The 283,564-nt window shown below is 33.9% G+C and overlaps 2 protein-coding genes across 2 annotated transcripts; one reads left to right on the top strand and one right to left on the bottom strand.

Moving 5' to 3' along the window:
* The first annotated feature begins 74,247 nt into the window (after window positions 1-74,247).
* On the top strand, window positions 74,248-219,435 carry LOC129229344 (transcription factor SOX-13-like). The gene is given in 16 exon segments (XM_054863634.1): window positions 74,248-74,432; window positions 141,727-141,921; window positions 141,953-141,990; window positions 141,993-142,167; window positions 142,169-142,337; window positions 142,339-142,481; window positions 149,500-149,668; window positions 194,994-195,104; window positions 196,716-196,874; window positions 202,670-202,824; window positions 211,361-211,502; window positions 211,821-211,902; window positions 212,720-212,914; window positions 214,823-214,990; window positions 216,474-216,681; window positions 217,608-219,435. Coding segments are annotated over 16 exon segments (2,415 nt in total). The 5' UTR covers window positions 74,248-74,409; the 3' UTR covers window positions 217,891-219,435.
* Window positions 219,436-261,074: 41,639 nt separating this feature from the next.
* LOC129229787 (serine/threonine-protein kinase RIO1-like) lies at window positions 261,075-271,554 on the bottom strand. Its single transcript, XM_054864162.1, has 2 exons — window positions 271,485-271,554; window positions 261,075-262,978 (listed from the first exon to the last, which is right to left on the bottom strand). The coding sequence occupies exon 2, from the start codon at window positions 262,964-262,966 to the stop codon at window positions 261,431-261,433; it is 1,536 nt and encodes a 511-aa protein (XP_054720137.1). The 5' UTR covers window positions 262,967-262,978; window positions 271,485-271,554; the 3' UTR covers window positions 261,075-261,430.
* Between the last annotated feature and the right edge of the window lie 12,010 nt (window positions 271,555-283,564).

Genomic DNA, 283,564 nt, shown 5'->3' with positions numbered 1-283,564 from the left:
TTCTCAGTTTGAAAATTGTACTTTTATCGTCCTTTTTAGCTTCCATCACATTCTATTATGAAAAAAAATTTCCAATTTACTTTTGGTAAAACATAGTTTGACTTAATTATTTAATAAAGTGCAAAATAGAATTATTTCATAAGTTGCGGTTTGAAAACAATAACTCTAATAATGAGTTCAGTTTCTAAAAAGTCATAAAGGTCAAAACCAAAAGCAATTCGAAAAATAACTCATAATTCTGACGCCGTTTTTAAATGATATCCGAGAGAGCAAAAACTCAAATATTCTATTATTTAACACAAGAAAATCCCTAAAAAGAACAAAGAAACTTTTCCTCGAGAATGCAATATTTTATTGCATTTGAAACTTGAAACGATTTTATATACATTACGAAAACTACCTTTAAATAATGGGAAATACAATTCGTCTTAACAATTACTTTCTGTGTGCACAGGAGTCCCAGAACAATCCACATTTTGTTCCCAAACTTTATAGGCTTCGAACACCTGCTTTATTTGTTAAACGAATTCATTTTTTAATTGGAATAACAAAGACTTCATCCTCCAGATGCGAACCTCTACGTTTATTATTCCCGTTTGTCCTTTTTTCTTTTCACTTCATTTCATATGGAAACTCTTTATTTCATTTTACTCTGATAAACGATTTCAGAATTTGTTTGCTGACTGATAAATTTCGAGGTTTTTAAAAACTGTATTGCCTTCAGAATAAATTTAGCTTGAGACACTTTTAACGTGAAGGAATTTAACATACTTAGGCGTGATTTTACATTTATGATTTTTAAAAAAAATGTAATATTTTTCTAAGCTGAAAAAAGTTATCGTTTCGTAGAAGGCTCTTCTTTTGAAAATATTTTGTTCGTTTTTACATGCAACATTTTTAAGAGAAGTTAATAATTTTACAAAATATTTCAGATGGACAAATGTATAGAGTAGCAGCTTAATTTACTCATCAAATGACCTGCAAGAGTTTCATCAATAACAATTGAATCTATTGCAATTAAACATATTTATTCTCATATCATTACTATTTAAGTAGCAAATGTTAACCCTTTGTATTGTAAGTAAATGTGAGAGACTCAAAGCACAAAATACATTGTGTACACACGTTTCGGGGTCACAAGAAACTCAATTTTTCAGTACTAAAATGTTTTGAGCTTTAAGTTCTTGTATTTCCCTGTGGGGTCAACTGAAGGTCATAAAAATAATCAGCCTATGTATTATGTACATTAGTTTATAATATGGCTATTTTCGTTGAATTTCGTTGTACAAACGTATTGCTGAGTATAATAATGAATAAAACTTTCTTTTGAAGTGGCTACATTGACCGTAATTGACACTATTCTATTGTATCAACTGATAATATTTTTTCATTCATGGGCAGCCAGAAATTCTCTCTGTGGCAAGGGGGTAATAGGAAAACTCTCTCTTTCTCGCAGAAAAATTATTCTTCTTCCTTACTTTGCAAAACAAAATTTTTAACGGTGAAAAGGGGTTTGCGGGTTGAACCCGCTTGAACCCTAAGTTTAAAGCCTTAGTGCCGATCCTAGAAATATTTTAATAGGTAATCATGTTAATATTATAGACCTTAATATGTAAACTGCTGTTACCAAACCCAATCCTCACACCTTCAGGAGGCAATATTGGCTACGCTCATGTATGTTAGCTTTTCTTAAAGCATGAATCCCGGAAGTTTGACCTGAAAAATCCCCCTTCCCTCTCCCTTCCAAAACACACCACCAGTTACACCCATAAGATTACTGCTGTTGGAACTCACGCCTTTTGCAACTAAAACCTCTTCGATTTAACTATCTGAAACGATAACTGCCCATAAGCACCTGTTTGAAATCGATACCTTCAAGAATCGATAATTTACAGAACAAAATCTTACCTTCCGTTACTTTTAATGATCCACATCCGAGGGAAAAGTAATCCAAAAGTTCGAAAGAAAGTATTCCAAAATCATTCGAAATTCGCATAAACACGTGTTGTTTGTTCGAATCAAAATGTCCCAACTAAATGAAATCACGACCACATCACGCTGGGAATTACGGAAGAGGTCATTGGCATTGCGTAATATTTACTTAAAAAAGCGAGGGAAAAAATGTGTTCCGCCATCGTACATATTTGAGGGGTGAGAAGCAATCCTTTCCCTCAACTTCCTGGACATTTCTTCACTTGTGCTCAAAGTTCACTGCCCCCTCGTCTGTAACTTTTTTTAAAACTCGTTACACCCGTCGTGGATTAGAGGGGGACAGTGGTGCAAGTCGGGTGTCTTCTTCCGAGTTTTAGACATTCGGGAAGTGTGGAATGTCTGCGCAGGGAGCTCTTTGGTTTCTCTGGGGAGTGATGGAGCTGGCTGAACTAACTCGGAGAGTTTCCATGCCTCAATTTGTTCGATTTTCCTTGAAGGAAAAGTCTTTTGATATCTTAACCCTTTGATGGCCATAAAGTCTGGAGTATACAGTTGAAGCTTGCGATGTTTTCAACAAAAAAATAATCTTTACTAATAATAAAACTGACAGTCTTTGTCTCTGGATGTCTGTTACGTGCATAGCGCCTAGACCGTTCAACCGATTTTCATGAAATTTGACACAGAATTAGTTCGTAGCAAGGGGTGAGCACCTCGAAGCGTTTTTTGAAAAGTCTAATTTTGTTCTTTTTCTATTCCAATTTTAAGAACATTTTTCTGAACAAATTACCACAACGTGGACGAGTAAATCACCAAATTATAATAACGTGGAACCACAACATGGGCGAGCAAATGAACATAGCAAATTGGCGAAAAATTCATCATCCATTATTTGTAAATATACAAGCGAACCAAATGATCTTTTGATTTTCTTCTACAGGCAGAGCCGTGCGGGTACCGATAGTGATAAATAAAGCAGTAAATAAATAAATAAAGCAAGATAATTTATAAAATAAACTTGAACTTAGAAAATATAACTGTCCCATAATGGTCCGAAAGTGTAAGTACTTATCTCAACGCTAGGACTTTATTAACACGCATGATGTAGTAGCTTTGACCACGGAATATAAAGTTAACTTTAACAAATCGAGGTCGAAGGAGGGACCTCGGATATTAAGATCTTGATTGCTAATACTAAGATTGGGATGCCTCAATAATACGAAGAAAATATAATTTACTAATTATATTCTATAGTAGGTTTTATCATAATGGTTTTAAAAGGTTAATAATTGACCTCAATGCTAAGACGTTATCACCATGCATGATTTAGCTTTACTATGGAATGTAAAGTTAACTTTAACAAAACAGTGGAGGGAGGAAGGAATATCGGTCGATCGTTTTTAAGGGACCATTCATTTCGAACGATAGATGCGGGAAAACAGCAAATGTGTGTCGGTATAAAATATCATTACCTAAAAAACAGTAATAATATTACTACTAAATATGTATAAAGTTTAAAGGGAGAAAAACACATACTTCAAATTATTACAAAACAGAAGAAAGAGGACTAAGTCAATTAATTTACAAAAAAAAAGTCAAGTGTCGGCATTTCCCTTAAATCATTTCCCTTTGCTGCGATTATTTCTCTCATAGAAATCAAGCTCTTGTCGCAAACTCTTGATCATCATCATCTCCTTCTAAGACTAGGGTAAAGCATGTTCCGGTCTAATTACCGTATTTTATGCCTGCCACTCTTTATCACTCTTTATCAATTTGCTACTCTTTATCAATTGATGCATAATCATCGAACTGTTGAAGCCAAATCGCAAAATTGCCATTTCTTTTTAAAGTCAGTAACAATTTTAACGATAGGTGCAAGAATCTTCAAATATTAGAAAAAATGTAAGCCAGTAAAATTAAGATTATTTAGGTAGGCTTTGTGACTGGAGAAGACAATAGCTACGACAGAACGAAAGATGCGGGAACGATGGATCGAAATTCTACTGTCGTAACACCATTATCCAAAAAATCTTCTTTGGATGTCTTCTCTTTCCTCAGTTCACACATTTTGAATTGAAAAAGAAGTTACTTGTCACCCAAGACATGCGTCTCAATGTTATTGCACGCGCGTGCTTTTCTATTTTAGCATTTTTCATTAATATACTATGAGGCAGTGGGAAGCAAAGGGATGCAAGTTGAAATTTTCACGTTTTGAGTAAAACTCGTTTAAAGATTAGCTCTTAGGTAGGCTTTCATTGAAATTTTTTTCTAAATCATGCTGTATAGCAGCAACTACCAGGGTTACTAGTACCATCTCTTCCTCTAAGACAGAGGAGAGGTTCCTCTACCATTTGTACTGTTTATCTCCAAATTTTTAGTTTTGCCACTTACTTCCCTTTGTTTCTCACTGCCTCATATATTGTAGTATTTATTTGCTACACAAGCGTTATGCATTCCTGAGACGTAAATCTGATAATCTTATCATAAATAGTACATAATTCCAGAACTGTTTTAATGAAATAGAAAAGACTTAATGAGTTTTAATTAAATTTTTTGACATCAAAAAAATGATTGGTCGAAAACATTTTAGTCGATGCATAAATCAAAATAAAAGTCGATACATGATTTATGCATCGACTACAATAGTCAATACATAATTTATGCATCGAATATTTTTGTCGATGATTTATGATACATGCATCAACTAAAATCGTCGATACATGATTTATTCACGACTATACTTCCTTTAGTATCCGCTGATGTGTTATAAACAATTTTTCCCTCTTTTGACTAATTGTTGACGAGTAGTGCAATGTGTGAGCTAGATTTCATTATTCATCTACAATAAGTTATTTTAAGAATATTCATAGATATTCTTACTTCTGAATTATCAATGAATTTTTGAATTTAAAGTAGGTTTGATTTTAAGTCCCCGTAATTAATTCTGTTTCAACTTGGCTTCAGTGTTTCTGTAAAGTTTTAGTTTGTCCTCCTGACACGTGCATCTTCTTATTCCTCAACCCGCAATCTGTATTCTCGACAGAGCACTCTTGGACTGCCGTGAAAACAGCGTTCGGGGCTACGCTTAATCGAAACGCGACAACGCTGATGTTTTTACTATTCGGGTTTTTCTTTTTTTTTTGGGGGGGGGGGTAAAAAAATCAACTGCAACGAAAAATGAAAGCATTTTACGTTTTTCGTTGCGTATCAATTTTCGGGAAAAGATGAGTTAGGGTTTTTTTTTCCAATTACCAAATCAAAAGTGTTTTGAGGGGAATGTGAAGCAGAGAGAAATATAGTTATTATAGCTTAACTCTTTCAAAAAGAACAAATTGGAAACTTGTTATGAAAGTTACAGAACATAAAGAAAATGAATTTTGAAATGAAGCATTTGAATTAAACATTTTATTTTTATTTTCTTATTTTGCTAATAAATTTGTACCTTCAAAAAGAAGTAAAAATTTTTCACTTTTTTTTCTCCATGGAACAAAGTGAAGTAAAATAGTTTTCTGATGAAATATTTTCTATTTTGTTATTAAAATAATTTTTGAACCGAATGAATGAGTAAATAAAAGAATGAATGGCAGATAACGAAGCAATAAACGAATAAATAAATTAATTTATTTATTAATATAAGAGAAAAAATAAATGAGATAGTTAAGTAGCGAATCAATAAGTAAATAAGGGAATGAATGAATAAATGAGTAAATTATGAAGTGAAGGAATACAAATAAACTAACTAAACTAAATAAATGAATTCGCAAGTGATTTAAGAAATGATTGAAAAAGTGAACGAAATGAACGACGTATTTCACTTTGCGCCACATGTACTTGCCTTATTTACAAAATATTTAAAATAAAGAAAGCTTAATATTAAATAAATAAATAATGCCCTAAATATTAGAAAGTCTCAATTAATATTTAGAATGTTAATTAAAAAATCTTTATCATTTTATGATAACAAAAATAATTTTCAACTTTTAAAAAAAATATTACAGTATCAGTTTTTTAAAACAGCTTGTTTATCATACGCTTTGAGCATTAGAGGCCACTTTTTCATGACTGGAATAGCCTATATGTGCTACTACATAATTAAAATATTACCAGATAGGTGGTGCTAAAGACAGCGTAAATAATCCACCATTTCACTCTGTCGCGCTACGGTTTCATTGGCTTTATATAGCTGTTATTATAAAATGTAGCGAATGATATATGTAGCGAAGGTATAGACCACGAAGCTGTACGAGAAAAAAGAATGAGAAAGAGGAAGATAAAAATACATTTAAACCATTTAGTTATGCAAATTATATTCGTGTAATTAAAGTCTTTTTACTTAAAAATCATATCAGATGAAAATGTTATTACAAATCCTATTACTGTTATTTGCAAATCTGATGCGAGTAATATGTGCTTAAATATCTCTATATTTTGTTTTTACATAATACTTAATATTGAAGAAAATATTTTTTAAGCTACAATCTCTATTAAGTATAGCTTATGTTAAAAAGCAGTCGATACATCCAGCACATAACATCCAGCACACAGTATCCATTTCACGGCATCAAGCACAATGCATCTAGTACACAGAATCTAGCACTCAACATCCAGCATACAACATTCAGCATCCAGAATCCCAGAACCTGATATTCCTTTAAATTTTGACGTTTTGAACTCAAATTATGTTTTTACAATTATGATTGCGGTAGGAGCCATTTGTAGAAACAAGAAACCAAACTAATAGGGTCCTATCGCAATTGCGAAAAACGTACCATCTGAATTCAGAATGCCAAAATTCAAATTAACGCCTGGGGTTGTTTACTTACGGCAGGATTTTATGCATTTATTTATTATTTTATTTATTTTTTTATTTTATTTTTTTTATGTTTTGATTCTTTTTTTATTTTATTTTATTTTATTTTATTGTCATATTTACTCTTAGAATCATTTTTACTACTTTATATGTAAGTATTGTTTCGTCTCTAAGTACCTAAAACAGGTCTTGTACACTCTTAAAAAATGGTTTACTTACTTTATAAAATTATTCTAGCCTAAACCCTATACCTTTTTACGTTTCCAGCACATGTTAAATTTTATCAAGAAATCTTGACTAATTGTTAAACACAACGTCTTGGTTTTCAAAAAAAAAAATCCTTTATTGGCCAAAAAGACATAGATCAATCTATTTCTTCTTCTTTTCTGACATATATAAGATAAGTACGTAAAGAATCGTTGTTTGTGTTTTTAGTCAATTTTTACTGAGGTATAGAGGGAGAGAAGAATCATTTGTCTTGCATTTTCTCTCGTTACCTTAAATAACAGGCTCCTGTTTTCTTTGCCAATGAATCACTTTTGTTCTGAGACTAGCTGCAGCGTGTTAGCTAAATACTATTTTCTTTACGTGCAATCCTAAACTCCTGGATCTAACTCTACGTCTGGAAGTCTGTTGCACTAGACAAGTAAGCATAACTTATTACAACTCCTTTTGTCTCGTTTGTTTTCCTGTTTTCTTGGATGGCTTTTCATTTTTTGTGACCGTTATTGATGTGAGTTCTCAATTATTTGATATGAATTTTATGAAATGTGAAGTGCAGGATAAAGAATGAAAAGGGAGAATAATTTTGTTTAAGTTGCTTTAAATGCAAACAAAGTTTGTTTACAGTGATCACTGTATTTTTAATGCACTTAATCAATACTTTTAACTTTTAAAAAAAAATAGTATGACTATGATTGAAAAATCTTTTTTTTTTTTACTTCTTTTATTTATTTATTTATTTTATTAGTCCAATTATTAATATTAAACCTATATTCCTATATTTAGCAACTATTGTAATGGAGTGGTACTTTTTGAGGAATTTTGTATATGGGTCGAATTTGAACCATTAGCATAGCCAGATATTTTTCCTAGAGGGGACGGGGGGGGGGGGGTCGTAAAGAGATTTAAGTTTCCTTCTGGTGAGGGTTTTGGTCATAACAAGTCAGTTTTTTCCTTCGGGTGGGTTACTGCGGGGATGTGGTTTTCAAAAATAGGATTTTACGGGGACAGAATAGAATTATATTCTCAACTCCCCTAGCTGCCCCCCCCTTGTTTCAGACACTTCATTGCAAACAATCAGAATGATTCTCCTACCGGACTTCTTTCCCTTTCGTTTTCGACCGGTCACGTGGACGAAATCTCATCTGATTAGCCAATAAGATCTTGATCCGAGTCGAAAACGATAGCAAAACTAACCCGAAGATTAGGAGAATCGGGCTCATTGTGTTTCAATAACAAGCAGACGATGTCTTCAGAGCATTTCGATCAAATTTACCCACTCTTCTTCCTGGATGTAAAATTAAAAACCATGGACATTTCCCGCGCGAGAGACGCAACAGCTCATCCCGTCTCCACCCTTTCGCTGACCCCCCTCCCCCTCCTCATCCAGAGGTGAATACCCGCGCCGCACTTACGCCACTGTGCCCCGCCCCGGCATCTATATGTTATATATATATATTTATACCCTTTCTCCCACGACATCAAATTTCGTTCAACATTTCCGTTGTTGTTTTTTTTTCCCTCCGAAAAGGTGCACCCCGGCTTCCGGTCTCAGAATTTATCCCTTTCGTCCCCTCTCGACTCCCACGCTTCGGGGGAAGACGGAGAGGATTCCTCTCAACCCCTTCCAGGGACCCCCTTATCCCCACCCTCGCCAGAGAAGTGATGTCTTCGTGGGAGAAATCTGTGCAAGGGGTAAAGTTGAGGAGTAGAAGAAGAAAGTGCAGTGCATTGTGTTTGGGGTGTGCTTGTGTCATGTGTGATCACTTTTGGTGAGATAATATGACCCCGCAACAAAAGGTAGAGTATGTCTTTTTGGCTGGATACTTGCTCTCTTCTTTATTTGCAGCCTCCGCTTCTTTGGAATATCACGTGCGGGTTTAACCCTCTCAGTACCACAGGTATGCTTTTGTCTTATTTCGTCGTGTGCAACACAAATTACGTAATGTTTCATATGTTATGCTTACATATATATACAGCAAAACCTCGCTGAAGCAGTATCCGATACAACGGTAAACCCCTGTATAACGATAATATATTGAGCAGTTTTTGGCTCATCTGTCCTTCTTCCTCTATCTTTCCTTTTATGTATCTGCAGCAATACTCGGCACTATGATAAGCTCCTCATAAACTATAATATTTTCTGGTGTCCCTATGGTACGGTGTAAATTTGAGTGCAGTATAATGTAAATTGCCAACTTAAGTCGCACGATATTTTTGCATTTTTAAACCTCTGAAAACGCCGTTTTTCTCGAAAAAAATTGTTATTTTCAATTCCAATACGGTGATGGATTCAATTATAAATATCTTTCTGTAAAAGAAAGAAAATTCTCTTATTTTCTCCGGCTTGTCACTTGAAGTTCTCTTTGATCTGACAAGTCTGGATTGTTTAACTCCTTTTACCCAATCAATGACGTTCGGTGCTCCCTTCCTGGAACCCAGTTTCTGCCTATTTTCTATGTATCTATATCCTGCCTGGTTTGATTCTTTGTAAAAGTTTTTATTTTTCACGTTAACGCAGCAATACATACATAAATTTTCATTTAAATCAAAAGAATAATTCCTCTAGATACAACGATACTTCAATATAAATATCTTGGCTCCCTCTTGTACTGTTACATCGAGTTTGACTTTATATACATATACAAATGCAGTAAAACCTCGATACAACAATAAAAAGAGGGGTCAAATACTAGTATCGCTCTAGATGAACAGGTCGGATGCTTTTAACTTGTAAATCAATTTGTGGTTGGTTCAATTTATTAACGATAGAATAGTAAATATTGGGAGAAAGATCAAACAGTACCAGGTGTAAATTTTATTTTAAATTGAAAAGTTTGTTTTAAATGATGTAAAAATACACATTATTGACTTTTAAAAGACTTTTTTTTTAATTTTTACGTAAATTATGCTTTCTTTATTTTATTTCAACTTCATTTCTGTCAGTAGCATGTTTGACTGTGAAATTAATTCTTTGCCACGAATCACGAATCTGGTGCTCTTTCTGCATTTCGCTGCTGTTCATTCACCTCTTTGATCGGAACCCGTGTGTAAATTTATCAGTCTATGTATAATACATTCATACATACAGAAAGCGTATTTTCGTTTTAAGATTGGCACTTGTTTCTTTGTTTCATAGATATAATTTATTATTTTTTTACTTATTTATTTTACATCTGCATTCACCGATGAATATTTTAAAACGTAGCTAAATGATCGGTCTTTCGATGACGTATTTGCTATGTGAATGTTGACATCCACCGAAGATATTTACCAGATTTCGGTTTTTCATATCAAGTTGAAAAAACCAGAAACTCCATATAAGAAACAAAACTAGCTTCCTGGAAAAATCCAAAATCAGACTCCGCTCTCCCACAAACCTTATGCAAAATAAATCGATTAGTAGTGACAATATGCATCCAGTCATAGATTAAGAAGTGTGTCAGTCCCTCCGTTCATGACCCCTCATCGCCAGGTATGAAAACCGTCTTTGTCAGTCGATATTTTTGGAGCGAAGTGAGCTGAAGGGAAGTATAAAGTGCTATTATTAGCACTTCCTCCCAAATCATGTTAGAGTTCATAACCCTTTGGTCGTAAGAACTCTGAGTCTTCTCGCTTCGTGGCGATATAGAAGATTTCAAACTTTAATGCTATAATGACACTTTTTCAAAATATTAAAAGCATGTTAGTTAGAGGATATCATGATGGGAGTCTCCCCCCCCCCCCCCCCCCCGAAATTTGTAAAAGTGTTAAAAGGATACACTAACACACACTTATGTAAAAGAGAAAAAGATAGATCGTACGGCCGGACAACTATAATCTACGCATCTGATTTCAATACTTTAAAAAATGTATTTTTTGCATTTAACTTTGATTATAGCGCTCATTTGGAAGACGAGTGCCACAATACGAAAAAATGAAATTTTACAGGAGAAGCGTTTGAAGTTGAACTCTTCAGGCCATTTGCATTAAGAGAAAATTAAATTTGCTGTGCTCTCCAGTGGTTAATATTAAAACAAAAAATCTGTTATTATTTTCCAAAGAAGATAACGTTATTTGAAAGCTTTAAGCGAAAAAAAAAAGAAAATTAAAAATTTCGTATTGTGGCACTCTTCTTCCAAACGAGCGATATAAGGTTAGGTGAGTGAAGAAGGCCTCTGGGGTAAGGGAAATGCATTGAAAAACACCTATTTCATCATTTGAAATTAAAATATTGTATCAATTATTTTTTAGAGACATGCATTAAGGCAGGGGTGGATACAGATTAGCCTTTTAGGGAGAGGGGGGGGCATGCTGAAAAATATGGAGTTTCGGATACGAAAAATTTCTGACACTGCATGGATGTCAATAAAAAGTACCAAATCGGCGATTAATAAGGCGTCTGGTATGGTCCAAACTTTTTTTAATTAATATCAGGAACAATGAAAGGAAATTGTATTTCAAATATTTACTTTAATAAATAATTGATAAATCAAAAAGATTAAGGAAAACACTTACACTTTATTCATAAATTATTTGAACACAATGTGTCATAATATATTTGCATGATATTTACATCCATTCATCTCGTATGCAATTATTAAATTTAACTATCGTCATATACAACAATGATTTATGGATCATATTGTCGACAGTTTAGAGGGGTCATGACCCCATGATCCTCCTCCTGCATTGGAGTAGCACAGATGTATCTATTTGGGTTTCAGAAACTTACTTAGACCAATTTCAAACCAGGTAGCACTCGTAAAGTTTAAACGTTTTTAAATGGTTTTAACGACGTTGACAGCATTTTAAAACGTTTATAAAACGAAATATGCTACCGGGAATATTACCTTGTTTATGCTTATTGGTCATTGCATAGGGTATGTTAATTCTAGCTGCTGAAGAACTTTCTTCTAAAATCATTATTAAGTTGCGAATGCTATTTATTTTAGCACGTACTTGCAGAGAAACATGTTTCCATATACATAATAAAGAGCACAATATGAAAAATGTGATAAAAATTTAATAACGATGTATGGGAAGCGCTAATGCCTAAGGAACATCAGAAAAAAAAACATGAATAAGTTCTACTGGGTACATAAAAGTTTAAATACTCTGCACCAATTCACTCAACACATATGAATGCAATGGTAATGTTCTCCACAAAGTGTCTTCAAAAGGAACAGGAATATATAATTTCCTTCGTTAATGTGATATTCGTCAGCATTTTAACGCATCACTTTCATGATGTATAAATATGTACAATGGAAGAATTATCCATGATTTGAATATAATCGTTTAAAATATAACTAATGATTCTAAAATGCTGTACTAATCATCCCACTTAGAGAGCACTCACTCATCAAGAGCGTATTTTGTAGCACTTCGGGAAGATATACATATTGTTAATGGATCTAAAGATTAATAGATCTACGTTTTATGGAAACGGCGCCTTGGGCAGGGCTGTTCCCCATGCTGCTTTAATTGCAAGTTATTTTTGGTCATTTGGTTAGGTGAAGTTTCTTTTTTCTTTTTTTTTCTTAATCACTGGAATTTTGTCCAGAAGACCTCCGAAAAGTTTCCTCAGCGTTTAAAATTTTTCTCTTCCTGATAATAATCCCCCCACTCCCTATTCATTCAAATTATTACTCATTTTCAATAAATAAAAAAAATTCCCTTGATTCATTCAATTGTTTTCTTACTTCATTTATATTTTAATTGACATTATCCTTTATGCAATTATGCTTCCATATCATTTAAACCATTTTGTAATATTTCTTCTATTTTTTTCTCAGTTCAATGGTTTTTCTTCACAGTTTCTTTCTTCAATTTTTACCCTGAGTTTCAAGATTTCTATCCTATAAAAAGTGATTAGAAATATGCTCTTAGGTACATGAAATACACCGCTAGCTCAGTCATTTCCAGCCGAGAACTGCAGTTTCGTGCTTATTAGCACTCATCAGCCCGGCATATGGAAGTGACTGAGCAGGAGATGGAAAACATCTTAAGGAAGCCAAGAGTACCAAACAAACTAGTAGCTAATATAGGACTAGCACAGACCAGACGAGTAACCGAAACAATGGTTCGGTTCAACTCGAAGATTGAAGGTATATTCAGCAAATGATGTTGCTGAATATACTTTCATGAAATTTGCATGGTATATTCAGCAAATTACCGGCCCATTAGCCAGGGCTAAAGCAGAAATACATGAAATACACTTGCCTTCAATCTTCGAGTTGAACCGAACCATTGTTTCGGTCACTCGTCTGGTCTGTGCTAGTTCTATATTAGTTACCAGTTTGGTTGGTACTCTTGGCTTTCTTAAGAGGTTTTCCATTTCCAGCTCTGTCACATTTCTATGCCGGGCTGATGAGTGCTAATAAGCACGAAACTGCAGTCCTCGGCTGGAAATGTCTGAGGTGGCGGTGTATTTCATGTATTTCTGCTTTAGCCCTGGCTATTGGGCGGTAATTTACTGAATATGCTCTTAGGTATTTGAGTTTTTTCTTGGTCATTGAAAATGTATCCTACAATTTTTGGAGGTGAAGTCCTTTTAGCTTCAAGTAATTTTTTTTCTGTCATTAATATGTTTTCTCTGTCATTAATATATATGTTTTCATTCAATTAGGATTTTTCCTACATCATTATAATGTTTATAGATTCGCTCTTGGGCATTGTTATAGTCACTGAAGTTTACCTTTTTAATTTTTGTGTCCTACGTCAACTAGGCTGTGGCGTGTGGCGTTATCTGCCATAAACCTTCTGGCAGCCAATAAAATTAAACCTTGATAAAGTTGTCAGGAGTTAAACTCATAGAACTAGTTAGTGCAGAGCAAAACTCATAGTTTCGTGCGAGGAACACAATGAACAGTTAAGTACTGTTTTCTACACCGATGCGGCGAAGGAGCCCAGATAAAAAGTCGTGTCATGTGGTTGTTCTAAAATTTGCAACAAAAATTGCTCTTGGTAGGGCCATTGGAACGAAAGAAAGGATGAGGTTTTTCCATATGTTTGAGTTTTACTTTCAATTTTTCATCTTCCCTCTGAGCTGTAGGATTTTTGCTTGAAAATTTATTAGAAATGTACTCTTATTCATTAAGAATTTCTGTCATTCATTAAAATTTATTCATTAATCTTGGGAGGTGCTAATGTCAACTGCAAACATTTTTTTCTGAACGATTTTTTCTCACAATCAGGATTTTTCTTCGATCATGAAATTGTTTATAGATTCGTTCTAGGATGTTGTCCTTTTAGCGTTGAATTCTTTTATTCATTTAAACTTTTCTTTAGCTGCAGGATTGTCCCCTTCATCGCTACAATTTAACCTTTTTAGGGTCACAAGCTGTAAAGTAGAATGTGTTTTGAAAAAAATCCAGAAATGTTTTTTAACAACTCCTTTTTTTATTTTTCTAATGTTAAGGTTCTAATTTCTCAATTACATGAAAACAGTAAAATTTATGAATGATTTGTACTCGATAATAATTTATTAAATAAATTGAGTTTAGGGGACATATATGTCCCATATTGGTCTTTAAAGGGTTAATAGAAATGTGCTTTTAGTCATTCGAAGTTTTCTCGCGGTCATTAGAAGTTGTCTTTAGCTCTTATGTGCTCCTTACAGATTCTTTCCAAGGCCCTTGGAAAAATTTTCTTCAATGAATTAGAACTTTTCATCCGAAACTACGAATATTTCTTACTTTTAAAAGAACCATTCCGACAATCATCAAAATTTTTCATTCCCATAATACGAATTTTTTTATCTATCATTAAAATAAGTTTCAGGATTTGTTCAAATTTATACTTTTACATTTATATAAATCCTGTCTCTTCCATCTATTTTTACCATTAATGGAACAAAATGGTGTTTGTTTTAAACTTCAAAAATTACAACATTTATAATCGATACGAAATAATCGGTGCTAATGGCGTTTTGTTATAAAGTACACAAAACGTCTAACTGTTTCAAATTCTTCAACCTCTAGTTTAAATATGCACTTGATCTCAACACACTAAATTTATTATCACAACGATAGATACTACTAGAGGTTTTTTTTTTTTTTTTCAAGGCGTTAAAATAGTCCTTAACATTTTTCAGAGGAGTAGAATTCATTTTGAAGGAGCGAAATGTGGGAAAATAAACCATAATTGAGATCAATTTCATTAAAAAAAAGGAAAAAATGGGGATAAGATAGGAGATTGGAGTTAATGAAAATATGTGTAACATTTTAATTTTGTAGCCTTCAGAATGCTTAATAGTTTGATTTAAAAAATATTAAAATAATATTTTTTAACTTTCAAATTTATCCCCCCCCCTCCCTTTTCTATCGTGTCGTTATTGAACTCTTATTGAAGATATAAATCGTGAAAATATGTTTGACTAGATTTTAGAATCGTATTTTTAATTTACATTTCCAGAAATACGGGGGGCGGGGTAGGGGGAGTAAAAATATTGTAGTGGAATAGAAAATATGGTTGATCTCAAACCGTCAATAAAACCTTCTTTAACAGGTTTTCTAAATTGAAGATTTGCTAAAATAGATCTACTTGTATTCTATTTGATCTGTCAAATTTGCCACCGGGGCATGGGGTTGGAGGGGGGGGGGAGACATTATTCAAAGAGTAATTATAAAATGACAGTTGAATTGAAACGGTTAATGTGGGATAAATAAGATAACTAAAGAATGAGGTGTTTTTCACTAATTAAACAAACATTTCCGTTTTAACTATAAAAACTACATAAGGTTAAATCAATAAAAACAAGAAGTCATAAAACACTAAGTTACTGCCGTGCCCAAGTTAGCATTCATACGAGTATTTCGCGCACAGTTCTTCTAATCTCCTCGCCAAATAAAATCTCGTCTGCTTTACCGAAGCGGCATCACTTAATGGAACCTTTGTTCAGTGGCACAAAACAACACACCTGATCTTCCACATCAAACACAGCTTTTGGAAAAAAAGACATTGTCGCTTGCTATTGTGGTAAATGCTGCGTCTTTGTTACCTTCCGCAAAGACGCAGCTGGTGCTTGTTTCAGAAAAGAAAAGTTAATTTGAATTTCATTTGCATGCCTGTTGTGCAATCCTCAATTGTGGGTTGTGGAAAAAGCTTTGTACTTTTCTGTTTGGCGGCCATGTTATTACTTGTCTTCGTCTTGTTGTTAAACTATTTAAAAGTTGATTAATACAAAGTGGTTGCAGTGGAATGTTTTCGTAATGCATGTAAATTTAAGAGCTAAATGTGTTACCAAAATATATTTTTACCAAAAATGATGTTTATTCTTTACAAATATTAATTTCGATTCCTACATCCGGCAACAGTGTTATTTCTTGCTTTCGTGTCGTTATCGAACTACTTAAAAGTTGAGAAGTATGTTTCTAAGAGAGAAATGTAAAGACGAATTATTTAACGAAAAAATATTTTGGCCAAAAATCTGGACGACCATGATTTTTAAAGAAATGAGACCTTTTTAGCAGTTTAGTGTTCAAGATGTAATTTATTTGTTTCGAACAAACTATTAACTTCAGAAAAAACATATTAACTAAAAGACATCTGTTACAAAAAAGCACTAGAAGGAAAAATTCATTTTGAACTAAACTTTCCGTTTATCTTTAAAAAAAAAAGAGGAGTGTAAGTCAAAAGTGTACGCAAGTGTATTCCCTCCCCCCCCCCCAAAAAAAAAACTTGTTCAGTTATAAGTGCTTTATTACAAAAAAAAAAAATTGGTTGGGATGACTAAGAATATTTCATAGTCATTTACTTAAAAAATAAAGGAGAAGCTAATCAATTCCATTTCTTAATAAATAAATTTACAAATATTCTTTTGAGTGAGTATTATTATTTTTAGTGTAGGTAAACAGTTGTATTAAAATATTTCTGAATTCGGATCTTGCATTGATTTTTTAAAGCAAATAAAAAAGTTCACAATAAAAAAAATAGTCAAAAATAAAGCACTCATGAAAACAAATAAATTGAACGTTCAAACAGGTATTTAGATATGTAACACTAAAACTTGTGAGTTAAAACAGTAAAACACTCATTGAATAGTTAATAAATACGGTATGAGTGCATTTACAAATATCAATCGTTAATTTAAATAAAACCAAGCGCATGTAAAAAATTTTGATCCTCAATCCGAATTATTGTGCTGCCGTGGACAGGTAAAAAGACAGTAACTGCATTTTTTTCTTTTCTATTTTTTTTTTTTTTTTTTTTTTTTTGTCATCTATTGTGCGTTAGCTTTACTGTACATTGTACAAGCTTGCTTATTTGGTTTCCGCTGGTAAAAAAAACCGTCCAATTCCAATATTTTCCTATTGTTAATATTGATCAAAAATGCGTTTCTTTAAAAATCTCGAAAACTCATTTCTCCAGATACTGCCGTTTCTTTGCCCACGGAAGTATGTTTTTTTACATGTATGTTTTATGTCAGTTTACATCTTAAATATGAAACATTAATTCTACCGCAGAAAAGATTTCTTAGAGTTTTAAAAGTACTTAGATTCTTACTTTTTTTTTTTTTTTTTTTTTGTTTCTGAAATTCACTCACAATCTGTTGTGCGTATCTTTAATTTTTGTTTTTGAAATTCACTCACAATCTGTTGCGTGTATCTTTTTTTTTTTTTTAAATACAATTTCAGAATTTGTTTTATACTATTTTCTGATTTCTAAAATCAATCTCGATTACTGATTTGTTGATAGAAATATGAATACAACCGTGATGCATGAAGAGGAATTTCTTTTCAAAAGCATAATAGAAATTAATAGTCAAATGCAGAAAAAATGCATTGTCACTTTTAAGAATGCTTGAAAGAGAGGAAAATATTTTCAAGTGTATACTTATTGCCTATTAATCTAAACTAGAAAATCGCCCGTCAAGGTATAACGGGTGAAAATTTCTGCTACGTTCGAACGAAACAATTGCCTGTTTGGTGATGATTTGATAATTGAAATTTTAACCCTAACTCCAGTGGATTAACCCTAAACTCCAGTAGGTAGCGTTCATTGTTGACCACGTTTCTTCATTGCCCTGAAAGACACAGTCCTATCAATTGAATACTTAAGGGGTTACAGTACCTCAAAAATGATGGTCCAAAAAAAAATTTTATTGCTTATTACAAAACAAAAAACTATTCTGAACACGGGAAAAGTTTCAATGCTTTAGTTCAAATATTTAAAAAGTTATGCGTGGTTTTAGGCTATGTGTTCTTATGCAAAAGAAAAACTTCAAATTGCTTTTTCTCGATGATGGTTTTTTTGTGTTTTCATGTCATTAGAATCCCTAAGGATTTTTTTCTATTAAAGATACAGCTTTAAAGTAATACTTTTTGCAATTGGGATAACATATTTGACAAAACTGTGCATTGGATAAGCATTTTACAAATTACTCTAATGTTTAGAGCATGTTAAACCTTTAATAACCAAATTTTAAAAAAAACTTTGATTTTTTACATAATTAATCACAGAAAATTTTCGAATGAACTCATAAGCAAATGAATGCACAGATTTTTAGAGATGATTATAGTGATCGTTTTGCAAAAAACGTTTTCTAAATTAATGCAAAAATAAAAAAGCCTTAGGGATTTTGAAAAGTTGAAACTTTCCTCAATTTTTTGAACTTTCAAAAAAAGTAGGCAATATTTTTAAATTTTGAAAATAAATTATTGATTACGAAATAAGTATGTTATGGTTTCAAAGAAATATAAAATTTATATAAATTAAAAGAAATTGCGTGAAAGGTACTGTGACCCCTTAAGTGACCAGATTCAGTTCAGCCCTGTCAAAATAAAGCATTTCCCGGCATGTCAAACATTACCAAAAAATATTATCGAAATGCCATACCGTGGCGGGAGTTTAATTGCTGATGACGTCAGTGTAATTCGATCAGTGAATTCGTTATTATATATATATGAGGATGTGTCGGTGACATTAGTTTTTCTCCCATGTTCAAAGAGTTACTTTTCAATGATTTAACATTTATTCTTTCCAGAAGGGGGAACTTTTAATTTGAATTGATATCCAAGTACGTAATTTTTTATTCATTTAGTTGGGGTAAAAGAAAATATAATTTAAATATATCAACTTTAGATTCTTCTCTTTCTTTTGAATGAGATGTGACATTTGTACTTTATGTACAAGATTGCATTCCATGCGGGTATGAAAAACTTTACTTTATGGCAGTTTATTAACGAATGAGATCGTGTTTACTTTTATCCCAGAGACTATGGGGTAAACAGAAACACCCCGTTCATATCTCCATAAGATTGATGTAGGTAGACAATCGCACAATACATTATTTAGAAGCTGTGGCCCTTAATTCACTTGGTACCCGCTGAATTCTCTAAATGTAATCTGAAATCATTTAAAAAGAAAAATCATGCAAAAAGTAAATAATGGACTAAATTTCTGTAAAATGTGCTACAAAAGTGTCGATTACATCAAAATTTAATGTTCCGAAAAAAAGTAAGAATAGAAAACTTAGTTATTTCCATCACTGTTAAAACGATTCAGAAACGTTCCTGGAAATTAATAGGCAGCTGATTTGCCAAATTTCTGCTAGTAACATATCTCGCAAAAACCAGTAACATTCCTGAAAAATCCAGAAATCTTTCCGTTTAAAGCCAGTCGCGTCTCTGGAATTTCAGTGTAATCTTTGGTAGGAATAATATGACAGCTGGGAACCTTCCTGAGTTATCAAGACAGTTCCAAAAGCAGTATAGCAAACATGGCCAAAGCTAAGACAGAAATGCCAGTAAATATCTCACTTGATTGCAATTCTGGAAAAGCTACGTAGTCCATACTGATTCGCTCCCTTTGGGGACCGTAACCGGACTGAAGCCGATACGCCTTATAAATACTCTCACGTAATCTTTAAACTAGTAGCTAAACATATTTTTTATAACAGAGAGAAATCTGCATTCGGAGAACTTGTAGCAATTCAGGAAACTTTTTGACAATGATACTTGATATTTCCAAGAAGTGGATAAAAACCATTGAAATCGCGAAACGTGACACGGATCTACTTAGTAACGTTTCGGATTATTTTTACAGTGATTTACACCAGCGTACAGTATTGGTGGGGTAAATGGAAACACATTAATTGCACATGCATCAAAAGCAGCTGGGAAGGTAAAATTCCTAACTAAATGCTTTTAGTTACCTTCCACTTGATATGTAAAACTAGTTGAAACCAGATACTTCACATTCATAGACCTGCTGAAGAGGAAAAGGTAAGATTACTAAACTTGAAAAAACTGTTTTTCAAGGTTTTTTTTTTTTCAGCATTTTTAAATAATCTGAAAAAAAATGAATATTTTTTAACAATTATTTTAATTGGTGTGCAGATTAAAATTCATTTGTTATGCTTCTGCACATGACACCACAAGTGATGAAATGCCATTCACTGACGCCATTAGCGCACAGTGCAAATTATCATAACCTGGCAACGCGGTTACAGCAAAGAGTAAACATTTAGCGCGGCAATGGAGTGGTGGGCATCACTTGTGACGTCATAAATACCACGTCTTATTACAAAATCAGACATTAAAAAAAATATGTATATATATAACTGTTGGGAAAATAATAGTTTGTTTTTTGTTTTGTTTTTTTAATTAAATGTTTTTTGCTTATTTTATCAATTTCAGTGACTAAGAGTAGTAATTTTAGTGGGAATCAGCCACTGCATTCTGTCATAGTCTACATGGGCCTCAAAACTATTGTGGGCCTTGGGCCTCACTTTCAATTAGTCGGGCCCTATACACTCGCCAACAGTTCAGTTTCAAAATTACTACAAGTGTGGTAATAGAGTTTGTGTTCATTTACCCCAACCTTTCCGATTACCCCCAAATTTCCCTACTACAATTTAATCCGAATTTCACTGGTTTGATTCTTTGATACTAATTTAATAATCTTCAAAAAGCATACCTTTTTTTTTCACGGCAATAAAACACTAAAAATTTCATTTCCATATGAATGCATCTGTGAATAAATTGGTTAATGATAAATGCTCTTTTTAAAATAAAATGTTACAAAGTGTAAGGCTGTTGAGTGATAGGTGAAACATTTGTCAGGTGGACGACTTGATAGGTGAAAGATTCTTGAATAATTTCAACTGATTACTTAAAGCATAAATTCTTCCTTTCATTAACCTGATATTAAAATATTTGTCATTAGCCATTCAGAATTCCAAGCGCAGTTTCATATTCAGCGCATGCGTATGTACAAAACATAGTTTGTGTACAACAGCAATTAAACTGGTTTAATTACCGATTTATGCAAATTCGACAGCTAAGCTCATTGCAATCTAAAGTTATTTTTCCTTCCAAGAATGTTTAATGGTTTGAGTATTGTTTCCTGAATGCAAACTTAACCATAATGGTAGAAGCAAAAGACGATAACAGGTATATGTTGTTCTCTTAATTAGCACAGAATGTTTTTGAGTTCCATGAACTAATTCGGAATTTAATCTTACATAATATCTTTTCTGTTTGCTTTTCTTCAAAGAATTTTAGGAAGGACTTAACCTTATGGGACGATTTAGAATCAATTTTCCTTTTAATTTCATATATAATTTATGGGCTATTCCACGGGTAAATTGGCTGACATATTTAAAGCAAAACAATACGTATTTTGTAACATTCAATGCAAAATATATATTGTAAAAACAATCTTCTACAGTTTGGAAAATTGTATTTTTAGGCTGAATTCGATGGTATAGTTAAATTCTCAAAATACGTTTTGGGCGATTAAAAAAAAAAAAATGTTAAAAGCATCGTAACTGACTGACATACTTCTTTTTTAAATATATAATTCAGTTACCATGTTTTTAATAAATATTTAAGAATCATCCGAGACATATTTCGGGAATTCAATTATACCATTAAATTCAGCTTAAAAGAATACAATATTTGAGGGCAAAAGATCGTTTTCCCAGCATATATTTTGCGTTGAATATACGTATTGTTTTTCTTCAAAAATGTCAGTCACTTACCCGTGGAATTGTCCAAATGCAAATTAATAAAGGCTGAAAGTATACAAGTTTGTTGATGTAGTGAACAATGATGTAGTGAACACACGAGTAGTGTACTTGACTCGTGTGGCTTGTAAAAGCAAAATAATGATAATAATTTTTTTTGATTGGTATTTTTTTATATGAGCTTACGTGTCACGTGTGGGACACACATTTAAACATCAGCTTTTAAGTTCTTGATTCGAGCAATAATATATCCTTCGAATCTGTCATTACAATTTTTTTTTAACATAGAGTTTGCTTTTTCTGCCAATTTATTTTTGGTGTTAGTTTGAAAAAGAAAACTAACAGTGGGCCATTCCACAGAAAATCAGACATATTGTCCCACACCCGTGACAACATTATATTTCGCGTCAAAAGTAATATTTAAAAAAATGTAATAAACAAAGACTTTTTTTCCTAAGAAACCCCACAAACATGTGTGGTTTTTAGGCAAAATTAAATTTGCTTATTACACGCTTTGAAACTAGATGCAGTTCTGTTTCGTGAGGAACAAAATGTTTGCTTTTTCATGGCATGTCCCAACAGAGTTGATAATTATGTAGCTGTACTGAAAAATAAACTGGTAGATAAATATGATAATGGAATAGATTACACATAAATACGTAGAGATATAACAAATGAATTAATAGTTGGTAAGGATAATGCTGAGGTTCTATATTAGCGGTCACCAGTCGCCAACGGGCGATTATTTCATACAAAATGGCTACCAAAAAATCAAGTCGTAGTGGCGATGATGTGTTTCTTTTTTGTCAAAAATAATATCGTGTGACGGCAACAGGCTTCTAATCCTATTTGAGCCCTTCTTTTAAGTCTCTAGTAAGCGTTACTTTGATTATTTTTTGCATGCACACATCTTTTTCAAAACAAATACATCCAATAAAATTTTGTTTGTTGTTTTTATACAGTATCATAATCTTTTAATTTGTCGTTAGTATTATCAATAGCGAATAGATTATTTAATGTTTGCGCTACGTGCATACTTAAAAAAAAAAAAAATAGGTACTAAAAATACAAAAAAGGCTACCATTTTTTGCAACTTTGGTAGCAAGTGGTTACCATTCAGAATTCCTAGTCTAGAGCTTTAGATAATGCATATAGTTTTGAAAAAACATCAGCAGAGAAAAGGAACAAACAACATTATTAGACGTGCACAAACACGGTTAGGTAGAAAAGACACTGGCAAAAGCAAGTATAATAGAGAGAGAGAGAGAGAAAAGAGAATGCAAAATTTGTATCGCAAATTCTTTCAGGTAACTAATGCAAAACAGTAATAAAACAGGTAAAGCAAAGTTTTCACCAAATCTTGTCTTGTTTTCAAACTTTTTTTTATCATAAGCAATGGTTTCTAAAGATAAAACTGAAATATGCAACTTTCCGCCTATTCTACTTCAGTAAATCCCGTAGTCCAGCCAAATTCTTTAATAGTCGCGATTTTTTCAGTGAGAATGGTTTAAGTTTCCCAGACATTTTAAGATTTCGAGAAACAGATAAAACAGCGGTGTAGAGAAACGTCGGTGCTCAAAAAAAAAAAAAAAAAAAGGAACTTGCAAACTGATTGTTCATTGGTCAAACCAGTCTGAAACGAAATTTCTAGGATTATCTGTTCCTGTACCTCTTATTGTTTTCCTGTATTTGGTCTGCTTCCATAATAGAATAGCAGGTAAAACTGAAAAAAAATGAGCGAAAAATTTAAGTATTTTCAACCCAGGGAAAACATATCGAAATTTTGACTCGTACTAATAGATATAGTGTGATCTAATTCTTTGACTCAGTTCGGTTATTTTTAGATCACACTGTATATTAGAGGAGAGTGTTGTACGTTGGGACACTGCAAATTTCTAAGAATCTATTTTTCGCAGGTATGATTTTGTAATCTCTAAAACAGTAACCGTCACTACTAAATGATGCCATAGTAAAAATCAGCATCAAATGAGTAAAATTAGCGATTTTGTAAAAGAAAGACTCAAAAGTAAATATTTTCTTCATTTTTATTTCATTTTCTGTCTTTGTATTTGTAAATTTAATCAACTGAATTTTATTTTCTTATAAAAGAGAAGTACTTTAAATAGTTTTTGCTCATGAGAAAATAATGATAGTGCATCTAGATTGACCATCATTTTGGTTTTTCTTAAACCACGGCGGGATTGTACCTTGGGACAGCCAAACATTTTGTACTTTAGGACACGTTCCAAGGTACAGCATTTGCGGTGCAATATTGGTTCAAGTACTATATGGCCGGTTCCTGAACCATCAAGTCTTTCACTTAGTACAACAGGATATGTCCCAAGGTACAATAGGATGTTGCACTTTGGGACAGCTTGGAACTTTTACTTCAAATAGCCGGCAACATTTTATTTTCAGATTGTCTGAATTTTAAGAAAAAATATTGCACAGAAGTATGTTGGGGTATTTTAATGTTACTTTTAGATTTTAAATTTGATTCAAGTAATTGACGTTAAAAATTAAAATATGAAAAGTGTCCCAAGGTACAACACTCACCCCTATACAAACACGCAAGGCAAGGAGTGACCTTTATCACACCTGTTACACCCAATACGATATATTCACCAAACAGAAAGATATTATTAAAATCTATTTATAATTTTTCTTTATTATATTTATTTAATTAAGTTGTGCATTCGTTATAATTCTTTATTTTTCGTGTCATATGATTCTTTGAAGAACGGTGATTTTTCCGCCTTACCTGATTTTTTAGAAAAACAATTGCAGTTGTTTAAGTACCTAAAAATAAATGAGTGACATAATACCGTGAAATAAAATTCTCCTTGCATTTCAAAGAATTAATATGAATCAGAAATAACGATGATGTTTTCGTGATTTTTATTATTTTTTATTTTTAATTTTCTTTTTACATAGAGAGGAAGTTGGTCTGCTTTTCCAGATTTCATTTTTTATCTCATCAAAAAATTAACAGTTTAGTCGAATGTTTTTCCATAATATTTATTGAATGTTCATTATCATCAGAGTTTTTTTTCTTTTTCTTTTGAATGTTCTGATCATAATCATTTTTTTTTCATTGATTTTTACATAGAGATATTGAAAGAATACCATGGTGTCCCATGTCTGGGATTCGTTACTTCAGCTTATAGTTACCTCGGACCACATTGTGCCAATAACTTCTGTAATAAAATTGCTCATTAATTTTATTCAATATTGTAACTATTTTTTTTTTTCAATTTTAAGTGAAAATGCAAATTATGTAACATTTATTAAGCGTGTCAAATTAAATTATTGTTTTCGAAAAACAGTTTTGTGTGCAAAAAGAAATAACGTAACGATTCTTCGAGAGGGAAAAAAAATAGTAATGGGAAAATTATTAAGTATTTAAAGAAAAATAAAATCCTTGACTTCACCCCACTTATGAGTTGAAGTGAAAGTTAATGCACAATGCATATTTCAGTTAGGGAGGATGTATGAATGACTATTTGCAAGGACTGTGATATTTTCATTTACTGTTTTTTCACCAAAATGTTAGTAGGAAAGCATTTATCTGTTTCATATTTATTAATAATAAGAACTTCATAAAAGAAATGAAAGTTCTGACCAGAATTATTTCGTTCTTCACATAAATTTAAAAAAGTAGCTAGTAATTTATTTTTTGATGAAGTGAACTTTTCATTTCAACTTTTTCTAACCAGTTAGTTAATCTGTACGCTGTTAATATTTTCCTTCATTTTTTAAAAAAAAGAAAGAATAATTCTAAGAAGTTAATGCTAGTAAATTTATTTTTAATCAAACTTCCTTTATGGTATTTACATATTTGATTGCTTTGATAAACTCCAAGATAGATTTTTGAAACAATAGATGAGTGCTGCCAATGTGCAGATTGTACTAAAACTTTTTTGTAAAAAATTATTTAGAGTAACCTTGATTGAAGAATTTGAATCAAATTTTGCTCCATATCCATATTTACTATTATTATTTTTTCACTAGTGTAACTTGAAATGAGTAACTATATATAAGCAAATAAGGATAAATGTACACACAAATATTAGAATAATGTTGCTATTATTGTGAGAGAAAACAAAATGGTTCTTTTTTTTTTAAGTTACTTATGTGAGGATGATTCAAGGTTCAATTTGCCTCAAAAAAGGTCAGCAAAAAAGGCCCCATGACCTTCAATTTACAAAATTGTATTTTTTTTCTTTATCAGAGAAACTAAACAAACTACATATAATTATTTAGTGAAGAACTCACTTTATTACAAGAGTTCAATTTAAAGCTCGATCTTAATTAAACCAGTTTCTAAAAACTTGAATTACAGACTTCTAAAAATTGAAGCAGTACTGAAATTCAACTTTCTGGCATAAAACTGCTCAGTACATTAGGATGTTAATTTACAGTAGAACTTGATGAAAAACAAGGACCAATTATAATTCATGTAATTTAAAAATTATAATATTAAATAATTAAGACTGGTTGGTAATTAAGACCAAAATGATGGTCAATCTAGATGCACTATCATTATTTTTCCATAAGCAAAATATTTAAAGTACTTCTCTTTTATAATAAAATAAAACTCAGTTGATTAAATTTACAAACACAAAGACAGAAAATGAACAAAAAATGAAGAAAATAGTTACATTGGAGTCATGAAATTTTCTTTCTCTCACAAAATCGTCAATTTTATTCATTTGATGCTGATGTTTACTATGGCACCATTTAGTGGTGAGGGTTACTATTAGAGATTACAAAAACATGGCTGCTAAAAATATATTCCTAGACATAAGCAATGTTCCAAGGTACAACACTCTTCCCTAAACATATTTTAATTGATATATATATTATTTTCAAAAAAAACTGGGAGAACTTTTACTGTTCTGTATCAAGTTTTCCTCCTCCTCTTTTCTTTTCTTTTTTTTTTTTTTTTTTTGAGGGGGGGTGGAAAAAAGTACAGTATAAATGAAGACGTATAGCCAGTGAGGAAACACAAAATGTTGTAGTCTTTTCCTTTTTCAAATTGTTTAGAAACAAATTGCTTCAGCGAATTTTACTGAGAAAATTCTTTTACCTTTTTTTTCAAACGAAATGTTTATTTACTGAGGTGTCTCAGTCAAAGGTTGGATTAGGATTTGGACTGGTTGGAGCTGTTTGGGAGGAAATTATTGTTGCCCCTTCACCTAAGAAACACGTTTTGAACTACCCTATACGAACTTTTTTTTTTTTTTTCTTGCTTGATATTAAGTTTTGGAAATAAATATGAAAAAATCGCTATCATAAAATAAAAGCTAGTGAGAAAAGCCTTTATCTAAGATTTGGTAACGTAATTTTCGAAACTTGGTTTTCGGAAAAAGAGGACAACAGGGAGGAGTTCGAGGAGCACTGGTGCAGAAGTAGTGAGTTATGGCTTCGCGGAGGCAAGCCCTCTGGCAAGCGCGCAACTCCAAACATATTGCCGTTAGTTGCCACCGCTGCCCTGGCAAAACGATAGTAACAAAAGTTCATGCGTCCCTGTCAGCGGCATGAGATCCCTCATTGTGACATCACGACCGAATTTCTCGTTCCGTGCTCGCCAGTGGAAGACGAAACGAAAATAAACAAAGATAAAACACTCCTCTAAACCTTGTTGAGGATCTAAAAATATTTATCTCCTTTGGAATACTCGCAAATTAAATGCGAAAAAATAAAACGGCTGGCTGGCACGGGGGAAGCGGCGAGGAAAAACGTTCCAATCCGTTCCACCCACCCCAAAAGAACATAAAAGAGGACACCGGAATTCTCTTAACCCCTTCTTCCCTATGTTCTGGGATTGGAGAGCCGCGGCATCCTCCCCCGAGCGCTCCTATTGGACAGCATCCACTGAGCATGCGCTGTCGCCTTGTTGGCCGCTGTTCAAGAATCGTTTGGCTGGAGGCTTCGTCGACCCCACTTCTCCATCGTATCCTATGTTAATATCCTCCTGTTGGCATGATCAGCTTTTTGTAGAGCATCCATTGTCTTCCTCGCCGAGGTACAAGAATAGAAACTGCTGTTGTCTTTTGCTTGGCTCGCTGCAAAGCCGCATCTTGTCGGGCTATAGTTAGCAGTTGGGCGTAGGCGATCCTGAGATATTGCATTTCTACTATTTATTGTCTCCTGCCCAGACCAAGTGGGGTGGCATGTACTTTGTCAGCGTTTTTCTGGGACAGCTGTTGTGCCTTCAGACCCCGAATGATGTTCCATTGTAGTCTTTTCTTAACACTTCACAATCACATGGCAGTCAAATCATTGTATCATATAACGGAAAGATTGCAGAGTCACATTGAGTAGAGACAGTAAAAACACAAAGACTTTACATGAAATACACCTCCAGTTCAGTCAATTCCAGCCAAGGACTGCAGTTTCGTGCTTATTAGCACTCATCAGCCCAGCATAGGAGTGACTGAGCTGGAGGTGGAAAACCTCTTAAGGAAGCCTAGAGTGCCAAACAAACTGGTAGCTAATACAGAATTGTATTAGCTATGTAGCTAATACAATTCTAGTTACTACTATGTAGTTAGCTTGTATTTTTCCACCTCCAGCTCAGTCGCTCCTATGCCGGGCTGATGAGTGCTAATAAGCACGAAATTGCAGTCCTCGGCTGGAATTGACTGAACTGGCGGTGTATTTCATGTATTTCTGCCTTAGCCTTGACTATAGGGCGGTAACTTACTGAATACAAAGACTTTAATTTTCTAGGGCGAAACCACAATTAAAAAAAAAAAAAAAAAAAGACAACTGGCAAGACAGAAATGAAATCTGATTGCAGTAATATTGACTAACTTCAAGCTCTTCAAACCTGTAAAAATTATAACACTTACTACGTGTACATTCAGACAAAAAAAAAATTATCAAACTGTGGAGATGTTCAATACCTCAAATTCTGCTCTAACTCAAACTCTTCACCCTGTGAGTGTATAACACTTTCTAAGTATACTAGAAAATCGGCCGTCTAGGTATGACGGGTAAAAATTGCTTCTACATTTGAACGAAGCCATTGCCTGTTTGGTGATATTTTCATGGTTGAAATTGTAACCCTAACTCCAGTGGATTAACCCTCAACTCCGGTAGGTAGCGTTCATTGTTGACTATTTTTTCGTTTCTTCATTCCCCTGAAATAACACAGTCTTACCAGAAAAACAGTTAAGTTACCGGATCGAGTACAGCCTTGTCACGATAAAGCCTTTCCCTGCATGTCAAACATTGCCAAAACATATTATCAAATTATACTTGATAATATGTTTTCATTCTGTGACGCAAGTTTCATTGCTGAAACTCGCGGGTTACTCGATCATTGGCTATTATTTATATGAGGATATGTAGAGGGGAAAAAGTAATAATCTTATTACAGAAATGTTCACTCGCTCAAATTCAGCTCTAACTTATTCTCTTCACGCTGTGAATATGTAACTTACTAAGTATAAATACGGAGAGGAAAAAATAGTAATCTTATTACAGAAATGTTCACTCGCTTAAATTCAGCTCTAACTCAAACTCTTCGCGATGTGAATATGTAACTTGCTAAGAATAAATATCTAGAGGAAAAAAATAATAATCTTTTTAGAGAAATGTTCATGAGCTCAGATTCAGCATTAACTCAAATTCACACTCTGTGAGAGCTGAAATTCCAAGCTCAGAATTATTTTTTTGATCCAAGAGATTCAAGTTTTAATCAGTGCTCTTCAATATTCAAAAATACTTATCATAACCTTTTCTTTTTTTTTTTAATACATATACAACTAAATGTGTGAGCTTGACAATCTCTAAATTTAGCACAGAAAAGTTAATGCCACGGAACACCATGGAGACGATAATTCCATTGTTCGCTGTGAGTGAAATCTTAACTAGTCATTACGAAGAACTGCAGAATATAACAAAAGGGTAGTCACGTCGCATTCTATTATGGTAGAGTTTAGGCTGAGCAAGATCAGGACTTCTCTATCAAGGTCACTGTAGCACGAGAAAGAAACTGCTCCTTTTTTAATTATTATTGTTGTTGTTGTGGTATAGTTTTCCTAAGTTAAAAGTAAAGCTTGTGTCATTTAATGTCACAAAGTTGGAACACAGAAAAAAATTAATAAGCTTGGTAAATATGCTATAATATCATACTCACCTGATCAATCAGCAGCATAAACTTCTCCAGCATAAACATTAACTTTACTTAAGAAAACTGGCTCTACAAATAAAAATTAATTTCTTTTCCCTTTATTCCTCGCAAGCGCGAATAAGTTCGATAACCCCTTCCATGAGGGATTCTACACTGATAATTTTTCGTTACTGAAGTTGAAAAAACAATTTTAGAAATCTTCAATGATGTTAGGGGATTAGTGAGAAACTCCGCCCGGAAATCTCTCAGAATTGAAATTCAAAAAATACAATTTCAGTCTGTCTTTGAAGTTTCGGAGAGGATGGGATTGCTCCAAATTCTTTTCCGAAAAATTTTTCGAAATTGAAATTTTGAAAAAAATGGAATTTTAGACAACCTTTAATCTAGGAGAGTAAAGATCACCTAAGATTCTAGGTGTAGGGGTTCGAGACTCTCCCCTCCACGTGAGTGCTCCTCTCAAAATTTTTCGGTATTGAAATTCAAAAAAAGGAAGTTTAGTCGACCTTCGATGATATTAGTAAAAATATTAATAATATTTCGAACGTAAGGAGATAAGGGCGTTTTTCAAGGCTTGAAAATACTCTTGGAGTTTGTGGAGTGAAATTCATTTTGGATGAGTGAAATAGACGAAAAGAAAAGACCATAAAAGTGATCAATTCCATAAGAAATTAACTTTCTAATAGCTAAATGACAAATGGCCGGGAAAGAGAAGATGTGTAATATTTTAAGGACTTTTGATTATATTTTGAATTATCATTTCGAATGTTAACATTTCGTGCTTAAAAAGCAACATAACTATTGTTTTGTTGTTTTTAGAAGTTTTTTTTTTTTTTTTTTCAAATGTAACATCTAAAGAATTCCAATCAACCATAAAAATGTTTAAAACACCTTGACAGACACAAAGATGCATCTCTCTTTCTCCCCCCTTCTTCCCCCCCCCCTCTTTTTTGTCATAATGGAGTGCCGGGTTTTTTTCCTTATACAAAGTTATTTTTTAACAAATGAAAAAAAAAATCACAAAACGCACATTTATTAATTGATCTCCAATGTGCAGCACATATGCATAATATACAGGGTGCGGCAAAAAAAAAAAAAAAAACTCGGACAAAGTTTGCATCATCGAATGGAAGCAAACTAATTTATTTGTATTGAGTGTCACTACTTACTTTTGTCTCCCACTTTATTAGAAAATAATTTACAATATATCTCCTAGTTTATGTATTGTTTTTTCGATTTTGTTACAATTTGAAACAAAAGACTTGTTATTTTAAAGTTCTTTAACCAAGGAGAAAGACGGTTCGTTTGCTTGTTGTGCCTCGGCAAACAGTATTTGATGCAGTATGCTATTTCGAGTGGCTTGGAAATGATAGTCGACGTCCAGAAAGTATACAAAGACGAACACTGAACATGCCCGTTAATCGCCAAGCCACCCAAAAGGGTGAGAAGTCGTTCGTGAGACGGGAATTTGTGATCAATAAGTGAGACAAAGGGCAAAAACAGAGCTCTTACAGAAGCTTTACGAGTTCCAAAAAGTTTATCCTTTTACTGAAGAAAACAAATTCGTATGACTCCAAAGATACCAGAAATGATTGATGCGGGCCGCAAGGGCTGGAGGAGATGCCTTTCACTGATTTACCGTTCAACCAACTCATAACCCTCCGAACGATAGGATTTGGTCTGTAAACACTCCAAGCACCTTAGAAAATATTAAACATCGCCAAACTCCGAAGTCAGACTTTGTCTGTGATGGAATCAGACCAAGCGACAAAAATCTCTGATTTTTTGTGAATGAGGGTCGTAAAATGAATTAAAAAGTGCACCAGAAGAACATTTTAGAAGCTGTCGTATTTGTGTATGCCTAAAAGTACTTCAGAAATGTAGACTGGACATTTCAATTTGACTCCACACCAGTTCATATGGCTAAAGAGACAAGAGTGGTGAAAGGCACATTGTTTTTGACATGATATCTGTAGAGTGGACGCTCTACTCGCAAGACCTCAATCCCATTTATTACACTGTATGGCCTATTTTAGAGTTAAAGGTCTACTCTAAACTACACAAAAGTTTGGACTCTCTAAATCAATTGCTTAAAAGGGAATATGATTTATTGAAGGTAAAAAGGCTTGCGACCTTTGACTTAAAATTTCACTAAGCAGTTGCACCTCTGTATCACTGCAAAAGGCGGCCAGTTTGAAATTAATTGAATTCGTTGATTGCTAAAGGTCTACTCATATTAATCTTTTTGTGTTTTATTAATTTATTTATATTTAAAAAAGTTACATGGAAAATTGTTTGTCCGGGTTTTTTCGTCGCACCCTGTATAGGGTTGCCGGGTCGCTTCCCAAACTCTACACACTTAGTCACGAGCATGCAAAAACTTTATTTTCTCTTTTATTTATATATTTATTTATTTTTTAACTTACTTTCTGAGAAATATTATACAAGAACCACAGGTGATTAATGATGCTTTATGCATAGATGATCAGCCTACTGTTTCCATTCCAACATTGAATTTAAAAAACACAACTATCTCTTTATCTCTCGCTTACCTTGAGTTCTAAATTATTTCAAATATATTTTTTTAAACCTTAATGCCAAAAAAAAAAAAAAAAAAAACAGAAAATAGTTTAGTTCTTTTAAAAAAATTATTATTTGTTATGGAAACGATATCAATTGTTCGTTGTCTCAAATTGCTCTAGGTATTGTGGTTGAAAAAATTCTAAACATCTGTGTTTTTAATGGGAATGAAAATATATTAAAAGCAAGCAGTTCTTACAGAGTAGGAAATTGCGGAAAAGAATCTCAGCAAAAATTCTTCCCAGTGTGGGTAAAATCGCAGTATATTAAGCTTATACTTGGTTTAATTCTATTTTTTTAAATAAATTTTATAGTCGCTGCTTTAAAAAAAGATGGAAGGAAAAGAAATTTCATGCGAATAATCATTTGTATACAGCTCTTTTTTTATGTGAAAAAAAAGTTTTGATTTTAGTTTAATGCTGTCTACAGAGAAAGTTTTTTTTTTCTTGCGTATGTTATAGCTTGAAGCTAAAAATAAAAATGCATTTTCAGAATCTTTGCCATTTTCTCTACTTTTCAATTATTTATTGTTATTGTCTTTACTGATAAAAGAGAAAGTTATGCCAAAAAAAAAAAAGTGTTCGCTAGTAGTAAAATGTTTCTACTGTTAAAAAAAAGCCTTTAAACCGATCAAATCAAAACACTTTTTTAACTATTTTGATTTATTTATTTATTTTGTACAGGTTGTACGTAGTGCTATATCAGGAGTTATGTAGGACTCAAACTTCCCGTAACTTCAAATTTTAAATTGATTTAAACTGTTCAAAATTGAACGAAAATGTGTCCAATCAAAATAATTAAACTCATTCATTTGTATTATTATTATTATCTATTGCATGATTAGAAAATTCATTAGATGAGCTTTAGAATTATTTGAAATAAAATGTGACTTATAACGATAGGTGAAATAAAGGTTTTGAGTTGTGAAAGGGTAGGGTCTGGTGGGGGAAATTGGTCAATGGGGTAAAGTGGTCAGTCGTCAAATAAATGGCTATATCTTGGAAATAAATGTTCGAATGAATGTGAAAATTTTATTATAGAGTAGGGCTGTTAGAAACTACATTTTGAGTACAAAATTTTACAACTGGCAAAATGTTATTCGGTAAAAAAAAATATTTTGTGTCAATATGAAAAGTTTTTAAATCTAAAGACCTCTTTTAACTTCCTTGGGAAATTTTGTTTGTTAGAATTATGAACAGATTGACTGCATAGGAAGCTTCCTACTTGTCTCAAGAACTCTTACTCATTAGCAGTTAGCTGAATCTATTTTAGATAATTTTTTAGAACAATTTTAGTAAGATGGGGTAAAGTGGTCATAATATTAGGCTTAACAAGTATTGTTCTTCTAATGTCACTTAATCATTAAGTATAAGGCAGATATAAATTAAATATTAATTTCACTTAATATGTATTGTTTTTTCAGTAAATGGTGTTAAATATACAAGTATATGCGTAAGTATACGCATATACTCATGTAGGCACGTATATAGACGTATTCACATAAATGCACCAATAAATACATATATCTGTATCTGCAAGTATTTTTAATCTATACAGATATACATTCGACTATAACGTATATACTCGTTTATATATATAAACACTTATATACTCAGGTAGACATTCATATACGCGTACGTACTCGAGTAGACACTTACATACATGCATATGATATACAAGTATACAGGGTGAGTTTAAACTTTTAAGCAAATTATTAAAAGGTGTTAGAGGGGAGGATAAGAAGTAAGAATCACATAAGGAAACAAACACAATACTGACGCGCTACATGCACGCAAAGCCAGAAACTGATGGATGCAAAACTGGTCAAAAATTTATTACACAAAGACAATTTTACACAACATTTTAGGTTTCAAGAAAATTTTAAAGCGATTGATTTAATTTACGGCCTGCAGCTGTGATATATGTGCGTCATAATCACAAAACACGCTCTGTTACAATAACGAGACTTTTGAAAAACTTTCATCAGCCGATGCGACTTTGTTGCGATGCTTGTATTAGAGCTACAGGCCGTAACTTTTAACAACTGCTCTAAATATTTCTTAAAAACTAAAATCTTGTGCAAAATCATCTTTGTGTAACAAATTGGTGATTTGTTTTGCATCCATCAGTTTCTGGCATTGTGTGCATGTAGCGCGTCAGCGAACTTAAGTTCCTTATATTTCTTTGCTTCTTATCCTCCCCTCTCACACCCCTTAGATTTTTGCCCAAGAGCTTGTTTTCACTCTGTAGGCACACATGTATATTAGCTTGTATACTCGTGTATACATAAATGTACTTGTGTATACACGTAAATGTACGTATATACGTCTATACAGGTATATAATCATGTTTGCACGTATACATACGTATACGCGTGCTTCACAATGTTAGTAGACACGTACCCCCAAACATACACTGGATGTATCCACGAATTAACTCGTGTATACCCGTATATTTGTGTATGTACACTTATATATGCGTGTATACGTCTACTGTACACGTATATACTCAAGATACAAGTGCATACACTCATATAATGTTCGTTTACACACATATATACACGTGACACGTATATACTCGTGTATACACACATACACTCCTGTAGCTAATCACGTATACATGCTTATATACACGTATATGCTTGAGTAGGCACGTGCATGCATGTATCTGATGCATACATGTATCTACTCATATATGAATGTGTTTACTAATGTTTACACGACACGTATATACTCGTGCATACTCACATATGCTTGTGCATATACTTGTAACTATAAAAATAAGCGAAATATACAAATATTAGGGTTGTTTATAATGGTTTTGCATCTATTTTTAACTATGACCACTTTACCCCATGCTATGACCACTTTCCCCCACCCCATGGGGTAAAGTGGTCATAAATACAAAGGGAAAAGAAAGTGTTATAATGCTACTTAAATCAATATTTATTTTCCTAAAACTCAATGTACCGTGTTCTTTAATAATGCAATGTAAAATAAAAACAATAAAAGTTTAAGTGTTTAAAGAATTTATTGTATTTATTATTCACCTAAGTTGAAAACCTACGATTTTATGACCACTTTACCCCACCAGACCCTAATCAATATAGAGCTGTGAGATATTATCTAATATTTTCAGGAGCATAGCCAAGAGGGGGGGATTTAGGGACAAAACTCCTTCCAAAACTTAGATTTTTTTTTTTCCTTTTTGACCGTAGAAAAGGACTGGGTTTAAGCATTTCCTCCTCCGATATTTTTTTTCTGGCTAAGAATCTGAATACTTTTGAGGAAAATTAAGTTTAAAAAAATAATAATAAGCTAAAGACTTCCAACATTTACTTCACTTGTTCAACCTTTTTTTTTTTTTTCAATTTAAATAGTTTTCTACAAATTATCCTTAACTTATTCTCTGCAATATCTACCTTCTTGCTAATAACTAAATGCAAGCAAAAGTTTCATATAAAATGATTTTTTTTTCCACTCAGAAAAAAACAAGTTCGTAATTATATAAATATATCAAATAAAAGCTTTGGCAAAAAAAAAAAAATGTCAACTGCTTACAGAGTTTTTTTAAAAGCTGATGTTTTTCTTCAGGTAATTATAGGCACTTAAATAATAGTTATACGGTAAATTATCCATGCATTTTATGAATTTAAATTTTAAAAAGTAATCTTAGGTTCTTGATAATTTAAATAAATTTTAAAATCTCCAGAAAAGTTTCAAAAATATTTTTTTTTTAAATTTCCAAAAACTTGATGCTCAAATAAATATCTAAACTCTAAAGGACTGAAAAAATCGTCTGCTAAAAAGCAACAAATTTGTCATTCTCTCCGTGACTGCAACTATTATCGAAAGTTCATTTAGAATTCCCAAAGATGAGAAAAAGAACAACAACGCAGTGAGAGAGAGACAAATGAAGATGCCATAATGATGCAAAAGTATTAATTGACCATCATGTCCTTGTGGATAATAAAGTGAAATTATCTGCCATGAAAATATATGATAATGCTCGGAGAAAAGAATAATCGTATTCGGAAATACCAAAAGCTCCAGTAAAAGTATTAATCCTGAAGGTAATTACTTTTAATGGCTTTGTGATTTAGATCGTTAAAGAAATATAACGACATCTATAAGTAGTCTGTCGCAAAGCAGCTTTTTAAAATGTTAAAGTAAATGGTACCAGTAGCACATAATGAGGTGTTACTTCGATAAAAATAGAAATATATGTTAAAATGTATGGAATTTAAGCTATATTTAGCCTGCGTGCAAAATTATTGTATCATTTTCGTATAATAAATAATGAGTTGGAATGATTTTTTGAAAATATTATTAGTATTAATATCAAATAAATCTTTAAACACCACTTTGAAAATGATTTTGTTTCGAAATAAGAGTTTAACTGCTTTCTTGTTAACTCACTATAAATTGTTCTTGAAATTCTTATAGACGTTAACTATTTATCATTTGGAAAGTAAATGTATATGTTTTGATTTATGAGTGATTAGTTGAGATTTAATGCATCAATATTATACTGCTTTCCGAAAAAAAATTTTCTAAATGTCGCGCTGTGAAAAAAAGTGAATGTCTCAATTTTATTTGTATCAATAGTAGGGAAATGTTGGGCAAAGTGAAATAGTGGGGCAAAGTGAAATGGTGAAATATATACTACTCTGCTTTTTGCGCCACCTATCTAGTAATTTTTTATCAATGTAGTGACACATGTAGTCTATTCCAGTCAAAAATTACCTATGAAAATCAAAAAATATGATAATACAAGCAATTTTCAAAAATTGATTCTCATATTGTAATATTTGGCTGTAAGTCAGAAAACATTTTTGTCTTAATTAATTAATAAAGTTCTTGTTAGTAACATTTTTAATATTAATTGACACGTACCAACATTCAGCGCAGCATTTATTTGTTTAACCCCTTCAGACCTGGTGTCCGGTATACCGGACATACACTTTAAACAGATGCTAATCATTTAATAACTGATGTTGATTTTTTTTTGTAGTTGACTCTTTACATTCTACTTATTATAATCTGTGATATAATTTTTCGTTTTGGGATTGACAACACTGGCATATAAGGATTGAGAGATAGAGAGTGGCTCATTTTTCCAACCAAGGATTCTCATATGAAAAGCGAGGTTTTTTTCCTGATCTTTTTAAAAATATATAATCTTTAATTAATCGTTTCAAATGCCTATATTATGTTTTATAATTGTTTGTAGAACATTTTATAATAAAATTTGTTCGGTATTTTATCGTTTTTGTATGTGAAATATTGATTTCAAAAATATAAGTCCGGAATATTGGACGTGCCATAACTCTTTTAATTTTTCTCCTACAAATTCAAAATTTTGTCTATAAGATACCCTTTACCATAGTACACTGTGTACCAAATATCAACATTTTTGGTAAAATATTTCATAATTCCGACTGAAGGGGTTAATATTTCACTAACTGAACAAAGCATTTGTATTTTAAATGCTTTGTACAGTTAGTGAAGTGCATACTAGGCAAAGTGGACGGAGCAAAGTGAGATAGTTCCTTTCATTTACTCATTCAATCTTTTTATCAAATCACTTAATTATTCATTTATTATAATTTCATTTACATTCCTTCATTTAATAATTATCCTGTTTATTCATTCATTCACATACTTTCTTATTCATTCACTATTTTATTAACTGATTTATTTTCCTCGTTTATTAACTAATTTATATATTTTTTTACTCATATATATTTTCACAAAAATATCCTTAATAACCGGATAGAAAATATTTATGTAATTAGAAAAACAGATTCTTTTTCACTTTGCCCCATGAAAAAAAGAAGTGAAAATTTTCAACTTTTTTTTTTTTTTTGAAGTACAAATTTGCTGCCAAAAATAAAAAAATAATGTTTCAATGCAAGTTTTATTATAGAATATATTGTTCTTTCTTAATGCACTGTAATTTTCAGAACAAATTTCCAACTTGTTCATTTCGAAAAAAAAGTAAGTTGTCTTAACTAATTTACTTTGCCCCACATTTGTTCACCACATTGTCGTTTGCAAAATAAATGTATATAATAAAATATACAATATACATGGTTTCAGTAGATTTTTGAGGTTAGTGCAATAATTTTTCTTACTTTTCTGAAAATTTCAGTTTTTTTATTATTATTATTATTATTATTAATTCAGGAAATGAGTGATTTATTATTTTTTTAAATATGGTTATTATTAACTTTGCATCATTCGGCAAATAAATGTGTTGTGAAATATAATTTTAATCTATATTAACTTATTTTATTATGACTTCGGAAATTGATATTTCCAAGCCGTCACATTTTTCCAAATGTTGTATCGCAAAAAATAAATCGTTGCAGAAACATTTTTTTCACTTGATTTGTTTTCATGTACAACTCTTCAGCTAGTATAGTATAAACTTTCTTGTGCTGAGCAAATTTAAGAAAATCATAAGTTCTCATAAAAATTAAAAAAAAAATCTTGAATTATGAAAAAAATAAAAAACTGTAAAAAAAGTTTAGTATCTCACAATGGGGTGGTTTCCTTCAGTCAAAAGTACTACTTTTAGTCATTGAAATGGATAGAATGAGCGAAAAAAATAACATAGACCCAGAAAATACTTTCATTTTCCCAACAGTTTTTTTTTTAAATTAATTTTTTTTAATGTCCGATTTTTCAAACAAGGCGTGGTCTTGATGACGTCACAAATGATGCACTTTGCCGCATCTTTCTACTACGTTTCTACGTTATGATAATCAAGCAGCGAATTAAAATTGCGCTCTAACCAACCATATCGTTGCCAATGCTCGTGAGTAAAGATGCGAATTAAATATTTTGGTCTGTGAATGGCTACACAGAATGGCATTTCATCATTTGTGATGTCACACGACAGAAGTGTAAACAATGAAAGCGCACCGATTTAAGTATTTTTTTTTAAATATTAAACTTAAATACATTATTTAAAAAATGGTCAGATCCTATGTTTTAAGCATGCTCTTTCAGAAAAAATTACTTTTAAAATTTTGGAAACGACCCCATTTTGGAACTGCAAGTTGCAACTGCAAATTTGATTTAAAACCAAAGCAACACAGATATCTGCCTTTAGTGAAATCTTAAGTTTAACAGTTTGAAGAATTTGCTGGATTTAGTTACTAATATAGCTTTTAGTATTTTTTAATTTCAAACGTGGACTTTTTCATTCATTTTATTTATTTGCTTTTGCTTTTTTTTTTTTTTTTTTTTTTCATTATTATCGTTTAATGTCAATTCTTGCAATTTCCCCTCGGATTTTGTGTAGGTTTTACCTTCTGATTTTACATTTCTCGATTATTTCGGCATTTCCAATGCCCCATTATCCCATAACTCTATATCTAGACGCTTAAGAAAAATTTTCTTTTAACACAAAAGCACATAGTGCATGTAATTTTTGATATTTACGTTTGTTTTCGCCCAGCCTTAAATTATCTTTGGTAACTTGCGCTTCGTCATTTAATTTATGTGTTTTTGACTTTATGTTTATTTATATATAACAGTGTGCGCTTTAACCAATGTGCACTTGAAGCACACATGAATGTGTGGTTTTTCAGAATACTTTTTCATTTTTTCTTCATTCAAAAAACATTAATGAGCATTAATTAGTCTACTGAACGAGAAGAAACACTTCAACGGCCTATGCATGATTGTCTTGATTATTGAAAACTACATTAACTGAAAACACGCTGCAATACGCTTAAAAACTAGTGTTCCTCATTTATACCCGTTGTGCATTTATTAACTTACTAGACTAAAACTAAGCAATTTTTAAACAATTGAAGAGTAATAGTAGAAACTTTTGCATCAGAGTGTACTGCTTAATATCATTCTTGGGGGGGGGGAGGTTTTGGGGGGGGGGGGTAACTTTTTATAACTTTTATAAATCAAGTTCAGGGAATACTTTCAAATAGTCAGTTTTTTTTTTTTTTTTTAGTTAGCAGGACCTAAAACTCGAAAATTAAGATTTCAAAATTTATTTCAACAAAGAAAGCATCTTCAAAATTCTGCTACTTGAGGTTTATGTAGTGCGTACAGTTTGTATCTTATTAAATTTTTGCCTCAAGCGCATAACATTACCAGCCAAAAAAAAAGAATGGCCTCTGTATTTTATTTTTATTTTTAAAACCAAGCAATGGCCCTGGATTTATTTTCTATAATCTCTTTTCAGTAAAAGCATTTAAAAATAAATAATTATGTATGAAAATGTATTAATATATTTTATTCGATTCAGTCATAAAAGTTAGCCTAATTAATAAAAAGTAGCATAGTTTACATTTAACTTCCTGTAAAATTAGGAAAAGAAATTTGCTGGCTCTATTCTAATGACATATTTTCGAAAAAGAAATGATACGACATGAACTTTTATTTGTACACAAAACTTTTATTTTTCTGCCCAAAATTAATCAATTAATCTCAACTATTTTAAGAAGTAATGTTGTAAAGCATAATAATAAATAGATTATAATCTATTCTCACTTCTAGAACTTGAATACGCTACCTTGCGATGATCTAAGAAACTTCCAAAAGAGAAAGCGTAGAACGAAATGCTCCACATTTTTCGTTTGTGGCAAAATATAGATTTCAGAAAGTTTGTGGTGTAATGTAATTTCAAACGAATAGAAATTAATACCCTCCCTAATGAACCCGATGAAAAAATACTGTCAATCACAAAGCTTAAAAGCAGGTTATGAGTGCTTGCTTGTGCATTTGCTCGTTTTTCCGCTCTTTCGGCCACCATTAGCCTGAGATTGCAGCGCCCCTAAAGTGCATTGAAATTGAGAATAATATTTTACGCCATTTCCACTAATTTATCAGTTTTTGCAGTTGATTTATAACATGTTTTCTTTTTTCGTAAAAATATTTTTTTTATTCGAGAAATTTAAAATTGATTTAAAATTAAATTACAAAAATGCACTGGCATTTTTTTAAGAACGAAATTTATTTTTAAATAATGCTCCTAGTTAAAGAATAAATACCTTTGTGCTGAAAAATTAAAATGTCAGTAATCCAACGTTATTAAGCACAAAACTTGCAAATGATTGCAGACACGTGTTTCGGTGTTACAAGGAACACCTTTTTCAATGCAAAGAAGTGTGAGCTTTTGGATGAAAAGTCATCCGAGAAAAGCAACACGGTGGAACAGGAGGTAGTATAAATATCAAAAAATAGAAATTAAACAAAACAAAAAAGATAAAATGACACATGGAGACAAAATTTATTATATAATTCCATCAGGAAAAAACCGTTAAGTAATAAATTTTAAAAGAAAACCCATAAACAATGCAAAAAGTCCAAAAATGAAACCACTCTGAATAAATTAGCAATAAATTTACCAGCGGGAAAAACTATGTATGGAAGCAATGTATCAAATGGAGAAATGCAGAAAAAGTTCCGTTCTTTGAAATTTCGGTTAAAAGAACATCAAAGCTATGTGAGAAAACAACAGCTGAATAAATCCAGTATTGCTCAACACTGTTGGGAATCGAATCACTCTTTTGATTTTAACTCTTATCAAATTATCCAAAAATGCCCCAATTCGTTGGATCTTGATTTTTGGGAATCTTTTCACATCCTGAGGAACCGTTCTAATTTAGTTAACGATCTTACTGCAATTCCCTATTTTTCCTCTGTGTGGACTCCTTTGTTAAAATTGGTTTAGATTTTCTATTATTTTTATGTAAACGTCGTACATTTCTTACTTTTATTTTTTCATTTTTTGCTTTCTTATTTCGTTTTGTGATTAACTAATTCCAATATGTTTATCCTTCACTCTGTTTTTTCTGCATTTCTCCATTTGATACATTGCTTCCATACATAGTTTTTCCCGCTGGTAAATTTATTGCTAATTTATTCAGAGTGGTTTCATTTTTGGACTTTTTGCATTGTTTATGGGTTTTCTTTTAAAATTTATTACTTAACGGTTTTTTCCTGATGGAATTATATAATAAATTTTGTCTCCATGTGTCATTTTATCTTTTTTGTTTTGTTTAATTTCTATTTTTTGATATTTATACTACCATCCTGTTCCACCGTGTTGCTTTTCTCGGATGACTTTTCATCCAAAAGCTCACACTTCTTTGCATTGAAAAAGGTGTTCCTTGTAACACCGAAACACGTGTCTGCAATCATTTGCAAGTTTTGTGCTTAATAACGTTGGATTGCTGACATTTTAATGCTCCTAGTGTTGAGTTTTCAGTTTTAAAGTTTTATTTTTCATAGAAAGTTTTTCTGAACTAATTGGTTTCTAAAGATTTACAAAGAAATGAGTTCAGGGAGATTTTGCAAAAAAAAAACGTGACTTTCGTAGCAAGTTACATATTCTTAATGCTTAAAATTCAATTATTCAATTAATAGATTATTACATTCCTATACTAGCGTAGAAAATAGCGCAGTTTTAACACAGACCTAGTAGCTGAATATTTTATAGAAATTTCAAAGAATATTTTAATGATATTTTAAGAAATATTTTTCCCCTCAGAATACTTTTAATACAGTTTCTTCTAAAAAAAACTGTTTTTTAATTTCCTACTGCATAAAAAAATTAAGAGCTATTAAAAAAAAATTTGTAATGTTATAAAGTTTTGATTTTGATAAAGCAATAGAGCAATCTGGCTATACTCATTGGTTCCTAAGAAGCAGCGATAGATAGTGCAGTGATGGTGTTTTTACTTCCTTTTTATTTTTACTTTCTTCTATATCTAATACATAGAAGAAAGTATTGGATTCGTGCAAATTTTCGAATTTCGAATTTTGACGGATTCGAACGTTTTGAGGTGTGCTGAGTCCATTTCGACTATTTTTGGAAAATGTCTGTCTGTCTCTGTGTGCGTGTGTATGTGTGTGTATGTGTGTGTGTGTGTGTCACGTCTGTGTGTGACCACTTTTTTGTGGGCGCTCTACAGCAAAAACTACCGCATGAAATTAAACGAAATTTGGTACACATATGTGCCCCTATGTGAACTTGTGCCCATTGGTTTTTGGCGCGAATTCCTCCAAGGGGGGTGGAGCAATGGGACGTTTTTTGAGTTACGCGTGCTTGCTTTTCCTCAGGAAGTAACTGGCGGAATCAAACAAAATTCGGTTCATATGTTGCCCCTAACAGGAGCAGGTGCTGATTCAATTTTGGTGTCAATATCTCAAACGGGGGTTGAGTTATAGAACGTTTTTTGTCGTCAATTGTGACTGCTGTATCTCAAGAAATAACGAACGGAATCAAACAAAAATTTTTTGACAAGTAGCCCTTAGTGGGTATAAGAGCTGATTTTATTTTGGTGTCAACAGCTAAAAAGGGGGTAGCGCAATCGCCCGTTCTTTTTTTCCATTGTGAGTGCCCTATCTCAAGAAGTAATGCTACCTTCTGGTTGAAATTTGGAATATATGTGAATCCATACGTAAACAGGCTTTGGTTCAATTTTGACTCCAATCGCTCCAAGAGGTGTTGATTTTTTTTTTTTTTTTGCGAATAAAAATAGTTTTATTAAAGCAACAATAAGAAAGATAAATCGTAATCGATTGTCGTCTGCGTATTTCTCGTGATTTTAATTGTATGGAAATGATCAGAAATATTATCTCAATGATTTAAAATTTTTAACTGTTGCCATCTTATGTTTGTTAATAAATAAAATATTTGTAATTAATTCAAGTAAGGCTTTTAAAGTAACTTTCAATTTTCGCTCTTTGTTTTGTTTTTACAATAATTCAGACATTGGGATGGTCGTCAAGCTTTTGCATGTGTAATTTTGTTTTTGTTATGAATATTGCTTCCTCGTCAAGCATGGGGAGGGATCAGAAAAAGGAAAAATATAGAAGAAAGTTTCGTAATGGCCACAACATACTAGTTTTATTTTTACTTAGTTATATTACATACTTATTTCTTATTTTTTATTTGAGTGTACACTACAACTAAATCGATTTACTGTTATACAAATACAAATACAAGTGACTAAATAAGCGTTCACAATGTCTTAAGATAAGATTCATTTCACCGTTTTTTTTTTTTTTTTTTTTTATTTTTTTTATTTTTTTTTTTTTTTAAGCTTTCAAAACATACGGCATTAAAAAGTTTCTACGTAGTTTTCTTGCCGAAAAAATTTTTTGTTTAATTGTTGCTACATTTTCGATGTCATAAAAGTGAAATCTTAGTTTAAGCTTGGACCTTTTTCTTTTTTTTTATTTTCTTTAAGATAAATATTGAATCTTACAGTCAATTACACAGCATTACCTAAAAAATCCATAATCATTATATCTGATTACAGCCTCTCTTGCAGGGCCGTATCCAGAGGGGGGACCTGACGGGCCCGCCCCCCCCCCCCCAACCCAAAATGTTTTGTACCGTAAAACAGAAGAAGGTTTTTTTTTTTTTTTTTTTAATTCCTAATGTCAGAAAAGGAAAATGACAAAGTTTTTTTTTATTCTTAATTTTGCTACTATTCAAAATTTATAATAATTTGAAGAAATACAGAAAAAGCAGTTCTAGTTCTCATTAGCTGCAAGACACACTTGAAGTTTAGACCTTTAATTAGGACTTTCTGCTCTCTTTCCCAATTCAATTCAGGGCAGTCCAGGGTTAAGGCAGGCCCTTTGTCAGTTCGGTAGAGTTTTCAAGTCTACCGAACTGACTTCTGTGCACTTCCTCCTCCAGGGGCGTGCACAGAAATTTTGGGGCTGTCACAAATGCTTTTTTTTGGGTCCCCTCCATATTGTTTACCCATATTTTCAACCCTAGGTTTAAGATATTGGGCCCCATTTAAGCTCGGACCCGGGCCAACAGGTCTCCCTTCTCTCCTCTATGCACTACCCTGCCCTCCTCCCCCTAAAACTCTTATAAAACTTACACTGTACTGATTTCGAGCAGGGGACTCCCCAAAGGCTGAGCCTCTAGTTTCCGATTAGGCGAGTATCTTGTTACCATGATGTGCCAAATTCAGCTCCTTGATACATCCTGAGTAAAAAATGCAAAAATCACAATTCTCGCGTTTCTGTAGCATAATTTTCAAGATCATTTTTGTGACTGATATGTTTCTTGTCTTGCATTTATTTAATGCCGAATTCAGTATCATGGAAGTTCTTTTGTTATTGCTTGTTTTTTTTCTTACTTCTACTGCATACTGTTAATACCTTTAGTATGAGAAAAAAAATAACACTTACTCTACTCTCTTTCATTTTCTGCACTACTTGTGATTGAAAAAAAAAAGTTTGTTTCGAGAAATATTTCGTTGCATTTATTTTTAACTTAAAACGGGTGTGTCTTACAAAGTTATAATCATTTTGTAAGACTGTGCAATCAACTTCTGAAAAGTGTAAATAAAGAGCTTCAAATAATTTCGACTATTCGAGAGTCTTTGAAAATTATTTAAGTTTTTGAAATTCCTTGAAAAATTCTTCAATTTTGTATCTTATCAAGAAAATAAAGTATGAATTGTCCAAATGGCCAGAATATTACTCTTCCGTTCATATTTTCTGAATGTCTACACCATTTCTTATTTTAAACTATTTTGTACAATTTTCATACTATAGGGCATTTAAAGAAAAAGAATGGGGGTTGGGGGAGTGATCAAAAACAAACTTCACTAAAAGCCGATATGAGCAGATGACGAAGTGCTTCTCTTTTCTCCTCTCTCGTCTTTCCTCTCTGTCCATTAAGTTCCATGATTTGTCGAGCAAGCAATTTTTATTTTGTTTGATCTTGATTTGCAAAAGAATGTATAACTTTTAAAAAACTTTGTTTGCCTATTTTTTTTTTTTTAATATTTTTGTAGCGTCAATTACCTAATATAAGGCCTCAAAATACAGATTTTTTTTTCGAAAATTTCTCGGGGGAAAAGCCCCCGGACCCCCTGAAATTATGGATGTTCTACATCGACTTAAAGAGACACTCTCCTGTTATCCTTACCACTACAAGGTGAATAAGAAAAATAATAAGAAATTAAAATAACAACAGTCCAAACATTGGAATCATTAATAATCGAGACAAAAAGTCTTCTATGTTAACATTTTTATGCGTTTGGTGTGCCTATATATACTATATGTGTGTGTGTGTGTTAGGGCAATGTGCTAATCCAGGCCCCTCCCGAAAAAAATTTCTGGATACGGCCTTGCTCTCTTGTGAAACTGACCACCTCAAAACGCAAGATCACTGTGGCTGCTGCTTACGTCCCTAGACTAAAAGCAGTTTGGCGCTTAAGAAAAGATTCCTTATAGCCTCGAAATACGTGTATGCAATAACTTTGAGGCTTTGTGCGAAGTAACCGGTGATCAACAACGAAAGTATTCGTGACAAGGTATTAAACCACGAAATAAAAAACAAGCGTAGAAATGTTTCTTAAGATTCATAACTCCTATCAAACAAAATTTATGAAATGTATTTCCTTACAATTTTAGCTTTTAAAATATACAGTACACTAAAATATTTTGGGATAGTTTGTTGAACAAAAGATGTCCTGTTGCTGTTACATTTTGCCAAATTTATGCAACCGTAAGTATGGGAAAACGTTGTTGTCTCGCCTGTGCAATGCAAACTAGTCCTTTTTCTCAATTTCTTAGTTTCAAGTCCCTAAAAGTCCCTCCCCCCCCCCCCAAGATCTAATTCCTCTTCGCCCTTCTTCCTTTAAAATTTCATTTTTATCTCGAATTTTCCCTGCAACTTTATTCATTTGCATTATTTTCTTAAACATATGTGATTTTGTTGTTCAAACTAAAACGATAATTTAAATTTTTAATCAAATGGGAGCACGATAGCAATAATTTCAAGCTATTAGTAGATGTAAAAAAATATATTCAGCATAATTTCTTGTTCTAGGCTGAAGAACAAAGTAATTTTAATTAAAAACTAGTTTTTTCTCCGATTAGTCAGTATAAATCGACCGATTACAAGTAATCGACAATGTGGCCGTTTACCGATTGCTGCTGATGAATCAGTGCATGCGTAATTTTAATCTTTAAATAAGTTAAAATAAAAATCTTTTTTTGGTCCACTTTTTTTTCAATTCAGATATTTTTTTTCTCCCTAGGGATAATCTAAAAATGTAGTATATAATCCCCAGTTATCTTCTATAAATAATGGAACCGTACAGCTACCACTCCCAAAGAACACAACTCTCAGAAATAACGAATAAAGTTTCACTTTTAAAAAAATGCGGACCAAGCCAGCAACCCTACTAGCCTCATTTTGAATCTGGCAACACCATTCCTTACCCAGAAGCCGTAAAAGAATTTATTTGCCAATTACAAAAATAAATTTTGCTAATGTCCTCCTTTGTAAGCACTTCCAGAAAATGGATCGCTTCTAAAAGTTTATCACCCGTATGGTATAACGGATAATAAGCCTCCGAGCCAATATAAATTCCTGCCTGGGCTTTTTGACTTTCTAAATTCCCAGACTCACCCGAGACGGGTGTCTGTTGTTTTACGAGTACACACAGAAACTTTGTACAGCGAAGAAGATTTACTTTCGCTGTGCAGGGGGCGACAGGCGTAATCTTCGACAACAGCTATAAAACAGCGCGAAAAAAGATGTCATCGAAAAGAGCGACGTTTAAATACCTCTGGCAGTAAAAACCCTTTCAGAGAGCCATGCTGGGCCGCATAAATATCTGTAAAGGGTGAAAGTTCGGAGAAGATATTTCTTCTTTTTCTTGTCATTCCATTTGGTGACGGTTGGAATTTTAATCTGTGCTCATCTGACGTTCGGGCTTCAATCTCTAAATACAGATGGAATGCGAAAACAATGGGAGATAAGCCTCTGAGGAGGATTTCATTCTGACACATATGATTGGCTTCAGCTTGAATTATTTTGAGTTGCTGAGCGTTGTTCGGTACTTGTCCGGTGAAAATTTGATACAAAGTTTTCAAACGATGAACTACTCAGATGTCCCTTTAATTAGTTAGTTACATCGCTTATTCGTTAGAACAACGGAAAAGACTCTAACGTTATGAAATTGTACCTGATTTAATTTTATAAGGACGAAAATAATATTAAAACATTTGTACTATAAAGCAAACAAATTGTGCAATTAAGCATTCGCTCGTTCACTAAAAAAATTCCGAGACGTTACTGAGTATTTCCATGTAACGTTTCGGGATTTCAATGGTTTTTATCCACTTCTTGGAAATTTGATTTAAAACCAAAGCGACACAGATAGGCTGCTTTTAGTGGAATCTTAAGTTTTACAGTTTGAAGAAGGGTTTAATACACTTTCTAGAAAAATCAAGCATCATGGTCAAAAGGTTTCCTGAATTTCTACAATTCGCACGATTGCAGACTTCTCACTGTTATAAAAAATACTTTTAGCTCCTAGTTTAAAGATTAACTAAGCGTGTTTATAAAGTGTATCAGCTTCAGTTCGATTGCGGCCCGTCCAGACTGATAAGGCGTCCAAAGGGCACAAATCAGTCAATGGACTACATAGCTTTGCAAGAGTTGCAAGCGAATAAGATGTCGTTACTTACCTGCAAGTCTGTCTTAGCTTTGGCCTTGTTTTCAATACTGCTCTTGGAGCTTTCCTGGAAATGGAGGAAGGTGCCAAACGTTCATAATATACCCACCTAACTTTATTCTAAAATTCCAGAAAGGCGACTGGCTTTAAACGGGAAGAGTTCTGAATATTTTAGGGAGCTTCCAGGATAATTTCAGGAAGGTAACTGAATTTTAACGAAAAATTTTCTGGTTTTTATGAGATATATTACTGGAAGAAATTGGACCCATCAGCTGCCCATTCTTTCCCAGGAACGTTTCTGAATCGTTTTTAGTGTTTGGATGGAACCGACGATAAAGCTTGACCACGGAGAGATAGTGGTTGACCTTCAGGTGGAAAAATCATTCGCATCGTTTGTAATAGTTGTTTGTTATTATTTTGAAATACATACACCGACAACTACTCTTACTACTTGGTGCTTTCTGGCTGATTCTATCTAATAAAAATGATACAAATGATGTTTTCGTTTCAAAGTTATCTGCCATCTCTCCGTGGTCAAGTTTTAGCTTTAGCTTAGATCTAAAGCTCTTAAGTTTTAATGATAGTATTCCATCTTCCATGTTTTGAGGGAAAAAATAAGTCTGACGAGAAATCAATTTTTATCCTCTGTTTTTAAACTATACACTGCAAAATCTTCAGACACCTTTTGAACACTTTTTTTTTTTTTTTTGGACTTTTTGAAGCGCACTTTTAGGAACAATTTTCAAAAACCATCTGAGAACACTTTTCAAGACACTTAATTGGTTAAAGTTCTAGATTAGATTTCGCCAGTCTCCATATAGAAAAAAATTAATTTTTCAAAAATGAGTGCATTCATGCTTTCTTAAAGCATTTTGTTTCCAATATGAGTACCCATGTTTTAAAATAGTGTGCTGAATTATTTCATACTCAAAAGTGAGTACATAATACTCAGTTTTGAAATCATTACATTGTTCAAAAATGAGCGCAAATACCTCAAAAATGAGCACACATGTTGATTTGAGTATTTGATTAGTATTTGAATGTTTTAAATTTGAATACCACGTAGTTAGAGCCATTTTGTCTCGCGATATGTTCAAATTTGAGTACTTTTTCGTCATTTTTGAAATTGTTGTTTTTAGAGTGCAACAGATGACTATTCTCTTGAAAATGGCAACCAAAAAATTAAGTCTTATTCGATAAAATTGGCGACCATATGTTTCTTTCTTGTTAAAAATCATGTATATCGTGCTACAATAACACGCGTCCGTTCACCGCATCAGTCGACTCCACATTGGCAACGTAATTCAGAGGAAACTTACTTAAGTTCAATTACTTTTTGCGCTGAATATATACTTTTTTTAAATGGTTATCAAAAGTTAGTGTTTTGTGTGACATTTTATGCGTCTGTGAAATTGGAATTGCCCAAAAGAAGGTACAGTGAAACTTGTGTAAGTTGACCACTCGCGGTGCCGTACTTTGGCGGTCAACTTAGACAGGTGATCAACTTATAAAGGGCGGTAATGATTTTTTTTTTTTTTTTTATTGTCATTTCTTGCACCATGTATTCATTTTTTGATGAATTCACCCTTACTCCTTCTGTTCAATTCACTTTCATTGTTTAACATTGTAAAGCATTAATTAAAAATACTATTCAAATATTTTTGTCATTTTTTCCTTGTTTTCAACCATATTAGAAACTAATTCTAGAAATTCTATATGTGCCCAGCTAATTTTCTCTGGCTTTCTCCCTTCTCAATAAATTTTCATATTTCATACTTTTTATTAATCTCAAGTTCAGTTCCCCGCATGCACTTCACTGACCACCTGTACAAAGCATTTAAAATACAAATACAGTGAAACCTGTGTAAGTTGACCACTCGTGGTGCAGTACTTTGGCGGTCAACTTAGACAGGTGGTCAACTTATAAAAGGCGATAATGTTTTTTTTTTTTTTTTTTTTTTTTTTTTTGTCGTTTCTTGCACCATGTATTCATTTTTTTGAGGAATTCACCTTTACTCTTTCTGTTCAACTCCACTGTCATTCTTTAACAATAGAAAGTGAAACAATAATTAAAAATGCTATTCAGATACTTTTGTTATTTCTCCCTTGCTTTTAACTATATTAAACACTGCAGTTTTAGAAATTCCATATGTGTCAGCTAATTTTCTCTGGCTTTCTTCCTTTTCAATTACTTTTAATATTTCATACTTTTTATTAATCTCAAGTTCCACTAACTTTCTTTTTAAAGCCTTTTTACTTAAAACTTATAGCAAAAAGTGCAACAAGTTCGACTCTCCCAGTTAATAAAGGCAAAATTAAGATGTCCTATCTCTTAATCCCTTGCACCAGAAATATGTAACTTTATTCTTTAGCAGGCCCAGATCTGTGCACCCGCAGTGCGAGGGTCCACGTCCTTAAGGGATCTAACGGCCCTAGAAATTGAAAAAAAAAACTAGCATTAAGACTTGTTAGCTTTACAAATAGACACTACTGGCTACTAGGGAGAGGCCATACATATTTTATTTTGTAGGGGGCCCGAAATTTATAGATCCGGGCCTGCTCTTTAGCACAATTCCAGTGCTGCCACAACATATTGCAACTGAAAGAAAAGACTTTGTACTTTTGTATTGACACCTATTTTCTTTGAACAGAGAGTAGACTATCTTAAATGGAACAACGAATGAAAAAGTTTGGAGAATAAAGAGTAGCATAAGCTTTGTGCTGCGGTTTTATTTAGTTAGTAAAATGCTAGTCTGTTAGTAAAAGCATTAAAAATTTTCTTGGAAAGCTATCAAAAAAAAAGATAAATAAATAAATAATAAAATATAAAATAATTGCTGAAGAAAGTTTTAAAAAATAAACCAAGTGGTCAACTTACAAAAGGTTTTTTACAACACTCCAAACCAAATTTGGTGTACATTAGTGGTCAAGATAGAGAGGTGGTCAATTTATACAGGTTTTCTTTCAATATATAAGATAGGACTAATTCCGTTCCTGACAAAAGCGGTCAACATAGACAGGTGGTCAATTTACAAGGGTGGTCAACTTTACAGGTTCTACTGTATTAAGACCGTGAAAGTTCTCGATTTTTGAAATTTTGGTCGTTTTAGGGGCAGTAACTTACTGCTAAATACCTAAGCTTTGCCTTCAATTCACTGGTGAGGAAAATTTATTTTATCTTCCAGTTCGTTGGCGCTCTGGGATGTTGCTTCGGGATGACATCTGCCTCCAGCTCGGTTATTCACTATTCCAGACTGAAGAATTCTATTAAGAACGAAACTGCTGTCTCTGGATGTGATTACCAGGCTGTCTAGTATATTGCATGTAAAATTTAGCTTAGCCTTAGCCCTGGCTTACGGGAGGTAACTTACTACTGAATTGCACAAAAATGCTCTAATCTAACGGTTTCAATTTCATGAAACTTTGAAATAAAATTATTCTAAAATATTCACTGTAAGTTTACGTGCTGTATCACATAATTTACGAAATTTGAAGCCTGAAGAAAAAAATTTGCTATTTGACACAAATCCATTGCAAGAATGTTTTTAGGGAACATATGTTTTTCCTTTTATTTTTTACTTTATCTCAAAAGCGAAGCAAAGAATGAAAATTGAAAATTATTCTATAAGCCTTGCTTAAAATAATTACAAACATTTATCTGTTAACAAACACAAGATGGCAACAGTTAAAAATTTTAAATCATTGAGATAATATTTCCGATCATTTCCATGCAATTAAAATCACGAGATAAACGCAGACGACAGTCTATTACGATTTATCTTTCTTATTGTTGCAATTATAAAGCTATTTTTATTCACACAAATTAAAAAAAAAATCAGCCCCCCATGAAGCGATTGGCGCCAAAATTGAACCAACGCCTGTTTACATATGGATTCATATTTATTTCAAATTTCATCCAGAACGTAGCATTACTTCTTGAGATATGGCACTCACAATGGAAAAAATGGAAAAAAAAAGAGCGTTCGATTGCACCACCCCCTTTTCAGCTGTTGACGCCAAAAAAAAGTCATTTCTTATACCATCCAAGATAAATTTTATTTTAATTACGTTCATTATTTCTTGAGATACAGCAGTCACAATTGACGACAAAAAACGTTCTATAGCTAAACACCCGTTTGAGATATTGACACCAAAATTAAATTAGGACCTGCATCTGTTAGGAGCAACATATGGACCAAATTTTGTTCGATTCCGCCAGTTACTTCTTGAGGAATAGCAGTCACGCAAAACTCAAAAAACGTCCCATTGCTCAACCCCCCCCCCCCCTGGAGGAATTTGCGCCAAAAACCAATGGGCACAAGTTTACATAGGGGCACATACTTGTACCAAATTTCGTTCGATTTCATGCGGAAGTTTTTGCTGTAGAGCGGCCACAAAAAACTGGTCACACACATACGTGACACACACACACACAGACAGATATTTTCCAAAAATGGTCGAAATGAATTCAGCACACCTCAAAACGTTCGAATCCGGTCAAAATTCGAAATTTGAAAATTTGCACGAATCCAATACTTTCTTCTATATATTAGATATAGAAGAAAGTAAAAATGAAGCATTATATTCGCGAAAAAATTTCACTCAAAAATCGACCTTAATTTTCATTTTACTCACCCCCGAATGAATGTTGAGTTTTTTTTCCGACTCGACCACACGTGCATAAGTGCCTAAGAACGTATAGACACGCGAAATATCCATTTTGACGATTCCCGAGTTAATTACGAGTTTTCTCGTGACGTCTGTATGTACGTATGTATGTATGTGCGGATGTATGTCGCATAACTCAAGAACGGAATGTCCTAGAAAGTTGAAATTTGGTACGTAGACTCCAAGTGGGGTCTAGTTGTGCACCTTCCTTTTTGGTTGCATTCGGGTGTTTCTAAAGGGGTCTTTTGCCCTTTTTTGGGGGGAAAGCATTGTTAATTTCGATGTAAACTCAAGTGGTGTTATAATTTGGCAATATATCGTCAGTCTTTTTGTCGCCAACTTGGTGACAAATTTGGCGATTTTTTTTTTTTTAATTTGATTTCAATTTGACCATTGTTGGTGATTTTTCGAGAGTAAACTATTGAATCACATTAAAATTGCCAGTAATGGGGAAATGATATTAAATTGAAGTGAAAGGAAGTCATGTGATGTTATGTGTCGTTTTTTTTTTTCCACAATGTCTATTTATACAAGTTACTTTATGTCTTGTGATTACCTATCACAATTTTCAACTTCAAGATATTCAGAGAACATCTCTCACTATATGTATGTTGTTCGCTTGTCGTAATAATGTAATTTTTTATTCGTAGTCACTAATATTTATGCTCAATATTTTTATTAAACTAATCTGTTTTTTTCTTTTCAGGTAAGTCTTCACATTTGATTGACCTTTTGCTTTTTCAAGAAAGGTAATCCTTTTCATAATTATTCATGTTTATCATCATTTTAAAGCTTTCTTTTCATTGTTTACAAAGTGCAAGTCTCATTCATTGCTCATGAATTAGCATTAAGAATATCTTAGCTCTCATCAGTTGTAAGTCTATCATTTCTCCTAAATTTTGTCAATCTCTGCTCATAAATATCTTCTTTTAATAGAGTCTATCGTTTTTCATAACTTATTAGAATGTTTTCTTACTCATTAAATGTAATAGCCAATAATTATTCACACAATGCAAGAGTAATTATTAATGAGTTGCAAGAAATAGTAGTTAACTTGTATAGGATTCGTTGCCCATACAACAAGAGAATCGCTGCTCCCGAATTGTGTCTAACTGTTCATAAATGTATACTCACAAAAGAATTTATTGTTGTCCATAACTTGTTAGAATTGGTTCTTACTCATTAAATGTAACAGGTAGTAATTATTCACACAATGCAAGAGTAATTATTTATGAATTGAAGGAAATAGTAGTTAATTTCTAATTATGGGATTCGTTGCCCATACAACAAGGGAATCACTGCTCCCGAATTGTGTCTAACTGCTCATAAATGTCTACTCACAAAAGAATTTATTGTTGTTCATATCTTGTTAGAATGAATTCTTACTCATTAAATGTAATAGCCAATAATTATTCAAGCAATTTCAAAGTCATTATTGATAAATTGCAAGAAATCGCAGTTAACTTGTGATTATAGGATTCGTTGCCCATACGAAAAGAGAATCACTGCTCCCGAATTGTGTCTAACTGCTCATAAAAGTCTACTCGCAAACAATTTATTTTTGTTCATAAGTCAATCTTTTTTCATAAATTGTTACAATCTATTGGTGCTCATTAAGTTTCCGAGTTTATAATTGTTCATAACTTAAAGCTGTCATTATTCATCCATTTTATAACAATTATACATTCAACTTTAAATTATAAGACATATTGCTCATATATTATAAGAGTATCATTACGCCTAATGTCTATCAGAATAGTGTTCATTGCTTGAAAATGCCTATTCTGTCATTGATCAAAAATGTCAACTCGTAAAAGAGTCTGTTGCTTACAGATTGTATGTCAATTGTTTATCATTAATTGTTATCATCTCTTCCATCTTGCTCATTAAGTACACGAGTTTATAATATATTTATAACTTACAGATGTCATTATTCAACCAATCTCAATTATTATCTATTCAACCTTAAATAACTTGACTGATTGCTCATAAATTACAAGAGTATCACTGCTTCTAATGTCTATCAGAATAATGTTCATTGCTCGAAAAATTCTACTCTGTCATTGCTCGTAAATGTCTACTCTTAAAAGAGTCTATTGTTTGTCATTAATTGTCATCATCTATTATTGCTCATTAAGAAAACGTGTCCATAATTATTCATCTTACAGATGTCATTACTCATAGATTACAATTATTATCTACTTAATTTTAAATTACAAAACTTATTGTTCATAAATTACAAGAGTATCACTACACCTAATGCCAATCGTAATAACGTTCGTTGCTCGAAAATGTCTACTCTGTCATTGCTCATCTACTCGTAAAAGAGTCTATTGTTGCTCATAAATTGTATGTCTATTGTTTATCATTATTTGTTATTATATATTGTTGATCATTAACTGCACGAGGCTATAATTATTCATAAAATATAAAAGTCATAGTTTGCAACAGTCATCTGTTATTGTTAATTAGTGACATTAATTGCTCATAAATTACAAGAATTCACTAGTTGTGATAGACTCTCATCAATTACGAGAGTCTACTACTTGTGAAATATAAGAATCAAGTAGATTTAAGTACTAGTCGTAATTTTTTTATGTTAAAAAAAAATTATTTAAACCTATTAGATTCAATGATTGAAGTGAAAAAACAACGTAAATAAAACACAAATAATTATTTCATTTGTTAGATTCAACGTTAAAATAACAAAAAATCATGTGATATTTAAATGGAACTGTTAGCATTTGTAAGCAACGAAAAATAAGGAAAATAATGAAGATCAATTTTCTGTTAACCATAATCGCTTCAAAACACCGTTATTGCATTTCAAGGTGTAACTTAATAAAACGACCACTGTTCTTGACTCTCAGATTTAAAGGAATCATAAAATATTTTTCCGACAAAATGAACGCGATTCTCTTGAATTTGTGCCGTTTTCTTCGATTTCGTTTGCACATTATTGCAGTTGGTTCTTTAATTTCTTTCAGAAATATCTTACGAAATATTTTTCTAAAATTTTATGAGCATTTGTTTTATTTGCGTAGTATTCATGTCATAAGTATAAATTAAACTTTTCACCAAAATTTAATCCCCATGCTACAATATTGAAGTATGTTCTGTTCCAAAAGAGAGAGAGAGAGAGAGAGAGAGAAGAAAATAAAAAAAGAATCAGTGCAATTAAATATGACTTTAAAATTAGATTACGGACGAAAAATATTCATTATTTGCTGAATAATTGTAAAATTTAGTGCGATAAACTAAATTTTATCTTCTCTAAAAACTCGATAACGCTTTATGAGCAATTATTTATTGCCACATAATTCAATTATGAAATGCCTATATGTGCTAAGTTTCATAAAAATGTTTTTAACTATTTCTATGAGGAAAAAAGAACCAATCAAAAAATAAAAACAATTTAACCACCAGTAACAAACATTTAAGTAGGGTGGATGCTACATAAACCAAAGTTAATATATTGTTAGTATGCTTACAAATGGAACTTTTTTTTTTTCACTCCAAATTATAATAAGTGTGTTTGTGCGTATTATTAAAGAAAAAAAATCAAAGTAAATAAATGAAACTAATGGTAAAAAAGGAACGTGGTTAAATATTTACTTGTAAAAACGGATCGCGATAAAAAAAAAGTGCCTGAAACGTGAGGCTCTTGTTCTACAGTACTATTATATTAAATGTATTGTCTTATTGTTGTTATACTAAGAAAATTACGAACCATCACTAATTATTTCTGGGCAACGCTCTGTGATCTCACGAATTTTCAACAGTTTCCTGTCAAAAACAGGTAGCTTCGCAAAAAGCTTCCTGAATTTCTATGAGTTGCATGAATACAAGCTTCTTGCTGTTGTGCAAAATATCAATGTAAATATATGCTCATCTTCTTTATTAGGTGAAGGTTTCCTACAGGTCTGCTATGGCCCTTCTGGATTGACTAAGGTTCAAAACAATGACAAAGTGCAGTCTCTGGATACTGTAACTTTGTTCGAATTGCAGGCAAAAAATCTTTTTGGCAATTGCTTGCAATTCTGCCTTAGCTTCGACCATATTTGCTTTGGGAGACTTCGTGGTGAAAGCCAAGTTATTATTACACCCATATCTAAATGTTCTCCGAAGGTTCCCGATTTGTCCCAGAAACACGGCTGTCTTTAATTGAGAAGGTTTCTGAATTCTTCCAAAAAATTTCATCGTACATTCAGGAAGGTTACTGACTTTTAGCGGGAAAATTTCCAGTTTATTGCCAGATATGTTACTGGTAGAAATTAGACATATTAGTTGTTTATTATTATTCAGGAACGTTGATGAATTTTTTTTACAGTGTAGAGTAAATTTTATTTAATCTCATCTAATTCATGTATTAACAACATAGCCGTAAAAATGAACAAGTGTACATATTAAAATAATCAATTAACCAACGCTGGAAGTAGAAAAATTGCAAATTGCTGCAGACACGTGTTTCGGTGTTACAAGACACACCTTTTTCAATGCAAAGAAGTGTGAGCTTCTGGATGAAAAGTCTTTGCTTGTTCAAGTCTCAATTCAATAGATAATACCCATCAATGCAATAGATAATACCCATCGCTGTTGACCAAACTAAATTTGTGATTTTTATCCAGTATAGTGGCTCGATCCTGCAATTTTGGAAATGATATTCTTGGAAATTAACGTGCTTTTTTATTTTGTGAAATTCGAGTTTAATAAATTTGCTCAATTCACTGAATCACATTCACTGCATAAATCACTTATTTCATTAAATGAGCATGTTTTAGTGAATTCAATTTCCGGAAAGAAAAGCTGCCGGTCGCCTCAATTTTTCCTCCCGTAAAATCAGCGCTGCAGTTCGGCGCGGGGAAGCTTACGTTCCTCTTTCCAAAGAACAAAACTTACCGTCCATCCGTTTCTAGCAAATAATGAATGAAATGAAAACTGACGTAAATGAATTGCAAATTGTCAACAATATGTTTTTAATCATATTTTAGAAGAAGGAATTTTTGACCATTTTCCAATCAGCCATATTAGTTTCAATCTTTGAAAAACCTCAAGATCATTGTAAATTTTGAATTCCACATTTGCAACCATTGTAACTTAATAATTTCCGTTTTCATTTTTTTTATTTATTTATTTTTTATTTATTTATGTTTTTTTTAAATACTGCACTTCCAGCTTCCAGCAGAACTTTGTAAACTAAAAGGGAGTTTGGAAGTCTTTGGAGATAAATTTACGTTTTGGAAGTTCAAGATTTAAAATCAGTTCTGTACATTGTTTAAAAATATGTACTTTTAGCAGTTAATTGTAGTAGTATGTTCGATGTATTTTTAACCGGATTTCTCCCCCCCCCCCTCCCACAATTATTGAAATGGTGACAGTAGAAATAGTGCACCAAAATAAAATCAAAACATCTCATGTAGTTCAGACATTGCAAACGCATATTTAATGCATATAATCTTAATCAGTGATATTAATTTATAATAGTCCCTAGATATAAATAACTGAAACATGTGAATATGCGTTTTTATTTATTTTGAGAGCATTTATTTACTTTTAAATCTTGCTTTTTGTCTGATTACAAAAATACAGCAAAAAATGAGATGTATTTGCATTTTACTAAAATCATTTCATTAAATTTATTTTATAAAAGCTTAATTATATTTTGTTACTTGGAAAGCACATTACATTTTTATCCTTTGCATAACATTTCTCACTAGTTAGTGTAGTTATGAGTTAATTTTTGAATTCAAGTTTCAAAAATCTCTATTAGTTGAAGTGTACTTTAATAATTTGGAACTGTCTTAACTGTTTTTTAAATTGATATCGCTAGCACATTTTAGTATTTTGCCTAATGCTTCACCCCCCCCCCCCCTTTTTTCCCAATAAAAGTGTTAAATTCAACTTGTTAGTCTGATGTTATTAATTTCAATGGCCTTAGCTCATGTAGAAAAATTCATAACTTCTATTATACTCGAGATCTTCTTTCGGTGAGATACACCAAAAAATATATTGTTCATCTAGAAAAAGGATCTCAGGTTCTATTCTGTACATAAAAATGCCCGAAGTCTGTGGCCTTATCTGGCCGATTTCCTTTTTAGGTTTCTGCATAAACCTCTATTTGACCTTCGGAAAAATCCTACCTCAGACATCAACGTGAGATCTCTATTGTCATCTCTAACATTGGCCAGACGACGATAGAACACAATACTCTCAGATGGAGACAGCCAAATATCCCTCAAGACTTATGTGCCGACAAACTAAGGCAATAAATTTGGCAAAATCAACCTATAATGGAATACGTAATCTCTTTTATCCAATTGATTGTTGCCGCTTCTTGATTGTCACCTTACCCAATTGTAAAACTTCGTTGCAAGAAACTATTGTCACATAGATTTGTGTTGTTCAAAACCTTTTGCTGATTCTAGGTATTCGTCGATTGTAAAACGTTGTTGTTGGCTTGTTCATGGCTATAGTATGTTCCAATCTAAGTTGGCACTGAAGGGAAAGGTACGAGATGTGCTACTCCGCGACGAGTAGTAGTTCTAGTAAATTTGGAGGTTTAAACGGGTGTAAATTCATAAATGATGTGAAAAAAATAGAGACTGTATGTGGTTGAGACATATAGTTGAAGTTGTTGTGTGTTAAATATGCTTAATTTGTAAGAATTTGATTACGAAAGGAAAATCAAAGCGCCGTAACTCGATTTCTGTCTTGGCGAAGACTTGAGTTTTCAAGGTTAACCTTGGCGGACTTCCTGTGGACTGGCAAACCCCCCAGAACTCGTTTCTCCCCACTTCGCATCGCCCAAGGAAAAACATCTGATTGTCATTATGACTCTTGAATGAACTCTCCACATTGTGGTCAAAGCGTTTTCGCTATTTCCGCCTGGTCTGTTTTCTCATTTATGCTTTTCATCGTTATTTCCAAGCAATTGAATACATTTTTAAAAACTGTTTTCGTGAGTAAGAAATAAAAAATGAAATGAAAATATTAGTTTTCAATTATTTACATGCTGAAATTACAAACACACCAGGATTTTTTTTTCTTTGAATTTGAGATTTATTTACTTGGTAGTTTTAAATAGCTTTCGCTTCTTACATAATGAGCCCAAACTTCAAGAAAATTATTGTGAAAAAATGGAAGAAAGCCGAATTTTGTTTGAATGTAATGAATACTTGTTGTGTACAAATCCTTGCTACGGCAAAAGTCTTTTTTTTTTTTGGATCGTTTGAAAAGTTTATGGAGGAAAAAAATAAAATGCTCTCACGTATGTACAGATACACTATTACAAATTTACACCGATGAACTGCTGCATGAAGAAGTTTTACTTTTCATTTTAAATTTGAAACATACACATCTCTCTCGAAATACGAAATTAATTCGCCCCACCCCCTCGAGGTTTAGAACCCCTCCTTAAATTAATTTTTTATAGGAAGTAAATTTACTCACTCCCAAAGTATACTTATAAAGTAGGATGCATTAACTACGCTAAGGTAAGTAAAATAATTTTTAATATATTGAGTTTCGGGGTTAGTCATATACTTTCACAGTCACGCAAAATTGAGTGCCATAACTTTTCTATTTGCACAAACCTCGATGCATTTTCGTTTATTATTTTTAACTTTTTTCATAAATAAGTTGAGCTTAAAATCGACCTTAGTTTTTTTTTTTTTTTTTTTTGAAAAATTCAAAAATAATATCTTTTCTAAGCTCCGGAATGCAGTAATAGCTAATTGTTTCCATGAAGTTTCTAAGTTTTTTATTTGAATAGAATTTTTTTAAAAGGGCGATCTTTTTTTAATTTTTTTTATCAAAACTGGAGATTTAATCTTTGATCTTTACCGTTATTACTAGAGTGTATAAAAGGAAAACGCTTAGACAGAGTTGAAGTATATTATTTTAGACAATAAAACAACGTTGAATAAAACAACAAATTTGCCGAGAATTGCAGACACGTGTTTCGGGGTTTCAAGGAACACCCAGTTTTAATGCAGAAAAGTGAGCACAATCTTTTTTTTTTTTTTCGATGAAAAAGGGGCTCCTTGAAACCTCAAAACAGGTGTTTGTAGTTCTCTTTTTAACGATTTAACGCTGTTACATTTTCTTTTACTTTTCTGCACAAAGGTACTTCTTTGATTCATATACATATGTATAAAAAGACAGAATGGCACCTTTTCCCAATTCCGAAGTAATGGTTGGCATGAATTATTTGTTAATTACTTTGTGACCGATAACTCTCCGCCGCTGTAAAATGAAATCCCATTCACAACCTTGCATTTGTGATAAAAATATGAAATTTTTTGTTGTTTCGTTCTTGGTAGTTTAAATTATTTTTTTTCCCTCGCCAAATTCGGCAAGTCGCGCCGCTGACTGGCACGCGCCCTACGCTGAGTAACCTCGTTTCCTTGACAACGGCTGCAATTCGGCTCGCCTAGCTTTCCCTTCAGTGCCAACTTAATGTGAAACGAAGTATAGCAGGCCCATCACAGATAGGCATGGCTTGTCAATGGAAGGTCTGAACCGAGGGTGGTTCAGACGGTTCAGACAGCCTCGGCAATTTCAATGCAATTATCCTCATAGAAATTTGCTTGTGCATTTTCAGTAATTTGTTGTAGCTTCCTTTGAATGGCAGGGCAGAAAATGATCTGGGACGGGTTTAGTTTAGTGCATTCTGCGTACTCGAGCAATTCCTACAGTTCTGATATGACGCAGTGAGAAGCAAAGGGATGGAAGTGGATATTTTCAATTTTTGAGTAAAACGCGTTTAAAGATAACATTTAGGTAAGCTTTCATTGAATTTTTTTTCTAAATCATACTGTATAGCAGCAACTACCAGGACTACTAGTACCGGGAACCGGGCATAACGTCCAGATCCATAACGTCCACGGACATAACATCCATGACCAAAACGTCCAACGGACAAAACATCCGAGGGACAAAACGTCCGACGGACATAACGTCCAACGGACATAACGTCCAACGGACATAACGTCCAACGGACACAACTAGTACCATCTTTTGCCCCAAGACGGAGGAGATGTTCACCTACCAAGTGTACTGGTTATCTCCAAATTTTTAATTTTGCCACTTACATCCCTTTGATTCTCATTGACTCATATGTTTTTGAGGCATCCTTTTGAGTTTTCATTCCTCGGTAGTGTTTCGTCCTGAATCTTGCGGTATTTGCGGTGATTCTATTGGTACTTAGTTCGCTGATTTGATGTGTAATCTTAATTGTTTGGTCATTGAGATTAAATTTTGCTACTGAGATAATGTCATTTTGGGTAAAACTTTCTTGACTATATTGCTTGAGCGACTCACTAAATTCTTTCTTCGTCGATTTCCGAAAAGTAGAAGTGGTAATTCAACTTGAACTCCAGATTTTATGAACTAATGTGACATTATTTCCAAACTGTTTTCTTCGTGCCGCTCAAAAACATTTGACTAATAAGCACCAGAGGCTTCAAGGAATATTGAAAGTGGCAGCGATCTAGCAGCGACCTCTGTTAGAGCTGTCAAGACATAACTTCGGATATACTATTTTCGGATGTAATACGTAGAAAACTTATTAGACAGTTTTATTTCTGATTGCGCCAAAAACTGGTATTCCCGTCAAATACAGTTTCTATCACCTTATAATAAGGTTGTTTCCTTCAGTCAAAAGTACTATGTACTTTTAGTCACTGAAATTGATAGAATAAACAAATAATAATAATAATAATAATAATAATAATAATAATAATAATAATAACTTGCAGCGAGAAAAAACTTTCATTTTCCCATCGTTTGATTTTTAATTAACTTTTTTAAATGTTCGATTTTTAAAATAAGGCTTGGTCTTTATGACATCACAAATAATGTACTTTGGCGCATCTGTCTACCGCGTTTCCACGTTATGATAATCAAGAAGCGAATTAAATATTGCACTCTATGCTTGCTATCAACCATATCGTTGTCAGTACACGTGAGTAAAGAAGCGAATTAAATATTGTGCTCTGTGAATGGAATTTCAACATTTGTGCTGTCATCTGCAGAAGCGTAAACAATCAAAGCGCATCGATTTTTTTTTTTTTTTTAATATTAAACTTTGTGAAATTATTTATAAAATGGTCAGATCCTATGATTTTAAGCATGCTCATTCAAAAAAAAAAAAAAAAAAAAATACTTTTGAAATTTCGGAAACGACCCCATTCAAGCAACCCGAATCACTAAGTTTTTTTTTTTGGCTTTGCCAATGCATGTCTAAATGTCTTAGTGCTTTTTCTTAATTTTTCCAGAAATATTTAGAGATTTCTTAAGGGGAATATGTACCCTGTACTCGCGTAATAATAAATTGCTAAACTTTATGTACTTTTTTCTCAAAAAGTTTTAATGATGGAAACTTATAATTTTCAGTATTTTTAGGAGATATCTAAGAGTCTACTGAAGTGACGTTTTTAGGCATTTCTGTCTGTGGCTTATACAAGGGTCATGACCAGCCCCCCTCCCCCCCCCCTGCCTTTCATAAACCGTCGACAATAGTATCCGTCCACTTTGCGGTCAAACACTTGAATAAAATGTTAACAATTTCAGTGGTCTTTTCAATTTATTAATCATTCCTTAAAGTAAATATTTAAAATACTAATTCCTTTCATTGTTTATGACATTAAGTTGTAACATTTATTCCTTACTATTGATACCCGCATGGCTTTGCCTGTAGTAGAAAATTAAAAGGTCATTTGGTTCGCCTTTATATTTACAAGTAATGGATGATAAATTTCTCGCCAATTTGCTATGTTAATGTGCTCGCTAATATGCAATGATAATTTTCTCGTCCACGTTATGGTAATTTGCTCGTCCATGTTACGGTGATTTACTCGTCCATGTTATAATATTCTTAAAATTGGAATAGAAAAAGAACAAAATCAAATTTTTGAAAAATCGCTTCGTAGTACTCACCCCCATGCTACGAGCTAACTTTGGTCCGAATTTCATGAAAATCGACCGAACGGTTTAGGCTCTATGCACATAACAGACAGATCCAGAGACACAAACTTTCAGCTTTATTATTAGTAAAAATAAAGCAAAGAAGACTAGGCGCATTATTCCTAGCCGATTTCATGCTTTTTATTGACACCCAAGTTGTTTCAGAAATTTTTGTACCCAAAACCACAGCTTCGTTCTTTGGGTATTTCTATAGCACGACCCGCCCTAAAATAGTTAGTTGACTGTATCTGCCCCTGAGTTCCGTTTATTTCATAATTTCTTAAATTTTATCCAGTGGTCTCTTTTTAGGTGAATAAAAGACCATATTTGACCATAAAACAGCTGTTTAGGAATAAATATGAGTTCTAAAGCAAAAATTTTACTTCAGTAATTATGAACATGTAAATGAAGGGTAGAGAAATTTTCTAAGTAATATGTGAATTAGTTATCTAGGAAAGGAATATGAATTTTTTAAATTGACGGTAAGAAAATTCGCTTTTGAAAGTAACATTGTATGCACATTTTAAAATATTCCTGCCCCATTTATATGTGAATTGAGTTACTTTTAATCTACATAGATACATTAATTCGGCGTCACTTGAAAGCTTTGATTGGAATATTTTGAATAATATAAAACTGAAAAAATATTTTTTTTTTAAAGATTTTAGGGTGCCAACCCCCCTTTAGCTTACCTATTCAGAATGTTTTTTAAGGTAAAACCGTACCTTTGATTAAAATAATGCTTTTCTTGTGCTGTTCAATTTGTTTCTCTGATTTTCAAATAATATTTTTATTGCTCTAGTAATAAAATAAAATACGAACTTTTATCAAAAATGTGTGCATGTGATTTTGATACTCAGAAGTTCCAATCTCCGTTTCAAGAAATTTTCCGAAAACACCCATGCCGAATAAAACATAACTTATTCTCTCTCTCTCTCTCGTTTGCGAATTGATTAAAACTTGTGTTACATACAAAAAAAAAGATAACCAGTCATGCGATAAGGAGGGAGAATTAATGATTTATGATAGTTTTAAATAAATTAATTAATTTAAAATTAATTAATTAATTCCTGGTTAACTTCCAGTTGAATATTCAGACATTGCTAAATCATTTGTTAGGTACACCATTTTTGCATTTAAGTAGTCGCCCACGAATACCAAAACCCGACTACCTCTCTGGTGCATAGTTTTATCAGTTTTCCATCTTCCAATCCAACAACGACATCCGACCAAAAAAGTATCGGGTCATCAAAGGGGGATCAGCTGTCAATCCATCCCTTCAAAACCACTTGACATCTGCAATCGCTTCTGGTCCGTCTCCCCCCAAGAAGGCCCAAATTGCTACACTTGCTTTCACCCCTGAATTACAGCATACCAATCAGCCTCCGTCGAGGCAGGTGACTGCTTTATAAGGAAGAAGTAGGTCCTACAAAAGAGCGGGGCGTGGCATTTGATATGGTTTGTGAATGGAACGAATCGGTAAATGTCGGTGACGGTCGTAAAGATTGACTTTTGATACTTTTTGAATGACTTTTGCGGAGGATACGCTGCTATTAAGTTCGTGTACGAGATGTAATCGCGTATTTTAATGACTCGCGTATCTTCCGATCGCATTTTTTTTTTTTTTGTTTAGGAAAATCATACGGCCTTTAGGCGTCGATGCATATCGTTGATCATTGCGTGGACTTTTTACCCTGTTATTTCGGGTCTCGTTACTCCGTATAGTTTGGGCGGGTTTTGGCAAAAGATTTGTTAAGACATGGAAAAGCTCGGAATGAAATTCAAGTTATCCGTATGACAGACACATCCAGGCCTGATTACCAAATAGGTTGATTAAGCCGTGGCTTAGAGTCACGGCCAAGTTGGTCTGTTTTTAGTTGACAATAACCAAATTCGATTGATTTTTAGCTTAGAATGTTTCTTTGCCTCGCTTTAGAAAATTTCTTTCGGTGACCCCGAATATATATTCGATAAGAGCATTTAATGAACAAGATAATCATTCGGAGAACTTGAAAAATCTCACAATAAAATACTGCCTAAAAGTCCCGTTGCTTCACCGTTGAAATGTTTCGATTCCGTAACGTTGTTTTATAAAGCAAGTGATGTATTAAAAACTATTAAAAAAGCAATTTTATTTAATGATAAATATAGTACAGCGTTATATTCATTCGATTAAGTTCCAGAAATATTTTTCAGTTCTCGGTTCAGTATGGATTGAACTTCTTTTTGAATAAGACATAAAGAGCTTTTATACATCATAAAGCTGCTAGCCGTCAGAGCAGGCTAGTTGGCGTCACCTGGAAAAAAATATTGCAGTAAAATTTCATTTTTGTTATTAGGTATCAGTTTTCTGCTTTAAAAAAAAACTGTAAAAAATGTATATTTCATTTTTGCTTGCGAAGTCAGTAAAGCACCCAGATTTTTAAAAAAATCTTTACCATACAGACTGATTTTTTATAAGGATGCCAAACTTTGAGAACCTGCATAAATATAATTATTTTTTCTTTTTTGAACTTATTGCCAAGGTCTCTTTCTCACTGCAACGAATTTTTAACAATCAACTAAAATGATTAATCATAATTGTAAAATAAAAATAAATTTGCGGGCTTTTGTGAGTTCTGTTTGAAGTTCATTTATTACTCAGACCTTTTTACTCCTTAGCCGAGAGAACTCATTTTTGAGGCTTTTTTAATTTAGTACTGATGAAAAAGTGTGTGGACATGTTCGACGTTTGACCGACAGATTAAAAAGCCAGCTACAAAAATATGGGCACTACTGCGAAAAAAACCAAAGCAATTTTTCACGTGTGTTTCTAATTCAAAATTCTAGAACAATGAGTTTAACTGCCGTAATATTCTCCAAAATATAATATCTGCCGCAAAGTACTGTCCTGTCCGATGTTGAGTTAATCTCCAACAGGTGTATTAACTTATCAGTATTGCTTAGTTGACAATGAGACTAAAATAGTCTATGACGGTGCTCTAGATAAAGATTTTTTACAATAAACCGACATGATTAATCATAATTGTTAAAAAGAAATGAATTTGCGGACTCTTGTGAGTTTTGTTTGAAGTTCATTCATTACTCAGACCCGTTTGAAGATTAGCCGAGAACTTACTTTTGAGGGTAATATTGACTCAGTACTCGTGGGACATTAGAAGGGGACATGTGTGAAGTTACTTACAATTACTGCACCTGTTCGGTCTTTGAAAGGCAGATTAGGATTTTAAAAAAATAAAAGCCCTGAGAGAGAAAAACCAAAGCACTTTTTTTCACATGTGTTTCCGATTTAAAATTCTACAACAAAGAGTTTGTTGACGTCCAAGTTACTGGTTATAAGTATTCTTGAAAATATAATGTCTGACCACAAAGTACCGACCTGTCCGGTGTAGAGTAAATCTCCAACAGGTATATTAGCTTATCAGTATACTGATGGGTTGACAATGAGACTAAATAGACTGTTGACGGTCTTACCCCCGACCCGGAAACAAGATAATTTCTTACGCTGACGTCTTTTTGTAAGTTAAAGATTTTGGTTCTTCATAGATTTAGCATTTGATATAGTTCTGTAACTACTTGCTTTTATAATTTAATTCTGGAAATATTAACTAACAACCTACCTAAGTGTGACCCTACCTAAATGTGAATCAGCAATTGGAACAAAACTTTGCACATCAATTAACACTTAAAAATATTGAACCTGTGTTTGTGTGGTTTTTTTTTTTTTTAAATCGGCAACTGGCACCTTTAGCGGGATGAAATTGACCCCTAAACATTGGATAGTCGGAATATTAGAAGGACAAAAAAAAATATTCTTTTACTTAAAATTTTAATTACAAAAATTTAAATAATAATTGAAAATTTGAAAAACTAAACAAACTAAAGTTGATGTGTTTCAGGATCTTTAGGGAGCATCTTTCCTTTGCAATATTACCCTGTCCTGACCCTGAAACTTAAAATTTCCTCCTTTCCCCAACAACTTTTATCTTTTCGCATTTTATTGGGGTTTTTTTCGTTAACGTTGTTTACTTGCATTTTGCTGAAAATTACAGACGGTTGGAAAATGTACTATTTTATTTAACTCTTCAAAGATTTAAATTTTTTCACAAATACATATTTCAATTTTTTTTTTATTTATGCTCATCCAATAGTAGAATTTTACACATTTCTTGCCCCTAAGATAAATCATTTTTCAATGGCTCCTTTATATGTATAACGGTATATAACTTTTAAAGTGTTCCAATTTATTAGTGTTTTCATTTAATGATATTTAGTTAGATTATTAATATCTGAAACTATAGATTAAAATCTACGCAACAGCAACTTTTAGGAACATGGAGTAATCAACTAATAGAGCATAGAAATTTAAAATGAGAGAAAAGACCACTTTTAAAAGATAAATATTTCTAAACAAAACTACATTTCTTGACTACAAAAACTTCTACTTGTCAGAAACGAATTCTTTCTCCCTCTCTCTTTTTTTTTTTAGGTTAACTTTAAATTCAAATATTTAGTGCCGAAATTTGAATTGCGTATAAAATGAAAACAATTATTCGACCTTAACGTCATAAGAGCCATTTTGTAAAAGAAAGTAAGCAGGAAAAGTTAAGTATAAATAACTATGAAAAGCAGAAAAGTTATTCGTTTGGTTTAAAACGGGGGTTTCCAAAGTGGGTGCCGCAGATAGTGACGAGGGGTGCTGCGAAATGTCCACGGTGCCTATATATACAGGGTGTTCCGTTTTCACCTGCAAGGCCTCTCTCTATTTTCGCAACCTTTAGTCCTAGATGCATACTTCAAATTGTAAAAATTTTCAAAATCAGATGCAGGGTTAAGCTATTGAAAGTTTGAAACAAAAATTAAAATGAGTCAAAAAATACAAAAATTAACTTTTTATACGGGCCTCAGGTCCTCTAACTTATAGTTAGAGAAATAATCTCCATTAAAAACTATTACTGACACAAAAAACTTGACATTTGTGCGATCAAAATTCAAGGAGATATTCCAGTTTAAAGTTTTAAGGGACCATACAGAAGAAGAGATTGGAACTTATCGCCCTTTCAGAAGAATGACAGGTTGTCAAAGTAAAAAACGCAAAGTATTTATATTTTTTAACAATAAACGCAAATGTTATGCCGTGATACGCAAAAACACACTGAAAAACCTCGAACAATTTGTAAAGCCACTCTATGCACACATGTAATTTTAAACACTTGTTAACTGCTATATTTTCCCCCAAAAGGTGCTATTGACGGCGAGTGAAAAGTGGTGTAAGTTACAAAACGCTGCGTTTTATATCTCGGTGAATATTGATCGTACTAGTTTCAAACTTTTTGCGTCGGAATTATTTTTGAATGGAGATTATTTCCCTAAATATAAGTTAGGGGACCTGGGGCCCAAATAAAAAGTTATTATTTTATTTCCTGACTAATTTTTATTCTTGCTTCAAACTTTCAATGTCTGAACTCCGCATCTGATTTTGAACATTTTTGCAATTGGAAGTAGGCATCTAGGACCGTCGGTTGCGAAAATAAAGGTCTTGCAGGTTAAAACTGAACACCCTGTATAACGTAACAGAGATAGGCTAGGGTGCCGTGAGAAAACTAATTCTTTAGAGGGTGCCAAGAATCGAAAAAGTTTAAGAACCCCTGGTTCATAGAAAAAAATTCTGGAGTTCATTATGACAACTGCAGAGTTTAAAAGAATTTACCAGTTATAGAACTTTCATAGTGAAAAACTAGAGTTCATATGGCACATTCAATTGAGATGTTCAGAGAAAGTGAAGCATAAATGAAAAATCTATAGAATTTCATCAAATTCTGCGTTAATTTCAAAAGGCACTTCATTTCAAATTTTATAGTTGAAGGTAAAGAATAAGTACTCAATGTATGTTGCATGCAAAAAGAAAAAACGCATGTAAGTACATAGATTTTGAGCCACCATGAGGACGATTACACCCCCCCCCCCCCAATCCCCAAAGCTTGAATTTCATGGAGTGAAGTTTATATTTACAGGTACTATGCAGATTGTCCAGATTTTGTTTCGAATTTTGGAAAATTTTTACAGAATTTATAGAGAATCATCATAAACGTTTTCTACGATTTCTATAAATACACAAAAATGTATTTTCAATGCAGGGCTTAAGGGGACCTTGGACCTTCAAAATAGCTCAAATCGTTCAAAAATATGATTTTTTTTTTTATTCCGTGGAAGTAACAATGTATGAAGTGTGCTGAATCGTATGAAAAAAAGCTCTTGTTGATCTGATGTTTTATCGCGAAGTTATATCCGTTTTAAAAAAAAGTAAACAAAGCGTGTTTTCGATTAAAATAGCTGTAAAACATATGAACAAAGTCGAAAAACTAAGTAAAACTAAGAGTCAAACATGTAAACTAAGTTTCAATAAATTCTTACATTGGTATTAATGTCAAATATTTAGTCTTCGTGAAAATATCTTTCGGGAGTTATTAAAATACGAAGATCATGAAATGTAGGTGAAATTAGACTTTAACGTCATTTACCTCGGACAGGAAAATTCGATGCTGACACAGATTGAAAAAATCTCCATGCGACTTAATTTTTGTTCGATATGCTCCAAATTTCAGAATATGCTACTTTGGTAGTAGTTTGATAAAACTGGGTATGCATAAAGGTTTAAGAGAATTTTTTGTTGCTTAAAACTATTAAAGATTTGATTTTTATGTAATATTCGCAACAAAAATTATTGCTTTATACGAAAAAAATACTGTGCAGTTAATAATGGACCAATCCTTAAATGGATACCCAAAGTTCTTGGCAATGTTCTGTTCTCTGATAAAATGCAAATTTTTTGAGAAAAAAGCAAAAGTTGGTCGCGTGGAGCATTTTAAAATTGTTATTTTAAATTTTTAATTTTAATTAAATTTTTATTTTGTTGCATTTTTTTGCTTGATATTTTGCATGCTAATAAACTTACTAACTTTTATGCCCAGTTTCATATTTCAAGATTAATAAATAAAAGAAAAAGCTTTCAACGTCCACCGTCCCCTTAAAGAATGGGTACATAGTCAGAGATATTTTTAACGCCTCTACAAGCGCATTTCAAGCATTGAAATTGGAAATACACCTTGAAAATTCGGTCAGGTGTATTTTCAAGTTTTCGATTTTAAATTAAGAACTTAGCATATTACGGAAAATAAAAAAAAGAAAACATCTAGATTTTTTAAGAATTTTACATTTTATTCTATTTTAATTAATAAATTAATGAATTTGTTTGTTTTTTTAATTACAAAATGTCAAGATTCTAAAAATATACATATTTTCAGGCCTCGAAAAATCCCTAGCTCTCTGTACATAACATTATTAAACTTTGTAGACTTTCCAAAACTCTATGGGCCTGTAGAAAAATGCTCAAATTCCTAGATTTGTTTCGTAGAGTTCATGAAATATATGCGGAAAGCTACCGTGTCTTTAAAAAATTATTACAGGTTCAAATGCATTAAGAGTTTTTAGAAATGTTTAAAAAATGTGTAAAATGTTTCATTCCTTGGTTCATCTATTTCGTCACATTTCCTTTAAAATAGATAAATATTGAGTGTCATTTACAGTAATTATTAAAATAAACATTTACTCTGTGTAAGGATTATTTTAGAAATCTGAAAATAGACGTAGATGTATCTACCCACCTACAGTGATTGCATTTAGTCTTTTTTAGAAGTAAAGAAGTATAGATTTTGTTCGAGTTCTTTTTAAAATTGTGAAGAATATCCACAGAATTTGTTGGATTTTTTTTGTAAAACATATTGTTATTCCTATAGAGGCTGTGTGTAGAGTATGTAACAGTTTTGGTTTTATGTAGTTCGTTTGTGGGAGTCGATGAAAATTCATTGTCGTTTCTGCGTGAAATAACTATATTTTATAGAAACTGGTCATAAACTCTTTAATAAAAACCGTATTTTCTCTGTCGAGTTTTTCCATAGAGTCTATATAGTATCACTTTATATTCTGTGTAATTTATCTGTGCTGCCATGCTAAGCACAAAAGTCGCATCTGCACTTTATATCAAAATTGAGTTACGGTCACCAGGTGGTTCTTTGTCACATATTTCACCTAAATGCAATGTTTCATGTCATTTGTCAATGAAAAATATTTTTTTAAATCTTTTTGAAAAAGTTGCATCTAAATCAAACACATGGGGGTTAAAAACCCAAATAACAATTTCTCATTTTTAACTCAGCATACAACTTTTGCGCTTAGAACGGCAGTATGGTGTGTTTATGAAGCACCATTAGGCCTCAGACCCAGATTAAAGCATGTGCCAACTAGGCCTTCTCCCAAGGGTTCCCAAGGTTTAAGGCCCCTTTCTTTTCATAGCCACATTATGTAACATAATTTGCGTTTGTTAGGATTTGAATATAAATTACTAAAAATAAAAATTGCAGTTTTATATAAATGTTTCTTATTATTTTTCTATAATCTCTCTATTATTTCTGGTTTAAATTAAACATTCGGTATATTTACGTAACAAATTGTCTTAAAATGTTATGGTATTTTTGTGTTTAAGTTTGCATAAATAGAATAAATATTACATTTAAATAAGAAAAAAATTAGATGGAGCACTCTTTTATTTGTATTCACATCTCAAATGTCTACAATTTTCAATTTTAACGTTTCAAAAGAAATCAATTGAAAGATTTCTGCTTGAAATTAGAGGTTAGATTCTCCAAATAAAGTGCATACTGAAAAAACAAAGATGAGTAATTAAGGTAAAAGTGTACTTATAGGATCATACAATAGTAAACCACTTAAAATAATTTGGTGATATATAATGGGATGTTATATGTTTTCTGTAGGAAGAAGAAGCCCCGATTGAACTCTTGGCCCACGGCCCCACTAATACTAGATTAGGCCCTGTTAGGCCTACGTTGTTTTTTTTTACCGCAAATGAAATGTGTTTGTTGGTCCATGTATAATATTTGGGCCATCTTTTGAGAATCTGTCATAGAAGCGAAAAAAATTAATTGTTGATTCAATGGAAACTGTCTCTTCAGATCAGCATTAGAATATCTGTATTAGAGAAAGTGTCTTTTCTATACCTCTCATTTCTCACAAATAATTTAAGACATCAATGCAAACTTGCATTAGATAGATTTAAAAAAAAAAGAAAAGGAAACTTTTCCCACTCATAACGAAAATATTGCGGGTCTCTTGAACTTACGCATGCGTAATTAAGTGTGAGAAATCGCTGCTTTTACTCGCAGCGAAGCACCCGCCTCAGCGAAACAGAAAAAGAACACAAAAGAGGATGAGATGAAGATCCAACAACAAAAATCGAACAAAAGGCGCTCTCCATCCTCCTAAAACCCTTGCGCAAAACCTTCTGCGCACAGGCGCCTCCCCTTTTCCCCCCGAGGGGGGCGTGCCTGGAGCGGAACCTGTTGCCGCCGTGCCTTCGTCTTTCCATAGCACGTTTAGACGCTGGAGAGTGCGAAGCTGCGTGAAGTTTCTCCGCAGACGATATCTTCTTACTCGAGTGTGTTGTGGTTTGGCCAGAAGGCGAACATTCGATGCGGGGCCCGTGTTGTTGGATTTGGAATTGTATTCCATCGGCAAGGAACTGTTGAAGATTTGTTCCTCATTGTTTACCTTTGTGTTTTTATTTTTCCTGGCAAAGCTCGGACTTGATGGTCGTGGCCGCTGGTCATCCGTAAGTAAATTTCTTTTTAAAAATCTTTTGTCGAAACTTTTCTTATAAGCCGAATGTTTTTTATCTTGTTTTAAAACACAACGTCGATGTACAGCAGCAATCTGATTACGTGCCTAAAACTTGTATTTAATAATTGATTTTCGGTTCCAATTAATTGTTTTATGTAGTGTTCCGATATTTTATGAAATTCGTCTAGTATTTACGTTTATTACTTTAACGTAAAATTTTCTTTTTAACTTCAACAAATATTTTCTTTCATCTTTTGTTGATTTCTGATTTATTCGCATCAGCTTTTATTGAATAAAAAAAATTAATATTGTGATGCATGTAAGAATAACGCTGTGTTTCCGATTTTTATCTGACTAAATACAAATAAACATAATATACTTTCTTCGAAATATCACACGTTGATTATGCTATGGGAAGCCCCATTACTTGGTAGCTGAATTAACGACCTGTCTCCGAGATTTTTTTTTTTTTTTTTTTCTTTCCAGTAAAGAGATAATCTACTTATATGTGTTATCATTGAACTTCACGTTGTTCAAATTTTGAGTTTCAATATTGCTGAAAACTGACACGCATTCTTATTTCAAAATTCGTACATTATTTCAATTCCTTAAAATGTATTAATCGGCGGTTGCTTTGTGTGTGAAAAAGTTCAATGGCGAAATAGTAAGAATAAGATTAATAGCTATTATAAAATAAAACCAAATTTTGAATTCATTTTTCTTTTTAAATCTCAATTTTATTTAAAATTTCGCAAATAATTTTCGGACATTTTTTTAATTACATTCACATCATACTACAAAGAATTTTTGGTTATTTTTCAGATTAAATAATTAAGAACTCAACTTATATAAGAGCACTGATGATCAATAGATGATTATGTTTTGTATTTTCTTCACCAAATATGTTGATAATAATATTTGAAAGGTTAACGTTTTACTGGTTTTTACTTTAACGTTTTATTTTGCATGGGCGGTAAATTTTTGAAAAACTTAAAACTATGATCCTTATAGTAAAAATTTACAGGAGTAAGTTCTAAACACGTGTTTCGAAGGTAACATGAATACTTTCTTCAATATGTAGAATTGGTTTTTGTTTGCGTTGCTCTGCTTCTACGCTTCTCCGAAGGGTCCCGTTGTAACTGCGAAACGTGCGTCAGATTTTAAATTAGCTTCACCACCTTTTAACAGTTCAGAATTTTCTCTTTTGAAAAAACATACCTCACATTATAATAACAATATCAATCATAATGTCGTCTTTTTACATACTTTTGCCAAAAATGAAAAGTTTCCATAGAAATTATTCAGGGGCGGATTTACAGTCTATTCAAGGGGGTGGCGGTGGAAAACCGTAGAAGCTTTTCCTCCCCCCAACTCGTCATGTAATGACGAATAAAGGGGGGATCAATTGCCCCCCCCCCTTTATCCTGGCTTTTAAATATTAATCGCCCATCACGAACTTATCGCCTCCTTGAAGTGTCGAATCCCCCCTTTGGGGATTATCACCCCCAGGGTTGAAACCACTGTTCAAAGTCATAGCAATGTATTATCATACCAGTATAGTGTAGTCAATGGAAGAAAAAGGGTGGAAGACATATAGAAACATTTAAAATATTAAAGTTCAAAAAGGGGGGGAGGGGCGAACTTTGGTTCAAATTAAAAATTAGGCAACGCTGTCCAATCTCGACTACACTAACTGTCTAAACTTAATGTAAAGCAATTTTGTGGAAAGTACTTGATTGAAATTAGTAGCGATTGCTAGCAATCCCTTCAATTCTATATTATTGGTTTTAGAAAATGACGGTCACGGAAGGTGCGGTCGCCCCCTAGTAAATCCGCCACTGAAATTATTTCAAGTTCAAACTTCTTTACCATTTAATAATCTTTATTTTTAAAAAGTTGGTTCTTATTTTGTTAAAATATTTAAAGCAAGTCGCCAGACTTAATAAAGTGCCCATTACAATTCAAGGAAAAACCCATAATAAACAGTAGCTTGTGATCTATTTGTTTATTTTCAATTAATTTTCCATCTAGTGCAGATTATCGCGGCTCACAGTTCCTTTGATTTTTTTACTGTCGAATGATTTTACAAATACGAAATGTAACTTAAATATATTAAATACTGATCCAGTAAATTTAAAAAAAAATAATTTACTAGACAAGTTAAAATGCAAAATTAACGATACATCAAATATGTAATGCAATGTGTGACTGGAATTAATGTAATTTTTCATCATATAAAAGTATATTTTACAAAGAATTATACAAAAAAGAATTTGTAATATTTTTTGAATAAGAGAAAAATAAATTTGCAATATGATGTCTGAAAAAGAGTAAGTGTAACTTTTTTATCATAAAAAGCAATCAAATTTCAATACAACAAATGAGAGATTTTTTTTTACTGGAATTTTTTTTCTGTAATCTTAATTAAATCGTTTACAGATGGTTTTCTTCTCACATGAATATGCGTAAATGCTTCATTTCCCTATAAGTCGACAGATTAAATTTTAAAAATCGAAGTTTTTTTTAGTTTTAACAGTGTTGAATAAAAATTTAAACGCAGTACCTAAAGTCATTTTTGCACAACTTCTTGTGTGTAATATGCTATAAGTGTTTATGTTTAAAGAGTATAGAATGTTAGTTAATTTAGTTGTAAGAATGGATATTACGGCTCTTTTAGTTATTGTTGGCACCTATCAAACTAACGCACAACTGGTGTGCGGTAGCCTGCAGAGCTAGATTATTTGTCTTTACACTCATGTTTAAGAAAATCACCTTTCATAATCCGTTTTATTTATTTATTTATCACATTAATTTATATTTATTTATTTTTCTACTTTTGGTAAAAATACTTTAATTATCATTTCGTGAAATCAGGATTTTTAGGTTGAAAACTTGTGAAAACCACATAATAAACCGTTTGAAATTGAAGAAATTGTTTCTATGCAAAAAAAAAAGTCAACAATTTTGCTACGAAAGATTACTTTCCCTTTTCAATCGCGGTTTTTTTTTTTTTTTTTTTTACAATTTATAAGATCTGTTATTGCTATTAAAATGTCTGGAACAGATTTTGTGGTCACGAAACTTACGAGGGTTCATTTTGACCCCAAAGGGGCTAAACAGACTCTTAGGTACTAGATCTTCGGATAAATGCATTGCAGAATCAATTCAATATTTTGCGAACTCAACATGAGTGAAAAAGGATTTTTTTAGCCTTTACTGTATTATTTAACTCTCACTTTGACTGCGAGTGCCTTGCATTTTTCAAGAAATAAAGTACTGAAAAAGGTAATAACTGTCGTTCTCGGAGATTTATCGTTTTAATGAACGTGAGTTATACTGCCGTACTATAAGCAAAAGAGTGGTACCTGCAGTTGAGCTCAAACTGAGACTTTGCTTTTTGAAACCGTTTGCCACCTCCATGTATTTGATTCAAATGCCAATTTTTCAGCATTTTTTTAAAAAATGTTTCCCTTTATCAAATGACCATAAAACATGGTATTTTAAGTAGAATGCGTTACACCGAACCACCTGGTGACAATAACTCAATTTTGTTAAAACAGTACAGATATTACTTTTGTGCTAAACAGTACAGGTTACTGCTTTTAGGCACTAAAGTCGAATCTGCACTTTTTGTCAAAATTGAGTTACGGTCACCAGGTGGCACCCATATGTAACATGAATACAGTGTTTTATGACCATTTGTCTAGGCGAAATATTTTTTAAAAAATTCTGAAGAAGTTGCATCTGAATCAAATACACGGAGGCGCAAAACTTAAAACGGCAACTTCTCATTTTGAACTCGGCTGCAGATACGACTTTTGCCCTTAGCACGGCAGTTGTAGCTCAATGTTCAATCCGCATTTTGTTGGATTTTTACTGCTCAAGCAATTTAAATGTCTGTGGATGCTGAGCTGATCAAGAGTTGTCTGTAAAAATGCATAACCAGGGGTGCCCACCTAAGGGAGTACTGCGCCATTGAAATTTTTAGGGTGGTGTTTTGAGGGGTATTTTTCTCATTTGGTGGGCTCTTGCTTTGGGGGGGGGGGGGTGCGTCCCTCGCATAACATTACCAATGGCACGATAAATGTCAATTTTCGTCTTTTAAGGTAACTTAGAACCACAAGCGTCAATTATTTTTCTTCTTTATGATATTTAACATCAATGACGTAGCCGGAAAAATCGGAAAGGGATATGATGGAGAAGTTGAAACTTTTACCGTAGGAAAAGTTTTAATCTTTTCCTATGGTCAAAAAGGGCAAATCTCTGAGTTCCAGGGAGCTATCCCCAAATAGCCCCTCCTCCCCTGGCTGCCCCCTGCTCGACTTCAAAAACAAAAGTGTAGTTCGCCCGATGCCGCTTTCTGCTGGCAAGGGTTGTAATTCAATTTTCCAAATTCTTTTTTCACAAAATAAGGTATCCACAATGTGCAGTTAATTGTGTAATTCAACCATTCTGAAAACACTATTTAGTAACTAATTTTTAACGCTGACTTGTAGTCGTTGAACCATCTCGTCTTACGTTCAGTGCCATTAACAGGGTTTTGTATTGGAGGAGGCTTATCTTCTTGCATCAACTAATTTTCCTTTAAAATACTAATTAAATAAGACTTCTTTACAGATTATTTGACTCATTGATAACTGCTGCTACTCATTTATTGCTAATTAGTTATTATAAAATACCGACACACTCGTATTTGTGATTCTGGGTACTATGAAAAGGGATAAATAAAGTCAACATTTATGAATGAGTAATATGATTAAAATATTTTCTTAATTCGGAGACAGAAATAAATACTGTAGTGTTTATATTCACTTAAATTTGCACCGTAAATATTCACTTAAATTTACGCCAAAAAAGCCTTTAAACATCAAAAATTGAAATTTTTAGCTTTCAAAAATTTTTTTACTTTTTTCTAAATCAGAAACATTAGGAACACTTAAACATTAGTTTTATCAAATTCTTCTCCAGTTTCCATCACGTTTTTTTTTTTTTTTTTTTTTTTTTTTTCATTTATATTTTTTCAATTGCTGCCTGCGAAACAAATGGTTAAAATGTAAAGTTGTTTTCCTCTGACGAACTGTTCATGCACTGGTTAGTTTGAGGACTCTAGAAGAAGTAGTTGTAATTGTTCTCCCTCGATTCTTACAGTAATTTTAAATTATATATACTTAGAAACATGCAAAATTAGCGTACAAGACCGTATGTGGAGAATGTTATACATAGTTAACACTCTTAACTAGAGTACAACTGAAAAAGAAAAAAATATTTGCTAACTATTGTGAGTTTATTAATCACAGTCTTAAAAAGCGCATCTCATTTCTTATTTTTGAGAATTAAACCAATTTAGAACTGATGAATACATTGTAAAGTTACCTCTTAATTATTACATCTGGTTTTAACAGCCCTCTGATTAATAAATGAGCTGTAAAAATAGAGGCCCTATAGTAAATATAAAAATGGTATAATATATAAAATGGTAAAAATTAAAAACTTTCAGTTTCTGCCCTTTACCTGTTCACGGCAGTATAGGTCCTTCAAACCTCCCCCTTGGTTTTTAGGACATATTACCAGACCTAGTATGTTAATTTTTATACATGTAAGGATTAATGAACCACCCTACTCCCTCAGATGAAAAGTCTTTTTGATACTGGTTTAGGGTTACCCCCTTTCCCACTCATGATGTCATCACTGCCAATACTTATATTATCCTATTATCTACGTACATATACATATAAGTATTATCATCCCCACCCCCTGAAAATATTTTGGTTGTGCCACACTACTGTTTGATTTAGTGCACCTTCCTTTCCTAATATTTGCTGTCATCGATGGAACTATTTAATAAACTACTATCAATCTAGCGTAATAGCACTTTATTCTCCACGTAAATCAACAAATACACATTTTTTAGCAGTATTGTTTTGAATTCGTGTTTTATGACATCAATGACAGTGCCCCCCCCCCCAGCCCCACCTTTCTGTACACTCACATCTAGCTAGTCCTATTTTACATGCCTTGCTTTGAACAAATAGATTATCAAACCCGACCAAATTATCTTCTCATTAGCTTCAAGATTAGAAATTTCGTTGCGAATTTCTTGCCATTAGTTTATTCTCATTCTGAAAGGTGAAATTTCTTTTGATATAGGTTCTGCATGCAACAATTCGTGTTTTGTTTACCATCCACATGGCCAAGTCATAACCAAACCAAAAAAGCATTTAACATAACTCTCTAAATTAGCGGAACTTTACAACCTATCTCCGGCAACAAGCATAACCTATGTTTGTCGATATTTCTTTGCCGTCAAAGGTTATCACGTCAATCAGTTGTTGCTGGACAAAGATTGTCCATTTTTTGCCCCCATAATCACTTCCAGCTTGGCTCTGTCTACAACCCGTGCTTTTGTTGACCAGGACGTCAGTTGTAACCGAACTATAACTGGATCTGGTTCCCTTTATTTCTGATTCCATGCTTGTCGCTCATGCTGTGAGCATCGCACACAAATAAAGGAAATATCTTCCTTTTGTAAAACCGCGCAAGTTCCAAGGAAAATAATCTGCCGTCTCTTTTGAACCTTCAGGTCAAAAAAAATTAATCTTCAGCTGCAAGTCCTGATGGCTCAAAGGACGTTATTATTGCATTTCTTTTTGTTCTTCAAAAAGCGCCCGCGTAGAATAACTCTTTTTCTTCTCTCGTTCAGCCATCAAAACACTAAAAGAAAAATGGTACAAAACTTCATGAAACTCGTGTTCCGAAAGCGAAACCCTTGCAATTGCGCAACCTGCTTAGGGCTGCAGACTCCTTGTCAAATTGACACGTTCTGCACTTGAGAGAATGTCTTTGAGTGCTTGAACTCGATTGACATTACAGGTAGTAGGTCGTCCATCAAGCACAATCAACTTTTGTGTCTCTAATCAAATGGATAGGCTCAAAAAACCGCATTGCTTCCTTTTGATTTGATCCTTTTTGTGTAATCATGGCTTTTATGAGTCTATGTAGAATTCATTTCCTTAAAGCTCGTTATACTTGGCCGTTCCATTATGCATCGAGACAATAAATAGCTAGATTATACAAGAGATAAGCATTATTCTTGCCGCCTTTTCTCCCTTTTTATTCTTTTATGTATTATGCTAATAAGATTATATTGTCATTATTTCGAATTACATATTTTTTAATTTGATCAATATTGTTCTATTGAAACTGCCGGTTACTTCCCTTAACTGTCAAATTTTTTATACTCTTCTGTCCTTCATCACTGAAGAACTCTTTCTTTTGCGTTTTAAAAATATATTTCATTCTTAGCAATTTTAAATTCCTTTTATACATTTTTTCGGTGACAGGAAAGGGTTAGACACCATTTGTGTATAATGCTTCGATCTTTTCATTTAATGTCTATTCATTTCTGTCTTGCGGTTTCGACAGGAAGATTATTGCGACATTAAAAAAAATTGCTAGCAAGCAAGTTTCAACTGTTAAAAACAAGTTTGTCGAATAAAATAACAACTCGATTTGATTTAAAAGATAAAATGTAATTTAATTGACGTCGTTGAGGATTTCATTGTTGCAATTTTCAATGAATCAACGTGGTATTTGGTGTTGGACCTTTTTGCCAGATTGTACCACGTGCCCCTTTCATTTTTGTCAACAGAAAAGAAAAAAATTACACCCTAACCCGCACGGGAGGGGGGGGGGCATAGTCTGTGTTAAACGGTAATGTTGATTGTAACCTCATCTCTTTCTTGGGTTCTGTAAGCCAGAAAGGCTTTCAGTTTGAAGTATGGCAGTTTACATCAAGGCGAGAAGCAAAAGAAAAGTTCCCAAGGGAATGATAAAGAGAAGAAATTGCACAGTAAACCTCCAATTAAGACGCAAAAAATAAAATAAAATAAATAAAATTAAAAAATAAAATTAAAAACTATTGTTACTCGGGACCAAGTTATGTTACTTAATAATACTCAAACTTGAGCCAACTAAATTCACAAAGAGGCAGCGATTTTTTTTTCCCATATTTTGCTGAAATAAAAGCAAATAAACAAAATTTAACCTTTAAGAGATATTCCCTTTGAAATTACTTAATTAAATGGTTTTTCATCCGAAATTACGATATTTTCTTCCTTGATAGCTAAATTAGATTTTATGTCCTCAATATTCCGTTCTGCACCAAACTAGTGTCGAAGTTCGAAAAGGCATGGAAAACGGAAATGTTATCCTCCTTCTTGTTAAACAAAACTAGTATCATAAAAATTTTATTTCTGGGTTTGAATCGCTTTTAGAATTGCCAATGCCGTCCATAAAAACTAACTCAGATTTATATTAAAAGATGGGATTCGAAAGAGGAAGATGTTGGAGAAAGATTCCATCCACACCCTTTCGACGATTCTGAAGATATAGAACAAGAAACAAATCAAGACCGTGTCGTAGATTCCAACAAGGAATGGAACGCACCAGGGTGTCTGTGGAACTCTTTCCTGGTGCTGAAGAAGAGACTGGGAGGGTGCCTTTTATGGGCAGCAACGACCGCATAAAAGGAATTATAATAATAACCTTTCGGGTTCGCATTCGTTCGTCGCGAGCAGGGGGCTCTGTGCACCACAAGGTGTCTTGTTCTGTTCGATGTGTGGGATGTCATTACTCAGGAATTTGCCACCAATTATTTCTTACCTTTGAAATGAGATGAGTTACATTTGCATTCTGTTTCGTTGTCGATGGTGGAGGAAGTTTGTTTGCATGTGGCATTTTTTGTGTAACTTTGCATAATTCAAAACATTTATATTAGGTTAATCATGATGAAATTGACCTTTTCAGAACAACAAATATGTAAACATGTTTATGGAAGAGTTCAAAATTTCCGCTGGTCCGGGACCACAAACACATCCTTTGGACCAGCAGAATATAAATTTTAGCGGCCCATTGTACCAGTGAAGTTTTATTTCTATTTGCCTTTCAAACACAAATTATTGAAAATACTTTGAAACTATTGAAAATTTGTACCATTATTTACATTGTATAAGTTTTCTTTGCAAGAAAGATAGGTTCAGAAATTTTTCCACTACATATTGTTTTCACCACCGTGTTGACTTCCTCCCAAAATATACAACAAGATTTTATTAGTTTAATTTCCTTACCAGTATTGATGAACAAAGACATGCATGTTTTTTCCTTATGTACCCCAGTGGCTCAGGCATGTCTATTAAAAACTGCTGATTGACTGATTATTTTGTTTTATATTTTTTGGTATTTTTCAATAATTTCAAGCAGGACACAAGAATGAACTACTAAAACTGTGTACAGACCAGTGAAATTTTATAGTTACTGGTCCACTGGACTAATGACTTATTTTTTCTAAATTTCTACCCCTGTTTATAGATTTATATCCACACACATGTCAGTCTTCCTCTCTCTCCGTGTGGGATATCATTCACGTTTGGGGCTGTTCATAAATGTCTCTTTTTTGTTATCTCCACAGTATTTGACTTCCCTCCCGCCTTTGTCGCAAAGTGTCACACTTCACGCTCCCCTTGTCACGTGTCACGCCAAATTTTTTGAAAATTGCTACAAAAATGTTTTTATTTAAACCAAATGTGTGATGTAAGCCTCTCCCACCTCCTGGTCAGAATTTTACGAACCCCCTTCTCCCTTAAAATGGGACATCATATGAGGCAGTGAGAAGCAAAGGGATGTAAGTGGCAAAATTAAAAATTTGTAGATAACCAGTACACATGGCAGGTGACCTCTCCTCTGTCTTGGGGCAAGAAATGGTACTTGTAGATCTGGTAGTTGCTGCTGTACAGCTTGATTTAGAAAAAATATGCAATGAAAGCCTACCTAGGATCTGATCTTTAAACGCGTTTTACTCAAAACTTGAAAATGTCCACTTGCATCCCTTTGCTTCTTACTGCCTCATATGTAGACGATCCTTTTGGCAAAGCTCAGGTAGTCTAATAGGTAAAATTATGAGTGTCAGTTGACCTTTTTAAAGTTTTGAGTAAAACGCGTGTAAAGTTTCAACTTAAGGTAGGTTTTCATTGAAAAGTCGGTATTAATCAGGCTGTATAGTAGCATCTTCCAGAGGTGACATTACCCCCAAAACACACGAAGACTTACCCTAATATTTGTACGAGTTATCTCCAAATTTTAAGTTTCGGCTCTTACCCCCTTTGCTTGAAAGCTTTTCAATTCAGTTGTTTCTCCTTGAAAAGACCATGCATACGATGAATTGCCTTTATTTTTTTCCCCAGAAAACCATGTTTTGGATACACAGCATTTTTTTTTTTTCGTTAAACTTGACATATGTGGAATATGCATTCAGAAAACTATAAATCTGCAGAAATGCATGTTCAACTCAGGAATCCATACGCCTCGCACAATGGAGGCAAAGGGGTGCAACAGCAATAAGGTATAGGCAGAGAAGGGGCGCGCTATGAAAAAAGTAAAATCGAAACTTATTCTTCTATGTCCATTTCAATGTTTTACAAACTGGAAGGGGCCCGTGGCATGATTTTGGGGTCTTGACAAGGAAGCCTTGTTATAAATGTGAGGCCTGTGAATAAATCCATTCCTCACTCAACATTTCTCAGTTTAACGGCACCAGATTGAGTTTAAGATGTGTTTGTTTTCCACCTGACAGGAAACTCTACAACCGACGAAATAAAAATAATAAATCTCTTGTATTGCAAAAAGTGAACTCCAATCCGAAAACAATCGAGTTTTTCCAGCCCAAAATGAAAATTAATGGATAATTCCAATCACCTCATAATAATATCTTATCAACGGTAAAGAACCAGGTTAATGGCATCTAAATCGGATTAACTCAGCGACGCATCCATGGTAGGAGGATATTCGAACCAACCTCAAGGCATAGCCGGGCTATTCCGCCTAATGTAGAAAACAGTTCGCCGACGTTTTATTGTTGGTTAATTGTTCAAGTTCCGATATGAGTATAATTTTCACTTCACTAAAAAAAAAATTTTTTTCCATACAGAACAAAACGTTTTTTTTAGTGGGGATGCTGCAATGATTGTTTGGTGGAATTATCCATCATTATTATGGTTCATATAGATAACCGACGCCGATACATTTTATAGCTTTTTTTTTTCCCCTTCACCGGAACATCCGGAAATGAAGGTAAAATATACTGTGCAGAAATTCTGAATAACACAGCGACAGATTGAGCATCAACAAAATGAGAAAATAGTTACATTTATTTGTTGGAATGAAACGAGGACCATTTTATTAGATCATTTGATGCAGTGAGAAGCAAAAAGATGTAAGTGAACTTATTAAAGCGAAAATTTATTATTATTTTAAGGTGGACAAACTCAATATTTTTTAACCGTCTTCTTTCTGAAAATGTACCGAAAGAAGGAAGTTACCTCTGCCAATTTATCTAAGAAAAATGTCTTAAAACCTTATTTTTTTTCCAAAAAAAAAAAAAATCGAGCTGTTCATTCACTGGTCAGTCCACCCTAATAATCTCTATAAAGTTTGTATAGCGGCACCGACCAAGGCTACTAATACTATTTCTTGACCCTAAACTGGTGAGAATTTCTCTTACCATTTGTATTAGTTATATCCAAATTTGCAAATTTGGGCTCTTTCACCGTTTTGATTCTGATCATCCCTATTTTATCCCAAGGTTAAATTTAAGAAAAAAAGTGGCGACAATACAACAAAATTCAACAACGAAAAGAGTCTCATAAGGGGACAAAAAAAGTTTATTTGTAGATAGCAGAGAAACTTAATCTTTTTTTTTTTCACTGGACCCTGAATTTAAAGTAAAGTAAAAATCTTTCAGAACCAATAAAGCTATTCTGAATAACAAAAAGATAAAACACTTTAAAAATTGAAAATTGTGAACATGATCAACATTTTCACCCAACAAAAAGTTTAGTGAGATTTTGTGAATACAAATTCTCAAAATTGCAATATGACAGAGTTCAACAATGAAAGAAAAAAATGAAAATGTGGATCATTTTATCAATTCAGTTGATTAGATGATCAACATTTTCACCCATGAAGATTTTGAGAACATCAATTTTGAAACTGCAATATGTTCATCAATCAAAGAAAAAAGCATGTTCTACAAGGTGTAGAAAATAAAATTGTATGCTTGTCTAGGTTTCCATAGCAACGAAAAAAAAAACGTTGCCACTCATGAATAATATGACAAATAGTTCTTTTATTATTTTTGTGGGGTAAAAAAAAGGTCGGTCAATTTTTCTCTATAGTTTCTTTCTTCCATTTTACAATTTAAAATGAAATGTTAAATACGGAAATCTGATATTATTTTGCAAAATAACTTATCAAACCACCGGAAAAGTTATTTTTGGTAGTTTTCCCTTGGCTTCCAGAAATCTCGTAACGAATGCATTCCCAACCACATTTGTGATAGAGTGATCTCATAAATAAAGCTTTTTTGTTATTGAAATTCGATAAACCGGATGTCCGCACTGACCTTCAAAGATAAAGTAAAGTTTACGCAAATGTCCATCAGCACGGAGCATTGTCGAAACAGTTTGGAAAAACAATATGATTCTGATCTGATTTGAGCTCTTTAGATACACTTGAAAATCATAAGATCGCAATAAAATAGAGATTGTTTATGTCTCTTTCATTACTATGGTATTTCCGTTTCTCGTTTTCATTCTCAACCCCCCCCTCCTCCCCTTTTTTTAAATAGTGAAACCCCGATTTTACGTTTCTCAAGGGACTGTTTTAGAAAACGTAAAATACGGGGAAACGTAAATGTGGGAAATACATAGCAGCAAAGATGATGATGTGGCCCAATGAAAAAACGTTAAATGGGGGGAAAACGTAGATTCGGGGGCAGCGATATTCCCATCAATTTTTCTGGGTGTATGCTCCCAGAAATCCATTACGCACAATATGTGTATGTGATTATATACATAATATGTCATAATATGGAAATTTTTTATGCTTGAGGGTACAGGCTATATGTTTAAAAAATGTTTGAAATTATACGGCGTATATGGAGTATAGCCTATGTGAACACCCCTCTTCGGGGTACATATAATCGGGGGTTTCATTGTATTACATATTCTAGTTACGTGTAACAGTATATGACCTCCATTATTGGAGCTCATGTTGAGTTTAACGCCATTTGAGTTTGTTGTCTATGTTCATTGTGTGTCTCGTAGTATGCAATTTATGTAACTTTGTAAATGATATTACAGTCGACTCCCACTACAACGCGATCCGACCTACGCGAAATGGCTATAACGCTATTTTTTTTCCAGTAAAGAATTTTAGACATAACGCGAATTCCTCGCCATCAACATGAAAGTTTTCGGAAGGAATCGCGGTGTGTAAGTATAGGCTTTGTTATTGGGTACTAAAAAAAATGTTTCGTGGATGGACCTTCATCCCTTTAGCATCACTGAGAGTGGAAGTTCCCACACCGCGTACTGGTCTGATACATCGCTAATAATTACTCCTCATTTTCTTTTTTTCATTCTAAATATGAAAGTTGTTGAAATATAATGACACCTAAGAGTGATGTTTTATCTTGTGAAGATCGAAAGAGAAAGATAAAGTTTCTGACAGTTAAAGAAAAGCTAAAGGTTATGTGCTAGAACAACTATAAAATGTGTCAAAGGTAGCACAACAATTAAGGTATGAGTAAATCGTCCATATGTACAATAAAAAGTCAAGAAAAGGAAATCCGTAAAAGTTCATCAAGTAGTATCTAAGAAAAATGCGAAAAATATGAAAATGGAAGCTGCTCTTGTATTGTGAATTTAAGAAAGCAGGAATAGGGGTGTTGCCATAGATGGAAACGTTTTAAAAGAACTAGTGAAGCAATTGCATTTAAAAATATATTAGAATTAACAATGTGGTCACGCACTTTAAGTCATCAACATCTTCATTTTCTAAAGTTACAAATATCATTACTGGATCAACTGTATAGTAAAACTATTGTGCATTTGTTTTTCTTACTTCATACTGTACGTACCGTATTGGTTTATTTTATGTCTTTCTTTGCCATTGATCATTGATTTTGTGCATCGCAGCAGTATTTTATGTTGAACGAAACGGGTTTTTTTATTAAAAATATAAATAAAAAATCAGTTTTTTTATGTTAGGGAACAGTAATGTATAGTTAAGAAATAGTTTTTAACAGTTTGAGGTGGTGTTTACAAGTGTATAAAACAATTAGATATGTTTAGAAAAGTTTTTACACATACCTTTTTCCACAACGCGAAATTTCGACTCACGCGAGGGGTCTTGGAACGCATCTCTCGTGTAAGTCAGGACTTGACTGTATCTTGATGTTCCTTTAAATCATATGATTCCCCAGACCTCACCCCAGTTTTCCACCTTCTTACTTTACGTTTTAGTATCGTGATGCGATAGAACATAGTTTGTACGTCTTTTTGCTTACATTTTTTTTTTAAAGAAAACTTTGATCTTCACTCATTTCAATTTTTGTTTTTCAGTTCTCTCTTCAGTTACTGCAACCTTTTTATTTTATCTTCATTCTTTTTCAATTTCCATACATCTCTGCTCTACTTAAATGTCTGAACTCTCATCTGTGCCTCCTGCTCGTATACTCTATTTTAATTTATACTTAGTTTCAATTACATATCCTTCGTTTTGTACCATTTGTATTACTTATACGATACGTTCTTTCTATTTTATCAAGATTCTTTTCATTTATTTTTCTCTACTGGAATCAACGTAATTTCTATCCATACGCCATCTACACGTGTACGTTCGTTTACTTGATCCTAAATCCATCAAAACGTAGTCAATTTCTTTTCCAATAATGTTACTCTTTGCTTTTATCCCAATAATTTCCACCAGTTTTTATCAAATTTCATGCAGCATAGTATATTGTATACGTTTACTTCATTTAAATTTCGCTTGTTTTGAACAACTTGCCTCCCCCTTCCCCTCTTTAAAATAAAATAACTTGCTGATCTTAATATTCTCCAATATAGAAAGCTAATAAATGAATAAACAAATAAGAAGAATTCATTTAGAGAAACGAAAATCACAAAAAAGAGGTAAATTCGGAATGTTAGTGTCAATTACCTCCCGATCAAAAATTGTTTTTTTAATCCTTAGTATAAATATCTGTACTTCTACTTTCGCATCCCACAAATCAAACAAAACATCAAGGCTCTGCTTCCAACACATTAAACGCGCAACAAGTCTGTGTACAGACAACTGTTTTGTTGACAGGACGGACAGGTGTTGTGATGTTTTACATCGCTCAGCTGTGAAACATCTCAGCTCCGATCGATCCGATAACTTGTGCTCATTATTTACCATACCTCTAACTCTTGAGGCAATCATGCCTAACATCATAGTTGTTAAATCAATTCTAAAATTTAGTTCGGTTATCTGAAAAATAATACGAAATGGGTAAGTAAATGTAATAAGTATGAAGTGTCTGTCAAAATTTTCCCAGGTCAATGCACCATTGTGGGAACTTAATTTATCTGCGATCTGTTGTTAATAAGGTAAAATGTTTTAACTCTGCTTGGGAATAATTAATTAGTGAGTCAACAGTGTTATAGTACAAATTGCAAAGAAATATTGAGCTCTTCTGTTAATGGAAAAGGATTTCGGAGTTTTGAGTAATAGAACTTAAGCAAATAAGATGAGAAAAAGTACGTTATACAAATTCAGCGGATAAGAATGCAGCCTACGTGAGCCGTTCGAAAAAACATACCAATAACATTGACCAAAAATCCGGCTCTTTTAAAGAACAATATAGTTCATATTCCGAGTTAATGTGTTAACCGAACTTCTTTGTTTCGGTTATACAAGAGCTAGCCAGAACGTCTAGCTCTTGTATAACCGAAAAACTCGGTTAATGCGAAGAGTACAAATAAGGGAAATAAAAAGAGTAGGTATAGAAAAAAATTTATACTACACCGCATACAATTCATATTATAGTTAAAAAGTTTGCATAAAAACACTTAAAGAATATATTTTACGAGAATTTCGTTTTTACTTAAAAAAGTCCTTGATCTTTTTTGCTTTACATTCCTTTGGCGCTTTTTTGCATCAAGTTTCGCCATTTTGTAAAGGATAACAGGAAGGCTGAAGTTGCTCTGCTAATTTGTTTCACAAAAAACATATCAGGCAGTGAGAAGCAAAGGGATGCAAGTGGACATTTTCAAGTTTTGAGTAAAACGCGTTTAAAGATCAGATCCTAGGTAGGCTTTCATTGAATATTTTTTCTAAATCAAGCTGTACAGCAGCAACTACTAGGGCTACTAGTACCATCTCTTGCCCCAAGACATAGGAGAGGTTGCCCTACTATTTGTGCTGGTTATCTCTATTTTTTTAATTTTGCCACTTGCATCCCTTTGCTTCTCACTGCCTCATATGACATTTGAAATCAATTTTTTCTCTACTCGTATGAATGTTTGCAATTCGACATTTTTCCATAAATTTTTATCACATTTAAAATGAATGCTAGCAGCTCGGCATTCTACTCCTTTTCTAATTTTTCATAAAGACTTATCACATTTAAAATGAACTGTTTCACTACTCGTATGAATGTTTGCAGCTTGACATTTTTCACCTCTGCAAATTTTTCTTAAAAACATTTAAAATGAGAGTTTGCGACTCCGCATTTTAAGCCTCGCTAATTTTCCATGAAAGTTTAGCAATTTGAAAATGAGTATAGTCCCTTCGGTATTTTACTCCTTTGCTCATTGTCTTATCAGGTGGAAGTTAAAGCACATTAAAAGATATGCAGAAAAACTGCAAGAACAAAAAAAAAAAAAAGGAGAGCTAAAGTCTAATATATATAAGAAAAAATTAGTATATTTCGCGTTTTTCCAAACTGAAACCAAACAAAAAGGCCGATAAGCAATCACCTGTAGTGCAATTACAAAGACCGAAAACTATAAATTTTGCCGTGGGCAAAGTCGTGGTCCAGCTGTCGGAACAGATCACAACTTTTCTTTTGCCAGAAGTTTAGAACAGGTTTCGATTTTCGAGCCCACGCGCTTATTTTGTGAAAAAAAGAGTGTAACCTCAATAGTGACACTTTTATACACTCGTAACTTTTATCGAGCTATTCTGTTTCAGTGTCTCTGGTGGTACTTTTCAATTCACTATTTCGTCTTTCCTGTCTACTTCTTAATTAAATGTGAGTTTCGTCACTTTATTAAATCATGAAAGCGTCTATAATTCCGATCGAAAGATTGTAATTTGGAATGGCTTGTATGTCTCCCGTGCTGCATCTTCTCAGAATATTACTCGAAGTAATTCACTAACATTGAAATGAATATGAAACTAGAATTTCAATGACAGCATGGGTATTTTTATGCAAACGAAATGAAAGTGGGATTGAAATAGTTTTGAGAGGATAAAAGAAAAAAAAGAAATTACTGAAGTTATATCCCGTTAACTGCACAGCGAACTTCAAGGGATCTAATACAGTGGCTGCCGCTTATATAAATCACGTTTGTACTAAACAGTTTTGAATCCATGAAGCAGCTGATTCAATAAAGCGGCTAATTCAATAAAGCTAGATTTTATTCTGGTTTTGACAATTTGATTCGTTTAAGCGGTTGATTCAATTAACCACTGATTCAGTTAACCGGCGACCATTGTATTTTGTTCCTTGTAGTGGGAATTTCGTTTTACCTGAATTCAAGCAATTTAATGGCAATCAAAGTGGGACTGAATATTCAGTTCGCTGAAACAGAAATGTCGTTGTATAGGTATTCGCTGTATAATAAGATTTTACTATACTTGTTGTTTTTTTTTTCTTTACCTTTTGAAGAAATTCAGCTTAAAAACTTTAACTGATTGGTAAATTCAAACTTAACTGCTGCCAGTTTGGCGCAGCTAAAGTCACAGAGGGCAACATTCTTTTGTAGGAAGACAAGCACATGTTCGTTTGTTTTTTTTTTTGGGGGGGGGGGCTCTACACACTCTATTCGCTTTTTTACTTTCCTTTAAATAATTATTTTTTATTATTTTTTATTTATTTATTTTTATTTAATTTATTTTTATTTATTTATTTTTTTTATTTATTTTTTATTTTTTTGTTTTTATGAAACAAATAATACTTATTTCTTATTTCCTTAATCGTTGACAATTTACTCGTACATTTTTCAAGGTTAGACTGCCCTGTTTACTGCTTCTTATCACATTGCTAACAGCACATTTTTATAAAAGTACACATTAAGGTGTTGTTTCTCAATAAATATAGCATTTTTATTTACAAAATTCTCAATTCCATCTATTCGGGAACTTGAATAAATTCGGCTTATTAGAAAAAGAAAATAATTCAACGTCGGGTGAAGACAACGAAAAACGAGAGTCAACAAGTTGATATTTAACTTTCTTGAAAAGTAGATTCCAATAACTGTTTCGTGTGTAAAAGTCCTAAAAGTAGATAGAAAATTCTCAAATGCTGTTTTCTGTTGAGGCTTTTTTTACGATACACAACAAAATTTTAAAAAATTGTCTGCGAGAGTCTATAAACGTCACTGTAAAAAACAAACTTACAAACATATGTCTCAGCCCTACGTTTCCTTCACGTCTGAATTCTAATAATGACAAAATGAACGATGTAATTAAACCTCAGCCTCTTCCCATGCTTACCAAACATTAAGAAAGCGACAAATGCTCTAAAAAATTAAAAATGTACTGACACTACTGACTTTTTTCTCTGTGACTGAAATTTGATTTTTCTTTCCCCCATCTTAAACCCTTGCACTTGCCCAACACTTAGATTTTTTCTTCTTTTTTTAATAATGAGAATGGTTCTCGTTGGCAGGGTCGTTTATAACGGTTTCGTTTCATGATCCGTAGAAATCTAATATGGTAGCATGTAAGCACGTGCGTGCTCTTTTTTCCCTCAACTTTTTTTTTTTTTTCCTTAGCAAAAAGAAAAATGGCTCTATTGTGATGGGATATGTATAGCGAAGCGAGATTTGCAATGTAAAGATGATGCATGGTGTTCATGTTTCCTAACTTTCTAATTTGTGTTTTTACACGTTTTTTTTTTTTAGTTTTGAATTGAGCTTAAAATACTGTTAAAATATTGAGTAAAACGTGGTGTGATGCTATTGAACTAAAAGTATAGTTGGTGTTAGTTATATATTGACACAAATGTCTAATTTATGAAATAATGTACATAGACGGTTTAGTTTTGAATTGAGCTTACAAGACTGTTAAAAAACATTATAACCCCGATTTAACGATTGTCAAGGGACTGTAAAAAATTATCGCTAAATCAAGGATATCGTTAAATAGAGAAGCGTACGCATTCAATATAGTCAAATCCGGACCAGTAAAATGTGTCATCAAATTGAGACAGCCGTTAAAACGGATATCGTTAAATCGAAGTTATACTGATCAATGTAAGGTAAACACACATGTACAGTATTACTTCGATTTAACCATACCCGATTTAACGATTTCCTCAATTTAATGACACATTCACTGGTCCGGATTTAACTGCATTGAATATATATGCTCCCCGATTTAACGATATCCTTGATTTAACGATAACTTTTTCCAGTCCCTTGACAATCGTTAAATCGAGGTTGTACTGTATTTAGAAAACTTGGTGTGATGCTATTGAAATAAAATTATTGTTGATGTTAGATATATATTGACACAAAAGTCTAATTTATAAAATAATGTACATAGACAGAGAAAACTTCGTTTTCATGCACGAAAAATAGGACTTCATTGAAAAATGTAGAGCAATAATTTTAAAAAATGTGCAGCATAATAAGAATGCTTAAATTCACCCTCTGGTCACTAATTACTCAGGATTTCTATGGATCAATACAGGCACGAGTTACCATGGTATTGTGAACAGTAGTTTAGAGTTTTGTGCCTCTGTTACTGTTATTGTTGCTGGACGGAGACTCATTGAAGTACTATTTGTTGAAAATAATGTCTTTATTAGTAATTTTATATTTATAACTAAACAAATATTTTGCTATCGGAAAAAAGGTCGCTCATTGAGTATTTTTGTGAATTTTTAAATTGAGTTTTAATTGTCTTTTCTTATTTTAAATGTGTTTGTTAGTTTTAATTAGATTTTTCATGCGTGTTACGCCGATTATACGAACTGCAATTGACCAAATCGTTAATTATTCCAAATCTCCTATCGTTCTCGCTTTTTACAGTCAACTAAAATTGAAAGTATCCCCCTCCTTCTATGTGTAACAGAATAATGACTTGAGAGAAGACGGGGAAATCAACGGAATTCTAGCAGCGTATTCTTAGCCCCGGTTAAAATGTGAAAAATAAACTTACCACACACAGTGCTTTTTGAATCGAAATAATCACTAATACATTTGTTTGAAACATACATTTTCTGCGTTACAAATATGTCTTTCAACCTTTTTTATAATGTCGGAAGCTTCCAGGAAATTTTTTGTCCAATTTTTCGTTCTAGTGCCGATTCCGACGGGTTGTTCGGGTAATCTGTGCTATTCATCCTTATTGTCGAAAACCAAAAATTTACCCACTATCCAATACCAAACATTTTCAGCGTTCATCCTAACCTGCATTCGAGTAATCTGTGCTGTCTATACTTATTATTGATAACCAGAAATCCACCTACTATCCAATTCCAAACATTTTCATCATTTTCAGTACTCTCCCTAACCTGAGTTCGGGTAATCTATGCTATCTATACTTATTTTTAAAGGCCAGAAATCCATCCATTATTATCCAATACCAAACATTTTCAGCGTTCATCCTATCCTGCATTCGGGCAATCTGTGCTGTCTATACTTATTGTCGAAAACCAGAAATCCACCCACTATCCAATACCAAACATTTTCAGCATTCTCCCTAACCTGCATTCGGGTAATCTGTGCTATCTATACTTATTGTCAAAAACCAAAACTCCATCCACTATCCAATACCAAACATTTTCAGCATCTTCAGTATTCTCCTAAACCTGCATTTTATAACCTGTGCTGTCTATACTTATTGTCAAAAGACAGAAATCTATCCACTATCCAATCATTTTCAACATCTTCAGCATTCTCCCTAACCTGCATCTGGTCTGTCATGGGTGGTGCAAGAGCGGCTCTTGTTTTCCACACACGTTCTAAGTGCTTGTTGTCGCCTTCGAAGAGGGTGCAGCGTCTTCTTTGCGCCATAAATTTCCCGGACTCTTTCTCTTCTCTGACGAGTGATGCCCAACAGATCGTCTGCCACTATTTGTTGACACTCGTTCCCTCTTCGAACAGAAAGACTCCACCCGTGCTGCCTCGGAATATGAACATTTCCGACCACGCAATGTGATGTGGAATTTTTATGAAGCACATTTGAAAAAATAAAAAAAATTTCTTCTATTTGATTATATGAAATGACTTGAGCTATCTATTGAAACACGGTCAAAAGAAAAAAAACTATTAAATCGGTATGTAAAAGGTTTCTGGTTACTTTTGTGACTATCCTTAATGTGTCTCTTGAGATTTTAATTATTTCCCTTATCAGTTCTATATCTTCTATTAAGAACTTGATTGTCTTCATGTTTACTTACTCGTCTGAACATTAATGTTTGCATGTCTGAACTGAAATGACTCATGTGTATACCAAAGCCTAATGTTTTTTGATTTCCCTCCATCTACAGTATTCTAATGTGCTCTTGTTTGCAACTCTTGTCGTGTTTTCATTGTTTAATCTCGGTTTTAAATTATTCCGAACCGCTCTCCAACTAACACCACTGCAATTTACTGCGTCCAGCTTTATATTTGCTGTCTACAAATTTGCTGTATTCTAATATTTTGTTTGCTGGCTTGCTTCTTTCTGTTGTCTCTTGGTCTGCAATTTTATTTTCTCATATTTGTTACAATGTGCTGGTTTTTTATATGCATTATAATGCGCTCATGTTTACTGCAGTCTAATATCCTCATTCTTACTGTTCATTAATATCGCAATGAATTGTTTTCTAAAATTGTTCGCTTGTTTTCTGTTTTTCTATGCCTTATTTACTATATCTGCATGTTCTTTGTATTGCAGTATCTGCATGTTTGCTTCATTTCAATGTCCTCACGGTTGCTGTATTCCATCAACTGTGTGTTTGCATTCCGATATCCACACGGTTGTCGTACTTTAATGTCTGCATGTTTGCTGCATTCCAATATCCACACTACTACGCTTTATTCTAATATCTGCAAGTTTGCTGTATTCGAATAGTCACATGTTTGCTAAATTGCAATATCCTCATGGTTGTTGTATTCCGTTATCTGTGCGTTTGATTCCAATGCGCATACTGATGTTGTATTTAATTATGTGCGTGTCTGCTGCATTCCAATCTCCACACCATTGCTGTATTCTAACATCAAATGTTCAAATGTAAAAGCAATTTTCTGGTTCTATTTTAATTTTTCAAAGATTAAAAAATCACGAGAATGTATTTTTAACAATTCACAAAATAAAAATAGATAAGCCATCATCAAAATCTATTCAGAGCAGCGATGTTTTTTGCCTTGGTTTGATACATTCATACATACCTCCCTGTCAACGCTTCATCGTCAGTCGACCGTTATTTTCTCCGTCTTCTTCAACCACAGCAGCAAGCAACATTCCTCCAAAAAGCAAACTGATTGCCCCGAATCATCTCTCCACCTCGGTAAATTAGAGGTTTGACACCCGATAGCCCAGTTGCAGTTTGACAGCAACGCCAATCACTGGAGCATCTTCTACATCCATTTGGCAAAACGATTAAGGGAGCGGACATAAATTAAATTGCTCGAAATAGTTGTGTTCCAAAATACCTGCTGCGCCCAACTCCCCTGCGCTGGGGGAATGAAGATTCTTCGCTGCCTGAGTTCGTGCTGCATTATCATTGATACCGGAGGAGAGTTTATTTCGTTTACTTGAAATTAAGTGTTGATTATTTTGTTGGTGCCCCTGCTCTTCAAGATTGCAGAATAGCGGTATCAATAGATTTTTATATTTAAAAAAAAACATATTTTTTTAAAGAAAAAATGTGTAAACTATTTTTAATAGATAAAAACCCTTTTCGTTCTGTTTAGTGCATTTAGAAATGTATTCTTAGGGGTGGAATAGAGAGGAAATTGATTGTCCCATAACAGTCCTTACATGTATGCAGAAACGCCCGTTCCACCATAAGCAATGGAGCATTCCCTCAAATCTCACTCCGAGAACTAGCCCCCAAAATGAAAGATCCCTTCAAAACAACTCAATAATTTCATTGGCGCAGTTTGGGACATGTTTGCACCACTGCCATGCATATTAACCTGCTGTACGATTGGCAATGCAACATAAAACGAATGTTCTTTTTCAGGGGGGGGGGACACTGATCTCTGGGGGATCTAGTTACTGCTGCATTGATATAAATACATCGGGGTTGCATTTTACCTGTAGCAAAAATGGAAGTTATTTAAATATTCACCTAAATGAAGAGCTGCTCAAAGTATCTCATAAATAAACGTAGCTCAATTTTGAGCTAGCTAGATTAATCAGGATGGCGGTTTCACAATTATCTGTTGAGTAGGATACAAAACCAGAACAACTATTAACCACTATGATAAGTTATGGGTAAGGGCAAAGTGGTGGTTATCAAAACCAGGGCCTGATTACTGAATAGGCCGAGTAGACCGTGGCCTAGGGCCCCCACTATTTAGGGGTCCTCAAATGGCAAAAACCGTTTCAGTCAATGACTAAAATTGCTTTATCAAATGGCTAAAATAGTAAAGTTTGAGTACAGGATATCCCAAAAAATTATTTGGCCTTGGGCCCTCTGATATCTTACTCAGGTCCTGATCATAACATCCATTTTTTTTTCTTTTTCTTTTTCTTTTCGATTTTTAAAATGTTTATTATCATCAACGAAGGCAATGTCTGAAATGCCATGCCATTGTTAATTTCTCTTGCATCCATTTCTCAAACGCTGCAGACATGAGGCTCAAGTTCCTTCCCCATCGGACTGATCCTTAAGTTAAGAGCTGCCCCCCTGAAGAAAGAAAGAAGGAAACTGCGGAAGAAGTCTTGGTGGAATATATCTGTTACGCTGTATCCATCATCTGGGGGAAATATTAAAATGAAAGTAGACCGTCGTGGGCTTCGCGCCAAAAGTGGGTGGAGTTCTTGTAGGTGTAACTGTTTCCCCTCCTCTAGTATGTTCAGCATTACACATTTTTTAATTGGAATTGAGGGAAGATTCGAGCTCTTATTGGTGCACAATGTTTGGATACAAGCGGTTTTGAATTTAATTATGCGTACGCTCTTAATGTGGTTCCTAAGGAGCCCCGCTTAATGTTTGGGGCAATTCATTTGACTGGTTTATCAAGCCAAACTGTGACGTATTTTGATGCATCCCTCATAATGCGATACTGGTTGTCAGGTGTAATAAGCGAAGCTCTTGACATTTTGCTGGGAACTGAAGCAGATGGAGAGTATTTTGACTTTTCTTCAAGATGTTACCGTAGATAAAGTATCAAGATGAAAGATGCCCAATTTTCAGTCATCAGATAGCTCAAAGCGTGTAGTTTGTAAAATGTATGAGAGGCAAATTTAAGGTAGAGTTTCTAACGTTGAATTCCCTTTAGAGTTTTGATCCATTGTCCATCTGAGACAAAGCAGTCAATATCAATAAAATTGTTGAAATTCAAAATAGAAAATTTAAATTTGGCTCTTGTTGGATGTTCTGCTTCCTGACATCTAGAGCTCACATATTTTTGCATTAAAGATGGGTTCCTTGTAACTCTGAAACACGTGTTTTTAACTTTTGAAAATTTGAGATTTTTTAACGTTGTTGATTACATTTTTGATTCAAATTCTTGCTTAATACATGTTTCTTTCAAAGAGTTTGCCACTGTGCTGCAAATTCAATCGTTAAGTGAGGTCTACCCAAGAGATTGTATTAAATCTAAGTAAGAGGTTAATGAAATTTGAATTTTGTTGCGTAAATCAAATGTTTCACAAAAGTTATTAATTAAATTGAAAACCATCGCTTGAAAATCTAGATAATGATAGTTAATGTCTCTGAAGATATCGGTTATTATTAAAATCTGAATTTCACTGTTTTGAGCTACAGTTAAAATCATAACTTTTCAAAATAGGGAGGGGGAAACCTTATGTCTGCTTGCTTTTAGGCGAAAAGAAAAAAAAAGAAGAAAAACCAAAAAAAAGGAGTTTTCGCTCCGATTATGTGTCATAAAAAGTTAATTTCAAGCAGCAGTATGATGAAAGAAAGAAGCAGCTTGAGTACCAAACTTTAAACTCATCCAACTAATAACTACACCCCGGTTAATAATCTCTATTCAAACTTCAAAATAAACCTTTGTGAATGAAGAAATAGTTTTATTGTGTCTTTGCAGCTCAGAGCTCACTCGTGCAAATTTCAACCTCAATTTTATCGAAACATACTATTCAAAGTCTTTACGAGATAGCTTCTTTTGATGAAAATGAATTCCATGATTTCAAATTCCAAAAGGAATTTAAAAACATATATTTTGAAAAATAACACCTACAGTGAAATCAAACCGAATATTTCTATTACAAGTCCAACCTTAATGTTATTCTTGAGTTGTTGGAATTATTCAAATAACGTGAAAGAGGAGGCCCGTTCATTAATTACGGAAGGATCATTTTGGCAATATTTGCCTCCCCCTTCCCCCCAGGTAAGGGTACGTAAGATTTTTCAAATCCCTCCAGCCTATTTTTACGTAAGATTCTATTTCGTTTTTCAAAATAATAAAATATTAATATAAAAGGATCAGTTTCACTAAAACTCCCAGTTTGACGTAAATCAAAGATTTTTATTTTTCAAATATATTATATGATGCGATACTAATTGGAAAAAAAAACATGCCTTGAATAGTGCGATCCTTTAATTGTATTTTACACTATTCATTCTTTGAAAAAGAAGTAAAAAACTGCTCATCCTAATACGTTTTTTAACTTCCAGAAGCTAATCAAATATGATCTCTTCCAAACCACTTGGCCGCGCCAGTTCTAATATAAAATATCGACTTGGAAAATATTACGTAAGAATGGGTTTGACCCCTCCCCCCCCCCACCCCCAAAGTAAGGGTATGTAGAGATTTTTGTAACCCCTCCCCCTCCAGACCCTTACGTAATTAATGAATGGCCCCCAACTCACTATATGTTATTTTAACCCTTTCAGACGTGGCATCCGGCATACCAGACATGAACTTTAAACAGCTGCTAATAATTTATTAATTGATTAAACTACTCGATTTTTTTTCGTAGTTAACTCTTTACATTCTGCTTATTAATATCTGTGCAAGAATTTTTTGTTTTGGGATTGACAACATTAAGAAATACGGATTGGGGGATTAGGACTGGGGCTTATTTTCCCAACCCTGCATTCTCGTCGCAAAGGCAAGGTTTTGTTTATGATTTTTAGAAAAGAATCTTTATTAATCATTTAAAATGCTTATATTATGTTTTAATATTGTTAAGAGAATATTTTACAATGAAGGATTTTTTTTTTTTTTTTTAATGTTTCATCGTTTATTTTTATCTGAAATATTTATTTCAAGTCATAACTGTTTTAATTTTTCTTCTACAAACTTGAAATTTTGTTTATAAGATACTCTTTACCGTACTGCGGTGCAAAGCACAAAAGTGGTATCTGCACTTTTTATCCAAATCGAGTAACGGTCACCAGATAGTTCTTCGTCTGATATTTCACCTAAATGCAACGTTTTATGGTCATTTATCAATAGGAAATATTTTTTTAAAAAATCTGAAAAAGTTGCACCCGAATCAAATACATGAAGGCGCAAAACTTGAAACGGCAATTTCTCCTTTTGAACTCAGCTGTAGATGCGGCTTTTGCGCTTAGCACGGCAGCGTAGTACACTATGTACCAAATAAAAATATTTTTGGTGAATTATTTCATAATTCCGTCTGAAAGGATTGAATGCAAGTACTTTCAATTTTAATTTTTTCACTTCAGTTTAGTATTTGTGCCGTTCGTTCTATATCACTTTTCCGCAGCCGACATAGGAATATCTCGTCATTAAAAGGGAAGAATATGCGATGAGGTGGTATTCTTTCCTAAAAATACGTTTCAGCTAAAAAGGCAAGACCGGAGAGCAAACAAAAACTGTTTATGTGCCTTGTAATTCACAGGTGCAACCCACTTTTTGATTTGAACAATGGCCGTTTCTTACAGTTGATGCGATGAACATTACGTCAATATGCTGATTGTTTGTCTGTGTAGACACAGGCGCTTCTTGCAAGGACAACATCTATCTTCCTTTGCTTCTTCCCTCGAAGGAGAGGATTTTTTCTTCTTCTTCAAGCACTTCCCCCAATTCGTTCCCCCATTACTGCTTGATCAATCTACCAATCTAGTATTGGCAATGTGCAGTAATGTTCGAAAATATTTTCATTGTGACTACCCGTCCTGTTCAATAAGTAATTAGTAATTGAACTTCCGTAAGGGAACATTTTGAATTAATATGAGGATCGGAAACAGTTATCGGTTCGAAATTCACTGCAGTACACATGGAATGTGAACAAAATGGTGGAAACATTAGAAAGCTTCAGGTGCATCAATTTGTTGCTTTTAGTCTCCAAATAACTCCAGCAAACTCTGCCTTTGTCGCACCGTTTTGAGGATGGGCCATTTCTAAAGAACTTTTATACTTCGAGGTTCGAGGTCTAGGACGATAGGTTGTTAAAAAGTTGATTCAACTAATCTTGGTGAGAATGGTAACGGCACACGTGCCTGGCGTGCCTGATGAGTTGATTGTCGTGTGAAGGAGGCCAGACGATTCCTGCAGTTTTCTACGTGGTTAAACATCCCGACAACCGCCCTTTCTAAAGTTGATTCAACTGTGCTGTCTCATTTGTAGCAGGCCTCAATATAGAGAAAGAGTGCTGCTCTCATTTATTCATTTTTACTGGCATAAAATATCTGAAATCGTGTAAGATTTTATAGCAATCATTGCATTTTTTTTATTATTATTATTAACAACCATGATTTGATACTATGGGTACTTTGCGGTACCCTTTGCCCTCCGACACCCATTTTGGAAACCCCGTACATAGAAGGAAGTTACTTACTACTGCCAATCCATCTAAATAAAAGTTTTGAAACCTTATTAGAAAAGAAAAAACTAAGAGCTGCTGATTCACTGGTCGGTCTGACTTATAAGGAGTTTCTGTTGTTTAATGTAACCAATAAATATTTATTTTTCATACATTTCGAAAATGAAATGAAATAACAGTTACTTGTCAAGTTTCAACTGATACGCATTTTTGTTACTAACAATCGAACCCGCTCAGTGTAACAACCAATGTTTTGTGAACCTCTAATTCATCCTTACTTAAACAAGTTCTCTCGGCGCTTTCTTCGTGCTAGCATTTTGTTTAAAACCACTCACTTAAAAAGATAATTAAAACTGAAGCTCGTTTTGTAAAACCTCTTATCTTGCTTTTGATAGTACAGAAGCTCAAAAAACTATTCGCGGAACGTCACAGCAGCCAAAACCAACAAAAGCCGCGGAAAATGAAAGAGTTTCATTGTCAGGAGACAAACTCTTCATGAAATCGTCTGTTTTTCGGTTAAGTAGTGAGGCACGACCGGCAGCTGAAATGGGCTCTTCTGCATATTCCTCTGTTGATAAAAGTGAATTGTTAAGCCGCAAAGAATATTATCTAACATTCTATCTCGTCCTTGCAATCTTTTTTCTCTCACTATTCTGAAGATTTCATTCTTTAGCTTGATATGTTTGCATTCAACTCTTTAACCATGCCTGTGTTTCACTGGTAATTCAACTTCTGCAATTTAAAATTATTTTGCTGAAGTACATCAGGTGTGTTTTATGTTACCTTTTCTGGGCTTTTGCCGCCAAGTTAACGTCGGTGTAAACACGCAATTAGATATTTGAGTAGAATATGGATCCGAGAGGATATCTGGAGCCTTGTCCACTATGGGACATATGGATGCCTCAGTTGCCAAATCGATTAACTCCACTTTTAAAAAAATCCTCATTTCTGCTTTAATAGTGCTTAATCAATGCCTATCATGTGAATTTATATTAAAGTTTTGGTTCATTACATTTCTGATCACTCGTTAAATCCCGGTTATCACAAATTTGCCATTTCACTTCGCTGATTTCAAAAATCTTGCTAAAATTAATTACAAACATTTTAAATTTTTTAATAAATATGAGATGGCAACAGATAAAAATTAGAAATCACAAAGCTTTCTTTGATTTAGTTTTTAGGCCTTGGTAAATATTGAGTTCTGCGTCTTAATTATCAATAGATTTGGAGTTTCATTTTTCTATCAAACAAAGGCCCTTTTCAGGGCCAAATTTTTAACCTCGGAAGAGCGTACTAGAATTGCAGCATCACTTCTAATACAAATCCTCAACCTAAATAAAAATTTATAATACTAAGATGTACGATGTATAATACTAACGTAAAATATCCGCAAAAGACGGATATCTGTATTCATATTCCAATCATCTTTGAAATATACAACGTGTTTTAGGTTTATTTTAAATAAATATTTCCAAACCAATAAATATTGAAGTGTCATTTTCTCTTCACATTATAAAGATTATCAGTTATTCATATCCGTAGTTTCATATAATGTATCACGAAATCGCTGTGAAAATATTCTAACCGCATTCATTAATTTGTTGGGACTCTAACTCAGCCTAAATATAAACAAGCAACACGAAATTTTAAAACAGAAAGCCCAAAGCTAAGTCCGTGCGCAAGCGCAGTTGAAGTGGCAAATTTGTGATAACCGGGATTTAACGTCTAGTTTTCTGATCCTGTGATGGCAGAAAATGTAATACGAAGAGTCATTTACTCCTATGGAAAACACAATCTTCTTCATCACTTTTCTCGACTTTTTGTTTTGTGGAGTTAATCGATTTAACAAGTGAAGCATCCATATATGTCACCTAAGTTCATTTTGTAAACTATCGAATACAAATATTTTATAAGTTATATTTTTGTCTTCATGTTGTTGAGGCATCAGAATCAATATTAGCCAAAGAACGAAAGTTTTTGTTTACTAAATACGATGTTTTTAAAATATTGCAAACTTCAATGTTTTACTTCAAAGCTCTGAGAGATGTCTGCTGCAAATGGAGAGTTATGTTTGCTTTTGATTTTCTCGCGATTTTTAACTTTTTCCCCCGACTACTATTCAGTTATTGCTGAATTTCAGTAATCATATGAATTTTAAGTTTTTTCTCATTTTGAGAATGGCATCGTGGTTCATACTGCCGTGTGCAGGTAAAGGGCAGTAACTGCAAATTTTTCCTTTTCCATTTTTTTTGCATTTTTGTCACCTAGTGTGCGTTATCTTCATTGTACAAGCTCGCTTATCTGGTTTTCGCTGGAAAAAAAGGTGCGAAAAAGACGTCTAATTCAAACATTTCCCTATTGTTAGTATTGAATCCAAAACTCGTTTTTTTTAATTAAGTTGACTCCCGCTACAACGCGATCCGACTTACGCGAAATGGCTATAACGCGAATTTTTCGCCCACAACATGATTTTTTTTAGAAGGAAGTATCAGCTTCGTTATTGGCTACTAAATATTGATTTCGTGAATGTTATTACGTCCCTTTTAGCATCACTGACAGCCAAAGTTCCCACTCCAAACTAGTCTAGTGTATCAAATAACCATAATGGCACCTTAGTGTCACCATCATCTAAAGTTTGAAAATGTGAAGAAAAAGAAAGTTTCTGATAAAAAAAAAAATAAAAAGGCTCGATATGCTTGAACAATTACAAAACGTCGAAGGTAGCGCGACAATGAGTATGAGTGAATCTTCCATATGTACAATTAAAAGTCAAAACAAAAAGATGTTCGTATAAGTTTAGAACTTAGTTTCAATATTGAAGCTTGCAGAGCAGTCTAGCAAAGTAAAAATTATGAAAATGGAAGCTACGCGCGCTCTTGCATTGTGGATTAATAAAAAGATCAGGTAGAGGAGATGTAGCCACAAATTGAAACGTTTTGAATAAAAGGGTGAAGCGTACTTAAAAATGTATTAGATAAGAATAACGAGCTAATCTTGGAGCATAAATCATCACTAATATCCTCATTTTTTAACTCGTAAATATTGCTACTGTATCTACTGTACAGTACTATTTTGTGCATCATTTTATTTTTACTGCATGCAGTGCACACCGTGTTGTTATATTTTATATCTTTTATTCCCATTGGTCATTTATTTTGTGCATCTTAAGTATTTCATGTTGAATAACAGTTTTTTATTTTTTAAATACAGTAAAAGTTCAATTCTTTATGGAAGAAACTGTAATGGTTAAGGAATGCTTTATATCAGTTTGAGGGGTGTTTATAAGTGCCTAAAAGTATTTGGTATGCTTTAAAAAATTTGTATGCATATATTTTTCCACAACGCGAAATTTCAACTTACGCGAGGAGTCTTGGAACGCATCCCTCGCGTAAGTCGGGACTCGACTGTATCTCGAAAACTCATTTCTGCAGATACTGCCGTTTACCTGCACATGGCAGCATACTCATCTCACTGATTTTATCTGGAAAATATTTCTTACTGTGCACAGTATTATCGATTTGGCTTTTCCAGAAACTAAAATTCTGCGTATAGTCATTTCCTTATTCCTTTTTAATTATAGTGTCAATATTAATCTATAGTGAAATTTTTTTCATTTCCTTCACAAAGCAATCAGGTATTTAAATAAAGATCATATTTGTTTTTGACAAATCCTTAATATTCTTTTTCCTTTATTTGAAAAGGTTAGCTTGAATTGATCGCAAAGTACTCCACGCCTTTGCCCTTCGTCACTCATTATTTAGATGGGCACAGAAATCGGTGAAATTACTAATTAGTAGCTCTGCAGAAATCAAAATTCTTTCGCTTGATGTAAGGGGGTGACTTTTGTTGAATGTCACAAACTAGTTTCCTCCTTGACGTCAAATAACACACGTTTTGTATCACTTGACTAAAAAACGATACCTTTCAGAAATCTTGTAAGTGTAGCATCATTTTCGTTTCTGAGAGAAATAAATTAAATAAAAAAGAAAAAAAAATCTTTCATAACGGGGGTACTAAGTACAAAAATGCAACTCATTTTGGCCTATCGTAGCGTGATAATTCTATCACTGAAATCGATGAAAGCAAACTTTTGTTTCGCATAAAATCTCTCAAAATGAGTTTGTCCCCGAATTTCACCATGTTTACCTTTTGCAGAAAAGCAATATGCACATACAGTATAACCCCGATTTAACGATTGTCAAGGGACTGGAAAAAGTTATCTTTAAATCAAAGATATCGTTAGATCGAGGAGAAGACATTCAGTGCAGTCAAATTCAGACCAGTGAAGTATATCATTAACTTGAGGAAATCATTAAATAGGGTATCGTTAAATCGAAGTTATACTGTATTTTGATTTCCTTGAATTTAAAAACTAGAAATAAATAAGTAAAAAGTCAGATAAATTAAAATAAAATTATCAACTGTTAAATAAAACCTTTTCACCCCTCCCCCCCCCACAAAAAAATTCCAATAAGGTCCTTTCGGATAGGACATGCACGCTACCGCCCAATCGGAGATCCCGCTCACAGTGGCCGGTGAACCAGAGGAGTTGGTATTATAAGCATAGAAAAGTAAAACCAAAGGAACATCAACTACGATCAAGTGAAAACAGAAAGCAATCGTGATTGCTCAAAAAAAAAAAAAAAAAAAACCTTTTTAAATGCGATGATTATTCGTAAAGTAAGGTCCGAATTGCCGTATCCAATTGAATGTCGCGCCTACATTGAAACGCGCATGCGTACCGACTCCCGGCATGCCTTGTTCATCAAACGACGCCATTTGCATTGGTATTGATGCAGTGTTCTTTGTACAGTGTCAGTTTAAAATGTTTAAAACAATTGATCGGCCCGCCAAGTGTGAAATACGGTCGGTGATTCGTTTTTTGACTTAGACGTGCGATACAGAATAAGCGACGTGGACTTCTGTCGTCTGAGGTTTTGTTACTGCATGACAATACCAGGTCCCATTTTGCTATTCACACTCAAAATCTGATCAGATCTTTTGAATGGGAACAAATCGACCACCCACCGTACAGTCCGGACTTGGCGCCGAGTGATTTTCATTTGTTCCGCTACCTAAAGGAATTTCTCAGCGGCAAGCGTTTCGCCACAGATGACGAGGTGAAAGAAACAGTTCAAGACCGGTTATCCTCACAGCCGGCAGACTTCTGTGACTTAGGCATACAAAAGCTTGTAGAACGCTATGACAAAATGTGTAAACAAATATGGTGGCTATGTAGAAAAATAGAGAAACATTAAGGAATTCAATAAAAATTCCCAAATCTTTGGAAAAAATCTGTGTTTGTTTATTTTTTATAAGAAATCGGAGCTTACTTTACGAATAACCCTCGTATGTCTCTTTGATCACTTAATCAAAAGTTAGATAAATAATCAGTACAATATCCTGTTTTCACGAGAAAGCAATAACAATGAATGTTATTGAACCAGCTCAAATAAACGCAAATTTTATAGCTACCATACAGTAAACTCCGTAATTGTTATTCCAAGGAAACCAACCCCCTTCATGGAGTTTAAACCGATGCATCCCAAGTTTATTCTCTTGATAAGCAACAGCTGTTCAAACACAACCCAAGTTTAACGCCCGTTTTCAATTGTTCAACAGAGCGTCAAATTGTGGAATCCCAGAACAAAGCTTTTCAGCATGGAATTAGTGTTCCTGTAAAACCCCGTTCATTTAGAACGTAGCCTAGCCAATTCTTTTTTTCGTTGTGAGATTACGTTTTTTTCCTTAAACGCGAGAGAACATTTGAGTCAACAAGAGTTGGATTTAAGATTTCGGCGTAAAAGAGATGGTATAAAAAAGGGATGTACGGCCTCGAGAACAGCTTAATTCTGAAATATTGGATATGATATTGTCACTGGAAGAGATTGTGATCTTTTGTCTTTGTGCAGCTGAATGTGTGTGAAGCCATTTTTGTTTGACAGGAAGTGCAGCTCTTTTCCTGAGCTTCTCGATATGGAGATCCGTGGAAGCTGTTCAAATTTCGGAATGTCTTCGCTTCTTAAGCTCCGATTGTTATTCTCAGCTGTGATTTTTGCTTATTAGCCTGAGACATTTGGCGTTGTATAACTTGGAATAATGAAGGGTGGTGTGAAAACACAAATTTGGAATGAAACGTGCCTCTTAGTTACACGGAAAACCTACTTAAGTGCATGACTGGAGCTTATAATATAAAATATCTATAGATGTCAGTCAACTATCAATAGCTCGAAGTCCCAAGGGACCGGCTAAAACGTTCGAGTTATTGGTAGTTTGAGTTATGGGAAGTTTTTACAACAGTCAACAGTTTGGGACCCGATGAAATTTCGAGATAAAGTAATATTCGAGTTATTAAGATTTGACTGTATGTGGAATTCCTGAATCACTTATTAAAATTCAGGATGTTCTATAATGCAAAATTCAGGTTTGTTCAAAATTTCAGGATTTTCAACTACTTCTTTGACATTAATACAAGTAAAATTTTTGAAAGATGCTTTTGTCTTTCGAAAATTATATTTTGAGATGCTTCCTCTGTTTAGTCTTTTTCAAACTGATATTGCCTTTAGCTAATGAAGCAGATTGTATTATTTGTCTTTTACAAGTATGAATTATTTTTGTTTTTATTTATTTTCACTTTGTAGGCCAAACTGTACCGTTTTTGATGGCTTTCTTGCTGGTTTTGTGTTACTATTTAAGCCCATTAGTAGTTTCATAACGACAAGAACGCAATTTAAAAAGTGAATTTGTTCTTCACTGCTATTATGTCATCACCCCCTCTTTACGATTAGCACAATGATGGGCTGCTTTTTTGAGCAATCACGATTGCTTATTGCTTTCATTTGATTGTTTTTGGCATCCTATCATTTTATTTTCCCACCGCTACCCTGCGCATCATCACCGTCGACCGGCTCCTCACGATGCTGCTCCTATAGCGAAAGCCGTCTCCAGGTTGCATCCATGTCCTACACACACGCGTATACATGCACAACTACACACACACACACGCACACACAAACACATGCACCACACACATACACCTACACACACAAACACATACACACAACTACCCACACATTCATGCCTGCACACAGACACAAACGCCTTCACACACATACACATACCCTCCCCCCCACACACACAAATTCATACACACAACTACCCACTCACTTATGCCAGCACACAGACACAAACACACATGCCTACACACACATACACATACCCCCTGCACACAAACGCACATACCCCCTGCACACAAACACACATACCCCTGCACACAAACACACATACCCCCTGCACACAAACACACATACCCCCCACACACAAACACACACGCCTACATACACACACTCGTGATTTCGAAAAACATAATTTGAATTCAAGATGTCAAAATTCAAATTAATTTTTCTTTTTCTTTTTTTTTTTTTTTCAATTATCAGTATAAGGTAAATATACCAGTAGTGGCCACTTAAAGGTTTATATTTGAAAAAAAAAATAGTATTCCAGGTTTCCCAATGGATTTAAACGTGCAGGAGATAATACCTCCTGTACGTTTGATGTCCGTTTGAATCCATTGGAAGACTTGGAATCCTATTTTTTTTAAATATAAACCTTGAAGTGGCCCCTACTGAAGCAATGAACACTACTGGTGTGTTTACCTTAATTGATTTAAATTTCCTGGAGCTTTATTTTATGTTGTATATATCCAATGATTCCAAATCTATAAATGTCGGCACAAAATGCTTATGTCTGGTATTTTTCATCTGTCGGAGAAAGGCTAAAAGATCAAGTCTTTCACCTTTTTACTAAGAAAAACAACTTCCACCTCCATAACCCCTGTCCGGCCTTGCGCCCTAACAATTAAAAGGAGAGAAAGAGAACACGAGTGAAATGAAGAACCAAATAAATAATGATCACCTTGGCGACGATTACCTTTTTCGGCTGCTGCCATGCTGCCACCAAATCAAACAAAATGAAGCAATACAAATGCGGGTCGCGACATCTCTTTGTCAGCCGCCGAAACACACAGCTTGGAAAAATTATCTCCCAGCATAGCTCCGGGGCTAAAATGTGGCGACTATGGTTGGGCCGCATTCTTCTCTTGGCATTGTTTCGTCACGACGTTGACTGTTCATTGGGGCACAATAGAGCAGTGGAGACGAAAAATAAAAATTCTGATTACGCGGTTATTCAATAAAAAACAGAAGAAAAAAAAGAAGATAGAGAAGAAGCATTCCAGACTAATAAATTTTCTGAAATTCTCCTGCTCTGATTTTTTCTCACTGATACACTGTTAAAAAAAATGTATTCAAAAATGAAACTCTGAATGTATTCATTTTTTTTGAATACAATTGATTCAAAAATGAGTAAATGTGGCATCAAATACAAACATACGAGAAATACGAGTCATGAAATGAGTACATGTGTTTCTCAAAATTGAACCTTATTGATTCGGAGCTATATTGAGTAATGAAAGTATTCAAAAATGAGTAAATTTTCATTATTTTTGAATACCCATTTTTAACAGTGTAATATGTTTAAAATGTCTGGATATAAAGTATCTGTTGAGAAGGCCATAAAAGCAGCTTTGAACGTGAGCGTGTTTAGGGATATTCTAGGAACTACAAAATTCAATTTGTTATATCAAGTAAAAATATCGTCGCCGCAGAACAACAGTAGGACATCGTACTCTTGCGCTGAGACTACGATAGATAACTTGATATAACGATCCAAGTATCACCGACTTCATTGTACCAAACCATTGTAGCTTGTCATTTTGTTCTAGGCTAATGGAAAATCTTGCTTATTAGAGTATTTTTTCCACGTAGTCTCGACTTAAAATGTCAAGAATTTTTCCCTTTCGATCTTATAATGTAAGATTAATTGTTATTTTTTTAAATTATACTTAGAAAATCGATGAAATTAAAATGAAAAATGCATATTAACGGTATGTAATGCTGGGTGTAGGAGGGGGATACGCGGTAATATCGTTTGTCATTCATTTTGGTTTCTGACAAGGACAAAATAGCTAGCTTCATCATAATCAATGGCCTATAAAAAATTCTTTTTTAATGTAAGGACACAATTTCATAAAGAAAAAAAAGCCACAGAGTTTTTTCTTATGATTATCATTTTGAAGATTTTTTTAAGAAATGGAGTAGATTCAACGTTTCTTAATATAATTGTTTGTAAATTATTTTCCTCTAAGAGCAATTTGGCTCAAACGAAAGTAACTACATACAAGTTATATGTTTAAAAGTTTCCGGAATAAATGTTAAAATGAGAAAGTTTTTTTTTTTTTTTTTCTTTTTGAATTTCTAAAGGTTCATTTTTTAAACAATTTCCTTCGTTTTCCTTTGTAAATTATGAAAAGTGTTTATCATCTGCGATACCATTTTCAGCTGATTCGTAAAGCTAGAATTAAAACAATGTAAATTTCATGCTCTTTATTCATGCATTTCAACAGCAAAGGATTTCTTACGTAAATAAATTTTTAAAAATCATCCTATTTCGCTTCGAAGAGTTTTATTTACACACGATAGTTTAAGTTCTGACATTTGAGCTGAAGGAGGGGGGGGGGGGATTTCAAAACTACTTGACTTGGTGAAAAAATATATTCTAACTCTTTTTTCAAAACCGGAAAACTTCGTATTGGCATTTTTGACTAAACTGTTAAACCTCCTATAAATATAAGAATAATAATAATATTGAAGGAACAAGATAACATTTCTTACTGAAAGAAGCACAAATTGTTTCGATCTCCAAGATCTCGAATTCATTTGAAGCACTCGAAGTCACTTGTCTGAATAGAGACGAGTTGAGTAGCAGGATTCCTTCTTCACCTTGTTTTGGAAGACACTCTACAAACGGTAGCAAAATCTTTGAAAATTCATTCATCAATTATCCGGAAAAGGGTGGGTGGGCATTTATCAATGGTGGAACTGGTTTTCGCCTACCACACTTTCCACTCTTTATCTTCACTGCTACTGGGTGGAGCATCTGCTAGGTGTTCTCGTGCATACCTCCGATACAATTTTTTTTTTTTTTTTTTTCGCTTTTAAAGCGAGCCCTTTGTTTGCTTTATTGGTGGGCATGAAAGCAAAAGTTTATGACCTTTGGTGGTACGTGACCTTTTTATTTTCTTCTTTGTCACTGACGTGTTGTTTTCGTAGGACTTTTCGTTCTTTCTTCTCTCGCTAGAAAGAGAAGTGGATTTATCTGTTACATTTTTTTCCCCCTCTCGATAGAAATTCGAAATGAATTGTTAATGAGAAGATCAGTTTGGAAACGTCATTGGTTTGTGACGCTTCAAAGCTATAGGGAATGTTTCATCATTTTAACTTCTTCATTTTTTGTTTTACCTCCCTGCCGCTTTTTTCCCATCTCTCTGTGCGTTTGCGTGTTTTTTTTATCACGTATATGATCTTTTGGGTAGACCACACAGTGAAGGAACACTTCCTAGTGATTAAATAGCTCCAGCAATTCAAAACAAAAAAAAAGAAAAGTTTTCAGAAGTGTTTTTAGATGAATTGGCATTAGTAACTTCTTTCTATACAGTTACGGAAAGAAATGACTAGAAATTGCGATTTTCTGTGTGTGGGGAGGGGGGGGCAGTCATTCTATGGGTTGGTGTTTTTCTTTTCATTTAAAACTCTCCAAAACATAACACAGAAACGTAAAAGTTCTTCCTACATTAATAATTTCTTATATCTATCATTTCGAATTTTTCCACGGAGGGGCCAGGCCCGTCATTTAGGGGAGTCAGGGGAACAATTACATCCCCCCCCCCCGACTTTCAGAAATGAATGTACTTAAAGATATGTGGGCTTGGTTTTTCCCAACATGTTTGTCTCTCTCTCCAGCTCTTATGTTTCAAATCAACTCTCCAAGTGGCCTTCGTCTTCCACGAATTTCTGATCTTCATTCTGCGAAGACATCCGAGGACTTGCTGCCCATAGAACACCATGCTCTATATCAGAACTAAAGTTCCATGCAATATTATCACCGATCCCCAGTTCATCTTCTCTTATCGGGCTCTCAACGAAGTCCCATCCACTATCAATGGCTGTCCATGAAAGGAGATTTCTGTTGTCTTCTGCAAGTGCCTACTCTCCAAAGTCACGCTCCCAATGCTTCAGATAAGCCTCTGAAATAATGACCGCGGTCGACTCGTGAAAATCTCCCCCCTGTTTTTCGAAGAGGGGAGGTCCTTTTTATCGATGCCGCTGATTGAGAAGGACTCTGTTTTAGAGTGGGAAGATGAAGGCCCGTTGTTGGGGTTTTTGTTTCATGCAGGAAGACGTCTTCCTGTTGATAAGATACTAGTAAAGAGATTTTTTTTCTCACCACCCTCGCAAGCCTCCCTTGTGTGTCACACGGACTACTTCGTGGTACTCATTATTCTATGTTATAGGATTTCAGTTCCACTGTTCTTATCTCCTTGTTCCTTGACTATCCTCAGTTTTCTTCATTGATGATGCTTAATGAAATAGTGAGCCCATAAAGCAGACTAGAACCAAGTTCCATAAATATTACTGCTAGAAAAATCAGTTCTGCTTGTGTCAGTTTTCATGGTTCATGGTACTGACTTGCCCAATGATGTTGGGAAAGTTCATTCGAAACGTTCTGCGCAATATTCAATGTTCTTTACTTCCAGTTGAACTCATGATATCTGTCCTGTGGTCTAGTGTTGAACTTCTGTCTTTCACACAGACGACATGGTCTTGGTGGTGGTGGTGTCGTGTCAAACAAGAAGTCAAATGGATCTTTGAGCTTTGGCGACTGCTCTAGCCAGCGGTACAATATTCTCAGTGTAGAGGTCACCATCAAATGGGTAAGCTCCGGTGTTCTGGAGAAGTGCCAGTATTGCTGGGCAGTTGAAAATATGTTTTAGAGAAAGATCTTCATCAGGACAATTTCTACATTTTACGTAAGTCCTGGTGTTTGCATTTATTTTCATGCCACCAAAGTGGCCTGTTCTTCGTCTGGTAATTGTCTTTGTGATCTCTCTGTTAACATCTATCTTGCATTATTTGATGATCTAGCGCGTCACAGAGATCCTGACAGAGAGAAATCCATACATCCAGACAAAGAGAGATCCAGACAGAGAGACTTTCAGCTTTATTATTAGTAAAGAAAATGCTCTAGACACGACACGAAAAATTGGTAAAAGAAAATTGAAGTTATATCTTAATTTTAAAGTTGCCTTAAATGTAACATTATTTGATGGAAATGAAATGTTAAAATATCTAATTTCATAAATCTTCATGAAAATTTTGAAAATACTGAGTGAAAACTTTTATCTGCGGTAGAAAACGTAAAACGTCGATTTCACCTGTTTCATTTTAATTGTAATTAAATATGAATAAACAAAAAAAGACAAATTGGATTGTAAAACTTTAGGTCTGGTTTTTATTCATAACTTTAGTAACATTTGTCGTTGAGTGTAGTGAAGTACAATCAACTGTTTTTTGACCAAACTTCATGCGCTTGAACCACATTCAAGCAAAAATGCAACAAATCTCATGCAACATTTCGAAAACTGTTTAAAACGTCATTTTTACCCGTTCCATTTTATTTCTAATTATCTATGAGATGAAATAAAAGTTCATAGGCTTTTAAAATTTCAGGTTACGCTTTGTTTAACGTCTTTGATAACATTTATCTTTTATCATATTGAAGTACAATAAACTGTTTTCTAACCAGGCTTCAAGCAGCAATGCAACCAATCTCGAGCAATATTTCAGAAGCCATGAAAATCTTCAATTTTACCTGTTTCATTTCCTTTTTGAATAAACAGTAAGAAACCCGGGGGGGGGGGGGGAATAATGGGACCATTATACTTCATGTTATAATTTTTTAACTTACTGTAATTGCATTTATCTTTCAGTCAAATTACAATTTTTTTCTTACCAGACTTCATGTGATTAGTCCCCATTCAAGCAACAGTGCAACAAACCTCGAGCAACCTTTCAGAAGCTATTAAAACCTTCAACTCTCTCTCTCTCTTTACCTGTTAACTATTTAACTTTTTAAAAAACTCGAATAAACTAAGGGGGGAAAGAGAAAAAAATAATTGGACTATTAGACTTCATGTTATATTTTTTTAACTTATTGTAATTGCATTTTACAATAAATTTTTTTCTTCGTGTGATTAGTCCCCATTCAAGCAACAATGCAACAAACCTCGAGCAACATTTCAGAAGCTATTAAAACCTTCAATTTTTACCTGTTTCATTTAATTTTTTAATAAACTCGAATAAACTACGGGGGGAAAGAAAAAAATAATGGGACCATTAGACTTCATGTTATAATTTTTTAACTTCTTGTAATTGCATTTATCTTTCAGTCAAATTACAATAAACTTTTTACTTACCATGCAGACTTCATATGATTAGTCCCCATTCAAGCAACAATGCAACCAATCTCGAACAACCTTTCAGAAGCTATTAAAACCTTCAACTCTCTCTCTCTCTCTCTCTTTACCTGTTAACTATTTAACTTTTTAAAAAACTCGAATAAACTAAGGGGGGAAAGAAAAAAATAATTGGACCATTAGACTTCATGTTAATTTTTTTTTAACTTATTGTAATTGCATTTTTCAATAAACTTTTTTCTTCGTCCCCATTCAAGCAACAATGCAACCAACCTCGAGCAACATTTCAGAAGCTATTAAAACCTTCAACTTTACCTGTTTCATTTAACTTTTTAATAAACCCTAATAAACTACGGGGGGAAAGAAAAAAATAATGGCACCATTAGACTTCATGTTATAATTTTTTTAACTAACTTGAATAGAATTTATCTTTCATCCCAACAAGTACAATAAACTTCTTTCTTCACGAGATTGAAGCACGGCCCATGCTTTGGGCATCCGAGCAAAAATGCTACCAATCTCGTGCAACAGTGTTTCAGTTGCCGATTTATGTCCAGCTTCTTTGCAAACCAATCATTTGATAATGGCCGCAGCTATCAAAACCATCACATAAATCTCAACTTTGCAGCGCATGCAGCAGAACGCAAAGATCTTGTCAAACGTCAAGAGCTAATTGAGAGGCTCAGGCCAAGTGACAAATGTCTTAATCAAGCCATGTTTTAGAAGGGTAGGACATATAATTTGACTTGGGAATAATCTGATGCTTGCGGACGGGGGACCGTGAATTAGTGTAATGGGTACAAACCTGGTCGATTTTCTGTGCCGATTAGTGGGCGTGACTAATCGTAAATTTGGTGATTTTTCAGGCTGAGATTATTGACTAGGCTTGAGATGATTAGATGGCTTCTGTTGAACTGGATGCAAAAAAAGCAATTAGCGTTTTAAATTTACGTAAAATAGTTCACGAAACGGTTGAAATAGGAGCAAGCTAAACTTGGGGAAAAGCTGATGATGTGTTGTTATCATGAATTGAATCATTTTAGTTAATTTTGGTTTCTTTGACTGAACTCTTTCTTTTATGTATTTGTTTATTGCTTTATGTTTTACATTTGAAATGGTGCCAGATTCACTTTTCAGTGGTTTAACCCTGATTTTTATAGCATAACCTACTCTCCATAGTATCTGCCTTGTTTTAGAAGAGTAGGACATGTAATTCGACTGGAATAATCTGATGCTTGCGGACGGGATCGTGAATTAGTGTAATGGGTACAAACCTGGTCGATTTTCTGTGCCGATTAGTGGGTGTAAGAAATCGTAAAATTAGTGATTTTCAGGCAGAGATAATTGACTAGGTTAAGGAGGGCTGGATGCGAAAAGCAATTAACGTTTTTAAATTTAAATAAAGTATTTCGTGAAATGTCGAAATAGAAGAAAGTGAAACCTGGGGGAAAGTTACTGATGCTTTGTTTTACTAAACTGAACTCTCAGCTAGTTTTAACTTCCTGGACCGGACTTTTTCTGTTAATTTTATTGCTTTATGCTCTGTACATGACGTTGTGCCAGCTTCACTTTTAAGTGGTTTTAACCTGACTTTTAAAGCAAAACCTCATGGTGTGTGCAATAAATTTCTATATGCATAATGAATCAATAATGAACGGTTTTGCACAGATAGACACTGTTGTCATCTTCTCGTCCTGTGCAGTATCTTCATTATAGCTTGCACATTTCTTATTGTGGAAGTTACACACAGACACACACACACACGAGTTCATGCGTATAATTATCTACGAGAAGTTTTTATTGTTATACTACTGTATAATTTAATTTTTAAACCAGCACAAACATTTTTTTCTCGCTCTTGTAAAAATGTTTTTACTACTAATTAAAGTTGGAGTACTTTACCTTTTTTTTTTCTTTCTTTCTTTTTTTTTTTTACCGTAAAAAATATATGCTAGCGATAGTTTTCTCTTCATCTACCTTTTACGTGCACACACACACTGACTCATGCCTTTAATGAACTATACAAAGCTTGTATTGTATACTGTCGTATAATATAGTTTGTGCATGTATAGAAATTTTTATGAAGGGTTTGAGGGAAAGGGGTATTGCCTCCATTCGTAATTTCCGAGGGAAGACATGAGTGACTATGCTTACTGTATACCGGAGCTCGTTGAGAAGAGTTTCCACTGTATACATCAGCCGTGGGTTGTAAATCCCTGATACAGTCCATCCATTTTCAAGACAACTACTCCCAAGACAAACATTACTCGCTTCATCTCCATTGGAAGGAGCGGGATTCTTCGCATTTCCTTCCATCCGCCCTCCCACACCCCCGCTCGCCAGAACATAACTGTTCCATTCACTCTCTCTTCTTCACTCTTCCATCTATTCCCGAACGGTGAGGTTGGAGCACGACTTCCGGTGTGGGAGTTCTCTGTGGCCACATGGGTGCTTCTCCCCCATTTTTAAGGGCAATAGAAGGGATGTGCATCTTTTTTTTCTTCTTCTTCTTCTCTTTTTAAGGGGGTTGTGTGTTTTTCTTTGTCGGCTGCCGACTGCAGACCGTGGGAAAAAATGTTCTGCAACTTTTGTTCTAATTGATGATCTTTACACTTTCCATCTTACATATCAACGCTGAGCAATTGAATAGTTGGCGGGGAAAATGGTGTTTTTTGATGTTCTCGTTTTATTAGAAGGTGAAAAGCAAGAATATTTAATTTCAAGCAAACGCTTGCTTGCTTGAGCGTTGTTACTTATGTTTACAGTTTTTTAACAAGAAAGTATTATGCGCACTGATCAATGTGCTACATAAATTATGCTGATTGAAGGAAAAGTTTTTGAGCAATCGCACCACCGTCGACCGGCCCCTCCTGATGCTGCTCCTCTAGCAAATACCGTCTCCAGGTTGCGTCCATATCCTACAAACACACGCATACATGCACGCACCTACACATGCACACACAAACGCATACATACATCAGACACCTACACATACACACACGCATACATACACGCACCTACACACACACATACATACAGACACCTACACATACATACACAACTACCCACACACTCATACATGCACACAGACACAAACACATGTGTCTACTACACTTTCCCCCTCACATACACACAACTACCCACACACTCATTCCTGCACACAGACACAAACACACATACCCTCCACACACACAAACACACACGCCTACATACACACACACACACTTGTGATTGCGAAAAACATAACTTGAATTCAAAATGTCAAAATTCAATTTTTATTTATTTATTTATTTATTTATTTATTTTTTTTTTCAAAATTTGTTTCAATGGCACATTTAGGGAGTTGTGACTCAAATATTTAGTGACTGATTCCAGCTAAACGAAACGACTGTCAGTCATGTTCATGTCGATGTTTTGGAAACTATAGGCATCAAGAAAAAATTGAAACATAGTTGTATTCAGAGACATTTTTAACGTCTCAGCAATCATATTTTATGCACTTAGAATCGGAATTATGCCTATAAAATTGAGTCAAGTGTTTTGAGAATTGAGTGAAATGAAAATTGAGTCCCGTTTCTGTATTTAAAATTAAACTTTGAGAAAAATTGAAAAAAAAAAAAAGAAAGAAAGAAAGAAAAAAAAACAGAATTTTAAAATATTGCATTTGAATGTTTTCCCTTTTTTTTAATGCAATATGTCAATCATTCTAAATGTTAAAAATCAAAATCGCACGCATCTCTACTTTCCCTACCATCTTTCTTCTCATCTTTAGAAAAAGTTTTTTTTTTTTTTAAATATAGAATTCGTCACTAATATGGTCTCTATGGATTTCGTGTATTTCAAAAAATAATGAATTTAAAATAAATACATGATTCATTTGTGCTTGAAACAAATCATTCTTATCATTTTTATGTGAAAAGCACAATGTTCCCCCTCCCCCCCTAAAAAAGAAGCTTGATGTATAAAACTCTTTACAATATGTGAAGAGAAAAATGAACAGAGCATTTTCTTATAACCGGGATGAATTAACAACATTTCTGCTCTTTATATTTTATTTGAAAAGTAAGCAATGCATCTTCTTCTTTTCTTTTATTCTTTAAAAAGAGTTTTTTAGGTAAAATTTGGTTAAAATATATTAAAAGACTTATTATTGTATTAAGCGGTTATTTCTGAAAATGAGTTACTTTCTTTTGTCAGTTTCAATTTATTTCTGAACTTAATCGTTAACATTTTAAACAGAATAAAAATAATATCGAAAGTGAAAGTAGTTAAAGCTGTAAAATGTTATCGAAAATATGGAGAAATCATGTTTTTTAAGTTTATTGTAAATGACTAATTTGAAATAAATTTGCATAAAAAGTAACTTTTGCTGTGCCATTTTGTGGAAAACCGAAAAGTCGAGATTCTTTTTTCACAACAATAATGGCAATAACTAAAAACCTTATCTTATTTCCACCAACCTCCTACCGTTTTTCCCGGAGAGCAAAACTATTGTTAACCTGATTGATATATTTAGAACAGTGCATAAAAATATTTTCCTAATTTTATTCTCTGAAGCACCACCTGCTGTTTTTAAGTTGTTAATGGCAACGGAAGATAGCATAATTTTAATTCCACGGCGTTGTACGCAAAATGTGAAACATAAGTATCAATTGTCGGAAACTACAATCTTATACGAAGTACAATGTAAAGAAAAAAAATGTGCGTTAAATATTAGATAGTCTTCAAGATTTGATTATGATAAGATTAAATTTCTCTTTGTAAGTGTATAAATGCAATATAAAATGTAAGAAACATAAGAAATAATGAAGTAAATTGAAAAGTGGTTTCAATGCACAAAATCTAGGGTTTGATCAGTAATTAAGTGCTAAGCATTAACAACTGAATTTTGAACTGCATCGTGTGTTCTGCCTTCAAATTAATTGCGCCATGCCGCCCTTTTGCGTGCAGCCGATAAATTGGCTTAACAAGTGTTCATTTGTAACACACCATTTCACCGAGACGGAAGAAAAATCACGGTAATCAACTCCAAAAACCAACAGAATCTAACACCCGTTATTACAGCATACGCGCGTGTCATAGCAATTGGGGGAGAGAGAGAAAAAAATATCCTCTTGCAAATCGGGGTGGGCGGGTTATGATCCACCCCCGGTTGGAACGCAGCGGAGCGCGAAACTGGCCAGAGTTGTGGATAACGGAGGCTGTGTGCTTTTAGAATCGGTGAAGCGTGTAGTGGGCACGAGGGTAGTGTGAGACGCCGCGCGTATGGCGGGAAGGCTCGGGTGGCTAATCGGCCGACATCGGTCGGGGCTGTGGCCGCTTGGTGGGTTCTGGTGCGCCGCCGGGCTGGGTTTTTATCAAATGGTAGTGGTCAAATATGTTTTGCGATAAAGTATAAATGAAATGAAAACAAAAAGTAAACAAAGCAGGAATTGTTTAGAAAATGGCTGTAAATAGCTTTTTTAAGGTTGCAATGGAGGCTCTTCATGAGTGCAAAAAGCGTTCACACACTTTTACATGGGAGGGGGGGGGGGGGGGAGAAAGTGCTCTCAGGACCAATGGGATCGTTTCCAAAAATTTAAAAGTGTTTTTTTTTTTCTGAAAGAGCATTCTTAAAAACATAGGATCTGATCATTTTTTAAATAATTTGTTTAAGTTTATTATTTTGAAAAAATTACTTTAATCGGTGCGCCCTCATTGTTTACGCTTCTGCCGATGACATTACAAATGATGAAATGCCATTCACAGAGCAAAATAGTTAATTCGCATCTTTACTCACGTGTATTGGCAACGATATAGTTGTTAGCAAACGTAGAGCGGAATATTTAATTCGCTTCTTGATTATCATAACGTGGAAACGCGGTAGAAAGATGCACGCCACAAAGACCACGCCTTGTTTGAAAAATCGGACATTTTGAAAAAATAATTAAATAACTGTTGGTAAAATAAAAGTATTTTTTGAGTCCATGTTTTTTTTTTTTTTTTTTTGCTTATTTTATCAATTTCAGTGACTGAAAGTAGTACTTTTAAATAAAAGAAGCAACCCCATTGGTACAATTTATTTATTTATTTATTTATTTATTTATTTATTTTTACTGTAAAATTTTAGTTAAGCATTTAAGGAAAGTATGACTGTAAGATGGAGTGCGTATAAAACACGGATATATATTTACAGCAAAATGAACCAGGGGGGGGGGGATTGCTGGCAAGACCAAATGGTGCAATTTAAAAACTCTTTTTTTTTTTTACTTTAAAATTTAAGTTAAATATTTAAGGAAAGCATTACTGTTAGATGGACTGCGTAAAACAATACAGAGAAAGTTACACAACGAAATATGTGAAGATTGGCGATGATCGATTGGCCGATTGGTACAACGTAAAATAATTTTTTTACCGTAAAATTTTAATCACATAGTTAAGGATTACATTACTGTAAGATGGACTGCCTTAAGCGTTACTGCGTATGACGGCACGGAAGAAGTTTTACAGCAATATATACAGGGGGGAGGAAAATGCTTGGAGTACTACTTGGTACAATTTATTTTAATTATTTTTCTTACTGTAAACTTAAGTGAAAGAGAATTTTACGGTAAAAAAGACTGATGTCATGGATGTCCCTTCAGTTTACACGATTTTTTTTTTACAATGCATTGTATATTTCTTTAACGTGGGATGCACGCATATTTTCTTTTTTCCACGGAAAAGTTATTTTTTGCTACAAAATGTGCTAAATCGCACTCTGAATAAAGCTTTTCTGTTCTATTTATAAATACTAGCCGATTTAAGCAAGCTACTGAACACTGAAGTGTTGTTTGTTTTATTTGTCAGGCTTATGGAGCCTAGTGAAAATTTATCTACAGGTTAAAAGAAGAGAATCGAATGTTTATGAAAAACGAGCTGATGTGTGCATCACATGACTTCCTTTTACTCCAATTTAATGTCATTTCCACATTATTGGCAATTTTAATGTGATTCAATTGTTTCCTCTCTAAATATCACCAACAGTGGCCAAAGTGAAACCAAATTTTAAAAAAAAAATTGCCAAATTTGTCGCCAAGTTGGCGACAAAACTTGGCGACCAAAATATTAACGATATATCGTAAAGTGTCCGACAAACTATAACACCACTTGAGTTTACATCGAAAGTAACAATCATTTCCCCCCAAAAAGGGGCAACAGACCCCCTTAGGAACATCCGAATGCAACCAAAAGGTGCCCAACTAGGCCCCACTAGGAGTCTACGGGCCAAATTTCAACTTTATAGGACATACCGTTTTTGAGTTATGCGAGATACATACACACATACGCACGGACGTCACGAGAAAATTCGTTGTAATTAACTCGGGGGTCGTCAAAATGGATATTTCGGGTGTCTGTACGTTTCTAGGCATATATCCACGTGTGGTCGGATTGAAAAAAAAAAAAAAAAACTCAACATTCATTCGGGGGTGAGAAAAATGGAAATTAAGGCCGATTTTTGAGTGAAATTTTTTTTTTCGAATACAATACTTCCTTTTTTGTAAAAGAAAGTAATAAATCAGTCGTAATTTTTAGTGACATATTTTTGTTTTCTCCCATATTATATCTAAAGCCAAGTATATTTTTATATAACTATATTTTTTCCATTATATGGCTTCAATCAACGGACAAATTTCAACTTGTTCAACTAAATTCAACAGTCAAGAATCATGCCGCAGTTTTACTTGAAGTTAGCTTTTTTCTGATGATTTAACTTAACTGGAAAGAGCAATTTACAGGCAATCCGTTTCGTCATTTCAAGAGAAGCTCAAAATCAACTTTCGCATAACTTTTTGTTATGAATACTAAGCATACTTATATTGTATTAGCGTTGTGATTCCTTGCTTTGTGTACTTGTCTTATTTACATAGAATAGTAACATCCTTTTTACAATCTTTTCAGTATGCAAAAATTTAAAACCGGTATTAATCTATCTTTTGTTTGTTCATTCATTTATATTATTTTATTTTTATTTATTTTATGTTTATTTATTTTTATTTATATTTATTTATTTATTTATTTATTTGTTAATTCATTTATTTATTCTTGAATCTGTTTTCAAAGTTATCTAGCGAAAGAGAGAAAAAAATACGTTATTGGAATTCATAACTGAATACAATTGAAAATGTATGATATATTTTTGCAACCATATTTTCCCTAAATTTTATAAATATTTCTTTTGTAGAATAATGTAGGAGCGCATCGAGGGAAGGTCTTGGGTTTGACCCCCCCCCTCCTCCCTCTCCCCAACCACCATCCCCGAACTCTTTATTTTAAACCCATATTGCCAATACTTGTATCGTAATATGTAGGCATGTTCGAACAGTTATGCCCCCTCTCACTCCCCCGGTAGTAAATTCTAGTTGTGTTTAGGGTGATTTCAAGGTCGCGTACGGGACAAATTTTCCTAATAATTTCATATAGTACATGCAAATTAATAAAAGCTGAAAGTTAAAAGTTTGTTGAGCAGTGAAAGTACTTGACTCGAGTGATTTGTTAAGCAATATATATATATAGATAATTTCTTTTTCTTTCTTTTTTTTTAATGAAGTTGAGCTCAATCCAATTGTCCCTCTGGTGAGTCAAAAATGGCATTGAAAATCTTAATTCTAGGTTTGATTTCAAAAAGAAACTATCAGTGGACCATTCCACAGAAAATCAGACGTATTGTCCCACACTCGACAGCTCTATATTTCGTGTCAAAAGAAATTTTTAAAAATGTAATAAACAAAGAATTTTTTTCCCAGCAAACACACATACACGTGATTTCTTTGACAAGAAAAATATGCTAAAAGCACGTTTTGAAACTAAATATAGACCTGTCACGTGCGGGACAAATTGTCTGCTTTTCCGTGGAATGGCCAGTTAGTGGAGTGGTGTATCTAAAAAAAAGTGAACACTCCTTACTAGTGCTCAGCCTGCAATTTAGCTTTTCCCGAAAGTAAAAGACACAAATTTATGTAACCGTCATGAAGCACTGATAACTTATAAAAGGAAATCCATTTTATCCTTGTTATAAATTATTTTCGAACAAAATGTAAAATGGTCGAAACCATTTGTTTTTCAGAGCATTATTTCAAATTGACACCTTTACCACGCAATGATTTGCGTAATGGAATATTAATTTTCTCATTTGTTGCCACTGAGCAATAAATTTCTGGCTATGCAATTTCATCCGCATTATAATATGAAAAGAATGCCCAATAATCGACATCAAAACTCGAACGATAACCTTTTGTTCTTCAGCACATAATTCGCAGAAATTTCATTGGATCGCATTCAATGATGTCACATTGTTTATGCTTTGGCAATTGGATGGCGTTATCTAGGTCGAGGAATCTGTAATCGTCAATTGATAGGGAAACCACGCAAATGGGAAAAGAATCGGGGAAATTTTGAGGAAAATAAGTGCTTATTTATTTGGTTTTTTCTCATTGTGAGCTTTTGTTATTGGCGGCCTTGAAGAAATTTCTTTTTGTGCTTTCTTATCTTGAAGGAGATAATAAATTGTTAGCTGTAATTATATGTCTCTATTGAACGCGTTACTAAATTACTGTCTACGAATTCGGATTTTTAAAACAGCTCTTTCAAACATGTGGTTATTTTTGTTGAACTATGTCCAATTTATACAACTTTCATGACAAATCTACATTAAAATGTTTCCCCCTGAACAAAATTTATTTTGCTTATTTATTTGTTTTAATTTTTAATATTTATGTAATTATTAATTTTGTTGATTTTATTTTAATATCAGCGGATATCTACTGAGTCTTCTTCGTTACAAACTTGCTGAAACTTGAGCGGGAAAAATAAAATTACTTTGAAAAATTGTCTGCTAATTTTTAAGTGCAATAAGAATTGTGTGTGGTGTGTGTGTGTGTGTGTGTGTGTGTGTGTGTGTGTGTGTTTCTTCAAGCATCTGAATTTTTAAAATAATCTACTTCCTATGAAATCATGAAGTAGAAATAAAATTAAAGTTGCATTAACCAGGGCTTAATTTTTACGGGAACTCACGGGAGCTTAACTCCTGCAATTATTTTAAGAGAATTTTAACATTTTCGTCGAAATAATGGCATTTATTTGTAAAAGGAAGTTCTGGGGACTATAGGGCTCCCGCACTTTTTTTGTTAGAAAGTAAGCTTTGGTATTAACGATATAAAAATTTATTAACTTATTAATAATTAAACATGCATGTTATAGATATTGTCACGTGCGACAAATATGAAGTATCAGAAAAATTAAGAAATGAGTGAAAACATGGAACTTGGGGATTCAGGCCTCCAAACTGCCCCCCCCCCCCCCCCATCTTTAACAACTTTTCTTTAATTTAAAAAAGAGGGTAAAAAACTGAAAGACGTTTCATGTTTACATGAAGTAGCTATTTAATTTTTGTAGTCGCAGTTCGTTTTTGTTCTTTTTTTTTTATCGTCCTCTTTTCTTCAAAGCATCTTGCAGATTTTCTTGATACCAAAAGTTTTGGGGGCTACAGTTAAAATGCGCTTCAATTCTCCAGTATTTACTCTCCGACATTGAAAGACATAACTACAGGTGAAGAACGGAAGGGTTCATCGGGACCAGGGGCGGATACAGAAAAATCTTTTGGAGGGGGCACGGGAAATTGAATGCCCCTCCCCTCCCCCGCCTTCGATGTTTCATAACAAAGTTTTGACGACTTTATTTTTAAATGTGCGTGTTTATTTATCTATTTATTATTATTTTTTTATGATTCCTTAAGGTCAATGAATCTACTTCTAAGTACATGAATATTATGCACTAATATACTTTGAATGTGGACGGAATACATCTTTAACGTTTCAAGCCATTTAAATACTAAACCCAATATAATGTCACCAAGATGCTAGACAATGAGCGGCTTTACCTAGGAACATTGTCATAGAGATTATAACACGAGGGCAAGGTTATGAAAAAAAACAATACCTCTCTTGAGTTTTTTAAAATTAATTTAATCATAACTTCATAACATATATAAGTTTCACTGAAGAATTCAGAAACTATTTCTGTGTGAATTTCAAAATAATTGCTGATTTGTTCTTAAAGCCATGATACAGTGAGATAACATACTGATACTACATGCCGTTTCTATTAAAAATCATGGTTTTTCTAAGAAACTACCACATGATTTCTTTCATTTTGCGTCTTTTATTAGCTGAAAAAGAAATCTATTATTTCGCAAATAGGTTCCTAGATCAAAATGATTCTTTTAGGTGCGCCTACACATTTAAAAAAAAATGTTAATTATTGATTCCATTCCATCAAAGAAGAATTAATGGACGAATCGCGATAATGTGGTCTCTTGAATTTGAAGCCAATGAGTTAAATGTATTCTGCAACTCTGGGCCTCTGACACCAGTAATACTTCTATAGCAAACAAAAATGCTTTTATTCAAAATATGCTGTGTGTGTGTGTGTTTTGTGTTCTTTTTAATTAGCTACGTTAAAAAAGTGCAAAGGAAAGGTCAGTTAAAAAGTAAAAAATAAAATAGTGAAATTAATTAATCCTTTTGGAGGGGGGCACGTGCCCCCTGTGCCTCCCCTAAAATCCGCTACTGATGGGGCCAAGCCGCCAGGCTCCCTCAAGTGTAACAGAACTCTTGCTCCACTGTTTCTGCATATCCGAGCAGAATTAACTTTTGCTTGCTCTGTAGAATTGGAAAATCCTTGAACGCGGAGTACTTCGCCAGTTTGCATCGTAATCTTAATCTGATCCCAAATTAGCTAAATTAATTTATTTCAGCTCCTCCCACCGTTGGAAGAAGGGGGGGTCTAAATTTAGCTAAATCCCCCTGGTTTTAACCACAGCCTTAATCGCTCATCAGGCTCAAGCTCCGAACGGCAAAAAAGACGTGAGCGTCTTTCAACCGCTCCTTCTTTTTTGCATTCTTTTTTTCTTCTCCTCTCTTAAATTATTTCCGTGCTATTCCCCTTGCTTAAAGCTGCTTATACCTCCTGTCAGGTAAACAATAGGATGTCTTGATTTTTTTCTCTGACTAGGGAATTTTTTTGTTGTTGCGCTTTGCTGTGTTTAAATATAGCTAAAACGTGAACTTCTACGATGAATTAAAAGTCGAGTTGAGTGGTAAGTTGAAAATGGAGCAAGCGATTTTTTTTTTTTTTTTTCCTAACTGGACGTGGAGTATTTTCATTGGCCATTATTATATTTTCAAAAAAATCATGAGTTTCATTATTTACTTTGTTCTCCTATGGTATGTACTTTCCCTCATTTTTGAGAAGATATCCTGATAGTGAAACAAGAAATTTCTGAGTGAATGTTAGAGTTTTCTTTGGTCATCGATGACTTTGTAACTATTTCATGACCAATTCCTGAGAGAAGCGTTTAGTTATACAGTTCTTTTTCATACATGTATTTCACTAGATCTAGCAATGGCATATGGTGCGTATGGATGGACTCCTGCTCCCCCCCCCCTCCCTCTGCTCAGTCGCTGTGGCTGTGCTCCAATTAACCCAAATCAGATATTTTTCTTTTCATATTTTTTTAATGTGCTTAAAACTTCTACCAAGTCGTGTCGGTGATTATTAACACCATGGCTAAAGTAAAATGCAATTCTAAAATCATTTTTTCCCTTTAAAACGTCACTTTGTTATTTTTATTAATTTATTTATTTCATACTTCTGATGAAACTTGCAAATTTTTGCATCTGTGTTTGAGATTGGATATATTTATATATTTTTTTTTATTTTTAGTAAGCTTTGTTCAAAGTTCTTGAAAACAAAATTTGGCTTTTTTTTCTCATTAAAACCTTAATTTGGATGTGGGTAATAGAAATTCTATGATGATTTGGAGTGCATTTTTCAAATGCCAGGGAGTTAAATATTGAACGGAATAAAATTTTGAAAAGCTTAGCCTTAAAGTATGCTGAATGTTTATAATGTAAAAAAAAAAAAAAAAAAATCTGGTGTTTTCGAACTAAAATTAACTACTTGAGCTTCTTTCAAAAACAGAAGGTATGACTTGTTCAAGGAGAAAACGGCGAAAGAAGAGATTTACCTCAAAATGATTTCATCGACAGTGCTTCACTCCCACCCTCCTACTTTTCCCTTCCCAATTAAATGCTTTTTCAAACTATTTCGCGGAATTTTTTTTCTCAACATAAAATTTTTATTTTTTTGTTAAATTTGATTTTAATGTACAATTTTAAATAAATGAGCAATCCAAGGTAAACATTATGTAGTACTTCACTTGCTTTAAATAGTAAACAAATAATTGTGAAGTAATTCATTACGGTACAAGAAGGGTTGGGTGCCCAAAGTGGGTAGGTTTTCGAAAGACGCTCGAAAATTGTTGTTTTTGAATTTTTATCGCAACAATTTCAGTTTTATTTCCCGGCAGGGTTCTTGAACTTCAAAATAAAAAGTGATTTTTGTATTACTTCAAACCCCCTCGGCACACGAGTTAAGAAATTATAAATAAATACATGATTTAATCCTAAACCCGCTTTGCCCAGAAGCACGTTTTTTCAATAATTATAACCTTAAATTAATAATTTTATAAAACGGAATGACCATCGTCGTTTATAGGAGGATGGTGTCAGAATAACCTAATATTATTAACAATCAAAAAAATAAGCTGGTATTCGACTAGTCACAAGTTACAAAACTTTTTTTTATATAGAAATGTATCATTATTTTTATTTTAAGCCTGGTTGCGCCATGCCGCTTTACTACTGCTTCGTTGGGACTGATTAAATATCGGGGTTGTTCATATGAACGCGACATACGTATGCATCGCCGCTTACACACCATGGGGCTGCATACGAAGTCCTACCCGCTTTGGACCACCCTCCCCTACATCACTGCTTGTCTAAAACATGCGTTGTTTTAAGTAATTCCTCAGACAGTCTTATTAATCTTTAATGAACAATATACGATAAACTTCGTAGTCTAGAAGAGATATCTATGCTTCTAATTAAAAAATCACAATAAACATCAATTTTTTCAATAGAGGCAATCAGACATTTAAAATCGACACAATATCAGTAAAGTCTGAGCAACAAATTTCATTCACGATGTCCTTTTGCGAGATATTAATATTTTTTATTTGAATATTAAAAATTGCGATGTCATTCAGTTGTTATTTTGTCACTGAATTTCTAAAGTACTAGTTTTATTTAGCTGCTAATGAGGGGAAAGAGGTGCAAATTGAAGAGAAGATCTTTTAGAAAAGAAAACGCACATCAGTTACTCTAAAATTAACTTAAAACCTTTTTTTTTTCTTTAATTTTTTCCCCGAGTGATCAGGATTTCTTATTGTTATCACTGTTTGACGTTCCAGTTTTTACTCATAGTTTAAGAAAAATTTATGGCAACCAAGTAAATCTTTTTTGAAAAATATCGTCTGAGATTTGGAAGTAAATGTTTTTTTTTTTTTTTCCCAAAGTTGCTAAATAAAATAGAGTAATTATAGAAATATTTCTTTTGCTACGTTATTCATTTATTTATTTATTTTTTTAACGGACGGAAAATCTTTTCGCATTTTGTTGTTGATTCTTTTTAGCATTACAACTGCACACATTTCTTTCTGCATGCGTAGACAATTTAATTTTGACGAGTTCTGTATGCATGGAGCATAGATAATTTATTCTTCATGATTTCTTCCTGTGCGTTAACTATCGCGATGTATTGTGTTCTTTTTGAATAATACTTAGTTTGAATAAAAAATTGAAAAGAATGACAGAAATATGTTCAAAAATTATAACTTTAGGAAGAAATTCAAAAATAATAATTATAATACAAATAATTCCAAAAAAAAAAACATTTCAAAACCTGCAAGTTTTGATCGCTCTATCTGTAATTTGTTATAAACAAATTCCAATTCTTCAAAAATATATTTATATATACATACAATGAAGCATGGGCGCCCATATGTAAAATTGTAAGGGGGGCTCAGATATTTTAACCATGGTTTAGCAGGATATTTTCCCCATGGAAATCGATTTCTGGGCAGATTTGAGTCATTAAAATTTAACATTTTTAATAACCTATTCATTAACGGCTAGAGAAGAAATGTTTTACATTTTTGCAAAGAAAAAGGTACTAAAAACAAGGAAGTTCTCATTTCAAAGGGGGGGGGCTCAAGCTCCCCCTTGCCCCCCTATATGGGCGCCCTTGCAATGAAGGGCACTAAACCACTCAAGCCATCTTGTAAAAGGAATAGCGACCAAAGTCAAGATAACACAGAAATATTAATCGTAGTATAATCGATGAAAAGAAGAAAAAAAAATTTCTCTGCCCGCAAGTCTTCCCCTTTCCACAACCCATTCCTCGGCGCTTTCGACACAGCTGTTGTCGACTGCGCAGCGCAGACGTCACAACAAGGGTCCCGGGGCGCGAAGATCCGCCGCGCACCCCTTTTTCCCTTCAAATATAGCATGCGGAAGAGAGCGTGCAAGATCTCCAAAGTTTATTATATTTTCCGCGCAAGTAAATGGTTGGAGAGGCAAAACTTTTGGTTTAAAAATACTCGCCGCGGGTTTTAAAAAGGGGGCCCCGGAGCGGGCGAGGGAAATATTCGCGAAAAAAGGAGAAAAGCAAAACAATTTTCGCGATTTTGACTAAAAAAAGCTTCACAATGGGTGGGGTATCCCCATGCACCATTTCCATGGTATCCCATTCAGAAGTTCAGCCGTGAGGGAGTACGACGGAGCGGTCGTTGCCATTTCCACCCCTCTGAGGCTGTCTAGTCGAGACTTTAGCTCCTCGTATTTTCGATGGGAATTTCAAAAGTTGTGAAATTTTGAAGCAGTTTCAGGTGTGAGATAATCATAAATACAAACAAAAATACAAATATACAAAAGGTAAATGATCGGTAAAACTCGGTTATAAAAGGGGGAGGCACTTTTTTCCCCTTGGTGATGTAGGATTTGATAAACGAACAATAGTTACACGGAGACCCCGACACACACACACACACACACACACACACACATATATATATATATATATATATATATATATATATATATATATATATATATATATATATATATATATATATATGTGTGTGTGTGTGTGTGTGTGTGTGTGTGTGTGTGTGTGTGTGAATATATATATACATTTTTTATTTATTTAAGATTAATGAATTCTTTTAAATTTAATTATGCAACTAATAAACTCAAAAAAACTATTATTTACCCCCAGCGAGGAATCAGGCTGTATAGTTCATTTGGTCTTCCTTAATGGGACACCCTGAAAATAACCACAAACGCATCAAGATTTGTTCACCAGGTAGTAATACGAGTGCAGTATTTTTAAAAGGCGGCAAAGTAATAAAACTTTTTTTTTTCTTTTGTTCTACACAATGCCTGATATTCATCTGTTCAGAAAGTGCATTGGAGGCACATTAATAACTTTGTATATATACCCCCACTACCAAAAGCGTAGAAAAACTCGTGAATAGCATCCATGCGACAGTGATGACTTACCAGGACGACACTGAACGCTACCAGGACGTAACATACACACACAAATAATTTTTTAAGAAAGGTTTCCTCGCTTTGTAGTCATTATAGAAATATTGCACTTGTATTGTCGTATTGTCAGCTTACCACCTGGTTTACAAATCTTCCATATAGTTATTTTCTTTCATACATTCCAAATTAAATGTATCTGTATGTTCAATAGTTTTGGATACATAGCATTTTCAAAACAAATGAATCATTTGTAGTAAGCTTGATGTTCAATATTCATGATTGCGTGTGTAGCTTAATAATTTATATGTGCACTGTTTTAACCGATGCTTTTCGAATAAAACACTTACTTAACCTGAACTGTCAACGCGACTGAGATTATGCAACGACTTAAATGATCTAAGCTTAGCTTGATATATGCGTGTTGGTAATGAATTCTACTGGTACTGTGCTAATGAGTTTCCGTTGTTTATTTCTATTAATTAATGATAATGATCCAATGATAATGAACTGTTGTTGTTGTTTTGGTTCATGACTAATCCTCTCGAAGAGTTGTTGATGATTTTAATACGTATATTTTTTTTAATTGTTTCTTAAACACCTGCATTGGCGGTGTCATTGGTTGGTGTTAGGCATGAAAAGCATTGGACACTGACGTGGCAATTGTGTACGTCAACTGATTGATAGACAGTTATTTCAAGTCGAACCTTTCTTTAAATTCAGAATTGTGCCTGTTGATTTTCAGAAAAGGCGCTTATGTTTAATTACACGAACTTTAATAAATGTGGGCCTGTTGTAGTTTTTAATTTCTAGACCTCAGGTCATCTGCACATCATTAAAACTGTTCACAAAATTGGGCTCTTATTACTGCCGTCAGAAGAAAGGTGAAAGGTGGAGCTATCATTATTTTTTTTTTTTGGGGGGGGGGGGGTATTAAGGATTATAATCCTTGTTTCTCCATTTTTTTATTTATTTATCAGTCTCAAAAAAACCTTTCAGTCCATACTGAATGACGAGCCTCAAAAAATGGAGACGCATCTAAAACTCTCAGCCCCCTTCACATTCAAGTTGACCCACAACTCAAGTCACTTTCTGATGATGTTCTATGGATAAAAAAAAGTTTTTATAAAAAATTTTATCCCTTTGTAAACTTGTATTATGAAGTGAGTTCTCTTTAAAATGGACGTTGCTCAAAGTCCGGTCAAGAATCCGTTAAAATAAAGCCTTGGAAATGACATCAGTAAATATCCTTTGGGAAAAGTATCAAACCCTGAAATGACAAAATGGTTCGATATCTTTCAAACGAACCCTACATTAAACTGGTAATGATTCTTTTAAAAAACACTGGAATGTCTTTTTTACTTAGCATGACAGCTTCTGCTTGGGCCGAATCGGTGCTCGGTATTAGTTTCCAACACACTTGGAAAGTTAAACTGAGATGTTTAATCCTATAAAAAGTACGACAAAGTCAAAATTAGTTACTGGAGAAAATGATACTATTCATCAAGTAATAAATCTTGACCACGATATAAGTTTTTTCCAGTAGAAACCACGAGTTTAACATCACGAATGATTTGTATTTATATGTTTTATCAATACCTATTTTCCCCTAGAAACTTTAAAATTGCTTCAGTGTATGAAATTAGCATAAAACTTTTCATCTGTACATCAGCTTGAAATCTGCAGGGAGCTTGAATCTTAACCGATGTTACTACTCTTTAACTTTTTCCATTAATGCCATCAATGTTCAAGCAAAACATCCCCATCATAAATTAAATTTTCATCTTGTCATAGCCGTCTACTTAATACGAGGTCGTTCATGAGCAATCATGCCTCTAACCCATAATTAATAGCTATTTATTAAGGTCATTAATGTTCCAAAATGACCACCATTTTCTTCCGAGCACAAAAGAACTGTGAGCCTTTGTAACTCTTTTTTTTAAAAAACGCTTCTTTTTGCCTCTAATCTCAGGGAAAAGATTTTCTTTCTTTTTTTTACGTTGCCACTGCCATTATTATAGACTAGAAATCTCCATCGGAAAACATTTTGTTCTTTTAACAACCATGTTTGCACAATGAAGCAGGGCATTTTGTTTTGCGCGAAGAAGCGTCGCCAACAATGAACCCTTGGCCTGTCATCAAAAGAGGTCTAATTGTTCGAACCATTCCTAACAACAGCCAGCAGCACAATGCTAACGAATGGGAAGCCATAGCACTTAACATTCTTTTAGGATTCCCCCCTCTTTTTGTTTCCATAGTTTTCGGTGCTCTTTTTTGACCTACGGCTAGACCAGGACTAGAGAATACAAGGGCTAGCTCGTTCCTTTGATCTTTTCATCCGCCGCGAAGTGGACAGCGAGAAGAGAAAACTCGTTTTTGACGTCATCGGGTACACTCCGCGGGACAATATCCACAGCGTATGCCCTAAGAACTGTGGTATGCCTTAGCTAAAATACAATTAAAGAATTTTTACTCTGTACAAGGATTGTTGAAGAGGCAGTTGAAGGGGCTGAGGCCGCTCCCAGACAAGGCTAAAAATCATTTATTATGAATAAGGATATGAATATTGTCTTCAAGGTTTGATTTCAATTTTCAAATGTCTCATAACATTTGACTACGGTTTCTTCAGAAATAAGCTCCTGCTCCTGCGCTAAATCTGTTTGCAGGTTATTTTCCCTTCACGTTATGCTAAAGTAAAGGTCACATTTTATAGAATCGAAAATATTTGTGGGTAATTATATTTGAAAGTATTGAAAATGCCTTCACGTGCTGATTTCCTAGTTGCTGAAAAAGTTCTGGAAACTTAAGCTTCCCCTCAAGATTTTCAAAGAGCTCAAAACACACCCAAAAATTTAGGAATACAACCTTTTTTTCTGCTTTGAAATGCTTTTTATTTATTTATTTATTTATTTTTATTGAATACTAACTTTGAAGCTGCTTCAATAAATAATTGGGGGAAGAATTTTAAAAAGTTAAGATAAAGAGCAAGTCAAATTTTATAAAATGTGGTGTACGAAGTTATTTTTTAATGTAGGATTTGGTTCAACCCTGTCACAATGCAAATTTATGATATTTAATTAGTTTAGTAACGGCACTGTGAGACCGTAATAAATTTCCTTCAACCGTAAAATTACAATGCATTTAGATGTAATGCATGAAATTTCTTTGTAAATATTATTCAATAGATTTAACTCTACAATTTCTTGAACACTGTATCCCCATGCTTAAAATATATAATAATTCGCATTGATGCGACAATGACTTAAAGATGGGAGAAGAGAGATTGAAAATGAGTACTATATCGTGATTATCTCAATCGTGTATCTATTTTTGTAAAGAAGCTTTTTTTTTTGTGATTATTTAAAGCTTTCAAATCAGATACATTAGTGTTTTTATGATTGTACAAAAGCTAGGCCATTTAATTGGTCTTCTGTATTGAAAGATCAATTGCCTGAGCCATATAAAAAGGCTATTGAACTTTTTTCTTGAGTAAGAACATTTGGAAGAATCCGATATTTGAATGAAAAACTTTCTGAGGACAAAAGGTAAGCCGGCAGAATTTTTTTTTTTTTTAATGGATTTTATCACAGAAGAAAACTTTGTAGAATATTGGGAAAGATTTCATTTATTACTGTAACGTAATGTTTTGGAGAATTCAGACATGAAGAAATTTTTCAGTCTACAAATAAGTTAGCTTTATAAATTTGGTGATAATCATTGAAACTTTAAATTTGGTTTACGTTGCTAAATTTCAATATGTTATTTTTAAATTGAAGTGATTGAAATGCTGATTAACAATTTCAGTAAACACCTATTAATCTGGGACTTCGCTTTATCCGGACAACCATTTGAATGTACATACGGTATAAAAAAAGAACGCGTTAGCGCAATAATGTATTTTTGTAAGGCTGTAACTTTATTTTTTAAACTTTTTCTAATGCAGTTTGATATTTCATTCTCTTTAATTCAAAATACAATTTTTACTGTGTTCAAGTATTTTACTTATGCATATTGGTTCAATTTATAGGTCATTTTGCTTAATTCGTTTTAAACAATCTAGATGACCTGGATCCTCAATTAGTCCAGGTTAATGAGGTTCTACTTCAGTTTTCAAATACAACGTCTGTTAAGATTCTTGGTCAGAGTTATAGTTACTTCGTGAAAAAAAAATTCCTCTAAAAATATCGGCAGTATTTAGATTCAAATGGGTTATCGCGAAATTCCAATATGTTTTAGTTATTCCTTATATCTATCTTATCTCTTTCATGTTCTTTGAGACAAGGTTGGAATAGCAATATTATTATTATTTTTTAAAGTCGAAACTGACAAAATTATGTACACACATGAGGAAACTTGACAAGCACAGTAAATTATTTTCATTTCTTTATAAGTTCAATTTTATTGCGCAGAATTTCCGCTTTCTACCCCTTTATAAAACATGCATATTGGATAAAGAATATCGAAAACTACACAATAGGAACTAAAAATTTGTATTGTAGATTTCTATTATGTTTATTGTCTTTGGTATCGCTTATTAACTTGTCGATAAGATTCAAAACATTTACCCTTGTATTTCATTTTTTTGAAGCTTAACCCTCAAGAATCTTTTACACATAAAAAACGGGGAAAGAGAGTGAAGAATTACGCACGCAAGCACTATACAAATGTCCCAGATCGAGTCTACCCAGTGACGTCACTGACACTTTCCCCCCTCGTTCCTACTTTCGCGGCGCTAAGAGCCAGCCCTTCTAACTTCTATAGTCCTGCGGCTAGACAACAGGTCCTTTTTTTTTACTGTTATTATTCTGGTAATAAAGCCATTGTTGGCGATTTTCGTATTGTGTTTTGTGGTCTTTGGAGAAGAATGAAGGTTGTATCTCGATTTGGTGAGAATTGCCATTGTAATTAATTGAATCTCATTTCTTATTTTTCTTGTTTGGGGATGCTTACAAATTATGCTTTAGACCTTTTGCCTTTTGAAGTTCAATTTACAAAATGCACGCGAATTTTTCAACTATTTGTCAGCTTTATTTAAAATTTAACCCTTTCAATGGCTCTAGGCTACTTTCCACCAAGTTTATCAATAACTAAGGGTCCATAGTTAACAATTTCAAAACAGCTGCATTGGATAGCAATTAGACCACGGAGACAGGAAAATGGCTTGAAAGAACTTCTTATTTTATCTTTAAACCAAGCTCACTCTCAAAAACGTTTTGTGCCAGAAAAATAAATGTCTCAAAAAGTATTAAGTTAGCTAAGATTTAAAATATTTTATAATATCTTCAAACGTGGTACTATTCTTGCTTTATACTGAGACACACATATCCCTCGTACACTCCATAAACTTTCTACTTAGTTACTTACTTTGTGAAATGCATAGATGTATTCCATGCACAATGATATTCGACAAAAACTTAAATAGGCATCTTTTATTCACAATGTCATTCTCTGTATACATGAAATACACCCCCAGCTCAGTCAATTCCAGCCGAGGACTGCAGTTTCATGCTTATTAGCACTCATCAGCCCAGCATAGCAGTGACTGCGCTGGAGGTAGAAAACCTCATAAGGAAGCCTAGAGTGAAAAGCAAACTGGTAGCTAACACAGCTGTTACCTTTTTTTTTTCACTCTAGGCTTCCTTATGAGGTTTTCCACCTCCAGCTCAGTCACTCCTATGCCGGGCTGATGAATGCTAATAAGCACGAAACTGCAGTCCTCGGCTGGAATAGACTGAGCTGGCGGTGTATTTCATGTATTTTTGCCTTAGCCCTGGCTATAGGGCGGTAACTTACTGAGTATACCGTTCTCTGTATTGTTTATTAAAATCTTTTAATATCCACTGATACTTTTCTCTTGTCATTGTGGCCTACTGGCTGACTCTGAGGTCAATATTGCCATCAATATAAAATCTATCAACGCCTCCATGGAAAATTATATTCCGCGTGTATTCAATAAACGTACTCCAATAAATAGTTACATGCTCCCCATGTATAATGGACACAAGCCAAGCCTTTATGAGCGTCTTTCACAAACAATATTTTCGATGGGTTTTTATGCAAATTATCCATGCAAAGTAACAAGATATCTAAACTCCCTGAAAGTCCGAAATCGATATTTAATTTACTTCGTCATACTCGGTGGTATGAATCAATAATTAACGTAATCCATACAATTGATGTCATACATGAATTCGTATCAACTTCTTTCATTGAATTTCTAACTTTTTTTAAAAAAGAATATGGTGCACAGAAAACTAATTTACTCAAAAGTTTTATGTAGATGTTGAATGAAGTACGAGCATTCGGATTTAGTTTGTGTCATGGCTTTGATAAACTACTGAATGGCAGTTTAGTTCTCAGCAATGGTTTTGGGATAATTGTCGTAAACTTTTCTATATGTCTCACAAAAATGAGCCAAAATGTCCAGAACAGAATAAACAGGGTGGCCAAACGATACGATTTCCTGTAGTCCCTGGGTTCACCATAAAGAGCAAGGACTCTCCGAAGTGCTCTTCCAAGTCCTCACTTACTCTCCCAGTCTGATTTGTCATGATCTAGTCAACATAAATCACATGTTTTCTAAATTTGGGTCACTTTGGATAAGAGATGATGAGATCTCTCTCTCTCTCTTCTTCGGCTTCATCTTTTTTTTTTTCTTTTCCCTTTACATATTGTTGTTTAAAACAAAAAGTTTTGATTGGTATGATACTTGATTTTTTTCTTGTTTTCAACTTGACCTCAGTCACAAATTTCCTGCTGTTATTCTGAGTGCAGTTATTGCCCGAATAGCAATCTTTGGACGATCGATATACGCTCAGAAACGCTATATTTCGACATTTTCATCAAAAACAAAATGAATTAATGCACGTGCTCACAACAAAAAAAATGTATTTATAACCTGCCCTGAATTCAATTGCCAAGTTTGAATTGAATCTCGCTTCGATTTTAACGCTGTACATTATTATTATTATTATTATTATTACTATTGTCAATTTCATATAGCTCAATTATTGTCACCTTGTGCTCCTGTATATATTCTTTACGCATTAACACACAAATTCCGATTAAGTGAATGTAGTCATACTCATATTTGATGTAGATTGATGTGCCTAGAGCATTATCTGCGCACTGTCGTGAAATCAACAGTCGTTACTTATAAACTGTAAACATTTATCCGCAAAAGCAATGGACGATCTTTTTTTTTTTTAAACCATCCTCAGTAAACTTAATAAAATCCATCTAACACAGGGTTCGTACGCTCCTTCAAAACTCCTCCAATGCTCCTTCATTTAGGAAATTTTTTGAAGGGCCCTTCAAACTCCTTCATTTTGGTTTGAACTCCTTCAAAACTCCTTCTTTCTTAGTTCAAGACTACATAGTATTCCTCTATGACAGTAACTTAAAATACTTCGATCGACAACTTAACTTCATCACAAGGACGATTTTAATGAAGTAATTTCGTATATGTATTTTATTTTTTTTATAAAGACATGATTGACAAATTGATCATAGAAGTTATAAAAGTTGAAGGTGAAAATACTATTAGTTGACTAAGACATTTCATAAATGAAGTAAACCATGCTTAAATGGTGCTTGGCTATTTTTTCCAAGTATTATGATTATTGCTTTTCCATCCACCCCACTCTCAGCTGCAACAGTCAGTTTGTCTAATTATTATTTAAATATATAAAAATACATAAGCAGATGTACTATAAGTGATTGTGTTGAAAAACAACCGTTTAGCAAATCGCAGTTATGATATTAAGTCATCCACAAGTGATGTCATGACTTGAGGGGGAGACGGGTTCGGGAAATTGTGACAAGGGGAAGAGAGAAGGTGACAAAAAATAACATCATCTAGTTATTATAACAATATGTTTATAAAAGTATGACATGACAAGAGGAGTAGTAAGATCAAGTGTGATACTTTGTGACAAAGGGGAAGAGGGTCAAACATGTTGAAAAAAAGTGCGACATCATCACGACAGCCCATTAGTACTCCTTCAAAATCTCATTTTACTCCTTCAAAACTGCTCCAAAACTCTTTCATTTTATTTCTGAAATTGAGTACGAACCCTGTAACATCTGTAAATATACTCCACAGATAAGATGCCTAAAGCTAAGAATTTCGAAAAACATATGTTGGAGAAATTAATGACGCCACCCGTTCCCGTGAAAACGGGTAACAGTTCTTTAAATGTAGCTACAGTGTCTTCATTGTACATTGCAATTTTACTACTCAATTTCAGTTAATTTTAGAGCAGCTTTTAATGAAAACATGACCCCTGCACAATTTTCATGTTCCATCCGGCAGCCGGACGTGATAACAAGAGAATTCTTTTTCATACTTCTCAGCCACTTCTGTCTTAATTGTGGATTCGGACGATGAAGTCATTGTACTGCTTAAGAGCCTGTTGTGTTTTGGACCCTCTGTTCTTTCCATTCTCTCGCCGGAAAAAAGATGAAAGTCTCCATTGTGTCCCAAAAAGAAGAAAAGGGGATGGAGGTTTCCCCCTCCACGGGAGCGGGTGATGTTACAAATGTGTGAGTGAATGACCGTCGTCGTAATTAGGTTGGTGTTTGGCGGAGGTGGTTCCATGGTCATTCCTCCAGCTGATTGAAGGTTGGGCAATGGCTCTGTTGCTTTGTCTAGTCTCGTCTGAAGATGTCTTTATGTCTAGTTAGAAGAGATCTTCAGTTTCCCAAATGTCTGATGCAAATTGGAAACTGTTAATTTTATATGGCTAGTCTACGTCTTTACAGCTAGTTACTAATCAGTTTTAACTGAAGATATGTTAATCGACTGTTTTACTCGAGATATTTTACGTATTATTATTGTGTAGTAGTTAGCTTTATATGGCGATGTTTCTCTCATAGTTACTATGTGGTCTTTAGTTTTTGTATGTCCAGCTGGCTAGTCAATCTCCTAGCTTGATCATCCGAGTCCACGAGACTAGTTTCCCTTAAAAATTCTTCTCGTTTATTGATTAAGGGTTTCTATATAATCTTTCAATATTTTAGACATTCTGTTTAGAGCTACACTTGAATAAACAGAATTGCCATAGCAATCTGTACAGCAAAGACATTTTCTTTGCCAGTTCTAATCGGTATTTATTGTATTTCCTAATCAGTACGTTATTATCTGTTGAGAATGTTGTGTTTACCCAACAAATAACTACTGTACTTGGTTTCTTACTTAGGGAAGTTTTTGGGCGTCAAAATACTAGAAAAATGGGCATGATTCTTAGTTTCCAAAATTCTTAAATAGAAATTAGTTTGCTTTTTAAAAAATTATGCTTACTGAACAAAATTCTTTAAAATAAAGAGGGGGGGGGAAGCAACGCAGTTTTGTGCAAAGCTAATGGTAATTTGTATTTGTTGTATTATGATGATGCATTTCTGAAAATTTATTTTTTATACCTTTTTAGGAGAATGTCATCTAAACGGAAGAGTCCGCCGACGAAGTTCACACCGGACGACCTGAACAATGGCCACCACAGAACCACCTCTGATCTTCTGGACAAACAGCACCACCCTTTCCACACTCCCCCCATTCCAGAAGTCGAAGAGCACCACCACCTTCTGAACAACCAGCAACAACACCCCCCCAGTCTCGGACGACGATTCTGATCACGAACGGCTAGCGAACGACACCAGAGATTCCTTCGACGAGGAGGAGGAAGAGGAAGGGGAATTTCTCTGATAAACATGACCCCTTCTCCAATTGCCTCGGACAGTTGCTCCCCATCCAGATTGGCAGACTCGGACAGCGACGCAGAGGGGAGGCTGGAGATCCCCTCGTCTGCCTTCTACCACCCCAGCCGGAAACAAAGACTCTTGCAGAGCGTGTCCAGGGGGGGGTCGAGACACAGATTCCGATTCGGATCCAAGCTGCTATAGTGGCAGCGAGTGTGGGCAGCGGTTGACCACATCGCCTGGACAGTCATCCTTGAGGGCGATGGAACCGGCGGCCTCTCCCTGTAGCAGTCACGAAAGTGGCGGGAGATCTTCCAACAACAGGCGTTCCATGGACGATGTCCCTGAAAAAACTCACCTCGAAGATGAGCAGCAGCACCAGCATTAGTGAAAATGTACCCGGACATTATTCTCCCATGGAACATGGCCGGTTCCAACAAATGGAAACGGGGAGCTATGCTGGAATGGGAAGGAAACAAACGAATGGGTAAATAAGTGTTTTATTCTTTTATTATTTCTCTATCTGTCTTTCAATCTCCACCATCTCCCGACCTTTTGACTCGAAACCTTTGGAATGCCACATGACAAAAGTGAGATGCTTTTCCTATGCCCAAACCCTGCCCCAATGTAGCAAGTTACAACCCAGGTCGTCTTGGTGAAAAACAGCGATCATAACCACTAAGCGACATTGGACTTACTGCAATGTACTAGTAAAACCGAAGAGGTCACACCATACGGTGGGGCTAGATGGAGTTCCATGCTCCAAGTTCATTGCATTGAGTTAAAGCATCTGTATTTGGAGAAGTTGATGTTACTCAAACAAAAAGATTACCCCCCCCCCCCCCCCGTCTGCAAGAATTCTTAAAGCCCCTATCCGATCGCCCACCAGATATAGATAGTCAAAAAGTCAGCTTTTTTTTCTAATAAATGTTTTGTGAAGTCCTGTCATAGTTGTCATAAGAGTGAGAAGAGGTCATATGTCAGTGCATTTTAATTATCCTTATAAAAAGTTTGTGTATGAAACTTTATTGCACTGTAGTCTTCAAAATATATACTTGTATGTTTTCTTTCTTGGAATTCCTTATATTTTTGAGCCTAGCACATCCCTGCAGGCTTTTTTTCGAAATTTGAACCTCTTAATTATTTTTTCTCAGAAATTGAACAGTTACTGCTGCTCAAAAATATGATCACCATCTCTAGTTTTGAATGCTTATAAGCATACAGAGAATAAGCGATCATAAACGAAACATAATATTTATCTAATCTTTGTGTCTGTAAAGGCATTGGAAAATATTTTTGTCGTAATTAACCTCAAAGGGGCTTAAAACAGTAACCTTGCGAAATGTTACGACCCCCCCCCCCCTCCCTGTGTTTCACCACGAAATTAACTCTAAAACCTGCACTATTAACTCGGCTAGATGATATACATTTATATGAACCGAGTTTTTCGAAGCGTGTTAACCAGCTGCGAATGAGTCTTATGTTTTAGATTGCATCACAAAATTTACTTTAAATCAGAAATCTCAAACATGCTAAATGGCTTTTTGATACGTTCGTGAAGCTAGTCTTTGGGAGTGTATTCTATTAACCGGGCCCGATTGAGTCTCAGTGTTGCATCATGAACTTAACTTGAAATCGAAACATGTAGAAATCTCGAACATGGTGAATCATTTGATGATGCGTTAGCGAAGCGGGGAGTCTTCAAGAGTGTGTTAACCGGCTCGGATTGAATCTTATTTCGTGAAATTAACTTTAAACTAGTTGTATTAAACATAGCAAATATCTCGAAGATGCTGAATGGCTTGACGATGCGTTCGCGAAGCAAGTCTCCGAGAACGTGTTAACTAGCTCGGATTTAATCTTATTTCGTGAAATTAACTTTAAACTAGTTGTATTAAACATAGCAAAAATCTCGAAGATGCTGAATGGCTTGACGATGCGTTCGCGAAGCAAGTCTCCGAGAACGTGTTAACTGGCTCGGATTTAATCTTATTTCGTGAAATTAACTTTAAACTAGTTGTATTAAACATAGCAAAAATCTCGAAGATGCTGAATGGCATGACGATGCGTTCGCAAAGCGAGCGTTCGGGAGCGTGTTAACCGGCTCCGAATGGATGATCGCATCCCCCGTTCTCCCTCGCTTCCGTACACTTGTCAACTCTCGACGCAGAAAGGGATGCGGCAGGTGCTTGCACCCCATGATTCTATTATTTTTTTCACTTTCTGGTGAGGAGAGGCACGATTTTAAGGATATACGTCATGTGGAAAACTAGCTCTCGAGATCTCTTCCTTGCGTGGTGTATGAGATAGCTAAGAATTAATATCCACCAATATCTTAAAGTTTTGGAAAACACTTCAGTTGATTTTTTTTTATACAATACAACCTTGGAAATCTAGACTTTCAAATTCCGAAAACTTCTAGAAGATTTTTTTTTCAACTTTTTTTTTTAATTTAATAGTTTTTCGTCAATTAGGATATTTTATCTTTGTCTTTTGCCAATTGTTCCAATTTTAACACTTCTGTTCATCGCCAATTATCTTTATCGATGTTGATGAGAAATTTTTAGTCGCAAAATGAAACTATGAAACAATTAAAGACCTTAGACGGGTTTGAGAAAAAACTAAAAAAAAAACCTGCAAAAAGAACTATTGGATTCTATATTACATTTGATTATTTTCAACACGTAATTTAAGTAGTTAATTTGAGTATTCTATCTCATAATTAACTGATTGCTAAGATAAACAGTATTTTTCAAACATTTTCAAAAAATAACATTTTGTATCTCTACAATACACCACTACTACGTTAAATGCTATTTTTATAGCTCATTTTAGTTTTTATCCCTTTGTTCCTTGCGTATTTAAAAACGTTTTACTTTAAACAAAATCGGCATTAAAATAATATAATAATGTGTCTAAAATTCGGGAAAATTCAAAATCCGGAAGGTCCGAATTTCCAACGTCCCGAGGTTTTACTATTTTTAGTATTCTTCTTATTATTAATTATTAATATGGAGCGTAATCATATCAAATAATTGCTGTCTGCAAAACAACAATAGTTTAAAAGATTTGCTTCAATTCTAAATGACAAGAACTTATCTTTCAATCATGCCAAAATTGATAACTAAGACTGTTTTTTATAAAAAAAAAATTAAAAAACAAAATGTTTACGCGAAAAAGGAAATTCCTTCCCCCTTAATTAAGCTTCACAAAGGCCTGCGGAGACTAATCCTTTCATAGATTATTCAACATCTCACTGAACTGATATTTCATGCATTAAGAGTTTTGTAAAAATCCATCGGTTTTCTTTTTCCTAAAAAATAATTTAAGTGAAATATTAAAACAAAGAAAATTTTTGCAAAATCGATGACAAATAATACATTTATTTATTTATAACACGATAAATTAAAAATGTTTTTAATTTATCGTGGATATATTGTTTTTTTTTTTTTTTTTTTTCAGAAAGTTTCAAATTCTTGTAATTGTTATTCTATTTTAAGAAAGCTCTATTTAAACTCTAGTTTGTCATTTAAAATAGAAAATTTCACCAAAATTGGGAGAATTTTCCCAAAAACCATGAACGCTATACCAAGAATTGTACAAAAAGGTCAAATGCAATTAATTAATAAATATAAAAAAGCCCGAACTTTATAAATCGCTATTCAAATCTTCTATTTAAAAACGTCTGGTCTCATAGAAATAATACACTCTTCACATAAACTCCGACTACTAAAACATTCTTTTCAGAAAATTAGCAGAAACAATAGGGTTTTAAAGGCGTGTCATACCTTTTCCCTTTTTTCTATTCAACACCATAAGAATGAAAACCACCTGTTGGTGTTTCATTCGCGATTAACGTTCTTTTGTTGTAGTAGTAGTAAATTCCTGGAATCGCCCACAATAAACGTTTGTAGTATAAACAGGTGGTTTGCAAACCTGCTGTTAGTAAAAGTATGCCCAAACATGTTCAACAAAATGTTAGAAAGAGTGGTTCTTTGAAGACTTTATTTTGAGATTAGTTTGATACCAAGATGGTTTATTTTAAATAAGTATACGAATTGAATTCGTGCACATAGAATTTAAAATGTTACTTTGTAACTGTGTGATAGAATTAATTATCAAGCATTTATTCTGGTGTAAATATAGTTCAGTTTTAGGGGGTTTAGTCGCAATTGCAAACCCTATCAGGAGTTTTATTAGCAAAGCACACAGTAAAAGTCATCATGATTAAATTTATTTTATTAACTGTTTCATACTCAAGTCATATTTCCGAAAAATAGCTGAAAATAGACAAAAATCAATAGTTGTACATTTATAAACAATATTCATTATTTATAATACTTACACATAAGTTTTTAACTTCAGATAACTTAACTTTTAACTCCTTAAACTTTTACATAAAATTCATGAAATTGTTTTTTTTTTTTTTTTTTTTTTTTTTCGTTCTGAAACTCCTTTTAATTCTCAGTTGAAGGATTTTTTTTTCTTTCTTTCTTTCCTTCTTTTTTTTCTTTTTTTCGATAACACCCTTCAATCAAAGTGGTGAATAAAAATTTAAATAAGTTCTTATCAGGTCTTTTGTATTCTTTTTCGACAAGTGTGCGTTTATTTTTCTACATTACACAAATTATCGTTATAAGGAAGATTGTGAAAGACTGCTGCCAGCCTGAAAAACGGAAAATAATGATGGTTAAGCTAATTCATTATTTTAAGTGAAATTTATACTTACACCATATTTTAATATACAAATATATATCAAAATAAATTTTTTTAAAGAAAGAACATTTTTGTGCTTAGTTATTGTTATTATAGTCAAGAAATTGTTTTCAGAAAAACTGTCACGTGTTAAAAATATCCTGTTTATTTTTAAAATTAAATAGTATTCATCATTCAACGTCAGGAGTATGAATTAGCCATGAACTAGATCTGGTGGTCAGCATAAATTCCTCGTCAGAATTTTAGGCGGTTAGATATTCATCCTGTTAAAGTTCGGTTTCTTAACACCTGATATTTACATGGTAGATTTTGATCTAAAAGTAGGACTTCTTCTAGCTAAAGAGCCCTGTGATTTGTGACATCCACAACCATTGGAACTCCATTCCACAGCGAAATGAGTGTTGCCGAAACAAAGGGAGAAATATTTTGGCAATGGAAGAATAGAGAACGAAAAGTAAAGGACAGAGTGTATTTTGAATGTAGTTGCTGAATTCAGTTTACCAGAAGTAAACTTAGCCTAACATCAACTAAATTAATATTTAAAAAAAAATATATAGTGCATAAGCTACAAATTTACCTCTGCAAACACTCTCTCTTGACATAATTTACAATATGAAATCTAAAGAACTGTGTAATTTCTTGGTGTTTATCTCTCAACAGGTGACTTAAAGCCATGGGTGTCCTTACCTGAAATACGAATTTTAGATCAATAAGCATATAATATGCATTAAAAAAAACTTAAAATATACATTTTTAAAAAACTTAACATATTAGACATTATTTCTTAATCGGATAAATCGGTTGTTAAGGAAAACTGTATAATGGTATTTTACTCATCTGGGTAATCTCTTTTGTATCAAATCTGCCTCAAAAGTCCAGGATTGATTGAAATCAAAAGTTCATAATAAATAATTTGCAACTATAATCCCCCTCATAGTTTTTGAAAGTCACCCTCAAAAATCTAAATAAAGTAAGAAATAATTAACCTCCAGCTGAAGTCTATTTTTTGCTGACATAACACCTGCTAAAATTTGAGAAAAAATGTCAAGCAAAAGTAACGCCATTGGCATTTTATAGTGAACTAAAGCTAGTGTAACGTAAAATAAAAGTCTGCGATGGATTATCAAATTTTCACCTATTAAACTTAGCAGCTTGAATTATTTTCAAATGTAATCCCTTTGAAAAAGCCCGAAATGAATGGCTATCAATTATAACTTCAACAAAACGTCCATTGTTATAAAACATAAATTTTCACAAAATTAAGTACTTAAATAAATAAATAAATAAATAAAGGTTCAAAATGTTCTTGATAAAATTTGACAGCCCTCAAAATCTTGTCTGTAAATCTGCAATTAATAAACAATTTTTCCTGTTATACGTCACTTTCTTTTTACATTAAAAAAATGCATTGCTTTAACTCTTTTATAATATCTACTTGGTTATAATTCTGAAATATTCTTTCATCACCTAAGTATGTAGTACTGATAATTCTAAAAATTCGCTGCAACTACTTTTATTTTCACTCTACAATTCCAGTTCAAAAAGGCTAGCGTAACGAACGCGAGCAATAAATGCCCAGAATGCATTCTTCGTTTAATGCATGCATTAAATCTTTGATTTTATAGGCTAATAAAACTTTTTTCAGCTCTACAAATTAATGAGCTTATGTTGGGCCTAAAGCTTGTAATTACCCCCACGTACTCATATAAAGACTTGGGTAGTAAATTTGAAAGTCTTAACATTGATCACTTTCATCTTTTATGATCCTGCCCAATCAGAATTCATCAATGTAATTAGCAAAATAAACATTTGTGAGAATTTGTAATTAATGTCCAATGAAATTGCCAAGTTATTTACATGAACGCTATTCGTTGTTACTAATATTATTCTATTACCTTATTCCCTTGAGCATTCGAGCAGATTCAGCAAAGATGATGGCGGGCCAACATGAGCACGGTTCTGACACAGAACAACTCTGAAAGCTCTTATATTACGTACATTACAGTCAGTTGATCCTATTTATTTTTTAATAAATTTCAAATAAATACTCCCATTTGATAAATTTCTAGCAAATTTCCTATTCAGTATTATTTTCGTTTATATCTGATCTATATAAGAAAGTATTAAATTCGTGACGATTTTTTGATTTCAACGGATTTGCACGTTTTGAAGCGTGCTGAGTCTATTTTGACCATTTTTGGAAAATGTCTGTCTGTCTATATGTGTGTGACCGGTTTATTGTAGACGCTCTTAAGCAAAAACCAGTTGATGAAACCGAACAAAATTTGATACACAATGCCATCATGTGAATGTGCCATCATGTGAATTGGTGCATATTAGTTTTCGGCGCCAATTACTTCAAGGGGGGTAGAGCAATCGAACGTTTTCTACGTTATGCGTACCTGTTTTATCTCAGGAAGCAATTAGTGGAATTAAACGAAATTTGGTTCAAATGTTGACCCTAAGGGATTCAATTTTTTTGACCCTACTGATTCAATTTCAGTGCTAATAGCTGAAACGAGAGTTGAGCATTCAGCAATCAACCTTTTTTCTTGTTGGTTATGACTTCTATATCTTGAGAAGTTAATAAGAGAAGAATAAGAATAAGGTTTCCTGGTATTTTCCCAATAGGCGATCTGCCGCTCTAGCTGTCTAATTACTCAATAGATGGCGCAACTGAAGTCAGTGTGTCTAATATAAGTGGCGTCATCTGTTGAGTAACTTGATTACTTGAAATTGCATACCAGATTTTCATTACAAATTCCTAATATTTCTCCCCCCTTCCACAGGAGCGCTGCCGATTCTAGGGCAGATTTTGTCCTAATGGAAAGCGAGGCACTGAGGGAGGCACTCTCTGATGAAAAAAGCGTCTCTGACAAAGAACGACTCCTTACGGGCATGATAATGAAACTACAACATCTGAGGGAGCAGTTGGTGCAGCAAGAGCAGCAAAGAGAGGTGAGTCAATTACACTTTAAAACTTAGAGCCAGTGGTCTAATCCTGAAAGACAAAAAAACATGAGCGAGTACTTAAAGCGTAACGATGGTGAAGGTTACCAAATCTCCATTGGTTGTTGTATGATGATACTGATAATTAGAAATGAAAATATAATAAAAACTGCTCCCTGTAAGCGTGCCATTTTTTATATTGGAAGTTGCTTACCTTCAGTACCTTCACCAACAAAATCAAAAGTTGTGAGCCACTCGTATTAACCCCCCCCCCCTCCACCAAAAAAAGGAGGAGCAGAGTAAAAGTTCTCTTGCACACAAGAATTTGTGTCCTACTTGTCAGAACTCATTTCCCCCCTGAACTTACTGTTCTAAGTTGTTGCCAACAACGCAGCATTAAAAATTTTAATTTAAAAGAAACTTATAATCTTTATCTATTTTCTTGCTATCTCTCTTTGATGGTTATGTTCGGGGAACTCTTTATACTGATTATAGGATTCCGGTAATTATCTTTGAAACTCAATCAACCAATTTTATTTTTCATCCAAAAAAAAAAAAAAACGCAAAACGATTCTATAAAGCTCTTCTGAACAGTTTTAACCAAAGAAATATCAATCAATGTAATAAATATTAAGAAGAATTACTGATGAAACATAACGTTGTAAGAACTAAACATTGTGCGCTATACTGTTTCTTGTTAATAAAAATATTTAAATGTTAACCTAAAACCTAGAACTTACAACGAAGCTTTAAGCTAACAGCATAAACTTGGTCGTTGCTTCATAGTTTTGTTAAATTTTTCTTCATTTTATTTCTCATAACTCTGATGAAATATTTATTTTCATCGAAGACTTCTTAACTAAAGTCGCCATTGCTGTATCGACATCAATGTCGTCCTTTTCCTAAGTTTCCTTTCTTTCATACCTACACATTCTTTTGTCTTCACCCCTTCAGAATCAATACTTTGTCGATAAAATTTGCAACAAACGATTGGTGCATAAAAGCCACGTATAACTTTTGTGCTGCACTAAATTCAAGCCCACCTATCTACTTTGTTCAGACCTAAAAAGTTAACTTAGTAATTTTGATTAACTTTCTCTCTCAAACCCACCTATCTGTCAAACGCTAGAAAGCTGACTTAGCAATCCTATTTCAACTTTCTCTCCTAAGACCACATATCTATTTTATTAAACGTTGAAAAGTTTACTTAGCAATCCAGTTTTAACTTTCTCTGTCAAGCCCATCCATCTACTTTGTTAAACGCGAAAAGTTAACTTAGCAATCCTGCTCCAACTTTCTCTCCTAAACCCACCTATCTACTTTGTTAAGCGTTAAAAAGTTAACATAGCAATCCTGTTTCAACTTTCTTACTTCACCTTAAGTATAATGGTGGAATTATTCTTGTTCAAGGTCAATCATAATCAGTTTCGAATTCCGAATTGTATTGTGAATAAATTGCGTCATTTTTAATAACTCTGTGATACAGTTGTAATTACAATGGTTTTGATGATAAATATCACTTAATTAGAAACGCTTGTTTATATATTTAAAACGCGAAACGTGACCAAATTTCTTACAGATGATTTGAACATCATTAACCATGCTGAAATTTCTACTCCTTTTCGGTTTGCCTTAAAATTAAAAATGGTGCGTTCATTGATTTGGCTTTGTAAGGATTCTAGAATAGACCACTTCCGAGATTTGAAAATTTGTGATCAGTGTTTTTTGTTTGCTCGCATCAATGCCACTATAACATATCTGAAGCGACAATAAATAAATAAATAAAATAAAATAAATGTACAGTTAGTGAAAATGGACAAATTGTAAAGAAGTTTGTGCCTTATTTTGTAAGTTTTTCTTTACTCCAGAGTCATGTCGAAATTTGTCCACACTTTTTTCATCGATACCATGCTTTTCCTATTGGATATTCTTAAGCACCCCTCCCCTCATTTTTGTATGTTTTTCTTTTTTTCTTTTTTTTGCACACCATTTCTTAAATTTCGACTTTATTCATCTTTTAATTTTGTGAATCCCTGAACCTCGTTTGCCATTTCTCCATAATAAGCCTTCAATGTTTACCATAAAAAGAACAAGTTTTGAAGGTATATCCCATTCGATTGGTCATTTGGATTTAAATATCCAATCTTGTATTTAAGCAATACATTTTATCGAAACCTGATGATGTCTGAAAAGTGTGAAATATTTTTGACGAATAATGTCTTGACTCAACTGAATGTTCATTTCTTACTTTTGTGCTGCATTTGCGGTTTTAGAATAATTTATATTCATTTTTAACTACTGTCCTGAAACACTAACAATTTCTGTTTTCAATATTTTTTTCATATCAATAAATCAAAATAAAATTCACTCCAAGCTGAGATAATAGAACATAGAACTAAATATGCTAATAGCAAACGAATACGAAATGACTATATTTATCGCATAACACTCTGCCAAAATCCCAAATCTCGCCAAAACAAACGTCTGTGAAACTTCCCCCTGATGTTTATCAAAAAATAAAAATCCTGTATTTGTTTTGCTTTTAATGACTTTAAGGAATACATATATATATAATAAATTTGAGGCTGGGCTTGCGAGAGCCATTTGGGCCCCTTGTCAGATCGAAGCCGGGCCATTAGTTTCCTACTAGGCTGACATGGTGTCTCGTCTGCCCTGATTTGGAGGCACATCTAAATATTTATTCGAAACAATATAAAACAAATTGAAATAGAGGACAAAACAGGCGAATAGAAAATTCAAGAATTGGAACAAAGATGTCATTTCTACTTGGACAATCAAATTGACTCGGCGTTTAAGATTGCTCTACCTTCATTTTTCTGTAAATAAGTAAAATACAAGTGCTCAATTTATCATTTACTTAGCGAAAGTTACTCTGAGATATATTCCAACTAAATCGCTTGTACTCCCCCTTCGCATCATTAGTTCTCTCGATTTGCCGACAGCCGCGTTGGAGCGACAACCATACTCCACACTGGAATGGAACATTCGACGGATGGAACATGACTTGCAGCTGAAAGTTCATGGGCTATGAACATTCCTGGGTCTTCTCACACCCGTAATGCTACGCGAAATGCTTCCTTTAATTCGCCGTGTCCGAAAGGGGGACATCCTTCCCTGCGACTCACATTCTTTGCCATTTTCTTCGAAACGTCATGGCGAACCCCAGGAAAGTCATTAGTCATCATGGCCATCAGTCTTTAAGATTATTTACGAGGTTTCAGCAGTTTTTTTTCCTTCTTAACCATACGCAAGACATAGGTGACGTAGCTTTTTCAAGAATTTTTCAACGGTTCGTTGGTGAATTTTATAGTTCGGCAGCTTGGAACGTATGAATGAATATGAATCGGTTTTTAAAATTAAATTTGTTGATATCAAACTACGATTTAAAAAACTTGCCTTTTTTTTTTTTTTTTTTTAATTTTTCTTGTCGAGTTTGATGTTTGGTTTAGAAATGTTCGCAATTTATTTTTATGCATTTTAATGTGTATTATTTTAACTTTTTATAACGGAATTACAGCTATAGCGAAACTTTTTTTGGTCCCTTTCAACATCGCTATAAACGAGCGCTATTGTATATGATACATTTTTTTAGACATGCACATGCAATAAATTGCTTGGGCATGTGAGGTGTACACGGTGTACGTAAAAAAAATTTGATTTAAATTCGCAAATGTGGACATTGAAATGTAATTTGGATCGATATAGTTTGATTGGTTCATTTCTCTTCCTTTTCTTATTCTTATTTCTCATCAGAATACTGATTCATCATCAATTATCAGCTGGTGAATTGCTCTGAATGGCATATTTTCCATTTCCCACTCATACGACCTGTTATACAAATACCGACTAAGAGTGCCGAATACTTCATTATTTTTCATACTTCACGTTATTTTTCACACAGTAGCCTGTGTGCTCAGTTCACAAATTCACTTCTCGGTTTCTAAAACCACAATCACTACATTTTCATCCTCTAAATGAAACTTATAAAAGTTCTATCTGCACAGAATAAGGAGTCCGCGGAAGAACACATTTTTGCCCACTTGTCTTACTAGTTTCGGTTTCAAAAGAACGCAACTTCCCCGTTCCTCCAATAATCCTTCTGACGGAACATTCGTTTCTTAAGTGAATTGGATGTGGTTAACAGTTTTTCGTCAACACTTTTTTTAACAGCACTGTGCATGCTACTTAGCTGGACACTTTGAGCATAATGTCAAAGTATAGTTTAAAATGTTGTCTCTGTCGTATTTTGATTGTTTTAAATTAGCCAGACAAAATTACTGAACATTCAGCATGCGAGAAGTGCAAAAAAATCTGAGAGTTTGAGAGACTGATGTTCTTAAAACAAAAATATTAAGGATATGATTGTGTTCCTTCTAAAGATTTAAATACAATGCTGCATTGAAAATTGAATTCATTTCGCTGTACAAGGCTGAATACTATATACATTTAGCAAGTCAAGCATATTTATATGTCTTTCGAGATTACAATTTGAACTGTACATGAATTTGATACAAAATGTGAATCAGAAGCTTTTCTGTTTCTTGTAATATTTCGATTTGCAATCGTTTCTTCACAAAAATAAAATATAAATGCAAGTAAAATTAGGAATTCATCTCTGAATGCGATACTTCATTTCTCGTTGTTATTCATTTCAAACAGATATCGACAGACGACTTAGATTCAGTAAACTAGCTTTTGCAAGAAATATGAATCAGTGATAATCAAAGGGATGTAATGGCCATTTTCAAGTTTTGAGTAAAATGCTTCTAAAGTTCCGGTCCTAAGTAGGCTTTCATTGAAATTTTTTCTAAAGCATGCTGTATAACAGCATTTACCAGAGCTACTAGTACTATCTCTTGCCCCAAAACAGAGGAGAGGCTCACCTACTGTTTGTGCTGGTTATCTCCAAATTTTTGATTTTGGCACTTGCTTCCCTTTCTTTTCACTGCCTCATATCGTCGCCTCAGAGCAACTGTAGGATATCTTACTGTTATTCCTAAGATTAGATGTCTTACTGTTGCTCTGAGGCGATGATATGTAGTTTTGAGAAAGCAATGTGAATCAAGTACAAATTGTCACGAAATAGCTACAAATTGATCTTTCAAGGATATGAGACTCTTCATCAGTGCAAAAATGCTCAACACAGAACAAAAATGTCGCGAGTGATTATTGATATTCACTCATGACTCTTGTTGGGAGTTGAGCACTTTTGCACTGATGAAATGGCTCTGCTGTAGCCTTGAAATAGCTGCTTGCAGCATTTCCTTGACAATTTGCTTTATTTACGTTCTTTGTTCACTTTAACCATAGGTTATTTAGCAAGCACAAAAATTTTTCATTTAAATATGAGGTTGCATTGTGTTCCAGACCGAGGTTCTGCTTTAACTGTTAGGTGTTGCCAGTTGCCCACAGTACCTATAAACCGACATGAAGCAGTTCTAATTATTATTCTCAAATTCTAGCAGTGGTTGCAAAAAATCGAGTTGATGGAGGACAAGCATTCTTAAAAAGTTCTTCTGTGAGCCCAGACAATCCAATTATAACACGTTGTCGTCAATGAAGAATGTCCCGGGATCAGTTTCAAAAGCAAACCGCGGGATGGGGAAGCCGAGTCCTTTCCAATAATCGTTTCCTCTCCCGACCTCCTCCGTAAAGAGACACCGACAGAACAGATTCTGGGGTCTCCGGGTCGTCCCCGAGTCTCTTCTTACACCCCTCGCAGTCTCATTAGCCGCCGCCTCCCCCCATCTTTTGCAAAATCAGCAACAGGTTAAATCGTCCGCGTCGAGAGAAAGGGTTTGGTAATTAAAGCGTTCCGTCTTTTTCCTGTTTTCTGAAAAACCAAAGTAATGATTGTTCTTTAGAGGCTGTTTGCATCTGGCAGTAGAGATGCTCGATCCTAGGCCGACCCCTCCCCCCCCCCCTCCAGTGAAAAAGGTCCATGTAAATAAATGGGAAAACTAATGGGGTCAACTATGAGACCTAAAACTATTTACAATGATACCTAATAATCGTATTTATTATTAAAATATAAACAAGAAACAGTAAACAGCTTTTGTTGTTGTTGTTGTTCTAATATTTATTTCTTTATTTATTATTACCATTAATATTTTGGTCGAAAAAAATGGTGAAAAGTAAGGATGTTCAACAACTGTAGCCGCCACTCATCATGCTGAAAGTTGCTTAAAAACTTCTTGTTTTATCGCTTTCATACATTTCAACTACATTAGATGATCCTTTTTTTTACTGGACATTTCGTAAGTTATGATACTAATATACATCTCAATCTGCTCCCGCAGTAATCTCTCTTTAATAAAAATTTACGTACCAACATAAATAGGTTCATTTAAATCATTTTAATAAAATTAAAATTTATTTTTCAGACATGGTATATTAGTTTGAGAACAGAAATACTTAAACTTTCGTTCATCGACAAAAAAAAAAAAAAAGAAAAAAAAATCATTTGACAGAAGGGGGGGGGGGGGGGGGAATGTTCGAAATAAGTCGATATTTAAAAACCGAAAAGGGGAACTTACAATTCAATTAAAAACTGAAATATTTTTTAATTAAATGTATATGCTTTTTGACTTTTTTTTAATTTATTTATTTATTTATTTTTTTGAAAAATCATCAGTTTGTTTTGTAAGATTGCAAGAACCAAGAAACGAATTTCACAAGAAAGTCAGAACAGATGCAATAGTCTCCTCAACTCCTGATGTTTGTCACAAACGCAGGGATTAGCTCTGCAAACACATTCTTGGAATCCAGACATTAAAACAGAGATATTCTTCACATGTCACCTGCTGGCAAGGTCAAAGTTTTCACCTAAAATATTCTCAGAACCAGTTTTTATAATCTGTTTACATAAAAGGAAGGGAACCTCAGCAACAATAGAAGACAAGAACTGCATTAGAACTCTTTTGTTCCACGTTCTCTTTACAAATTCTTGGCTAAAGCAGACAAAGAAGATTCTTTTACCCCAGAACAAACCAGTGTCCTCTATGAACAGGTGGGATGACTTGTAGACACACAGAATGACAATGAAGTGTTTTTTTCTCCCTGTCTCACCATTTTCAAATCTTCCTTCCTACTTTAAATTTCAACCGTCCACTGGTTCAGATATAATTCGATCAGTCAAGGGGTTTGATTTTTGTTTCTAAGAATCTAGTGTTAGAAAAAGAATGAATGTGCAGAAGAAACAGACAGGTTACCTTTTCTGATCATTTGCAAGGACATAGACATTCTTTGTTATCGATTTTCTTTGTGTGTATCTTATTTACGAAAACATAAAATTTTAATTGGAGATATTTGAGCCTTTTCGTTTTTGCTACTTTTTTTTTTTAATTCTTACGGTAAAGAAAAGATTTTTTGTAATTTTGAAACATTTTTATGCCTTATCCTATTGGAATTTACCAAAAAAGCATTATGCACCCCATTGACTCTTTCTACTCGTGATTCCAATTGGAATTATTTTTGAGAATGAATTATACATAGTATAATTGTTTATAATGTTTTAGTTGCGTGAGAACGCTGCTCAAACAACTATTTGATTTGTTTCAGAAATAAATTAAAGACATTTGACTGATACATTTATTATTATTCAAGTTATAAAATTGCAAAATAATACTGAGTCATAATGGATCTCAGGTATAATTTTTTTTTATATACAGTAATTGGAATCAAAAACTAACATTTATATTCGCAAAAATAAAAGTAGGTGACATTAAACCAATCAGGTAGCAGGATAGCCTCAGACAAAAAGTTACAGGAGGGTTCATAGGTGCAATATTCGAGCGAAGATAGGATTTGCGGGATTCCTCCCCCCCCCCCCCCCCACCCGGTAATTTCCCGAAAAATTTGTCCCGAAAATGAAGTTTTAGGTTTTTTTTTTTCGTCATTAAATGAAGGTTATGACCCGCATGACACCTTGCATCCGTTTTTGATGTATATGTGTATGCTTGCCTGCGTACCAAACAAGATATCAGAAAAAGAAAATTATACATTCATAGTTCTCTTTTTTTTTTTTTTTAAACCTTTGAAACAAAATTTTGTCTGTGATAAAAGATATATTTGACCATTACTGGGCACTGATTAAATTCAACAGTGGTTCTGAAAAATAAAAATGAACCAAACGGTTAACCGGGGTTAGTCTGTATAATTGTACAGGGTTGCCACGCCACAGAGAAACCTAAAGAGAAAAAAAACAGGGAAAATATAGGAAATTAAAAAAAAAATCAACAAGAAAAAGACCCCCGGAAAATTCAAGGAATTTCGAAAATTTTCTTAAAAAACTGGAAAATGCAGAGAATTTTACTTTTTAAAATTAAAGTTGCAAAAATCAATGTCCAAATATTCAAACTACAAAATAATCACTCTAAAAATGCAAATAAATGTGCAAAATAAAATGAAAAATGGTAACTTGTGCTTAAGTTTTCATTTATTATTTTTTTCAAAGTAAATATTTAAATGTTTATCATTAAAGGGGGGGGGCAAAAATTACTTAATGTTTTATTCGACATGCATACTGAATTTTATGCTAATGTAATTTAGAGAGTATTGAGATGAGTCATCAGTATTTATTGTTCTGCTCAACTTTCGTATTTTTTTACTTTCAAGGTCCAAGCAATGAATGGTTTAACGAAATTTTTTTTTAACAAAATGCAAAACATAAAATACAGTCATCCTGCTATTATTTCAGTTTTGATGAATTTTTCTTTACTTCCTCTTATTTTTATTGCTTGTTTTTTTTCCCCTGGAATGAAACTATGTGGATATTAATGTTTTTATACAAATATCAGCGTTCGCTCGCTTGTAATATTGCATAATTAAACAGGGAAAACACAGGGAATTTCCCCTCCAGAATTGGATGGCAACACTAGAATAAAGATAAAACGTACATTTTATTCAGTCTTTTTTCCATGGTTAAAATTATAATTATTTAAATTGAAAAAAAAATAAATCCTGGAAAAAAAATTCAGATTAGAAAGAGATAATAAGTTATAATTTGTCTTCTTCCACGTCATTCAAGGCACTTTACTATTAATATATTTTATATCACAATGAAGGAATAAAAAAAAATCTTGCAAACAACTTAAATCTACAATTGAACGTGCTCCAATGGAAAGCGATTCATTTCAGTTTCTAAAAGCGAAGCTCAAGCTTTTCAAACTTCCCACCGAAATCCGATATAATTTGAAAGACACAATCAAAACCAATTAAGATTCCCCTTCATCTCAGAGCTGTCGCATGTTTTACACCCCCCCCCCTCCCAGCCTCCACAGCCCATTCCTCCCATCTTTCGAAGACAATGCCGCGGCATCACGCCTTTGAGCCCGTTTTTCCCCCTTTCCTTCGGACAAAAGAGAGAGAGAGAGAGAGCACGTGGGCAGGATAGGGCTGGCAGCGCGCCCACCGACTCACGCAGCCTGGAATGACACTCCGGGGGGCCCGGATTTATTGTCGCGACCCTGTCCGGCAGGATCATCCCGAGAGGAGAGACTCCGACGAGCTCTTTGAACCGGAGGAGGAAGAAGAGAACCTGAGCTAGCGCCTGAGACATTTTGTTTCCTTATACTTGCTGGTTTTATTTTTTTAACCCTTAAATGCATGTTTTTTTTTAATAAGACTTTAAAATATGTTCTTTGATTTTATACTTTTGTCCAATTATTAAAAAGAAATACTTCATATTTTAATTTTGGTATGGTTTATGGTTAAACAACCACTTGATAACCTCGGGATTTAACAGGGGGAAAAAATATATATATATGTATATATATATATATATATATATATATATATATAATGATAATGATTGTAATTCACCATATCAAATGTGCCAAAACATTATTGAAAAAAAGTTCAAATACCTTGATGTTTAAGAACAGGACCCAATTTCCCAACAGGCAGATCAGAGGGCGGCAATTTTGCTTTAACCACCCGTTTTTTAAATTTTTTTATTCCTGCAAGTTAAATATCAGCGTTCTTTCATTTTCCAGAGACAATTTTTTCTTGTAATTCAATAATGATTACTTTCACACATCTTATGAAAATCAAAATCAGTGTAACACAGTAATTGAAGGAAACGGTAAGTGAAGTAAGGATTGGCGTATCGTCAGCAAAATTTGCCGAATAAGGAATTTTTTGTGAGATCACTGTGACCTCCCGTTGGTGCCCTGAACGTGAAACGTCATCATTTCTTCATAAGCTTGACAGTTTAAATTTCGGGCACACTTTTTGCGTGTTTTTGAGTCAAGGAAATTTTGCTCTTTTTAGGGGGAAGGGGGTGGGAGATTTCAAATCTGCCTAGGGGCGACATGGAGCTGAATTCCGGTCTTTTTAAGAAGTATTGAAATTTATTAATCATACAGTAAAAATAAGTAGGGATTAAAGGGGTTCTTTAAATGAGCTTATACCATACAGTTAGATGATGTCCCCCCCCCCAGCTATTTTTTGGAGGGCACTGTGTTCTGCCCCTTTAATGTTAGCTCTTGATGCCCCCCCCCTCTTTTTTTTTTGCATTTCTCAATCTTTCCTCCCTAACCCTATTTGTTAAGTTTTTAAAGAGTGTCCCAAATGATCATTTTTGGAATAATATTTAGAAGTATTGATTGCTGTAACGTTTACTTTCTCCCTGCCAGTAGCGCAACCAAACATTACCTTCTGGATGGGGTTTTTGGCAGGTGTGCCCCCCCCCCTAAATGTAAGGGCGCACCCCCTAAATATCGCGAAGACACCCCTTCCCAAAGCAGGAACCCCCTCACAAAAAGTGAAAAAAAACCCTCAAAACACTCCCCCCCCCCTAAAAATTTCTATGACGCAGTCTGCGTCATGACCCCCTCCTAGGGGGCACCCCTGTTTTTGGTCATAAATGACCACACATGCGAATAAACTACCGTATTGGGACGCCCAAACCGCCCCTCTGACTGCGTCACAGCTCACTCAAGTTTGTACCAAAAGTAGATTATTTATAATAAACTTAGTATGTGCACAGGAGAGGTCCGAGGCGCCCCAGGAAGTCATTGTGACAGCCTAAAATTGCCTCATTCGGCGCAAATTTTTCTGACGATTTGGCACATTCTGGGACAGTATAGCGTTAAGCATGATTCTCACTTTTTTTTCTTTTTCTTTTTAATGATGACTAATATTTCTTATTAGTTGTAGGCATGTGCTCACGCTCGTATTTTATCATTCGGTAAAATTCGAAATTTCATTTGGTAAATTGAGAACCCCTCCCCCCTCCCCATCTAAAAATTTAAGTTCGAGATGCCTCTGTGCATGTGGTGATGAAAAAAATGTTCTTCTTTACTAATAATAAGCTGAAAGTCTGGATTGTCTCTCTGGATGTCTGTTATGTGCATAGCATCTTGACCGTTCGGCCGATTTGCACGAAATTTTAGACAAAATTAGTTCGTAGTATGGGGTGAGCACCTCGAAGCTGGTTTTCGAAAATTCAATTTTGTTCTTTTTCTATTCCAATTTTAAGAACATTTTACCGAGCAAATTATCATAACGTGGACTAGTAAATTACCATAACGTGGGCGAGCAAATTGGCGAGAAATTCATCATCCTTTATTTGTAAATATAAAGCCGAACCAAATGACCGTTTAATTTTCTACTACGGGCAAAGCCGTGTGGGTACCACTAGTACTCAGTAAAATAATGTTAAAAAAAATTTCTGTCACCGAACCGAGCTTTTATTGTCTTCGTATGAGCTTTTTTCGATGACTTGTCTCGCTAATTTCTTTATTTATTTGACAGAAAGTGACAGCAAACAAACATTGTCATAAGCCTTCGAAGATCTCCTCTCATCGCATCGCCTCCAAAATAGCTCGAGGCCAGCTAATCGAAAGTACTCCATGGAACAAAAGATTGACATACTCGAGAAAAGTACTCGAATCTCTGAAAATAAACCGCTCAGTCAATAAGCAGTGCCTTATATGGGAGCTGGGATTGTCTTTCTGGCGGGCTATTGTCTGCGAACAAGAACGGGAGTTGTCCCCGCATTGATCCATCCCAGCTGTTGAGTTCTTCCGATGGCTATAAAACACCTGCCCTGTGCGCGGGCGGAGATCTTTTCTCCCGATCTCGCAAACCCCCACTCTCTCTCCTCCTCCCTCGCAAGCGGGGTGACCACTTTCCACTTTGGTTTCCATCAAAGATGCACCGCTTTTCTCCTTTAATTTCTCGGATTTCCTCACTCTTTTCCTTAATTCTGACCCTCACCAATAGTGTAATGATGAAAAAAGTTTAAATAGGTAGCAATCGCAAAAGCACGTTGATACATTTTTTGACGCAAAAATTATTTGCACTCGCACCTCCCGCTATGGAAATAAAGGAGAGTCACGATTATTCGAACCCCGATTAACCGAGTTTTCCTTTTAACCGAGCAATCAAATAGTTCAAGGTCCCCCCCCCCCCCCCCGCACAATTTATTCATTTAAAAATCGTTCAGAAAGATGGACTAAAAGCTATCGAAAGTGATATTGAAAAACTGAACCACTACAAGAAAAGACGACACCAGCATTCCTATGCGAAACATTACTACAAAAAAAGCACCAAAGTAATGTAAAACAAAAAATGATTGAGGACTTTTTTAAAAAATAAACTTTAATTCTCGTAAGAAGTGTTTTAGGTAAGCTTTTTAATTTTCAGAGATGAATTATTTCACTATTTTCCACTTGTCTCACTCAATTTTATCCTCAATTCAAAGAAAGTTTTGATTGGTCATAAAATTTATTGAAATGCAAATCGGTGTTTTTCGCTCGGTTTTCAGTGTTTCCCTAAGATTTTGCGATTTTCTCTTAACTCATTGTCATTTTATCCTTAATTAAACGGATTTTCTCTCTTCTCGTAACTTTTTCTTCTTCTTGATTCTGAAGATTTTTAAAATGTTCATTGAAATCGTTGAAACACATTCAGTTTCCCACCTCAGTCACCATATTTCTTTCTCCAGTTCCTTTGATTTTCTTCTGAGTCATTAAAATTGTATCCTTAATTCCTGGAATTTGTCTCGCTGGTCATAAAACACTTATTTTCCTTCTTAATTCTAAGGTTCTGTCAATAAGGACATTCCAATGAAAAGCGACCATTTTGTCCCATACGTTACAACTAATACATTTCATTAAATATAATAAATTTTATAAAGTAATGAACACATTTTTTGCTTGAGGAATCGCACATACGTTTGTGATTTCTGAGGGAACAAAACTTTATCCATCGCGTTTTAAAATTATTAGAAATATATCAGTTTTCACGTGCGCTACAAAAGGTCTGTTTTTTAGTGGAATGGCCCTGTAGACAGAACCAAGAGGCAATATCAGAATTAAGAAGGAAAGGAAGTGTTTTATGACCAGCGAGACAATTTCCAGGAACTAAGGATACAATTTTGATGACTCAGAAAAAAAATCATAGGAACTGTGAAAAAAAATTGCAATGACTGATTGGAAAAATTTGCTCAAATTACTCGGTCTACTCGGACTAAGCGTTCATAAAAATGCCAACTTCATGCCTTCCAAAATTCCTGATTTTCTTTTTGGCCGGATACTAGGAAGTCGGATAGTCGCGAACCGGATTGTCAGTACTTAACTGTATGTTTTCAATCTATCTATGCAATTCATAAATTCGCGGGGAACGCGCGCAGTTGCGAAGTTGGATAGTAGATTGGGTTGGATAGAAGTTGGATAGTAGCGAGCAGGATGAACGGAAGTTAACTGTACTTTTTAAATCTCCGATTCAATTCACAAATTCGCTTAGAAGTGCGAAGAGTAGAGTGCATGTAAAAGTTGCACTTTTTCCTGAGAAAGATTCCGGCACTCCTGATTTTCTTTTTGGCCGGATGCTAGAGAAGTCGGATAGTCACGAGCTGGATTATCGAAGTCAACTTTATTTTTCCAATCTATCTATTCAATTTATAAATTCGCGCGGAACGTGCAAAGAGTCGAGTATAAGTTTAGTTAGAGCGCCTGTAAAGTTGCACTCTTCCCTGAGAACGATCCCGGCACCGAGCCCGATTTATGAATGAAATATCGTCTGCCTCACCCCCGCACGCCGAATTATAAATGGCCTGAGGGAAAAGGAACCACAGGGTGACAACAGCGAGAGAGATATTAGGCCGGTAAATCGAGTCCAGAAAAACTTCTCTCCTCAGCCACTACAATAAACACATCTTCCCACCAAAATACGTCGTTCGCCAGCACAAGTGACTGGTGAGGGCACCGTATTGGGGGAACTAGCGATTCAGACATTTTTGTCCCACTCAGATCACGTGACGCAACTAGTATGTGTACTAAAATTACATTGAAGAAAACTGGTAGCTAAGTTTCAGGCAGGGGTGTTTGTGAGTTTATCAAAAAATACCTGAAAGTTTCAAAGCGAGAACGGGGGGGAGGGGGATTCTTTGGCCCCTATTACTTAAGTGCACCTTTGCCAAAGTATTATATAGTTCTGAGTCAAAATATTGTGTGTACATTTGATTAAGTTTTTAATGGGTTACAAAGTTACTTCTTAGCTGGTGTTATACAAATTATTTTGACATTTGTCCATCTTAAGGGATAGGTGTCCATCTTAAGGCTCTTGCAGGTATATTTGATGAGTATTATATAATTTTAAAAAATTGCGGAGGTAGGGAGATAAAAGCATAACCAAAAAAAAAAACATAATTCCGGTATTTTCGGACATAAAAATACCGGAAATACGCCCGAAAATACCGGAAATTCGGTAAAATACCGGAACACAATCAACCCTGGTTTCAGGTTTGTTGCTTGATAGATATTTGACTGTTTTAGACTCTAGAAAAGGAGAAAAATTTCATTCATTTAAACTTAAAGAGAGTGTGGTATGAACAGGAAATGTTTTTCACAGGGACCAGTAAGCGATAACTTTATAAATGTTTATTTAATTGTTTTATTAAGTTTAATTATTAAACTTAATAAAACAGTTAACTTGTTAGATTTGCTCTTGGTGACGTTCTTCTCAACTTCTCACGAGTGATTTTTACGAAATAGCAACCAGAGAGCGACTAAAATAACGTACAATGGAACTCCAACTATCCGATCGGATTTTCAGGATTTCAAAAAAAAAAAAAGTAAATAAGACGGAAACTTGCTGTGATTCGCAAGATAATGTTTCTGTCTTCGCGTTATTCCCTCGGCGAAGCTATTACACTGTATTTTGATCGAGATATTCAGCATGCATTTAAAGTACGACGTACATACGATTATAATGTATAGCACTTGTCAGTACGCTAAACATGTAAAAGTATAACCTATTCATTTCATTAATTAAAAGCTCATTTTCTTTAAAAGTAACTTTTTTCTCCCAGTTTCAACATACATACAGCATTCTTTAAATTGACTCTTTTTTCGAATAAATTCCAACTATCCGACATTTTGATGATCCGAATGAGTTCCGGTCTCCATTGTTTCGGATAAATGGAATTCTACTGTAATTTTCAAATAACTTGAAACAAAGCTGGATCCTAAGCTCCCGTGGACCCAAAATGGCGGATAGGGAGGCTTATCCTGTTAAGGGGCTCCAATCGGAACAATAGGAAATTTTTAGACCACGTTTGTTTATCTGCGCGAAACGAGGAATATTTCAGGGGAACTCTGGATTTTGGCAGAGAGCCAGGATGAACGATTTCCTTCTTTTGGGGAATTTCTGTGAATGTTTTTCCCCGTAGAGTTTTTCATGCGATGTTGCAACTGGTATTTTAAGTTCTGTAACTATCTGAATTTCATCTTCTGTTAATTGTTTTCGTCCAAATGAATTGTCTTGTTTTCTCCTGATAGATATGTGTTATGACTTCTAATGTGGTAGACAGCTATAAAATTCAAATTCTCCAGACCTGTAGCTAGACGATGTTTTTGTGCTTATGTTTTTGCTGGTGAACCTCGATTATCCGGACTAATTGGGACCAAAGGCAATCGGATAGTTGAAATTCCGGATAATCCAGGTTGTAAAGGTTTCAAACAAAGCAAATCCGTAAAATAGTGAGAATTCCGTTCATTGCGACCAAAAACAATAGTTTGTAACAAAAGTACATAGTATTGATTTAAGACATCCGGATAACCGGGAGATCGGGTTAAATGAAGGTCGGATAAACGAGGTTCTACTGTTTGTAGATTTTCTAATAACTGAAATCCCATAAAGTCTTTCAAGATATTTTTTGTTCAACGTCGGATTGTTTACTTGCCTATTCTAATAATTTTTCCCCTCAGTCGTTTTTCTTTTCAGTTTTTCGGATTTCTCTCTGTTACCAGAAGCTGCTATAACTTTTATAATATTAGCTGTCGCTCATTATTATTATTTCTTTCCAGTATCATTTAAACGCAGTGTAGATTTAAAATAACTGAAATTCCACTTACAATTTGAAGTTTTTCGGATTTCCTCAGTAATTAGAAGCTACTTACTAAGTTTTGTACTAAATTATACTATTATACTCACTTTTTTTTTTTTTTTTTTTTTTGACTATTACTATTTTTTCTTGGTTTTTAAGATTTTTCAGTTGGTCACTGAAGATTTTCACTAGGCTTTTTTCTTTCTTTTTTGTATTTTAGAGGTTTCAATTTATTCTGAGAATTTTACAACGGCAATATAATTTTCCTCTTAGAGTCATTGTGATTTTCACCTTAGTTTCACGGTCCTTATAAAGTAATCTGCCATCTGTCGTCTATCAGGGCATTTTAGGATTTTTTTTTTTTTTTTTTTTTTTTTTTTTTTTGTAGTATCACAAGAAAGAGTGGGGGAAAACATAAAAATGAATCAATGTGAGGTAAGAAAAACCAAAAGTATCTTTCAGATTTAAAAAAAAAAAAAAAGAGCCTTGAACAAATATCATACACAACCTTGGTTTCCTTATTTTTAAACGTTATTTACAAACGTTATAGTCAACGTTTAAAAAAAAATAACAAAGTTAACCTTATGGTTAGAAAAACATTTTTTGTCCCTAAATAAGGAAATTTATGTTCAAATTTTTCTTAAAATTAGAATTTAAAAAAAAAATTAAAAATTGCCTTTCTAGCATATCAATTGTTACCGAATGATATGTGCTTTATTAGCTTCCTCTTATAATTAGTACCGAGAAAAAAGAAAGCTTTCTGTGCTCACGTATAACGATTACGATGAAAACGGAAGAAACTTTTGAGCATTTCAACTGTTTCTTTTCCTACATGATATCGTCTGATTACCATCATTTTAAAATGTAGCCTGATACAGGCATTAGTTACGGCTTGTTCGCAAAAAAAAAAAAAAAAATAGAGAAAAATTATATTCGTCAAAAATAAGACCGTCTCAAAAAGTACTGCCGTCTGAACATCTAAATATCTTTCATGAAAACAAGCCTGAGGGATGGCAACAACCAAGAATTCAGACGACGTTTATTTTTGCGTAAAGAACATCTCCCCACAACGGAATAAAAGCATTACTATTCATAAGGCTTGGAAGTCGAGAGAGAGAATAAATACTCTGCTGTGTAGAGCGCACATGGCCCGACGCTTTAAAATTCGTTTTCGTTTTCTAAACAGCTGAATTCGACACTACTCAAAATAACAATCGTTTGTATGGATGTTCTTTCCGCAAGATGTATTCTTTCCGGCTATACAACCGCAGATTTTGTGGTTGTCAAAGGGTTGTTCTTTCCGGGAACAGCGCTAAAATAACGGTTTCGCTGTGTAAAACTTTCTTTAAATTTTTAAAATAGACGCTAGTAGTATTTATTTTGGCAAAATGGCAACAATAATGGGAATCGTAGCTACTTTAGAATGAAATATTGGGTTTCTACAACGGTTTTTGTCATGGTTTTAGCATTTCTAAACAGGGTTCGTTGATTTAAGTCAGCCAGCTTGATTTAAATAATGAGATTTATTTAAAAAAAATCATTGATGAAATCCAAGTGATTTTTTAAAAACAAAATCATCGATTAAAATCAGTAAATTTTATTTTTATAAATTAATTTTGCCTTTTTAAAATGTGTTGCTCTAAATTTAACTACACAGCATTATACAATCTTAGCTTCAAATGGCAAAATTACATAGATTCCTCTTTCTGTGTGTAACAGGCTTTCAGACTCTTTCACTTCAAGAAACGACTTGCAATTGTCAAAAACTTAGGTTACGCTCATTTTAGGTTTGTCTAGTTTTGTCAACGTTCTTATAGAAAAGTATAAAAACATGAAAAAAATAAAAGTTTTTTATGAGAAAAAGTATAGCGTATGTAGTTTGACGGAATAAACTAAATAATTTTTTTATTTTTTATTTATTTATTTTCAAACGATGACAATGGTGTCGCATTTATTTTACGTTTTTATTGCTTTTACTCCGAAATTACAGTTCAGAACAAAATAAAAATTTGCAGTTTTTCCATTACACCATGACTAACATGGTTAAGAAAAGTAATTTTTCAACGTATTGTGTTACACTAAAAACGTACATGATGATGGAAACCTTCTCTTTACGCAAAGCATAAAACAAAATCACATCCTATCTAAACATTATAACGTATTCATAGATCTTAAAAATTTATTGAATATTTAGAAAAGTTATCCTAATTTTGTCAGTAAGCTGAATGGATTTATTAGTTCAGATTGCTTTATTATCAAGTTTTAACAATTGCCTTCTTCACTCCAATCGACTCCATTTCAGATCTTTTGTCAACTCTGAAACAAGTCTACCTGTACCTTTTATTAAAAAATAGCTACTGCCATGAAATGAAAATAGCTAAACAGTTGCTTTTTCAACTATTGTATGAATTATATTATGTTTATAAATGTTAAGTTATTAATGTGAAAAAACTTCTGAAAAAATCCAAAAAAAGAAAAAAAAATCCGATTTAAATAAAAAAAAAATCCGACTTCTTGATTTTGTTAAAAAAAATTTTTAAATCACGAATCCTGTTTCCAAACAATGCATATTACATTTCTTAGCTCTATATAGGTCTTAGGACATTTCTTAGGTCTACACACAGTTAATCACTTTTTTAGTAGAGGTTTGAAGTTAAGACGACATTTAGTGCAATAAGTTAAGCTAAGAGATTTTTTTTTTTATGTTAAGAAACTGAAAAGAAATAAGAAAAAAAGGAAAAGAAATCATTTCTGTTTTGATAGCTAATAAGTAGAATCCGGCTTGTATGCACAATATGCTCATCAAAATATGCACTAAAAATTCAAAATATATTCACTAAAAAATTTTTATGCACGCAAATAAAATATTTCACATCTGAATAAAAACATGTGTAGTCTTTTTTTCTTTTGAAAAAAAAAGGAAAAAAAAATCTTCAATTGCTTTCGGTGTTGATCAAAACCGATTTTCAGTTTAATATTTGATTATTCCTTTTTCCCCGTCTTATTACTATCGTTGGACACAAGAGAAATTATATATATACATATATCCGCCTTAAGAAAAAAAAATATAGACCGCTTAAAAGCATTTTTTTTTCTTTTCTTTTTTTTTTTTTTTCAAATTTCCGCACTCTTGTTTCTGCACCGTCAAAAGGCTCCCTTTAGCTTTGCAGTGGACGAAGAGCTCTAAAATTCCAGTTCTGTTTGCCTAAGAGGTAGGCGTGTGCAAATTTATTAATCCTCAATTGGTTGAATATTAGGGGGGGGGGGACATTTTAAAGCGCTTTTTGGCGTTCTGTAAGTCGCCTGATTTTTAGTTCTTTATAAAGAATCATTTCTTTTCTTTTTTTTTTAAACTCCTTTTATGAAAAATAAAATGATTGGAAAACGCAGAAATATGCAATTATGGTCAAAAGTTTGCCATTTTTATGCAGTTATAAAAATCGGCGTCAAAAGAGGCAAAATTTGCATTTGCACATACACGTACGCATTTGCAAAAATCCGGGCTCTACTGATAAGCTTTAAATCAAAGATAATAACAACTCCAATGTTTCTAGTTTTTGAAATTCATCTTAGCAAAACCCAGAGGCTGTTTATCAGTATGTAAACATTTACAATTGAAACAAAAAAAAAATTAATTCGTTATTTACGATTTTAATAAAATTGCGCATTTATTTTGAGAAATTCTTCTGTAAAAACATCAGCCCTGAGCGGCTTTTAACTGAAATTATATCACATTCGTGCATGGTTAGCAAGCTATTATTTACATTTTCATTCGAGTTTAGTTGTTTGGCTTTTCTCTGTAGCTTTAAGTAACGATTGTTCTTTTAAATGCTTTCTCTTTTATGAAGTACAACTTACAATTTCGGAAAATGAACCTTGTGAGATCTATTATGTGGTTTTACAAATACGGAAGCTTATCTTAAGTTAATTATACCTTGAATAGAATAGCATTCAAATGAAAACTGCCGTTTTCGTGAGTGCAAGAAAAATATTTTCCTTTTTATGTTTTTATCATGGAGTTTGGAATTAAAAATACTCGAACAATAATATTTTTTTTTCGAAAGGGTTTTTATTGTAATTTTTATTTTCAAAGAAATTTTTTATTTCAATTTCAATTGTAGTTATTACTTTTCATAAAATAAAATGTTTCCAACGTATTATTATTTAAAAAGGTAAAATGTATTTTTAACAAATGCAAAAAATGTAGTTCAAAGGTATGCATTAAAAGTTTATTAAAAATTCCTGCTTTAAACGATTTTTTTTCACTTGAAAAGTAACAGATTGCAATCAAATAAATATATTTTACTGCTCAACGATTTTGCCATTAACAAATTTTCGGAAAAGTTGAAAATTAACTAAACAAGGAACAATGCACTTTTTTTTATCCAGGAAAGTTTTAAACAAGAAAACTGCTTAAAGAATACTTTTGGCTTGGCATTTACATTCGTTACTTTAACAAAACGTTTTGTTTTACTTATTTGGAGTATTTTGGAGCTCTACTCGTTACTTTATCTCTAAGTCTTTCTATTTCGTTACTCTTGCTCCAAGTAGGAAAGACTGTCTCTGTTACGGGATCTTGTGCTTTTATTTTATATTTAACTGGACACTTTAGAAAAATGTCTTATTTTTTCAAAGCAAATATATCTTGCAGAATGCGGTCGGCTAAAATCTGCCTGTATAGCTTTCACATGGGGTATAGCATTTTGGAAGTCAACTTTTTCATCTAAGCAAGCTTATTTATATCTCGACATTCTGTTACTTAGTTCTGAAAGTGACGTAAAGTATCCGTAGTCGACTTTAAAATTTCTACTTACGCATTTTTTTATTATGTAGAAAAAGTACGCATACTTTGTTTAAAAATATTCGCCATTTTCTATGTGTCCAACTAAGAATTACTTTTGCGCATACTCCAGTGTCCTGAAGAAAAATAATGATAATTTAATCATCTCCCTCTTTTTCTTTTTTGAAAATAGTTAGAATAAATTTTTGGTGAGGAAGCGCACAAAGGAAATATTTTCTCCTGCGGTTCATTCAAGTATTTTAAACATTATTATAAATGTATTAAGATACGTAAAAATATCCCGTGAAACGTTCAAACTGCAGTTGACCAATCTTAACTCCCCTAGATGGAAAGAACTATCTCTTCAGCTGGCTTTAAAAAAACCATTTGCTATTGTCAGAAATTTTTATAATGCTCATTTTAGCATAATCCAGTTTTGTCCATCTTTTTATACAAAAGTACAAAAAACCTGAAATCATGTAAAGTTTTTAAAGAAATGAACTAATCATTATATTTTGTTTATTTATTTATTTATTCTAGGCAATGAGGATTATGTCACAATGATTTGGCTTTTTTTTTTTGGACAACTTTTTATTGCTTCTTTTTTTTTTTTAATAGACAAGTCTAAAAAGGAAAATTTTTTTAGTGGTTCAAAGTGCATTTTTGTATTTATAGCCTCCTAGAGTCCTAAAGCCTCCTTGACCCTTTGGTAGAAACACGAAGTTTCCGTATCTTTGAGTTAAATAAACCCTTGTGGTAAAGAAATCTGTTGCAACTTCCAATAAGAAGAAAAAAAAAAAAATCTGAGCTACTTGAACCATCAAAAGTATTATTTTCAAAATATTGGAAAGCTATGAATTATTTTGAATAGGTACCTATTATTCCACTATAACAGATGCTTTAAAAATATTACCAGTCTTAGGAGCACTAAATACAAGATGGAGAACTTTGGAATTAAAATTAATGATAAACACCGACAAATATAAAGGAAGTTTTTTTTTTAAATGTAAGAAAGTTTTTAAAAAAAGAAAAAAGAAGGCTCATTGCATCGATGTCAAAAAGGTCATGAATGCTAGTCATTAAAAGTACAGTGGCAACGAAATAGGACCAAGATACAATCGAACGATTTAGAATAAAACGATAAAAGAAAAAGAATGTCATTTTTAAGCTTCCATTGTGAATGTAACATTCAGTAAAACATATCCAGAAGGAACATATTAAACAGTTCAAGCTTTTTATCCGTAGAATCCGAAAAAAAAAAAATCTAAACCTGTCAGTTTCAAACTCCACAATTGCTACGTCTTTTACAAACATTTTAAAAGCAACCCTATTGTTGACAAGAAAGAACGACCCATATTTTAAACGTAAAACCTGTTTCGATTACAAAACAGCCGAGGTGTAGACTTGAATGTGTTATAGAGGAGAGATGAAGGGGGGAAAAATGAAATCTCACTTTATTATTGTATTTTTTTCTGAGGACACTTGAAAGGAAAGGAGAGAAAAAAAAGAGAGAGAGCCTTATGTCGTTAATTATGCAGTGAACTCAAATTACGTGTTTTGGACTTCTGAATCTTTTATTTGCTTTAATAACAAGTATTTTTAATGATTGGGATACATTCAATTGTGAAAGGATATATTTCTATGATTGGTACAGCCTTCGATGTCTTTATTTGAGGTCATGTCGCCAGGTTTGAATTGCTGGTTATCGTATCGAATTCATTGCGCCATTTCTACTCGTAGAACTGTTTTTTGACTGGTTGCTATTTCATTTCTTGGCTTGTTTTTCCGCATTTGAAAGTATTTCACAAAAGATTTTTATATTTTGTTGGGATCGAAACTGTGAACTAAGATTTTTTTACCTTTCCTGTTATGAAATTGAGAATGTATTTGGTTTATTATTTCAAACAAATGAAGTCATTTAAATACAATTTATCAGTTCAAATTCAAAAAAACAATTCAGAACAGATCCCTCATCTACTTTTTTTTCTTGACAGCCATAAACTTTGCAGGAAATATGGAAAGTTTACGTTTTTTCCACGAAAAAAAAAAACTGTATGTTTTTTACACTGTAGGGTAACGGCACCAGTTACAGACATGCTTAAGACATTGCTCTCTGGTTAACTCAAATTTCTGAGCCTTTTCATGTATTTAGACAATTTAATATTTTTTTTTATCTCATGCAACTACATCTCATCTAACGTTTGGCTGCTTCTGGATCCTCTGAATAAGTCTATTTTTTCCCCTTTTGTTTGCTCAATTTTGGATAAAGGACCCAGTAATAGACACCGAGAAGTCAGATGGAGATCAGACACCGATCTGCTGGTGACACATAGCAACAGACAAGATGAGTAGTACACAAAACTCCGTTTATCTCTTCAAAATATGAAAAAGTTCTTTATTTTTAGAACTAAAGTTTCTGAAGTCGAACCTTTCTTCTCACTTTCGCCTACCATAGACTAATTTAAAAGCCTAGTTCAAACTCTGCTTCTCTACTTTACTTTGGTCCGTTTGATTGTAAATCCTTAAGATCGAAATCTTTTTCTCGCTTTTGTTTACTATCCATTGATTCAAGTTCAAAAAATCCTTAAAACCAAACTCTCTTTCTCTCTCTTGCATACCATTGATTGATTTCAAATCCTTGATCTGACATTTTATCTCCCTTTTGTATATCACTGAACTCTCCTTCTCTCTTTTGAAAATCATTGATTGATTTCAAATCCTTAAGGTCCCCTTAAGTCTCCCTTCGTATACCACTTAACTCGCCTTCTCTCTTTTGTATAATATTGATTGATTTTAAAATCCTTAAGGTCTAACCCTTCGTCTGCCCTTTGTATATCACTGAACCCTCCTTCTCTCTTTTGCATACCATTGAGCATTTTTGTATACCATCGACTGATTTTAGAGTTCGAATTCTGCTTCTCCCCCCCCCCCCTCCTTTTTTTTGCCGCTTTAACTAATGATTGCCACAGCACTCCTATTTTGGTATGGTCGTAACTGCGTGTACGTATGTCGTGGAAAACATAAGTATCAGAGTATGAAATAAATGAAAATATTCAGACAGAATTAAATCTAGTAAAAGTATGAGAATAGTAGCTTATGAGTACAACTTACGTTCATTTACTTTTATAAAAATGGAGATTGACTCCTGTAGTTGCAAAACGTCTGCTGTTACATAAAGTATTAAGAATTAAGATAAAAGTTTTCTCATACAAAATACTCGTATATTAATAAAAATTAATACTAAACTGATTAAAACAAGACTCGGATCGCTATCATCCTATTCCCTTCATTTATGGATTAAGATCATTCAACCACTACTGCCTTGCCACTTCAAGCTGTTGACAAAAACTAGCTGATATTAATTATCAATTATCCAAAAGGTCACAGAAGTGTTAGAAATGTCATTATCGTGCGTTGCCAAGAAGAAAAGTGTTCCATTTTCAATTAGAATTTACCTTGTAAGTGGCCTGTTGATAAACGAATGTGACACTTGTTATATTTCAGCTCTCCTCACTGCTAACATGAAATGACACACCGGAATGCATAGATAGTTATTCTCTTTTCAACGTTTTGAATAAATGAATGAATCTTTTAATGTCTAATGAACTTGGTGTATCCCTGGCAAGTATGAGGCAGGAATGCATGCCACTCAACAGAGATTTAACCCGATAAACACAGAAGGTATTATAAGCAAAAACTTTCGAAAAAAATCTTTTTAATAACTTCAGGTAGTAGTAAACGAAAAAAAATCATTTTTCCTGGAAATAGATGCCATCACAAGTTTCAGCAGTTTTTCACATTATGTATTATTATTTATTGACTCTACTTGGACAGCTCAAAAATCTTTGTTTAATAAATACAGGCTGTGAATACACTTCCACTACAAAAGTTCAACAAGGCTTAGACGTCTAAAAATAACCGAACCTTTTAGTGATAGAATAAAATTGGGGTTACAATACAATACATTATTTATTCAAAATAAGATCCATTTAACTCAGCATGCAACGTTTTGAACGGTCAACCAATTTATCCACAGATTTTTTAAATTCAGTTTTGGCAATGTTCTTTAGCACCTGGTGTCACGGCCAGGGTTGCCAGGCATCCTGGATTTCAAGGGACAGTCCCGTATTTTGAAAAATTGTCCCGCGTCCCGGGGAACTTCCATACGGGACGGTTAAAATCCCGTATTCTAGTTAATAACAATATTTTACCAAACGAGACATTATTTTAAGGAAAAAATGAAGTAAAACGAAAAATTCGAAATAAAGAGCAATAAGAAAATTGTGTGGCTGCAAACGTAAAAATTATTTTCGTTTTAATTTGGTTTTTGTTTAGGCGGCAGACCATAAGTATCTGATTGATTGCTTCCTCTTTGCTCATTGACTACATGGCCCTCAAGGGCTTTTGCACCATTAAAACTAAATGAACCAACCAATCTTGGAAATATATCCTGCCCATGCTTCGTCAATCGCAATGAAAACGATTTTAATACATGCTCTGATTGGCGATATTTTGAATTTTAATGCTTTGTAACGATTGAAGTTTTCAGATTTATCATAAAGAGGCGTTCTACGTCGGAAAGCACCATTTAAAAATGCACCATATCCAGTAACTGCCCCAAACCTCAAACATTCCCCCCCCCCCCTTTCACTCCTAGAAGCCCTTCCCTTAGTTACTGTTCTTGAATCTGGCAACCCTGGTCACGGCTGCTTGAATAGCTGGAATATCATCGGAACATGCTCCTTTAATTTCAGTTTTCAGTTTCTTGAACAGAAAGCAGTCACACGGTGAGAGATCAGGCGAACACGGAGGGATCGAGGAAGCAAATTTATTTTCTGTTTCCGAAACTGAAAAATGCAATGAAAGGAGCTTTTTACGATGATGTTTCAGCCATTCAAGCAGCCACGACACAGGTGCGAAAGAACATTCCCAAAACCGAATTTATAAATTGTGGTGAATAAATTGGCTGATCGTTCAAAACGTTGTATTGAAAGAATGAATCCAATTTTAAATAAATATTAGCTTCAGTAATTTATGTGAACATATAAAGCGCAATCTACATAAACTATTAATGGATAACCCAGAATTTGGAAGCATACTCCAATTTTTTTTACGCGGACAGTTAAAAGGTTATCAAATTTCATATTTTAGATTTTTTTCCCTACAATAGAAAATTAGAATACTCTTTAAAAGATCTCATTTGAATGTATGAACAAAACATCTAATTTCTTTTTTGACGACGTGCAGACATAAAACCAGACGCTATTGCCCTTGAAAAAGCACTTAGAACTCAACGAAATCATAAATTTCTGCACTCAACGTCAAGGATTTGCTGAAAACAATATAAACCAGACCGCTCATAAATTCTGCCGAAAAACTAGCCACCTGTAAGATGTAATAGAATGTTGCATACATTAACTAAAAACTGGAAGCCGCACTGAAATATGCATTGCATTTAATTTTATTAAGCATGTTTTAATTTTTTTACAGCATTTTCAATGAGCAATAATTGTATAATTAATGGATTTTTTCCTTTTTTTTACGCAGACGATTAAAAGTTTATTGGCTTTTGGAAGCGTTTTGGAAAAAATGACGTAAAATATATTGAGCAATAGATCAGCTCAGATTTTGGTAATTTATTGCTTCTAATATTTTAATCTTTTCGTAATGTATCATTCGGCCATCTGTTTAGTCTCGTTGGTTGTGAATATCTGCATTTTGTACCGTTTTTCGCTTTGCAAATAGATTCGGAGCTAATAAAATGGCTTGTTCGAAATGGTAAACATGCGTCAAAGTTAAAAGTTATTAATATATCCCTCCAGCTCTTTTCGGAGACTGTATTTCGAGATCTTTTTGCATTTGGAACAGCATTTTCTTCTAATTGGTAAGAATAAGTATCGATTTTATAATTTTATTAAAAAAAACGGTAAACTTTGTCTGTGACTTAACAATTGCCTACATTTCAAATGTATTTTTGAAGCTACAATTTCGAAAAATTTCCGAGAAAGAGTTCCGAACCCTATTTTCAAACATAACAGATAACATAAAGGCACATCTAATCAATTCCTAGCAGTTCATCAATTTGTTGTCAAGGATTTGCATTTCAAGGATTTTCCAATGTTTTGCTTATTGGGAGAAAGCGTTTATTAAGAAGAAATGATTCGTGTCTTTGATTTTTTTTTATCGCGCACAGATGTTTAGCATTTTTAAAAGGATAAATTAAAAAATCTAATTTTTCACAGAAGACATCTACTCAGCTTCTGTAAAATAAAAATATAAACAAAGCTCGAAACATCCCCACTTCAAAATGGCATGAAAGCGTTTGCGAAACGTTCACCTTAAACCATTCCTCAGAACCAAATAGTACTCAAGACTTCTAGTTAGGCTAAAATTAATTTACATTGTTCGCTTTCAAAAGAAGTGCGCGTTGAAGTGCTCGTTCGCAAAACGACAAGCCCGGAATTATTAATCACACGAGAGATTCGGTTTCACTCGTTCCTTTTTTCACCTATCGTCTGCGCAGCCGAAAGGGTTGCCAGATTTGCCATGTCAATTAATGGCAAGACACTGATGGTTTTTTCTTACATAGATTGGAAGGGGTTTTTACAGATATAGGTGCCTGGAATGCCTCGCAGAAAGCTGAACAAAATTTAACGTCTGCGGAGAGTTCGGATGCTAATGTTCATTTTTCTCTCGTCGTGTTAAATGGATGGGGGTATTATCGTCGAACTTCAGGATTTTCTTCTTGTTCCACGTGGCTCATATTTGTCAAGGAACATAGGTTTCTTGCCTGGCATTGATCATTTTCGATGTTGTCTAACGTTTCAATATTCAGACACTTACAAGTAGAATGAATGGAGAACAAAAAAAAAAGTAAACTCCGGATTATCGGCGGTCTGGGTCATTTCACATTTTTTTTAAACTTATGATTGTGTTGTTGTATGTTTTTAGATTTTGCATATATTTTTTATATTCAATGTTAGTAGGTGCAATGTAACAATGTTTTTAGTTCTAATTTAAATGTATGTGTGAGTGTTATTAATATTTTTTAGCAAATGAACGTTATACATTGAGTGTCGTTTTTTACCTATTATTCGGATTATCCGAGGTTGCCGTGCCACCATATTCCTCGGATAATCGAGAGTTTTCTGTATTTATTCATAAAAATGTGCCACATTAAGTACGTAGTGCGACACCTCTGGAAGTCCGTCATCGTCCAGTTTAAGGGAACGAGCCGCGGTAGAGCCCTACAACCTGTGGCGCACCGAATTGAAATTTTTGGGTGGGCGGAAATACTCAATTTGCCGAATGGAATTCCAAATTTCAGCGGATGAGGATATTTTTGCCGAAACGTCAGATAAAACGTCACCTGCCGACTAAAAGGAATTTTTGGGAGGCCACGGTGACCTCCCGTGATTTCCCATCGGAGCGCTCCTGTGTACAACTACTGAAATCGTCCTCTTTTGTACGTATTGTAAATAGCCCATTTCTTAAGAACATCAAATTAGTTCCAAGAGTTTCACTTCGGAAATTAATAGACACGCAATGAGAGAGCAAGTTTTTTGAGATGAGCAGGTTCGAGAAATGCGTATTGGACAGTAAAACGCAATTTTTTTTGAAAGACAAGTACTTATTTCTGGTGTTTTATCTATCCTTCGCACCCCTGATGTCACAAATGGTGGGACACCCCAATTTGCCAAACTCCCACACTCCTAATCCAAATTCAATAAAATTTTTACGACGAGTTAGCAAAAACCGAGCCACATTGCATCCGATTCCTGTGTGCCCACCCCTACACCCCTCCCTGAAAAGAGACGAATTCGTCTCTTGGGGTCAGGTTGTGGTTTTGGAATAGCAGAGCCACCTGCTTCTGCGACTCATTCTCGCATCTGTGCAATAATGGGTCGCGAAACCACATCAATGGACACGTGTGGCTACAAATGTGGCACAGAATCAGTCCATAAAAATTCAACTTTCCTGATGTGAATTGAATTTTCCCAAGGTGGGGGAACACTCGCTATTTTTTAATTTTTTAATTCATAACTGCTGAACTGCTTTGAATGTGATACAATGAGTAGTACACTTATAAAATATTCATTTAAGTATTCCAGGTTTTACACTAAGGCAGTGGTAACCAATCTACGGCCGGGGGCCACATCTGGCCAGAAGCACAAAAAAAATTTTTTGCATTTATTTCGGCGCAAATGCAGCTAGAATCAAGAAAAGGGAAATAAAAATAAGAAGAAATGTATGAATTTCGTAGCACGTTTCTCTTCGTTCATCAACAAAGACGTATTGCGCCATCTACAGGGCATCTGAGTAAGTAATGTCACATTAGAAAGGTATTGCCCATGTGTGACTTGCCTCTGTGTTTCCGAAATGTGAATGTATTCAATCGTTAAATATCAAAACATCTAATAGAAATATATATTCTCTACATCTAAAAAGTGGCGATTCATAAAACTTTTACTTTCTGTGTTGCGCTTTTCTTCAATGAGGATACAGGTTTTTTTTTTTGAAAAAACTAAGAAAACGTTTTTAAAAATACTATTTTCCTGTAAATTGCAGAAAGTTTGCTATTTTAACATCGTTTTTCCGATTTTTCAACAGAGGTGATTCAAGTTAATGTTACTGCAAGCTATAATTTAAATGTTTTAGAATTTTTTTTTAGAGCAGTGCCTTTCGCAAAACAATGGCGTACCCCCTCAAATACTAAGAACAAGCCTCCAAATTAAGAAGAAACATCCATAAGAACAGCCCCCAATAATGACACAATCTTGATAATTATGAATAATTTTTAATTAATTATTCGGTATTTCTTTTTCGCTTTGAAAACTGTAGATACTTATTTTGTATGAATTTAGAGATAAATCAGTCTTAATTGTTCATTAAAATGCAAAATGGTTTATCTTTTTTTCTTCAATCACTATTTAAAAACCAAATAATGACAATAAAATATTAATAATAATAATAATAATATGTATGTTTACATATTTAGAAACAAATCAGTCTTAATTGTTCATTAAAATGTAAAAGCTTCTATACCCAATTTCTACATTCTCTAACTGAAAACCAACAAAATAAATAAATAATCTATGTATGTATGTATCAATGTGCGTATTTAATCAAAAATAATTTTTATAGGTGCTCCATAACATGAGTAGTAATAGTTTTACTGCATTGTCAAAATTTTTCACAAAACTGCAAAGAAATAGATGTTTAAAGCAGTACCACATATGTAAAAACACAATTTTTCACAAACCGTAGGTCATTGTAAAGATATCGATGTTCTAAACGTGGTCGCTCCAAGGCAGAATACGTAGCTTATTCTTATTTATTGACACCGATTTGATTTGTGTGTGCGTGTTTACTAAAATTATATGTTAGTGGCAGCTGCATGCCCCCTTGAAAATAATTGTATGCCTCCCCTTGGAGCCCCCCCCCCCCCGCATATTGGAAACCACTGCTTTAGTAAAAGTTGAAGAAAAAAAGTTTGAATTTTGAGATCTTGAATTCAAATTATGTTTTTCCCAATCACGAATTAAGGTAGGACCCTACCCGTTGGATTCCTAGTTTCTACAAATGGTTTTTATTGCAACCATTATTTAAATTTAAGGTCAAAATTCAAATGAATGCCAGGGGCTGGAGCTGGATGTTTGTGTTCTGAATACTGTTTTCGCGTAAAAAATTGTGTAAAGTCGAGAAGGTTTATAAATAATTCGATTCCGCCTGCATTATAAACATAGAAAAAGTAAAAGCGGACGTCATTCAACAGTCAAGTGAAAACAATTTGCAATTCATGATTACTCAAAAAAGTCGCAAAAGGCAAAAAAAAAAATGTCTTTGTGGGATTCTTTTCTTTTTTAGGGTTGCTTTGTTCTTTGAGTTACACAAAACATTGTTAAAAGTCAGAACTTGATCCAAAGACGAGTGTCCCTTGGGATTCTGCTAACAGAAAGCTTCATTGAATGTGCTAACAATTTTGTTCTGATGCCAAACGTAACAAGAAAGTCGACAAACTAATAACATTTTCTCCAACCCTTGCTCTAATTCTTTTTACTTTTAACTTTTACGTCGAAGCTCATTTGCAACATTTAAATCCAACGTCGAAAACGAAGCAGAATTGTTATAGATGATGTCGGTAAAAAGGATTAGAGAAGATCACAATAACTCCAGTCGTCTGCGTTTGAAATGAAAGTTGTAGTTGCTAGTTTTAATCACTATATTTACCGCAGTGTCACGCGAACTGCCTTTTCTAAATCAAGCCAGACAAAGCAAAGGTTTTAAGTGTTTTTGGTATGATCCCATGAAATTGTTCATTTGTTAAAAAGTCTCCTAAAATAAATTTACACGAAACATTAAAGGTATTAGAACTAATGAAAAATGATTTTTTTTACAACTTGTTTTAGTTTGACAGCTATGCAATATGTATTACTTTTGAACTCAGATCCTTTTATGTTTTTAAAATACTCATTTAATTATGTTCAGAAATTAATTACAATAATATAATTATGTTTCATAATAAAAATTTTATTTCATGATTAAGAGATAATTTTGTTTAAAAATAAAAACTCTTTTGCAAGAAATTTGGAATTTTGACAGCTAAATTATCGTTTAGCATTTTTAACAAAAATTTTGGGTATCGTTATTTTTTAATTTTTTTGAAGGAGATTTTTCTTAAATCATTTTCGTAGCTGAAAGAGGATGTTAAATGTTTATATTTTGCTTATTTGTTTACAGTGGTCCTAAAATGAGCTTTTCAATTTTTAAATCGAATCATCTACGAAATATTGTTATAAATCATTTTCGTGCTTCTCTGATTTATGATTCAATAATTTCTTCTTACTTTTTATTCAACTCAACTAAAATAAAAAAGCCAAATGCCTCCTTCAACACTTAGCATTTCAGCTTTACCTGATCTAAAAGTTTTTAAAAAATGTAAAAAGAGAACCTACACATGCAGTTATTTGTGAAAATGTAAAATGGAAAATAAGGTAGGTTTTCAACAAAATGATAAAATATCGTTGTTAAAATAATTGAGGGGAAATAGCTCCGAGATCCACTAAAATCGACAACCTATGAGCTGTAACCCATAGATTTATTTTTAATGATGCAAAGTACATCAATTGTGAGTTACAAAAATTTAAGATTTTCAAAATTTTGTTTAAAAAAATCATTAAAATATCCAATATGGGGAAAATAGCACTGAGATCTATTAAGATCGACAACCTATGAGCAGCAACCCACTGACTGTTAGAAAAGTGCTCTTGCAGACCAATTAATGCCTGAACCTTACGTCGCGGTACTTCGGATGCGCAGCCTAGTGGGTAACTAGCGGCACTTCAAAGCTTTGAAATAGAAAATAAACTTCACCCCCCCCCCCCCAACAAAGAGAATATGGTTTAACTAGCCACGGATAACGAGATTGGAGCTGCACAGATTGTGCCCCTGAGATTGAGGGGGTGTGCGGCACGGAGTAATTGAGTCTCTTTGGGGGAGGGGGATAACGGGATGATAGCAGACCGGATGTGTAACTGTCAACCGCGAGCGGTGATCATAACACTCCCCCCCCCCCCCCGACTGAGGACGGAAGAATTACGAGCTTGGGAAAAAGTTTGGCCCCACTGTCGTTGCCCCTTTGCCCCTCGGTGGCACCTCGCTCGTACAGAATAATGATGGAACTGCAAAGAAAAAAAATATGTTGTATAGTAACTGCAACTGATGTTTATTTTTAATCGGATTTCTCCATTGAAATTTGATGCAATAGAGCGATTGTATCATAATTTATGAATCTTCTAGGGAGGCACAAATGGGAGGTCACTATGACCTCCCAAAAACTATCGGGGAAAACTTTATATGACATTTCGGAAAAAAATATCATCATTCGACAAAATTATCATTCGGCGAAATTTGGAGTTTCATTCGAAAAATTATCCTCATTCAGCAATATTTCGGCGAAATGAGAATTTTAGCTGTCCTAAAAATTTAATTTCGAGGTGCCCCTTATCTAGTTATTTTCCTCATCATGGGTGTCTAAATGATTTTTTTTTTTTTTTTTTTTGAAAACCAAAATTTCGGTAAATTCGCAACTCCAACGAACTATAGGGGGCACTGCAGTCACTGTCTAATGGCGGACGAAAAAACTAAAACGCATGTGGTAACGAAGAAAATGCTAATAAGTCTAGTAAATTTTGTTCGTATGCATGATTTTTTCGCTTTATTCTTTTTAAATTAATTTTCAAAGCCTTGTTGATATTCTGGCCCACGTAGAAAGAAATGAGAATTCAAGAAGCATTACTAAACGTTAGAAATTAATGCAAAATACGCAGTTCGTAGTTCTAAGCAGCCATTTCCACGATGTTGAATTCGATATTTATCAATTCTTGATAAAACTAAATAATAATTGTGGCCTGACAAGAATAACAATTAATGCTAGAAAATTTAATTATATGACATTACGAATTATTGTCAAAAGAAGATGATACTTCTTTGCCTTGCTTGGCTAGCGCTAATTGTTTTGCATTTGTAGCTGAGTTATTTTTCTCAAATTGCCGAATCGGTTCATTTTAAATTTTTCTGTTTGGTATGTTTCTAATTTCTGAGTTATGATTTAATTATGTCATGCTATACAAATCATCAACAAAATTCTCACGGATATATGGTGGTAGTTTTCTTTTCAATTGATCTACCATTATTTCTTTTTACTTATCGAATTCTGTAATCTTTCTACCATTTTATTCCACTCATCATAAAAAATAAAAATGGTTTAACTAACATGGGCGGAATCTCGCCAAGGATACTTAGCTCGCACAATACTAAAACTATAACCCTAAACAAATTTGGCGAAACCTTTCAGCTGAGAATAAAAGCAACAAAATAAATTCTTTCTCGGTTAAACATCTTCCATTTCGTTCTACGATAATATATTCAAGAAAAAATTTTGCATACTGTCTATTCCAACTAAATGCTGCTGTAAAATATGGTTTGTTAAATTAATTTAAGATTTAAAAAAAAAACCCATATTCTTACAAATTCACACAAAACAATAAAATTTTTTACCTGGTATAACGTTATCCAAGTTTGCTAATCCAGAGTTTTCTGGTGTTAACGCGCTTTCACCATTTCTCAATCAAATCACTTTTTAGATGGAAATAATGAAAACTAAAATTTTTTTGAGGAGCTGGAACACTTTCTGTTGCTTAAAGCAATCCAGACACATCGAATGCGTTAATAAATACTCAGAACAAGCTGCCTAGATTAAGTCAACAGACATACGTGGAACGCAATGTAACAATGTTTTAGTTTTTTCGGCAGTTTTGTAAATCACCGCAAGGTAGCGTATTCGAGCGCTGGAGTTGCGAATCGGGATAGATGCGTATTCACAATTCCAGAGCTTGAATGCGCCACCTTGCGGTGATTTTAAGAAACTACGGAAATAGGTAAAACATTCCATTCCACGTTTTACTAGCAGCAACTATTTAGCTGACAATAGTGCCCTCACTATTGTGAACAATCGGCAAAGTACGAAAATTAATTATTTTATATACATGCCGCTTGCAAAATTGCGAACAAACAACAATGGTATATGAAGAAAACTTGTTTCTACACTGTTTGATTTCGGCAACCCTAATTTCTCTTGTTTTCAGTCTTTTTCTTTTTAAAGTGGATTTTAAGACCAATCATGAGGTGGATTATGTTAGTTGTTCAGTCAAAAATACGGAAGTTTACTTTCACCAAATAAATTTGCTCGAGGTATAACTAAATATCTTTTTGTTTAGATTTCAATTTATCTTCGTTTTCTAACTTTAGATTAAATGTTTTGGTAGGTTATGGTAATTTTAAAGTACACTGATTTCCAATATTTGATAGATTTAAATTTTGAATTTTGTTGGTAAATAACCTTTAAAATTTTGCATTTGTTTACAAGCACTTACCTTGTTTTATATATTTTATTTGCAGTAACAACTAGACTCAAAACTAAGAACATTAAATTTTTAAATGATCTTTGGTACATTCCAAAATAAGAATCTAATCTAACTATTATTTCCATAAACACCTATTTCTATTTTCGTTCTAAAGTGAAATTTTCTTGATGAGAATCAGCCTTAAAAAATTTTAGCCATTATTTTTAAAAACGACTTTTGCTTGTTTAGTTAGATTATTTTTACTGCCATTAAATTATTTAGTTGTTATAGAACATAGAACCCCATTGTAATAAAACCTCATTCATAAAATCGCTATTCCTTTTGTTAAGCAGCGTTATAAACAGTATTTGTAACCGTGAAATGGCAACAAGTGGAGCTATTATCTTTTCGTTTTAAAAGGAGCGCAAATGCCCGCTCGAATTAAATTGAACTTAATGATACAATTATGCAAATTTATACCTTCTTTACAACTTTTTTTTCCTGAAGTCGAAGGTAGCAATGTTTTTACGGAAGTATTTCATTAGAAGTTTGAGTCTTTGCTTCTTTCCGAAACCATTTAACTTCACCTAAAAACAACATTACGTATGGTTATTTAATGATCAAGTGCTATGCGTGTTTTACGAGTGCTAAAGAATGAAGAACAATTTGCACGCTTCTTAAATACTGTAATTCAGACTTGCCCATGCAAGAAAATGTAACAAGTTTTTCGCCTAACAAAGGCGAAAATTGCCGATTTTGAGCGAATGCCAAATTGTTGCTGGCTGAGGTGACTGACTATTCAAAACGAGTTTTAGTTTGTTACTTTCAATGTATTTCGAGCATTAGTGACTTTAATGAAAAATGCCAAAGTTAAAGATCATACTAGGAAAAAGTCATAAGTTTCCAGAGCTATTATTGCTGCCTTTGGCAGCAATTGATTTGCTTTTGTTCGACTACCACCACAATGTTCAGGCCCAGGGCCGCCGAGAGCCAATGCAGGTCGTCAGGTCCTCTTACCCCTTAAAATTTGTCAAATTTATACTACTCCGATTCGGAGACGGGCTCCCTCAAATGACGGGCCCTTAGTTTCCGACAAGGCTGACATGGTCACTCATTGGTCCAGTGCTGGCACGAGACTAGGATTTCCAAAAGGGAGGTGTTCTAAAGAATTTTCCACACTCTAAAAACTACGATTTCAAAAGTGACGAAAAAGTACTCAAATTTGAACATATCGCAGAGTCAAAATGGCTCCGACTACGTAGTATTCAAATTTGAAACATTAAAATACTCATCAAATACTCCAATCCACATGTGGTCATTTTTGAGTATGTAATAATTTCAAAATTGAGTATTAATCGAGTTATGTACTCATTTTTGAGTGTCAAATAATTCAGTACACTATTTGAAAACATGGGTACTCATATTTGAAACAAAAGGTTTCAAGAAAATTTGAAAAAGTACATTCATGAATGTACTCATTTTTGAAAACTTCATTTTTCTCAGTGCGGCCCCGGCGACAAGGTCGAAAAAATTAATAAGTAAATAAAAAACATAACATCATACATAATTTCTTTTTAAGTATGATGAAACATATTAACTAACTTATTTCAGATTGATGACGAAAGTTTGCATCTATTTTATAGACCTTTTATTTAACGAAACTTTTTATTTTCTACACAGTTTAGTATTTTGTAAGACGTGAAAAAAAAGTGCACAAATAGTTTTTTATATCATGCATTAAGGTTTATTCAGCAAAATCAAACTCAATGAACTAAAAAAGATTTATTGTATTCATAAATGATATGCCTGCATGTTGAATGTATAACTTTCTCCCCAGCAAAAAGGTGAAAGGGCGGGCCTCTTCTAACCCTTTCCAAACCCTCTGGCCAATTTCTTGATGATTAAAAGTACGTGGACTTCAGAAAACTGAAGCTTAAGTCGCGTGGCAGAATCGTGAGACCTTTCTACGTTGTTTAAATTGTTTTGAAAAGGAAAAAGCGTCTTGTATTGTTTTCACACGTTGACATCAGGGTTAACCGAGCCTGGTCCACCCTTACTGCATCATATATTCCGATGCATATGAATCGTTTGCTCCAAGATTGTGCATCCGTCTCTGCTTTTGTATGAGTTAGACAAGTTTAGTAAATGAAGTTCCTTTGTCTTCGCCACATGGTTAAAGTGTATCCGGCTTTGCTGAAATGGAGTCGAATTTCGATTCAGATCATGAAATTTTACGTCTGCTGTTGCTAGTAAAATGAAGATGCTTATTTCCATGTCTGAAAAAAGTGCACTACAGAAACGAATTCTATAAAATTCTATCACAGAATGAAAAAGAATGGATTTTTAAAAAGTACAAGTGCTCTTTAGAAAGTGTGAGCAATGGTACCCCGTTCCTGAAATGAGAAATGATGATTTTAAATTCTCTCAAAAGAATGAGAATTTTAGATGCTAAAGCGAATTTTCTGGTGAAGAAAATTTTCTGCGGAAGTTAATTCGGGTTTTAATAATTGAGGAAAGCTCGGGATAATTGACTTGTGACCAGGGTCTGAATACCAAATAAGCCAACCCACAAAATGACAAAAAGTGTAAGAAAAAGATGGAAAAATTACGATTTTATCCTTTATTTGTTTCTTTTTTTTTTCCCCCAACTGTCAGCTTAAGGTGTCAATTGCTCAGAACACCAGCAAATATTTTGAACGATTGGTTGAGAACCGCTAAACCTTTGATATCGTCTTTGCCCTGTGAAGATTTGTGTTTGTAAGGTACAGGTTCCCCCGAAATAGCGAAAGTCCGAGGGCCCACCAATATCTTAATCGGGCCCATCTCGTGACTAGAAATCCAAATCCAAGCAAGACGCAGTCATTATGTCGTCTCCATTGATGCGACAGTTTGATCTGAGAGTGGTGAAAGACGAGAACTCCGTTATTTTTTACTCCCGCCATTCATGACAATTAAATGCTAAAAAAAAGCCCTTCAATGAAACTGTATTCGCAATTCATTCACTGATTAAAAAAGAATTCGTCACCGTAACTGTCTCCGAAATGACCTCAATGCGGCCCAGATGTAGATTTTAGTCAAATAATCCACCGACATCCAATCACACCCGGCTTTGTGAAAGACATTCCCCCCCCTTTTTTTAATGTGAAATTTAACAACCCATTAATATCAGCATTTCTTTCCTCGAATGATGGGGAGTGGGAGTTATTATTGCTTTCTGATACGTAAAAAAAATAACACGCCTTGTCCGTTTTGATGTCTCTTCTTGGAAAACCTATCCCCGCTGCACAGTTCTAAACTTAGAGAGAAAATAATAAAGATCTGGTCCTCTCTAAAATCGTCTGCACACAAAGCCGAACTCTGTCCGATATCGGAAACCGGGGGTCACGGGGTCGACCCATCCTCTGGCAGTGGTGGCACAAAGGATTGCATTGTCCTCTGGCATTTTCTGTTCATTTCGCAACTAGCGCGCTGCTGACAGAATTACGATGGCGGTGTGACGTCACGAACAATGATTGACTAAAAACAGCTAGCTGCATACCACATGATAATAAAAAAGGCTTTTTCTGACACTACTGTCTTAGGAGGTTTTTAGCACTTGCTCGTTGTTAATCCTTTTGCAAGAGTCTCTCATTGAAGCGGAAGCCATTTTGAGATTCTTTTCATTGCCTTACGAGAGGTTATCGTTAATGGTGGAATTCTGAGTGAAGAATCTTGAAAAGCAAGAGAGGTTCAGCAATCATTGGATGCAGTGCAATTTTAGCATAATATCAGTAATTTTACTGATAAAAAAGGTAATGAACAGATAATAGTAGCACTATAGAACTACTCAAATGCATTGCACGTGGACTTACTTACCATGGTAACGTAATCTTGCACATGATTACCTCAAGAGGTAATCGTTAGTGAAAGAATTTTGAGTGAAGAATCCTGAAAAGCAAAAGAGAGGCAACAATCATTAGAGGCAGTGCAAATTTAGCATTAACTTTACTGATTAAAAAGGTTATAAACAAACTGCTTTAACACACACGGAATTACTTACCTTGGTAACGCAATCTTGCGCATGGTTAACTCAAGAGTTTATCGTTAATGGAGAAATACTGGGGGTTGGGGGAAGAATTTTGAAATGCAAAAATTCAACTATCGTTAGAGATTATAATTTTTCTGCATATCGGTCACTTTATATTGATAAAAAATGTACTGAGCAAATCTAAATAACGTCATAGAACTGCGATAATATGATACCCATAGACATACCTTGATAACTTGATTGTGATTCGTTAATGGATGAATTTTGGGTGAAGAATCATGAAAAGCAAAAGAGGTAAAACAATCGTTGGACACAGTATGATTTCTATATGATAATTAGCTACTTTACTAATTAAAACGTCAGTGAATAATTCTAAATAACACAAAAGAGATACCATACACATTGATAAACCACGATAACTTGCAAATGATTACAAGTACTTATTACGCATAAGCAAATCCAACAATATTTATCTCAAATGTTTATGAAAACTTGTCTAAAAGGGGTCTTTAAATCATCAGAACCACTTACCTTCTTCAGTGCAGTGGAAATGAATCTAAAGGGAAAAAATATATTCGTGCTTATAAGTAATTTATCTCTGAAGCTCCTTGCATACAATCTTAATATTCTAGGTAAAACTAAAGGTAAGCAATGTGTAAAACATTGTGAATAAGATGTTTCTTAATATCAGTAACAGCATACGACATCTTTTAGTGCACCACTTACACTTTCTAATTCTATTGTTAATTTCTAAACTTGAAATTTGATTAACGAATTTAGATTGAAAAATTTTAATTTTGAATTTATGCTATCCACAGATTGTGCGAAGAATACAAAGAGGAAATACATGTTCTCAAGTCAGAATAAAACCTTTTTCTAGTGCGAGTCAAAATATATTTACCACTCTTAAATTGAAAGTGATTCGCCTAATTCAGTTGATGGTAGTCGTCTTCCAGAGTGACACATATTACTATAGAAGATGATTCTTAAAAAGTAACCAACGAAAATTTGACAATTGTTTTGTGCGTTCATGGCAATAGTTTCAGTTCCATCAGCAAGGCCAGTACTAAAAAAACAGAGCATTGAGATATCTGCAAGACGAAAAAGTAAGAGTGGGGCAATGGCAACAAGATTTAGTTTTCTTTCCATTTTAAGCATCTCGCTTCTGTAGAACACCTAGTTAAAAGCCACCGCCTTTTGTTCGCAGTTGTTCCTGCTCCACGCGTTCGAAGTGCCTCTGCGACAAGCGTTCCTTTGTGTCCCTAATTTATTGTTCTGTCGGGAAGTGATCAGTCTTTACCTCAGTCGGGAGAATGGCTGGCACTTCCTCGCCGCGTTGCCATTCGCGAAAATTATTAATTGATGTCGTTATCTGTTGCCACGAAAATCGGAAAATAGTCCGCTCGGAATCGATTACAGCAGCAAGTGCATGTTCCCGTTGGTGGAGTATGTGTATAATGTGGAGCTATTTCATCACATACCTAGATTGATAAGATGGTCAGTTGTGCCTCCAGCGTGAACAACAGGAAAAGCCAATGACAAAAATTTAAAACTTTCCCATTTCGTTTTCTGTTCTGTAGCTATTATAGAGTATCCGTTATTCCTTCATACATAGATTTCTTCATGTATTTATTTATTAAATACATACATTCTTCTTAGTTGAATAAAATCTGAAAAAAAAAAGAGAGAAACTTACTAATTTGCTAAATATATCAAAAAATTGAAATTTATTCACGCTAAACAAGAACGTTATTTATGGTCAATGTCAATTTGAAAATCGTAGAGCTTCGAATAAGAAGCTCTTATTACAATCAAAACAAGCCAATCTAAATTAACTAACATCTTGCACTTTAAAATTTTCACATGCTGTATAAATTTGTTCTGTAATACATGAGATACTGTATCAAACTATTTCAAAAAATAGGAATTTGTAACAAGGCACCTATTTTGTGAAAATTAGAAACTGTTCTTTTTACCAATGAAAACGAAATAGGTTTGAATTCCACTTCTGGTTTTCAGAAAACTATCTCTTGAAAAGTAAGTTTGTCTAAGAAATTACATCTTTGATAAAACCATTTCATGTTGAAGACCGCAGTAATTTTATTTAAAGTGGAGGTATTTTTCCACTTAGGAAACAAGTGTATTAAATGATAGATGAACTTACTGGTAATTGAAAACGAAACAATTTTATCTGTAGTAAATGAGGTGGTTGCTAAAACCATCTGATGAAATATTTATTTGTAAGACTTCAGAAGTTTTATAAAATAAGAAATAATCTTTTACTTTGCTAACAATTGCATCAAACGGAGGAAAAACGTATTGAGATCGAAAACGAAACAAGACAGAACACAACTTTTTTCCGGTATCTAATGAACTGGCTACTTTTCCTCATATCATTTTTCTAGGTTTCAAAAGAAGCAAAATTTTCTCATTTTATTGTTATTTTTTAAAAATGAATTTACTGGTATTCTACTGTGAACTCGAGACACCACTTTTCTGCAATTGAACTAAAAGGAGGACGACATTTATGCGAAAGTAAGAATCCAAGCAGATGGCCACTTCCAAACAATGGCCATATAACGATGGCAACTGCACTCGAATTCATCGAAAGCGTTCGAAAGCCATAAACAACCCCGCGAATAGTGGTAATTAGATTCTCCTGGTACTCTACAAAACGAACCCGGCGGATATTATTTCCCGCCAAAAGGTCGAAAGGTTGCTCGCAAAAAAGCTCTAGTGCCTGAGAATCATTGTTTACACTGGGACCGATGACAGACAAAGAGCATGCAGTGGTTGAGATAAAGAATTTCATCCATATGGGGGAGAGAGGGGGGGGAGATTAAGAATTTATATTCTTGTGATAATGACTCTGGAAGAGATGTAGTTATTATGAACTTATCTCTTACGCGGGACTCCCACTCGTTGCCATTTTTTTTTTTTTTTTTGGTATCAAGCTCTTTTGTTTCTTAATTTATTTTTATAAAGATTTTCTGGAAATGTTTCTGGGAAGATGATATCTTCTTATCGTCTTCCTTGGTGGACCCTGTTGATATGTGTGTAATTATGTTGTTGGAGCAACAAAGAAATGCGATAAGTGGATTTCGAATGTAAGAAAAAAAGTTGCAGTTACTTTCTTTTTTTTCCTCTGTCATTCTATGGGACGTCTCGAATACCGGAACACGCTAATTATAACTGTTGATTTATTAATGCTCATCTTCGGAGAACTAGCATTTGTGTTCCATTAAAATTCTGCATTTGCTCAGCTCTTCGAATCTGTAACAAGGAAGCATTTTGAAATCACGTGTTTATTGATAACTTTTTGGACATGGATAGAAACTAAAAGATATTGACAGAAAACTGATGTTTTAAAAAGGAACTCTGCAAATCAAGTATCTCTCTTGCCTTTTTAGGTGAATGTTAGGTTCATAAGCAGTCCTATGTGTTGACTTTAAAGGCTGTAGACAATCAGTGTCAGATCGTATCAATGGCTTTATTACTGGTGATAATTGTTCTCTTTTGCACACGATCATCGGAACACTCAAAACTCTCTGAACGAAACATACTCATAGCTGCTTTCTATGTCTACTTTAATCAGGGTAACATTTACATGCAAAGCTTTTCTACAGTCATATAATTGCGTGTGAGTTTTTCCCCTCTCTGAAGCTATCTGTTGGTTCTCTCTTTCTCACATCCAACACCAGATAGATGTCTTTTGTCAAAGCGGTGAAGATTGCAGATATCTATTGCGGTGATCCTGGTACTAAGACCATTACCACGACATCGGATCTTAGTCTTCTCTCATTTGTACACCGCAAAAGAAAGTTTGATGGCTTTAATCAATAAATACTTTATTCACAATGCGGAAAACTGACAATAAGTGAAGCAGCGAAATTTGTATTCATCATGTAAGCTTGATTATACCACTCAAGGCCCAACCACAACCACCCGATTTTTTGTGGTTCGCGATCCGAAAGTTCCAGGGTATTCAATCTTTCGTGAGTTCCACTATTCATACTTGGAATTCTTATAACGATTGAAACAGTAGAGCAACTTTTGCTTCTTATTTTTCTCAATCAATTTTTAGGAGAAATACAGATAAACTACTGATAAAGCACTATCTTTTTTCTTCTCGAAGAAAAGAAAAATAAAGAGTTTTAATTATGGTATTTTACTTTGCCAATTTTCTGGATTTTGGTTTCTGGTCCCAATCATCCCTATGTGATTCTTTAGAAGGCTATTTTCTTGCCAATTCAAGTGCAGGAAACAACATTTTAACGAAATTTGTTCAAGACTTTTATCCGAGGGCGAATCAAGATATTATTTAAAATGGAGGCGATTAATTTTTAGTACTTATTGCCGTTTACAAAATATCCAGAATTCCAATACTAAAGCTCCGAACTCTTCACCTTCTCCTAGTGTAAATCCAGACGGCTTGCAACCTTTAGGACATCAATTCCGAAACTTTTTTTGGCAAATGTCCCAAACCTTCCACTTTCCAACACAATCAAAGATCATATAAAATTGCATTTTCGATAATTTAATAGCGAAAATCTGCGGATGGAAAGTTCCTTTATTCGTTCCTGGAGGAGAGTTCCTCTTCCTCAAGGAGGGGATCGCTCCCACCGCCGCTCCCTTGCATCCAGAGCTGCGGAGTGAGTCAAAGGAAAAACGACCGACTCAGGCTCCTGGAATTTTAGAACCTTCGACCCTGTTTCTGACTCCTTTGCCCCAAAATTAGTTCGCGACTCTTGGAACTTTAAACCTTCGACTCCCGACTCCGACTCCTTCACCCCAAAATCAGTCCAATTCCGACTCCACAGACCTGCTTGTATCCACTCTTGCTTTCATCATGTCAACCCCTTCCCCACCCAAATTTTCCAACGTTTGATTACTCATCTTTTGAAGTTCCAAAAAGCCCAACACCTCTTCCTTTAACGGGATCTGATTTCGAATGCTGGCGAAGATATTTTTACGCACTTCGGGGTCTGCTGGATCGCAGTCTCGCAACACACGCAGGGCTTACATGTGTATGGAAAAACATGTCCACAAATCTTCTCCCAGAGCCATAAACAAAACAAGGGAGGACGAGTAAAAGCGTTTGTCCGCGCGAACAAAAACGGCGAGGAGCGTGGGTGTCTGTGTTGTCTCGGCCCGGGCTGGAACTGCTCTTTCCCAAGGAAGTGAGTTCCTCGCCTACTACATCATCCCCTCTCTCCCCTAGCTGGTGGTGACAACAAAGGAAGACATCCATTGTGGCGCTGCACCTGTTGATGGGGAGGAGGATTCGTGGCACCTCAGACGATCCCGGGATCTTCTTCATCGGAAGAGGTTTCTCTCCTCCCTGTCTTGATGGAGATGTACAGTGATCTATTCTCCCAAAAAGGAGTCTTTTGCACAACTAGCGATCGCAATACCGAATACCGGTATTTCGAGCTAATACTTTGCAGTTTCGTAACACCGGTATTGACTGGTGTAAAATACCGGTGTTTTCAGTATTAGCTGCAATGACACAAACATTTTTAAATTAGAGAGTTTTTAATTTAACTCATGGGATACCTACTGCTACTTTGACTCTAGAACTCGGGTGGATATCTACCCCAGGTAAACTGGGTATTCAGCACTATGTATCGATTCATTTGTGTGTTTTCTCTTTCTTGGTGCAACAATAAATATTATCACACCTTAAATTCGAAAGAATCTTTAAAGCAATAATCGTAAAAGTTCATGTTATTTGCAATCCACTTAAGCCAGGACCCTTCTTCGGTCATCATATTATAACAACCAAGGGAAAAAAATCAAATAAATGATTAAAGAATAACTTTCAAGATATTTTTAACTCACAAGTCGAGGGGGGGGGGATTAAGCGAAAAATAATTTCCTTTTTCGACGGGCCACTACAGTTATAAAGCAATCGGCATCAGAAGGTCGAAATTTTAAGCATTTTGTTCCCCCGAATTGGTCAAACAGGCTGACTCAAATAATATACTGCACGAGAAGTATAAAAATATAATAGACAGAATACATTAACTAGATTTAAAAAAAAATTATAATACATTTAATTCCCAGGAAAATAATATTTTATATATATAAAATATTTTATATATATAAAATATTATTTCTTTACATAATATTTTCTTTTAGTTGACAGCATACTGGGAACTCAAGATTTTTTTCACGAAACAAACAATGAAATTTATTCATTCGCAATTCATATTTCAATGACCAATTAAAGTTGTCTTTTAGCTCATAGTTGACTTATTTTTCAGGCGGAGCAACATTGTGAGAGAAACGCCATTGTACAGAAAGAACGACAAGAATTAATCGAAAGGCAGCAACAGCAACTATTTCAGCAGCAACAACAAATTCAAGAGCTTCAAGTAAGTTTAGATATATATTCAGTCAAGAACTCAGTATAAGGTCATCCTGTCAGGCTTTGCGAAATTGACCTTATAAGCGGGTTCCTTTACATCAGATTCATACGCATTTTTCAATAAATAAGCGGGTATAGTTGTGTAATTCTTAGTAAAATTTAATGCTTTGGAAAATATCGGCGTGTTGAGTTATAATGTTTTCTGTTGAGGTTTTTTTTTTTTATAGCAATCACATTGCTTATTGTTCTCACTTGACTATTTTGAATTCCTATGATTTTATTCCCCCCCCCCCCCCGCTTTCCTCTGCAGCACCACCGTCGACCGGCCTCACGATGCTGCTCTTCTAGCGAGCTGTCTCTAGGTTGTGTCCATATCCTACACACACGCGCATACATACACACACCTATAAACTCACACATACCTACCTACACAAACATACATATACACAGACACATACACACGCACTCATGCCTGCACACAGACACAAACACACATGCTTACATACACACATACTTGTGATTGCGAAAAACATAATTTGAATTTTAGATGCCAAAATTCTAATTAATTTTTTTTTATTATTTTTTTTAAACAAGTAAAAAAATGTAGTTAAAGGTTTTTTAAAAACTTCTCAAAAAATTTCGGCAATGTGAAAAGACTGATAAAGCCACCTCTCGGTAAAAAATTGTTACATAGGTTTTGACTATCCTCTGATTCCTGATAGACCTGTGATCGCAGCTTTTGTATCGATGAAAGATTTCCTTGTTACCCTAAAACATACGCAAACGAAAAACTTTGAAAGATATTTACTCAATAATTTCGTTCTATCTCACTCCAATTTCTGCATGAAAGAAAACATTTACTACTTACGTTAACCAGAAAGATCAACAGTAGTTTTATATGTTTGAGATCTCGATTTCTTTATTTTACGTTTATCTTACGACAGAACTCAGGGACACCTCGAACTTAAATTCTTTGGAGGGAGGAAATTCTCAATTCGCCAAATATAACTCCAAATTTTTCCGTATGATAAAATACGGGTTGCACACGTAGGTACATCTAATATGAAAAGGAACGTTCAACCATTGAAAATTACAATTTTGCCAAATCGTCGGACAAAATTTCCCGAATAAAGACATTTTAAAAGGATGTAGTGACCTCCAGTTGGGGAGCTTCTGGTGACGCCCCTCCCCCTGAAACTATGAGTAGTGCGAACACCCTTAGTGCCCTGAAAAGAAGAAGGATACGTGAACAGCGAAATGACAAAAGCCCGCAAAGTGTTGAATTGTCGTATAAATGAATGTAGATTCGACGTGACAAAAATGTTGAATAAACTAAGTACGGATACTGAGTCGATGCATCAACGAATGTTAAACGGTGGCATAAGAGATGGTGGTTAATTACATGTACATTGTTAATAATTATACGTAAGGATGTTAAAGATGTGTGTGAATGAATATTAAACTTCTCATTCTGAGAAATCAACATAGTATTCAAATGAACTTAAACGTTGTTTCACCACGTAAATTTGTTAGGTATTTGGTTGTAATTCCATTCATTTTCTTTCCTTTTACGCGTTAATTAGTACTGCAAATTAAGCTCTTTTTCTTTTTCTTCCAGTGTCAGATCAATGGGCATCCTATGGCGAAGGGCGTCTTCCAACCCCTATTTGATGCGCCCCATCCAGCTCTGAGCCCGCCCTCTTCTACAGCCGGACCCCTCAGACCACAGCCCACATCTGCACCCTCGAGGAGAACACCCGACAACTCGCCGACAATGGTAAATGAAGTATTACATAATATAAAATTACAAATGTTTAGAAATATTTGCTAAAATTAAATAGTTCAAGTTTGTTTCTTAGTATGTTGCTTCATAGAATTTTGCTTGATGGTTGAAAGCAGATGAATTATAGTCATCTGCTATAATGATAGTCATTCGCTATATAAATGCTATAGTCATCCGCTATATTTGTCGTTTATTTAGTAATGAGATTTTATTTTTGCACAAAGCCATAAGCAAAAGCAAAATTTTCAATATTGGTTTCTCCTCCGTCTCTCGCTTATTTTTCCCTGGTAAAGAGTGGGAAAACTCTTATTTAAACTTAGAGTAAAAAGAATAGTCAATCTCTGCCAACTGTACTTTATTTATTGAAAACTAATTTCCACCAAGTTCCCATTAAAAAAAAAAAATGTCGTTAAAAACACGGCAATGTCTGATTTTAAGTTGGACTGGTTTGAAATTAAATCTTTCGAGTGGATAGAAAAGAAAATAAGTAAAAGAGAAAAGAATGCTTTGTTCTAAATTTTTAACGTCTGTTGAAGTGCTAATAAATATCGTTCCATTTCCACAGCGGTCCCTAAAAACGAAAGTAAATATCAGTGAGTAATCTATCTGAAGCACATTACCCACCCCGCTCCAATTAAATTTACTTGCATCCTTTCCGACTAAGTGCTAATGGTAAAAAATGATTGTTGTTCGAAGGCGATATACGTGAAATACAATCTGCCATTATCTCTGCCGAAACTCTAACCGAAGTGTTTCCAGAGCAAACAAATAAAGAAGAAAAAAAACCAGAAGAAGATCGTCGGAACAAAGATATATAACTATAACGTTTTGCCGAGAAAAAACCGAAACCCTTTTCACAGAATCCCGCCATTTAAACTCTTTTACTACGGAAAACAAAAGATGGCGGACTGATTCATAACGGTAGAGCAACCATGGAACGCGCAAATGGTTGGAATTATTGCCTTACCTGCCACTAGCAGTTGGGGCCTTTATTTAATTGGCCTCAAAGGCCCCGGGGCATTAATGAGTCGGGCTTTATGGCCGCGTTCCCGTATTGTTCGAAGCCCATTAAAATTTCATGCAGGTAATGCTAATAATCGTCCCTCACTTAAGTGTTCCATGCCGTGAATATTTCATACACGGTCGCCCACAATTCTTCACTTAACTTCTTAATTCGACATCAATGACTGAAATCGTGGCAGTAGTGATTCACTTTTACTACTTTGGTAAGCAATATCTTACTAATAAAGGGGGGATTCTGTTTGCTTTCCGGTTCGAAACTCGGTGCCATTTTCTTTGTCGATGTTATTTAAACTGAGGGCTTTTGCATAAAATATGACGAGATCTTTTAAAATTCAGCTCTCTTCTTCGTACGGAGTTAATTCTTAGCGGATTTACGGGATTTTTCTGGGCTTTCTAAAGTTTTAAAATGCATTCAGGGCGATATTACTTTCTATACGTAACTGCGGGGGGGGGGGGGGAGACGATAGTTCGGGTACCACGCTGCTAATAATTGTTTTGAAAATAATGGGAAAATCTTCCTCAGTTGTATAGTTACTTGATATCATGGGGTTCAATAGCAGTACCATCTTCAATATTTTGTGAACAAAGATTTGTCCAAGATTTTCCACAAGGACCAATATTTGTGATTTATAAAATGGGAAAATTTGTGGAAGTATTAAATAGCTATCCAATAACTACAACGAATTCATCGCGCGGCTAGTTTTTTTTTTCTTTCTTTTTTTTTCTTTTCAGGTGAAATATTGTGGTTTAACTGCTAGAATAGTCACAGATTTCTAGACAGTTGAAGATTTCTGGTACGTTTTCTATCACGAGAGTGCACGCTAGTTCGACAAAAAAGGAAAGTAGAGTCCGACCCAACGTTCAGTCCGACGCGTGGTCAGACGGTAATGCGTTCGACTCGGAACCTGAAGTTCCCGGTTTCGAATCCGGTCGTTGTTGTACATGAGGAGGTGATGCAATTGTTATGCAATATTGCTTAACCTTCGACAAGTTTCTGCTGGGATTTTTCTAGAATTTTGTTATTACGTAAAGCAAAATAGGCGTCAGGCGCACTTAAAAAAGTACCACAGGAAGATAAATGCGGTGTTTTGCCCCAAAGTCACACCTTACGAAGCATAGCCTCTCAATGACAGGTTTATAGTATTTTCAAACGTTTGATACCTTTATATCATGTATACCATTCTTTGTTCTGTTGTCCGTGTTAGTTTTTCTTTTCTACTAGTAAATCCCGATGAACATTTTTCTATTCGTCGTTGGTAGTCTTTACTGGTATCAATTAGTCATTTTAACTCCCGATTTAAGGCTAAACAGTGCAAAAGAAATACTTCTTAACCTCATAAACTTTTCAATATATGCGAGCAGGATGAAAATAGAACGAATATAAATTGAATTTAAGTCTGAATTTCTGTAAAAAATAAATTTCCCTAAAAATATGTATTACATACACGAACTTATGTACACATCGAGACAGTTTTTCTTTTTATTTTCTTACAGCAACTATCCTGAAGGAAAAAAGGGAGCAGCAAAACTTTTTTGAATTTTCTTTAAGTGCTGATCTTTTGGAATTAAACGCCAGTAAAGAAAGCTTATAAATTTCTCATATTTAGGGTCCTTTTACACAATTTCCTTCGGAAGTGTACAAATTGCATGTTGTTCTGCCTTAGCCCTGGCTTAGGGGAGGTAACTTACTACTAAATCCTCTCAGTTTTGAGTATGAGTAAACGAAAAAAAATGACGAAAATATTAATTAGCGTGAAACTACATAAGAAAATAATTTTTTTAATGAGCTTTGGTCCTTATTGAGGAAAACAGATTCTTTATCTCGAAATGAAAGAGAATAATTTAAAAAAAAAAGAAAAAACATTGAAAGCACGTTTTTACCTTTGATTCGTCAAAAAAAAAAAAAAAAGGAAATTTGAAAATTTAAATGCATCGTTTCAGAGGGGGGAAAAGATTTCCTTTTGAATTTTTTTTTTTTTTTTTATAGTGTGTATTTCCTACATGTTTTGTTCTAAACAACTCTTTGATGAAGCATTCTTCCTATTCTAATTTCGCAAGGCGGATGTAATCCCGCTAAAGAGTTCATGGTTCTCTTCGATTTTTTGAATGATTAAAGTTAAGATTGGACTCATTCAAGTTCATCCCTAATTCGACAGTCTAACCGAACTCGACCAAACACTCGACAAATTCAAATTCTTCGGCAAACCTCCACTTTGCGTAAATGGCACTTTAGAGCGTTCTGTATCGCCATTTCTATTGGTTGTAAGCTTTAACTACAACCGTCACTTATCTTCATTTGCAGATTTCCCCCATTCTCTGCGTCTCTTTAGCGAGAAGCATAGCTTGCATATTTTAGATTTGCGCCCGAATTATGAGCGTTCAGTTTCAGCCGCAGTAAATAACGCGGTTAACATTTTATGAGCGAAGCAGCCTTCCTACACCTCAACCCAGCTCGGCAGTGCCGAAGCCATAAAGAAATCTCCTTGGGGGAAAACAAAGAAAGTTTGTTGTGATAGAGATGGCGCTGGGAGCGCAAATGGTGGCTTTAGGAAAGTTTTTTGAGTTTGGTAATGAGCTAAATTTTGATGCGCATAAAAGTTTATAGTTATGTAAAATGTTGAACAATTTTCGGGCTCGGAGCTTTGGGAGTTAGAAAAGCTGAAGTAAAACTTTTGATGCATAACAGAAACGAGCGTTTGAAGAAATACGAAAAAGAAAACTAATTTCATTCATAATTTGTTTGTGATGTTCTTTATATAATTCAAACACAATCACTTTTGAAATTCATTGTAACGGTTTAATGAATAAAAAGTTTAAATGTGTTTGTTTCTATTTGAATTGTAACGACAAATGTTACGTAGAATTTTCAGACATAGCTATCCATTTTCTGCCATCTTATATTGCTATTTAGTTTCCTATGAAACATGAATGCAGTGCTGCTTTTGAATACTGGGGGGGGGGGGCACCATTCCCCAAAATATTTGGGGGGTTTTTATCACAAAAATAATACAAATGCAATGTAAATTGTTTTAAACCAACTTTTCTTTTGCTGAGTCCTGACAGCCCCCAAGATGAGTTCTCCCAAATATTTTTTTCCAACTACAGCACTACATGAAGGAATGCAAAAGAAATTTTATTCATGTATTAAATATTAAATGCACCTGGCACACGGTTTATGCAGCACTTTGATAGCAGTAAAAAAACAGCAGGAAGTTTTTTCTTGAATATATCACCTGATAATCACCTTAAAATTTCTTGATTTCAAAAAGCTTGTGAAACAGTTAATTTCATAAAAAGGAGTAAAATTGCTTGTCTTCACCATTTTAATTCTCCCTATCCTTTGATATTTTCTATGAAGTTGAAGAATAAATGCTTTAAAATAGTTAAATAAAACTAGGAAGCACATGCAAATTTACTTTAGTTATTTGAATTTTTTATTATTCTCTCCCCCAATACATCGAAAATTTTCTTTCCAATCTTATCCTTTAATATCATTAGTTAAACTAGGACTCTTTTTCATAACAAGTATGTAGTAGCATTATGTTAAAGTTAGTTGAATCGATTATTTCAGAAAGGGCGTAAGTGATTCAGTTATTGAATTAACTGTAAATAAATAAAACACGTGAAAAAAATGAATTCTTTGTAACTTCGAAGCATTATTATGGAACAATATACTGTATTTGAGCTACATTTCGTTAAATTTCTCCCTTTTTTCTTCACTAAGTCAAGCGTTATTCCGTAACTGAAGCTTTTCCTTCGAAACAAGCTGTGCGCAGCAAAATCACATTTAAGAGCGCTCAGCAGTTCGTCATGACTGTTTTAAGTCGATGAATACAAGATAGTGTACTCGAATACATTAATGTTTCCCCTAAACAATTCAGTACAGACGCTTCTGCCATATTGTTGTGAATGAAATTGTTTGAATGTTGTAAAGCGTCCTTTTTAAAATCAACTGATATTCTAACAAACTAAGAATCTGTGAATATATTACATGAATAATGTTTTAGATAATTTCATAGTTTAGTTTTCAAAATCATCAGGAAAAGTAAAGAATTGATAATACAGCTTTAGTTGTTTGAAAATATTTCCGTGCTGAAAATATTTTTTTTACGATAATTTATGTATATTAACTATGGGATTACTTTTAATAATCTTCTGTGGTTTTTCTCGAAGGGTTTGCTTCATTATTACTGCAACTATTTTACCTTTACATTTAAATGTTATCGTGAATCATAGTAAAAATGTTACATTTTACTTATATAACACAAAGTAAAGAGTTGAATAGTAACGTTCGTTAATAGAAAAATTTATGGCTTATAATGCAATAGCTTCAATCCTCCGTCACGTTTTACTATGTACTATTCAACATTTTTATAAATTTAAGTTATTATTAAGTCGAAATTAAGGTTTATAACAACATTTTTGTTTGGTCTCTTCAACTTGGCTATAAAACGGGGGGGGGGGGGGGTAAAAGTACCTAATAAATACTGAAATGCCAAGTGTTTATTTTTACTATAATTGTTATTTTTTAAAACAAAAAATGCTCATCGGTTCATGATTATTTTTTTAAACAGTTATTGTTCCGCATATTATGAGGTGATCAATTCATTTGAAATCCTGAGAATTGAATAGATACAATTTTGGCTCATTACTGTTTCATTCGTACTTTTCGCTCATAGTGGCGAAATTTGACCTTTCATTTAAATATATTTCGTATCAGTGTATTTAGAGCGGGTTTTTTCATGTGTGTAAATTTCCATTTGCAGGTACCCCTGGCTCAGCCGTGGATCCCTACCGGCCCGCCGGCCGTAGTAAGTCCCAGCCCAAGCGTCAGCAGTTCCGACCCAGACGCCGAGCCGGACGCTCCTCTCAATCTATCCAAACCCAAACACTCCCGAAACTTTTCCAAAAGATCGAGCAGGTAAGAGCATTTTGGAGTTTAAATTAGGTTTTAATTTTCAGCCAATGTTGTTGTTTCCAAAATTTTAAAAGTATTTTTTTCTGAAAGAGCATGCTTAAAAACATAGGATCTGACCATTTTTTTAAATAATTTGTTTAAGTTTAATATTTTTAAAAAAATACTTAAATCGGAGCGCTTTCATTGTTTACGGCTTCCGCCGATGACATCACAAATGATGAAATGGTGGCCAGTGTTGCCATTCACGGTCCAAAATATTTAATTCGCATCTTTACTCACGTGTATTGGCTACGATATGGTTGATAGCAAGCGTAGAGCGCAATTGTAATTCGCTTCTTGATTATCATAACGAGGAAATGCGGTAGAAAGATGCGCCATAATGCATCATTTGTGACGTCATAAAGACCACGCCTTGTTTGAAGGATCGGACATTTTAAAAAATTAATTGAAAAATAACTGTAGGGAAAATGAAAGTATTTTCTGAGTCCACGTTTTTTTTTTTTTTTTTTTTTTTTTTTGCTTATTCTATCAATTTCAGTGACAAAAAGTACTACTTTTGACTGAAGGAAACAATCCCATTACTCCTATATTTCGCAATTTGTTGCTCACCCAAATTAATTTTTGACTCAAAGCAGATTTTACGCTACGTAACACATATCCAATATAAAGAAAGAGCTTAATTCAAAGCAGTTTATGCCTTTCCATATTGCACTTCTTGATCAAATTTCAACTCAAAGAAAATATGTACTTTCAATGTGTTTCACATAGAAGTTTTATTTTGATTCAAAGTAAATTCTACGCTTTTTTGTATTGCACATCGTTTTTAAATTTCAACGCAAAGAAAAAGTTACCTACAAAGTGTTGCACATTGCAGTTGAATTTTGATTTGAAACAAATTCTACTCTTTCATATATTGCTCATGGTTGTCAAATTTCAACTCAAAGAAAATGTTACTTTTGATACGCTGCAAAGAGCAATTGAATATTGATTCAAAGTAATTCTACGCTTTTATATATTCCACTTCGTTTTCAAATTTCAACGCAAAGAAAAGGTTATACTTTGAAGATGTTGCTCATAGCAGTTGAATTTTGAATTAAAACAAATTATAAGCTTTTACACGATGGACATCATAGTCAAATTTTAAATTTAAAACAATATAGTCAAACCTCGTTATCACGACACCTTTGGGACTGTCGACAAAGTGTCGTCATAGCCAGAGCGACGTCGTAACCGGAATAGTTTTTAAAAAATCTTAATTAAACATTAGTTAACCATAAAATTAGATTTAATGAAGAAATTAAGACTTTATATTTTTTAAATTAGATTTAACTAATATAAATTTGAATTATTGGTGAATATAACAAAAATTATTCCAAAAAAAAAACCTTTTATTATTATTTTTTTTCTTTTTGATAAATTCTTGAATAACATTTGTCACACTACTTCTTCCACGAAATTACCAGCAAGAAAGAAACCAATTCAAAACTCTTTTCGCTTTTTTCCGCAATTTGATTAGATTTTGACGGCTAAGCCCCACCTTTCCCTTTCTAATCCTTTTATCCACTTTAAGAGTTGTGTTTCCGTTTTCAATCTAATGAGGAGCCCCTTGTCTCTTTTTCTCTCATGGGAGAAGCTTGTTGTGACCACCTACATCCTACAGCTTAACAAACAGTCGGACCTCCATATATCGAAGTAGCAAATTGCCGGAAAAAAAATCGATATATAGAAACGATCTTATTTTATCATAAAAATCTCCCAAAACATTAAATGTAAAGCTAATTTTCGTGCATGAAACCTAATTTTTAATTTATACGAACATCGGATTAAACGAAAGTTAATAACTGAAAAATTAACAGAAATTACATTTTTGTACCTTCATACATCTTCATTCTTCGGCAGTTCAACTTGATTCGCAACATGAGGGGATTTTCGTTTTGACAATGTGATCGAGAGAAAAGTAAAAAATCAATCTACTTAACTTGAAAGATTTTTATTGAAGCTAAAAAGACTAGGAATGATAATCAACAGACAAAAGGGAGAACTTAACTGATTTTACAGTATTACTGGTTACAACTTAGATTTCAAATAAACTTGAGGGAATTTAAGAACTCCAGAACGGAACAACGACCTATCTACACACCCCTCAAACCCAGATTTCTTATGAGTTTCTTAGCAACCTTTAGTAAACATAATTTCCTCCCCTGACCTTCATTTTTCATGAAACAAAGTCTAAAGTGGGAAAAAAAAAATCTACGAATGTCTCGAAAAAAAATTCGATATGTATAGAGATTTTTTCGATGTATAGAAACAATTTTTCTATGTAATGAACATTGAAATTTTCTGGGACGTCGATATATAGAAAATTTTGATATGTGGAAGGCTCGACTGTAGCTATGGTGTTACTCTTCTCTTGCTGTTTACCTCGTCCAGTATTGCAATCCACCTGCTTTGGATTCCTTTCTATTGTCCCTCTTGTCAAAGTCTGAAACCTGTACCTTGCAGAACTTATCTACTCGCCCCCCACCATTCTCGAGGTGTCATGTCTGATCAAATCTCTTGTCAGGGTCCGAAGTTCCTACAGCAAACATTTCCAGATGTCTTCACTATTTTACTGAACATTTTTCATTTGCAAAGAAATATTTGATCCAGACTGCGCAGCTCGAATCGTCGTCGTAACTGGAGTTGCACGAAAAAAACTGTCGTAAAATCCGGAGCCACTCAACATTGAAATTATATGGCATAAGTTCGGAACTTTGAAAAAGTGACGTGACATCCGGAGTGTCGTGACATCCGGGTGTCGCGATAACGAGGTTTGACTATTACTTTCAATATGTTTCACGTAGAAGTTTTATTTTGATTCAAAGTAAATTCTACGATTTTTTGTATTGCCCATCGTTTTTGAATTTCAGCGCAAAGAAAAAGTTACTTTCAAAGTGTTGCACATTGCAGTTGAATTTTGATTTGAAACAAATTCTACGCTTTTACATATTGCACATGGTTGTCAAATTTCAACTCAAAGAAAACGCTACTTTTGACATGCTGCAAAGAGCAATTGAATTTTGATTCAAAGTAACTCGACGCTTTTATGGGTTGCACTTCGTTTTCAAATTTCAACGCAAAGAAAAGGTTATACTTTCAAGATGTTGCGCATAGCAGTTGAATTTTGAATTAAAACAAATTATACGCTTCTACATGATGCACATCGTAGTCAAATTTTAAATTTTAAAAAAATTATATTACTTTTGACGCGTTGCACATAGCAATTGAATTTTGATTCATAGTACATTTTGATGAGTTGCACATTGCAGTTAAATTTAAATTTAAATCACGTTCGGCTTAGAAATCCTTGTTTCTTGCAATAAGGTTATAACTAAAAGTAAATTTAACTAAATAGTTTGTCGCACTTAGTAATTAGATTTCCGTTTAAATCAAAGGGAAATAACTAATATAAATAGATGCGGCTAAACTCTGTTTCAGCAGCTGAGCAGCTAAATGACACTTTTGATGCTTAAAATAAGAGGATTTTCGCCACTTCTCCTTTTTCACTTTCTCCATAAATCAACTTTTGGAAAGGGAGAGAATTGAAGAGACCATGTTCACAACACACACAAACTAATTTATTTTTCTACTCACTGACACAATAAACATGATGGGCAGCCAATTTGCCCTTTTTCCCGAATAGCGGTCGAAAGATATGCCATAAAGTTATCCCGCTATTCGGTCAGGAGGTTTTTTCCAGTCATGCCTTCACGACTGTCAATGGTCATATAACCCAGGCGCTCTCATGCATCTGTGCAGTAGGCAATCGCGGAAAGCCCCATTACGCAATTATGGAGAACCCAGTTATTAATCTTGGGATCCCTGTCAAGTGTTACGCAATGTAACCGCGTGGAGCATATAATTTCTTACAATGCTTTCATACGGGAATAATATCGTTTTGGGTGATTAAGTCCTACTTTTCCTCGATTGTAGCTAAATTTCATTTATATCAACTGTATTTTACACTATTTCATAAAATTTAATATATTGTGTAAGTCAGTTTTGAATAACAAATGATCGTTAGAATTTATTTATAGGCTTAGAATTAAAAAAAAAAAGAAAAAGAATTAAAAAGGAAAAACAAAAGTAATTTTTAAGAATAAAAACTAAACTTAAAATTAATTTTTAACTTGTTAATGACTTGTATATCTAACTGGAGGAATCAGAAACCACGAATTTCTAATGTATTATTCAATTAGCGTAAGATAAGCGTTAAAACATTGATTCCGTTTATTATATCTTGGTCACCTTCCACAGAACACGCAGGAAATTGATGTAATTTACGTTTCTATCTTATTTATACAGCAACTAGTTCACTTATCCAGTTACATAAAAAAATATGTAATTTTCCTACCGCTGGAGGATGTTTTTGTTGAAAACAATAGCAATTCTTCGTCTAAAAAATCGCAGCAAACTATGTTTGGCTTCTAGACCTATTGTTTCCAGTTTAGCAATTTACAGCAGCCCTACATGTTCTTTGAAAAGAGCAATTTTGTGAAGCGAAGTGAAGAAATTAATGCATGAGTTTTTCAGTTCCTGTTCCAAAATGGTTTCCTTTTGAATTTCTCTATAATAATGCTGTTTTTTAAAAACCTTTTTAATGCGAGTTGTGTTTTTGCTCTCGCATTATTTAAATATGCAGGAATTGTTTCAGCGCAACAATTGTTTGCCCGTTTTGAAAATATTTATAAGGATTTGCAGTTAAGTGTAAGAAAGTATTTGAACGCAGCACTGTTTGGGCAGCTTGCGTTATAATTTTATTTTAATGATTTTCATAATATTTTCAACAACATCTTGTATGTTTTGGAAATGAACTAGAGGATTGCGTCTTTGTAAAAAGGTGAATAGACTTTGGGGGAAAAGAAAAAAAATTGTTTGCACAAATTAAAGCTAGTTAAATCGTTTTTGTGTAAATGGAAAAAGACTTCAAATATTTTTAGCACGTAACTGCCATTAAAATGTTGTTTAATTAATTAGAAATGCATTTACTACAATTCTTTTATTATTTCTCAACTTTGTGGTAATACGGTGCAATTTTCCCCTGTTTGATCTTTACGCTATGTCATTAAACATACACAAAACGAAAACATTCTAAGCAATGCAGACTATTTTCTATTTCGTTTACAAGTTCATGAAATGAATAAAAGTATTTTTGTACTTAACTTTTCATGAAAAGAGGATAAGAATTATTGCTGTGTTTAAAATCGCAAAACAGTTTTTTATTTACTCTTGATGACGTAAATATTAAACTTATTCAGCATTTCGATTCAATGTAATAATCGTTGCAACCTTTTTTTGATAAATCAATAACTTGTAGTGAAATATTACTAATACCGCAAAACTTGCTTTTCATAATGAAAAAGTATACGAGTTCAAAATGAATTTAACTCGAATTTTTGAATTACAAACTTTTTATCAGCTACTTGCTTAAATAACACTTATTTTAAAACTCTGACCACTAACCTACTTTTGTTTGTGTCTACAGAATTTTCCAAAGTGATTAATTAGACAGTTAAAGCTAGATTATTCGGAAAATGAGATAAACGCCGAGTTTTGAAGAGGTGAGCTCTTGAAAATTTGAATGTACCGACTTAACGAAAATCGCGAGTGCAAAAACGAATCTTTCTTCATACGGAAGTACAAAAACTGCACAGTTCCGCTTTTGGATTTATTTATTAGTTTGTTTTCATTTTTTCAAAAATACATCCCTTTACTTCGCAACGTTAAAGAATAAATAAATAAAGTATGGTATCTAAATGAGGTGACTGAAGAATCTTTTGATTTTTACAAGTATAAACAAAAATGGCTGGTCAAAAAGAAATTGCAAAAACGCAGAAGATTTAAAACTTGATTTGTGCTATATTCAACAAAGGATTCATAGGACAGTCAACAAGTTCCTAATAAATTAATGCAAACATTTGTACAAACAAAAGGGTGCTCTTAATTTACAACTTCAATAACATTTTCACCAAAAAGTATTTCTTTGCTAATTTATTAGCTGAAGTTATAAGCTCAATGTTTTTTACCTGTTGGAAGTGCATAAATACCATGAATCACTAGAAGGTTTTCTGTCAAATTTTGAATATGAGCCGCATGTATAATTTTCACCAAATCCAAAAATAGAAGGTAGTAATACTTGACCTTTAACCGTTGTAATCTTTTATGGACTAAAGAGTTTTAAATTTAATTCATCCGTCAATTTTTAAAAAAATCACTCCAAGTTTAACAGAGGTTTGTTTTTTTCTCCCATTTTTTTCCTCTAATGGAAAACCTTGAATTTAGTTTAAAAAAAAGTAATAATATTAATAAAACAAAAATTAAAACCAGTACTGATAAAAAATCAACTTTGTACCAATTGCTGCCAAAATGACCTTCATTCGTGGTGTTTCTATTTTTACCTTCAGTTTTCTCTTTCGTATAGATATTTTTGTACGCTAATTGCAACAGAGGCTTTGCGGGAAATTATTTAAGGGGGATGTTCAGGAAAAAAAAAAGGAGCTAAATCTGATTCTTAAAAATGTAAATAGAAGCATTCGAAACTTGATTTTAATTTTACATCGACAGTCATACATGTACAAAATTGATTAGATAATGAAAATCATATTTTAAACCGAAGTCAGTAACTTTAGAGTCATTCCGCGGAAAACGGTCGTTTTGTCCCGCACTTGACAACTCTTATATTTCATTGAAAATAATACTTTAAAATATTAATGAACAATTTTTTTCTGCTTAACAAATTACAAACTAATGTGTGATTTCTTAAGCAAAAAATTTCGGCATTACCCTTTACAATTGTTACTTTTTAATGGAATATATGAACCGTCACGTGCGGGACAAAGGGCTGCCTTTTTCGTCTAATGGTCTTTTAATTTCCTGCATTTTAATATTTAACTTCAAGAACGCTTTCGTACGCCACTGAATTGCAATGCAATTTCCCCTGCCTGCTATTTCATTTAATAGCTGCTTTGCTGGATGGAAGCAACAAACGAATTTTCTTGGAGCGTCATTTCGAATGTTTCCAAAGGGAATGGGCAGAAGGTCTATAGTATACTAAATACAAATTATACCAAAAAACAGCAAAAATCAAGATCACTTGCATGAAATGGGGTTGTTTCCTTTAGTCAAAAGTACTTCTTTTAGTCACTGAAATTGATAGAATAAACAAAAAGAATAACATGGAGTGAGAAAAAAATTTAATTTTCCCAACGCTCAATTTTCAATTAATTTTTTTAAGTGTCCGAGTTTGAAAACAAGGCGTGGTCTTTGTGACGTCACAAATGATGTACTTTTGCGCATCTGCACTGGTGGTCCCACGTCATGATAATCAAGAAGCGAATCAAATATTGCGATCTACGCTTGCTATCAACCATATCGTTGTCACTACATATGTGTAAAGATGCGAATTAAATATTATGATCCGTGAATGGCATTTCATCATTTGTGATGTCATCGGCAGAAGCGTAAAACAATGAAAGCGCACCGATTAAAATATTTTTTTTAATACTAAACTTAGCCAAATTATTCAAAAAATGGTCCAATCCTATGTTTTTAAGTATGCTCTTTCAGAAAAAAAAAACACTTTTAAAATTTGGGAAACGACCCCATTGCAGTAAACTCATTTGTCTGGACCCTACTAAGCCGGACTTCGCTTAATCCGGGCACAGTCATCCATATGTACATATTGTCTTCAATAAAAGGCCGGTAGTGTGGTCGTATTTTGTAACTTGCTCTTATGCAGTTTCATATTTTACGCTCTTGAATTTAAAACGCAATTTTTATTGTATGCAGTAGTAGTTTATGTACCTTGACTCAGGTTGTAGGTTATTTTGTTTAATACGTCCTGTCATTAATTCGAACGACTTGGATCCCTGCATGAAGCGAAGGCCTCGCATGAAGTCAGTGCTCATAAAAGCAGTGCTGCCATCTGTTGTCGAAATATGAAACGAAATATTACATCACTTTTCAAAGTAATGTGATTATTTTTAGTTTTAATGCTTTTAACAATAGCAATAACAAAGAAGAACCGATTTCAGATATAATTAACTAATGCTATCTATTTGTTTTTATCGAATCATACTGATTTAAAAAAAAATGAATTGAACAAGAGCTCACAAAAATCTGACACGGATTCCTCCTATAATAAATTCCAGTACACGCTCCTGGAATTTAAACTTTCCTTCATTACTGGACTCATATGAACAAAACACTATGTTTTTCTCACAAGAATTCAAAGACTCATAAAATGTATCCCCGACGAAGACTGACTATTAAAATGGTAGTAGTAGATGACCCTTAAATTCGTTATGTAACTGGGTATAGCTTCAATTTTCTCACAGCTTACAAGTCTAGCTCTTAATCCTGCATGATGAATGACACAAAACATTGAATTTCATGATGTTGCATTAAATTTTGAGCATTCAAATATATTAGTTTTGTCAATAAGTAAGACACAAACATTCAGAATTTTAACTACAACCCGCTTGTTCTTTATTGATTTCAGGAGTCCTCCTAGCGAAATGAAGATGCAAGATGGCGAAGGCAGGTTTTCGCCAACTGCTCTTCAGCACCATCAGAGGAATCAGACCCTGGCGGCAGAAATGGCAGCAATGGCCCACATGATGAGGGGCCACGCAGGCATGCCGGTGAGCATCATAAAATTCCTAAAAACATCGTATTGAAAGATGCTAGACTTGATGCCTCTAGCATCAGAAAATCTATTGGCACTAACTAGTAAGTTAATTCATAGATGGCTCCACTAAAATTGGATTAAAGTGGTGCCATCTATGAACTAACTAAATATCCAAAGCGGTAGATTGCCACCTAAATTAAATACCATTTCTTTTGTTCATTAAAAAACGCCAGACTACCTATATAGCCAGCTTTTTATAAAATAGTTTATGTTTATCTTTTCTTGGTCATATAATTAAAAATCGTTCATTTTCTTTTCTCTCCAACTATAGATGGCGCCATCACCTTACCTACCGGTCCCATATCCAACAATGCCAATTCACATGAGGCCACCAGGTGTCATTACTCATCAAGGTAAACATATGCTTCAATAAATATTTCAACCTTTAACACATAAATTACAAAATGCATAATCGGTTCAAGGAGTCATTCAGTAAATTGCTATTATAAAATGTACTTGTCATTTTCAATTTTGGAATTTCTCCAAAGCTAATGAAGTTAAATCTTTGAAGCTTAACGCCCAGGGACGGATCCAGAAATTTTTGTCAGGGGGTCCAGTTTCAATGGACAAATTATCAGTTAAGCAAGTTTGCCCATCCCTCCATGGGTGATGGAGCACCCCTCACATGCTGGGGCACTCCCCTCACCCCCAAATGAGACAAAAAACCTTTCAAATTGCCACCCCCTCCCTGCTCCTAAAACTTCCAATGGTGCAACTAACACCATGGATCATATTCTCTCAAATTTTTATAAAATGCCCCTTTCTTTAGGCAGACAGGTTGGTTATGTTGGAAAAAGCACGCACACACACACGTCTTTTGAGATGGAAGAGTGCTTTGAAAAACGCTAAGTTCATCAGAGATAATTATTCTGTTGAAAATGAACAAAAAAACTCAAAATAGCAGTAGACCAGTAAACAAACCCAGTCAATCCTTTGAATTATGATGCGCTGAGAAGAAATATGTTGCAGATCCAAGAAAAAAAAAGATTAGCATTGATTCCATGTACTATTTTTTTCAATCTAAAAAACGGAACTTTAAAAATGATCATAATAAAATTCTTGTCACAGGGGGGTCAGCTGACCCTTTGACCCTCCCCTGAATCCACCCCTGTTAACTCATGATATAAATTAGAGGTCCATAGTCTAAATGGTTGTCGTTTGATGTTGCAGATAAGGTGAAGGACAGCCTGTCTCCTCCGATTCCAAGCAGCCACATTCCCCAGCACGGCGGCGCCTTCCAGAACTTCAACCTGCACATGTACCTCCAGTGCATGAACCCTCACGAACCCTGTGATATTGCCTCTCCGCCCCACATGGAATCCTCCTCGGACAAGAAGCACGATCCACACCTTGCATCCTCGCCAAGTAAGTTCATTTCTTCATCATGCAGGGTTACCACAAATAATTCCTTCATTTCTTAACTCTATACGTTCAACGGTATTGAAAGAACAGCGATGTGAAATAAGAGAAAATAAACTTCAAACTCGGAAAGTTTCGGAATTTTGTTAACCCGGGTACATCACGAGTGCATTAGTTCGTAAAATGGCGACAAAGCAAGAAAGAAGTTTTTATTTGCTAAAATTTTAAAATAGAAAAAAAAAAACAGAGTTTTGGCTGTTTGTTCAGTAAAAAGGAACGAGATGCAAGCAGCGAGGACCAAACCTAAGATCCTTCCATTCACAGACCGATTATCTAACCTCTACACCTGTTGGGGTTGGGACTTGACAAGAGGGCGGGAATGGAGAATTATATGCTTGGTGTTGCAATTAACGTTGTAATCGCTTACTTTTACCGGTTAAATTCACAGTTCAAATTTTCTGTATTGTAAACACTCCATTTTACAGTAATATTAACCATAAAATGTTCCTGAATTTTGAAGTGTAAGCTATGTGAGCACACTAAAGAGCTTGTAAATGTACTGTACCTCCATTACCAAAAGTGTTAGAGCTCAGAGATCGCATTCACATGCAGCAATGATGACCATTACCAGAACAATGCGGCACAGTGTTTGGAACTAGTCACTCTACCACCAGGAGAGGTGTGTCGAATGACCCAGGTTTAGCACATCGAACATTTATAGAGAGTACGCAAGAAGCTTCTACTATTTATAGCTTTTTTTGCATTTATCATCGTTGTACATGTAATACAATACTTTAAATGCCTTTTGAAACGAATGGATCATTTGCAGCTACCCTGAACATACACATCTTCCATTTTGTTACCAAAGGAAGCCAGTGCTCCATAGCATTTGTAGGAATGATGGTTTTTAATAGCATGGCTGCAGCCACGCTATTAAATTAGTTCGTATCGTACAGGTAGTTCTCAAAATAATGGAAACACCTGTGAATAAAAGGGGCATTTTTGAATGCGCGTCGAAAGTAAGAAAGAATAAAACTAGATATCTGGGTTTTTTTTATAAATAGTAATGTTTGTATTCTGATAGTATGTGGTGGCTTAATGGAAGTTTTGGAAGTCTTGGACTTTTTTCAAGCGCATGAAATGTCGGACCTCTCACATTTTAACAGAGACCAAATTGTTGGGGCACGTCAAGCTAGAGTAAGTGTAATTGAAACATCTCAACTTTTTGGCGTTTCTAGAGGTACAGTATCTAAAGTCATGACAGCATAAGCACAGCGCGGTAAGACAAGCTGTGCAAAGCAAAATAGTGGGCGGAAAGAGAAGCTCAGTGAAAGAGGTCGACGGGTGTTGAAGCAGACTTTAAAGTCCAAAAAGCGGACAACAGCAGCAAAAGTGACCACAGAACTCAATCACCATCTGGATTCACCATTGTGAGTGATTAGAGTTAGAAGGGCACCTTTTTAACAGAACATTTACGACAGAATAGCGATTCTCAAAAATTTTTCAAAGTGTTTCCATTATTTTGATAACTACCTGTATATTATAACAGTCGAAATTGCTTTCCGGTAAATGACAAGTACTGAGTGGAAGTGGAAGTGCTGACACAAATAAAGACAATTAACAAATATAACCAAACTGCGACGATTTGTTTATTCCATATTACATCATAGCGCGGTGAACTGTACAAGTCGTAGCTCTTTGGAATAGTTACACGAACGTCATTTTTTAAAGTTAAATAAACAGCCAATGAGCCATCGACGGACAATATGAAGGCTTGTTCCTTTAATTATTTAGAACTAATAAGAAAAGCAATTAGTAGCCATCAGCGCTATAAAACCAGTATTGCTGTTGAGTCTTTTTAATTGCCTTTTGTTTGCCACAGGCTCATTCTAAGTTTGTTTTTTTCCATTTTAGACAAGATGGTGGGTGCGAAAATCATCCGCCAGACGAAGAAAGAGGGCGAATCCAAACCACACATCAAGCGGCCTATGAACGCTTTCATGGTGTGGGCGAAGGACGAGAGGCGGAAGATACTTAAAGCGTGTCCAGACATGCACAATTCCAATATATCCAAAATCTTAGGTGAGTGTTTTCATACCACTGCTGTTTGTGTGAAGCAGATCCCCCCCCCCCCTTCCTTTGCAATTTAAGCAACTATTAACATTTTCTTAAGCAAAAAAAAGCCTCATCTTCAAGGTCCCCATGGAAAATTCTCAAAACTAATCTTTTAAACTTCCTTTGAAGATGCTAAGAAACATAAAATCTCTACGTCAGAATGCTGACAAAAATATTATTTCTGCATTTCAATGATGGAAAGTTTTATTTCTTAACGGGATTCAACCAAAGCCAGTCCAAATAAACTACACAATCTGCGCGTAAACAAATACCTTGTAATTAAAGAAGACTTTTTACTTTCAACTCTACTAACACATTTCAGTTGTTTCCTTCTGAATTACAAAACCTATCGGCCAGGTAATTCATTTCGCTAGTAATATAAAAACCTGCGTATCGTATATCGACTATATAATATTCAGCTAATAATATTCATAATTTTTGCTAACATTTCCCATAGCCTTATAAGACAGCTATTTATTACATAATAGATAATGCCATCAGCCATCCCATCGGCAACATACTGCACCCACATTCGCAAAGGATGGCGTGGGCGTATAACAACAAACAGCATGCGGCAACAAATGAAGGGTACAGGGGAAAAACCCAGTCAGTCAGCTTTTACAAAAAAAAAAATAATAATAATAATAATAAGGATGCAGTGTAGTGGTTGCTGAAGTTTCCTTTTCGAATACTGGCGTGTGCAGGTAAACGGCAGTATCTGCAGAAATGAGTTTTCGAGATATTTGAAGAAATGTGTTTTGGATTCAATATTAACCATAGGAAAATCTTGGAATTAGACGTTTTTTTCGCGCCCTTTTTTCAGCGGAAACCAAATAAGCGAGCTGGTACAATAAAGATAACGTACAATAGATGACAAAAATGCAAAAAAATGAAAAATGAAAATTTTGCAGTTACTGCCCTTTACCTGCACACGGCAGAATACTCTATCACCTTTTGACTAAACTCCATAAGTCAGCTGAAATATTTGTTCAAAAATAGATGGTACTGGGGAGGGGGGGGCCATTAGTCGAGCATTTAAATGCTTTTTTTCTCAAAATTAGCTTTTCTTGACTGACGGGGTTTTCCCCCTGTACCCTTCAAATTAATAAGTCGTCACAGTGCCTCGAAGGATTGAGACGATCGCGTGTCCGAGCAAATCGCTCCCCCCACTGTCAGACCTTGCTGTCAACTCAATAATAAATGCTGGATCGGACAGCTTGCCTGACCGCCTCCACACGCATGTCGTTGGCACTGAGGCTGAATCGGGATTCCATGCTGAAGATCACACTCTTCCAGTAAGTCACAACCCAGCCAGCCTGAGTAAATGGAGTAAGCTCTTCAGAAAGGATCCCAATATTGAAGAACACCCATTAAAATATTTTTAAATTGGTTTGCTTGTTTCATTGCGATGTCTGCTCATCGTTCTAAGTGGATCGCTTCAATTTTTCAGGTGCGAGGTGGAAAGCGATGACAAACAATGAAAAGCAACCCTACTACGAAGAACAGTCTCGACTGAGTAAGCTGCATATGGAGAAGCACCCCGACTACAGGTACAGGCCGAGGCCCAAACGAACCTGCATCGTGGACGGCAAAAAACTCAGAATCTCCGAATACAAGCAGATGATGAAATCCAGGAGACAGGAGATGCGAACTTTATGGTGAGTTCTGTTATATTAAATTAAACAGTTCTTTTGTTTGTACCTCAACGGCAGAATAACGTATTCACATTCTCACTACTTTATTGTAGGAAGGCGTAAAACGTTTGTATGGTGCATACAAAGGTTGAGACTCACGGTCTCATAACTCTGGTGTCTTGGTCATGCTTTTGATGCTATGACTATGAAAAATACGGATTAGCAATTGTAAAACACTTAAAGATAAGCTACTTGGCTCATGGCGGAAATTTTTAAGCCATGATGCAAGCGTATAAACGATATTTTCCATTTTGTGTCCAATCAACTCTTATCTCTCTCTCTCCAACTTCGGCCTTCAGTAGAAAAATTATGCCAAGTCAACGGAATATTATTAGCTATGACTGCTTCAAAAAATAAGCAATTCATTCGCTCGGAAATTAAAAGTGCCTTTGTAAGATAATTCAAGTATCTCATCTGTAGCAATTCCAAAGAAAAAAAAATAAGAAATAAAATTTTTAAAAAGAAGCCCTTCAATTACCAATCTTGAATTTGATTAAATTAAAGTGTATAACTACATTACTCGTTTGACAAAAACTTTTTTGTAATCCACGTCGAAAATCCGGTTGAATTAAACAGAAAAACTCTCGAACAATTATTCTTAAATATTTTCATTTAATCTAATTTTTTTTTTAACTTTATTGTTCCATGAGAAATTGATGATAATTAACAGTAAAATTTAATTTTAATACCTTTGATCAAATGGTGGCCAAAAGTGTAGTCCCAAAAGATTGCTTATTAATAGAAGCAGGTTTTTTTTTTACGGGCAAAAGTTATTCCCTTTATAACAGTTTTCTGCTTTAGCGGTATCAATGAATTTTAGTTTTTCTACAAAAACCAGAAATTTCCAAATGTGACTATTTCTGCATTAACACATACTTTTTTCTCTGCAGGTATCGTGATGGTGGTCTAGGAGTGATGGATTCTCCCACGATGGTCACGCCCACTTCATCCCTGCTTGCAATGCCAAATGTTCCAACGAGTTCCAGCGAGACGACCAACTCTTTGGGAATGAAACTCCCTCCCTCAAACGGCTCTCTGGAGTCCCACCTGATGTCTCCAGGTCCTCTATCCCCAGAGCGAAACTCTCCGGCCCCTCCTCCTACCTCAGCATCGCACCCCAGAATCAAAACCGAAGACCACAGCAGTTCGATATCCATGGAGACTTCGACATAGAGTCGCCTGAGAATCCTCGTTGAATGTGTATATCTCTAGCATTTATCCATTTGGTGGATCCAGTTCAGAGATTTCTTTTCGTCTTGCCACAGAGGTCATTGGGTCAAGTGTAAATAAGTGTAATATTGGAACTATGTGTCACAAGTGTACAGAAAGGACTTCATTTCATGCCGTGAAAGACTTTTTCCATGAAGAAATGCGGAAAATTCTATTACTCACGCGGGATTGGTGGAAATCTCGCAGTCAAATTCACACATTCGATTGTGGACCAAAACGTATTATTTTAGATAATATCCAACTTTTAAAACGCCAAAATTTTAATACTCTTTAATAGACATGATGAATTTAAGTGTTTAAGGGTGGTCGCTGAATCAACTATTCCAACAGAGATATTATCATTCGAAACCTTACTGTTTAGAATTTTACTTCAAAATTATATTCTAAAAAAGAAAATGGCATTCGAAAGTAAGGTTCCCAAATAGCAAAAATATTAACTAGTACTTCAATTTTAAAGTTTTTGCAACAGTGGATGGTGCTGATGCTTCATTTTAATAGTATTTTATCAATAAGACCTATCAAATTTTGTTACTGACATTACCAAGTCAGCTACATGAACCAAAAGTAAAAATTGTACTTTTAATTTTCGTATTGATGCTACTGTTGCAACTTTTTTATTAGTTCCATATGCAAACAATAATAATAATAGTAATGAAACAATCTCTTTCAAATAAATAAATTAATTAAGCATTAAGTTAGGCGTTTTTTCAGCAAAATTAAACAACAACATTCTAATAAATCCAAGACGACCACATTGAAAGGTTGCATGGCAATAGTCCTAAATGGAAGCAAACAAGTCTTTAAAAACACAAAGCGTAAAACGAATTATTAAAATAGAAAAGTATCACATATTGTTAAAAGAAAGGCTCAATTTCGTAGTCTGGACCAGTGTACCACAAAATGGCGAAGAAATACTTCTGTGGTAATACATTGGATCTACATTTCTCCTCTAGCGCAGCGTTTGTTTTGAACTTACATAACAATTATTGCGTTGGTTTTTGCATTTATATTTAGACTGTTTTTGAGTTGTAATTCTTAAGGAGTGAAATTTTTCTTTTTCTTTTCAAGAAGACAAAACCCCGAAACTTGTACAGACAAGCAAATGCATGCAGTGTCGATTTTATTTCACAGAATGCAACCGATTCTGTTGTTGGCCAGTTTATTGCAAAACACAAAGGGCATTTTAGACTCGAACCAGATGTGAATTGCCAAAGGAAGAAGCCCCAATACCTGAACCTATGCAGGCTTTCGAATTCAATGTGCAAGTACAACTGCTCAATGTCAACTACCTTCTAGTCTGTGATTCAATCATCTGTTGCAGAGTACTTTTTTTTTCTGTTTTTGTAACAGTATTATCGGACGAAGCAAAGGTGGTTTTTGTTTCATCACCGGATTTGTACAACGTACTCTTTTTGTTGTTTGGAACTTGAATATTTAGAGCTCATCAAAAAAAAAAAAAAAACTAATGAAAATAAACCACTTTTGTGAATACTGTAGCTATGTTTTGTTCTTTCTTTGAAGTCTTTTGATTTATTTATTTATTTTGTTGAAAACAAAATAATTTTATTTATTTTGTTGAAAACAAAATAATTTTATTTATTTTCTTGAAAACAAAATAATTTTATTTATTTTCTCGAAAACCTGTCCGAGGTGGCCAGTCGGTGGATTTTCAAGATGCAGAAAATCATCAGCGCCCATGGCGTATGATTATGCGGCATATGAAAGATCTATTGGGGTGTTCGTTTGGCTTAGAATATCACTCGGCAAAAATTAAATTCCTAGTGCAATTTCGCATCAAAAGAGAGCCCGGGTGCCTCCATATGGTGGAAACTGGGCGTCAAAAAACTACTACTGTGGCATGCATCAGGGACTTAATGGTGACAAACGAAAGACTGATGCATTGTTGGGGAGCGCACTAAGTCTGGTTATGGCACAGATGCCTCGCCTCTTGAGGTTGGTCTCCTAAACAGCCCCATTGGAAAAAAAAAAAAAAAGTTGAAAACTCAAAATTAGCGTATTAAAGCTCGACTATGGAGACATAGCGGGTGAACTGGACGCGAAAACGAACCGCTTCATTTTGTAATAGGTAGACTCAGCGAGAACGCGCAAGCAGTTAAGTCTAGGCTTGCCACACGTCCTAGTCTTCAAACAAAATCCCGGTCGGTTTACTTCACGTCAACCGGAAAAGCTGAATTTCATTACAAATGACCATAAAGGTCTAAAAATACTTAACTGTGGAGGATTGGATTATTTAAGATAACTGCTTTATCATTTGGAACATTGACCTGCAAAATGAATACCGGATTCGCTTGCGAGAATTTTTAACAGGTTAAAACCAAACGAGCTGATGTTGTGCATCACATGACTTCCTTTTACTCCAATTTAATGTCATTTCCCCATTACTGGCTATTTTAATGGGATTCAATAGTTTACTTTCTAAATATCACCAACAGTGGCCAAATTGAAACCAGATTTAAAAAAAAATTAATTTGAACTTAAACATCTGGATGTTTTTCGCAATCACGAGTGTGTGTATGTAGGCGTGTGTGTTTGTGTGTGGGGGTATGTGTATGTGTGTGTAGGCATGTGTGTTTGTGTCTGTGTGCTGGCATAAGTGTGTGGGTAGTTTTATTTATGAATGTGTGTGGGGGGGGATGTGTATGTGTGTGTAGGCATATGTGTTTGTGTCTGCGTGTGCAGGCATGAATGTGTGGGTGAATGTGTGTGTGTATGTGTAGGTATGTGTAGGTGTCTGTATGTGTTTGTGTCTGCGTGTGCAGGCATGAATGCGTGGGTGTCTGTATGTGTTTGTGTAGGTGTATGTGTGTTTGTGTGTGTATGTGTGAGTGCATGTGTAGTTGTGTATGTATGCGCGTGTGTGTAGGACATGGATGCAACCTGGAGACGGCTTTCGCTAAAGGAGCTGCATCGTGAGGACCCGGTCGACGGTGATGGTGCGGAGGGTGGCGGTGGGAAAATAAAATCAAAGGAACGCCAAAACAGTCATATGAAAGCAATAAGCAATCGTGACTGCTCAAAAAAAAAAAAAAAACCGCCAAATTTGTAGCCAAGTTGGCGACCAAAAGACTGGCGATATATCGCCAAGTGTCCGACAAAGTATAACACGACTTGAGTTTACATCGAAATTAACAATGATTTCCCCCCAAAAAAGGGGCAAAAGACCCCTTTAGAAACACCCGAATGCAACCAAAAGGGGAGGTGCACAATTAGACTCCACTACGAGTCTTACGTACCAAATTTCAACTTTCTAGGACTTACCGCTCTTGAGTTATGCGACATACATACGCACATACATACATACGTACATACAGACGTCACGAGAAAATTCGTTGTAATTAACTTGGGAATCGTCATAATGAATACTTCGCGTGTCAATACGTTCTTAGGCACTCATCCACGTGTGGTCGGGTCGGAAAAAAAAAACTCAACATTCATTCGGGGGTGAGTAAAATGGAAATTAAGGTCGATTTTTGAGTGAACATTTTTTCGCGAATACAATACTTCCTTTTTTGTAAAAAAAAGTAAAAAGACTGTTAGACTGTCTAAAGAAGTCCTATTAAGTAAAAAGTATGTCTAAATGCTGTTTCTTTTTTTTTTTCCCCTCATTCAAAGTGTTTTTTCCAACTAAAATAAATTGCAAATATTTATATATAAGAAGTGAAATGTTCAAATTTTACTTGTTTAAGTCACTTTTAACTACCCCTGTTTTAGGTTGATAATTAGTAGCCATATTTATTCATAGTATTAAGGACCAAAAAACCCTATAAAACACTCCAAAAATCAACCACAGGAGTGTAACATTTTGATTACTAGTGACGCTGGGGGAGGGGGATTCCGGTGTCCCGGTTGCAGGGTTGCCAACTACTCCGCGTTTTGCGGAGTTGCTCCGCAAAAATAGCAAAACTCCGCAGCTCCGCAAAGAAATTGTTTTGCTCCGCATTCCTCGTTTAATCTTAATACTAACGAGGCTTACCAAAGATTTTAATAAAATAAAATTTATTTATATTATATTTTGCAAGTTTATTATGATAGGCATGCAAATATGGGAAATTAAAGTTGCTTATACTCAAAGCGTGACATAGTGTTTGAAGCTGTTTTATTAATTTAAAAATCATTATTTTTATGCGAAGTCTTAAAATGATTATCAGAGCTCAAAAAGTTTTAGATAAGAGGATTTTTTTTACATTGATTTATATACAAAATACCGAGTTGCTCCGGAAAATTTCAAAATGCTCTTCACAATGACCACAGATGCTCCTCAAATAGTTCCCACAAGGTTGGCAACGCTGCGGTTGAACATTTCAGAAACCTGGCAAGCCTAGTTAAGTCCCAGTCTCTCTATTACAAAATGAAATAGTCCATTTTCGCTTCGAGTTCATGCGCTATCCGTCCGGGTACATAAACTACAGTATTAGTACTGGTAAAATTTAAAAACGGGGGGGGGGGGCCTCAGGGGCTGCGCCATTGATTCTATGCAATATCATAAATTACAGAAATCGTGTTGTTGTCTTATGTCAGCTAGGCTGACTATTTTGTTGAGTTATACAACTTTAACCTCAAAGTATTTACTATACGCGGGACAAAAATATTTTTTTAAACAAATAATTTTAACTAACGATTTCTTGAACACTAGCTGCTTTGCCCGGTCCACCTTGAAAATTGTATCAAGTGACGTATATTTAACAATCAGGTTTTAATAAATAAAAAAACATCATGCAATATTTCCCTTCCAAAACAATGACGACAAATATTAAATACTTTTAAGAAATTAAATCGAGGAAGATGGATTTAAAAAGTGTAACCATGGAAACACAAAATAAAATAAGTTTAAGGAATTAAAATGCGAAAGAAACTGGTTAACAATTTGAACGGACATGAGATTTTTGACCTTGATTTAGAAAGGGTTGTAACTTTTTTTCCTTTGGAGATAGAAGCTAAGTTTTACAACAATAGGTCGAGATAGATCTGGAGTAAAAAATGTCGCTTTTTCCAATGGTGTCAAAAAGAAATCTGTGGGACAATTCCTTCACTTTTTATTGATATATTTAATGAAGAAAGTAGTGCTTAAATTTTAGCTAAGCCAAAAAAATTCCAGGTAAAAACGCTAATAACTCCCGTCGTAATTAAGTTTGAGCATTGAAACCATCGGCGGATCCAGGTAGGTGGCCATGGGGGCCCTGGCCCCCTCCGAGAAAATTTCAAGAATAGTTAAAAGCCCCCTTTTTTTGAGCAAAAATGATGCAATAAAGTTCTCTTATAATACTCGTACATACAAAGTCTAACAATAAGGAAAACAATGAAAGGGGGTCCATGGCCACCCTGAGAAAGTTTCAAAAATGGTTTTTTTACGGCTAAATATAAAAGAAATCCTTATTATTCCTCGAAGTATAATAAGAATATAAAATAAAAAGGCCCGGGAGCCATAAAACTACACTGATGAAGATTCAATTATAGTTTTTTAAACCCTCTTCCCTAGCTTAAATTGAAAAAAAAAAACTTTATTGTAATTCATATGAAGTCTAACAAGAATGGAAACAATGCCAGAAGGAGTGCATGGCCACCCCACGAAAATTTCAAAAATATCAAGTGTATACCAAATAGTTGGGTTCATTTAGCATAATGGGTTCGTCTTGTTTGATGTACAGTGGCTCCCAAAAGTGTTCGTACACTTTGAAATTTTTTAGTAAAACCAAAATAACGCGAAACTGAATTCGAATATGAAGTTCAATATTTTTTCACATCATTCCTATGTCATCTATACATATAATAAAATAAGATGTTTGTGTGTGTGTGTGTGTGTGTGTGTGTGTGTGTGTGTGTGTGTGGCGCGCTTCCCGGGAAAACGGTAAGGCCTAGAAAGATGAAATTTGGTATACAGGTACACAGTTTTGGCCAAAAAGATGTGCACCTCGGGCTTCGATTTTTGATATTTTAATTAGAAAAAAAGTTATTTAATGTTTTATGTGTTTTTTTTTGCACTTTTTACCTCACAGACCCCGAACCAATCGCAACACACAAATATTTTTTGTACTATAGTGTAGAAAATTTAATTTTAAATATGATAAAAGAAAAAAATTTGAAGATTGAGCAATTTTTGTATTTTTTATGAATTTTTGAAAAAACCTTTAATTTGCATTTTTTCTGGGTTTTATTTTTTTCTAATATCATCCTGCGAGAAGAATCCAAAGCCACATTTCTGAAATTTAAGTTGGTAATAGTAAAAACACTTCGCCCTCTTCAAAAAAAAAAAATGTTCTTAAAAATACGCAATAGTTTTTTTTTTTTTTTACAATTTTTTTTAAATGATGAACGCATCATGTCTTTACACGCATCGGTCGAAAAAAGCGTTCCTCCATCTTTTATGCTTGTGACGTCACTACTTGGATTTCGATTCGATATTTACGATGGAATCTTAATCGAAAGCAAAGTTAATCTTTTTTTTACTATTAAGCTTACTTCTACATTTTATAACGTGATAACCACGTGTTTTTCCGGCAGCGCTTGCTTTTTTTTCTTTCCTTTTTTTTTTTTTTTAAATTTAGGGATTGCATTTATTTCTTTTTCCATCCCCCCCCCCCCCAAGCTGGATCTTTTGCTGTTTCTCTATTACGTTACATTTCATAGTTGTGCGCATTTAATTCAATAAAAACAGCGAGATTTTTTCATCTTTGTCAAACGCTACTTTTTGCACACTACGGGAAATTTGAGCATTTTTTTTTTTGCTTTACTTAAGTAAAAAAAAGCGGTTTTTTTGAGTGATGTTTGTTTTTATTAGGAGATGGGGGGGGGGAGGTTAAAATAAATAGAGATGGATAAGAAAATTTAGAGATAGCTCGAAAAGGTAGATAGCCGCCGAAGGCGGCAATCTTGGCGTAAAAATGTGAATGGCACAAAAAAAAAAGATAGAGATGGATTGATTAATACCGATTTTATTTCAACAGCCGCCGAAGGAGGCAAACTTGAAGTAAAAGGGCAATTTTAAGACTACTAATCTGAAAATTCTCCGGGGAAGAAACCCCAGGGCCTCCTTTAATTCGGAGTTAATATTATACTTACGGTGGTCGGTTCATATCGGCTTCCTCTTAAATCAGAAGGCCTATACAGTCGCCTCCGAACGCAGTACCTACTGATTACATGAATACCTCTTTGAGGCGATGATATATGCACATGCTTGTTAAGAAAAAAGGAAAATTATCGGGAAAGTTACAGTCTTTATGTTAAACTTGCCTAGTGAAAATTCCTTAAAAAATGCTCCTAGTTAAAGGTGCGCTACATTCAGTGGCGTAGCTTGGGAGGGGTGGAGGGGCCGGTCCGCCCCGGGCGGCACGTTTCGGGGGGTGGCAATTTCATACTTTTGATGCGAAAAAATTTAACGCGTTTTCCCAACAAGTAAATAAATACAAAACGTGTTGTTCTCGTGGACATCTCAGCATTATATATTTTTTTCTCTCTTTCTTCGTCTGGAGCTACAGACTGAGGGCGGCGTCACGTTTTTCGGAAAAAGCAACCGAACCTTCCTATCCCTTAACGTCACTAAACAGCCCAAAAGTGCAGTTTTAGTCCTTGGGCATCGAAACATTTCCAAGGGATAACGCCCAACCTATCCCTTCACATCTCATCTTTTAGCCCAATATTGATTTCTTTAAAATTTCAATACCAACAAAACTAAAGACCGTCAACCTCTGACCCTTCTTGTAACGTGATTAAAGATAGTTTAATATGTGTCTTAAGAACATTAACTTCGAACTTTAAAATCCCTATCGCATCCAATGTCTCCAAAAATAGCTAGAAATTGGGTTTTTGAAACTTAAATTTCAGAAAAATTCTAAAGATGGGACCCCAAATGTGCGCGAAATCACCTAATGTCGTCAGTTTTCTCCAAATTTCGTTTTTAGAAATTTCTGAGGGAAGTCCGCAACGCCTTCTTTTCTCAGTGATGAAGAGCTTAAAATGAGCAACAGTTTCGAAAAAAGATTTCGGGTGTGAAAGTGAAACCACCTTCCGGACTCACTCTTGACGTTGTCCGTCAAACAACGGCTAAAGTCGCGTTTTTAGGACGTCATTTTCAAAAAGTTTCATAGGGAGACGGGAAAACCATCTGACTTTATAACATTTTTGGAAATAGTTGGAAACGTATGCCGTCAAAGAAAGCCTACAATTGCGTTTTTGAAACTTTGGCATCGGAAAATTTCTCGAGAGCTCCCGTACGTTTCCTATTCTCTTTAACGTCATCAAAGATAGACTAAAATTGATTTCAAGTTTGAAAATATTTTGGGGAGAAAATCCAGCCTTTCATTTTCGGCAAATTTCCTTGAGAAGTCCCAACCCCCAACGTCACCAAAGAAAGCATAAAACTGATTTTTAATTAAAAAAAAAAAATCCTGAAGTAGCTCAACGCCTCTTTTCTATAAGCGTTACCAAAAATTGCCTAAAATTCCGAATTTCGACTTAACTTTTGGAACTTTCCGGTGGGGCTCTGAATTCCTTTCTTTTCCTTCTGAAAGAAAAATGAGGAATTTTTTTTTCTTTATTAAAATCTTATTAAAACACTTTTGACTCTTTGATGTATTAACTAGTTATGTTCCGAATATCCATATCCGTATCCGCGGATATCCGAGGGAAAATAAAGATCTGTATCCGTATCCGCTACTTTTTTGACGGATCTTAAACGGATCTTTTCTATTCTAATATTTTTTAAATATTTGAATAAAAGACTTCCGTTTAAATTAGGTTTTATCCCCTAGGTTTAAGGTATCCTTAATGATTCTTTATTAAATTATAAGGTATCATTTCAAAAGCCATTTGTACCCCCGTTCCAATAAGAAACGGGTAATAAGTTTTAAAAGTGTATCTGTGTCTATTTGTGGCATCGTAGCTCCTAAACAGATGAACCGATTTTGATAGTTCTTTTTTCGTTCCAAAGGTAACTTGATCGAAAGTGTTCTTAGCTTGGTCTCGTTTTTGCAGAACTTGAATTACCGGAAATATTAATAAAAATCGACTTAACGTATTTCAGAATTATGGTAGTAAAAACTTACCCGTACGTTAAAAATATTGGTCCCAAATTTGAAGAACTAAATTTTCTGCGTTTGATATTTGTTTGGAACTTCCAAGTTATATACAGTAAAAGCTATATCATATTAAGGAAATTTTAAACACAATTCAAAGCCTTTATACGCGTGATCAGCAGCTATTTCATAGTCGGATAAGGAGAAAAGCTCAATGATTTAAAATTTCTATCCGCTGTCAGTTCATATTCGTTAACAATGTGCGTTCTGACCCGCGAAATCCATCTCAATATCAGGTTGGCATGTTTTTTTTTAATTTTTTTTTCTGTTTGTAAAGGTGTTCTAGGCTCTGTTATTCTGTCGGTCGGGGTAAGTTGGGGGGGGGGGGATGGGTTAGCGCTGCATTTATGCTGAAATAAAATGCGAAAAATATTTCTAGCCTGTCTAGTAGCAGCTTTGCACTCTTGCTCCTCCGATAGTTTATCGGCCATCAAAGCCCTCCTCAAGTATGAACCCAAGTCCATGGTCATTTTTCAACTCCAGTCTAAATGAATTAATCTCCGTCATATTGTCACTATCTCCTGGATAAAAGGCTACTCCAACAACAGCGGAAGCGACTTTGCCGACCAACTCGCTAAAGAAGCCACTAACTCAGCCACTGACCTCATTACTCCCTTCCCAATGAGTCAACTCAAAAAAGACATCAGTCAATTTCTCCTCAAAGACTGGCAATCATACTGGGACCATTCATCTAATGGTCGCTGGACGTATGAATTTTTTAACACTGTCTCTTTTTTGTCTCGACTCCAAAGTTCTCCCTTAAACCAATTCACCACTAACCATGGGCTTACCACCACAAAAGAAACCTCCTTGAATCTCCCTACTGCATTTGTGGGGAACTTGGAGACTTTGAACACTTCTTCTTCCACTGCAGATTTACCTTAAATTTCCATGTTGTGATTTTAAGTAATTTAATAGCGCAATGGAAGCGTTTCATCTTCCTCGATAAATAGGCCTACAGGAAAGCTCTTTCGCTTATTAACTTTCTTTTCCAAAAAGAGTAACTTCTTTTTCCCGCCTTATCACAGAACTGGAACTGTTTGGCCATTGAATTCAGTTTATATGTAGTCAAGAATTTTATTTGTGACCAGCATCATGTGTCACTATATGTTTTTGTCATGTACTTATGTTTTGTTTTCTAATTAACCCTTTCAGGGGCGCGTCATTAATTTTTGAGAAATCTTAAGAAAGAAAACCACAAATGGTTTTTTTTAATCATCTAGACATAGATTTTTCAGTTAAAAAATTTTTTTTCAGAATTTTTTTCACTGGTGGTGGTATCCCCATTTATTCCCCCCCCCCCCTGGGGAAGGATAAAAACATGTTTATGAATGTAAAAATGAATTTGAATCTTTTCGAACAATATGATTGACTACCTCAGGAAAAAAGAAGAAAAATGATTCACTATTTCAGCGCTAATTAAAAGTTTTAAAATGTTAAACGGTGAGCTTTTAAAAGTGCTCAGCTTATTAACTTTAAGTGGAAGCTCAACCAGGACGTATGATACTTCTTGAAAAAACATTTATCTTGTGCAACATCATGAAGAGCCAAATTTAAAAAGTAACTTATTTATTATGGCTATGATATATACAATGACATGTTAAAGGAAATATTGAGAATACGCTCTTTACATTAAGTAGCTCATAATACTGTAAATGACTTCTGAATTTAACATTCTAAGTCAAAGTATGAAACGTTAAACATACTGAGCTATAATATTCATATCAAGAGCAGTAAGCCGAAACTATCGGCAAAAACGGACAGACTCAACTGAGCTGCCGAAAGAAACAACCAAGTCTGACTTGGGTTGCAAATTGAAAAGGGAAGAGAATGAAGCAAAGTGCCGGGAGCTTAAATGCTACCGGCAATTTGCATATTCTGCTGACGCGATCTCGTTGCAAGAAGGAATGAACGAATGAAAAACCTAATGCAAATTAAGGTTGTCAACACTTTTGGAAAATAATTTACTTCCTTTCGTAACAATTGTATTAACAATACATTTAAAATTAATGTGACAAAAACGTTGATGCCATACATTTAAATTGTTGTCAAATTTTCTACTAGAAAAAACACTATTAGATTTAGATTTTAAATCGCCGGAGTTGGAGTTCTGACTAGAATTAGAATTTCCGGACTTAGACTTTACTTTTACATCATTTTCAGAAAAAAGAATCTGATTTTTCGGCTTCGCCGATAAATCATCAGTTTCGCGTTCTTTAAAACTGTTAAGTTCCTTTACATTTTTACATTTATAGATTTTATTATTTTTAGTTTTTGCATTTACGCTTCTAGGGTATTTGGGCAAGAAAGAATAAAGCCCGTCTTTACATTTTGCAGATATTATAATTCTACTTTGATCTTTAGATTTTACATTTAATACTCTATTTTTACATTCAAATGAATAACCATTTTTATCTAATTGTGAACCAGACAAAAGATTTCTCCGTAAGTTTGGAGAATAAAGAACATTATTTAAAACTAATTTGTCTTTATTACCTTTAGAGTCCAAAAGTAGCACAATTCTACCAGTTCCTTCAACCGGACAGCTTGGCCCTTTAATTGCTGTTGTAAGGCTGGATGCATTATTTGGAATATAATGCACAAAGAGTTTTAGGTCATTGCAACAATGATGGGTCGACGCACAGTCCACGTACCAGTCATTGGATACTTCTTCTGTGGAGTTGACACTGCAAACAAAATTCGATTCTTGCTTCTTTCTTTTGAAGCATTTCGCTTTCGTATGGCCGCATTTCCCGCAAAAACTACATTTTATTTTGTTTTTCTGTCCCGCTTTAATGGAAGTTTGAAAAGCTATAGCCGATGACTCAGAGTCCTTTTGCACTAATTTTAAACGAGATTCTTCAGCAAGTAATTCAGTCAAAATTTTATCAAACGTAAATTCATCTTCTTTCCATCTGTAAATTGACTGTACAATCTGCCCAAATTCAGCAGGCAAGTAACGAATCAACTGGAAAGACTGATAATATGACGGGATAGGTTTTCCCAAATCCTCTAACTGTTTGATAAGAGTTTTTAGTCGACTTGCATAGATATCAACCTCTTCACCTAACTCAAAGTGACAATTGAAAAACTGGTCTGTCAAATCAATAATTCGTGCACGAGAGTCTGGTTGGAAATGCAGTTCTAATTTCTTCCATGCTTGAGAAGGATCCTCAATCTGATTTATCAAATTCTTGTATTCATCAGATATGTGCAAATAGATTAAACTATATGCTTTGTCTCTGCGTTTACAAAAGTCTGAAGTTTGCGGCGAATCTTTATCTGGCTCTTTTTCAACTTCGGTAACTAATCTCCAGCAATTTTTGCTCATTAACAAGGCTTTCATATCGTTTAGCCATGTGGAATAATTTTCCCTATTTAATTTCGAGATTTCCATGTTGAGCAAAAAAAATTTATCTGGCCCGCCGTCTGATAGACTTCTGTATCACGTTCGATGTTGAAAAAAAAATTAAGAATTTACGCATACCATCTCGTCAGGTTGAGCAAACTGGGCCCATAACCGATTTGTTAAACGGTGAGCTTTTAAAAGTGCTCAGCTTATTAACTTTAAGTGGAAGCTCAACCAGGACGTATGATACTTCTTGAAAAAACATTTATCTTGTGCAACATCATGAAGAGCCAAATTTAAAAAGTAACTTATTTATTATGGCTATGATATATACAATGACATGTTAAAGGAAATATTGAGAATACGCTCTTTACATTAAGTAGCTCATAATACTGTAAATGACTTCTGAATTTAACATTCTAAGTCAAAGTATGAAACGTTAAACATACTGAGCTATGATATTCATATCAAGAGCAGTAAGCCGAAACTATCGGCAAAAACGGACAGACTCGACTGAGCTGCCGAAAGAAACAACCAAGTCTGACTTGGGTTGCAAATTGAAAAGGGAAGAGAATGAAGCAAAGTGCCGGGAGCTTAAATGCTACCGGCAATTTGCATATTCTGCTGACGCGATCTCGTTGCAAGAAGGAATGAACGAATGAAAAACCTAATGCAAATTAAGGTTGTCAACACTTTTGGAAAATAATTTACTTCCTTTCGTAACATAAAATCTGAAAAAAAATCCAATTTTTGGGGTAAACGAAAAATTGAAAATTTGATGATTTGAACAAGAAATTGAGCCTATGAATTTTTTTCTTTTCTTTTTTTTTTTTTTTTGTTATTCTGCCATCTAATATTGTTCATTGAATTTAAAAGAAGAGGACTCAAGCGATTTTGATTCAAAAAATTCGGAAAAAAGAGAGGAAAAAATTCATAAATTAGTGGTTTCACAGCGCAACCACTGCCCCTGAAAGGGTTAAATAAACACGTACGTCGTTGAGGGCAAACCAAACCGAGAAGATCTTGCAATCATTCGGACCCTAAAGGATGGCGCTTACTCTTCCTCCTGTATCCTACATCTACCGAGCAAGCTAGAAATAATTTATCACATTCTATTTAAGCATTAATGCAGCGTTGACCCGTTCCTTCCGACTCTCCCTCAATTTTAACGGAGATTTCTTTAAAAAGTAAATGTCTTGATTATATTTTCGCCGCAGATGACATTTTTTGAAGAAGCAGTGTTATTATTCTAACGAAAATACCTTCCGTAACAAATTAAACACTTGGATAGTTGAAACGGGTAGAAAAAAAAAAGAGATCCGTATCCGCAGCCACGGATCTTGACACTAATGATCCGTATCCGTAAACGTATCCGCGGATCTACTTATTTGACGATCCGGCACATCACTAGTATTAACTATTTCCCACCAAAAGGGCGGCAAATTGAGGAACCGCCCCGGGCGGCAGAAAGCGTAGCTACGCCACTGGCTACATTTATATTAGTAAAATTCAAAAGTTCAATTCAATTCTTAGTTTTGCCAGACCGGACACCGGAATACTCCCCCCCCCCCCTCTCGTTCATCCTAACCAGGCCAATAAATGCCTAAACCAGGTGGATAATAAATAATGCACGACTCAAGCAGATACATTTAATTACTTACAGTAAAAACCCTCTAATGCGGACACTAACGGGACGATTTTTTTTTCTGTCCGCAATAGAGGGGTGTCCGCAGGACAGGGGTTTTACTGCATTTCCTACACATTAATATTTTTAATTTACTTTAGTAAGAAGAAAAACTTTGAATGAGGCCCCCTAACAAAAGTCTTGTTACAGCCCTGATTTGAACAATATTTTATTCTTTTGGAATTGAGATTTCAAAAACATTCTAATTTTAAGATAACATAATTAATTTTTCAGTGAAATTTTGTATGGGAAAAAATATATTCCTTGAAGTACAGTTGAATTTTTTCCTCACTGAATAAGACTGCGCAAATCATACAAATTACGAGATAATAATGTGAAATTTCACAACACTAGTTTTTGATATACTTTTTTAAATCTTCTTAAAAATGAGGGTATGGTATAATTTGTTCACAATATTATAATACAGTTGCATTGCCAACATAGGCATGTACAAAGCTACAAAAGTGGGGGTACCAATGTCCTAAGATATTTAAAAAATGCATAGAGAGGCACCAGCGTGCTGATTCACGAAAACCTTCCACACATCAGGAATACAAATAATATTTTTAAGTAGTGATGTGCCGGATCATTAAAAAAGCAGATCCGCGGATACGGATACGGATCATTAGTGTCAAAATCCACGGATACGGATCTCAAGATTTTTGTATCCAACTCAACTATATCCAAGTGTTAAAATTTGTTACGGAAAGTATTTCCGTCAGGGTAATGGCACTGTATCTTCAAAAAATGTCATCTACGGCGAAAATATAATCAAGACTATGATTTACTCTTTAAAGAAATCTCCGTTACAATTGAGGGAAAGTTGGAAGGAATGGGTCAGCGCTGCATTGATGCTTAAATTGAATGTGAAAAATTATTTCTCGCTTGCTCGGTAGATGTAGGATAGAGAAACAAGAGTGTAAAGCTGCAACTGGACAGGTTAGAAATAATTATGGAACTACTTTGATATACACCCCCAAATCGGAAATTTGGCGACTTTTTTTTCTTGCCAAGCAAAATACCTGTTTTTGGTCTTCTGTTTCATACCAGACCCACATTTCTTACACACTGCAGCCTTCAACAATCCAACCTCCATCAAAAAATCAATTAACATCTGCATATCCTGAGCCAAATGATGCACAAATAAACAATTAACAATACTTGGCCTTCCAACTGTCGGCCTAACCGACGAAAATGAAGAACAACTATCAATTTTCCGACTCAAAATTCCCTGAAACTTTTCAACAACACTATATACAGTAGGCATATTGAAATCTAAAAGATAAAAATAATTAATAGAAAAAAAATATAATTGGAAAATACAACCAGATTTGCAGCAAAATGCAGCAAGTCAGAAATCTGCTTGATCACTTCACAAAGAAATGGCGAATGAATGAAATGACGCTACATGAAATTCAGAAATTGTTGCCACAAAACTTTAAAAAAAACTCAAAAAATTGGCAACAGCAAAAACCTAAAAGCTAAAAAAATTTAAATTGACAACACCAAAATATGAAACAGCAACCCTAAAAAGTCTGTAGGGAGTGCCAGATTTGGCGCGTAATTTTTTTTTTTTTTTTTTTTTTTGGGGGGGGGGGGGGTATATCAAAGTTACACCATAATTATTCGCATTTTATTTCAACATAAATGCAGCGCTGACCTATTCCACCCAAATTACTCCGACCGACGAAATAACCGAGGAGGAAACACCTTTACAAACAGTAAATCGATAATTTAGTATCACTTTTTTCTGAAGGATGCCGAGAAAAACAAAAATGAAGAATAACACAAACCCCAAATTAATTACAAAAACTAATATTAAATTAAAAATTAAAAAAAAAGACATGTACCAGAGGGAAGACTTCATATTAAGATGAATTTCGCGGGTCAGAACACACATTGTCAACAAATATGAACTGACAGCAGATAGAAATTTTAAATCATTGAGCTTTTTCTCCTTCACTTCCGACTATGAAATCGCTACCAATCACGCGTATAAAGGCTTAGAATTGCATTTAAAATTTACTTAACAAGATTATAGCTCCTACTGTATATAACTTGGAAGTTCCAAATAAATATCAAACGCTGAAATCTTCGTTCTTTCAATCAGGGCCAATATTTTTAACATACGGTTAAGTTTTTACTACCATAATTGTGAAAAACGTTAAGTCGGTTTTTAATAAATATCTCCTGTAATTTAAGTTCTACAAAAACGAGGCCAAACTAAGAACACTTTCGATCAAGTCACCTTTGTAACAAAAAAAAAAAAAAACTATCAAAATCGGTTCATTAATCAATTAGGAGCTACGATGCACGAATTGACACAAAGATACACACTTTTAAAACTTATTATCCTTTCCTTTTTGCGACAGGGGGAACGAATTGGCTTCTGAAATACCTCACTGTTTAAATAGGGAATAAAACCTAATTTAAACGGAATTTAAGAGTCTGTTATTCAAATATTTAAGAATTTTTAGAATAGAAAAGATCCATTTTAGATCCGCCAAAAAAGTAACGGATACAGATTTTTATTTTTCCCTCGGATATCCGCGGATACGGATATGAATATCCGGAACATCACTATTTTTAAGCACATGACGTAAGAAAATAATGAATCTAAAACGTAAAAATAATTTGCAGTTTCATATTCACTTCTATAAGTTACCAGGGATACCACTGTACCCCCTGGTGACCTTGAGGTGCTAAGTAACAACATTAGCAGTTTTATTTAAAAATCATCAGGAGCAAAAAAATTTTTGCCGATTCATTTATTATACTCTACAGATATTGTACAACGATGCAACATCTTCAACGTAAATTTCAAACTTTTGATTTGAATTTTCCAAATTAAAGATATGCATTCAACTTTTTAAAATAAAATTAGGCATTAGAAACAATCAGTACAATACGAATAAGTCCTCCTATTAGAACGAAAAAGTTATAAATGAAACATTCCTTTCGCCGACTGCTTGGCTCACAAAATTTACACGATATAATAGCGAATCTAAAATTTCGTGGCGCTTTAACGCTTAGTTAACTTTTGCAAAATTACTTCGTTTAGCGTTACAAAACGTAACAAATGATTCAGCAATATGCCTTCATCGCAGCAATAACACAACACGACCTTAAAAACAAAACAACAATCTCTGAAAAAGTGCTAACTATCCCTCCTCCCAAATGGTAACAAAACACTTAAAATTCAACTCCCTCTCCCTTTGCTACAACTATTTTATCTGATACATTCACAGAACAAGGAACAAGTAACATAGAATCACAAGGGCACAAGCAAAACCAATGAATTTAGAATTACAAATTGCACGTACCTTTGAGGCCGAGGTTGAAATTATTACGCAAGGACACCCTACCACCCACGGAAAACACCCGACTGGCATTGTCGGTACGGGCATTGCGTCAATATATCACGTGACACACAAGTCCCCGGGTTCAGCTACAACCTCCAGACAAGGAGGGAAAATAAGTTTCCGGTGGGCAATTTTCAAACATTTCGACACGAGATTTTTAATTTTGTTTGTTTTGCTCTGGATGCATAAATTGATGCCAGATCAAAACAATGAGTTGAAAATGATGCTTCGTAAATACCAAATGGATGAGGTATGAATGAGTATGGATTGCTTTTAAAGTAACAAAATATTAACAATCTTTTGTAAGACTGTTCGTGAATGACGTTAAAATGCATTTCAAAAATTTACCTCTTGTTTTGAGTTGATTGGTTTCATGCAGAGCATTTTTTTTTTCCGAAAAAAGCAAGAATTTTACAAAAGTTAGTTTCTGCAGATTCAAGAAACCTTGTTTCCTAACTGGTAATAAATGTTTTAAAATATTTAGGTAGGGGGTCTCTGAACGAGCGGAAGAAAGTACTGACTTCGACAACTGCCTACGTGCATAAAGGAGGTCGTGAGTTCAATTCCCACCGGTGCCCTGAGTGTTATTTTATTTATTTATTTTTTCTTATTCTGATGGGAACACCATTTTGATTTATTCTATCTGTCCTGTGTAGTACTCACTGAGGATTACAGTGAAATGCCGGTATTAATGATAAAAGAATAGAATATATATAGGAGGCAAGGCTATTAAATGGCAAGTGAAAAAAAAAACGAAATCCTTAAAGAATGAGTGAGAAATATGTTTTTATCTGTTTCAGCATCTGTTTTTCATTCTGTGATTCACAAATTGCGGCATGTGTAAGTTCAAGGCAAAATGTGAAAAATACAATGGTGATGACGTCAATGACACAGCCAGGAACCAGAAGTCTCCTCTCCTCCCCTCCCTTTTTACGTTCAGTATTACTGTCAATTTACTCAGAATGTAAAAAAAAGTTCAGATTAAAATCAAAAATTGTTTAATCGAGTTCTGATTATTGCTTTCGTCCGACTATTACTTCTGTTATGAAGGTAGCTAGAATCAACAAGAATCCTGCAGTCACGTGTTCAAGGAATTCCTCTTTTTGTTTTCAAGGTGGAAATAGTATTTCAGATCCAGGATAGGCATTTAATAATTTTTCTGGTCTTAGTAGATTAACAAAAAGTTTCATAATTTCTCGTTACTTGCCTTTGAAGTTGAATTCATAACTACAAGTTTTGAGTACATAAAAACAATTTTTATTTTGGTCGGCGTCAGTGAGAACAGAAAAGAGGGGAACATTTTGAAATGCTGATTTAAAAAAAAAATGCACTCTATACAAATGCAATTTCCAATTTAGGTCACCATGCCTCAGAAGTGTAATCGAGAGGGGCGCTGGGGTACAGGGTCACCCTGTTTTTTTTCAATTTTTTACACCACCGTCCCCGAAAAATTTTTGGAAGTAGGGTCCCATATCGGAGGAATGTAGCTGCAAGTATAGGGGTCGATATAACCTCCAGAAGCTGAGTTTCGTATAATTTGGAAAACAAATCAATCTGGTTACGGCCTTGCTTTCACTTTTTGATTAACTTTACCTATGCTCGTATCTGTAAGCGTCGCCCCCCCCCCCTTTTTTTCTAGGACTACAGCAGAGCTGTACCTTTAAAAAAAAAAAAAAAGCTCTTTTGTGAATGCAAAGACATGCCATTAATCATAGCCCCCCCCCCTTAAAAAAGATCATCAAGTTATTGCCTCAAATTTCTACCAGACGAATTTAAAACTACTTGTTCGTTTTACGAGAAATTTCTTCTTTTATAATGAAAATTCGTACCACTTCTACACTGCACAGTTTCTAACGATGAAACTTCTTAACAGAAAGCTACCGTTATTTCTTATGTGTATATGAGCAGGAATTTATTCTCTAAACTGAAAGTTGTTCAAACATTTCAGCAAATTATGTTTGTATACTCTTAGCAAAACATTAAAAAAAAGCAGTATTTATTGCAACTGTTCTTCTAGAGAAATGTGCATATCTAGAGTAGTAGGGGATATATGGGCATTCTGCAACAAGAGGCGCAGCTGCGCAGCCGCTGCGCCTCCCACCTCTGGTTGCGCCTCCCACCCCTAGTTGCGCCGTCCCTCCCCACCCCTGATTGCGTCATCCCACCGCCTCCCAACTCTTCATAGAAAATGACGGGGTTTTCGCGCGCGCGTTTCGCACTTTGTCATGAAAGATTACGGATAGTTTTCGCGCGCTTTTTTTTCCCGCGTTTTCGGACTTTGTCGCGTTTTTTTCTTCTAACCTTATACGAGGATGTGTTGGGAAATGTCAAGTGCTACATTTAGGGCATGGAAATAAGTGTACAAGTTATTATTTGCAAGGATCAGTCATTAGTTAGGCAGAAAACGTTACTGATATGGGCGTCTTAATAGTCAGGATTCAAAGTTTAGTCAACAGTGCAGCATAGCTAGTAAAAAAGCCAATAAGATGCTTGGGTTTATCAATAGATCTATTTCAAACAAATCTAAAGAAGTTCTGTCCTTATATAGAAGTTTGGTAAGACCTCATTTGGAGTATGCTGTTCAGTTTTGGTCTCCTTATCTTAACTAAGATATTAATGTATCGGAAAGGGTTCAAAGGCGGGCTACAAGGCCAATAAATGGACTATCTCATTTCTACTACGATTCCAGGCTTAGAATGCTAAAAATGTAGTCTTGAGCAAAGGAGACCGAGGGGACAGGACTCAAGTTGTTTAAATTTATTAAAATGAAAAATGTTACGGAGCTAAAGTTTAGCACTGAAAACGGGACAAGGGGTGACTGTTTTAAGCTATTTAAATCTCAGGCTAACATGGATATTAGGAAAAATCATCATTTTAGCAGGGTAGTTTAACCTTGGAAGAGCTTACCGGAAGAGGTGGTAATGAGTAAGGGAGTATTTGGTTTTAAGAGGGCCATTGATCTTCACTGGAGATTGTAAATTGACTAGGACCAGTCTAGCTGGGCCCAGAGCCTGTTGCTGGTCGTCACTTTTGCATTTGTATTTATAAATACATATTACAGACAGGCAAAAGAATGGTTTGCTGCTACAATGTTGTCTCTTTTTTGGCGTCATACAGTCATTTTGACAGATGACAAAATGTGATAAAACTATTTAAAATAACAAGCATCACGTCCGTTTTTTTTTTTTTTTTTTTTTTTCACTATGTAACATTTTTTTATAACCTAACATTAAAGAAGTAATCATTTCCTGGATCGACGGACCACTATGTCGCCGATTATGTTTAGGGGACAGTAATTATTGTTGATGAAAGTTGACTCAATAGAATTTTGCTAATGAGCTTTTAATAAACTTCACAAATACACACAATTATATACACCAGTGGCGTATATATGTTTTTATTTTGGAGGGGTCTATATAACCAAGATTAGCCCCCCCTTTTTGTAATATCAATTTTTTGAAGGGGGGGGGGGGCAACAGTGCCCTGATCCAATTTTTTTCGAGGTGAGCAAGGACTTCATACTGTCACCTATAGGCGCAACCAAAAAATAGTGTTAGGAAGGCACTCTTAAAAAATTCTCGCTTTCGGTGAGAGGGGGTGAAGGGAGGTCCGGGGTTATCCCCCGAAATTTTTTTTGGAATTATAGTTCTAAGAACGCAGTTTTAGACGGTTTTTGGTAATGGTACGGGGAGGAAAAAGTCAGGGGGGGGGCGGCCTTTTGCGGAAATTTTTAGAAATTGAAATCTTTAAAACGCCATTATAGGCTATATTTTTTGACGTTAGTGTAATGAAAGGAATGGGACTTTTTGAAGTTGCCATCGATTTTTTTTTTTTTTTTACTAGAGCGAAATCCACCACCCCTCCGCTCAACTTTTCGAAATTGAAGTTCTAAAAACGCAGTTTCAGAATAACTTCATTGATGTTACGGGCAGGGCGGTTCTGGGGCTCTCCCCAAAAACTATTTTCAAATTTAAGTTTTAAAAAACGAAATTTTAAAGAGATATTCAGTGATACTGGATGGAGGGATTTAAACGCTCTCCACCTTAAATTTTTCGAAACTAGTTTTTTTCGCTTTCAGATATCATACGGGAGCAGTCGGACCCTCCGTCCGAAATAGTTTCGTAATTGAAGTCTTAAAACCGCTACTGTGGACCATATTTGGTAACGGTATAGGGGTTCAGCCATTTTTCGAAATTGAAGCTCCATAAAAGCAATCTTAAATGACTTTCGATGCTTTCAGAAGGCAAAGCGTTTGGTATTATCCCCTGAAAAATTTTTGACACTGAAGCCCTGAAAACGAGGTTCGAGAAGCTCTTTAATGGTTTTGGAGAGGTCTTGCAAAGTGTAGCATTTTGAAGACTTTCCTATTTTTAGACCGACTAGGAAAAATAAAAAATAAATAAAAATGGGGCGAAGGGGGTGGGGGTGAAAGAAATATGAGGTGTTGGACGAAATGACCTGATAAATAGTCAGTAACCTTTATTTATTTTTATTTTTTTTTAAGGTTCTTTTCATAAGCAATTCATACTTTTTCCCTAACATTAGACATCTTTGGAAAGGAAGAATTCAAGAATCCTCCTCGGAAAGGTAAAACGCAGTTTCAGGTCATCTTTGGAGACGTTTAGACGAAAGGAGAGGCTTCAGGCATCTTCCTCCGAAGCTTTTCAAAATTAAAATCTTAAAGGCACAATTTCAGACTATTTTTTGTAGTAACCTCAGTGAAGGGGTGTTGGTTTGGAGACCCTCTTCCGGAAATGTTTTGAAATTGATGTCTGAAAAACGTCTAAATAAATGCGTCTTTAGGATGTCAATTTCTATCATTACTCCACCCGAACTACTGAAAATTATTTTAAATGTCTTGCAGGGGAGTTAAGGAGAGAAACATTTTGAAGACCCTTCTTTTCAGACAGACTAGGAAGGGAAAAAAAAGAGGGGGGGGGGAGAGGGGAACTTAATTTGCTAAGCAATAAGCTGCATCGGTTTTTTAAAAAAAAAATTAATCTAAAGATATCTTTTTGGAAGAATTGAGATCTTTTTTCCAACATGATTTGTTTTTCTTTTTGTTGAAATAACCTCGCTTTCCCAAGACACGTTCTTTTCTTGAATAAAGGGTAAAGATCCCCTGACCCCTTTTGAACACCACTGCCTAGTACGAGCCCAGCTAACGCAAGGTTCCCAAACTTTAATGATTCGCGCGGCACCCTTTGAAGAATTAGAATTTTCTCACAGCATCCTATAGTCCCTTCGCGGCACCCCTCACCTCCTCCTGCGGCACCCAGTTTGGAAATCTCTGATCTAACTTTTATAACTTTTACTATCACTATCATAATTATTTCTTATTTTTTTTTTTTTTTGTAGCTAAAAGTTTGAAAATTCTTTGTGAGCAACTAAAACCAAAAATAACTAACTACCTTTAGCAAAAAAAAATTCCAGATTTTATAGGGGGCCCGGGCCTCCTCAGCCCCTCCCTTATATACGCCGTTGATATACATTAATTTACATTTGAATAGTAATAGAATGTGGGCTTCAAAGCGAAACATATCATTGACTACGCCTGAAATGCTTTCTCCCGTCCGTTCATCAACTGTCTACGGCCGAGTGGCAAGCTCGCGCATGCGCAAACATCTGGTGAAAAACATACATTCATAACGCCAAAAATCGCCGAGATTGTATATATAATATTTACAATTCCGTCTTTTTTCCTTCCTTTGCTCTTTTTTTTTTTTTTTTTTTTGTTCATTTTTTTTTTTTTTATTTGTTTTTGATGTTCAATATTCCACATGGAAACACTAACTTTGATAGTAGAAGTTGTAACTTCTATAATCAAAGTTAGTGTAAGTAAGTTAGTGTAAGTAAGATAATTTACATTCTTTGCGCACCTAAGTATTTTATGCTACTTTTCTCTCATAAAACTGTATAAGTATACAGGGGAAATAATTATATCAATAACATCAATTAGTGGAAATGCGTACTTTTTTGATGTAACAAGTTTTAAGAATCGCACTATTCTCAAAATTAACTGCCAAATGATGATTAAATTAATTTCGTAATTTTGAGTGTTTTAAACTTGGAAACCTACAACTGGCAGTTAGAAAACAGAAAGGCTTTCTTAATAGTAAAATTTCAAGTATATTTCTAAGGATAAATAAAGCAGAGAGCATTTATTTTTAAATACTAAGCACTTTTTGGTCTCCCGATGGATTCAAAAGTGCATCGAATGTGCAGGAGGAATTACCACCTGCACGTTTGAACCCATTGGGAAACTTGAAATCCTATTTTTTCAAATATAAACATTGAAGAGGCCACTATTCTAGCACTACTAAGCACTTTCATCTACTGGTAAGTTTCTTACTAAACTATATTTTAATTGGCAAAAATTCATTTTTTTTTACTTTTCAATCCTTCCAGGGGGGAAAAATAGGCTTTTCTCACGGCTTCAAAACAGTTTATTTTACATCTCTATTCAGCGGAAAAGTATTTTTTAAATAATGCATAGTTAAAAATCCAACATTATTTTGAAAAATCCGAAACGAGATAGAAGAAAAAATGGGTATTCAATTCGATTCAAAAAAAAATATCTGCTGTATAACTAATCAATAGAATGTAGATAAAAAAGTCTCTAAAGAGTTCGTACGCCCCAAACAATGTTGGCATCAGAGGCTGTGCTTAACAGTTTTCAAAGAAGCAAAAATACTTCTTATTTTCGTAAGAGTACTTTTCTTTTTAGAGGAGTAACTTGAAAGAAATCAATTAAATGTCACGATATATTATTGTACATACAAGGTTTGTCCAGAAAGCGGAAAGTAATGTCAGTGAGTTGATCAAAAGACATTGATTCAACCACTACAATACAGTCAAAAGTTACAAAATACTCTTCTTGTGTCCCCACGTTGTTTTCAGTGAGATTGCCGGGCATTGCAAGCGCCACGGTTGCCCTTTTCTAGAATGTCTTTTAAAACCTTTGCAAGGTTCTTCGACTCAGTTAATTGTAGCAAAATAATGTCTTTTTCATGTTGGCTTTCAAGTAGAGGAAAGTCACGCGAGAACTAGAGCGCTGAGGAATATTTGACATCTTTGAATCGGCCAAGAGACTTTAGCCTGTTGCTGATTGTTGATGGCCTTCCTGATCATTATTCCTCCCTGATCTCTTCAAGGATTTAAAACATTCCTTATGCCAACAGCAATCCAGCCCATTTCTTTCATCAATCATCCCCAATAGGCCAGTGCCAATAGCTTTGAAAATGGTAAAAAGTCGAAAAAATTTAGAACAGGATAAAACCAGTTAGAAAGGTAAGAAAATCTAATAACATTAATAGGAAAAATAAATTACGGGCGAGCTGAGTTCGGGAAGGGGGGTTTAAGGGGGGGAAAACGGTTTATCACGATTTCCGGAAAAACTAAGAGCCCTATCGAAGAAAACTAAATTACAAAGTTGTTGGTAATAAAAAGATCTACAACTTTTGTATTTGCACTTTTTTTCTCTAACCTCAAAATGTATGCAAAAAGTTCAAAAAACCGACTTTTTGTTTTTTTATTTTTATAACCCGCAAAAAAAAATTTTTTTTCACTAAATTTAATGAAAAATTACCTTATTATGTCCCAAATACACTGTAATTTTTTGCATTTAAAATATTTATTTTTCTCCTTTTTTTTATTCAGTATTAAAAAAGCATCAGAATTTTCAATCAAAAAATCTCACGTCAAAATATCTGATTTTTTGAAAAAATCGGAGCAAGTTTCTTCGTTGGAATCTCTACTTTTTGATGGTATAAAAAACAATATACAATACTATGGAAACTTTTCGCAAAAAATGAAAAAAATAAAAAAAACTCGAATTTGAAAAAAAAATCATCACTATGTAAAATTTTAAGCTATTTATTAAATTAACAGCAAACACAATAATGAACAGCAAACACAATTGGAAAACTGATTATTTTTCAAAATATTCAAGGTAACACAGTTCAAACTTGCTGTTTGTAACTCCAAAAAACTATAGGGGGCACTGCAGTCACCGTCTAATGGTGGATGAGAAGGGTAAAACAAACGCATGCTGTAGCTGGATTTTTAATTATTATAATACATTTTTATTTTCAGTTTGTGTCAATGTAACATGGAAAATTTCATTTTTCGAGTAATTAAAGTGTACATTTTAATAAAGAGCTTAAAATTTTTACATAGTTATGACTTTGAAAATTCTGATGCTTTTTTAATACTGAATCAAAATAAGGAGAAAAAATAAATATTTTAAATCCAAAAAATTACAGTGTATTTGGGACATAATAAGGTAATTTTTCATTAAATTTAGTGAAAAAAAAATTTTTTTTTGTGGGTTATAAAAATAAAAACCAAAAAGTCGGTTTTTTGAACTTTTTGCATATATTTTGAGGTTATAGAAAAAAAGTGCAAATACAAAAGTTGTAGATCTTTTTATTACTAACAACTTTGTAATTTAGTTTTTTTCGATAGGAACCTTAGTTTTTCCGGAAATCGTGATAAACCGTTTCCCCCCCTTCCCGAACTCAGCTCGCCCGTAATTTATTTTTCCTATTAATGTTATTAGATTTTCTTACCATTCGTACTGTTTTTATCCTGTTCTATTTTTTTTTTTTGTTCTCAAACATTATTGGCACTGGCCTACAAAGGCTCCCTTCATCTCGAAAAAAGTTTATGCCACCACTACCGATTTGCCAAGTTTCACAGAAAAGAGGATAGTAATTGCTCCGCTGAGCATAGCTTTCAATGAGAGACAACAAGGTTCACGAAAATGTCCATCCTTAATCTCTGGATGGTTGGAGACGGCCGACTGACCGTGCATTCGTAGACTTCTTCCTTTCTCTACAGATCCTCACTGCTCTAAGAGCGCTGCAGTCAGTATTCACTTCAGAGTGAAATTCATGACCATTACTTTTTGGACAATCCTAATTCCTTGAAGGTATCAATTGAAAGTAGAGCTGGGGATATAAAACACTGATGTCCATCCCGCATAACTAAAACAGTTTAGAATTCTTTAAACCTATGCATTGATACTGCACCAACAACAAATCAAAGCACCAATGTATGAGGCACTGGTCCACGGCATGGTTGGCTTCTAACTCTCCTCTGGCCCAGGAGGTTGGCGTCAATTCAACACCTACGCTCACGTTGGTGTTGAATTGGCAGCAAGCTAAACGCTAAACCAAATTCAGCGTAACAATGAAGATGCGAAGAGTCAGAGGGTACTTTTCCCATGTGGATTATTGATTTAAATAGGAATTTAAGATACGGGATTAACAGCCTAAATTTATTCCTTAACAAGAAAGATTAAATTCTTATTTCAGTAGTAGCATTGTGAACAAATACGAGTATCGTACATGATCAGAGGTATCACGAAAATAAACAACAAAAGAATGCAGTGTTGTTTAGCTATTTTTCCAGTAAGTCCGGAACTTCTTAGAATAAAAACAAACATTTTTGAAAAGCCATTAAAATAAGTTTTCTTGAATTTCAAATTTTCTTCAACAGTTTTTCTATGTTTGGTGTTTCGAGATGTAACCATGAATCACCAAAGTAGAAATAGTAATTGCGAAAATTAGTATAACATTTTAAACAAATCCACATTAACTACAAAAAATAATTTGCATTAAAAGAAGCGAGTAGTTAATTTAAAACGTTTGAGAGGGGAAAAAAAACTCTCAAACCTAACTAACTAAACTGGTTCGTCGCTATAGCAACGCAGTATATACTAGTTTTCCAAAGAAAGTTCATGAACATTAAGCGCATCCTTTTTTCTCCTTCACTATCAACTTAGCTGTCTTCTTTTTTCCCAGAGCAAGACATATGAGGCAGTGAAAAGCAAAGGGGTGTAAGGGACAAAATTAAAAATTTGGAGATAACCAGTACAATTGGAAGGTGCACATCCCCTCTGTTTTGGGGCAAGAGATGGTAAACAGTATACTAGTAGCGCTGCTATAGAGTATAATTAAGAATTTTTCAATGAAAGTCCACCTATTACTGCAACTTAAAACGCATTTTACTCAAAACTCAAAAATGTCCACTTACATACCTTTGCTTTTTCACTGTTTCATGTGTAATTTGCAAGCGAACACTTTTAAAGACAAATAGCAAACAACAGAAGACTAACAATAACACGAGATAAACAATCCCAGAAAATGAACGGAATCTGTTTTAACAACGCCATCTGTTAACGAAGTGAACTTTTCTCATGAGCTACACAGTATTTCAAGTTTATTTATCCACCCCTGAAAGAACATCAAAATGAAGAAAATATATATATATATATATATCACAGCAAAAAGTTTGGGCTTTCCTAATGATGACAAAAATATGAAGATTGATATAGGTAAATTTGAGCAAAAGCACATTAAAAACCAGCTATTTTTGATGCAGATGATTTAATACCTACTTTAGATGACAACACTTTTTACACAGTTAAAATTTAAGCTCTGCAACTGTAGCCAAACGAACACAACTTTTTGTTAATAGAATTAAAATTTATGAAATTTTGAATGAGCTTCAGTTCAAATTTATGCAAACAGAAGATCTAGAGAAAATTTTAGCCATTGAGTTTTGTCATGAGTTTCCGTGTGTGATACACAAAAATGAATGAGCTTAAACTCACAAAAAAAAATGTAGAATCTTCTAATAACAAAAATTACTCATGGGTGAAAGTTGCGTTCTCAAAACGGATTTTAAGTAGAAAGGAGGTGCGTCCCAAATTAAGTGTTTGAGTAAAGTAGAAGGATAGAATACAGCACCTTTTATTTAAAAAATAACAAAGTTTTTTTTTTTTGCAAAATGTGCAAAAACAGAGAATATTAATAAATACAATGAAAAAATTATATGAAGTTTAATGAAACAAAACAAGGAACTATGTCACTTAATTTAAAAATAATTTATTTTTCATCATTAGGCAGTTTGTAGCAGTTTTCTCTTAAATGCGATCACAAAATATAAATTAAATAATTTGAAGATAAAGTTCATTTGAACTTTGGCGGTTTGAATTCAAATTAGGTTTTTACCTGTTGAGTTTCTCGTTTCTACAAATGAACTGGTACGAAAATAGAGAGAAAATTTGCATCCATCATATCGTCGCCACAGAGCAACAGTACAACACCTAATTCCAGTAATAACACTAAGATATCCTACTGTTGCTCTGAGGCGACGATATTATGACTTGTGATTTTCTAGATTAGTTAATACGAGGCATATCCATGAAAAAATAAATGGTCATCATCAGAACTTATTAGAAAGATTAAATTTACAGCGTATACCTTTATGGTACTTTTTATTTCTTATCTATCTCAAATGATTTAGGTTGGTTAATAATATGTAAATTTTATATTTAAATGAAGTTCATCTATGTTATTTTTCCTGAAAAACATTGGCAAAGGGCTTGATCCTAAGTTGCGTGGATTTAAAAAAGTTTTACTATTCAACAATTTTTTTCTGGTATGCTAATATCAAGAAAAAAAAAGGAAAGAAAGAAAAAAGAAAATTAAACTTTTTTAGTCATGAGGTACGTGTGTGCTTTTTTATGTCGTTGTGTTTTTTTATTAATGAATATAAAATGATTTTGTTGTAAATTATTCCTTAATTTCAAAAATGTGTGAAAAACATTTTGATAAATAATTGTCATTAATACTTCATCAGTAAACATTTATTTTCTTCACTTTTTTACATAAACGTATCAAAAAATTAAGATATATAAAAAACAAATTTAAATTTTGGAGTTACTGAACGCCTAAAATGGTGGCACCTACTTTACAACAAAAGTAGTGAAAAGAAACATCCTTGCTGCTTGATTATACAAATATATTTTTCTCAGTATTTGATAACACTAAAGACTTGGTGTTTCACTAAACTAAAAAATTTGCATTCAGTACACTACTTTTGGTGAAAATTACTCACCACCACTTTTGGTGTGTCATTAAATCACATTTTTACATTGTAGTAGCAGAAGTACAAAAGGGCAGGGGCAAGGGCTTTGTTTTGTCTGAAAAGTAGTTTTATCTGTCAAAAGATCTTCAAAATGGTTTATCTTCTGAAACCATAATCTTTGCATTGACTCGGTATAAGACATAACAGTCCAGGTATCAAGCTTCCAGTAGAAAAAAATGCTCAAATTTAGCTGCGGTAGCTATGCTTGGTGTTTTGTCAAAGATGATTTGAATCTTCTAGGAAAATGTTTCTTGGTGGATTCCCAATCTGACTTTTACTGATAGATCTGTTTCAAACGCTTGGTTTGGTGGACATGACTTCGTAACTGAAACAGGGCTCATAGCAAGTGTTAAAAAAAAAAAAAAAGCGTTTAATAGAAATAATAGAGGAGTTCGGTAGAAAAATATATAGGCATTTCAAAACAATGTGGGATCTAGTATTTTCAGAGTACAAAACAGCGCAACTCTCATTGACTGCTAAAAATAGGAAATAATTTAGACATTCTTTTTCCAATGTCATAAAATCTACCCATATTGATAGATTTATGACATTGAAAAAAGCTCCTCGGTGTTGGTACCTCATTGCTTCAATGCTAATGCTTTCAGTGAGAAAGCTGAGAGCACAGAAGTCTCGTTGACTCAATGTCCTTTTCCGTCTCAACGGTTTTGTTAGAGACTTTTCCAGAAAAACCGTCACTAAAATCTTGACTCTGCCTCCCCCTCATTTCACTATTTACAGGAGAAAACCCTAAACGAAGCCAAAGAAAAAAAGACTACTAATGCATCGCAGACATATATGTGAGAAATGGTCAGTCACAAAATCCATTCATTTAAGCGGCACATTTAATTCAAATATCCGGCAATTTTTAAATGTTAAAGCTGGATTTCGTTCTATTTTTGAGGAACTGATTCATTAAAGCTGCGGATTCATTTACCCAGCGCTCATTGTAACGGCATTTTTAAGTCAACAGCTTTAACTTTCAGTTAATGTGAGCATATATATGTACACACGTGTGTATAAATGCATGTAACATGATTTTCTTTTCTTTTAAAACAACATAGATTGCGAAAATCTTTAACGATTGAACACTTTGTACTTTTTCTAAGAATATACAGCTGTTATAAACATTTTAAAGTGTAAAAAATATATATATATATTTTTTTATTTTTCCCGGAAAAAAATGTTATTTTTTTCACTAGATCAGTGTTGCCAACATTTCAAGAATGGCAAGAGGAGCACTGAAAAAATTTGAGAGGAGCATTTGGTCACTTTTGCGTAGCATTTTTAAATTGTCTTAGGTAAAAAACATTCAAAATTGTATCAACAAAGTATTTAACATAGTCGCTGACTAAGTTTTAACATACATACCTGTGAATTGTTGCTCTTAACTAAAGAAAAGACTCGGAAATAACTAGAAAATAGTCGATATGGTAATGATAAAATTTGTTATTTTTTTAATAAGAGATAAGTGGCCTTTTTGAATTACTCATCACTAAACATAGAATTGTAGCAAAACTTATCCCCTGCCCGAGAAGCACATTTTTCAAAAAGCAACGCTTGTAATGTGTCATGGCTTAGGTTGCAACGATAATCAGTAACATTTTGACGAACAATACTGAAGACACGCTCTTTCGATCGTCTCAATTGGGGAAGAAAAAAAAAGAATTTAAAATTGCAACAAGAATGCGGAGAACATGAAACACTTGGCAAAGGGGGCAGAGTTTTAAGATTTAGTGGAGCAACTATGCTCAAAGCGGAGAGGTTGGCAACCCTGCACTAGATCAAAATTTCTGAAAATGTTACTATTTTGCAAAAACAGAACATTTGTCTGCAGTTTCCAATCAGATAATGGGCACGATCTCACAATTTAAATTTGTCACATGTAGCTCAAAAACAGAGCACTTGAACTACATGTGAGATTATATGCGACAAAATTAAAAGCGTTCAAAATGTTTACAACAGTACATTTAAAATTAACATGGTATACTATTAAAATTATACAAAGTAAATTTTTTAAAAGACAAAAAAAACTTTTGATGAATTAAAAACAAGTTAAAAGTTAGTAAAAAAAGGACAACCTATACATTTTTTAGAAAAGGTAAGAGTGCACAGTGCAGGGGAGAAAGAAAAAAAAATACTTCAAAAGGTTTTTGCATTTTTGGGTAGCATTTGACATTTGATAGAAAACATATAAAAGTTCGTAAGAAAATATAGGAAATATAGGAGAATATCTGACAAAATGACAAATTGTGATAATATAGGAGGCATAGGAGGACTATGAGCCTTGTTGAAAATATGGCAGCATAAAGTTACTATTTTAGTAGCTCTTTAATTCACTTAGATCGTTTGTGTGTGGAACTTGGTTCATTTTCAATTTCTACAGACGATCTTTTCCTGTTTTTATCTTTCACAAAAACGCCTTCACTACTCGTCTCATCTCGAACTTCTTTTCTAAAACCCTTAATTAGTTTGGTCACAGCCAAGTCTAAGTCCTGTTTTTTCTTTAAAATTGCATCTTTTGCAGATTCGTTGTAGCGCATTAGTTGTGGAGCATAAGTATACTTTTCTTCGAATAGATGTTTGAAATTCATTACCGTTTCCTCATCGGTTAAGCACCAACTCAAAGGAGGGATTGAAAACAATAAACCTTTATTATGGTATAGTTCAATAGCCTTGGGTGTAAAGACGGTGTCCCATTTAAGCTGTTTTATTTCTTCGGGGGATAAAGCAAACCACTGATAAAAACGTTCGGCCTTTTCCCATACTCTTCGAATGAATACAAGTTTATAATGGATTGCAATACCTTTACGAGAAAATACATTCTTTTTAAATTTTCTTATTTCTTTCTCTGTATTAACGCTCCAGGCTATAATTCTATCCATCTGCTCTAACACATCATCTTCTACCCAAGAATCATGCGTATAACTCTGTAACAAAACAACACAAGTGCGGTGAGCAAAGCGCAGTCTAATTTTTTTTCTTTTCTGAACTGAAGATAAATAGAAGTTGACCACTTGCTCCACGGCAGCAAATTTTCCTCGACGTAAAAAAGATTCGCATGCATCTAAACAAATCTTGTCACTAATGAAGTTATCTTTGAATTTAGCTTTTTCCGTAGCAGATTCGAAAGACCAGTCGAAGACATCTTCCACTAGCTTTTTGCGGTTCTCTTCAAATGCATTGAAACAGAGCCTGGAGCCATAATGTGATTGGATAAACTGTTGTTTAAAGCTAGCAATTTCTTCCTGCGGTATCCATTCCTCCAGCAACCAGTTCAAAAAGGACCACTTTTCTTGTAGAATTAAACAAAAACACATAAATTTTCTATTATCAAGTTCAAGGAGCAAATGTAAAAAATTCTCCTTAGTTATTTTTTCTCGTTTTTGATCACGAAATATCAGTTTAAATAACATTTCGTCTTCTTCCTGGAAGGGGGATCGTTCTAACAACGTACACAGCAATGGTCTATCTCCATATCCCGTTGCAAAAGAGCTCTCACTTTCGAAAAGCACATAATTCTTATACTCTTCGGGAGTTTCTTCCCATAATGCCACTAACAGACTACGATAATCGTAATCACAGTTTGCATTCTCCTCATGTAAACTGTACTTTTTTGCTAAGGCTATTAGGCATTTGTTATATTCTTCTTTAGGCATTATTCCCCACAAACGTTTCATCGTAGGCAAAAAATTGTCTTGATAAGGCCAATCTAAAAGAAATTCTGTGACAGAATCTCTAGAAAGCACATCAAAGGCATATGTAAAAAATTCCAGCTGCTGCTCTTCATCCATCTGTGACAGAAAAAAAACCAATAATTTATTATAATAAGAAGGTAAAGTAAAATGTTCAATATATTTACGATTACTGGGAACTAGAGGTGACACTATTAACTGTTTCCAAGAGTCACGATTCTCTTCCCATCTTCGACAATGATCATAGGATTCCACTGCGCTGTCAATAACTATCTGTTGCTGCACGGGATGTTTCAACCGTTTCCAACACTCCTTCAGGGCCCAGAGATTTCCACAATGTATCCCTTCGGATACCGCCTCAGTCCATAGTTCGCATTCTTCCACATTTCCATTCATGTAACGGGACCATAAAGAAACCAAACCGTAGCAATCCCCATTGAGGTCGGTTTCAACACCTTTAATGAAAAACTGCTTCTCCTTTGGGGTCAGTCTGTTCCACAATTGTAAAATGTGTACCTCTAAGCAATATACACACGCTACTTGATACCTTTGCAAAACCGTCAATCGCTCATCTTCGAGTAACCGCCGGGCTACCTTCTCCTCGTCTATTTGACCATCACCTTTCCAATCCCCTATGGTTAAACTATCCATTAAAAAATAGCGCGATACTTCGAAAAACATCTCCAGCCTCCGGCTATAAGTTAAGTATTCCATGGCGATGCGTCTGATCCAGGGATGAATCTTTTGCTTAAACCGATCGGGTAGGGGCATCTCTTCAGTTAGTCTTCCACACTGCTCGTGAACTTTGTCATGCCATAGCATTAGATGCGCTTCGCCTTCATTCTTGCGAGATCGCTGAAATGCCTTATGCAGTCGCTTGTCGTCTTTAACCTTTGCCCATATGGATAACGTCTCTGGATCGCTCACAAAGAATACAGGTTCATAAGGAAGAACAGTATAAATAAAACCGCCATACGTCGGCTTTTCTAGATTTAGGGCTATTTCTCTAAAAGTATTTTCCTGACATAAATTAATAGCCACTTGAGCCAGGGCCATCTCTTGCAAGGAAAACATTTTATTTATATAAATATTCATGATGTACTCCTTTAATAGTTGTTTTCTAAAATCGTGGTATCAGGTTAAAACAGTGTTTGCTTGATTGACCAATATACACAGGGATTTCAAACTTAACTAGTTTTTCAACCCTTCACACAAGAAAAATGTTGCTTTATGTTCACCTTAACTTAAGCCCATGTTCAATTAGTTTAACACTGTACACAATTTTCTACTGCAAATGAAATAAAGAAAAGCACTTTTTAATTCATGGTAATAGTTCAAAATTGATGACCACAAATCAAATAAGATGATTGAATTTCAGGTACAGAAGCTTCATTCTTGATATTCAGCGATGGTCATATAAACTTGAGTTTGCTGAAACAGAAAATAGTTTCAGATTTAATAAAAACCACAACTTCTGACATTACAGTGTCATTCTAAAACTCACAGTTCAATCACAATTAGAGTTTCCAATCCCGCACCAAATCCAGTCCCGCGGTATTTTGGGATTGGAAGGAGCCAAATTCCGCCGGATCCCTCGGAGTTGGACTTGATTGTTCTAAAAGTTAAATTTTAGTGTTAAATAGAAAAGTTGCGCTTTTTAGGAAAGACTGTTAGTGTTACTTGAATTAGCACTTTCTGTATGCCCCTTGTAGAGTACTGCAAAGGACTTTTTGTGGAAAAAGTTATGAGCTTGATGAAAACGCATGCTATGGCTGCAGTTGGTTTTACAGAGTTTAAATATGTAAGTGGGGATATTTAGTAAGTTAAAGCCTTTGAGTGTTGCAAACATTGTATTCAAATGTCCGAATCAGACTTTAAAAAAAAAAAATTCTCCCCTCACGGGAAGGGGAAAAAAATTCCTGAATTGTGATCGAAATATGAGTTTCTTTTTATGAAATTTTCGTGTCGCGTTTTATTGCAAAGCTAAGCATACAACGTTGGAAATACAATTTGAAAATCAAATTTTTCAATACTTACTACTTTTACAGTGAGATTACTCAAAAATTTCATTTTTTTCAAAGAATGAGAAGGATCAATTTGCTCTACTTTTAATTAATCTTAAGTTATATTTCCTACATAAAATTTAAATGAAAATATGAGACTGTGTCACTGGGAGCGGATGGCTACACATGCGTCGGGAGCAAATTTTGAGCACAAAATGTGGCGATATCTTTGCAGGGTTCAAAATAATGATATTTTCGAAAATATCGAAAATCTCCAATATTTTGATATATATCGATATTTTCAATCAGCACAAATTAAAGTCTTCAAAATCGTAAATGCATCCTCAAATCACTCTTACTCTTAATTTCTTATATTGTTATTACAATATGTGGACTTAAAATTAAGGTTTCTTTCATTATTTATATCTAGTATTTTATTTAACATTTTTATCTTTGAATGGGGTTAATTTAGGATTAGCTGTTTTACTCATTTTTCTTCTGTTAGCTAGTTTTATACACTTATATGATTCAGAAATAAAAAATATGCATTGGTCAGTGCACAGTCATACAACATTTTTTCCTTTTTCTGATCAACGTTTAGTATTTAATAAGGAACTTTTAATATGAATTGAAATTGTTATATTTCTTTTTTTTTTATGTGAATATAAAATTAAAAAAGAATATTATATTACTTTTTTACATTAATGATGCATTAATACATAATAAAAATAAAATACATAACTTTTTAGTTATTTTTAATACTTAATGAACAATATTATTATAGATAATATAATTTTTAAATTCAAAATACTACAGTTGCAAAAATAAATATCGAAAATATCAAAATATCATGATATTTTCAAAATAAATATCAGATATATATCGGCAAACCTTGCAGCTTTGTACTAATACCTTTGAAACAGGGTAGGGTTTTGGACTGTCCAAAACTGGTTTTGGACTGTCCAAAACTGGTTTAGGACCGGACCGGTGGTTTTTACCATCCAAAACACTCCAAAAGTATCCTAAAGCCAAAAGGGTGTAATCTAATCAATATGTATTTACTGCAATATTTGTACTGCATAAATGTAGATATTAATGAGCATTTGATAATATTTTTCTCAAATGTTGATTTTAAAAAAATCTTTAAAACTTCCTCATGTAACAGTTGGTAGAGTTATGAAAGGAAATGCACTACACCACCAAGACATATAATTTCTGTTCCATTTATACCTCAAAGGAATGTTATTAACTACGCAATATTTAGGTGCAAAAAAAAAAAAGACTTAGTTTTTAAATGAATTATGCAAATAAGTTTTACATGATGTACAAGAAATTGATGACTAAACACTTACATTTTAAAACTTGTGCTATTCTTTTTTTAGTTCATTTTTTTAAAAATAATACATTATGTAGCTACAAAAAATTGTAATTTATTGCATTAAAGTCAGTTACTGCACTATATTTTGAACACTTTTTTTGCACACATGCATAAATGTCGAAAAATTTGGTTTATGGAGGGGAAAAAAACTCATGGGTACAGATTAAAGTCAGCTTTATAAATAAGTTACACATATACTTGACTGTTCACATTGAATAAATGCATTAAATAGTTCAAAAAAAATAATACAATTTTGACACATTTTGTTCTGTTTTGATATTTTCTCACAAAATATAGTTTCTCAAAAAATAATTTTGGACACTTTTGGAAAGTATTGGATTGGATGGTAAAAAGCATGCCAACCCTGTTTTCATGCGCATACATGCATAAACATACAGAAATTCGGTTACTATTATAACAAAAAAATTTTTTAACTCATACATACAAATTGAAATTTTAATCAAGAATTCAACATCTATTTAACTAGATTAATCAGCTGCATAAATAAGTTGAATGTTCAATATAAAACATTACTTTGATACTTCATTATGTTTTTAAAGTTTACTCACAAAACACAACTTCTCTAAAAATATAGTTTGGGACACTTTCGGCAGTTTTGGACAGGACGGTAAAAACCAGGGTTCTTACTATAGTGTCCAAAACCTTGCCAACCCTGCTTTGAAACTATACATACCTATATTTCTTCATCTCTCAATTTTAAACTTAAAATTTTGTTGGCTGCTTTAGAATTAACCTTTAAGATTTTAAAGAACTTCTATTAAGGGTTGTAACCAAGAAATCATACACTGATTTTATTTCATACCTTTTAATGAGAAGCAACATTATAGAATAGTCTTGAGATATAAAAAATATTTGTTTTATTTTATTGGATGTGTTAGAAAGTGCTATTGGGCCAAATCTATTTGAGTTTGTTGCCCCTCAGAAATTTTCAGCCAGGCTACGGGATCCGACTTGCCCAGAAGAGATATTTCTTTTACAGGGTTGCCACAAAAGTTCAAGAATGAAATTCCCTGACATTTCCAGTAGCTTTTAGAAAAAAATTCAGGTTAATGAATGCCGACTTGCGTTATTAAATACCAATATAACATATTTTAAATGTAAGTAAACTTACTTTATGAACCAAATATTGCTCAAAAAATTATCAAAACTGTAATCTATATTTGGGTTAAATTAAGACAAACTAAAAATTTAATTACATTGATTACAAATGGATTGAAATCTCAAACACACTCAGTGGCGGATACAGCCGGCAGGCAACCGGGCATTTGCCCGGTGGGTCGGTCATGCTTCGGGCCGATCAACTTACAGAAAAGTCTTTCGGGACCGTCTACTAACAACAAAATGTAAATTTTGTGTTTAGAATAACTCAAATTCGCAAAACACAGCCTCAGCTCTTCTTTATGCATGGGCTAAAGCTTGCGAGTGGAGGGAGGCAGGGTCCTCACCAACAGGGGCGGGATTTCTGAAATGGGGTTACCCAGGGCCCGATTGCCACACAGGCTGCCTAAGCCTAGGCATGGGGCCCCAATGTTCCTAAGGGGCCCCAAATTTTTTGAAGAATTATGCATAGCATTGCAACGCTATGAAAAATACATGTATTTTTTAAAAAAAATAAAAAATTATGACTTATTAATTAGAAAAAATTCTTTAAAGGGGAATTTTTAATCAATCTGTCAGTAACGAATTTACTTGGTCACAATTATGAGGGGGCCCAAGGGGATTCATAAATGCACATAAGTGATTTATACATAGTTGTATGATAGACAAAGAGGCCTCCAAAACTGCATTCGTGCCTTAAAAATGTAAATCTAACACTGCATAGTCTTCGGGAGCATCTAAATCAATGTGGGCCTAGGACCTCACTTTTAATTATTTGGGCCCTGGGGCTGCCAATATATTTTTAGTGGTATAATAAAAAATAAATGAATAAATAAAAAAAGGAAACCTTAGCGGTCATAAAAAATTCACAATTGCTGTAAAATGCAACTTACAACAAGGGCCGACGTGACGTCATGTCAACTTAGTTGGAGAATAGGGGCCCGGCTCGGAATTGAACTCGTGCAGAGGGTAAAATATCCTCATGGTGAAAGGTGTAGAAGGAGGCCTGTGAAAAAATTGACCTATGTCATTTTTTTCCCGGATCCGCTTTTGCTCTCGGCGACCTTGTTTATAACAAATGGAATAAAAGTGACAAAATATTTTTCTTCCGTATAATTATTTAAAAAAAAATGCAATCTTAAAATACCATTGTGGAGCATGAAAGACTCTCCATTAGATTATCAAATCAAAGGCTAAAGGCCGCCGAAATGTGAGTTTCAAACCTTTTTTTGACGAAACATTAAGTATTCTGTATGCTGTATAAACTCACGGTTTTGGGTCCCTCAGTTTTAAAAGAAAATAAGTTGATAAAAACCAATGTCGATAGAATTCAGATGGTTCCCAGAATTCCCCCCCCCCCCCCTAATATCATCGAAGCTCATTTAAAATTTAAATTTTTGGGCTTTAATTTTGAATAACTTCACAGGACAACAGCCGAATCCACTCCCGCCATAACATGGAATTCCAGTTTCGAAAATTTGCCGGAGGAAAGTACTCGAACCTCTCCTATTTTTTAATATTCCCAAAGATGGTCTAAAACTGTGTTTTTAAATATACAGTACCAAAAATTTTCTGGGAAAGTGCCTTGACCCCTCCTCTTTCTCGGCATCATCAATGAGAACGTTTTAAATCTCGTTTTTAGTGCTTCAATTCTGAAAACTTCCCGGGATGAGTCTGTTGAAAACTCGTTTTCCTAACATCACTGAAGGTGAGCAAAAATTCCGTTTTTGGAACTTAACTTTCGAGTAACTGCCAGTGCTCTAGTCTTTACCAAAAAAGGCTTTTAAAACTTCAATTTGAAAATTTTCTAGAGGATGGCCTCGGAATCTACCTCGACTAAAAATCACCAAAGATCTTCTAAAACTGCGTTTTCAGTGCTAATATTTTTTAAAAATTTCATAGGAGAGCCCTGGAACCGCTCTTCATAGCATATACTCGAATATAATTTAAAATTCTGTTTTTGGATTTACACTTCCGAAAAATTGCAGCAGGAGAAACGCTGAACCTATGCTCCCCTAACATCACCAAATATTATCTAAAATTGAGTTTTAAAGATTACAATTTCGAAATTTTCGAAAAAAACCCCGGACTCCCCTATTTCAGACTCAATGTTTATCTTTCCATTACAAAAACTTTAATGACTCCCAGAAGCCAGATAGCTAAGTCCACTTTCTCTCTTTATATTGATACATGAGTTTGAAAAAAAATTAAGGGGCTCCCAAACGCGTACCCGACCCCTCCCAGAAGGTTTTTGACCTCGCATCGAGTCTGGGGGTCGTCAGGGTATGGCAGTATAAAAAGGGGAATGTTTATAACAGGGCCCAGTAATGTATGTTTGTGTCGAGGAACCCATCACGTTCTAAGACGGCCCTAGTATTTCACAATGAACATCAGTTTCATAAAACGGGGCAATTAAGTTACTTATTATGACTGCAGAAAAGGACATATTAGACAAGCAGTGTTATCATTATGGAACAATTCAATCCAAGTTCCGGACATTATAAGAATACTTAAATGGACAATTACAATCACAATTTTCCCCGAAAATATTGTTTAGCTAATACTGTATCAATTTGTTCACCATTAAAGCACAGAAGTGTTCCTATCTGTTAAATTCTGTTTAAATAAAACATATTTACTTGTTAAGAAAAATTTCCTCACATTTAAGTTATATACCAATCATTAGGTATAATTTAATATCTACAAGCAATGGGGCCGCTACATCCCCTAATGCCAGGGCCTATTTTTTCAACCAATCCGCCACTGAACACACTAAGCAAATTTTCAGCAAAGCCATTGTTTCAATGTTGACATGTTACCCAAAAAAGTATTAAACTATAAAAGTAAAAATTTTGAGACTATGCAGAATGAAGGCTCTTAAAATACTAATAAGACCACAGATCATTGCAGAAAATACTCATAATTTCTAGCTAAGCATGGCTTGGATTTTTTTTTTCTTCAAAAAACGCAAAATAAAATGCAAACATATAAATCAGAACTTTATGATTTTCGTATAGATATTTTTCTTTTTTTTTTTGAAACCTTGTTGCATTCAGTCTTCAAAAATGAGCTTGAATTTTCTTTATCTCGCTTATCAGGAAAATTTACATACCTGGAATGCGACATTTACCCCACTTCAGCATTTTTGCCAAAAGGCAAAAGGTTTTGCATTCACATTTCCAGAAATTTCAATAATTTGATTTTCCCTGACTATTTTAGGTAATTTTCATTTTCCCTGATGATTCCAGGTGCGTGGCAACCCTGTTTTACTATTTTATAACCAAAATTAAAGTAAAATAAATATTATTTGAAAGTGATTACTTTCGATTAAAAAACTGCTTCTACTTACAAAATATTAGGGAACAAAACCTTTGCTGATAGTTGCTATCAGTTAAAGTTAATTATAAAAACAAGTAAACTAGCGGGTCGGCGGAGGTTGCTATTACAGAAAGTGAAAGTTCATTAAATAAAGAAGCCAGCTAGTAGCCAATGGCAGTAATTTTCTAATTTAAGTCTTCATACATAAATCAAATCAATTTTTTTATAAGGTTTCTTTTTTTTTTAATGTAAGGAAAGTCAGTAAAAAAGAGAGAAAAAAAGAAAACGTAGTCGGCATGTTTTACAACTGTTCAAACACCTTTACCCCAAAAACAGTCAAACTCCAAAGTCCTGCTTTCTTATTTTTCTTAAGCACAATTTTATGGTTTTCAAATTTTAGTGATGGTTTTCAAACATGTGTATAATGTTTACGCAATTTCTGAATTGCTGAACGTATGAAAGCAAAAACCTGGAATAAGAGCAGAAAAATATACTTTATTTTTATTGTGTTCTTAAACAGTAAATCCATCATTCTTCACAATATGAGATGAAGTTTTTCTTGCAGAAATACAAGACTTTTAAAACTTCATATTTTTATGGATTTCTCGAGTTTAATCTCAAAAATATTTTAAAAATATCAGCAATCTAATGAGACGAAATTCAATAATTCTTCATTAGGCGACAAATCGTTAGGGATGCTTGCAAAAATCATGTTTTATTATGAATCCCACTGAGCGATTGCAGACAACTATTGCAAATGACCCCCAAGGATTCGTTGCCTATAAAAGAATTATTGAAATTCGACTCATTAGATCGTAGATATATTTTTAGAATACTGAGATACTAAACTAGAATTTTATGAGTTGAGGGATATACTTTGGTTAAGAATTATAATGGTTATAAATTGCTGACTTTCAAAGCATTAGCAGTGAAAATTCCATTGCTTTAAACATTCATATTCTTGAAATTTTTAATATTAAAACTTCAAATTTTAGTATTATGTTTCTTTAGTATGCAGTGAATATTCTGAAATTTTCCTAACGTTTGATGTAAACATTGCGTGCTATGAGCCAAAAAAACCTGTAAGCGAAATTGGTATTTTTAAAAGAAATGCTAATATTTTCATGAATCATGAGCGACAGTGGACCCAAGTAAAATTTTCTGTAGACAGTGAAATTTTCTGAATCTATGAGAAATCTCGAAAAATGGATTCAAAATATATGAACTGGAAACTGTCCAGTCCACACATTTTTGGTCTCTTTATTTGAGGGATCCTAGTTTTCAATTTGAATCTTGCACAAAGAAAATCAGATTATGTTTTTCATAGAACATCTGTGACATTTCCTTAAAAATGGAGACTATCGGGTAGGAACCACTAAGTCAGTCGACATAGAGTGACGGATATGTTGATTTACTTCTGCCAACCTCGAGAAAATAATTCGTTTTTTTTTTTAATCCAGAAGATTTTAATGCAAAATAAAATCAAACAGGACACCTACCCTCTTTACATTTAACAATGAGAAATCAGTTATGAATTTCATATCAATTGAACTTACTCTCGTTTAGTAAAAAATGTGTTGTTAGTAAAAATTAGTATTGCTTCCTTTAAAAGTTTGGAAACAACGTTTACTCGTCTTTAAAAAAGAACGAAGAAAAACAGCATGAACTGAGCGAACGAGATGATAAAAAGTGCCGAAATTGTGCCCATAGTTGCCTGCCGCGACACAATTGGATCCCGATGAAGTCCTGCTCTGTATTCACTAAGCCTTGCCTCACACCTTCTCGTGAGATTCTCCTTTGGCGACCTCTCCTCGGCTACTTGGCCTAAAACCGGGTGCCGCATTCCGCAAAAGTATTGTTAACGCAAAAATTGGCGAGATACAATTTTTTCCAACAAAACATGAAAAATCCGGAAGATTTTGAAGATTTTGCTCATAACCGGAAAAGGACATGAAAATCTGTAAAACTTCTGGGAAATTCGGAAGGGTTGGCAGGTATGCTATGTCGAGTTTGATTTTATCAATTAGCAGTTTTTAGTTCAACAAAACAAATATCAATAATACCTTAACCCAAGTGTAACACATAGGAAACCAAAACATTCAGTTGCAATAATGTTTAAAAGTCAAAGTTTTTATTTACGTAATAAACCATACAATACAATTAATGCAGATTTTTCAGTCATGAAAAAGCTTAACAATAATACCAAATGATTTTTTTTTTATTTAAATGACTGCAGAAGTTTTATTAGGAGTTATTAACACTCGGATGAAATAGAATGTACAGACAAATTTTCACAAAATTAACACCATCATTTTTCAACTAATCAATAAGGTTTTTTTTATAAAATAATATTTTAACTATTTGGTTACTATTAGACTCATTTAATACATTATCCATTTTGATATAATGATGCAAGATAGGTTCAGATAGAGCCGTTGTAACAGGATTCAACAGTACTTTAAATACAAAAAATAGTTTTTTTTGGTCTTTATTCCATCGTAAACCAGATTATAAAGTAGCCAAAATAGCAAAGATTAGATACATTAAATGTTTCATTTTTTACTTTGTCGCCCTAACTTCTCTTTTCTTTTCTTTACGTGCTTAGGAATTTTTGTTTGTTGCTTTTCACGACGAGCTTCTTTCAGGGCTTTCTTCCTTTCTTTCTTTGTGTCTGGAGATTCATCTCTAGGTCTACCAGCTGTCACATGAGTTTTGGATTGCTCTTGATCATCCCCTTCGTCAGTACCAGACGATTCATCTTCGTTAGATTCCTCTTCGGTTTTCGCACCAGAATCCCGAACAACGACGAGGCTCGGTTTCAATCCTGTGACAGACTGGTAGAGTATTTCCCTATCTTCTGAAAAGATGTCATTTTCTACATCAATAACCTCATTTAGCCTTTTTGGTATATAGGCTTGCTTGAAAACTTCCTCGTCAATTTTAGCTTCTTCGGGAACTTCCTGTTCGCTCCTGTTTGCAGCAATCTCCTGAGCCTTTTCAAGGTAACAATCCATATTCTGATCGGTAATGTTCGGATCGGTAACGAATTCAAAAAGCTCTCGAACAGTCATCACTGGAACACCACATTTTTTGAAAAAATCAGTGATATTCGTGCAATCCTTCCTCAAGAATTCAATAGCATGTGGATGTTCGAGTTCCACCGACTGCGAAACATCGATCATTACAAGCTTACCACTGTGATACAACAAATTATACTCACTCAAATCTGCGTGAATCAGCTTGCATTTATGAAACAAATTCCTGATCATTATCACACAATCCAGGTAGAGTTCTCTAGCCTTATCTTCCGATAAATTAACTTCTTTCAACAGAGGAGCAGGCCAGCCATCTTTACCGATGAAGTTCATAACCAAGACGTGACTTTTGAGCTTGATGGGTTCGGGACAAGGCAATCCAGCGGAATATATCCTCCAAAGATTTCTCATTTCCTTCTCTGCCCATGTCTGGACCATTTTCCTTGGATTGCTCCGGCAATAACCCATTCGGAATCGATGGTCACCCGTAACATACTTGTCCCTATCTTTGAAAGTGAGAATGGAGGTTTTATAAATCTTCACAGCCCTCTCCACACCATTAGAAGAAAATGCATAGTACACATTCGCTTCTTTACCAGTACTTATACAACCCTCAATTTCGCATATCACTCCTTTGCTCAACATCTTGAACAAGATAATTCGAGTCCGAGGGTCCAACACCTGTTCCACTGTGGCTCTTTGTTCTTTGTCCTTCACCTTCGTCTTTGCAAGTTCCTTCTTTCTAGCTTCCTCATGTAGGAGTTTCACAGCAGATTCTGGGAGATTGCTGCACTGATATTTATCAACACATATTCTAGAAAGGTACTTCTTGTAGAGACTTTCATGGGGTTGATAGGCATTTTCTTTCTTTTTTTGCTGATTGGGCCCTGGGGCAGAGCTTTGAGAGCCAGTAATTGATTTTAAAGAATGAACGCCATCTTCAATGCCAATGGAATAGTTCCCATCATCAGAGAAATCTTCTTCACTTTCTTCATCATTGCAGTTTAAATCATCAAGGCCAAGCCTCTCCGTCTTTTCAGACACAGCATCCATATTTGATTATTTCTGAAAAAAAAAAGGGAACTGTTAGTACTTTGAATTTTATATATTCAACAAGAGCTTTATAGCCATGATTGAATAACTAATGTGTTGATGTTATGCATGTACAACTTTTTTTGTAATAAATTATAAAGGTGATTATTATAAGTATATAAATAGAAACATAATTCACTCTCTTGATGAAATAATTCAGGTTACATTTGTTCCTAATAATTAAAATACTTTTATATGTTTTATGAAAACATATTTTAGCCAAATACTAGCTCATTTTCTTAGTCTAGTGTCCCCATTTCATAGTTTTCTCTAAATTTTCTTTTATATTATCATTATTTTTTTTCTTCTGATCTTTCCTTTGAAATTTTTGAGCAGAATTTTTTTTCTAAAAAACTACTTTTAACCAAACACAAATTATCACAACTACTTGAAGTTTGTGTCCACTTTGAGTAACAAATATGCCATAACAAGATATTTGAAAAGTTTGCTTTAAAAAAAAATTATAAACCAGAGTTGAGCTATCTGAGCTAGTCTCCAATCATTTGAGCTAAACAAATATAAAAGGAAATTTACAGTTGCATACTTTTGACCTAAATGAAGGGTAAGTTCACATCAAGTTGCAAAGCATATGCCTTACAATAGTTGTATACAATAAATACACTCTGCATCTCATCCATGTTTCCAAGTTGTCAATTCTAACAGTTTCATTTTTCAAACTACCACAAGTGTAGTAAGGCCTTTTGTTTGCGATCATGCCATGTTTTCAAGTACGCCCACTGACCCTACCTATGTAAAATTCCATGACTGGTCAAATGAACTTAAACAGCAATACATTTAAAATGTTTAGGCATGGTGAAAAAAAGACTTTTTCTTCTTAATCTCATTAGGCAACTATCTGTCTTGACATCATAGGCACTGCACTTTGGTGTCATGTCAGTTTGCATATTTCCTAGAAACCAGATTTCATTTTAGGAATTTTCACATCACAGGATAATTAGGGCATCCTCATCTTCATCAGAAGGAGTCGGAGATTGAGCAGAGCATGATCGTCGGACATCTATTTGGAACTTTGACTTTCTTTCTCAGGTATTTAATTAATTCAGTAACGTCAGTATTTTTTCTTCAGAAAAATTAAAAGTCAAGGGAATTTTTTTTTTCTTTTTTTCATACAGAACTTCACTTTTTCTTTCAAAATGATTTCTGCAAATAACTTGCTTTTTTGCAAAAAGCTTCTTTTTTGGTGATAGAAAAGAAAATTAGTAAAAAAGATACATAACTTAGTTATCCAGGAAATTGGCATACTGTTTTATATGTATTTTCAAATGCAAACCATAAATCAAATAAATATCACCAATATTCACAAGTTCTAAGAATTTTTGAGCAAAACATAAAAATGCACATTTCTTTCAAATCTGTTGCATTGCAAACAATGAACTGAATTAAAATATTACGTAATGAAACGAGTATGACACTATAAAGAACATCATATTACATATTGGAATAATGTTTAGTTCTGCAGTGTTAGTATAGTAATGATAAAGTGTAGATCATAGTTACCTTTGAGTACTTATTGCTGATCACAGACAGTATCTTCGATATATTGCACAAGTCCAAATCTTCTTTTACTTCTAAGTCATGAATGCCATTTTGATTCTTCTTCTATTAGAGTGCCATTTAAATAAGACTGTCCATTCCATAGTAATAGCAGCGTTTCGTTGGAATTGTTTTCTAATGGTTCTATTGGCAAATCTAAGCATTTTGCTATATTTTGTTGGATGCCGATCTTTTGTTCGACATTCACAAGCATTTCCAATCTTTAGCGTACGAAGAGAAAATAATTTAAATTTGTGAAATACCCTTGGGAGATGGGAAAATGGAAGTTATTTCCAGATTCAGTTCCAAAATTTTGAGACCTGCATTATGCAAGAAATGAATAAGGACTTCTCGAATTCAGTGACAACGTTATAAAGCATGTGAGAATCCATTTACGAAATCAAAGTAAGTAATTTTTAAAAAAAACCCATATTTTCGTACAAATTATTTTTTCCGCTTATAAAATAAAATAAGCAGAAAAACAAACTATTTTAAAGTCACAACTTTTCTCTTTTTTTGTCAATTTTGTAATATGCTAATTATGAAAAATCCTAAGGTGATGGGGGGAAAATGAAGTGTTATTTCCAAGTTCAGTGCTATAAAACCCACAATGCCTAATTTACATTTACAGAACCTAACAAACACACCCACTGCAAGCTAGTGTTACACATCCCTATACACTGAATACTAAATTCTAACTATATTCAGAATTCTAACCAGACATATGGGCAAATACCGAATATTTGGTTAAAATTTTAAAACAGTAATATTTATTTTATTTTATGCCTGTTTAATTCAAAAAATGTTTATCGAATTTCTGCCTTTTACGCAATGTAAATGTATTTAAATTTAACTCCTAAATGTATCCACATTGATAATTACAGTAAAAACCTCTCTCAACGGCCATCCCCCTGTTCTGTGAAAATGTGGCCGCATTGAGGGGACAGCCGCTCTTAAGTCTTCTCAATTTTGAACTGGAACTATATTACTAATGACACAGTCAACATTTTAAAATGACTAAATAGCTTCATACTTCAGCAATTCAACATTAATGGATTTTCGTTTTGACAACATAATCAAGAGAAAGTAAAAAATCGAAAAGAATTTATACAACACTATTTAATTTGAATGATTTTCACTGAAGCTAAAGAGACTAGGAAATATAATATGCAGACAAAAAGGACTGATTTTACTGTATTACTGGTTGAAAACAAAGATTTAAAATAAACTTGAGGGAATTTAAGACCTCCAGAACAACCCAACGACCTAGCTGCACACCCCTCAACCCCAGCATACTTGTGAGTTCTGTAATGACCTTTACTAAACTTCATTTTCCCTCCTAACCTACAATTTTTGGAAGTCAAACAGTCCAAAGTGGGAAAAAAATCTCCCAATGCTTCGGAAAAAATTTCGATATAGAGTATTTTTCAGAAAATAGAAACAATTTTTCTATGTAATGGAGATGGAAATTTGCTGCGAGTTAGATGTATAGAAAATTGTGGTATGTGGAAGTTCGATATATGGAGGTTCGATTGTAATATATATTTTCTTTTTTGTTAATTTGAGATAGGAAATATTGGATTGTTTTCCAAATGATAGATCCATCTTGTCCGAAGCAGAAAAAGACTTTTCTTGGAATCAGCCACATTTCTGGGTGAGGGGGCAACCAATGAATAGCTATTTTGATGTTGAAGGTGATTATGAAACTAACATTAAAACTTACTAACATAAAAACTCTCCATAAAGTTGCAAAATAACTATTTCAAGTCAAGTATCAAAGGATATTGTCAAACATCTACTACTCAGCACTTTAAAATTTCAAATTAACTAGAGTGTAATAAGTCATGGAATGCTGAATAAAAAGTGTACACTTTCTAATCACGGATATTTTTGTGCAGTTGCATATTAAGGCTTTTATATAAGGTTTTCTCTCACCCTGATATAACAAATAGCCCCGATTTAATGTATATAAAAGTTTCGGTCCCGTTGAATTCATTATATCAGGGTACGACTGTATCATAATTCTGTAACAGTGAGTTAGTTTGCTTCATTCTGCAACAATGTTAAAAGCAATTTTAAACATGCACAGTAAAAATTCTAATTTGGGTGTTTCAGAATAAAAATCAATCCACAAGCCATTAATTTATTGCTAATATTTTTTCAAATTCAGGGGGGGGGAGAGGAAGTTGAAGAACCGTCAGTGGCACACTGCAAGAAAACTAATCTCTATTATTTTTCAAAGTTTATTTGGAAAGGCAAATACTGTGAAATCCCGTAACAACGAACTTCAAGGAACTGTAAATTTTGTTCGTTGTAATGGAAATCAAATGAACGAAAATTTATTTCGTTGAATTGGAATTTTGCTGTACAGTCAAACTTGTTTGTAACGAGGAAATCTGAAATATTTGGGTGGTACTATGTTAAGCCTATCAAAGCAAAACTCACTTTTGGCGAGCAAAACCCACTTTTAACGAGCAAAACCTGCTTAAATAAAACAAGCAATATTTTTGTGTGATTCATAAAATTTCTTTTCACTTTCAACAAAATAAGCTTTAAATTCTTAAAAACAAGTGATGACAGCATTTTTCTCGTTTGTAATTAGGGAAGCGTTGAAAATTACATATTTGTTGACATCAATGTTATGTATAGCTCAAGTTCAAGCTAAATCAAATAAAAAAAATCAATGAAAGCGAAAATGATAACAAAAATTTTGAAGAATTTTAAACTGAACTACCATCATATACTCAATATATTTTGATTTGAGAAAACTTCAACAGTTTTGAAAATAACAGGCAAAAATTACTATGATCAATGAATGTTCCTCAAAAAACATCAATAACACTAGACACAATAAGCCAGTTTAAAGGAATATCAGACTAACTGCAGACCCATGTTTCGGCGTTACAGGGAACGCCTTTCTCAATGTAAAAAGGAATGAGCGCATTCCTTTTTGCTATTTGCTTTTGTTGTTTCTTTTTCACTCGGTTGTTGGTTATAACGAGCAGATATCATGGACCCTTCTCTCTTGTTATAAGTTAGTTTGATTGCATTGGTGTGCAATAAAATTCAAATGGAATTTTACTGCACATGCTTTCATATATATTTTCACGAAAACAGGCATTTGTGCAGGAGAAGAGGAAACTCATTAAAGGGCCACCCTCGACTTTCGTCAACTTCCATCCATCACTAAGGCTGGAGGTTTAATGAGGATTGACTGTATCTATATGATTTGTACTATACAACTTTTAATTCATTGTATAAAAAATATACGTTTGTTTACCAATTGTCAAAAACAAAAATTAATTTCAGCCAGCGGTTCCGTACTTAACTTTCTGACATTCGACACTCTTAAAGAGCACGAACTTTGTTAAAAAAATTTCAATTTAATGATTTTACTAAAAATACAAATGAACTTAATTTCTTTGCCTCTTCACAAGGCATAGTAAGCATTATTAATGCAAAAAATCTTATACCCATGGCGGATGCAAAGAGATTGCGATTTTCAAAGTGAATACGTTAAAATTATAAAGGACAGCCCATAAAAGAATTCTTTTAAATAAATTATTTTAGAATTGCATTTTAGAGTTCTGCAATAAACGTATTATTAACAACAATCGACGTAATTAAGCAAAAATCAAATTAAACCAGCGATTTAGATTTTAATCACATAAAGGACATAGAATTTGGATGGAAAATTTTAACTGTGATTTTTGTACGAATAAAGAGAAATTTCAATTATTTGCCCTCCAAAAAAGCATTATAAGCATCAAAAATAAGAAAATTTTGATTTCCATATCGGATGCAAAGAGATTGCTTTAATCAAAATGAAAGGATCAAAAGTCTAAAAACGGCAAATATAAAGGAACTTATTAAAGCAAAAAAATATTTAGAATGGTACTTTAACAAGTCTACAAAATGTTATGTTATATTATAAATGTCAACATATCCGTCAGAAATCTAGAAAAAAAAATTCGGATGTGGTAAAGAAAACAGTCTAACGAAAAAATCGGATTTCCGGTAATAACAGACGAAAAAAAAAGCGGAATTACGGCAAAATTCAACGTAAAGTAATCACTTGTATTGGATTGCCGATAGAGGAAAATCTTTAAGGTCATGTAGAATAAAAAAATAAGGAGTATGTAAGGAGATTATAGCAAAATTCAGGAGTTTTAAGGGCCTATTTAGTTTTCTTAAAAAGCAAGAGTTAATAAGGAATTAGTAAGGAGCATACGAACCCTGGAGATCTTTTTACGGTTGTGTTTAAATTTTTCTCATTTTGGTTATTTTTCCCTTTTTTTTTTTTACGGCAGCAAATAATCAAGGATTATTGTATCAGGGGAGACTTTGCATTTTACCGAACAGATTTATATTTTACTTTATTTCAGATTGGTTGTTGCTGATGTGTATTTTAAGGGACTAATGTTGATATTCTAATGGGAATTTTTGGAAAACTTATTAAAAAGGGAATTTTTTGAAGCTTTTGTTACAACTTTGATGGCGTTTAAAAAATATTTAAAAAAATGCCGATTTTATTTTGAAACTTTTAGTCATTTCTAAGGGGAGTTTTGAAACAATTTTCCTGATACAGGCTTTTAGAGGGACTGCTGGCATTATTTGAAAATTGTAACCCTTATTCCAAGAGGGATTTTTATAAATTTATGTTTTTATCAAAATAGGGTGTTTTAAGGAGTTTTTCTCCTATACGTATTGAGAGTTTTGGGGACTATTGTCCTCCTTCTAATGGAAATTCTTAGCGACTGTTGTGCTAAGTCGAGTAAGAATTTTTTAGGGACTAATGTTGAGATTCTACAGGGGATTTCTGAGGGGGGGGGGGGGGGGTCTCTAATTTGAATGAGAATTTGCTGACAATTTTGGGGTTGTTGATTTTATTTTTACAAGTCTTTTAGCAAAAATTCATTAGAGCATTGGGACATTTAGAGGAATGTAAACATTATTTACTCAGGTTTCTCATTCAAATGGGCATTTTTAAAGACTAATGTCCAAATTAAAGTAGGGATTTTTAGGGACTGTTGTTTATTGCTATAACAGGTTTTTTTTTTTTTCTTGTATTTACGCTAGAATATTGAACACGCGTCATTTGACAAAACTTTTATTTTCAAGATAAATCAATATTTTAGGCCAAGGCCGGGTGAAGCAGCTAGTATATCATAACATTGTTACCTACTCCAACTTTTTACAACAGAAGTCATTTAAAACTATGTATACACTAAAAATTTGTAAGCTATCCCTTCTGTTTAGGGGTGCAAGTGGACTCGAGTAAAAATTTCTGAAGACAGTGAAATTTTCGGTAACTATGAGAAAACTCGACCCCCCCCCCCCCCCCCCGTAAAAATTCTTCTTCAAATATGCATACGAAAATCATTGAAATCATGTGGAAAACATTTTAAAAGTTTTTTCTTCAGAATAAGTTTTCTGGAATGTGTTGATCAGCCCAAAATCTTCGGAAACGGCAACCCAAAATTTTTGGAATTTTCTAAAATTTTGGATTACAAACACCCCTGCTTCTGTTACATTTAATGTACCCTCTGTTACACTTGATTTTTCACACTTTGAAAAAAGTAAGGTTTTGATTTAAACATTTCTGTGAACGACAATATTTTTTAATATTTTGATTAAGAAAAAAAAAATACCCTAGAAAATATATATATACATATATTTTAAGTTTTGAAGCTCCAATTCAGACATCTGCATAAATTACATTACTCGTCAAATAGTTCTGACATTTTTATCCCCTCTGTTTACACATTTGCCATACTCATTTCATTGTCATACACATTTAATTAATTTATGGAGGTAAACTGAGTTTGAAATTTCAATTTTCGATCAATTTATGAAGCATTGTTTTTTAAAATGGCAGATTTGTCTGAATTATTTTTGTGTTTGAAAGTTTAAGTATTTTTTAAAACAAAATGTTTGATGTCCTCTATGTTACGCTTGGAACCCACTACATAATAATTTATCTGAAATGATAAAGAAATAATTATCATGGCAGACTTGCCAACCTTATGAAAAGAAAAAACGGGAGATCCAGTCAAAGCTTTAAGGGAGAAAAGGGGAGATTTTAAACGATGCTATAATAAGTAAAAAACACTGTTATAACAAGTATTTATTTAATTTTTCCATGAAAGAGAATTCACTCGTATAATCGCTCTTTTTGTTTGCAGATTTTTTTTTTCAGACATCGCTAAAGATGAATGTTAAACTACAACGCACGCTGTAGATCAAGATGAAAACACGCGGCGCAGTTAGCATGCGTCTGAAAACTGAACAATACTGCGAAAACGGCAACGGCGCATGCGTGAGATAGAAGTGGAAGTGCGAACGTAGAGTTAAACCAAAATACCATCTCCGGAAGCATATCGGTCGACACTCCGAACGCATCCATCGGGTGTTTGCCGCTCACCTTGCGTTCGACGAACCTCACCAGTCGATCGGTAAGTAACCAGTTACTAACCGCAGCGTTCTATGATCAACCAGTTACCGCATCCGTTACCATTCTAAGCAGTTGATTGGAGCACGTGATCATTAGCTGTGACGTGATTAACTAACCGGTCGTGCTCGTCGAACGTGAGCTCACTGAGCAGTGCGGGTTTGCTCTGCTAGCCACGCCATCTATTAGGGCTGTGAGTAACTATTTTAAGGAAGAAATTTAAGTTTAATTTAAAAAAAGAAAAAAAACCCGAAAAAAATAAAAAAACGGGAGAAATGGATACTCAAACGTACAACCGGGAGAATGGAGTAAAAAACGGGAGAGTTGGCAGGTCTATCATGGTAATGTGAGATTTGTGTTAATGAGGGTTGACTACCTATTTAATTTGCATGGGTGTGTTTTTGTGTTAATATTTTTAAACATCAAAATATTTCACTTAATATTTTTTAATTTAGACCAACAGTTTCTACTTACAATATTTTCCTGTTTTAATATGAGATGACTCCCTCCAAAGAACTACATTTTCATTCAAATAACAGAATTCCTACAAATAAAAATGAAATGCAATTATATGTCAGAACATTTAAAACAAAATTTTGACATTCACTAATCTCAGAGACTTTACTTTAAAACAGTATTTGTTTTCTCTCTGATCAACAATAAAGAAAAAAAATAGCATTTTGTAGAAAGGAACTAGCAATGAAGCAATTTTCTTTACTTGATTCCATATAGAGAAGCCTTTGTTTTTATTTTTTAACAAATAAATAAAACAGAAAGGAAAATTCAGTTAGGATCTGCTGTGTCAGTAAGAAGCAAAAATTTTCCTATGTGCAATCAATCTTTAAAAAAAAAAAAAAAAATCAAACCATTTTTTAAACTAAATTTGAAGAAAGAAATGAAAACACTTGACTTCCCAAAATACAAATTTGAATTTCAATCATAACTTAAACAACAGTTTTGAGCCCGGGAGATGACAATTTCGTCCTTGTTATTGACTCATCAGTCTGGAATAGTCAATAACCGATCAAGAAGCAGATGTCAGCTCATTGAAGCTGCTCTGCCTTAGCCCAGGTTTATAAGCAGTAACTTATTGTTTAAACTAGAGACGTACCGAGTACTCGGTAACTACTCGGTACTCGGCCTACTCGGCCAATTTGCCGAGTACTCGGTACTCGGCCAAATTCTGATCAGATACTCGGTCAGTACCGAGTAGTTGCAAAAAATTGAATATTGTCGATGGCAAATACTAAAATTTATCGAAAAAAGAGCAAACATTATATTCTGCAAACATTTACAATTAAAATTTATAAGTCAAATTTTAAATTTTGAGAATAATGAAGTTTGTAATGCTTCAATGGAATAAATCTTTATTTTAATGTCCCCAAAGTTGATAAAAATTATTTATATAAAATTACGCAAAAAAAAAAGTATAGAAAATATGGAATTTTTATGTTAAAAATGGATTTTTGTTACAAACAAAAATTAATTATAAAAAATTATGAAAATATACCTTTGCTTAAAAAAATAAAAGGAAATAAAACAACGTTAAAAGCAAAGTGCAGGAACACTGCAGACATGTGTTTTGGCATTGCAAGGAATTCTTTTTTCAATGCACAACATGGGAGCTCGTGGATTTAAAGGCATCCGACAAAAGTCAGATTTTTTTGTCGAATGTCTTAACATTCTTTAGCGCACATGTTATGCACTGAAAAAGACGTTCCTTGTAACAGGGGGGGGGGGGCAGAAACACATGTCTGCAGTGTTCCTGCACATTTGTTGTATTAAAATTATTTATGTTTTGCGGACTAAAACTATAATTGATTGGTATAAATTTGTTTTAATTCCAACTTGATTAATCATACCTTTTATTTATTTATTTTTAATTTTAAAAATAATTTTTTTGTAAAATTTTTGACACAAACAAAATTGTTTATATAATGTGTAAATTGAATTTCAGTAGGAATTTAGTTTTAAAAACTATTATATGGACAAGGAGGTCTATACTACTATTCCAATAAGTTTAAAGTTCATCACATGTGTGTCGGTGGTTCTTCTTAAAACATAATTGGTACTTGGTAACTCGGCCGAGTAGTGAAAGGCCGAGTACTCGGTAACTCGGTACTCGGCCGAGTAGTAAAAGGCCGAGTACTCGGTACTCGGCTACTCGGCCAAAGTGCTACTCGGTACGTCTCTAGTTTAAACGTATCTTTATAGAAGAAAAATTAATAGAAATATCACATTGCCAATAGTGTATTTAAAACGATCTGTAAAAAACAAAAAAAGAAAAAGATTTATTGCATTTAAAATTATTTTTTCAAATTAGTCTTTTAGTTCAATCACTGTTCTTTATCATATTGAGTCAGGGAAGAAAAGCTTCAATGAGATCCAAAATTTTATGCGACAATTTTGGCCCATTGAGTTGGAAGCTAGGAGTCAAAAACTTTTTAGTTCTAAAATAAGCCTAACAACCAGTTATTTCGAACACCAAAGCTTGAAGTGAATTATATTTCGGCAAGCAAAAATGATTTGAATGTCCATATCTAACGCTCATGAAAAAAAATGAAGAATTCATGTTATTTATTTACGATAAGCCGAATTTCGCAGAGTCATAATATTCGGTAAATCGAATTTTCCTTGTTGACATAACTATATACAATGGTTAACAAAAGCGTTCATAAACTTTGAAATGTTTTAGTAAAACCAAAAAGCAATGCTGAATTCAAATGTGAACTTCAATATTTTTTCACATCATTCCTATGTCATTCTAATTAAAACCTAGTATTTTTTTTTTCAAAATACTGACAGATCTTCTTATTTAAAAAGGTCAAAAAACAAAGAGACAAAAATAACACGCCACAAAAGTCATTGATCACTCTAATACTATCGAATAAATTCACGATTAAAATTATTATATGTCATTTTTTTAATTACTTTTGCATTGTGTTGACTCTGGCTTTAATTTCTTGTTTATTTATTCCCTACTATTTTGCTTTTTACTTTAAAATGGCTGGTATTCGTAAAAAATAACATACATCATTTAAAATTTGAATTCTTTCTTCACAGTAGCGGTAAATTGGGTTGCAATATCTCTAAATTAGTTGATTTATACCATTCTATAGTAAAGTGCTTAATGAAATGCTTAAGAAAAGAATTAGACCGAAAACAAAGTAAGAAAAGGTCAACCAGCAAAATCAACAAAGCGTGATCGGAGATTGACAGTAAAAAAATTTATGAAAAATACACATTTGAGTGCTGCAAAAGTTTCTGTAGAATTTAATGAAAAATATTACATTCAATTTTCAGCTAAAATTGTTCACCAAGGACCTCTTCCCGCAGAAATTTTCTTGTTTGTGCAAAAAACAGAAAGTCTGACGCTTTTTGTCGTAAAATCAATGATGAATAAGCTAAAAACATTTTGGAATAACGTCTTACTTACAAATGAAAATTAATTCAACATTTTTGATTAAATTTATTTATAATTGTAAATAGAAGAAAAAATGAGGAAATTAATCTTAAGAACTTAGTTGGATCAGTTAATCAGGACGGTGAAGATGTTCTTGTGTAGCCACGAGCTAGATTTTCAAATGTGGGATTTGATTCAACTCTTACAATGTACTTTTATGACATTTATTTTCCTTTGTGAAGCCTCAAATATGATTCAACATTTTAATACTCATATTAGTCGAGAACTCAAGTGCAACGTATATAATAAGCAAAATTTCTGTCAGTCGGCAAGGTGGCATAACAGGGTTCATACTCAACTTTGAAAATTAAAAGTAAGGAGTTTTTAAGGAGTTCATTTTGCTTTTTAAAGATTAGTTTCTTGTTTAAAGATACATGTTTAAAAAAGTATTTCAGAAAAATTACGAACAACTCTTTTATTATTTTTTTTTTCATACAATACATTGAATGCACAAACATACAAAATTTATAGTAAAACATGCATTTACTGCTTCTTAGATAGGGGGCCAACTCAGTATCAAATTCAAATGCGAGGGAGGGTGAGGCAGGGGCGGCATTTCAGCATTTCATTTGGGGGGTCGATTTTCTTAAATATGTATTACTACAGTGTGGTACAAAACACACATTAGCTAACAGGGAGTGGTCATAAAATCGGTTTACTATGAACAAAAATTTGTGTTTGGAAGCAATTAAAATTTTGATTCAATTTCTAATAAGTTATCATACAAAACATCTCGATACTAAAGTTTTATACATAAAGTTTTTTTTTTTTTTTAATTGGCTCGGAGGAAGAATATTTTTGAAAGGTTTCACGATTGATTGAAATATGCATCTATATAAAATCTAGTTTCAGTTTCAATTGTAGATTGAACTATGGTAGTATGCTGCACAGATCAATTGTAGATAGAACTTTGGTTTGAATAGTCCGAAAATTAAGGGTAGCGGATTGAAGATGGTTTAGATAGAATAAAGCTTTTTTCAAAAACCTTTCCTCATTACAAAGAAATTGAAAAAAATTCAAACGAAGTCATACATGGTAAAGGGCATGAGCTTTTTCACCATTGAAAGAATCGTTTTGCAATAACACAGGCCAACAAAAATTTTTTTTCTTTCGCGCCCAGAATTTGAGAACTGATTTTAAATATGCTTGGAGCTCTGAATCGAAGTATGAAATTAGTTTTTCTCTAGCAGCTCTACTTTTTAAAACAAATGCTGCTGTTTTACCCAAAATGTGCAGTTTTAGCTCCATTTTGCGCACTTCTAAAGCAAGTGTAAGCTTCTTAAACAAGGATTGCTTCTGGCATATTTACCCAATTGTCAGCCTGCAGTCTAGTAACTTAAAAGAAAATTCATCAGATGCAGTAAAAGTTTGACAAGTTTAGTAATAACGCTTCAACAAGGTCAATTTGTAAGTTCTTGGCTTGTATATATTCGCTTCTTGCGATGTGTGATGAGCTGGATCTTTGTATACAGTATTTTTCAGGGCCTGATTAATATAGCGGGTGACTCGAAATAAACATTTTTTGTTGGGCCCTCTGAAGTCAAACCTTATAAACATAAACCACCATTTAAGGGGTGTTGAGGTGTTTTACCATTCGCTCAAAATGTTTGTTGGAAGGCACACACTTAAGTACACGTAAAAAAGGTAAATAAATAAAGAAGAAAACTTAAGAAAATGAAAGAGAATTAAGGTAAGGTTTCTTAAGTAAGACTACTAAAATTTTAGTCATTTTGAGGCTCTTAAAAATTAGGAACCCATGTCCAAGAGCCTAATTGTACTGTTTGGTAATCAATCTCTTATTATTTGTACAATACAATAGGAATAAAAAAATCCTGTTTCGTGTTTTATTTAATCTATAGATGTAACTTCAACCTGTTCTATGTATATTTAAATGTTATATCTTAGAAATTTGATCTTCTGGGCAAAAACTGATGTCATATTTGAACTCAGGGTGCCAAATTTATACGAAATCAGTTTCATTAATCCCAGCAACAAACTCACTGTTGTCCTGCGTAATTCTTCCAGTCGGCAAATCACTGCTCTGAAGTTATAGAGAAATAATTTTATGGTTTTAACTCTATAACATCTTCTGTCATGCCGAGATTGCATAGTTATAAAGCCCCATAAAAGGCATTTGTTGATCTGTTGTTGTTTTTTTTAATCAATAATCATATGCATTTTTAAGAAGTTTTTATGAAAGCATATAATGCGTTGAGCAGCTGAAACGTGTTTCTAGCAGAAGAAAGCGATAAACACTCGTAAAATAAATATACACTTAAAAAATGAGCGTAAAAGTGATTGTAAAATATCAAGGAATTTTCTTGTGAAAGCCATGCAGCCACACATTTTGCACGAGCTTCTCATATTGGACATACCATCGTTACACTGGGCACACAAGTAAGAAATATTTAGCCAAAAGAAGGACATGTCTTCTTTAGTTAAAATTAACCATGGTTCTCTATCACTTTTCTATGTTTTGAAAAGGCTGGAACGTACTTCATGAATTTAATTCATCATCCAAATAACGAAAAACACTTTTTCTAGTCTGGGGATGCGTCGAGTTTCATCAAATGGTTACTGGAAATCAGCGAGATTTTTTAAAATAAACATTGATTTCCGATTCACCTGAATTGAATTCACCCATTTCTACCATTCTGGCTCATAAAATTTGGGGGGGCGACCGCCCCTCCTTGACCCCCCTATTTGCCGCCCCTGGGGTGAGGGGAAGGGGGTTAACCATTAAAATATACAGTAAGCTCTCTGTTTAACGACTTTCAAGGGACCATAAAAAATCCTCCTTAAATAGAATGCATTTAACACAGTGGTTGGAAGTAGCGCGCTACAAGTAGCGACGCTACTGTAGTAGCTACATTTTTGAGTAGTTTGTAGTGTAGAGCAGTACTTTTTTGAAAAAGTAGTGTAGTGAGTAGTTAACTACAAAAAGATAGTAGTTTGTAGCGATTTCTGGAAACTACTTTTAAATAAACTGAAAACAAAAAAGGTACAAACGGATTTGATTGTCTCAAATTTTACACAAATACATCAGCGGGTGCAATGAGAAATAAGACTCAAAATACGAGCTGACCTCAGGCATTTCATTTTGACGCCATACGTTCTGTTTGATGCCATTAGTTTTTTTGCTGTTGTAATTTTCATATTTCACCAATATTCATATTGCAAAAAGTACTTATTTTCGCGAAAATAAAGATATCGGTGATTTCGCGAGTTGAAAATTTGGTGAATTTTATATGAACTGACTGAAGATTAAAAAACAAAAATATTTTAGCGAGGCTTAAATTTTTGACAGTATTCACCAAATAAAAAGAAGCTACTTAAAATGTTATAGAAAAGGATGAAATTGAACTGTTCCGGAAGATTTACAATAAATACGAGTATTAGTGTGTGACAGTATGATAACGAACATTTTTCTTAATGTCTTTTGATGAGCTAATTTATCAATCTTTTTTGTTCAATTCTCTTACGGTGTGTGTGTGTGTGTATCAGGATCCCCCCCCCCCAAAATCGAAAGTTGATTTTTCAAGTAGCACACTCTCTTATATTTTATCCTTTTACATCCAAAAAAAATCATATAGTTTGAACAACGGCAGCAAGTGCCGATTATGTCTGAAAGTGTGAATCAGCACTTGTGTAATGCTAGACCAAATTGAAATAAAATGTTTTTTTAGAAACTCAAAATTTCTGTTGATAAAACACTGCTCCTATACACACATATGCACCACAAAAACATTTATTCAAATTAAAAACCATTTAGATATCCCACACGTCCCTAACATTTATAATTTTCTTCAAAAAATTAAGTTTTTGATACATATTTTCAGAAATGTAAGATTTTACGAAATTATCAAGCTGAAAAGTATAAACAGTAAAGTAGAAAAGTAGGTAATTAGCGTTAAATAGAAATGTTTGTTTTCCTGCAATTTTTAAGTCTCCCACATAATACTCAAAGATCTGGTTTTTTTCCAGGTTGAGTTAAATTTTTCATTTAAAATATATTATTTTTATTATTCGTTTGTAATTGTTGATCTGTAAATGTTTGTTATTAATTTTTGAACTTGATATTCTATTTAAATTTATATGTAATTTTTTAAAAGATAACTGAAAAAAAATCCATTTTTTAAATAAAATTATAAATTTTAGGTCAAATGTGGCATATCTAAATGTTTTTTAATTTGAATAAATGTTCTTGTGGTACATGTGCGGTGTTGGGTACAAGGGGCAACGTTTCCCAACAGAAATTTCGAGTTTCCAAAAAACTTTTTTTTTTTTTTTTTTGCAATTTGGCTTAGCATGCAAGTACTGTTTTACACTTTTAGGTGCAAGTCGACACGGGTTGCCCTTGTGCAAATTATATGAAACTTTTTTTTTCACGATTGTTTTGACACAAGACGAAAAATACAAGAGTGTATGCGACTTGAAAAATTGACTTTCATTTTTTGAGGGACAACCTATTGTGTATGCTTTTTATTTGCTTATTTTTTGGAAAGTAGCGAAGTAGCGACTACATTTCAAAAGTAGTTTGTAGTTACTACATTTTGAAAAAAGTAGTTGTAGCTGTAATTAACTACATTTGTAACAAAGTAGTTGTAGTTCGCTACAAAAAAATGTAGTTTTCCCAACCACTGATTTAACACTATAGTGGACTTTAGCTGTTTTTAAATAGAGAAGGTCATTAAATAGAGCTAAGTTAAACAGAGATCCTACTGTATTTCTTTTTGAAATTAAGAAAAAAATAAGTGAAATTGATTGAAAATTGTTATTTTCTCAAAAACAAAATACGTAAATACTAACAATTTCCTAACCAAAAAAAAAAATAAAAAATTAATAAATAAATAAAGACTTTAAAAAATAAAATAATTGTTAAAATAAGAACTATAATAAGCCGACTTAAAGTAGTAGAGGTCAAAACAACTTCCAACTATCAAAAATAATTGAAATATTTACATCAAAAAAAAGGACAACCCAGAAACAGAACAAATTTCAGCAAAGCTTGTGTTTTATTTTGGCATATTTTAAAAACATAAGGTTACTCATACAAAATTGAAATACAGAAAATTTAATTTAAATATTAAGGGTTCTATTGTAAAATAGCACAAATTATATTAATCTTCAAAGTGGATCAAAATTTTGTGGACCATTTCAAAATTTTGTGATTCTAAGCTGATAAACATAGAAAACTGCCAAATTTTAAAAAATTTTCTTCTAAAAACTATTAAAATTATAATTCTAGGAAATAGTGGTACAGTGAAACCTGAGTAAGTTGACCACATGCGGTGCACTACTTTTGTGGTCAACTTATAGATGGAGAATTATATGATAAGGATAAGATATAAATCTGTGCTTAAAAATAACGGTCAATTTAGACAGGTGTTAAACTTACAAGGGTGGTCAACTTTACAGGTTTTACTGTACCACTGTTTAGCTATTAAGTTGCTATTTTATCTATTGCATAAAATATTAATTTATAAATGTTAAGTAAATAAAATCTACAAATTAAAAAAAAAAAAAAAAAACCCCTGCCAACTACACATATTACGTATGAATTTAAACACTTAAAATAGTTGAAACAAAAATTAATTTCAGCCAGCGATTCCGCACTTATATTTCTAACATTCGACACTCTTAAAGGGCAGAAATTTCGTTAAAAAACTTTTTAATTTAATGATTTTTATAAAAATATAAATATAACTTAATTTGTTTGCCTCGTCACAAGGCATAGTAAGTGTCATAAATGCAAAAAATCTTATTCCCTTGGCGGATTCAAAGAGATTGTGATTTTCGAAGTGAACACGTTAAAAGTAAAAAAAAAAAAACGGCACATAAAAGAATTTATTTAAGTAAATTATTTTTGAATTGCATTTTAGAGCTCTACAATATACACTCCAAAGCAGAATACTTTACGATGTTTTGCAATGTAAAATCATTTAACCAATGTTCTGCAAGTACTTCAAGCATTGTAAGGGAAAAAACGTGACATTTTCCACAAGTTGGGTGGCAAAAATCAAAATCATTTCATATAGAAGTTTATTTATTTATTTTTTCAATTGGACTGCTGCTATTTATTTCTGTGGAAATAAGATATTTCTGGACACATCACAGCTTTCAACCAAATGACTAATTAAAGAGCACTGAATTTGGAAAATTAGTTCATCATGAAAACTATAAAATCAAAAAAAATTTAATAAGGTGTCAAACCTAAACCAATTGAGATTCTCCAAAAATAGTTTATTACTAGAGACGTACCGAGTAGCACTTTGGCCGAGTAGCCGAGTACCGAGTACTCGGCCTTTCACTACTCGGCCGAGTACCGAGTTACCGAGTACTCGGCCTTTCACTACTCGGCCGAGTTACCAAGTACCAATTATGTTTTAAGAAGAACCACCGACACACATGTGATGAATTTTGAACTTATTGGAATAGTAGTATAGACCTCCTTGTCCATATAATAGTTTTTAAAACTAAATTCCTGCTGAAATTTAATTACGCATTATATATACAATTTTGTTTGTGTCAAAAATTTTACAAAAAAATAATTTTTAAAATTAAAAATAAATAAATAAAAAGTATGATTAATCAAGTTGGAATTAAAACAAATTACAGTAAAATCCTTCTAATGCGGACACTAACAGGACAAATTTTTTTGTCTGCAATATAGAGGTGTCCGCAGGACAGGGGTTTAATAATGTTATTTGCATTGGAACTGGGGAATTAAAAATTGTTCGCCTTTGAGGGGTGTCCGCTAGGAGGGGTTTCACTGTATACCAATCAATCATAGTTCTAGTCCGCCAAACATAAATAATTTTTAAAGCAGATAAAACAAATGTGCAGGAACACTCCAGACACGTGTTTCTGCCCCCCACCCCACCCCCGTTACAAGGAACGTCTTTTTCAGTGCATAACATGTGAGCTAAAGAATGTAAAGACATTCAACAAAAAAATTCCGACTTTTGTCGGATGCCTTTAAATCTACGAGCCCCCATTTTGTGCATTGAAAAAGGAATTCCTTGCAATGCCAAAACACATGTCTGCAGTGTTCCTGCACTGTGCTTTTAACGTTGTTTTATTTCCTTTTATTTTTTAAGCAAAGGTATTTTTATATTTTTATTACTAATTTCTGTTTGTAGCAAAAATCAATTTTTAATATAAAAATTCCATATTTTCTATACTTACCTTTTTTGCGTAATTTTTTAATAAATAAGTTTCATTAACTTTGGGGACATTAAAATAAAGATTTATTCCATTGAAGCATTACAAACTTCATTATTCTCAAAATTTAAATTTGACTTATAAATTTTAATTGTAAATGATTGCAGAATATAATGCTTGCTCTTTTTTTTTTATAAATTTTAGTATCTTTTGGACAATATTCAATTTTTTGCAACTACTCGGTATTGGCCGAGTATCTGATCAGAATTTGGCCGAGTACCGAGTACTCGGCAAATTGGCCGAGTAGGCCGAGTACCGAGTAGTTACCGAGTACTCGGTACGTCTCTATTTATTACCTTTCCAAAATGCATAGAAAGAGCAAAGATACAAAATTTTATAAAAATTCGAACCTAGGTGTCAAAATGGCATAAAGGAGCAATTAAAAATAATGTTACTAAATAAAGAAATTACTGAAATAATAAATAGAATGAATCGAGTTTGGTTTGCATATAATAAAATACTTCAAAACAATTGAAATATTTTCTGGACGTAAAAGGATTGAAATCTCAAACAAGACACGCAATTTCTGGCGATGGACGTGTTTCAATGTTAGCATCTTTCCAAAACATATGTGTATGGCGGAAATTGTCGTAAATGAAGATCAAATGGGAACGTCCTACAAAGGACTAATCGAATTCAACATCTCAAGCTTTCCGCTAAATTATCGTAATTTGAGAGAATTTTAGATTTTTTTCTAATTTTAAGAAATTTGCAGTTTCTAGATTTTCTGCACCTCAGTTTTTGCAGATTTTTGGCACCGCAGTTTCTGCAAATTTTCGGCACCGCTGTTCCTGCAGATTTTTGCCAACGTAGCATGGGTGCAAGTTTGGTGATGTGTTCAAGACGGAAAATATTTTCAGCCCCCCCCCCCCCCCCCCCCGCATGCGGGCTTAAGGAAAAATTTGTATGCATAAATGTTGCAGAATTTAACAATGCCAGTTTTGGAATCTGTTTGATTTATATTTTAAGTCTTAAAATTGTAATATATTAGTGTTTTGACATATTAAATTCCAAAAAATGTAAAATCCGGCAATAAGGGGGGGGGAGGGTCTGGGGGCTCTCCCCAGAAATTTTTTCAAATTGAAATCCAAAAAACGCTGTGGTAAGCCATTTTGGTAAAGTTCAGGGAAAGGAGGGATTCAGGGACTCTTAGATCAATTATTTCAAACTGATAGTCCCAAAATCATAATATTGGGCAAACTTTCCAAAAATATTAAAGAAAGAGGAGGGGGAGCGAAAGGGACGCTATGGGCTTTCCCGAAATCGAAGATAATTTAAATTTCATAACGTTTATATGCTTTTTTAATGCACTATTGAAGGGATGGAGGTCAGGAACCCTCCTTCGGCAATATTTCGAAATTGAAGTTTCAAAAACGCAATTTTAGACGATGTTGGATGTAATAAATGTAAGGCGTAAAAGCGTTTGCAGCACCCCACCATTAGTTTTTTACCGATCCTAAACATTTTTGTTGTAGCAAAAAAAAATCGCTTAGGACATAAGATTTTCACTTTTGCAACATAAATCAGTTCTGATTCGAAAGTCTACCCAAGGTAGCGCCAACAAACTAGAAAAGAAGGAAAGGTGGGGGAAGGGTAAGGCCGACTAATGATAATAAACTGTCACCATTCCCCCACAGTCTTCATTTGTAAAAGAATTCTTTTATAAGATAGCAGGTGGTGAAATTAGCAATAAAAAATCACTTCAGTGAAGTAGATATATTTTTTAAACAAGGTACCCTTTCCAACATTCATTAATTTAAAAAAGAAATAGGGGAACTGAATCCTAACTCCAGGCAGGGTTCCCGAATCACATCCCTCTTAATCAAATATAGCCTAAAGTGGCGCTTTAAATATTTCAGCATCAAAG

This window comes from Uloborus diversus, chromosome 9 (genome assembly GCF_026930045.1).
Source record: "Uloborus diversus isolate 005 chromosome 9, Udiv.v.3.1, whole genome shotgun sequence".
In the NCBI taxonomy this organism is placed as follows: domain Eukaryota; kingdom Metazoa; phylum Arthropoda; class Arachnida; order Araneae; family Uloboridae; genus Uloborus; species Uloborus diversus.
Note: the sequence above shows the minus strand (reverse complement) of the source record. Positions and strands in the feature narration are given on the sequence as shown.

What these genes read in the sequence shown, in the direction of transcription:
- LOC129229787 (XM_054864162.1), bottom strand. Translation starts at nt 262,966, where the DNA reads ATGGATGCTGTGTCTGAAAAGACGGAGAGGCTTGGCCTTGATGATTTA.